This window comes from Lonchura striata, chromosome 16 (genome assembly GCF_046129695.1).
Source record: "Lonchura striata isolate bLonStr1 chromosome 16, bLonStr1.mat, whole genome shotgun sequence".
NCBI classification, from domain to species: domain Eukaryota; kingdom Metazoa; phylum Chordata; class Aves; order Passeriformes; family Estrildidae; genus Lonchura; species Lonchura striata.
In genome coordinates this window covers 8511326-8784916 of record NC_134618.1, presented here as the reverse complement: position 1 = coordinate 8784916, position 273591 = coordinate 8511326, and the positions used below count along the sequence as shown (strand labels likewise).

Below are 273591 nucleotides of genomic sequence, written 5' to 3'. Positions count from 1 at the left end.
GTTTCAGCTCTGCAGAACTCTTGGTGTCTGTCCCCAGGGGGACTTTTTTGGCCACCTGAGCTTTATTTCCTGCCCACCAGCACGTCTGAGCCTTGGAACTGCATGGGAAGGGTAAAATCTGATCAATAGTGGAGGGACAAGCAGATCCCAGCCCTGGGCTGGAGAAGGCTGGAAGGCACAGGGTTGATGCTGTAACCCTTTATGTGCTGGATTCCACTGCCTTGTGCAGCTGCTGGGATGCTGCTGCTGAGTCGCCACCTCTAAAATCCAGGGAAGAGCGAGTTCATTTGAAGGGACTACTGATCTTTCTGTGCATCCAGGCAAAACTTCAGGCTGCATTTGGCAAATTGTAACAGCTTGGCACTTCTACATGGGCCTACAGAGTTTAAAGTTTTTCTTTTCAGGAAAGGACCACTGGAGGATTTACTGCTTCTTCTTATTTTTTTTTATTTCCCTAAAAATTTTAAGGAAATAAGGAAAGTACTTTGTACAAACGATCTGTCAGAAGAAAGAGCAAAGATATTTTTAAGATAATGTTAGAGTAAGATTTTTGCTACTGCACTTCAGTCTTTCTGAATGACCTTTTAAGTATTGTAAGTGAATTTACTGTATTCCCAAAATTAAAATAGATAGCTGACATTTTGATATATTGCAAGTCGTGCTTGATTTTGTTCTAGAAAATCATCATGCAGATTGTGTGTCTGTGTCATGCCTATTTTCTGAATTATTCTTGCCATTTTTTGACCTGCACTGGGACAGCAGGCTTTTATTATGTGAGATTTCTAATAACCAAGTGATAACCTACTTTTATTTATTTCCAATTCAACAATATCCATGCCATTTCCAACATTTCTTAATTTCCCAGTATTTTAAAGATGCTCAGCAAGTGCATATACCTTATGCCACACACTGCCATTGCTAAATGTCTTTATTTTTATTGTCACCTTCTAGCCTTACTCATATGCAGCTTGTAATTGGTTCAGTCATGTGGGCCCCTCATTAACAGATGTCCTGCCTTCCGAGCTTCGTGCTGAGCAAACTGTTGTGCTCTGGGTGAGCCTCTGCATTTGCACTTTGTTAAAAATACTAAGCCTGTGACACTTCAGGCTTGCTCTTTCTGTGGGAAGCAGATGTGTATGCTTGGAGATTCACTTTTTACGCCTGCTTATGCTGAGTTTGTAATATTTTTGGATTCTCCATTGTATCACTTAGATCTGCCCTTCCCCAGTTTTCTAGAATTCATGGCTGATAAATTCACCCTTGCATAGGGATTCATCTCTGATTTTAAATTTTAAGTAGTCCATTTTCCTATTAAGAATATTTTCATGATTAATTTTATTCCTGTGCTGCATGTTGTTCAGAATCAGCTGAGGTACATCAAGGGTTTGTTTTACTCTGTGTGAGTTCTATGCCATCCTTTTCTTGGGCTTGATCCCTGTATGGGCCATTCACTTCAGAGCTGGACTCCATGATCTTTGTGGATTCCTTCCAACTCAGAATATTCTGTGATTCTGTGGAACTTTGCATGACAAAAACCTGTTTTTAATAATTCCAACTAACATCTGCCAGAGCTGTCAAAACCAATGTCTTTATTTGGGAATTATTGCTATTATAAAATAGATTTCACATTGCTATTATATAGCTTCAATCTCTGAAAAATATTTACAGATTAATTGAATACAGCAAGAAATGATTTAATCAGGTTAATACTATTTTTAAATGCCTAATTTTTCTAAGTATTTTGCTTTTTCTTAATTGTATTCCCTATTTTTTCAGGTGTTAAATCATCCATGAAGGAAGACACTTCAACATGTGCCAGTTACACTGACAGTTTCTATATTTCAGTTTCTAGTTGGAAATTAAATTATGTTTAACATTCCCAATTTTATATAGAATCATTGAATCATTCAGGTTGAAAAACACCTCTAAGATCATCAAATCCAACTGTTCCCCCAGCACTGCCAAATCCCTCATTACCCCATATCCCTAAGTGCCATATGTGATGCCTTAAGTTTTAGCTTTTGTATTTCTCAGATTCGGTTCTGCTTTGGTGTGTAATTCTGAACTTCATATTAAGTGTTGGTGAGCTCTCTTCACAGAGTGGGTAGACAAAACAATTCCTTTTCTAGCTTGGGACCAAGGACAACCAATCCAAATTTCAGGCACAAGAGAATAAACAACGGTGGACTGGAGAGAGAAAAATAAGAAGGGTGGGACTTCATAACCTGAGGCTGTAGTTGGACAATTAACTTCAATATGCAAATGGAGCAGAACCTATAAAAGTGTGAGACCTCGTGACTGGTCATCCATTTCGGGACCATTTTGGTTCATCTTGGGTGCAGCCCTGGCTGAGCTCTGGTGCTGCCCAAGGTGGATCCATGGAGGCCTTTTAATAAATCCCTACTTTATTCTTTAACTCTGTCTAGCCTTCTCAAGGCATCATCAAGTGCACACAACTTTTAAATCCCTCCAGGGATGGTGAGCCTGCCCCTTCCCTGGGCAGCTGTGCTAGGACCTGACAGCCCTTTTGGTGAAGCAATTATTCCTAATATCCAATCTAAATCTTCCTTGGGACAACTTGAAGCCATTTCCCGTCCTTCTGTTACCTGGGAGGCCAACCCCCACCTGGCTGCACCCTCCTTCCAGGTAGCTGGGGAGAGGGAGAAAGTCCCTCCTGAGCCTCCTTTTCCACAGGCTGAGCTCCCCCATGTCCAGTTCTTGTCATGAGGGGCCCAGAACTGGACACAGGACTCGAGGTGTGGCCTCAGCAGAGCCTGGGACAGCGGGACAGTCACTGCCCTGGTTCTGCTGGCCATGCTGTTCCTAAGAAAATTTTCAGGTGCCTTCCAAAGAGAGAAGATAGGTTTATAGAAAAGTACAAAATCAAACATAATTTAATATAGTTAAGTAATATTCCAGCTACAAATCAAAGCAGGCAACACCTCAGATGTCTGTCATTGGAAATATACCTTGTTTCCACTGGAGTACACAAGCAAGTATATTTCTTAACTGCAAGACTAAATAAAAAAATAATGTCCTTTATATCTGAGCTGCTGAGCAGTTTGAAGGATCTGCTTTTCAGAGAGCTTTAGATACACATTAATACTTAGTAGCATGTAATTTAGCTACTCACTCAGCTTTATCTTGAAGCAGCTCAAATTCTCAGTGGGCTTTTGTCTAATACAGTGATGGAACACACAATTCTTTGTGTACCCAAAGTGACACGTATGGCTTCAAGCAGTTAAAAACATGAGAGGCATTTTTGCAGTGTTATTTTAATTTCAAACAATGCATTAGATATAATTGTCATTTTTGGAAACCATCTGGTTGATATTTTTCAGAGGTGAAAAAAAGTGTGAACTGGCAGATGAGATACATCAGTACCTCTGAGCAGTTGAAAATACAAGGTAATTGGATACTAGAAAAAAGGAAAATAAAAGAAAGCACATGTTCTGACCCATCAAGAAGCAACGCAAGAACTGAGTGAGGAATTCAATGTAGGAATGCATTAAAAAAATGTTTAAAATTTTACACCATATGTTCAATAATGAGATAAAACAAAGTGGGTAATGGATCTGTTACCAAGTCTGCCAAGCCATAGGACCCTTTGGATATGTCAGTAATTAACAAATAACATCTGCTGTCAACTGCTGTACTTAATCAGCATGGGCAGGGTTCTCCTCCCTGTGTGACAGAAGGTACACTATGATAGTCTGATTCTCCTTAGGGATTGAAAATGTCTTTGACCACACTGCTGCATGCAGAACTCCTGCTGAGGTGTAATTAATGGGAAATGCAGAAACAGCAGAACACAGCTAGACTGGTACTATCAGTGCAGACTAAGAGCTCTGACTACCTTTGATAATTTTTCTGTCAGATAATTCCTGATGGCTTTAATGCCCTACTGTGTTTACAGATTGCACCTTCAGAGTGGCTGAGCAGCCTTTTCAGATATGCAGGGAGACTAATAACCCACTACCTCCTTTAAAGATGCAGAACAGGTATGATCTTGTTTTTGCTGATAACAGGGACATGAAAATGTCTTAAGGCTTGTTAATTGACTCCTTGATTACAGAGAAACTGTCCAATGCAATGCACCAATGCACCTTGAGAACCACCATCAATATACGGGAAATTAAAATATGCTAAAGGTCTCAAAAGAAGTGAGTTTCAAAACTTCTCTGAGTTGCAGCAGTAGTGGAAGTCTGCAGGAGTTGATCTATTTATCCTATCTATTTCTGAATTTATCCTGTCCTGCAAATTCACAAGGCTCCTTCAGACCAGAGGAATACTAGATGCTCTGAAGTAGCTCTGTGCCCTTTAAGCAGAGCTGGTACAGAGAAATGGGGATTTGCAAAGCAAAGAGCTGACCTTTCATTCATATCCACATGTTCCAGAATGGATTTAAATACAAATCTTAGAATTCTTGTGCCAGAACAAGTATTGGAAATAATGAGATTTTCCTTTAATCTTCATCAAGGTTCATTATACAGATAACATATAGTTTATTACGTAGATAATGAATATCTAAGTAGCTAAGATAACACTCAAAGCTATCTAAAAGAAAGTGCTTAAGTTGGTAAATAATTGTTAAAAATTTAAAAATTTGTTTAATCACAATGGGTTGCTGATGCAGGTGTTACTGTGCTGATGTGAGTTTTAAGCATCCCCTCTGCTCTGATCAGACTGGTCTGAGTTGCACAGAATAATTCAGTTTCTGTGATTATCCCTTTGCTCTCCCATGAATTGTGATAACAAAATACCCACTTTAAATAATAATTGTTTTAACTAAGACAATGCAGTATCAAGACAGTTGAGGGGCTGGACAGTGTGCACAGTCCCATTGTGAGGAGCAGTGTCCCTTTGTCCCTGATTGCTGTTTTGTCAGCACAGGCAGCCATCTCCCTTCTCTGTCCCACAGCAAACAGCAAACACGTATCAAACACCTCCTTCCTAACCCACCACTGAGAGTAAGTTAAGGCTGAGAATCCTCACTCCAGTTTGTCTTTGCACATGGACTGTTCTGATGGCATTTAAAGAACAGAGACCCCTTACGAGCTGAGCTTCAGTTGCTCAAAAAGAAGGCATCTAAAATACAAAAAATATTGTTTGACCTGACAATGCAGTTCTATTTAAGAAATAAAAAATGTTTGGATAGTATATGCAGACACCTCTGTCATGAAGCCTCTTGGGGTTTCACACCCAATTATCTGTGACCACCTCTGGTTACCATAGCAATTCTCTCTTAATTAGAAATTCACTCTGCTCATGGCCTATCTGTGCTAAAGCAGGAAATTCAGTCACACACTTGGGCATTTTATTTATTTGTTTATACATTGACTGTAATTTACTGTGTCAAATGACATCTAGATTAAGTGGTGCTCTGGATTTTTGACTCATACACTGATTATAATTGTAATTCTTCGATGTGTCCTTGACCCACTTTCAGTCTGTGTATAAGGGGCAGGCCACGAGGAGAGAGGGCAGTGATATTAGAGGTGTTAATACTTGAAATAATATGGTCGGTAAAGTGGAAGCAGCTCTCTGATTGCTGCTCAAGACGAAGGGTTCTGTGAAACCTTGCAATTGCATCCAGGCTGAAGTTGGTTTTATAACATTTTCAAAAGGAAGGGGTCTCTGCCCATTTAAGAAGTATTTGATAGTGTGTGATGTTGTCCATAAGGTGGACAAAAACCTCCCCAGAGTGTTTTAATGACAGATGTAAGACATTTATTCCTTCTCTTAGAAAAAATAAGAGGAATGAGAATAACTTGCATGCACTGTAAGAAGGCAATTCTAAAAGCATACCAATGCTCAGGGCACAAGCTCAGAAGCAAAGGATATGATCCTAAACACTCCTTCCTGTAATCCTGGGAAGAGCAGAGACTCATAATTCTTGGAGTTCAGACCAAAACTGTAGTGTCAAAAATCTCTGTGATTTCTGATGTAGGTCTAGAACCTTAAAGTACAAACAACTCTTTCTAAGATAAACCAAATCCCCAAACAAAAAGCTACAGCATGGATCAGTTATTTTGAGGGAACAGGACAAAATCAGAACATGATTCAGAAATGTACTCAGAGAGTGCATTTATAAGACCAGTTTAAGAACTTCCTAAGCAGAATAGAATAGAAAAGTCGAAGACAAACTAGAATGAACTCAAGCATTGCCAAGTCCAGAGATTGGTTTTGAATGTTTGATCCACTTGTTGCAACATCCAAGGGCTACAGGCTTTTAGTCTTTAATCTGGAGTGTCTGGGCTGCAAGGGCTTTAGGGCTGTACTTTTATAACAGAGAAATGAGAGAAAGAATATGAAACATTCAGCTTAAAACAGAAGGTTACCCTGTCTGCTATCTTTCACAAAGATCTCTGCTGCAGGCCCTGACATACAATGAGAGAGGCTTTAGAATTTATGTAAACTCACCAGCCAGGTTGGAGTGCAATGCCACATGGAGAAATTGTCACTTACTGTGTGCTATGAAGTTCATATAAATTCTGTTACATCTTACTAATATGCAACATGCTGAAGAGCACAAGCAAAAGCAGTCTTACCTTCTGCCGTACGTCACGATCCATTTCTAGCGGGATGTGGTGATGGTTCATTAGCCAATCCCAAAGTGCAAAAGACAAACAGGGGGTGGCTGCCTGCAAAAAATGTGAACAGCAAAGGATGTGTCCCAGAGACAAGCTGCCCCCACCTCAAACTTTTGTTTGTCCTGACTGTCCCAACGGAACCCTACAAACTGACATTAGGAACCTGAACTGGTGAGTTTTATTTCCCAGGGAAAAGTGGCATTGTTTGTGTTCAGGGGCCTGGGGCAGGGGACTATCAGTTTAATCACAACAAATGCACCTTTATTAGGGGCCAAAAAAATAAATGTAATACTTGGGTCAGAAAGGAAATAAGAAGGATAGAGAGGGAGAGAGAGAAGAGGGGGATGGGAATAGCTACCAACACAGGTGAGATCCTCACTGGTCCTGACAATGGGGATCCGTCTTGTGTTGGGGAGAGTCTCCAAGGTCCTACCCAACCCAGAGGTCCAGTTGTAGTCCACAGAGGAAAAAGGGGGGAACATGTAGAACAATAAGAGTCTATTGAAATTGCTGTGGGGGAAGCAGGTGAGTCACCAAAGCAGGATGAACACAATGAAGAATAAGTCTATTGGAGTTACTGGAGAAGAACAGGTCATGTCAATAGTGGTCACACCATCATTCTCCCCCCATTCCCTGTGGTAGGGGTCTCAGTCTCAGTCCTTGGGGAGAGGGTTCTTGATCTCTGTCTGTCACGGTGGTAATGATGTGGATGAGGGGTCTTCAGTGAGAGACCACCAGGGTCACTCCAGCAGTTCATTGGGCTTTTAAGGTGGAGAGTGAAGTAGGCACTGCAGCAGCCTCCCTGTGCTGGGTCCGTGCTGGGTCCTTGCCAAGTCCTTGCCAAGTTCTTGCCGGGCCTCGTTGGGAACAGCTGGCATGACGGTGCAGTGGCTGCACCTGCACTGCTGCCTTCTCCAAGCCGGAACTGCAGCGGGGGCGTTTTTCCTTCTCATGGCAATCAGCAGACAAATGAGTGAGGGTCTTCAGACAGCCTCTTACAACACATTGCACCATGTCTCTGGATTCTCATAATACAGTTTTTTGGTTATTGCTCAGAAATGCCACTGTTACATCTGAGCAGGACCAGACAAAAAACAGCAGAAGAAATCCAAACCCATTTCAGCTTTGTGGTCATGATGTGGACAGGAGATGTCAGCCAGATGACAGCTGAGCCCTGTCAACTTTCATTTTTTAATTTAGTGCTTCTCCCAGCTTATTCAAATGCTGGATTCAGAACTAAAATCCAGTTGTTAATTTTTCTGAACATGCCTGGCATATAAAGAAATGGTGTTATTAATTTAATCTGTCTGAAAACATTATTTAAATGAGTAATAAAGAGTTCTTAAGAAGCACAAGTAAATTGGGCAATCGGCATGTATCTTTAATTACAATTTTAGCCTTAATAACTATTCTCGAGTCAGCTGTACAACATTATTACCATAAGCAAACTTGCCTATTTTAAAATCTAATGTCACAGTGCAATTGATTAAGGTAAAATGAGATTATCCATCAGTAAAAGCTTCAGTGAATGCTCAGGGGAGCAGTCAGCATGTATACATATATGTTTGCCAACATTCTTAGTATAAACTAAATGACTTGTTATATGGTATCTTTGTTGTGCCTGGATTCTGATTTTCTATGAGTCATCCCTTGATTTACTGAAATAGAATAAGATGAGTAAGAGAGTCAATTTATAGGGGGAAAAAGTCCGCAAGCTGCGTAAGGTCCAACACAGTTACAGAGGGATTATTCAACTTCTCTGTGCTCTTTATTGGCTCTGAATTCCAGAACCCTCCTGCCATTGGATATCTTCTGCAGGGAGCAGTTCTATAAAAAACCTCATGAAGAACCAGGGTCAGTCTTTATTACTGCATAGACCATAACAGTTTTCTTTCTGATTAACATTTTATATTAAATTCGGATTCATCTGTAGCTGTAAAATTGTAACACTGTGAAGGCACATAGCATGTCTTTGTGATGAAGGGGATAAAAGCAGTTTTCTATTACCACCAGATTAAGTTGGGATTGGATTTTGCATTATGACTTATCATCTTATTTTACATATTCTAAACAGAATGTAATGTTCCATTTAGATGTAACTGAGCTGGAACGTGAGGGAATTTTAAGCATTTTTATAAGGACAAGAAGAGGGAGCACATCTGACGTGTTTAGATTTTTAGGTTGTCTTCAATGTATAGCATCCTACAATTATCACACTGATGTTTTGTACTCAGAGAAGTAAAAAAAACCTGTGTAGTATATTTTGACTATGCCATCAGGAATAGTTTGAAAAATCCTTAATTGCAACATTAAGAAAATGAAATGGCAACAGTTATTTACAAAAATTATTTAGAGTAAAAGGATACTAAAGAAGTTACCTATATGAACTAATGGATAAACGGTAATGGTAAAGTTGTAGTTTTATAGTATTTAGTTCAAGATAAGCTATTGTGAAAAGTAATTTAAAAAAATAAACAGTTAACAATTTACCTTTGCTTTGATTTGTAAAATTTTTTATATTTGTGTTTCAACTGTTCAACTGTTATGTAACTGTTCCCATGGCCCCTGGAAACAGGTTTAGTCTCAGGTTGAATGGTATCTTGTTGAAGCGGGGATGTGACCCAGGATGAAGGACTCGTAGAACTCTGTTTTCCTGCCTTGTAAATCTTCTGCCTCTGCACACACGGATGCATAGGAAGAGGAGAGCAGATGTGAGGGAAAGGTCAGGGATTCTGTGAAGTCTGTGAGGCTTTCCTTTGTATGAGATTTAGATGACTCCTTCATGCAGATACATAAAAACCTTCCTCTGTTGTTGTTTAATTTGAGCAAAGTATAAACCAGGAAAGAAAGGAAAGCATAGACCAGGTAGCATGCATATACCAAATGCCATCCAAATCCAGTGTTGACCCGCAGTCAGTATAATACTCGACTAATAAGATTCCCTCACATATAAGCATATTTTCTATATCCATATCAAAGAACTGAATATCCAAAATTGCTAAACTGAAACAAATTGTGCATTTGTGTGGGTATGCAGTTTTAGTAAATCCAAATTACAAAGTTTGCCAGTGCACTGGAGAACACAGAATTGCTTCTTTGTGGCTGCACATATTTTTTTAGATTTTAGTGTATTAAATGGTTCTGAGTTTGACATTATAACAAAGGATAATCCTATGAACAGTTCAAGTTACAATGTTCTATTAGCTATAAGCAAGGGATAAACCGTGATAATTTTCCCATTAAAGGTGGGTTAATTGAGGCTGTAATGTAGTACACAGTATTTTAAACTCAATGCCACCATAGATTAACTGTACCTTCCATTGAGAGACATTGGGAAGGATTCCCAGTACTTGGTTTCTCCAGATATGCCACATTCTGATGACAAACACCCCGGAAACTCAATCCATGGGCTGAGGCTATAGCTCCTCTCCACAGGTAAAACCAGACACTGCTTTGTCTAAAGGTGACTCTTTGGTTGCTGTGACTCTTGGTCTCCAAGTTCTCTTTGTTTCCTATTTGTTATCTTCCTTTTGCCTGTAGCTTGGACCATGCAACTGGTTTATTCTGATGTTCAAAATGTTTCCCAGAGTCAAAGTTTATTTTCCTATTTCCATATTTCTCTATGTCTGGCAAACATAGATGCCAGCTGATCATTTTGGAACTGGCTATTAGCTAATGCTTTTCTTGCTCTGTTATGTTTGTATATACTGTACTCACATTTTCCTCTGTTTCAGCCTGGTGTTACACAGCTTGGAAAGCAACTTGTCTGGGCTGCTGGCTGGCTGAGCAGGGCACACAGCACACACGGTGCTTGCTGGCTGGCAGCTGGCAAGTCATCTCAAGGATACCTGTTCTGCAAGGAACCTGAAAAGGTTGTTGTTACTATATTCTTGGAAAGGAAGGCTGGTAGCAGACAGATGTTTGCATGGTGCTCTCTCTTCGTGGTAGTGCAAGAACTCAGAAATGGACTTACACCTGTACAGTGAGTTGGAGAGACACTGCCATGGGCTACAGCTGCACACAGCTGGGAAAGGAGGGAAAAGGATATTGGGTGGGAAAGCCATGGAAACGATGACATAGAACTCAACGTTTGTAAAATAAGGTAATTCCAACTCCATACCTTCAAGAGTATGTTCATTATGGACTTATATGCTAATGTTCCTTCTGATTCTCACAGAAACAGCAAATTTTCATGGATGGTAAGGAGTCTAGTTTTGACCTAATGTATTCTGAAACACAAGTGAGAGTAAGCTTGAACAATCCAGGAACATTTAACTGGAAATGGTTAAGTGGGGAAGAGCCACAATTGTTGCTTAGGTGATGTTCCCTTGTTTGCAGATCAGAGGTTTCATTAGTCAAAAAGGATGGGAATGAAAACAAACAACTTTCACTATTCTTTTTTGTAACAAAATTGTGCCTGAGAAAAAAGGCATTGACTTCCACTGGTGGAATCTGTGCAAACATATTTCCCCTTCATTAGATAATTTTGTAAAGGAATTCCAAGCGATTTCCAAGGAGTTTTTAAGAATCAGCTCATGCTCTGAGGATAAGCACACCTCACTTTGGTTACATACACTCTGTACTGTCTGGCAGCAGACATGAATAGCATGAAAAAAAGTAATTCAGGGAGAAAAGTTGTTTATTCAGCAGTCACACAATTCCAGCATGGAAGCCACTGGCATAAACAAATGAAAGCAATTTATGTATGTACATAAAGAACAAAGTGTGAAATTCCCATTTGTAAAGTGGTATAATGTACTACAGAGGCTTTTTAGTGTGAAAGAAAGGCATCAGGAGCAATTTTGAAACATATAAAGCTGACTGATTGTCTATAATGCTCCTCAGAAAGAGCCATGTGAGAAAACAAGGCATCAATAAAGGGCATTGTAAAATACATTAAAGCAGCCTACCAACAGAAAACCTGTTGTGTATTTAGTCCAGTATTTACAAAAGGACTTATGCTCCAGAATTAGTCAAGCAGTAAAACTTTGGGACTTCATTGTTTCCTACTATTCTTAAAAAAGTAGTTTTTCTAATGTAAGACACATAAAACCCTTTCAAAAAAACCTTCTTCAGGCACTGAATTCAGATATTATTCAGATAGTGAGTAATACTCAAAAGCATTCATAAGCAATTGCTCACTGTGTGAAGCAAATAGACTTTCATTCAGCATGAGAAGTGGATGCTTTCCCTCAAGAACTACATAGAGATAAAATCAGAAAGTGCCACCTACCTTTCATCTATTTTTTGTATTCCCCAGGTCACCTTATTAACACAAATAACACAGGACCAGTTCTTGGTGGAGATTTATAAAAGTAAGTCTTATTATTTATCTTTTCAGGATTTAGTGTAAGGCACATATAATTCTGATTGAGATTCTTGCATTTTCATCTTTATATTAAACAAAAGGGAATATTTAGAGATAAGTTTTCAGCAGGCAAAATAAATGCATACAACCATTGTGAAAATTCTCAGAAAAATGGAAGTCCATATCCTAAAAATACAAAATAGATATATACTAGAAATAATATGGCTTAGTGTTTCTAATGTATTATGAAATAAAAATATTGCCCAGTATGTAAGATTTTGTACCTGTATAAAAACTCTAGCTTCATGCCAATAAAGCCTGCATCTATAATTTATTTTTAGTAAAGCAACATAATCTGTATATTAATATTTTAATATCGTAAATTCTTGAAGAGGCAAAGGAATGAAATTTTGGTAGGCAAAGATATGGAGACACTATGTATGCTGGTGAGATCTTAGTTCCCCTTGGGGTTCTGATTTTGTGGTCCATTAAGCACATTCTTGGTTTTTACTTTTCCTAAAGAGCACGGCACATAAACTCAGGCTGAACTTTGAGAGAACACTTTTGTGGTTTGCTCCTCTTGAAAATTGTTGAGTCATTTCAGTATGGGCTTATTTGGCTGGTGGAGGAATGGATCTGTTTTCAGGCAGGAATTGAGGAGCTCATGAGTCAAGTTCACCTAAACCCATTTTAGTGCAGTGCTGCCCTCCCTTCCCTCACCCCAAACTGATTTCACTCCACATTGTGTGGAGTGAAAGTTGGTCATAGCTGAAAACTAATCACCTACCAGATACTAAGCCAAGACAAGATGTCAGATTTGATGGCTTTTGTACTGTCAAAAAAACTCTTGCAAGGGTCTGGAAGTAGCAGGAGTAGCCAAAGGAGAAGCCACATCCCTGCCATTTATATTTGAGTTACAACTTGAGTGACAAACTCAGAAAAGGCCATGGTTGAGAGTCTTTAAAGCAAGCACTAGGAATGCACAGGACAGGAGAAGCATGTAAAATTACAGCTGGTCTGCATAAAAACTGAAAAAAACTACAGTGTAGAATTCAATCAGTCTGTTGTGTAAACCAGAAATTGCCTTGAGCAAAAAAAAAAAAAAAAAAAAAGGAGTAACTTCCACATTAGGGAGCTTAAGCTATAATTTAGCAAAGTTAAAATTCATGTAATCCTATCATCCTTTATAAAACACTGGAATTAATATTGTTTGAGAAAATAAAAAGTTAATCAATATCGCACCTACAAAAATTAATACTGTTCACACAAATAAAATCAGCCAAAGGCAGCATGTACATCTTAATCAGGGAACACAAAAGCAAGAGCTCTGGGGGAACCTGGAGTGGTTGTCTAGGAAACAGCAACAAAAACCCCAGTATATGAATTCTGCTGCTAACAAGCAGTCAAGGTTCATGAAGAGAGTACAACTTTTCAAGGGTCAAATTCTGAGAATTAGAAAGTCTTCCGAGAATTCCCAGATAACATAAAGTTTCAGAAATGTCACATAATTTAGACAAATAGATGTGATGAAATAGACAAAAAAAACCCTGCAGCATTGTAGATAGCCTGAGTCAGTGGCCACACTGGCACCCAAATGTTGCAATTTATGGCTGGTTGGTTTTCCTGAAACCATCTTCACATCCACGTGTAAATAAGCACTGATAAGAGTCTGACAGTGACATATTTAATGTAGGTGTTAAATCTGTGCATAGTACTTGTAAGACAATGTTGAGAGCCAGAACAGAGTATTGTACTTTCCCAGTTGTAACAGGCTGGTGGGATGAGGTACTGGCAAAACATTATTAAAATGTATATATTTGTTTGTTTTTTTTAATGTAATGCACATCTTCGCTTTCTGCAGATCAATCTGGAATGTCAAACAACTGCAACACATCATATCCTTTCATGTCAGATGCCTTTGGGTTTTGTTCCAATCAATTATCGGTTTCACTTGTGAAAAGCAAATTGAGAGTTCATAAACAAAAAAAGAATCTTCAAATTATGTTACTATCCTGGATATCTGCAGTGTTCCAGGGTCAGCATTAAAGGATGAACTTTGTAAATTGCCTGGTCTAACAACAGAAAAAGCAAAGTGGGTTTTTTTCCTTCCCCTCCAATTTGCAGCCAGGCAGTATTACAGCAAGCTGAGAAATTTCAAGTGTTATTGATTACAGCATTTTTTTTCCTGTCATCTTTGAGAGATATTTTGGAGCAAGGATATTGGTACCTGAAAGAGAAGTTTTAAATGTAACCTGGGTAATATGCCAGCCCCTGAATGGCCTCCTCTCTGAGCAGCAGGTGTGTGTGTTACCTCCGTGGTGGCACAGGAAAGAAAGGGTGAGACGATAAGGAGTAATGCAAGTTTCCCTGATACATTTTGTGTCATCCTCCTAAATTTCACCTCCTCTTGGATACCTGTCAGCCACCTCACCTCACGGAGACAGGGCTGAAAGCCGAGCAGAGCCACGGGCACACGGCGTGTGCAGTCCCGCCGTCAGGCTCTCGATGAGCTCGGCGGCGGCACAGGCGGCGTCCGGCCGCGGCGGAGCGGCAGCGAGCGCGGACGGACCAGCGCCTTCCAGCGGAGCCCAGCCCTCCCTCAGCGCCCGCAGCAGCCCCGTGTGCCTTTCAGCCGCTCCCTGTGCCAGCTGACATCCGAGTTTCGGGCTTTGCCACAAGCTTTCCTCCCTGCACAAAGCATCTGCCACTTTTTTGGTTGCGGAGGGGTTTTCTCTGAAAGGTCACCCAGCTCCCAGCAGCCACTGCTGGCTGCCGATCAGGGCTGCTGCGGAAACTTTTCCCAATTCACCAATCTAAAGTTTTCCCATTCTCTCTTCCCGCGGGGTGCCCTCCTCCAGCAACTTCCCGTAAATTCAAAGCGGGATGATTTTCCCGTGCTTGCCCTGCCGCAGTTCACAGCGAAGGGCAGCGCTGTCCCCGGCCGCGCTCCGCCTCAGCCAGCACGGCGCGCGCTGGGAGCGGGCGGCCTCCGCAGGGGACGGACGGCGGCTGCGGCGCCGGCGGTGCCAGCCCTCCAGACACGCGGCTGAGGGCACATCCCGAGCCGCCGGCCTCGCAGCGGCTCACAGGCGCCCTGGGAGCGTGCTCGCCTTTCCCTCACAAGCGGCTGGCTGCCCCACTCCAGTTTCTGGCACCAGGGGCCCTGCCTCGCCCCGCGGCGCCCGGGTTTGCCTCAGGAGGGCGGTCCCAGCCCTGGTGGCGGCCGGCCGGGCGCGGACCCCTGGGGGAATCGGCCGGGGCGTTTCTAGAACCGTCGGAGGGCTCAGCCCTGCCCTGCCCTGCCCTGAGGGACCGGCTCTGCTCTGCTCTGCCCCGCCCTGAGGCGCCGAGCCCGCCTCCCCTGACCTCCCCTGGCCTGGAGGACATGAGTAGGAATAATAATTTAAACCAGGGCTTTTAGCCCTAACGTTTGTGCTGCCCGCGGCTGGCCCGCCAAGGTCACAGAGCTCTGCGGGGAGAAGCGCTGAGGGAAGCCGGGCGCTGCCGTGTCCCCGGCGTGCCGCGGCTGGCCGGGGTGGCTGCCGGCTGAGCAGAAAGGCAGCAGATGTTTAATGTCTGTCTGTGAAATGCGAAATGCCACCAAGCTCTTCACTGCTCAGCCCTTTACGCTGTTTCCCTTATGGCTGCCTCGCTTCTTTTGTTCTTCCTTGGCAAGCCGAACGAGGAAGGAACTCGTGAATTAATAGAGGAGGAGGTGTCAAAATTTAAATGATTTTTTTTCTTGCTACTATTTACTCAATTTGCAACACTTGTCACTGAGGGAAGTAATATAGTTACTCATAAAAGACAAATCCGGAGGCTTTTAATATAAGAGTTGCTAAAGCAGGAGCTTCTGCAGGAAACCTCCTTTTCTCCCTCCTCAGGAAGGTCAATAGTTACCCTTTGTCCCAAGCTGTGAGTCCTCTGCTATCACCATTAATGTCATTAGCTCATTTGGCAAATGGTTCACTTCTTTTTACAAAATAGATAATAAAATTAATTAACTTCATAATTTGTTTTTGAAACTTAAGATCACAACTCATTCCTAAACAGATATTTGTGCTATAGATGAAAAACCTCAAAAAGCCTGGAGACCAGAAACCTTTTATCTCTTCAAAATTAAGCTGGAAACCTTTGTCTTTTCTCTGTTCAGTCCATGTTATAGACTCAATGATCTTTTGTCTTTGAGTATATTCATTTTTCCCTCAGTACTTTACTTCACCAGCACTCATCAGGCAAATTAATCTAAAATGAAGTTTACAACAATGTATCTGAAGTTTCCTGGCCCCAGAAGGACTTGATTTGTGCAATGGGACAGGATTTAACTCAGTTGTAATTTTTAATACAAGTTTAAGTAGCAGCCCTTCATAATTCTTTAGCCAATTATATATAACTGCTCACAGATTATGTATTGTATGTGGTTTCAGTTAATTGTATAGCACCCCATCAAATTGGTAAATACAATTGTCCTCATCTTTTGATAGACTACAGAAGGAGACACGGACATGAATAACTTTCCTGGAATGACAGATGGGACTGTAGCAAGACTCTGGCCATTATGTTTTAGTTGCACTAATATGTTATGGATCATCATTACAAAATAAGCCCATTAACACTGTTGAGAAAGAGAAAGTCATTGGCAGAGCAAGAAAAAGAATTTATGAATATCATTTCCTAATCCTTCAGTCTAAACAGTAAACCCTGTTGTTATTAAGAATTCAAAAATAGAGAATATTGTTATTCCTAAACTGTGATCGTGCATTTTTATTCAAGGTTTACCTCACATATTGTAATGTGTTATGGAAGATGTTGACAAAGTAGAATTTCTTAAAGGAATGACAATCTGTCATGCAAAGGCTGCTTTATTTGCAGTGTCTGTGACTCAGTGGACTGATGATACTGTCACTTCTTGGAAATTCTAAGCGGAAGAGGCTACAAATAAACCAAGTCTTTGGCTTGCCAGTCATATGCAAGGAATAGCTATCTGATGAAGGGAAATTATATAACTACATAAGCACAGCATTTTTTATGCAGCTCTGGAAGCAGCCCCAGTTGTTCTCTTTAAAGGGCAAGAGAAATGTGCATCTGTCACCCTTGCACCAAGAATGACACAAGAACAGATGAGGACGCAGCGTAAAAAGGAAGAAAAGAAAGGTCTTTATGGAAAGGAAACTTCAGCTTAAATGGTCTGACACAATACATTCTATTTGATTGGTTAATTAATAAAATCATCTTCCTCAAACACCATCCTTCAGAGGAACAGAAAAGCAAGGTGGAAAAACACCACCTGCAAATTGTTTAAACTAACAAGTTATCACATTCCTACAACTCCCTAAAAATTTTCACAAGCCACTGTGAGAAATGATTGCCATTTCTCTCTCCCTGACCAGGCTGGCATCCACATGCATCAGATACAGGTAAGTGTGTGTTTAGTCTATACATTTCTATAGGAGAAACCTGACCCTGTCCATCTTTCATTGTGACAAGTTTTGGACAACTTCTGCATTTAAAAAAAAGGACAGGTGTGAAGTAAATGAAAAATAATGTCTGGACCATGAGGAGTTACTTCATTATTTCTCAAAACATAGAACAGAAATTAGTTCTCAAAGCATGGAGCAGAACTCTCTGGCATCTGCAGCAAAGTGGCCTAGAAATTCTTTCACAGCTTGATCTGTAGCATAATGGCTGTGGAGCAAGAAAATCCCATGTGGTTCATGTTCATGGTGTTTGTTATTACTGGTGATTAAAAAACTACAAACAAACAAAAAATAATCCTTGATTCTTGTGCTAATTAGTGTATGGCACACTGCAAACCACCCAGATAACTATGGCTGATTTAGTTAAAATTGTGACAAACATACAGAAAAAATAGATAAAAAGATAACCCTGACAAAACCCTAAATATTGCATTAAAAATAAAAAATAAACTGAGTCAAGTATTGGTCTCTGTTGCTTTTAGAGGTGGGAGGATAATTCATTGCGATTCAAGGAGCAGAGGCAGTCACAGGCCATGTTTTCTCCTTGAGTATTGATGTATTTGTACACATTGGTTGGGAGTGTTTTGGATCATTATAGCTGTGCCTCTTGTGAAGTGTAGGTGTTTGCATTCCTGACTCGCACAGAGCTGCGAGGGCTTGGAAAAAACAGTCTCTGAGCTGGTGTTGAATGTGTGTGTGGGGCTTTCTTTAGCAGAACCAGAAATCTTTGCCAAGCTCTTGGGTAATGAATGAACTTGCTGAAAGCAGAGGATGCAAAGGTTAAATGGAAGAAGGAGGGTAGATCAGGGTGTGTTTCTTGAAGGTGAGCTGTAGGGAGTTCAGGGATTCAAGCATTAATCATTGGGCTCTGTGCATGTTTATCATAGGCAATTATTGGCTACATCACTGCTGCCTTTGAAGTGCTGTGTCTTCTCTCCTCCTTTGCAATAACCCAGGACTGGATGCCAGTTTTCTTCCTTGTTCTCCTGTGTGAAAAAAAAAGTTTGTGCCTTTCCTGTGAAGATCATGAAAAGGGTCATTTTCCCCTCTGGCTTTCCTTCTGTACCACTAAAGTAGCGATACTGGGATGACTCCTCTAGAAGACACAGCTCCACCTTTTATTTCCATACTTTCTATACATAGAAAATCTACTTTCCTCTTTCTCTGGGAGACTGGGGAGATTTCTTTAGTGTTTGAAAATGAAGCATCATTTTCTTTTCCACATGAGAGCACCCAACCTGATTCTTCTGGCTAAATTAGGAAAGAAGAAGTGCTGTAAAACACTCAGGCATGGCAGAACAGCCTCTTGATGGATGTTTCCCATGTCAGCATTGCTATCTGAGACCGTTGTCTGAACCCCAGGTCTGCACGATTTTCTACTTTCAGAGTGACTTGTGAGATTAGTCCTAAAGTCACTTAGTATGAATTCTAGAAAGATAGAGCATGAACAGAAGAAGACCTGCTGTCCCTTGTCTTTTAGTATCAGAAAAAAACTGTATAAGTAGACCATGGAGAACAGGAATTGTAATGAAATTTGGTGAGTTTTCTAGTTTATTTAGCTTTTACATTTATTGAGGTGATTCTTATTGAATAAGTCTCTACATTATCATCCTTTTGTAGGATCTTCCATGTGTTTGGAGTCAGTATGGGTGGTTTTCACAAATATGTCTGGTGTTACCTTTGGACACCACATTTCTTAGAATTTTCATTCTTGCTGTGGTTATTTGGTCACTTTGATCTCTCCTTACACAGGCAATATTTCCAAGTAGTTCTGGAATAACTAATGCTAGTGATTTAAATCTGACCCTGTTGGTAATGGACACTTTGTTTAGATATATGATTTAATAATAAAGCTGCAGAACAGAAATATTCATATATTATTTATTTTAAAAGAAGCTCTGGTCTTTGTAGGGTTTTTGAAAAACATGTGTACACACTTCCAAATATTAGGTTTTCTAAACTATGAACTATACACAGTAGCAGGCTTGCCATTAGCTCTGTTTTCTTGTTTTTTAACAGTAAATAGCAAACTAACTATTAAACTGGAAATGGCAAACAAAAATTGTAAAGGGAGAATATGTGATGCAAACTCTGGCTTCTCAGGAGGTAGAAGGCAAAAGGGAAAGGAAATAAAATATTCAGATTTCTCAGATTTTCATTTAATCCCCTTCTTGTCCATATGAATGTATTGTAGAATGTAAATCTATTGCCTTATATTCCTTTGCATTTCCAGCTGCCTTGCTTTTTATAACATGTGCTGTATTCAAATTTAGACTAAGTTTAGTGACTTCTCCAATCTCTTATTTCACGTTTGCATATAAACAGTAAATATACAGCCCCAAAAGAAATGCAAATATTACATCTATGTCATAATTAGCATTAAGACATTTAAGAAAAATGAGAAGAAGATTTACAGTTTGGCTATATGAGAAAGCTATTTATCATTATAGATCTTCATTGAAAGTTGTTGTCATCTGAGTGATGGTTTTGGAGATTGCATACTAGGGATGAAAATAAATACACCTGCTTTTGTCATAAGCTTTCCTAATGACAACAGTGGATTGTCTTGCTCTGTCCTTGAGTCTGCTAATTTATCAAATTGGATTTGCTTATTCATCTGTGTGGCAGTTACACTGTGAAGTGTTTCCATCCATTTCACAGAGCCATTAGTAATAACGAAGTGTTAATATGTTTAATACTACAAGACAGACTATCTCACAGCTCCTGTTCTCAGGATGCTGTAGGGTCTGGGGGACTCTTGAAGTGTTCTTAACATCATTTCCATATTCTTTAAATGCTTTGCAAGATTATATAAAACTTACTTGGGTATTACTGGTTTTTTAAAAGAAGAATCTTATCCTCAAGAAACTTAATGTTTTCTTGCAGATTTATTTTAAAATGAAGTAATGAAAATTAGGTGTCTACCTCAAGGAATTGCCTTTCAGTTAAAAAAAAAAAATCTTACAAGAATTGCCTTTTGCTTTTCCCCTGTGCTTGCTGGCTTACAGAAATCTGAGTAGGTCTGGTTATCCTATGAGGATTGTCTTAGACTTTCTGAGCTGCTTACTGCCTGGGATGGACCTTTCAGACTTTGCATCTTGTAACATTTTTGTGGTGAAAGGATACTGGGAGAATATTCCTAAAAGATACATTTCTTTTATGCAACTTCAGTACATGCTCAGTGGTGAGTATGCTAAATGAATTTGGTTGCTTAGATCCACCACCTGGGAATAATGAAACCCTGCAGTGCAGAAGAGAGGCAATAACACTCCACTGTTTGTCACTCCTCTGTCCATTCCTTGGGAGTTCTGGTGTTGATCATAACACCAATAACAGTAAAAATGCACAGAGAATCTTGTTGGGTGACTGCACAGCAGCATCCCTGTGGTCTTTGTTTTCTGTTTGTGCCTCTGAAATCTCTTTTCTCATGGCATCGTGTTGGGTTTTGAATGTGAGACCCTAGGCTGTACTGTCCCTGTGTTTATTAAGCATCTGCATGCAGTCTCCTGCTGCTAAGTGAATTCTTATGGGGGAAATGCCTGCACTGTTTATTGAATTCCAACTGTTGAATTTTTCTGGAAAGCATCATTGATATGTAGCAGGGTTTGCTTATAGCAGCTGCACAAGCTCTGCCTCGGTGCAAGAGTAGGGAGAGAAGCATTCCTTTGGGATCTTTGTGTTACCTGCAGGCTTCCTGTTGACCTTTTTCTCCTTTGGGGTGGAAAGGCACCACCTGCATCTGTTACGCTGATGATCCATCTTGGCTGCTGCAGATGGGGTGACCAGGAGCTGACCCAGGAGCACACATGTGAAAGGCGATAGTCTCGTGCCCAATCTTTGTGTAGACTGCTTTGCCATTTGATGAACATCCAGCCAGTCACTCTTGATAAGAATTGCTATAAGTGACCTAGAACTTTGGGTTTTTTCATTACTTTTTCCTTTTATAATCAGGCAGGCAGAAACATATGCTTTGATCAGTTTTCTTTCTATTTTCTTATTCCTTTACCCGCAGGTACCAGCTTTTATCATTTCCCACAGCTCTGTGCATACAAACACTATAAACAAGTAGTAAAGTGTCTGAGTCATCAGATATAGTTCCTCAGGGAGTCTTACAGAAGAGAAGTAGGTCCTAATTTTTGCTGCTGTTGCTGTGCTTATGTTAAGAGTCCCATGACACTGGCCTGGTACTCATTTATAAGGAGAAAAATTCATAACCAGATGAAGAAATCAGGAAAATCAGAATATTTGTAATCTTCTGGTGGGTCTTAGGTTCCTATGTTCCTACTAAACAGCAGATACATATATAGCAGTAATTCTTTTCCATTGGGTTTTAAAACAAAAGTGGGAAATAATTGATGTCATTAACAATGACTAAATTTGCATATTTATTATATTATGCCAATGAAGAGCAGGACTGTGAATAAACTAATGTTATAACTGGCAAGGGATGTTTTTTGGCTGATGCGTTATGTGGAATCTTATTACTTTGACAATTGCTGATTTGATGCTTTCCCAAATGCTGCTTTTTCAAATAGCTTCTTCCAGGGAAGCCTTCTCAAAAAATTCCCTCCAGATTTGATAGCTCCTGCCATAACACAAATTATGTTTTTGCCTCAATTTCTACACAGTGTTCTTTGTATTTAAGAAAGTATCTCAAGTCATACATGGATGAAATATGGAAACATTCAATGAAGGTTCATAAAATTAATGTCCTTCTTCCAATCTACTTCCTAAGATAGCCTTGCAAACTTGTAATGCATATGTATATGCATATAATATTGTTTATTATTTCTATTGTCAAAAGAGAATTATTGAGGAGAGAAAAATAAAGCCAGCATTAACCCAACAGAATCTTAAAAAAGTACTTTCTAGCTCCAGAAAGCACGGGGACAGATAAGGTGTGTTGATAAGCACACTAGTACTGGTGAAATCAGATTTAACATCAATATCATATGGTCATCAGAATCTGGTGTACTGTAAAGTACTAAACATAATCTTGAAAGTTGCTCCCTGCAGCTTATGGTCTTAAGGTGATAAAAGCCTTTGGACAGAAGTCCTTGGCTTGTTACAATTCTGTAATGGTGCTGGATGTGCCTTGCCTGTGGCAAGGGCACTGACTTAAAAAGAAATCTAGTGAAATCCAGGACAGAGCAATGAGCAAAGAGTAATTAATATATCATAACTGAGATTTTTCTGATGTGAGCTGAAATTTACACAGGCAAACGGAGCAAGAACTGAGATTTCAAGAACTGCTGATACTGGGAGAGGCCTGCCAAAGGACATGGATTCTTCAGTCACCCTTTTGCAGGGAACTGCTTTTCAAAGGTCAGCATGAATGTGCCATCTCCCTGTTTTCAGACGGTAGTGTTGTCCATGTGGTGTGTAAAAACTAAAATTCAGGTTGATGTTAGGGAGTTTTAGTGGTACCTATCCTACATGTGACTTTGTAGATTACATGAAGCAAACAAATAAATAAGAAAAAGCTCTTTAATTTATTTTATTGTGTGTACATTTTTTTGTTTCTGCAAAATTTATTAGATAAGAAAGCAAGTCAGACTTTCTTAAGGTTTGCTTAAGATTTACTCTCAGTGGAGTGTGTTTCTAGCCATAGGAATTTAATAGATATAAATTACTTTTTCCCTTGTCTTGACAAAAAGAATTGGCAGACAAATTTTGTACATCTACAATATAAAGCTTCTAGAAGTTCTCTTTTTTTAATGTGTGGATTCACGCATTCTAAAAGTTTAAAAATATGGATATTCAAAAGCTGTGATCAGTAGAGCAGATTGGCATTCTCTTTGAACAAGTAAGAAAGACAGAATTTAATGATATGAATAAAAATAACTTTATAACAACTAGATTCTTATAAAATAACCTTTCCCTAATTTTCTACAAAGGACTTCAATCTCTGTTTCAAGTGAAATGGAATTTTTGGAGTAAAATTCCAGGTAGTTGTAGATGTTGGGACATCTGTTGTTTGGGTGACATTATGTTCCATTTTGCCAAATTAAAGACCAGAAAAAAAAGTCTGCAAAATAGCATGGCTACCCAGAGTGTGAAGCCAGGTCACTGAACTTCTAATATCATTGTATTTTCTTTAATGAAAATGGAACAGTAAGTGCAACTGCGATTACAGGGTGCCAAAGTAAGGTTTTATTTTTCATAAATATTTTATGCTGATTGTCAAAGGAAGAAGAGGTTATGTGTTTATTTCAGCTTAAGTGCATGCTCTGAGCAGGGTCTGGGTAGATGACATCCAGAGATCCCTTTCAAAATAAAATTTTCTCTGATATATTAACAACAGCATCTGTATGTATGACAAGTGTGCCTTTATGTATGAAACAAGTGAAAAAATATTTTTTTAATCTTTGCAGACAACAATATACACAAGTAGGGATATAGCAGGAATGTTATTTGCCTCCAGAATAGTTCTGCACTTGCACACCAATGTATGAGAATTCTTTACTGTGGCAGAACAGTTCATGGAGGCCTGAAGAGGACACACATGGGCCACGCTCCTTGATGCAGTTCCCCACACCTCTGGTAAGTTGTGCTGACTTCCATTCCTTGGTTCATTTAGCATTCTCAGGGTATTACTAGGCCATCAGCTGTTTAACAAAGCACATTACTGACATTCATTTACTTTATTACTCTTTGGCCATGAAAGACAGTCCTGGGCACTTCTGGTCAACTTGCTGATGGGCTTTGCTAATCCCTTCCCTTGGGAGTTGGTATCCACTACAATCCTTGCTTGCAGAAGGACTTGTTACAGAGTATGTGAGTCTGGAATCAAAATTTTAGGATCACTTATCCTGGACTGGAGTCTGCATCTTGGAGCCCAAAAGTCTTAGGATTTCTTTTTGAAAATTGGGTTTTAAAGGAAAAGTGTTTCTATTGAAATTCAGTGAAATGAAGTGGCTTTATTTATTTGAGACTTGCATGCATATGAATATGTTGCCCAATAGCAATGTGAAGGAAAGTAAAACCTGCTGTCATGTGACATAGTTCTAGAGGTGATATATGAATATAAAATTATTTCAATAATCTAAAGTTTCTTCTTTTTTCCAGCATGTCAAGAAATAGAAGTATTACATGTGCTTAGAGCTCTAATGTGATTATGTCTCCACGGGATACCAGGATTTAATGTGTTGCACAGAAACTTTGGTATATAGTATTATGCTCTTGCTTACTATATTTGCAATCATTGTTAGGCTGAAAACTTGATCTGACTATAAAAATAAGATATTTCCTTTTTATTTAAAAAAGAGAAAAGTGTTCATTGATCATCATGAAAGAGGTATCACAGTCAATGAGGCACATTGTAGAAGCATAATTAGTCAGATGATGATCAAGCATGTGCAAGAAGAATCTAATAAATTTATCAGTGTGTCTGAAGCAAGTTAATTTGGCTGCCTTTATGTTCCATATAATTGTTATGACAAAGAGAGTAACCCAGTTTAATTTTAATGTTCAAAAAGCCATGAGAAATTGCCATTAGTTAAAATTAAGAATAGTTCAAATCAGCGAGATAATATCAAAACAGGACCCTGAAATATTATTTTAGCCTCATTTTTCCAGAGTCCAAAGTAGTGAAAACTCCCAGTAATTCTGTAATTTAGTTATGATCATAAGCACTCTTTAAGTTGGATTAGAAGTGGAGTTCCAGATTAATGTTTCTTATTGCACCCCTTAGGCTGCTTCTTTTTTTTCAATATGCAGTCCTGATAGCCCTATATGCTGACAGTTATTGTATATACAAAGGATAAAGCTATTTGGAGGGCAATGGTTAGGTTCATCCTAATGGATGGTTGTCAAAATTACTTTTCCCTGAGTTTTTGGCCTGTAATTCTCAGTGAACTCAGTGATCCTACAGGTCAGTTTCTATTCAGATGAAAACCTCGGTGTCTAAACATGGGCATTTGAAAGCAGAAATGTATAAATATTTTTGAAATATTTTAGTCTTTAAACCAGCATTTGCTTTCAGAAGTGTCACCTTTCATATGCAGATCTGTTCTCTCCTTGCAAAGTGAAAATAACCAATCTTTAATAACTGCAGATACTACATTGTAGAACTTAAGTAACTGTAATCAGCAGACAAAATAACTTGCAGTTACTCACTTTGATTCTGTTCCTTTGCTCCACAGCACAAGGTGGTTACTGCAGTTCCTGACCATCTTAAAGAGAAGATTCTGAGCCTGTGCAGCTCTACTGCTCCTTTCAGAGGAACACTGAGGCTGCCAGAGCTTTCCAAGCCTGGCTCAGGCTGGCAGCTGTGTCAGGATGTGCACTTCAGTAGCTCAGTCCTCCATGGTCCATTACATCCTTGCTGTTTGCCAGGACTTCTCCCTGCTTTGACTGAAGAACTCAAATGGGATGGAATCACAGAGACTAGGAGGGATGGCTGGTGCTTAGCTGACTTTGAAAATCTGGTCTGTTATTGACTGGGGCAGCATTAAGAAAATTAACCATTTGTCACTGAAATTTTAAAAAAGAATTGTAAAAATACCTGGCAAATCTCCTTCTCCCTAAGGCAGGCAAGCTTTTTCTGCCACTGGTCATCCCCAGATCTGCTACTAGGTAACTGATGTAGAGGATCAAAAGTGAGGGCACTCTGTGTGTTTGAGAAATACTATAACAGAGACAGACCTTGAAAAACATTTACTGTAAATGTTCTGGACCAGCCAAATGGTTTTGCTGTCCTTTCTGTAAACCACACATACACACTGTCCTCCAGAGATGCTGCCCTATTTTCTTTCTTCAGCCCTCAGATGGATGGAAATTGGGGAGAGTGAGAGTATCTTTGCTATTGGCACAGAAATAAATGTCAGGCTACAAATTCTTCCATTCTATTTAAGAAAAACTATTTTTCACCACAATGGTGGAAAAGCTTATGCAATTCCTCTTGTATGACTGAGATGTACTCTGTAACATAAAAATGTTAATGCTTCCTGCTGCTTTTGAAATCTGTGCCTCATTTTGACTGTGGGTTTCAGTCTTTTGAACAAATGCTTCATTTTTTTTTCAACTCACTCAATCACCCAGATTTCTTTAGTTGTATTATTCCACCTGGAATGGAAAGAAAAGGAAATGTTGACTGAAAACTGCTGTCTGCTAGGGGTGAATTATCAAATCAACATTTCTTGAGACAAATGTTGGAAAGAGCTTCATAAAGATTTTTACAATTTGTAGCTCATTGGCAAGTTTAATCAATAATGGTGTGAAGGCTTTCAGCTGGGCCTGTCTGAAAAGATCATGGTAGCTGAACAAGCTGTCCCTGGAGTGTGCTGGGCTGTGTGGCAATGTTGAAGAGGCTGGCTGTGTGTTAAAGCACACTCTGGTATCGTTAAAATAGTGCATGTGTTGAACACAGATATGGAAAGGCCTTTTTTTCTCTCATGCTTTCTCCCTCCATGTGCACACATTTTGAAAAGAAATGTCCACTGCTCTGGACAGAGAGTGCTCTGTGCTGCTGGCAGTGCCATCAGGAGTGCTGATCAGCCTCACACTTACCAATCCAGCTGATCAATCTGCTTCATCAACTGCCTTCAGCTTGGAGCTCTCTCAAGGGCAGGGACTCCTTTGTCTTTCAGGAGTTCAGCCTGTCGTCCCAACAGATCATCTCTCTGTTTGCAGCAGAAGACAGTAGGGGATCTATCTTGTTTTTCATATCTCAAAGCAGTATTTTGCTTGCTTTCTCCCAGTTTCCCTTTAAACAGCATCATCCAGCAGAAAGTGCAAAACCTGCTGCTGAGAGTGAAGTCAAAGGCATGTGATAAGTGCAACAGCAGTTGGAAGCATCCCTCACTGGGACTTTCTCTTTGTTAACACCCAGTGCAGTTATGTGTAAAGATGAGGGGGAGTTCTAATTATGCATTTTCTGAACATAACATCTCATAAGATCATTGACAGCTAATCAGAAATTTCCAAACTTGTTCAGCATTCAAAGACACTTTGTAACCAAATATAAACTTCAAATTTACACCTTTATATCAAACCTTATGTAGATTCTGTTTTCAGTGGCCTTTAATGAAAAACACACCAGCACTTCAGAGGATTTGAAATGCTGACTAGTTCCTTCTTGCTCTAATTCCTTTAGAGTAAGCACAAGGGCTTTTAGAAAGGTTCAACAATTTAATTCACTAATTAGACCTATATACATAGATATGTTCCTAGCATTTGATATGCCTTAGTTCAAAGTAGTAAAGTTCTAATTTAGAAGTAGGGTAAAGAAACACAATTACTTCCACATGTTTTGTCTGGGGCTAAATATTAGGTAATAAATTTCCCAGTACCTTTGCTACTTTTACAATGTGCCTGGTGAAATTTAATGTCCAGGAGCAGAGATGATGACAAGCTGACATTTCTGAATGCAGCCCTTCCAAATAGTTTGATACCAGGTCAAGTAATGAAATTAGGATATTTTGGAGGATTATGAAGATTTGAATTTCCTTCTCCTTTGATGTCACTTAGAAAGGGGCTAACAATTCCAGCATATCAAAATGTTTTTGAATAATGTTTCTGAAGGCTTTTAGAGTCTTAATTTGAGTGAAATTTGGTTCTACTTTTCAAAGGCTGTAAGGCTATTCAAACACATAAGGCTTTTTTACTAAAAAGCTTTCTTTACTAAATAGTTATTTTTATCAAGACTTTTAATCCATTAAAATGCATTAGTCACATGTCTTGTTAAGTAATCAACACTGAAATATTACCTGCTCAGGGCTGAGGTGATAAAAAGGTGCAATGCACATATTCAGTAGTACATTAGTTGCTGTCATGGTACCAGTTTGCAGGCAGAGCTCAGACAAGGAAAGTTCTGTTTGAGGAAAAAAAACTCTGTCCTTTCTTCTTGCTTCTTTATTAAGCCCCTGAATGTGGAGCGCCAGCTGGACAATTTCCCTGCCTATTTCTGGGCCTAGGTGTTAATTTAAAATAATTGTATTGAATTTAAGTTGTCATAATTAATGTCTGAATTCACAAGAGCCTCCTGGAAACTTAGCTTACCCTGTTCCCTGCATGATGTTTCAGTGTCTCACCCCATAAGAAACCCTGTGCTCAGTTGGAGGCAGTTTCTGCAGCAAAACCACTGGACATAATTTAGTTTTCTGGTAGTATTAAAGTAATGAGTCAAAGATGAGCATAAATGTTGAAGAAAAGGTACTGTGAGTTTCCCAGCTGAGAAATAAATGGTACTGTTGGATATGCTCTATATTTGCAAGGCTTTTATTGTGTTGAAGAATTCAGTTTCTAAGCTGTTTTTGTTTTAGCTTGACTGTTCTTGTTAACTGAGAGATTTCAAAATGAAGCAATTTTTCACCCCTAACCTGGAAAACACTGATGTTTTTGAGAAAAAGTCATTACAATTCCTTTAGATGAACTCTTTCCTATGGCCTTGTATGAGGCTACTTCAGTGTTTTGCTGCAGAGAAGACAGCTCATGTCTACAGCCCCAGATGGGCTGATGGGTCAGTGCAGAATAATAAAGATGTAATTGCATTCATCCATGCATTCAGCATAATAATTAAAAACCCTAAAATTTTGGATTTTTAAAAATTAATAACATTTGGAAATATTTTGCTTAAATGTTTAGAGTTACTTCTACAGATACATTCCTTGTTGCACTAATATAGAAACTTCTTGTAATGGAGTATTTTTAGCATTGATATAAAGAAGAAAAAGAGATAAATATCTGAGAACAAAGCTATAAGACTGTATTGAGACACCCCAGAAACAAGTACATGAGCTATTATATCCTTATACAATGTAAGTATATTGCAGCAATTAATGTTCTACTTGTTTAATGTATATAAACAACTTCAAAAGAAAATTGCAAATGTTACATAAACTAAGTTCAGAAGGTAAGAAATAAACATTATTAATTAAGTCTTATGTTAAGGATTTGTATGCTTAATGACAGTTCTAGAACTTTCAGGATACAGTCCTAATTATATTCTATATTTTTCAGGGTAAGAAGTGATTTATTTATCTTAAAATTATTAAATTTAAAATTCTTTAACATTCAAAATTGATCAGATTGGCCAAATAATTCCCTTCATATTTATTATTTTGTAATAGGCATAATATTCACCAGTTAGTCTGTGGTGTGTTGGAAGTACTAATGCTACTACTGAGAGTGAACTTTGATCTGGATAATTTTTTAATATTATGCTGAAAAATTCAGAGTGTTGCCATCAAGCATCAGTTTGATCTCTGTCTCATTAACAGACCTTATTTAAGATGTCATTCATTCAGAGTTCATGGGAGGAAAAATTAAATATACTTTTTGTAGTGGTAGTTGAAAAACCAATGGTAAAAAGCACAAGTGAGCTGAGTGGGAAAATCAGTAAGAATTTACAGTGTACCTGGGAGATGAAGGCTTGTCCTGAATGTGTGCCTGAAGCTCTGGCTTTGCTCATCTTTGAGACAGAGAGTGACAACAGCCAGAGGAGAATAAGAGAAGTCAGCAGTAGTAATGAAAGGATTATCTCCCCCGGAGAAATGGGAAATCTTTCCAATGTTAATAGGCAATTTTACTGCAAAGAAATGCTTGGGTTGAGCAGTTTCTCATACTAAAGGACCCAACTAATTCCAATACTGGCTTGAACTTTACTTAAAAATCAAGAGGTCAACTCCTGTGGCCGTGGTTAAGGGAGACTTGATTGTAGAGCTGAAGTCTGAGCCTCTGTCAGATCTCTAAGTGTGTCTTAACTATGTTGCCTGGTTTACAGCCAACTACAGTTTTGCTGCTCAGCCTCTGCCAGGCTATGTCCTAATTTCAAAACAATATCTTCACTATGTTTCAATCCCCAAGGGCACTAGCTACACCAGATTTAATTAAAACTGGGAATGCTAATCAGCAGGTCCTGCTGTAACTGAGAGATTTCTCACTGTCCCAAAGTTAAGTGGCTTCTGCCTCCTACCACTGTGGGAAGCACTGAAACAATGCTGCTGGGTGACAGATCCCAGAGCCTGCAGTGCCAGCATTCCTTACCTGAATCTTGGGAACAGCAGCAGGTTCATTCAGGGATAGTCTGCCTTCAGATACAGTGGAGAGGTTGCATAATTGAATCCTGTAACAAATCCCCTTTCTACATTTGCAAATCATAAAACACCACCAAGACTTTTACTAATGAATATGTGTAAGGAAATAAAAAGAACCTTGAGTAACTTAATGCTCTTCTCTGCACTGAACTGGATGACAGTTATACATTTCTGCAGATTTCTGTTCAAGGCTCAGAGACCTTTATTAGCCAGACTGCCCTAACCAGGGCAGGCACCTCTCTGGCCCCTGTGATCTGTGCAACTGGATTTTCTCCCCAGGGTGTGCAGTACAGGAGCACAGGTGGAAGCAGAAGCACACTCGGAAGTAGGAAATGTTCTGAAGTTCAGCAGTTGCAACTAATCATTAAAGTCAACAAGGTGAACAATTATTTACTTTGCTACTTTTATGAAAAGGTGGGGGGGGGAGTAAGGAAGAGGGAATCAAGTAGAAATAGTAAGCAATAAATGTAAATGGTTGAATTTTCACTGCTATAGTGTTGTGTAAGAGTACAGAAATTTCATGGGTTTTATTTTACTTCTACAGGAAATTTCGTGTTTGTATTTAATTTCTGGGAACCCAAGGGCAAAGCAAAGCAATTAACATGTTGAAGACTTAAAAATAAACTTCAGCAGCTTCAAGTAAAATACCTTTAGCTGATTAGTGTTACAATGCATCTTTAATGAGAAATAGAGGAGGATTGCATTGTTTCTTAGGGTAAGGAGAATTGTTAGATAGCTGCATTGATAATAGAGGGCTTAGAAATAATATGTGAGCTGCTTTTTTAGAAGAAAAATAGGAAAATTTTACATGGCCTAGTGTACAGATAAGAAAAAACAGTGAAACAAATACATTTGTTCAAGTTCTTTTTGTAAAAAGCTTATTGCAAAGTGAATTTTAACATAGTTCTGTTACTCTTTGGATTGTTTAGACTCACTCCTTGATATGTATCTATGTTTCGCTATTTTTGTCCAACTATTATTTTTCTTCAACTCTGATTTTACTACAAACTAATTCATATAAAAAGTGCAGGCCATAAAATGGAGAATTAATTTTGAATGACCCATATATAAAATATTACCTCCTCTTGTATCCACTGCAAACAAAATGCTATGGAAAACAAAGCTCAGATATAGACTTTACAAAATATTTCTTTACAGTTATCCTGTCATGGCTGTGTACTGAATAAAGAGAATATGAAAAGTCCTTTGATAGGGAAGATTGGCAGCATCTATGTTTTTAAATAAAATGATTTTTAAATATTCATTAATTTATTGTCTTAGTTAAGTTGCTGCACAGTAAAAGGAATGCTATTTTCTGAACAATAATTGGTCTGTCTCAGCTGCCAAATTGGGTCACAGTGAACAGACAGAATGCTCTGGTATTTCCCTTACATTTCTGTCTTTTACCTTGCTTTCTTGGAAAAATGATTGAAACTGTAATCCTTACTGCATTGAGGTGGTGTACTGATAACCAGTGTTTTTCATGAATGATTGATCCTCTTCTTTCATCCTGGTTTTGATAGTGTTGTATTGTAGAACACCTAAAGAACAATGCAGAAATCTGCAGTCTCAACAAAATATGCTGAAATGCACTGAATGAGTACAGCAATCCCAGTTATTGCTGGAGTTTACTTTTGGTAATAAACACTTCACTTTCTGTATGGGACTGTGGTGAAGTGAATTAAGTTTGAATTATTAATATTACACCATTTTACAGTCATCATACATCTGAATATGCCAAATATCTTTCTAAATATCCCCAAGGACTGAGGGTGGAGGTGACAATACTGTTCTATAAAGCTCATGTGCTACATCACTTCTCTCCAGTTTTACCTCCAATTGCCCCAACAATTAAATAGGGAGGAGCTTTGTAAAAGGTTGTAAAAGCTGTTACCTGGTGAGCCAGAGCAGGAACGCTGTGAATCAGGCAGGCCTTTTTACTGGAATTTGTGCACACTGAAAAAGGAACCATGGGATCTCTGAAGGATCCTCTGCCTGGTGTGGATACAGTGACCACCAGGGCAGCTGGGGAACCTTCCTCTATGGGACACATACATGTATATTAACAATATTATATACAGTTGGTATTTATGTTTTCGACAACAGTGGAAATGTATTGATGTTGAATTGCTGTGAGTATCCAGCACAGGCAGAGGAGTACACAATCTGCAGGAGTGTCCCCTTGTCCTCGAGTGTCAGCAGAGGATGGTGCCAGCTTCAGTCAAGGAGGGGAGCCAGTAGCTCTTGATGGGTTGTTTCCCACTTCTGTTACATTTCTCACCCATGTCTTCATCTTCTGATTTCATGGGGTGACAGCGCAGGCCCTGACCTCTTCTGCCCCAGGCTAATTGTGCTGAGTTACTTAAGGAATTCTGGCAAATGAATCCCACAGATCAGCACAGTAGGGGCCTCTTCATTCCCTCTGGCTTCTGCATCATTTGCAGGACAGGATGAATGCCCTGCTGCAGTTACCTGTCTCCAGCTACAGTCTGGTTGGCCAGAGTGGGAAAGCAGCTTCTACACAGCTGAAGCAAAGTAAGGTGACCTTACCTTCTCATTGGCTAAAACAGAGGAAGAAAGACTTAGAATTAATAAAAGGGTGAGACTTATTTCATCTCAGGCTTTGTAAAAAAGTGACAGAAAATTCATTGTCTTTGCACTGTGTTCTTTGAGCAGCCTCAGCTTCAGTACTTGCAGGGTGAGAACCACATTCTGCTGCAGTAATTTTATCTTTGTCTCACATGTATCCAAATACAGTCACTGGTGTCCTACCGGGAGTGCTGGTGACACGATTCAGGAAATCCCTGGATAGGCAGGTTGCCCTGTGTAGGGCTGTAGATCTTGGTTTGTTAGAGCTGTATGAGCTACCTTTCTGTATTGCTGTGTCTTTTTTATATGGAAGGTGAGAAAGATTTGAATACAGATAATGCCATTGCCAGTTAATTTAAAAGGCCAAATTGTGGTTTTTAACAATGCTAGACCTTTCTAAACAATATTTCAGAAAAATAAGGATATATTTAGAAGATGGATGTTTCAATTTCTGGCTGCTCAAAAGTGACATAACAACATTATAAATTTAAATAGGATGACATTTTAATGGGTCTCCTAGAGGAAAAAAAAACGGTGTTTATTAGTAGAAATATACGAAACTATCTGCATTTGACAAAGTGCTAATGGAGAAAACTACTTCTAGGGAAACAAATGAAAATGTCAATTAAAAAAAAAGTAATGGCTTCCTAAGCTGTGGGTTGTGGTTTTGCTTTTGGAGTTTCTTATTTTTAAATTTCTTTTCCTGAAGTGCTGGGTGTGTTTTCTGTATTGCTTGAAAAGCTTCTGATTTGTCTGTGTTGCATTAGTTCTGTGAGTGTTGGGGGTTTTCTGGGGATGCCCCTTCTGTATCTGCTGCTGCACAGTTGTATTTCATTTAGGCTGGAAGCCTAGGCTGGGCTAATGCTTTTTCTCTATTATATGTTTTGTTTTTGCACTTTATTTAGAGATTATTTTCCAATGAGATGTCCACAAGCACAGTGCCTGCAGCCTAAACCACCTGGCTTTGCACTTCCATATGTGCCAGGGATGTGTCAGCAGAGACATTCCCGGTGAATGAAGAATATTAATGAAGTGGAAATTCCCTCTTTACAATTTTCTGATGCAAATCATCTCTTCTCCCTGGTAACTGGGAATCCTGAGATGCCAGGTAATGTCAGGGTTTGCTTGGCAGGCACACTGGGAACTGCTGGGTGTGTGAAGGCTGCCCTGCTCTAAAGGAGATTGCTGTGTTCAGCTGGAGCCTGCACAGAAAGGCTCAGGGAGGGCATGAAGAGAAGCAGCTTCTCCCCAGCATTAAGCAGTGTCACTACGAGTGTGAGCCTGCAGTGACACACACACTTGTGCCATGACACACATGGGGAGCAGTGAAATGTTTAGGTTTTACTGCTGCTGTTCCATTTGCTTGCGTTAGGTGTCTTCAATTATTTGTCTCACAGCAGAATAAAACCAGCTGAGCATAATGTCTGGGAAAACCAGACACTAGGAACCAAGTTGCTGGGTTGAGGTAAGAAAGGAATCATCAAGCAGTGACCATGGCATAGGCTGTCTGCAAATAGGGGTGGCAGGGGAGACTTTACTTCTGCCAGTGTAAAATGTGATTTTTAATGAGACATGAGGTGTTAATTTCTGTCTCTAATCTCCAGGAGCTGAATAATGTAGCTCTACAAAAAATATTACCTCTATTAAAACCTGCAAGATGAGATGCTGGACCCAAATGCACTGAAGGCAAGCAGTAGGCAAACAGAGTGTACTCACGTCTTAATGACTTTTTGGAAAGGTTCAGAATAGTTGGCAAACCAGAATTTCTCTCAAAACTTTGTTTTCAGTCATTTATCTCATGTTCATAGGTCTCCCCCTCAGACTGTACTCAATTATAATAGTATTTGGTTACCTTCACAGGTTTCTCTGCTGTTCTAATGTGAATTTTTCTCATTTAATAAGAGTCATTGAAGTTTATCTCATCCTTTTAGCAGCCTAAGAGAAACCAAAATGAACTGTGGTCACTTGATGTTTTTTAATCTCTGTCCAGCCTCTTGAGCCCATGGCAACAGGGATTCCTTGCTCTCTTGTTTCATCAGCACTTTGAACTGTTAGTGACATCTTGCTTTAAAGGCTGTCATATGCTGACACTGACAGAGAGTTACAATTACCAACCCTGCTGGAGGTACAAAAAAAAGTTTCTCAACATCAAAAGATGTTGTTTTAAATTATAATTAGGGTTTCCATGGGTGAATTGTTTCATAATTTACCATATTTTATTTTCTTGACATAAACAAGATGAGGCACAGTGACAACAAGGACCTCTGCCATTTCAAATTACTTCAAGCATCAGTATTAATTCTTAACTATCTAATTACACTAAGGAAAGTGAGGAAACACAATTTGTCCTTCATGCTGATAAAAAACCCACATTCCCAGCTTACTTCTGTAACTTTTTACTACATACAGGAATGTCCAGCCACAAACTATGGTTAAATATCCTTTCCATAATTGTATTATATGGCTATATAAAATGTTTTCTCATTTTCCACATTCTACTGAAAATGAGACTGAGAAAACATTCAGCTAAGCAAAAGCAGCTGGAGAATAAAAGCAAAATCACTTCCTTTCTCTCTGAATCCAACATTATCTCTGCTCGAGCTGCTGCCATGGGGTGCAGGGCCAGGTGGCCCTGTCCAGCTGCAGGTACAGCCACATGCTGCAAGGCAATGCTAACAAAGGTGATTTTATAGTCTCAGCAGTTCCATAAATCAGGCTTGAAGGAGACTTCTTGATAAACTGTTGTGACTAAAATGTAATTAAACTGACTTTTCAGCCCAGCCTTTCATACCTTTCACCATATTTAAATACCTGTAATACCGTCTAGGGAACACTGCTGTATGTGAGCACATACATAAAACATGACAGAATGCATTAATGATGTTCACTGTGTTCCTCCCTCTTCAAGTGCCAAAGCTGCACCAGCTCCAATTCCAGATAACCCACGGCATGCATTGTGATGTGTTCAACTAAATACTCAAAAACCCCAACAGCTATGAGTTAATTACATGGAGTCTTTATTTGCAACAAATTAGATACACTTGCTAAAAAAAGAGGTGAATTGCAGCATGTAAATTATTTTATAAACTTGTTTTTAAAGACTTATTGCAGTGAAGAAAGCATACTTTTTAGGGTTTCCAGTATTCTGTAGTATTCTGTATTGCCTTACAGGAAAGCACTTTACATTGCTTTTGGAAATCAAAGTTCTCCATTTGTCTAGGAATCAACAAAGTGACTTCTGATTACAATATTCTGTACAGAATATTCTCCCCATGCAATTATTCCAACTTCCATAGCTAGAGCCAGGATATATGCTAGCTGAATTGTAGTGAAATTTCAAAATGGAAATAGCTGTTTCACCTCTAGTTTCTGTCAGTGACATTTATATCAGCCTCATTTACAGACTTTTCATTATATAAAACTATATAATGGAAACTATAAAACTATATAACATTATATAAAACTTTATAACAGATATAACAGAAACCCAAGCTATGACTGCAAACCAGAATGTGTCTGCTCTCCTATTGCTCCTGGCTCTGAAGAGCTAAGAAAATAAAGTGTGGGAAATGGGAGAAAATATGACACCAAGGTAACAGGATATGATCCAAAAGTTGCTAAAATTCAGCAGTAGTCTGCTGATTTCACATTTTTTGAGATTTTCTTCTGTAAAATTGTGCCCCATTCATATTGTCCAGGAGGTAACAGAAATTACTAAATTTATTAATTTTTAAATACCCTCTCAAATTAAAGGGTTATACAGACACCAGTTTCTCTGTAATAAGGAAGTATTACCTAGGAGCAAAGTGAAAATTCTCAGAACTGTACTTTTCAATCACACATTACTTCATTAGCTCTGCTCTTCTCCCATATTCCTCATAGGCCTCATTTTCAAAAAGAAAAACATGTCAACAGCTTCCTTGTTATTTAGGACGACAACAAACTGAGACCTGTTCTGGGACACTGCAGTCAGAAATCTGTAGATCTGCTTGGGGAAACTTTAGGAAACTGTTTACATTTATCTAACATAGAAAAATATCTTTTGACACAGCCTACTTCTGCTTAGCAAGCATATCCAGCAGCTCCTTCTCTATGCCATGGCTGCCCAGTTCAGTTAAGCTGTAGTATCTGTGCACCACCTTCTCCTCTGTCACAACCACCACTCGGAGCCCGTGTGTGTCCTGTCCCAGCTGACATCCTATAGCAGATGACACCACCATTTCCAGGCCTTTGTAGGACCCTCCAGCATTTCTGTGGTAATGCCCAGAAAATACAGCTCTAATGCCTGTTAAAAACAAAACAAAACAAAAACCAGAGTATGTATTTAGTTAGCACCTTTCAAGTGTCAGTCAGATTTACCTTCCTTCTTTAATGGCTCATTAAACATAAAGTTAAAACTAAAACATTTATCCAAACTTGCATTTTAAACAAGCAATTAGTAAACAGTAGTAAATATTTCCAATAGTAATAAATAATTAATCAAACTTTATTGTGCTCCACCAGCTGTGTTTAGGGTTACTAGGCTCTGAGTTCTTTATGCCCACTGCAAGGTGTGTTTGTTGTCTCCTTTGCCCAGAAAGAAGGGACAGTCCAGAAGCAGCTGATTAAAATGAGACACCTGCCTAGAGAATGATGGGACTGAAACACAGGCTGAAAGGTGAAGAGAGAGGAGCTGTATTTGTCAATTAGCAGGAAGAAAAATTCCTAAGGAGAGCTCAAATCTGTACGCCCAAGGCCAGTGACCTTAAAAAAAAAAGGGGAAGACAAACAAAAAAACATACATGAGAAGGTAGGTAGTAGTCATTTCACAAGACATTGAGGGTATCACAGATGGAACAGAGCCAGGTACATCAAAGAAATCTAATAAAGCAGAAGTTTTAAGGCGGGGAAGAAAGAGGAGCAGGTAGGAAAGGAAAGGTTGACACCTGTGAGAGTCAGGCTTGGAATGACATGAATTAACATTTATCATGTATGGGGACAAACAAGGCAGGTTGAGTCTGATTCCTTCTCTATTTTTAATGACTTAAGGCTGTTCTGTTTCCTTTTTTTTTTTTTTTTTTTAAGAAAAAACAGATTACTTATATTTTGGACTTTATTGGAGTAAAAAGTATGGAGTTTTTACAGAAATTTTGAAACTATTTGAAATGAAATGAATTGTGTCATCTTCACCTCCAAACCAGTAATTCCTACCTTTTTTTTTCTGCTGTCTTGCAAACATAAACAAATAGGTAGAAGCTATACTTGTTACTCTGAATGGCCTTTTTCATTGTCTTTACAAGTCAGATTCATGCTGCCAAATAATCTTCCACTCTCCATATTTGACACATTTTAACACAATGCTTTTATTACTACAAAGTGATATCTCCTTGAGTCTGAGTAAAAAAGAAAGTCATCTTGTTGCTAAGTACTTCTTTCCTGTCAAAGTTTGCAAACCCCTCACAAGAGAGTTGAGAACGCAGCTTCCTCCCTGAGAGAGAACATTCTGCCCTAGCCAAAGCTAATCATTCACAGCTTGTTCCACCCTCCTTTGCCACTGAGCCTTTCCAGGCTCTGCCCATAGGTGCACCTGAGCACCACACTGAACAGCACTCAGTTTGGTAAAAAAATAAAATCATCAGTTTTCTTGCTAAATTAAGGTAGTGTATGTTTTATTTTGATGGAAATGTGGAGTTAGTATAAATAGCTAATTTTACAAACAGGATTTGGGATTGTGTTTTGGTATGCTTGGTCTAATGTCCTTAGACTCTTAAAGCTTCCTGAAGCTGCATCTAATGCTACTTTATACTATTGTGAAACAGTGAAATAACTGGATCAGATGACTAAAAATACTGGAAATTTTGTTGTCAGGCCAGAGAGGGGAATTTGTGAGACATTACAACCTTAAATGACATTTAAAAAATAAAAAGCTAGCAACAACTGATTTTGCCTTCAGATAGCAGAAATCCTGGAAAATAGCAGAGGCAATTTAAAGCCAGAGAGCTGTAATGAGGAACATGCTACAACTTCATATGGAAACCATTATTTCTCTAGCCAGAAAAAACCTTCTGCATTTTCTCCTGCAGTAGATTTAGACCTCTTTCACAGAGATAAAATGAAAAGGGAAGTAGGTGAACCCATCTTAAGACAGCTGGCTAACATCAATCCTTTGCTTTTGTAGGAGTGAGTGATCTAAAGACTGATATAAAATATATAAACTTGGCTCTAAGTGTAGTTAAAAATTAAGCAGCTTGGAAAGCAAAATATAAATTATTCTGCTGTGTGTCTGGTAAGAGCTACATGGGCTTTCATATTTCAAATGAAATATGAAGGTGGAAAAGGTGGAAAACAGAGAATGAAGCCACCTTGTCACTGAGCAATGGTACAATGGCCTTGTCAGCTTTGTCAGCTCCAACTTGTCTGCTCCCCTGTTTCAGAGCATCAGGACTGATTATCCTGCAGTGGAACCACTCTGGCTGCTGCACCAGGTACATTTGTGAGTAAAACTGCAGGACAACTTTGGGAGCTTGCTTTGACTCAGCTGCAGCAACCCAGTAAAACTGGTGAAGTGTTTTTACATCTTGGGAGAAACCCAGTCAGAGTCCTTCAAAAGTCAGTGGTGGAATACAAAAGTCAGTGATGCTGCTACTGTAACAAGGTAACAAGGCCTTTTCTGTAATTTTCCACTTTTTCTGTGGGTAAGCAGAACTACTTTAGTCTTGAAAAAATTAAGAACAAGTAAGAATCATAAACCCATATGACACACTTTTAGTAAAAGAAATAGGCACTTTGGAAGGGAATTAAGTTCCCTCTTTTTAAATGGAAGAATCTGTGTCCTAAAGTAGCATCTTCCCACCATCCAGAGAATTTGACATTTTGATTTAAAAGAGGAAAAGAAGCCAAAACTTTGTGTCATTTTATATGTAAACCAAACCCTGACTAAATGTAATTAGAAGGACAGAGGATACCAAAGTTATTAAGGAACTGTAGTTATGCTAAAGAAAAAAGGTTCCACTTGTCTCATAATTAAAGGAAAGATTTTGAGAAACCCATCCTAGAGAGAGACACACATCAGTAAAAAATTTTGCCCAGACTTCAATTTTCAGATACCCTTTAGTGCTAGTATTAACTCCTGTTATTACTGGGTTACAGGATGTTACACCTTGAACAAGGACACAAACAGGGCACTGCTGGGTATTGATGGAGGTTCACTGATGGGGTTTTTCTGCAGGAACACTGTTCTGTTCACTCAGCTGTGCTGCACCCACCCTGTGAGCCAGCACAAGGAGGAAAGCTGAACCAGTTCCTGCAATAATAGCAAGATGACAAGCAGGCAATTTACTTTGCTCTTGCTTTTGATCTTTAGCATAAAACGAATCTTAGATATGTTTGCACTCAAATTTAATTTATTAATTTCAGATGTTTTTCTGAAGTAATAATGTCAAGTTGCTAGCAACAGACACCCCCACCCCTTCCCCCCAACTCTCCCCCATCTCTGTGAATAAAGAACAGTGTCCTGGCAGACCTTGTTTTTACAGTTGACTTTGATGTATCTCACAGTCAGTTAAATGCATCCACTATACACTAAAACATACAGTCCCTTCCCACTACAACAGAAAAATAAAGGTAGAGCACTGCTTTGTTTTTTATCCCTAGGTTCTTAAGCACCAGCTTGAAGAAGCATTTATATAAAAGCTGTAGGAAATACAAAAAAACTCCTATGTAAATAAATGTCCAAAGAACAGCACCTTCACAAGCATTCATTATTTCAATTTTTATGAGATAAATACACAGTTATTTGAATTTAAATGTGACTGGAGATTTTACAGTATCCATTTACTAAAAATAGCTGGATCCATTACTACAAGACACTATTCATACCAAATGGATTACTCATTAACAAAAAAATGGATTAAAATCAGAATAAAGTAAAAAACTGTGGAGACAGTTACACTAAAAAAAAGCAAAACAATCCACACATCCTGTCTCTGTGATCAGCATCATCATCTGATGTCAGACTGCAAAACAACACAACATAGATTACGGAGTATCTGCTAAGGAAAAAGTGTCTGAATTGCCAAATCAATTTTTGATCAGGACAGGACTGGAAGACAGATACAGGGCAGGCTCCACCCAGTGCTGGGTACCAGGTCCTGTTCTGTCTGAGCTTTACTTTGGTCAAGAAAACACCTAAACCCACTGAGCTTCATGCCTGCTACCAGACATGACTTTTATGAATCAGTCAAGATAGAAAAAAAGGCAGTGTCTTAGTAAAAAATGTTTGGATACAGGAAGTGCTTCTGATTTTAGTAAATCAAAGCTGTTCTCCTGCCACACAATTTACCATCACTTTCTGATCAAGCACAAAATATATTTTTCAGTTCTGATCTAAAAAGCTAAGTCTGAAAGACAAAAAGATTTTCCTTTTCCAAAAACCTGGTAACTCTTTTTCCCTTCAGAATAATGCATCCCTACTAAAGAATGAAATACCTATTTTGGTACAAGTTTTTTGAGCCCAGAGCAGCCTACTTAACAAAGCTAATTCATGATGTAACAACAAACCCAAACAAGGATTGTTAAAAAGTCATGTGATGAGATATAATATTTAAATTTGTTGATAAGCCTTAGACTTTCCATCAGCTCAACCATGAAACAAGCATGTAAACACTTTGTTTTTTTGCCAATTCACAGACTGCATTATGGCCCTTGGGGCTGTAAGGCCACACAGTGGCTGTGGCAAGGCAAGAGGGGAGTGCTGGGGAGGGAAATTACCAGTCATGCAGTTTAGCATGCTGCCTTTGATCCTACCTGTTCCATAGGCAGAATCTTTACAGCCAACTCTATCTTAATAAAATTTCAAACTAAGTTCATATTTTAATTTGGATACCTTTTTCCAAGTCAAAACCACATTATGAACACTTGATTAATGGTTTCTACTGCAGACTTTTTTCAAAAGGAAATTCAAAAGCACCTCTGAAGACTTCCCTCTCTTTCATTTTCTGTGTTTGCTTTCTAAAGCCAGCTCTCCAAACAAATAGGAGAGTTTCACCAAGCTCTTGCTGATTTGCATTTTCCTCATTTTATCAGCTTTGGGAAGTTGGACAATTTTTACCAGCATTTCCCATCTTCACTTTTTCTGTTGGTTCTCTCTTGAGGCCTTGTGACTCACACCAGCACAATGTATTAAAAGGTGCTTTTCTTACAGAGAGGTTGAAACAGGTACTGTTCCACTGCCTCGCTGGCCTAACAGGGAAAGGTGTCTACACAAGTGTCTGAGGTCTGCTCTGCAGAAAAAGATCAGGAGCCTCCAAGGGATTCAAGCAGGCTCAGAAGCAGCTGCCTGTGTACAACCATCACATCCTCACGGGCTGCAGCAGCTCTGATTTTATAGAGATTATTCTCTGTAACTGTGGCCATCTTACAGCACTTTGAGCTCCCAAGCAACCCAAAGCAAAGGGATGTGCTGAAAGAAACCAAATCCTAACTGAAATAGTCACCACCTTTTTGAACCCTCGAGATACTGAAGAAAACAAGAAGAAAACTTTAGCTATCCCAGTGTTGTTTGCACACCGTTGGTTTTATTCCTGACAAGAACCAGGTGAGAAAATACTTCATTACACTAAAAGAAACTACAACTGAGTATTGTGCAGGAGGCAGTTTGTCTGTTAGCAGCAGGAGAAGCTGAGATACTTTTACAGAATTTTGAAAGTGCAGCATACTCCTTCTACAAATTATCATTTATCACTCAGAAGAACCCTTCTGTGGCACCAGGGAAAAGGGTCAGCATGATTTTGATGCAATTGCACTGTGAGAGAACAAAGGCATTTAGCTGTGCCTCATGGACAATTCCCCTGAGCAATAACATCCCTGTGGCAGCTCATTGTGCAGCTGCAGTCCTGTAATACCCAGACTCCCAAGTTCCCTTAACTTGGGACTCTACTGCTGTCTTCTGTAGCTTAGAAAAATATAAGGACATGGAAGACTGGGCATGTTTTCAATTCCATCTGGGCAAGAAAGAAAAGGGACTCTGGCCTTCCTTCTCCATGTGGCCCAACAAATAGCCATATCTTTTCTAGTCAGTGTTGTGACCAGCCTTTCTATTTCAGGAAGAGTGAAATCATGTTAGTGTCTCAATTTTAAACAAGGAATGCTAGCCAAATAATCTCTTTGCTTTATTAAACAAACAGGTGTATTCTGTAACCATGCAACAGTAGATTTTGTGAAACAGGTAACACCTTTTTTTTTAACTTGAAAAATTTACTGTTTTCTAGTTCAAATCAAGAAATACAGACTGAGCCTCAGTCTCTAGGGAAACTGAGTTGCAGTGACAAAGGATGGGGAACAATGCACCCAGGTTTACCTTGAAAATCCCAAGGAAACATGTACCTGGAAAACAGTTTTTCTCACATAATCAGATAATATTGGGTTGTAATTCAGATTTTAACTAGTTTAAATTCCAGGGGTGTCTGACTCCAATTTCTGTAATTACACTCACTTCTATGGCTTGATTCCAAAACCCCCTGAATTCAGAAGCAGCTGTTTTCCAACTCTGCTTCCAAAGGTACAAACCCCATTTTTGAGGCAGGTTTGCTGTGTCCAAAATGTGACTGACCTCACCTCAGCTGGAAATCAAACTGCTCAACCCAGCACTATGGACAGAGTAAAAATATAGGAAAAAAAAATCACCAACATAAAAATAAACCAAAGAAAAGCAAGCAGATTTTCCAAATTAGGAGGAGAATGCCTGGAATAATCAGCATAGGCAATCAGTAGCATGCTTTATTTAGACTGAGCCTTCAATTAAATAAATGCTTTTCTCAGCAAAAGCAAATGAGACTGTAAAAGAAGGAGAAGGCTAAATTAGTGCAATATGAATGACATAATAAATATGTAATGGGTACAGTACAGACTTTGCCTCTCTTCCCATGCTCTCTGTAGAGAATTTGGGGAAAAAAAAGTAGTTCTGACTGAACTATGGAATTTATCACATGGTTCAGATTGTCACCTTTTAAGTGCTGATTAATGAACTATTTTTTACAGTAACTGCAGACATGAATCAGTGTTCCCTGCATTTCATGTACAGGTCGGTGGCTCTGGACCCAGACTGCAGGTGAAGTTCAAAGCAAACAAAAGGAGACAGTTCTTCAGAATGCTGTGAAACATGAAATTCCCTCCTGCAGACTATTGTGAAAGCTGGCAGTTTTCACAAATCAACGGAACAAATCTAGAGAGGAATTACTAAATAGCATTATGTTGGTAACATTAATATAACACAGTAAGTCCTTGAAAGAAAAAGATCTTGGAGGTGGGAAGAGGCCTGGAAAAAAATACCATTATACACTTTTCTGTCCTGTGCCCTTCACAAGAGTCTGGGGAGTGGGAGCAGTAGGAGACTGGGCTATTGAGATCCTCATTCTGGTTGCACTACTCTGCTTTTCAGTTACCTCTTCAAGTTTAATGATAAAATTAGATTTTATATAGAGTTATGTTTATCCAAAAATCCCTGGGTCATCACATAAATCTGTTTTTCAGTCAAGGACTGAAGAAAGAGGACAGACTAGGGAAAGCTGATCCTGGATACATTTGTCCCCAAAAGTGCAGGAGATAGGGAGGAACACGAGTAGAGCTCGTGGGAGCAAAAAGGTGAAGCAGTTCTGTAAAGGCATTAAATTGTATTGGAGGATCTGAATGCTATCAACACTCTTGTACCCTCTCCTAGTTTTCAAAGAGAGGAGAACCAAGTAAGTATCCAGTCACAGGGAGATGCTACTCTGAGATGTACCCCCACACAGGTAAGAGTACATAGGTATTTTGTAAAAGGCAGTGTTTCTGGCAAATACAACCATTTAAGTCATAAGGATAAATTGATGTTGAACATTTTCCCTGGAGTATCAGACACAAACTGGATTTTCTGGCTTCCTTTCACTTGCAGAGTACAGCTGCTGTCTGAAGTGCTGAACAATGTGGTTGGTTCAAGAGTAATACCTGCTCTTGCCACAATTTTGCACTCCAAAATGATGTTCTTTCAGCTTCCCCACAAGAGCCACATTAACCATGGGCGTTTTTTGCTGCACCTTTTTTTTTTCCCCTGGGCATGAGGTGTATCTCATCTTTTCAAGACTCCAGTGCTACACAAGGAATAATAATATTTAGCAGTCATTGAAAACAAAATCTCTTCAGTGGAATAGAATTGATTTTATCTCATTGCAATTTCAGAGTGCTCCCATTGCTTCATCTGCCAAGCAGGTGTTACAGCAGCAAACAAAGATGAGAAAGCATCAGTCAACAGCACTGTTAACTGCTCAGTGCTCAGGCAGCTCTCAGACTCTGTTATAAAAAAAAAACCAAAACCCAATAATTTCCCAATAAAGCACCAATAGAAGGAAACAGTCCCACTGGTAAGTATTGGGGATCAACATCCTCCCTTTCATAAGCTCTTTGGTCAGCCCTCAGTGGCATATAGAATTATCTTGTGTGGGCCTTTTGAAGCCCTCTCTTGTCCTTCCTCCTCAGAAGAGCTGTATGAATAAAAGAGAACTGAGTAATCAGAATTTACATTGCACAGCTCTATAAGAATCTCATTAAAAATATCCCATGCACTCTTGTTTGCAAACATCCTGCAAATGTGCAGGAAACCTCTGCCTTAAATTTGCTTTGTACCCTAAAGAATCAGGAGTTTGGTGTGGCTGGTGATCAGTTGGTCTGTGTAAGTAGGAGATGAAATATTATTTTGAAAAGTATATTTATACTGAGGACTTCTTTCTATAAGACAATACTAAATAGAACTATATAGAAAAGGATTTTAGTGTCACTTGTTTTTCCTACATAATCAGAGGACAAACAACAGGCACAGCCAGAGGGTGATTCCAGATCACCTAATTAGAGCACTGGTCTAAATAAGCCTTTAGAGGTCCTGTCTCTAGAAGGTCACTGTCCTTCAAGTTCATTTTTGTGAATGCCTGCCTACTTTTTTCCATTTGAAACTGATGCTTTCTTACAGAGATGACACAAACCCCAAACAGTCCTGGATTGCTGTGTGCTCTAAGGATCAAGAAGAAGCTTTAGTCCAGTGGATAATTTTTTTTTTTTCTGAGAACAAATATTACTTAATATCCTTACAGATTATATCTACTTTGTATTTGCTTCTGAGTTTCTGAAAAAACAATTTAAAAAATCTATGTCTGTGTATGTCCATGCAAGAGTTACACTACCATTCCTGGGGAACTGTTCTTACATGGAATGTATCACATGTGGTCACTCTACCTGGGCCATAAGTGCATGTTGCAATCTTGAAAGAAGTTGATCTAAATCACTGAAGTTGAGAATATTTAAATTAACTTAAATACTGACACGTAAGCACTGAGATTACTCACTCAATATATGGGCTTTGCCAAAATCGAGGTCTCAATGGCAGGAAGATGAAAATATTACTCCCCTGTCAACTATGATTACACAACAAAGAAAATAATGAAACATAGCATATGTTGTCTGGTAAATTTTAGAAACAACAGCTTTCAACACTCCATGCTTTAATTCTGTGCTCAAATATATCTCATCTGTGGATGTTCTGAGAGCTTCTTCTTCTTTCAACACTGCTTTCCTGTCACAACATTTCTAAGAGGAGAATACAGAACATCACACTCTTTTAATGAATAAAGGTGTTAGAAGTTACAGCACCTCCAAGTCACAAATATAATGAAGAAATACACCATTTAATGAAGATAGGTTGATATTTTTGCCCCTATGTACATATTAAGTACTTTTAACCACATCTGAAAAATCACTTTTAAGACACTTGGGTGAATTTAAAACTTTTTAATTAAAAGAAGCTGAAGACTGTAGGGAATTTCCTCCTGTATATTTCTATCTATGGTCTAGTTTTTTTCTCTAAGATGCATCATCTCTCAGCTACATAGGCCACATATTCTTAATCTAACTCTGAAACAAGATCTCTTTTCAACCGTGTTGCTGAAAAACCATCTATTAATTTAGGTTTTATTCAACAGAGCTCCCAAATAATGTTTAAACATTTGTTGAAATGCTTTAGTTGATTTGGGCTATTAAGAAACATTTATTACTATATTTTATTATCTAAGTAATGCTCAGTGTGCCAGTGATGGTTCTAAGGACAGAAAGTCTTTAAAAGCTTGTATATAGCTCACCAAAAATATGCATACTTTTCAGGTCATAGAAAAAAAAAATATTTAATGTCCTAAGAAAATTCTACTGGAGTGAGATGTGTAAGAAAAAGTAGGTCTTCTATTACATAAACTGCCTGATTTGAAAACTTAATTTGCTGCTTATGTTTATCAAAGACACATGACTTGCAGACCAGATTTTTGGCTAGACCATTACTACTTCTTTATTTTCCCTACAATGCTATGAGGAAACCTATTTATATCAGCACTGTAAAATCCTTAAAAGATGAATATGCATTTCACACAGCAGAGTTGAGTGACTCCAGCAGATCTTACAGATGAGAACATCAGGTCAGCTCTTTCACAGTTCTTGCACATGGGTTTTTTCTGTACTTAATGTCTGCATGTAGAAGAGACAGAGCTTTGACACCTTTGGCTTAACTTGCAGAAGTTATACCAATACACCTTCAGAAAGGTATCTCTACTAAAATGCTAAACTCTGTTCTCAACTGAGCTGGTTTTCACTGTGACCAAAATCACATTTTCAAGGACAACAGTTCTTATAATGCATTTAAAAAAACCATGGTCTAGCAGGATTTCTTACACATGCAGCTTACAAGTATGGTTTAACATTGCACAGTAGTAATACATATTTACAAGTGCCAGATTTTCAATTATAAATATTTATCATAAGGACATGATTTTATCTTTAATTAGCCCAACTGTTAAGGACACTTCTAATGTGAGAAATGTAATTCAGTATTTCATACCAGATGTAGCCTCTACAGCTAGTCTTTTATCTCTGCTTGTAATGAGCAGATACTTACACCAAAACCATTATGTAACACAGGAGTGATTAGAAGATAATAACGACAGAAGATCTGGGCTTTGGAATGAAAATAAGAATTCTCTGCAGTTGCATACCTCAGTTTAAAGCACCTGTGACCGTATGACCAATATAACCATACTCAAGTATCTGACCATTTCCTACACAAGCCATATGAATTTCTTTGTTCTCATGAAGATCTGAATGACTAGATTATCTTTCCCTTCCTGTACCTCTCTAACCTGTTGAGTTATGGCTCCATGTTTGACACTTCTAGAAAAAGTATAAACATGAGAACTGTGGTAATTCCATATTTGATCCTGTGTTACAAACAATTGAAATATGATGCCCATCTAATAATGCCAAACACCCTAAACCATGCATGTTACTGACATAATGACACAACAAACATGGTTACAAGCACTGAAACAGCAAGAGGCAGAAGGAAGGGAGGAAGGAAGGACTGCTGACAGGTTGGGGGAGAAGAACAGTGGCAGCCTGGTGGTCTAAAAAGGCACACTGACTTTTTTTTCCATAATAAATAGTTATACCTAATTTCTAAATTTAAAAAAGCAAAGTATGTTGGGATTTCATTGGCAATATTCTGTGTTTTAATCCTCCAAGAATGTATTAAATGAACTGGGGGAAAACCAATTTCTTGTCTAATGATGTCCTAAACTTGATTATTCTTTGGCAAAGCAGAGGTTCAGAAAGCTAGTGGTGTCCTTGCATTTCTGTGCCTCTACACCATCATACCAACAGCCTCTCTGCAACCCACTGAGACCTCTGTGGTCTCACAAAAGCTGCTCTTAAACAGAATAATAAAATGGAAACAGAACGCACCGGTTACTAAGGTAACTCTGAGCCAGCTTTTGATTCAGCTCATTTTTCTCAGCAGTCTGAGTTACTGAGCTGCCTGTTCTCTGTATTCATTTCATTAGCAAAATGTTTGATTATTGGCTTGCAAATGTTACCTATTGACTCAGTGTATAGTAATGAGCATGCCAAAGATCAGTGTTTAAACACACTCATTAAGGAACCAAACAACTCATTAGAGATGGGAATGAGGGACACAGGGAGAAATGATGGAGGGAGCAGAAAGGTGGCACAGAAAGGAGTTTGGGAATTTCTTCTCTAGAGTTGTATTGCTCACTTCCCATTCCATTCCTTTCCCCAATTATTTGAAGTTTTCCCAATTTCTGGTTAAGCCTCTGGACACCCTATTAGGAAACACCACAATGTAACAACGATGTCACAATAATAATGTTTATTTTACCTCTTGATGAATTATATTCCCAGTACTGAGTGTTGTCAAATGCTAGTAAAAGAAGTGGATGACAAAAAATCCTAGAACAGAACTGTATAGTTCCCACATTAATGCAAATTTCCTGGGATACACCACTGAACTAGGATGTAATGCAGTCCATGGTACACAGGCAGTCACAGCTGTCCAACTCTCCAAGAGCAACACTTCCCACTATATTAACACTGACACAAAATGAAAAAAGGTATGAGATGTTCTCAGCGTGTCTCCTTATGGGGAAAAACCCCCACCTGTAAATCTTGAATCTGCAAATGTATCAGTGCCCTGGATAGCCCTCAGATAGCTGTGAATTTTGGCCCCACTGATTGGAAACAGTAGGAGATTGAGAGCTTGGAAATTAGGCTGAGTTGGATGAGGCCAGGCTTAACAATCAGATGGTAAATTAGGAAAAAGATCATAAAAATTTGCATTGTTCAGTAATCCAAATAATGTGCTCTCTTATAGATACAGAGAAAATGACATTCTGATGCAGTGATGGCAGGAAATTTTGAGAGACTGGCACACTCCAGGAACATGAAGGCAATTACCAGAAAACAATGGGAACAGCATGAAGGAGTAGCTGTGTACTGTGTCTGTCTCCATGGGACTCAAGTGGCATCACACAAAGCTGAGGGATTTGGTACAATTACTCATTTAGCACATGCTCCACCTGCCCTTCATCCCAGACATGGCCCCTATTAGAAATGGATGTGCAAAGGATTGATTTTAGCAGAGCAAGACTTGTTTTAACACTGAATAAATCTGGGGTGCATTACACTCTTGGTTTAAAATTGGCTCAGTGTGGGAGAAAGCAACCTCCAAGGTAATTTTGAATTCTGTTTCCATGTTTTATGTAAAACATAAATTCCGTATTTTTCTCCTATGGCAATACCTGATCTTCCCCTCTGTAGGCAGGAAAAACTCAGGTTATCTTGCATCTGCCAGTACTTGAACAATTGAAACCTTGCTATTTATGTTAAGGAATTTTTCATGTTTAGCTGTTTACTTTTCACTCAAAGTTTTAAATTTTCTTTGATACTTATTACAGGTGAGTAGATTCAGTTGATAATTTTGATCTATGGGAAACAATGAGGCTTATAAGTTGTATTCAAAAATTCCTTGAAAACAGACCATTTAAGTTAAATATATTTTGTCTGGCAGCAGAGCCATTAACAATTTGAGACAAAAATTCAAGAGTAGGAAAGTTTGAGAACATACCTGCTTTATGAAACTTTTCCATTATCTCCTGACGAACTGATTTCTCCAAGTTGAAGTAATCGTCATCTTCATCAGGTTTGCTCAGAAACAGAGGGATGTGCTGAAATACAATTATATGCTTGCATTTCTGGCTTGCAGCAGCAGCCAGCTGCTCATCGAGCCAAGCATCCTGGGCTTGCCTTAACTCAGGGCACTTGGAAGAATCAAAGTATAGCTGAGAATTCAACACAAGAAAGAAAACACCTCCAACCCAAAAGCTGAAGTAGTCATCTCCCCAGTTCTGGCAATAATCATCTATGGTTTCTCTTGATGGAGTATTGCCAATATCATGATTCCCACTGACGAATACCAGTGGTATGTCCTGGTCAGTGTTTTTCAGAACATTCTTTAAATCTTGCTCTTGGTTTTTCTTCCATCGGGTTCCTAAAGGAAAAAAAATACAAAAACATTTCAGTGTTTATGGGTTTTTTCTCACCTTCATTGTTAGTTTTTGTTTATGGAACTGTATATTGTGTATTAGATGTGATCATGAAAACATCTCCAGTTGATCCCTGTACACCCAGCCAGCCCAGTCCCTCCCTATCAAGGCCTCAGCCATTTTCAATAGCTGGCCTGAAGGCAGGCTCTGGTCAGGACCCAGCAGAGAGCAGGCGGTGATGCCATGGTCACTGCTTTGCCCCAGGAGCTTCAGCTGATTCTTTTCATCTACAGACTCATGATATAGTGAAAAAATGTAGCAGCCTTGGATGGTGTAACAGCACAAGGGTAAAAACCAGGCCAACTTCTGGCTTATATTTTATGGCTGTGGAACAAAATTAAGCTTTGTTGTTTTTTTTTTTTTTTTCCATTAAAAGAACTATTTTAACAGCAAAAATTTAATCAGTGCCTTGTGATGACTTATTCATATGATGAGTCTCTTATAATAATAAGAATGCCATTAAATTTAAAAAAAATAGTTGTGTACTTTGCTACTTTTCCCTGCAATTTATTTATATTCATATGCATATCCATACAAGTACTCTTCTTCATGTCAGGAGTTTGTCCCAGCCTACAAAGATTTATTGTATTCGCTGATTGATTTACAATCACTGAAAAAACTTAGAAAGGAAGTTTTAAAATGGTAGTTATTTTCTTCTAATGATTACAGAGGTTTTCCTATGTTTTCTAAAGACTAATCTTTCACTAGAGGACATTGATATGATTATTATTAATTTTTTAAATGAACATGTATAAATTGGTTTTGTCCTGCAATACATAACACACATCTAGCATGGGCCCATTTCACAAATAATCACTCAACTTTTTAACCAAAAGCTGTAAAAGGATTTTAAAAGAACTCTGAATTCAGGTTTCTAACACACACTTGCACACAGGTCTGTGCTAATCAATCATCATACTTTTAAATTGTGTTTTACTTTCCTAACTACACACATAGCTTATACACAGAAATGCAGAAATGGGTTCCTGTATTGCAACTATGAGATAAAATGGGTTTTTACCATTTCTTCAAAATACTCATGATGAATATGTTGACAAACACTAACCCTTACTAAAAAATATTTTTTTTTTGCATACCCTACAGTTACAGGCTTTAGTACCACCTTATTGCTGTTACCAGAATTACACAGCTTTATAAAAATACTGAGAAAAAAAAAACATATCAGGTCTAAATTGTGGCTAAATGTAAGGACATTGATATGAGGTGCATTAAGTCAAAATCCACAACTCTCTTGGGTTTAACTGCTGCATAGGGTAGAAAGTTATTATAGGAAAATCTTGAGTAACTTGACAAATATTGGGCATATGATACCCAGGGAAGTCTAGAAAGTAGGGGAGAGCAGATCACATCTACATTACTTGGAGATGCTGAATTTTAAAAAAATAAAATCAAAAATAGAAATAAACCTGGCACACTGCTGTCCACAGGGTAAGGAACCTGGCTGAGAGCACTGCTTTTACTGCCACTTTCCATTTTCCTACGGAAAGAGTTGGAAATCTCAAACTCTAAATATGAAAATATATGGGGGATGGGGGGAGGAGAGCAAGGAAATGCAAAGGGGGAAGGCTCTGTTCAGATCCATGTAAACACATTACACCATGTTAAACTCCATGCTACCACTTTGGGAAATTTAGCTAACAGTTGCAGAGTATAAAGACATTTATGCAAAAGTTACAGAAATAATTTGCAGAATTATGTATACTTCTTCCCAGCGGTGAAATTCAAGCTCTGGAGACTAACAGATTAGATTTGTCGACAGCAGGGCACCGATTCCCTCATTTAATGAAATATTATTTCTATAGCAACAGAGAAACATATTCAGTGTTTATTGCAGAAAACAGATTGTTCAAAATGGAAAATAAGATCTCTGTCCAAGAGCCTGGGAAATCCTACTAAGCAGAGATTGGTTTAGAACAACTGCATCTTGGCTTGACCATCTTGGCAGAAGGTCAAAACAACTTCAAAAGAAGAGAATCCCACAGAGATAAAAGTGGGGAAAAGTGGAGGAATGTCTCAGGACCCCTGGGTACAGTGCTGGGGAGGAAGGGCTCAGATGTCCCACTGGCCCTGAGCTGCACCACCACAACACACAATGTGCCACAAGGAGCCCTCCTGAAGCACCTCCCCAACTTCACATCTGAGGTAAGGAACAGGGAAAGAAGACAAAGACAGTGGTAAAGAAGGAAGCCACTGGAAAATTAAAGTGGTCCCTGCCACAGCATAAAAAATATCCTTTTAATCTCTCTCAGGCAACGAGCTATAATATCTAATTGTTCCAGTTTTTATGAAGAACATTTCTGTTTGATGGACATGGATTTCTTTGGCTTAGAGGGAGCTTTGTTATAGGTGACCAGGAAAACAATATAGTGCCAAAAGGTAATACAAAAAAAAATATTTGTGAAGTGCCAGGGTAGATGCAACTGAAATAAATTTCTGTGATGTTTATCCTGGCATCATGTGCAGTGACATTTTTAAATCCTGGGCCACAATTTTCTGTCTTTATGTTAGGTTGTGTAAATAAAGTCTTGCCCTGAGAGAAATGATTTCACAAATTAATAGTCCATAAAGGGCAGCTTGGCTTTTATGAAAAACATGAAAGTGAGTACTGTTGCTGGTGTAGTTGTCTGCAATTTTCCACAGCTTCCCAGTCTATCATTTTTGAAAGCTGAGTGATGTGAACAGGAGCATGAAGGTGCAATGTCACCATGCCTGTTTTCTGTTGTGTATCCCTGTTTGCCTCAACAGCTCCACTGTTCTGTCCTGCACTGCTTAAAGGAACCAAGACAACCAGCCTTCTTCACACACTGTAAGAACAGATTTCAAGACAGTACTTTTACAGGACTTTTGCTGGAGCTGTCTTCAGACAGCAGAATTACAGATTATTCTGCCAAATAAATAATCCTTTAGATGCTAATCCTTAATTACAGTTTTCTTTGGTATTCCACAGAAGGGTGCACCACTCTAAGATTGGGTTGGGTTTAGTGTTTGTAAGGCACCAGCTATTAAAAACAACTTAGTGCCTTGTTTCCCCCCAAGCTGTAGCTGCAATGCTGATGACAATTTTTGTATAACACAATCCTTCCCATACAGTTACCCCAATAACACTGTAACTTTTCCTCCAGAAGTATTCCAAATGAAAAATTATCAATTAATTAACAATAGCACCAGTTTTTCTACTTAAATAAATCAGGAGGGGAAGGGGGTCTTATGATGGCATTATGAAGTGGTACCCCCAGGCATTCCTGTCTTGGTGTTAGGTGAAGTCTAAGCACTCCCCCAAGGCAAGAGAAGCCTTTAGCTCACACATCTTCAAAAAATTTAACAATATGCAAAAATATGGCACAGTCATTTCCTGGATTTCTCATTACTTAGTCTCAGTATTTTAATGTATCTTAAGTGTCCCAAACTTAGAGAAACTGCAATCACATTGTTTTTTAATGGAAAGCACAAATTTTCAGTTTGAAGAAGAAAAAAAAGAAAAATCAAATTTTATGCCAGCAACACTCTTGGAAGGCCCCGATATGACAACTGCAATCTGTTTAACATTTAACCCAAGAGACTGCATACATTGCAGACAAAAATACTATACAAAATATCAAACAGAAATAGTACCTATATTTGATAAAAGCAAAATAGAAAATGTCAAAACACCAGCTATGAAAACAATATTTAGAAAAACACTGGGCCCATTCCTTCTGTAATTTATGATGCTACCAGAAGTATTCTGACATCAAAGGACAACTAATTATTGTTGAAAGCAATCACATGATGTTGTTAAAAACAACAACAGATAGATCTGTGCATTTTCCTGGGCCTTACGGTGCATCACAATTGCTTAATTCAGAGTCTAACTATTTTGAGTCTTGAGACATTTGTCCTGTTTCATGTGCTTTCATGACTGTCTGCAGTTTTCCTACTCCTCCATTTAAAGGACCTCCCCTAGCACTAAATTTCTACAGGGGAGGGCAGTCCAAGGCTATACTCAAACACACTCTGTTTTAGCTGCACTGGAGGAAATGTAACTGCTGCCTCCATCTCCGTGGGAAAACAGCTCCTCCTGTCAAACTAGGACTGCCTTTCATCTCTGCTCTTGCCTTGGATACCTGGCTGTTAGCTCCAGCTCAGAGGGCTACAAGGAAGATCCTACATTGTCCCTGTCTGCTGACAGCCCCAAGGACAGCCCCACTGGTGACACCATCACGTGGAAGACATCACAGGTCCAAACCCAGTGGTATTCATCCACACCACATTGTACCTGCCAGGTCCTTCTGCAACTGCATCTGATTGCTATGCATTAACATAAATACCTGAGCTCCAACCTTGCCATTTTTCAAAACACCAACCCACAGCATCTCTTCAGAGCACTGAAGCAGATGGAGCTCCCTCACCCCAGAGCTCTGACACTGTTCCTCACTGTGCTCCCTTCTTTCCTGCCCTTCCCCACCTCATCAATATGGGTGACTCCTTGACTGCCAGGGCCACACTCATCCCTCTACTCATCTGTTTACAATTGATCATCCCATTAGAGTGATTCTCGTGGGTCGTGAGTGGAATGAAACACTACAGTCTCCACGTTCTTTTGTGTCCTAGGATGCTACAAAAATGTGATCATGGACCGGGCACTGCATAGAAAGGAAACCCCTCTGGCCACCAAAGTTCAGTCTTACCACTGCTCTTCATTGGTTCTTGCTTTAAACTTAAAAGCTTTCCCTCTGGTGTCTGCTGTAATGAAGTAATGCAACACACTGCATCATTCCAAATTATTACATGCAAGAATAAGCTGATCCATTTTAATAAACCCATTATGGTCATGTTTTGAGACAGGTTTTTTTTTTTTGCTTTAGTCTGTGCTGTAATAGCTAAAATGTCTCCACTTTCTTCTTTAGTCATATATATTTCTAATCTTCAAATAGCCTGAAGACAATTTTATGATGAACAAAAAATCATGCAGTTAAAAAGAATGTAAATATGACTATATTCACTCCTGAACAAACTGATTGACTACTCAGTCTAACTTACAAAGAACCTCATTTCATTAGTTCATTAGTGAAAAGCAGAATCTGGAATACTCATTTGTCTACAGCTGTAAGTAACTTTTTCAATATATTCAAAACAAGTAATAATCTGAGATTCAAAAAATGATCGCACAGAAGTTTTCCTACATGAAAATACGAATTAATTTTATTATATAACTTTGGGAATTAAAACAAGAAGAAATTTTAACTCTAGTTTAAGCTAATAATGAACAATTATTACATTAAAGCAATTACAAAATCCCCAACTGAACAAGGAAACCTATTAGGGGATCAACTACTCCTGGTTTCAGCGCATGACTTAAATATAATGACTGCAAATGCTGACATCTTTCTGAGTGCCAGCCACACAGGTGCCCACATAACAACCTAATTCCTGGCATTTATTGCTCCATGTTCTGCTGTGAAAATAAGTATTATCCTTCACTTAAGCTCAACTCTGCTCTTATCCTTGCTCATCTCCCAGCAACACAGAGCTGTCACAGCAAGCACAGGCCATCACTGCCTTTGGGTCTGTGCTTCTGCTGAAATCATCACAAGACGGAAAAAAAACCCTCTAAGCTCTAGTACCAAAACAAAACAATTTAAAAAACTTCATAAAAACATCTAGTACTCATACTAGATTTTTCATACTCTCTAGTACTTGTATCATAAATGTAAGATCTGAGAAAATTGTGTAGCCAATTACATCTCCAAGATTTTAATATTCAGAGATATCAATCTGCTAATTGGATTTCTAAATTCATCCGTAGACTAGAGAACAAGGTCTAAAATACAAATAAATATATACTTGCTGACGATTAAACATTTGCTTCTGACAGCCCAGTGGTTTCTCTGCAATCTGAGCCTGTTGGACTTGTGTGGAGATCTCTGATGCTTCCCTACTCTGGGCTGATTAGAGCAAATTTAATTTCACAGTAAGCTGTTTGAGGCTTTCAACGCTCCATTAGGTTTTACTAGAATCAGATAATTACTACAAAATGCTTATTTATGCAACCACAGTGGCATTTCTTTAAACAGTTATTATTAGATATTTAACAAATAATGTGCTGCTTACCCAAATTCTTAGCTATTATTAACACTGGTGTAAGAGTCTGGAGAAGAAAACAGCCAAGAATCATTTTGGTTTGGATTCCATCCTACCAAGCATATCAGAGTTAGGTTACAACAGCAGAAGAAATAGATGCAGTGAGTTTAGTTAGATTACATTACCTTACAGCCAGGAAATTAGGTCACACCTAAACACTGCCCTATTGATCAGGCAGTCACATATTAATAGAAATGTTACCTTGCACTCAAACAAATACAACCTTTATCTATACCCTGATTCAGTGCAAACATTTTAAAGCCTCTGCTTCTGCCTTGCACCTAAAAAGTCGATCTGTTTCTTTTCTGCTTCATGCTCTATTACAATTCTCCACTGACAAAGATTCAGGAATCGGGATTTAGCTGACAATTTTGCTGAAACTGCAAGTGACACTGGAATACAGCTGCCTCCTCCCCAGCTGTGCCACACTGCTGGGAGTTAAAAAAATACACTGCTTTTGTTAGTCAACCAAGCAGACAGTTCAAATGGCAAAAAAAGCAAATATAGTAAAGGTGAAATGCTTACAGCCATTTTTAAAGGGTGGAGCCTATTTTAAGACTTTTTTTTTTTACCTGCTCATATGCCTATTATACGGACAAATCAAACACCAGCATTCATGCTCTTGCCTTTTAGATGAGAAAGGGATTTTTTTTGAGAATTATTACATTTTTTGTTAAAATTAAAACTTGACAAAATATCTCCTTATATATATGCCTCACTTAAGGGCTAGCAGTGCAGCCTAATTTTATCTGGCCAGTTTTAAAAAATAAATTAATGATCCTTTGTTTTAGCAAAATTGGTTATTTAATGGTAGTTTAAAAGCAGTATTAAAAGCAGTTCACAGTTTTTTTCCTCTGTGGAATGCCTTACCAGATCACTGTATATAGCATTAAGAACTTGAATTGGACCTGACATTTCTCTGTAATTTATTCAGTTCACAAATGTATAAATGGCAGCTTGTGCATTTGCATGCAGATTTCAGCATTACACTCCTATCTCATCCTGTGTGCAAAGCCCACCAGCAGCAGATCTCCAGCTCCCAACACCTCGTCCCTGCAGTGTGACCACGCCAGTCCCGCGTGACGCAGCAAAGCATGAGTGCAGCACCTGCCTCGCCAAGGACAGCTCAGCTGGCTGCAGAGCAGCTGCAAATGCACAGCTCTGCACAGCAAACACCTGGGCAATGCTTCCTAACAGGGAGGGACACTCATGGGTAAATGACTGTGGACTTTATCAGGTGTGATAAAATTGGACATTTCCTCAACGCTCCTTTTTAGTGGATCCTGGACCAAAAGACAGGTAAGACTTCCTGGGATGTACCAACTTACAAAGTATTCACTGACCAGCCCAATATGGCTTTTTAAGTAAGACAATTCAGAACATTCACAAATAGATTTTAAACAATAATGCTTTGACTAGGAACATTTGCAATGGTGTGTGCTTTCCCCAGTTTAGAAAATTAGGCAAATTAAAGGGGTTTTTTTAGAGTTACACTGTAAGGTGTTTGCAATTATATGCTACAGCCTGTGTCTCAAGATTTATTGTCTATAAAAACTACACTTTTGGAGGGTGTCACGTTAAAGCACTGCATATTTGACAGAAAGAGAGAGACAAATATTTTGGAGCATGGCAGTTGCACATCCAATTTGGGCATGTGAAAGAAGCTCAAGCTAATCCAGCTGTGATTCTCCCAGGAGAGAGGATGCTTTCAAATGCTACAGTGATCATAAACAGAAATGAAGCCATACCACTGTCTGGCCACCAGAACCATCAGTTCTGATCTTCCTCAGCTCTGCAGCTTGTCTATTCTGAATGTAAATAACTTCACTCTCCTCTGTGGACGTGTCACGGCTCATAAAAGGGACTAATTGTATAGAAGCCAGTATGCCCATCTCATCTCATATTCTGATAATCAAATTGTCAAGCAGGAGTCAAAAGGAGAAGTACTGATTTGAAAAATTGTCACTTACTTGCTGTCTAAATATGAACTCAGAATACCAACATTTGGCACCTGTTTTTAAAATCTTGTTGCACATCATTGCCTGCTTTATTATATGAAGAAACACTGCATGGGAGACAGGATAGGGTATATAACTTTGAGGAGACATGCAGCCAGCAGTTTCACTTTTCACATAAAGAACACACTGTTGCCCAAAATTGTAATTAGCTGAACCGAGCTGATGTGCCTTATTGAGGCTTTATGGAGGAGTTAAGAGCGTTAGCGGAATGTGTGAATTCCTGGGGGAAACGCAAAGCGGTGATGCACACACAGATACACAGAGCACAGCTGGCAGGCAGGGGGAGCTGGCTGGCACCCAGAACGTCCCAGAAGAACTGGAGCCCTGGGAAGCAGCAGCAGGACAGCCACACATCCTGGCAGGGGCCCTCGATGCTTGAAGGGGAGAAAGCAGGGAGAGAGACAGAGGAAGGACACTGGGCAGGGAGAGCACTTGCATCTCCCATAGTCCCACAGTGATTCTCTCAGTGACAATTGTCTCCAATGACAGCTTTTTACAGGATGCCAGTAGTGGAAGGTAAGTCTGTACATTCCACCAGCACAAGCTGCTGAAGCTCTGGGGCCTTGCCTGGCTGCTTTTTCACCCATTACACAAAATAATCTTCTGGCAGCTTTCAAGGCTGCAGTGCCTCAATGACCACGAACACATCAGCAATGAGCTGTGTATAGTTGGGACACCTCTGTTTTCAGCTTGTCTATTGTCAGGACCTTTGCTGTCACCTCCTGTTTAAACTATTCACAGTAGCAACACATGCCCGGGCTCACAGCCTGAAACACACATTAGATGGCACAGAAAAACATGAAATATGTAACAGACACAGTCCTGGAAGCTCTTACGATCCAAATATGGCCTAACAAAGAGAGTGAGAGACACAGACAGCAAGCACACCAAGGAGCAATTAGAAAACATTATTAAATATGACTGCAGCTCTGTAAAGCTGATAGAAAAAATAATATATTTTAGTTTGTTCTACTTAAAAAATATACATTTATAAAAGTATAAATGGTGATACATGTCATAAATAACAATATGAAAACCCTTAATTAAACAATTTAATAATATAAAACAAAGGTAGAAAAATATAGAAAAATGTAACTATTTGGGCTTAATTGACAGAAAACACTGATGTCAGATTATAGAGCACTGCACGACGTGGGTAGGGAATGTTTGTATTAGAGATTATTATACCTTCACATTAACTAAAATAATTAGTACAAGTGTTCACAGTGTATTTCAAGTGCTGTAATAGTAAATTCCAGTGATTTTGATTTCTTGTAATTAACATATACACACAAATGAATTTAAAACTGCAAGCATAAACATTATTTACTCACTGATCCATTATCACACTGCTAATAGATCAAGCTTAATCAAGTTCTATCAGGTTTTTTGTGATTATACACATTATTAGACAAGTCTCATTTCATTTATTCTCTAAGCAGTTACATTTTATTACAGTCAGAGCTAAGTAAGTTTGAAAGAGACTTGCTGTCTTCTTTTACTCATGTAGCCAGAACAATTAATGAAAAAAAAATTAAACACCTGGACTAAATACATCACATAACTAACTTTCCTAGTGAGAACTATCAAGTCACTGATAGCAGTAGCATCATTAAAAAAATGCAGTTAAATAATTTTCTCTAAAGGAATTCAGCCACTTAAAAATAGTTGCTGGATTCTTGGCTTCACAGTCAGTGCTTCTCAGTGGCTTCAGCACTGTGACCTTGGCTGACAGCAGCTGAATTCTCTGCTGCTGTAACAAAAGGTGTTGAAATGCTGATGCTGTTTCCTGGACACCAGTCTACACTTGAGGTATGAGGTGGAGAAGGAAGCACAACGGTCATGTTAAATTGGAACAGGGAGGACAAGCAAGAAAGAAGCTGAGGGAGTTTGCCCCAAGTTTGAAGGGCACTATCTGTGGAACAGACACCAGCCTCGTTGAACTTGAGTCAGGACTGGGGAAGAGCTCAGCTACTAAAGGTGAGATTTTGCTACAGACCACCCAAAAAGGGCAAATGAATGGATTAAGTCTCCTATGGGCAACTTGAAAAAGTCTCTGCATTGCCCTGGGTCTTATGGGATATGAACGTCCCTGACACCTGCTGACAGCAATCCAGGAGATCTGGAACCCAGGAGGCAGTCTGGGACAATCCCTGGACAGACCCAGCAGGCAGTCTGGGACAATCCCTGGACACAGATAGGCCAACCAGGGCCCACTCTCCTGGTCCTACTACTCACGAACATTGAAGTGCTGGGGGGTGTGTTAATCCTGGCAGCCTTGGCTGTAGCAGCCTCCAAGGTGGAGTTCAAGGTCCCAAGAGGAGCAGGAAAGGTAGAGAGCACATCTGGGGCCTTATGACAGCACACTGGCTTATTCAGGGATCAGCTACAGGATTCCGTGTGAGGCTGCTCTGAAAGCAAGAATTTGAGAGGATTGACAAGTGTTCAAAGACAAGGTCCTATGAACACAAGAATGGTCCTTCTGGATACTCAGGGAAGGCAGTGGGAGAGAGAAAAATGTAGGCTATAAGGAGAATGATCTGGTTAAATGAGGAACTCATGCCTGAGAACCAATGAAAAAAGGACATAAAAGGGAGTTGGAACCAAAGACATACTTGAAAGAAAGAATACTGAAAAAGTACCTGGGTATGCAGCGCTGCTGTCAGGAGAAGCACTCTGAGGGCTGCAACTAGCAGAAGGCAGCAAAAGCTTCAGCTGCTACTTTAGCCATAAAATAATAAAGAAAATAGAGCCCACTGCTGTGTGAGGCAGTGACAAGCAGAGCTTCCTTTGCCTCCCTGCACTGAAATGTTCTCCCAGAGCTGAGGAGCACAAGAAACACCAGGGACGGAACCAGAATCTCCTGTAAGTTTCAACCCAGGCCATCCCATGGGACTGATGGGATGAATCCAAGAGTACTGAGAGTGCTGGCTGATGTCACTGTGAGGCACTGCTCTATAAACATGGCTGTGGAGCTGGGATGTTGCAGTCTGGATGAGTAGAGAACAAGATGGATGAGGAATTGGCTGTTGGACTGAAACTGGACTGTTGGGCTCCGGGTATATTGGTAATGGAACAATATGGGAAGTTTTCATAAAACCAAACAGGAAGTTCCAACTTCATAGGAGAACAGTAACATTTTTAGAAATAAATTTCTAGATATTTCGAAAAATGCAAATAAACACATAATCTGATCAATATTATTTTACAGATTACCATTTTTGTCATACTAAATTATATTATACTCAATGCACACAAATACCTTCAGAAGGAAATCCTTCATTGTCATGGTGTATCCAAGTGTAAGCATGGAGTTCATAGAAATTATATTCAGTGAGATAGTTGCACTATAAGGTATCACTTAAAATTCTTCATGTGACTGTACCACAATATTAGTGTTACCAAGAATAGATATCCTATTCTGATTATGTAATCAAGAAAAACTTCTGGAAATAATATTCAGAGTACAAACTACTTTTAATCAGCAGCTAAATACCAAGATATGATTACTTCGTTGCTCTAATGACATCTGTAATGGATTCCAAGTGCTGTGCCTGATTGCTTCCCAGCTGATCAGGATTCTGTTCATCACTTCTAGCTGCTGGAATTCTGAGATTTCTTGGAGTTCCTCTGCAAAAGGCTTCAACACTGCTTCAGCTAAATGGCTATAGTGCCTGCTTTAAAACAGTCCATCAAAAACTCTACCCTCAGTACTCCATGATAAAATGTTTTAAGAGAAGAGAGGAAGATCTGCATTGCCCACTCGCTTTTTACTGACAGGAGTTGATTAAAAAGCTGTATGATCTCCCTGTCCTTTTAGGCAACTAGTCCAAGCCTGCTAATCCACAGGTATCTGCACCATAGAGCAATTCACTGTTATCTCTGTCATCAGTTTAGACAGAAAGACAAAGGGCTGTAAAATTGTAGTTTTATGTACAATTTAATGGTTAAATTGTACTTTATGTTTATCAATACACAGCAGAGCAAGCCATTTGTATAAACACAAAGGCAATAATGAAGTAATTGTTCCAGCTGAATATTCTACAATTCCTTTTAATAGTGCATTTCCTTAACCACTTTATATAACTACATGATAACACAGGCTTGAAAACTATTAACATAATTTCAATCACCAAGAAATTATTAGTGAAGTTAAAATATGGTGGCTCAAGTGAGGTAATCATAGAATCATTGAATCATTTAGCCTGGAAAATACCCTTAAGTTTACTGAGTAATGAACTGCTCTTTCTTGCAATTTCTTGGAAATTGCACGAGGCAGCTTCAAATATTTATACAAGGCACAGCACACCCAGCACACAATGTAGGTGATATCACCAGTACAAACCACTCAGCTTCTTTCACATGTCTGTTAACAAAATGAATAATGCTAATGTTTTGCAAAGCCCTGACAGGTTTGTATTTAAAACATTACCAAGTCTGAGACATACACTGGCAAAAGGGACAATAATGACACAGAGAACCACTGCTAGAAAAATTAAAACCCAACCAAATACCAGAAGTACCACACACAAGACTTACTGTATCCAGCCATTCAGTCCCCAGTGGAAGTCAGAAGATTGCTGGCTCTCTAGTTCACACTTAAACTCTATCAACAGAGAAGCCTTAACATAATGTTGTTTGAAGTCAAAAGAGACAAAAGGACTCAAAACTTTGCACTGTTTTAAGAGTATTTGAGAAATATCCAGGTAAACAGAAACTAATTTAGCCTCCTGATTTATTTAAATTTTTAGAGTGAAAGATCACTTTCAAAAGGATGTATAACATTTATTATTGATCCTGACTTTTCTTTCTCTTACAATGGATACTGACACCAAAATATCTGGAACACCTACACAAATTAGAAGTCTTAATTATTTATTAAAACTCTGCTATAGGAAGATTATTCCAAAATTTATGGAAGCATGTAAGCCAATAAAACTGCATCATGGCATACTTTATGATCAAGCTACTGAGGTGTTACGCAGTAGATTCAATCTTAAAGCTTAAATCTGTTGTTTTTTACACTTTCCCACTCTTTCAGCAAAACTGTGTTCTGATCAAAAGAAAGCCTACAAATACTGTCAATCAATTTGACAGCTAAAGTCTTAAAATTAACATTGTGGGACACTGAAGGAATTAGTGAAAGGTCTCCAACATGCTTGCAGCCCTGCTGTGTGAGCAGGGGCTGGGAAGCAGCTCCTGAGGTGCAGGTGGAGGGTGAAGCAGAGTGGAGCACAAGGCACAGGATGTTTGCAGGATCCCTGGGTGGATTGTGGTGCTGCCAGTGACAGAGCCAGGGCTGTCTGCAGCTCTGCTGCTTATCAGGGCTAACAAATGTGGGACACGGTGCTTAGATCTGCTTTCCAGACCACTTCTCAGCAGGTAACACCACTTCTAATTTCACTTCCACGAAAAGTACTTATCTTTCTTGTAACTCACCTTTCTTGATTGTTGTTCTTCCTCTCAGTGTACAAAGAAACACACTGAGCTCAGAGTCCCACAGCCACCGGACAGAGTTGCTAGAGCTTGAACTCACTGACCTCTAGCATTTAAAAAACTTAAATATTTGAATATATTAAGCACTAGAAATCTAGAGAATTCTCTGAGCCTTACTCACTTTAGCTACTCAAAAAGCCATATCTAGTTTTTGCTATTTTCTTGGCATTAGTTTTCCCCAGTGGCTAGAGCCCCTCCTTGTCATCTCAAAGCAAGCAATTAATTAATGAACGTACAGCCTTAAGATGAATGCTACACAAAGTCAGATGAAAAATGCAGAATATCTCAAGAATCATCTACAAACCACAGGGTTTTTTTCCCCAAAATACCAAAACAGGAACTAATACTAATGATACTTACGAAAGGCTCTTTTGAAGTTAAGTAAATTAGCCTTATTGCCAATCAGAAATATAAAAAAATGGAATGACCACCTCCATTCTGCACTTTTAACTGCCTTACCTGGCATTCCATGGACAAGGTCTCCACACAGCACAAAGAACTTGGGTTTAGGCTTTAGTTTGTTAATGGCCTGCACTGCTTGCTCTGCTAATTTAATTTCTTCTCCCCATTCATCATCTCCATTATTAGTGTCTCCATGTGTCCAAGCTTTCATCAGTCCAAACTGAGGATCTGCTCCTTGGATGAAGTAGAAGGGCCCCTTCCATTGGTACTCAGCATCTAAGAAAAAAAATAAGGAAAAAAAACCAAACCAGTAGAGACACTTAATAGAGAATAAGAGTTTCCATGCATCATTGATTGTTCTTCAGTAGGTTGACACTGCTTTAATGCACGTACAGAATTCTATACTCATTCATACACGACAAATATAAAGGCAGAAGTACAAAATTTTCCTCTAATATATAGCTGTAGAAAAAAAATATATTAATCTAATTATAATACATAGTAATTACAGACTGATTAGAGAAGTATGTGAAGAATTCAGCAAATAGTGCTGGAAATTACAAGACTACAACACAGCACAAGTGTGTAACATTAGATTTCAGTTGACTCTTTTAGGATTCCAATTATTGCTTCTTTAATTAAGAAGCTAAAACATACATAGGTTTCACATTTTATGGTTCCAGTAGACTTTTTCTTAAATTATTAAGGAGTTAGATGCTTTTTGTTCTCATAGTTTTAGAGAAAAGTTGGATGCAGCACATTCTGTGGAGCCAGAACTGAAACCACTCAAGAGGACCAAGGTCAGCAAACACCAAACCCAGCAACATCAGAATCATCAGCAACAATGAAAATCCAAATTTACTGCTGCCACGATTGCTCCCAAGACCTATGACAAAAAGGTGAGAACTCAGAAACAAATTTCCATTGATAGAGTCAGCATAGGCAGAGGGTAGGACAGAATCTTTACTGGTACAAATTTTGTATACTTCTTTCTCCAGTATTGTAATACCAAATACAACAAAGAAAGGGTGACATATATGACTGCAAGCCCATTTGCAAGAAAAAAATCTCAACACTGGGCAAATAAAACAACAGTTGATTACAAATTAAAAAAAAAAAAAAGGGTAGTATGTTTCCTACACTTACATCTCAAGATGGAAGTACAAACACAAGTACACTGTGTTTTCTCCAGCTGTCTATATGCATTCATTTGCAACCTGAATATTTTAGTTTTGACAGCTCTATACATTTACTGTTATTGGAGGTTTTTAAACAGCATTTAAACTGTTAAAAACTCACAAACTACATCCAGCTACAGTTGAATCTAAAAATAAAAGATACAAATTATTTAAAATTGAAATATAATCGTTGAATATACTCTCATATAATGTCAGTCAGATCTGAAATCCATTTTGATGCAAAACTGGTCTTCTAGTAACAGTAGAGAAGAAGCATGTTCAACTCATGGATGTACTTTTGATTTCCTTCCACAAGCTCTAGAACTGAAGCTTCACACTCTGCAAGAAGGGGAGTGTGTTTCTTCCAAGCAAGGTTAGAAAACAGAGTTCAGAATTCATTTCTGGCACCATGGATATGGATAGGCTGGAGTGAGGGATGAGGAATGTAGGCAACTCCCGGAAGCTGCTTGGAATTGTCATCTGTTGCTATGGCATCAGATCGTTTTTCCAAATGAAAGCCTCTGTACTTTACTTAAACTAACATTTCATTTCTAAACAAAATTATTTATATACCAGCACTGACTTAATCTAAATAATAATCATGTATTTTATAGACAGAAACTTCTAGCCACTCATTGGCTTTTAATTCTGAAATAAAATTTACTCTTCAAGTTACACAACTGTTCAGAGAAGTGAAATGATCTATCAATCCATGAGTTTGCAGTATAAGCCTTATGGAACCACTTGAATGCCAAAAATAATTTAGGTTTTTATTTTATAACTTGCATAAAAAATACAATTGCCGTAAAAGCAGCTTACATGATGCAGTAAAGGCACTGTTTGTGCAGAGAAATCAGGTTACAGTTTTTATAGGCAGAAAGTTATAGTAGAAAAAATCAGTTAAGGAAGCTTGCATCAGAAGCCCTTTATGACCTCTACAAAACGAAAGTGAATAAAAGAAATGTCTGGAACAGGAACTTGGTTTGGAGGAATGGCACAATTTATTCATTAAATGGGGAAAAAAGATCTAACCTTTGAACTAAATAGCAGGCCTACCAATACCATTCCCTTTTCCAGCAACCTGATAGACAGTACTGATAAATCAATGCTGAGCAAAATCTACTTGTTTTGCATTGTTTAATCTGAAGCCAGTATTTTTACCATAGTAGCCTAAGTAAAATATAGTTACATTTCTTTATTTTTACAGAGACTACTTAGAAAAAGAGCTAGCATTTGCTTTTAAAGACTGTGTTTCAAGTATGGACAGACTGTGCTATCCTTTCAGAGCCCCAGCAATGGTGCGTGGTGGGCACAGGCAGCTGCAGCACCTGGAGCAGTCCAGGCTGGATGGCACAGGCAGCAGGGCTGGCCCAGGTCCCAGGAACTTCAGGTAGAACACTTCAGCATACACAGGTCTGGCAAGCAATGCACTCTCAGGGAGCAGGTGGGAAAGCCAGACTAGGGGTTATTCTAATACATGTTTCAGGGTTATTTTATTTTCCTGACCTATATTCATGCCAATACAGTAACTCTCTAGGTTTTAAGTACCTGACTGTTCCTAAGACTGTGCACAGATGCTCTGGTTTGAGTGGGTGAGTGATGGTCATGTGAGGCAAAGAGAGAGACTGATAAGATGAATTTCAAAAGAGAAGTTCAGTACACAGACAGAATCAAGAAATGGCAGAAGAAAGGAGAAACAGAAGATGCAGGGGTGGAGGTGGTGAAGAGTGGGGAGAAAAGGAAGGAGATCGGAGGTGAAAAAAGAAAGGAACTGAAAATGATGCAAAGGTATGTGCTATATTCTCCTGTAGGAAAGAAAAAGATAAAATGAAGAAAGTGAAGCAGGGATATCAGAAGAGAGCCAGGAATCAGGGCTACATGGATAACATTTACTTAAAATGTTAGTTCAATTAACTGGTCTTAGTCAAATAATTCAGTCAATAGCTATTTCTGTGGTATTCAATAACTCATCAGATATTTACAAAAATAACAGGAAGGCTGAATAAATATTTTCTACCTTTGTCTTATTATTTGATCACTCTAATCAGAAACATTAAAAACAAATAACCTTAGTACTTAAACCAAATTCCATTAGCTTACTATTTATCAATTGTTATTCACTGTTTTTTTTTCCCATGAAACAAAAGTATATGGGAACAAAATAAAGTTAGGACACTGTTTAAACTTACAACTTAACTTTTTCCTTAAAATAGGGAATGTGCTTTAATTACTGCAAAGTACTATAAATATAAAAACAGAATATCATGATTAGAATTGCATAAGTACACCACTGGTGTGAACTTGCACCTGGCACCAATCTTAAGCCTGTTTTGAATTCAGTTAATCCAGGAAGTAACTCTTGAGTGTCCTCACTGGTCTGTCTTCAGAGTTGTTTTTGCAAGTTTTTCCTCTTCTTTGCAAGCCGTGACAGTAGTCAGCTAAAGTTGCAAGTGTTGCTACTAGTGCAGTTTCACTAATTCTGGCCTGCATGAGCACTCTTCCAACAAGCCAATATGGTAAGAGGGTGGCAACAAGAAACAGCTGGAAAAAGCATCTTCCACTACCACAGATGGACCCAGAAGTCTTCTGCCTTACAATGACATGGTAATGGACCCTGTTCAGATCATTATTCTGTACCCTCCTTTTCTCCCTCACCATCTGCTTCTTAATTTCTTGATTCAGCTACCCACAGAACAGGTACTGTGACCAAGCAAATAAATCTCGTCTTCCCTATAAGTCAGGCCCCGCAAGGCCCTGTTTGAACCCCTTCTCTGGTCTTTGCACTGGATCTCAAGAACAGTGCTCAGGGAGATCCTTCTGCTCCCATGCTGGGGTCTGTCCAAGCCTGGCAGAGGGGAACTAACAAACACCACTGGGCACAAGTGGTGGGAGGGCCAACTGCTGCTTCTGCAGCAATCCTCTAGTCATGATCCAAGTCCCAGCTGCTGCTTCCAAAGGTTTCAGTCAAATAACGTGTGCAATGGCTATCATCCCTTCATATGTAGCAAATGACTTCTGTGGGAATAAAAGTAAAGACATTCTTCTCACTAGGAGTTTAAATTTTCAAGCCTTTAGATGAGCTATTTTGTTGTATTTGATGAAGTGCACGCTAGGTAAAGTGACAGAAGATTAGGATTCAATTAATATTTTTTTCTGTCCTCTCCCTTCCATCACAAAATTGAATGAAGCTGAGAATGCCTGAAAATTGGCTCTTCATCCGTACAGACATTGAAGGTGTTTGTGAATCTCAAAATTTACCATAACAATATGAAAACACAAATGCAGAACAAAGTTGAGACTTCTCTGATAACTGATGCACATGTGGTTTCCACTTCTGAAGGACAAATGATGTCTGTGGACCTGCTCTTACACACCAAGCAACAGAAAACTCCTATTTCAAAGCAGTTTTGGTTCCAGATCTCCTTAAAAGCACAGCTGATCGCCACTGAAGAAGTCCAACTTCTGAACATGTTGTTATGCCTCAGTTTCAATAGTTTCCTTCTCTTTTTCTGCTCCCATGAATGCCAAAGTACAGACAGAGGATCAATGAGCTGTATTTTTAGTAGCACTGGCTGAAAAACAGTGCCAGCTTCTAATTTTATCTAAGGATTAATTCTATGAAGGACTGAAGAAGTCAGCAGCAACTCACCAGAGAAAACCTCAGCCATGTATTATGATCACAGGCAAAAAAATACTTCAAGGACTTAAGTGGGATTTCAGCTGAATCTCCCAACTTCTAAAGGACAATAGCTAATTTCTTGTTGTGCCTCCATTTCTTCCCCTTTTGCTTTTCCTAGTTTCACCTCCCTTTTCTCGCCCCATCTCCAAGGATCACCAACACATCTATTGAGATTGCTCACAAAAACTACTGGCCTCTGCCAGGCACATAGGATTGTGGATCCTGGTGGGATTTCCAGTATTTTTCTGGTGGCATTTTTTATAAGTACTTTGGTTGGGTTCAACAATACATTGGTGTTCTTCCTCCTCTACACTCTGCAGAATTTAATGGAAACAAATCAGTTATAGAAAGTTACTCCTGTCCATAATCTCTCTTTGGACACTACTATACCAGAGCAGTTTGGATGTGGACACATGTCCAGTGCCTGCTCAGTCCACCACGGGCAGTATGAATACGAAAATGCCCTCATTGTCACGTTGGGTTTGACAGAAGAATCAATACCACTTCTCTGAAAATCAGAGCACAGCAGAGGGACATGGTTCCTTGCCCTGAGTTGTCTCTTCCTACAAAGTGTGCCTGTGATTCTTTTTCTGAGTATAATTGAAAAGGAAGCACAACCTTGGTTTTCCAAAGAAGGTCTATGCAGGAAGGAAAATGGAATCTCTTAAATGAAGTCAGTATGTACACATGATAGACAACATAAACAGCAACAATTTGTTTCCATCACTCTCAGTCCTGAAATAGCTTGAAAACCAATAAAGGAATTGTGCTATATTTTTAATAATTTCTTGTTATATATTTTAACATATAAATATATAATATAAATATTTTATATTATCAGTAGAAGTGGCTTAGAAAATTCATTATTTTTGTATGCCTAAATACAAAAGATTTCAGTCTAAAGAAATATGCAAGTCTTTCAGCTGTTTTTTTTTTCCATGTGTACCTGGAAGTCTACCAAGAGATATGACTACTGAAGGTTCTGTTGAATGACCAAGGCAACCTGTCATTAATTATGCCATTTTAAGTTCCAGGTGAAAAAAACTCTTCAAAACAGGTATTAAAATACATTTTCAGAGAGACAAAAAAAATAACCTTTTAAAGGGTAATTATTAGAAACTTTGTACTACAAAAATGCTGTCAGTAGAAACACTAAATGATAGAATGTGGTTTCTCAAATAAATGAGACAGTGCTACTGTTATCAAAAGACATACTTTTAAACTTCTTAGATAACTATGAAGGTAAGAAATGCCCCCTCAGACACAGTTTATTTGTACTGAGGGCTACAGAAGCTAAATTCTAGTCATGCCTTATGCCCACCCCCAAATTTAACATGTAAACTCATTACAAAAACTTTACAGCCCAGAACTGTAGGTGTGAAGGGGGGTGGTTTGCATAATGACAAGGTGAAGTCACAGAAAGTTTCTCAAAACCCACGTAAAAATTTCCCTAATCCATATGAGAGATGGAGACAGTACTGGGAATGGAATATGCAAGCTGGGAAGCAGTTCTGATCAGTGCTCAAAAATATTACTGTTGAAGAGCTCTAGAACAGTAATCATAATGTGCCAAGATCTAACACTCTTCTGAAAGCAAGAAATCAACTGCGGTTGTATTTAATTTCAAAGGAAGGCGAATTATATATAATTATGATGCTTTTAAAAAGTGCAAAAATCCTTGAAGGCAGCATGGAAACTACTCAAAGACACTATCCCAGAGGCTCAGACCATATGCACAGCATTTAATAAGGACTTCAGGAAGACCAAAAAGAATCCAGAGTGTCTAAACTACTTAAGTAATAGCAAAAAGGAGGCTAGTAAGAGCAGGTCAGCATCCTTTGAAAAGCTAAAGCCTTCAAATAAAAAAAAAAAAACAGGAAAGATTTTATACACTGAAAGGTTTGGTACTGAAGGCCTAGAAGTCAGGGTAAAAAAAGTGAGGAACTGGAAACAGCATAAAACTGAGAATTAATAAAGCACTTTGTACAGGAATTAGGAGCAGGTAGTCACATGTATCATGAGGGAACTTGTGAAGCTCTAATGCAATAATTCCTCCTGACCGCACATCAGATCTGTCTGAAATCAAAGTATCAGTAGATGATTCAACAAATAGACACAGGCACTAACAAACCACTCAGATTAGGTGGCATCCATAGAATTCCTCAAAAGTGAAAATCAGCAAACTTCTGGGGAGTTATCCTTAAACCTGCCCTTGCACCAGGAACAGGGAGGTGGTCACCATTACATCTACATTTAAAGGCATTTCCTGAGCCATCTGGTAACAACTGACTATAAAAGTGGCATCTGTACAGACAAGTGAAACACAAAACAAGTAAGCACCTTCTGTGTTTACTGATTCTTCAGAAAGAGTACTCAACAGCTTTTACAGGGACAAGGGAGATCCATTTGATCCCATCTCCATGAGACATCTAACAGCTACTCACCAAAGACTCTTATGGAAGCCAAGCTGTCTGGAAATAGGAAATGAAGCCCTTGCATGCACAGAAAACTGCTAAGAAAAACAAAAATGGACAAGACACCCAGATGCCACCTGGATCTGTACTGGGACCAGTATACTGTTCAACAAACTCAAAACAATCAGTCACAGCAACTGAACAGTGAGGATGTGGAATTTGCTAAAATTAAGCCATTTGGCAGCATGAGAATCAGGCCTGGTTCTGAAGAGCTGAGGAGAGACTTCCTATGCAGTGAGTGTTCAAAAAAGGATGAACTTTGTGCAAAAAAGTGAAGCATAGTGCACATGGGGAAAACACCACCAACTTAATAAGATTTTTACCAAGTGCTACTAAGAAGTCACCTCAACATTAAAAAATGGCAAAAAATCTGAGATTGGAAAGGAATAGAGAACAGAGCAAAATTGAAATATGAGAAGTAATTGAATAAACTTTGAGAGTATGTAAAAGATTGGCGGGGGAGGCATGACAAAGGAACAGAAAATCACATGTGGAACTGAGACTCTGAAGATGCAATACTAGTTATTTGCCTGTTCCACATAAAGATTTTGGAACCATCAACTAAAACTAGCAAAAGACAGGTTCAAACAGACACTTCTCAACCAGTTAAACTGACAGAACTATCACTTGTTTAGTTACTTGAAAAAAGTGTTCCACCACTTTCACATGAATTCTTTGCACAGTATGCTACTGACATACTCAGGAAAAAAAAACCCCAAAAAACACCAAAAATACAAAACAAAATAACTCCCTGACTTCTGGAGAGAAGTGGTGAAGACAGCACTTGCCCAAACATATGGTCCTGTTTCTTCACTTAAATACTAATAGAAGGAGTAGACAGCTGAAGCAAAATTTCACACAGGCAGAAAAGAGATAATTTATTTTACAAAGTAAAGCCAAACCATACAAAGGTCTATTGCCCATCAGGTAGGGCATTTATACACTGTTTACTACTGTGCCTCATTGATTATGTGGAATTTCAATCCCTCACCTCAAGCTCCTCATGCACATGTCCCACATGAAGGGCAGATAAGAGTAGGTTACAGGTATAACCTCCACGTTATGTAAAAACAGACTGAACAATTTATCAGTAGGGAAGAGGAACTTTGCAAAAAGTGTAAGAAGAAGGAAGGAAATTTAGCTCTCAATAGTGGCTTTCAAATTTTAAAAGGAAACAGTGTGCCAAGCCACAGCAGTGGCAGTAAATGTGGATACATGTTTAACAGAAGTGAAACCTTAAGACTGAGAAAAGCAACAAAATGGAGATAACTGATTTTTGTCTTAAACTGCATGAAAATTTGCCTGAGTTTTAACAGCCCTTGGTTCTCTTTTTTCCTAATAATTTAGTCACTAAAGTATTGTGTTGAACTTTGGCCTCTTAAGAAAGACCCAAGTAAATTATTTACAACAATACTGCACCCAAAGATGGTAGCTGGACTATGATAGCCTAACAAATCCTGAACAAGGTTAAAAGCAACCAACTGGTAAGAAAAATCTTAACTAATATTTAAAGAACTCCAAACAAGGATGCTTCAGGAGGAAGAAGCATACTTGGGAACAGATTCCCAAATTATGTTTTCTTCCATGTTTAAGGAAATTTTCAAGAAGGAGTTAGATACAGCTTTTATTCAGAAACTTTTACACTGCTGTTGAACACTCCTTTTGTCAAAATTTCACTATATAGTTGATTTAACTAGGTGGCTTGTCTGCCATCTGTCCCCTCAGCAAATGCTAGGCATTCTGTTCCAAACAAACCAGACCATCTGCAATTAATAGGTTGCCAGAATGGCGGTATACATATACTTCACATGCTCTGAGTTGGTGATTTTTCTTTATTTGGCAACAAGCAAAGCCAAATATTTCCAGTGCAACCCAAGAAAAGACCACAAAATTGATGGGATGAAATAGCCTTGCTGACCTCACCAAACCAATACAATTTGAAATTCATAAATACAGAGAAATAGAATACCTTCTACACATGACCATAGAAAATGATTTCTTAACACAGCTGTGTCCCTGAAAAACCCCAGCACACTGTAGAACCTCTATCCTTGGGCGAATTTTACAAAGAGGTGCATACACTGAGATGTTCAACGAGTTAAATGTGCGCCTCTGGGTCCAGCTGCAAGCAAGAACCAGCAGTCACCGACGGCTGCCACCTTTGGCTCGGCCTCGTCTCCTTCTGTACCTGGTGGGTGTGGAAGCAGGTCTGCCTTGGCTGGCTTCAGCCCAGGGTTCGCCGGCTGCTCCTGCACGGCGGGTAAGGGCCAGGGGAGCACCTGTGCTGCTGACCGGAGCGGGCTGAGCGCCCCGGGGAAAGCAGCATCTTACCAAGCTGCGAACCACCCTACGGCTGCCTTTGGTCTGAGCACCAAGAGTGACCCAGGGGTAACCTGTTAGGTCACCCCTACAGGTACAAACACAGGGCAGCACAGTGCTGGCACCAACAGCTTCACAGGCTATCGAGACCCGGTTCAGCAGCACAGGTATTTTAAAACGAATCCGGTGCTGGACACTGCTGGCGTCTTCACGGGAGCCAAAGCGTGGGGACAAATCTGGGCGGCTCCGGGCGCGCCCCGGCACAGCGGGGGCAGCGGGGCGGCCACAGCTCCGTCCGTCCGCGCTGCGGCCGCCGGTGCCCCCGTGTGCCCCGCTCCCCGGCCGCGGCCCGCCGGCACACGGCCCAGGCCCCGGCGCTCCACACCTCCCTCTCCGGGCGGCAGCTCCTCCCGCCGCCGGGGAAGCCCGGGGCCTCCCTCCGCACGCCCCTCCCGCCCGGCAGCGCGGCGGGGAAGAGCCGCAGGAGACGGCGCGGCTCGGCCGGCGCTCCCCGTACCTGGGCGGAAGGCGGTCAGAGTCCTGCCGCGGGCTCTCAGGAACACGCTCCCCGCCGCCGCCATCGCCCCGGCCCGCGCGGCCGCCGCCACCGCCGGGCCCGGCCGCCGAGGGGGCGGCACCGCCTCCGCCGGGGGCGGCGCCTGGCGCGGGCGGCCCCGGCTCGCTCCCGGGCCGGGCGCTGCGGCCGCGCTGGAGGCTGCGGGTGTGCTGTGAGGGGAGCGGCGAGAAGCGGTGGCCGGCTGGCTCTGGGGCGAGCCTTGGGATGGCCCTGGAAACGGGGAGTGCTGCGGGGCGGCTCCAGGCGCCGCCATGTGCGGGGGGCGCTTAGGATGGAACCTGCCCCGGAGATGCGCTGACTTTTAAATAAATTATAATAAAGTAATAGATTACGTCATATTCAGCTTGTTCCTTACCTGCTTGTTCCTTACCTGCTTGTTCCTTAACTCCATATCTAAAAGCATTGGCAACCTTCCTTTGCGTCTTCATGTGTTGTTCTTGCCAGGTTTCCTCAGTGTTTAAACGTGCTCCCGAATTTAGGTATCACCAACAACTCTCTGAAAAAGAAAAGTTACACAGAAAAAGCAAAGGCCTAGTGTCCCCCTGCTGCCAGTGCCCCGAGCTCAGCCTGCCCTGCCCTGGCTGTGGGCACTGTGGCGGGCACGGACCAGGGCCCACACAGTTCATGCTCCTGTCAGAACCAAGCTACAAGTGAGGTGATGACTGAAATGTATGGGTGACCCTTACAAGGCAATGTTTTCTTCATCTCTTCTGACCTAGAATTCCTTTTTGACCCAGCCATCCAGGAACAGCAATACAGTTGCAGTTTCCCAGTTGAACAGCTGGGATCCCATTATTCTGCGTGGTGCAGCATGCAGAGTTCTGAGTGCTTCTATTCATCGTGTGAAATCTGCAGCAACGTGTTAGAAGAGGTTAATGCTGTCAACTAAAATGCATTCCTATGGCTAGATGGCTTTTCCATCTGTAAAATGTGGGTATTATTAACCACAAGTAAAAACAGCTTCTTCAGTCCTACTTGTAAACTGCTTAAAGATCATTAGACGGAAAGCGCTAGGCGAAGTCTTTTTTATTAAGTAGTTTTTGTCAATTTGCCCCTTTATGAGGCAGCATGTGGTATATTAAGCAAATAAAAACTAAAGTGCATTTTTAAGTCTCAGGTGTAGCCTATCTAAATATCCCAACACCATCATAGGAAGGGGTGATCACAGTCTCATGGTAGAACTGCTCATATAAGAGCAGTTGGCTCAGTCATGCAAATAATTTTTTTTTTTACCTTTTCTATTTCTTTTCCATTTTCTTCTCATTTGCTTGATAGGGCTGAGTAGCTATAAACCAGAATATATGACTGCTGCATGACTTCAGCTAAAATCAGAATTAATTTTGCAAGTGAAATAACATCAAGAACAGGCCAAAAAATGTAGATTGTTTTGGCAAAGCAGCATAGTGTGGCTCTGGAGCACAAGGACATGAAATTGTGGTCAGCACCTGAATTACCTTTGTTGTACTTAACCTGGATGTGTTGCTAAAGGCAACCATGTTTTTTGTCAAGTTATGCATGTCTGAAAGATTGAATCAGAGATGGGGATTGTAAGATCTTCTAGATTTATCTAAGTCTGTAATTTCACAGCTCTTTTTTCCTAGACATGCTCTCCTCTACAAAATTCTGTTGTCAGTACTTGTAGTCTGTTGTATTTGATGTCTTTGCAGGATGGATCATGGATTAGCCTCAGGATGCTCAGGATGGTGAGTGTGCAACCTGACTATGTTGCCTCCTCTTCAAATGAAAACCTTTGATCTTATATCACCTAGAGGATTACTTATGATAATGAGGAAGCCATGAGAAATTTTAATTTTGTAATTTAAACACATTTTCTTGTGTTTTTAGAGCCTGAGTGCAGTGTTTTCATCTGCAGAAATAAAGGTATATTTGTGTATAAACGTGAGAACTGAGAATCAGGACTGTGTATGCAGGAGAGGGATATCAGCTCTCTCCTGCTTTCTTTTCTCTGCCAAATTTGAAGTATGCATTTTTGAAGCCAAGCTCATGGACCAAATGCTGTGCAGCTAAACTCATTTTACTATGACTAAGTCGTTCAAAGTTACTACTGATCTATGTTGGTTTAATTATAGATTTTTATGGACTCATTCCAGATGGGGCCTAGATAAAGCATCAGAATTTTGTCATAGGACTTGATTTGTTATACTAAGTGTCATGAATATAATGGCACTGAATAAATAATTTACAGTAACACGTGTCTCCTCTTATTTATAGAGTATAAATTGAGAGTTTTACTAATTTTATAAAGTTAGTGTGAACATACAGAGGGAAATGTACCATTCTGGGAGGGCATGCAGTATATTGAAAAGAAGAGATTAAAAGTGGGAAATGCAAGCATTGAAAATAAAATTCTTATATAAGATTTAGATTAGTAAGGACTGTGAATAGAATAGTGCAGATGTGTGGAGTCCAGATCTTGTAAGACTTACTCAAGTGTGCTTTAAATCATGCTGCCAAGACTTACAGTTCTTGGAAGTTCTGAAAGATCCAGTAACAGACATTTGACGATATTTTTTACTGCGGTTTAAAGTAAGACTGTACGCACCTTGAGAGACCTAGATAAAGTACTAATAAAACAAGTAAACAATTCTAAGATTTACTATCTCCATTGAGAAATTCAAATAAAGAGCAAAATAGTGATTAAAGAATGCGAATCTTATTTTCTAATCTCAGCAAATAACAGGATGACAAAGAACAAAACTTGAAGAGTACAAAAGGTGAAAAGGATATAACAAGGTTGGTCTAAACATTGGCATTAAAATTACAATGCACAGACGGATATGCAGATTTGAAACTAAAGCATTTTAATCTTATATATAGAATAGAATGACTATGTGCCATCTGGAATTCAGGGAATCCAAGGAAAGTGGAGGTGTAAACAATACACACACCAATATCAACATCTGTTTTCAGTGCTTGCTGATATATATGAGTCTTTGAGGGATAAGTTGGAGAAAATAAGTTGGAAATTGATAAAACCTCATGATAAAAAATGGATCACACATAATTGTATTTTTTTAGAAAGAATTTGGATTTACTCATGCTAAAAATAAATAGTGCATACAATGTATTGTCTTTTTTTTTAAGAATCTCTTCTCCCTGTAAGTCCTTGAATAGGACAGCATTCATAGCAGATGCAACATTTTGGAAGGTTTGGCATAGGATATAGCTCTTCTTGTTCCCAAGAACAGCTAATGGATAAAAATCAGGAACTTTTGAAAACTTACAGTAATATTTCTTACACTTCGATGTCCTGCTCCATTGCTGAGACTCTAGGATGGCTATGCCCTTATTAGTAAATTCAGTAATCTGGGCCTAAAACATTACAGAATACAATAAAACATAAGGTCTGATATGCAATACAAAAAAAATTAATTTAGTAATTCACTAAAAATTAATTACTGCACTGAAGAGTGCTAGCAATGTTAAAAAAAAGGCTCTGTTAATATTTGGCCTTGATAACAAATGGCCTTCCACTTTCACAGGGCCCATAAAATAATATAAAAAATATTAAAAATGCTTTGCACAAGCCAGCTTAAAGGGATTGGTTCACCAGGACCAATATTTTGTTGCTAGGAAGGGAACAATGATGACATTGATTATTTCCACAGCTAAAAATCCACTATGTAATTGATTTTTATCTGACTCATTTAGTGTGGGCAGGCTCCATTTGTTCAAGAAACCTGTAATATATTCCTTGAATCACTGTAACTATGAGAGATATAAAAGTTGATGTAATGAGTTAAACACACTATTTAACTCAATTTGTTTTGCACACTGAATTCCAATTTCTGACACAGATACAGGTTCTATCTAGAGCTATTGCTCATTTTTTAAGATGTCTTGCTAATTTTCTGTGCTCCCAAATATTCAAGAGTTCTACTTTATTCAGGGTACCTCTGATTTTAGAATTCCATGTCCTTAGATCTCATTTTCAGGTACACTGAGAACTCACACCTTTCACTGAGTGACTGAGACCCTGGGCTACCAGCAAATTTGAAAGCCCTGACTAGTAAAGACTCCAGAGAATGAGAGAGCCAGACTAGGAGGAATTATTTGATCTGGTGCATTTCTTTGATACATTCAGTGTCTACTCCTGAAAAGTCATGGATATTTGGGTCATGGGTTTGTATTGAAACTGCTAGACACAGAAAAATTGCATAGGAGTCCAGCAGGGCTTGAGCTGAGTGAAAAAAAAAATCAAGGTTTTAATTGAAGTGTCCATTTCCATAATGATGTTGAATATTTGTGATTGACTTATCCTGAACTATAAGAACTTTTTGGCTTAACTGCTCTCCAGAATTTTTGCCATCAGATTTGGGCAGTATTCGCCCACTATCTAAAGTTTATGATTCCTGCTGCTCATCCTGTCCAGTCACAAATAGAAGGGAATTAGGAATATAAATAGATTTGAAGAAACTATTTATTATAGATATCCACATACATACCTGGATGACTGTAGGTTTCAGGTATATACTACATGACTTAAGCAGAAAATCTAGGTTTAAAACCTTGTATTTCAAAACTTCATCTCAAATTTGGACTTGTTGGACTTTTCTTATTTTAAACAAATAGATTTTCCATTCATGTACAAGCAAAACCAGAAAACTGGAAGAAAAATTAGTATTTAGTTTATGTGTCTGTATGCGTGACTTGAGAATTCTTTCTCCTTCTTTGCTGATAAATGACATATTATTATAAAAAATAATAAAACCCCTGGTGATCATTAACCACAGTTGTTATTTCTGCCAAAAAAAAAAAAAAAGCAGCAATCTTTGAAATATTCAAATTCAATAAACAATCAGAGCACTTTGATATTTTTCAACTAGGCATAGAACAAGGGCATTGGTCTTTTCCTGTTACATTGGTTAATCCAAAATGTGTTGCAAATTAATCTCTTTGTTTCCTTGCTAAAAGCATTTTATTTTCAGACTGGAAAAAACTAATTTTTACATTACAGGTAAAATAAAAGGAATTTGGGTGTTTTGAAAAAACTGATACCTCCTTTTCCTTTCCTTCTATAAAGAGATTTCATTATCTTTCAGAAAAGTGGCATTTTTTTTTTGTTCACCTAAATTTTAACCAAATCTATTTCTCAGAAACACATGTACATCATCATCTGACAGGTTATAACAAACTGTATATAAAGAGACAGTGACATCAGATGACTCTGAGAAGAAAAGTGTGACTACAAAAAACTCTGAAAGAGAACCCATTGTCATACCACTTTCAAAGATGCAGCTTCTGCTACAGAGAGGAGTTTGACACCACAGAAATGTCCTCTAAGTGGACAAGGTTCCACTTAGGTTTTTTGAAGTGGAAAAGGTAGTTGTACATCAATCAGGCAAATAAATCCTCTTGTTAATTGGCCTTCCTGAGTCCCACTCTGCCCCTACTATCCCCTCAAAATACAGCCTAATAAATTGCATCAGTGGTTCAGAGAATCTTTGCTGCTTTGGAGAATGATTTATGTTTGCTAAACTCTCCATAGAACTCTTCTACACATTAGTATTCACTCATATTGTGTGCCAGGTTTTGCATGTGAAGTAGATCTTAAAACTGAATTTACCATCTGTGATGTCACTAATATAGCAGTCACTGTACTGCCTGAAATAGGATGACTATGAAGGATGCATCTATTTTGCCACAGATTTCTATAAAACAAAATGTTTTTCAGTAATTAAAGCTGGAGGTGAACAAAGGAGGTACTCCGGGAAAAGCACAGATTAATTTAAACCATAAATGACCCATTTAAGTTTTTTTTTCACTCAAGTAATGACTAAAGAAAATTAGTTCAGAGACTGATGAAGGATGGTGAATAGGTAATTATCACTATTACAAACCCCTTATTTTAATTTGTACGAAATGTGATTTGAAAATTAAATAGTACTTGATTTTCTTCAGGTTTCAGTGTGGACTCTCCTTCAGCTGTGTCTAGAACTTTTATTTCTCAGAATTTCAAGGACCTTTCTTTTCCCATTAATGATTGTATTAGATAACCAAAAGGATCAATTTTTCAACAGTATTATCTCAGCAATAAATTACACTTTCCACTTCCCTCAGGTTCCTGTAGGTGTTTTACAGGCCTTGGGTAAAAAAATTAACAAAAAAATTTGTACACAGGTAGAGGCACACAGAGACTGATTTATGAGTGAAGACATAACATGCACCACAAAGCTTCCACTTTTAAAATTAAAAATAGATGAGGAGAAAACTGCATGCCCTACAAGGCAAATGTAATCCACCTGTTTTGTACTATCCTCCACTTCAACTACCAGCCTCCTTCCCCATGTTTGCAATGATTTTTTTCAGATTCCTTCCAGTTGTACTTATTCATAACAACTCAGTCAACGACAGCAAACACTGTCTGTATTCCCAGAGTGTTCTTTCAAATTTTTAATGCTCCAGTAGTTTTCAAATCTCTGTTACAAATGTAATAGAGTCCAATGTCCAAGCATAAAAATCCAGACTAATTGACACCAGAAAAGTGGTTTCCCTACTCTTTCAATTTCTTCTGGTTTTGAAACAAGGGAGATGTAAATTTTTATTCACGGAAATATTGCTTGGTCTTATTGATCCCTTCCTACGTATGCTGCATAAGGATATGTCCCCTGTACATCAGGAAAAATATAGAAATTAACTCAAGTGCCTCTTCTGCAGATGACTTGGAACCCTTAAAGATAATTTTGATGTTTGCCAGTTGGTTGCAGGAATACACAGTAAGGAACTGCAGAAGGCTGTGTACAAGGGTAGGGTACCAGTGAGAAGATGCTACATCCAACCCTTCCAAACATACTCTGTGGCAAACAAAGCCAGTGTCCTTGCAAAACAAACTGTGCCACCCATTTCTAGCTTTAAAATCCAATGGCACTAAGACCTTCCTGCTATGAAGCATAGTCAGGCTCATTCAAAAAGCACGATGGACATTGCACACTGTCCCAGAATGGTCCTGAGAGTGAGCAAATGGAACAATGCCAGTCCACTGAGTAGGGACGCTGGAGTCTGTGTGTCTGTAGGGATGTCCTCATCACAGAGATGTAACAAACCCTCTCTAGCCATGGCATCCTGACAACACCCACTTGACAACACAGAGTCTGGCCACAAACCCGTGGTCATGAATTTATCCCATGGACTTACTTAATAGACCAAGGTGCTGTAATGAGTGGTAAACCAGAAACAGCTCAAAAATAGTGAAGTGTGACTAGCATTTTTGTTGAATGCAATTGGATGGATTCATCAACCATAACCATTTTTTGGAATAATTAACTATGCTGAATTTTTCATTAAAATAAAAGCACAATATTCATATGGAGTAATTACTGCAGTGTGAAACATGTAAATGTTTGAATTCGAACAAGACAACTTTGTCATTGGGTAGGTAAATTCATAGTGCCAGGAAATGTTCTCCTCCCCAGGTTTTAGGAATCATGTGCATAACAGTCTCCTGCAGTATACAGTACAAGCTACTATTAATAATAGATCTAGAGCTGAACATAAGGTATGGAGGGAGTATTTAAATGTTTAATTATTCAAATGAAGGAATTAATTGACTGTGTCTTTTTTGCAGTTACACAATATTTCTAAACATCTTAAGAGCTCAGCATGCTAAGAAGAATATAATAATGTATCTGAATCTGCATTTCAGTTTATTCTCCAAGAGAAGCACTATGGGAAAACATTTTAAAATCAGAGAATTGGAACAGAGCAACTGACTTTGGGGAAAAAGCATATCTATGTATATATATTATGTACATATACACAAAATATGTATACAATATAAAAAAAACTGTGATGAATTGGATTCAATGGGTGAAGATCTTACTATACCTATTTGATGTAGAACATTTGATGTAATACTGTATCAACAAGCTGCACTTCACTACAATATTTATGACAGTTCCTTTTAAACTATCAGTTCTCAAGCAGTTCTAATCTAATCTAGTCTTAGATAATTTCTGAAAAAAACATTAATAATTCTGAACTGGTGAGAATTTGCCAGTGCTGAGCTTCTAGCAAAACAGCATTCATTATTATACTTCCAAGCTTACCTAGATGGAGATCATTGCATTCCTTGCTGGAACAGGCAGGTGGGAAAGCAAATATTCCATTTGCTTCTCTAAAAACTTTCAGGACTAATTTGTCTCCAGAGAAGGTAAAACCTAACTGAAAACCAGGTTGACTCACATATTTTTTTTCAGACATACTATAGTAAACTGTAACTTCTATTTGCCTAAGCTTTCTCTAATAAAGTTTTTGGGGATTGAACAAACTGTTTGTTTAAGGCTAAATTTCTTTTCTGTGCAGGTGCATTTTTGTAAGCTAGTATTGTTAAACTGTAGTGGGAACCCTCCCAGTGTGCATTTTAAAGGATTGAGAGATCTGCACATGGGCTGTTCATGCCCTTGAGGTGCCACAATAATTGAAGTCCAGCTAGTGTGAAAAAGGACAGAAAGCTTACCTAGGAGCAAGTTGGGAAGCCCTGACCTGAGGAAGCATCTGTTACCTTGCTGTCAACCAGAAATAATTATATTATAAGCAGGCTGGTACTAGAATTTCCAGTCTTTTCTCTTGGCCTCCAGAGCCAGGAGAAATCTGTGTAGTTCTGGGATTACACTCTATTTTTCTCCTTCAGCTGCACATTGGGCAAACAGGTACAGTTTCTCTCAAAAAAAGAGGGATCAATTCTTTACTAGCGACCAGCAGAAGATATTTACTTTTAAGGTTTCTGCCACGTTTGCTTAATTGGACTCTTTGGATAAAAAAAGCCAGCATAGGGCTTTGATAGTAGTCTCAATGCTCTGATTTTCACACTTCAGCACTAATTTGCTTCTGGATAAACTTTGGTTAATCAAATTTCTGCAACTCAAGCAGATAAAGAGTGAAATTCGTCCTGTCTAAAAGGAGACCTGGTCTCATTTAGATCCACAGAATTTAATCTACTAATATTAGTGCTTCACCTTTTGAAATGTAACTATTTTGGAAGCATCTAGGTATGTAAACAGATAAAATATTTCAGTAGCTAAAGTACTTTCAGAATTAATTTGTCAGTGAAAAATGTTTACTTTTTAATTTTAATGCACTCAATAACAGATTTATAAACCTTGATTTATAAATGTCTGCTTTCCTTGCAATAACAGTTCTTCTACTTAGTCGTAAGAATACTTTGGAGCTGAAAGATTTACACCTTGTCCATACCCACTCAGCCTTTGACTTATAATGAAGCTGCCAGCAAGGACACAAAGTAGTGTCAAGCACAATGGCATCTTTGTACTGTGCAACTGGAATAAACTGTAAATTTAAAATAGCAGTGTTTACTATTTAAAACTTAGTTAGTAAATATCTCAAAAAATATTTAGTGAATCAATGAGACTACTATTATTTTTCACACTTTTCCTGCAAGAAAAGAGAATTGTAATATTTCTGGGTTCTTACATAACCCAGTCTAGCAAGTATTTATCTTATCTTCGAGATAAAAAAAATCTTAACCCCCTCATCCTTAAATAAATCCAATGTAAACAGAAGAAGTACAAGGCAGAAGATACTTCAAGGACTTTCTGTTTGAGCTTTTGAACAATAAATCTCACCTGAACAAATATAATAATACCATCCTGGGTAAAACTTTCCTACACTGACTGAGAAGACAGGTATATAATTTTTTTCCAAGAAGGAGTATTCATATTTATTTATCAGCTAGGGTTTTAGAAGAGCTTTTTTTTTTTTCAAGAGAATGATATATTATATGGGTATCATTTTAAAAAAAAAATCAGGCACCTCTCATACAGTCTAGACTAAATCAAAGGGAAGAGAGCATTTTTTGATTTCTGCAAGTGAATTCATAAAGACCAACAGGACTCAACAGATTTTTAGGACAAAATCATAAACTTGTTGTGGTGAACACCATGATGTGTGGGGGAGGAGGGAGAGGTGCCAGCTGGATCCAATGCCTATCTTGGCATTTATGCTGTGTTCATCACCATGGTATCAAAACACCTTTACAAGTTCTAAGTGTAACCACAGTAAAAGATCTGTAGTTTTTCCTTGAGTCCTAGAAGGGATGTCTTTGTTGTTGTTATTGTTATGATTATTGAACAAGCAAGTGAAAATAAGGGATTTTACATTTTGTTCTTAAGGAGCTGAGATTCCTACGGGATTCAATTCCATACCTGTATGTCAGTTGCCAAGAAAATTGCATCAGTACATGGTCTAGAGATGACTCTTCTCTTGTCCCAGAAAATTCCAGCTTCAGAAAGGTCATGAAAGGAGTGAGAAGGAGCCCTCATCCTTTTACACAGAGCACAGAGAAGATGTTTAGGATGGATGGAGGCAGGGAGGTGGAAGCAAGATTTGTTGATTACAAATGCTGATTTTTCTTGGTTTCCCCAGCAGTGCAGGCAGCTTCCCTGAGTGTATGTGCCAGAGAGCTCTTCTTATACCTGTGCCAGCAGAACGTGCCTCCCTTGGGCTTCCATGGATTGATGCACAGAGACACCTGAGAGCTGGCTGAATACATTTTCAGGAACATACAGCAGATGTGCTGGAGCTTAAAGCTGTATTGTATGTAGAAATATTATTTCCTTAAATATTTCTACATTTTCTCACATAGTAAGTGTCAGACTGTGCCCTTTGTATTTTTGTATTTAGCTTTGCCTGGTTTTTTTTGGGTTTTTTTTTTTTTTTTTTTTTTTTTTTTTTTTTTGTTCTGTAGCCTTTAATGTTAAATTTTGGGTTTGCTTTCATTAGCATTATAAAATTACCCCACTGAAAGAAATAGAATATTATATCCTATAAAGAACATCTTAATGAGAATAAACTTATAAAATCTTGTTCCTTAGAGTGAAATCTTCATTCCATTTAATTTAATGGTAGCATTCATGTTAATAATAATGAATCAAGACTTTGCAAACAGCTATCTATAATTACTTATTGATAGTCAACAGACAAAATACTAAAAACATCCTGTGCAATGAGACCAAAAATTTGAACACAGTACCCAGGCTGAGGTTTTATATGGAGGATCTATTTATAATCTTGCTGTGCAAGTGTTTTAGTGTTTTCATTTTTTCATAACTTGAATTAAACATTGCAACAGAAACAAGTGAGATAATTGGGTATTATGAGATATCTGCTCTTTTTCACTTATGGTCATTTTATGTGTTGAAATATTTGCATTGTTTATGTAGGAAAGTGAACCTATTATTCAGTCATCCAAATTATGTCTTTGTTAATCATATAATCAAGGCTCATGTCAACTGTTCTAGTTTGCATAGAAATTATGAGCAATTTCCTTTTAAATATTATTTTTTCTTTTTAAAGAAGATCAATCCCTAAATTCATAGAGAGAATTTGTTAAACTGGAAAATCCTATTTAAGGGTTCAAGGTGTATAGAAATTACAAAATTGCCTTTAAAAAGGCCAGCTTTCTGTCAGGTGTGTGGGGGTGAATGGCAAACTAATTCCCACACACACCCAAGAAAATTGTGAATTGTCCTCATACCTAGTATTCTGTTACAAGTCCCTATAGATGTGTCTATGTGTGTGTGTATATATATATATATATATATATGTAACTATATATATAAGTATATACATATCTATTATTTCTATATTACACTGAAATAGTCCTTTTGCAGTTTCTTTACATTTTACTCCTGTGTTACTTGCCTATATCGATTACAGATTAAACAATCCATTCTGAAGCTGTACTCTCAGATACCAGTATTTTGTGATAAAACTGTGTTTAACCTTATTGTACTTTGCAATAATCTCCAAAATATATGTATTAGGGAACAGATATCCTAAATATTTTATTAACATTGGATTATATTTAGCAGGTTAGAGATAATCTGCTGATTTAAATAAACACTACAACAAAAAGATACCACAAGAATCTGCTGTCAGCATCTTTTTGTAGCACTTCTTAAGACTCCCTGATGTGCATTTCACATTGTAGTTAAAATCCTTTTATTTGTCCTATTATTTATCCAGCTGTGGGATCACTGCACTTTCACAATAATAAAAAACCTCTAGCTAAATATGTTATAAAACCACCAAAAAAATTAAGAATGTTCTGCTACACATTGGTTACTCTAAGCATTAAATTTTCAGTTTTATACTGGTTTATGCAAAGAGCAAGGAAATGAGATTGATGCCTTTTCATTCAAGATAGTATAACAGAGTACCTAGACAGATGTTCTAGATAGATATTGCATTTATGTAGGTGTAACAGAATTGCACTGTGCTCAGCAATACTAATGATGAATACTGTTAATATTATCAGAATGCTGTCTAGAAGGAAAACATAATAATGGCACTTACTCTTCCACCTTTAAATCTTCCTGGGTTTTTGATCCATCTGTCAGTATACCTGGTTGGTAGGTTATTTCTTCTCCCTGGCTTTCATGCTAAAGGACAGAGAAGCAAAGCCCTTTGGAGCCAGCTTTAGCACTGCTCTTTACAGTTGGCTGTCAAGTGGAGTCAAGAAGGGACAGTTGCTGCCATCTGCCTAAAAGTGTGGTCTGGAACCTGTGTGTGTATTTGTGCACGTCAACAGCTTTCCAACATATGGGCCTAAATTTAGTTTCTGAATTAATTATTGGGCTTTCAAATATGTGACCCGGTTTTCAGATGTACTGACCACTCAGACATCTGGTAGTTTCATGTAAGCTGTGATTATTCAGCACCTCTTGAGCAAAATCACTCAGTGCAGTGCAGTTTCCATTTAAAATTAGCGAGAAGACAGTTGTTGAATTTAGTAGATACTGAGTTGGTCCGTGGATGTTTAACCTTCTTGACATCTGGCCCTCTTGGCCAGGCCTAGAGTCACATAAGTGAATCTGACAGCCACCTGAAAACTGGTGACAGCATCACCTGACACTGATAACTCTGTCATAGAATAAAAAAGGTATCACAGAACTTTGACCATAATTACTTTGTACCACTTATTTAATCTGTCTTGTGACTTAGCATTTTAAAATCCTGAACATCTTTTTAACAGTTAGCTTCCTTTAAAAATGGAACTGTCAAGAGAAATTTTCTTATTCATAAATCTGAAAGTTCCTGCATCTATATATTAGTACTATATGTAAGACTCAAAATACATCAAGCTCCTGATGGGCATGTTGTGACAGTGATACAGGGAGACATTATTAAAGCTTATTATCAGGAAGACACACTGAAAAGGTCTAATTTTCAGTAAGAATTTTTGATTTTGGTTGCTTGACAGAACATTTTGGAAGACATGCAAAATATATGGTGGCTAAAATATTTTGTTAGTTAAGTAATACAGCAACTTTACATTTCTGTGAAGCGCAAGTTGTTCACTTCTGAGGTTTACAGCACTCTTCTATAGCCCTTGTGGGTTATTAGTGCTGAAACTGGCAGACTTTAACTGACTCATCGATTTGACTTCTTGTTCTGCCGTCTGTCCATGGGTGTTCCAGGCCTGAAGAATGCACAATGTAGACTAAACTTGTCTACACCTTTATCTCAGTTGCTGAGGAATTTTAGAAGAGGTATTGGTTAGATCAGCTCCTCAGCTGGTCTAACATATGCCAGAGTCAAACAGCAGAGGATCAGAAAATTTTCTCTCCTATGTGCCCTGTTCTGTATCTAAGTACAGCTTCTCTATGCTCAGGCACAGTATACAGCCTATTATACTCACTTTAACCTTGACAATTTTTAATGCTATTTTAGGCCTGTTTAGAAAGTCTTCCTTTCTGCCTTGAAAAGTTGAACTCATGGGAACAAAGGTGGTATGCTTTTCAGTTGGAAAGATACAAAAGCAGTTCCAATTTTTTTGATTCTGTGTAGCTTTTATTTATATATTTTTATATTTCTTTGGGGTTTTTTTGTTAACAAGATAAAGATTTTGTTGGCACAAGTTTGCAATGACCTGCAGAGCCTTCTTTGTCAGCTGCACTAATCCTCAGACTCCCGGTCAATCATTCCAGATCTAAATTCCATATCAGTCTAATTTATAACAAGTAGAAACGTAGCTTGTTCACAGGTACTTGCAATATTGCTACAATTCAGAAGTAACATCAGTTTTACCAAAGAGAGAAAGTGGCTGTCAGCTTTCCTTGTTCAGGATCAGAGTAGTAGCTGTGCAACAGGCAAACCTGAGGGCACAGCTCATTTTACAGCTGCACTGCTGGAAGCTGGTTTAGACCTGTTGCCACTTTTTTCCTACTGCTGTATAGTGAAGACATTTGGACTATACATGTATTTGCTCTTGTATGTTTATTTGCAAGTGCTCTATTTATCTCCTAAATTTATCTGAATTTTCTTAATCTCTTTTGAATTAAGCTGAAGCTACAAGAACTCTTGGGATTTCATGAAGTCCACTCCAAATGTGGTTGCTGTTACTGCCTGCCTCAAACCCAACACATGTAATTACTACAGTTTAGGTTTTATAAGAAGACTGAAGAGGAAAAATATTAGGTTATAAAGGTAATTTCTACATTATAGAATTGCAATAAATTATATTCTGCTTCAGTAAGCCATAAAATCAAGTCTCTCATGGTTTTTCATTCATGCAGCACCTCTTGACTTATTAAAATCTCTTGATGGTGATCCCTTTGCTACATGCAAAGTATATTTTTTGAGACCTTATGACAATAACAAAGAAGTGCTCAATGTTTGTGAGATGTTCCTATTAAAATTGCTATGAATCCATGAAATTATGAGAACAAGCTGCTTCTGTCCTAGTCCATATGTGAATCTTTTTTTATGAAAAGGGAAAGGTTAGTTAGAAGATGTGTGCTCACTATTTATAAAAGCAGAAGTGTATTTAGTGTCAACATAATGCAGGTTGGGATTTCACACATTGTTGTACTGATACACTAATGATTGCAGTTATTGGTTAAAAGAGCAAAGGCTTATGAAGTGTGTGCTATGCAACAAAAACCAAATGCATTTTTACCACCCAGCAAGACTAATACCTCTGGGGAAGGTCACTGCTCATAGAGGAGTAACAGAATTTGTTAGAAGCAAATGGGGCTGTCTGATCTACATGAATTCAAGAATGTAGAGCTGTTAAAAAAAATCCAAACTTCTGTGTTGTGTGATACTGTGATTTACAGGATTTGTGAATCATAGGACTTTTTTTCAGTATCTATAAACATTATGTCACTTGTAGCCTCCTTGATAAAACACACTTCTTTTTCTTGAAAGAGTTCTTTAACTCATGTCTGCTAAGACACTTCTTCCAGGTCTCAAGCTTCCTTAGTGCTACCCAGCAGACATCTTCCACCACTGAGCTGTTCTTTTAAAGGCAATGATTGCAAACCTGCTGCCACTTGATCTGGCACAGAAGAATCATCACTTCTTCTGTTCTCTAGCCACAAAACATTTTGGATCTACATCCAGACACCCCACTACAGCATGAAGTGACTACCAAGGAAACAGACATTGACTGCTTCATTCCAATTTCCACATGACATTTCTTATCACAAAATACCTTTCACATCAATACTGCCTGAGATCAGGCCTGTCTAGGTGCTTTTTTTGACAGATATTCACAGCTCTGGAGTGTCTGTTAATAGAAATGATATAGGGCATTTTTTGGGAAATAATGATTAGCTAGAAAGCTCCATTGACTCAGTGCTCAGCAAATGACTATTCTCTCTGTCAGGTAATCAGTCCCAGGGATTTACTCAAAGGTTGCATCAACACTTTTATTATAAAAAAAATTAAATTCAGAATTTTGAACATAATAATTACAATTGCTCCATATGGTCTAGCTGTTTCATATTCTTCATATTTACCACCACCTCAACATTCAGGTTAACTCACTGACTTTCTCTCCTAATTTTACTCTTTTTCAAACTCTCTTATTTACATAAAAAAACCTGCAGGAATCAGTTATAGATACAATTCCACACAGAATTCAACAAACAGAGTATGAGTCGATATGCAGCTTCCCTGTGACATGAGTATATGTTATTACCAGAAAAGGTGCCTATTTTCTAGGCTAAAGTTGAACTACAAGCATTACCATTGAATCGCATCATCTTGGTGAAAACAAGTCAAAGAAATTAGAGGGAAAATATAGCAAGAATTTTGTATACAGCTGGTGCCTAAAGTAAGAATTCCACCTACTTAAATGGATATACACTTGAGTAAAGAGAACTCTGTAGGTTCAGGTTGAAACATTCATCCTTTCAGTTATTTCAGAGGCAAAGAACATTCTTTATGGGATAAATCTGTAGAAAAGTAGACAATTATTACTTACCTTAGAGTAATGTCAAGAAAAGAAGTCTTGAAATTCTTGAAGTCTTGAAAGTGGAAGATGATTGTGTGAAACCAGGAAATCTTTCATGTTTCTTGACTTGTTAAGCATAACTGAAATAAATAAGACATTTATTGACTGACTTAATTGCAAAACTTATATAAAATCACACAAGGACCCAAAATGTGCCTCAGTACTCTGTGTAATACTAATTTCTCTCAACTAGTTTTATTTCCATTATTGTAACTAATGGGTTTATATTTTGGTCATGCAGGTGTTCTTAGAAATATATGCTCTGAAGCCATTAAAGCACACTAACACAGGTCTAGTAAAAATGGTTTGTGCCCCAGTCTAGAACAACTCCAGTTCACTATTAGAATTCTAAGACATGGTACAGCTAAAATAACTTCACTGCTAATACAACTAACCAGCAGAGAAAGCATAACATCTGAAGTAACTTATAATTAATTAAGGATAGCATTATTTATGGATTCTGGGTTCCATGGGTCGGATCCAAAATCTCTTGGTGCTATAGAAAATGGTTTCTTTTCCAAGAAGGTTTGATCACCCAAGCACGTCACTTAGGGTTGAATTCTGATCTCATGGACCTGAATCCCACAGATGTCAGGTTCTAGCCTAAATCTTTTGGGCTTCTTTTTTTTTGTAGGGGAATTCTTAAGGAAAACCCTAGGAATGCAGCAAAACAAGAAACTTGTACCATATTTAGTCAGGATTAATAACCCATAAAGTAAATCGGTTTTGGATGTTATAATTTCCACACATGTATAGCACTAATCATGCAAAATATTTAAGCAGCTTTTTAGCTGTCAAATCAACAGGGAAACTTGCATAATCTTAAGTGCTTGACAGACTGGACCTTAAATGTCTCTAGGTGCAATAGTAAGTATGGAAAAGATTCATTTTGTGCAGTATTTTCAGCACAAACTGCATCACAAAGTGTTAAATAATAAATAATAGCAGAGAGAAGTATACACATGGGAGGAATGATATGATTTCAGAGGAGACTTGAAAGGGGATGTTGATGAGGTGGAGGTTTTAAGAATTAAATATTAATACCCGGGAAGGCTGTTTTTTGGCTGGGACTGATTGTTTTTCTCTAGTGAGAAATAAAGGGGCTTTCTAACCTGCCTCCTGGACAAGGATGCCAGGCTTACTGTCAAACTGTTCACTGGAATCATCACTGTACTTAGAGTCTATTTTTAAGAGAAGGCAAAGGATTGCAATTAGCTAACTACAGGCCTCTCAGATTCCAAACGTCTGCTTTGTCCTCTGCTTCACCTTTCCATTTATTTACTGAGTAACAACTCCACACGGACTTGGCCCAAGTTCCTGAAGAGCGCCAGGGATGCAGAGGGGAGGGAGGGCAGCCTGGCACGGCAGGGCCCCAGCACACCAGCCTTCCCCAGAGCCAAGGGCAGCCCACGAGGCCACGGCAAGGCACTCGCAGACGTGCCCCGAGGAAAAGGGAAGCGGCTTTCAGCACCAGCCCACACTGTTAAATCACGCCATAGTGGGCTTATTTCCTACATTTGGTGGCAGCATAGTATTCAGGATAATATTATTGCTACTTGCACAGGTTACCGCCGAACCAAACGACAGAGATGAGAGAGTTAAGTAACACGGATGGAGAGCGAATCACTAAAAAGTCTTTCCCAGAGTCAGTTCTCTGTTTAGGGGAAGTTATTTCAATTCTGTATCTCGCAAACAACCCGCTGCCTCACCGTGCCCTCTGGAGCCAACTGATTGACATTATAAGGAGATTTTAAAATAAATGATGTGCAGGAGCAGCTCGTGTTTAGCAGACAAAGCCCTGCTCGGCAGCATGCACCGCGAGCACCGCTGTAGCTGTGCTCGGCACGCCGGGGCCGGGGCAGCGCCTGCTCCCGCCCGGCCTTAGCGGAGGTGCGGCCCCATGGGCGCCGCTCCGCCCGCGGCACCTGCCTTTGCCTCGCAGGTGAGTGCGTTCCGGAGAGCGCTCGGAGAGGAGCTCCCGGGAGAAGGAGCGCTCTACTTATCGGCAGAGGAGCTCTCCTGCCGCGGAGCTGCCCCAGCCCAGCCCAGCCCGGGCCGGCTGCCCCTACCCCGCTCGGCGTGGGGCGGGCTGAGGGAGGCAGGGGACGAGGAGGCGCTCCCGCGCTTTTGGAGACGCACCTGTGGGGAGCGCCCGCCAGGACGGGAAGTCTCTTATGTAAGGGATGGCGAGGAGCGGCTGAGGGGGGCGAGGCGGGGGTCGGCTCTGCGGCGGGGCTGATGCGAGGACGGAGAGCCTCACAGAGGGGCTGGAAGGGAGGAAGAGAGAGAGGGAGAGAGAGCGGGGAGAGAGAAGACTCCGGCCCCTCAGCGGGTCTGTCGAGGGGCGACAGGCGGGCGGGCAGCCCCGTCTCTGGCACGCAGCTTCCCGCGGCCGCCTCAGAGGACGGGCTGGGCTCTCCCCGCTGGCACCGCGCTCGCCCGCCCGCCACGGCGCATCTCCCTTCCCCGGCGGCTGGATGCCGCGGCGGGTCCGTCCAGCCTCCCGCGCCCTGCCCTGGCAGCCCGGCCGCGGGCGGGGCTCGGCGGGCGCCGCGGGTGTGTGAGGGAGTTGTGCGAGAGACCGCGCCGGGCTCCGCGGGGGAGCGGAAGGTGGGTGCCCCGGCGCCCCGCGCTGGCACCGGGCTGCGCGGGGAGGATCCTCGCTCGCCCTCTCCTCCTCCCGCCCCTGCAGCGCCCTCGCCTCAACCCTCCCGCTTGGCGGCCCCTCCACGCCCCTCTCGCCAGCCCGGCGCGGTGCCCCGCACGCCGCCGCCACCTCCACCCCTCGGTCCTCCTCTTCCTCCTCCTCCTTCTCCTCCTCCTCCCGCGCTCCCTCTCACGCGCACTCCGCTCCACAAGTGCCGCGCGCCCGCTGCTCCGGAGCGGAGCGGGGCTGGGCTGCGGACCCTGCGCGGGGGCTGCGGACCCTGCCCGGCCCGTTCGGGGCTGTCCGTGGTGCTGGAGGCGAGCGCGGGCTGAGCGGACGCCCGGCTCCTGACGGAGCCCCTTTATGTTCAGCTCCTGGCGCAGCGCAGCATCCAGCAGCTCGAGTGGCGGCGGCAGCAGCATCGCTGAGCCGGGGCTGGGAGGCAGAATGGAAGGCTTTATTCGGCTGCTCTTCGGCTACTTGGTGGCGGACCTTCTCACGCTGGTGTGTCGAGCTCAGGAAAAAGCTGGCCAGCAGCTGGGGAGCTTTGTGGTGCTCTCGGGAGGAAACCACTCCAGCCTCGGGGAGCAGATAGACCCCTCCGAGCCACCTCCCACCCCAGACTTCTGCAGGGGCTATTTTGACGTTATGGGGCAGTGGGACCCCCCCTTTAACTGCAGCTCGGGGGAGTTCATCTTCTGCTGTGGCACTTGTGGCTTCAGGTTTTGCTGCAAGTTCAAGAAGACAAGGCTGGATCAAAGCACCTGCACAAACTATGAGACGCCGTTGTGGATGAACACTGGGAAGCCTCCTTCCCGCATAGACGACCCTCTGCATGACCCTACCCGGGATAAAACCAACCTTATTGTCTACATCATCTGTGGGGTTGTAGCAGTCATGGTGCTGGTGGGGATCTTCACCAAACTAGGGCTGGAGAAGGCACACAGACCCCAGCGGGAGCACATGTCCAGGTAAGGCTGAGTGCCAGGCAGCAGGGTCCCCTTCCCCCCTACCTTCTGCCAGCCCCTAGAGAGGAGAGAGGAGCCCATGTGTCCCTGCCAAACAGACAACTCCTGCCAGGCAGGCTGCATTCCCCTGCAAGGCGACCGAGAGAGACCAACTTTGCTGAGCAGAGCTCCTGTGGTGCCCCAGCCCGGGTTAGCACAGAACATGCATATTGAGGAAGACTAGGGATAATTGTGGAGTCTGCACAGACAGTAGTACATTTTTATCTGCAGTGCCTGACCCTCTCTCTAAAAAGATCCAGCAAGTGTTCCCAGATATACTGTGCATAAATAGAAAAACAAATCCTTAAACACTGAATTATAGAAAGCCTGATGTGTTCCCCCTTCCAACAGTTTCAAGGATTGGAAAATGTTTTTACTTCTCAACAGAAGGATGTAAACAAATGCCATCTCACCCTCCCTCTCCAGCTGCAAAATGGTTTTGGCAGGACCTTCTCTACTCCTCCAGCCCTTGCAAGTGTGTGAGCTATTTGTAAAATTTCTAAGCTGTGAAAATGAGTCAGGGTGGAAGGGAAGAGGAAGACACAAAAAGGAAAAGCTATTGTAGAATTTCTTAACATTTTTTCAGTTACTGTTGAGAAGTAAAAAATGGAATATGAAAGTCTTGCCGCATCCATGTATGTGTGTGTTCTAACTGTCTCCACGGTGTAATGGCTGAGTTCTATCAAAAAGAACCTCCCCCACCTAGAGTTAGGAATGCTGTGTACCATCTACTCCAGATCCTGGCTGCCTAGTGGTGGATAGGCAGGTGGGCAGCTCGGGACAGAGCCCAGTGTCTTTAACAACATATTCCAAACCCAGATTGTTACAGCAGTTCAAAATCAAGGCATAACACATTTGTCAAGTTTGCAGCCTGTCTGATTCTTTATGCTAATCCCAGGCACATGAAAATAAAGCAGATGGGGGAAAGGCATTAAAAAAGGCAAACAGATCCATTAAAGAGTCTAAATAGATCCCAGCATATTGGGCAACTTCAGTGATGAAATACAATGAAAGGATACCTTCTACTGGACATGCAGTGTGGCAGAAAACTTCCTCTTGCCCCGACTGCTAATGGTGTAGCCCACAATTTTTAAGGCTTGGATGAAGAGTCATCCTTTGAAAGACAGTCCAAGAGATCAACTCAACACCTGGAGCCTCATTTTTACTGAAGTTTCTGCATGACTTTTTGATTAACTGCTTATTTTGAAATGAACAGAGAATGTCACAGAAATACTCCTGAAAATGTATCACCAGTCCATGAGCTATTATTTGCTATTTATAAACGGGCTGATATGGATATGCTTTACTACTGAGGTAAAAAGCACATTGCAGAAATTTTAGTCAACAGCGTGTGTCAGTGACACTTTTGGAAAGGTGGTTTTTGTTGAGGAAGGTATGATAATCCTTTAGACATTTTGAATATAAATTGAGAAAACAATACATGGGTCCCAATTTATTTTTTAAATCCACAGAGCTTGTTTGCAAAAAGCTCTTGCTTGCTTCAGTCTCTCTCTATAGGATCTTTATGCAGGCAAAAAAAGAAGGCTCGTAACACTCACAATGCCCAGAACAGAGTGAAGTTATAGTCATTCCTGCAAATTATGGCTTAAATAGGTCCTGCTTCTGTGAATAAAAGTATTTGCTATCTAAAGTACAGGTGTGAAGTATTCTGAAAGGATATTCTGTCTCAGTTTATGGAAGTAGAATTATGGGGGATTGGAAAATCATTCACATATCCTCAAGTCATGTATGCATAAAGATTAGATTTCTGAAGTGGGTCTTAGCAAAGGTTGTCTGTTGCCTTGATTACTTAACAGCGTCTGTGATCTTGTACATGAAACTGTTCAAGGCAGGATTATATAGAAACTTGGAAAGTCATGATCACATGGCAAAACAGTCACCCACTCAGTACACATAATAGCTAGTCATGTTCTGAAAAAGAATATCTGTAGCTTTTTTTTTTTTTAATAAGTTCTCTCTTATTCCTGTTGTGGGATAGGTTTAACATTAATTTGAAAAGGAATTTGGAAATCCCTTTGGCAATCTATAAATATATTAATTGAGTGAAGAATTGAAGTAACCTCTTAGTCCTCGAGTGTTTAACTAAAATATTCTATTCTAGCTCATTTTACACTACTAATGTTCTGAAAAAAGGCTGCAATGCTTAAAAATAATTTATCTATCCAAACATTTAATAGTACCAACAATTGATATAATCTGTAGGCTGTGTTCATAGTCACCTTCTTTTAAATATTCATCACTACAATAGCAGAAAACCAAAACAAAAAAGAACACCTACATTTTTTTTCTATACTGAACCTTATTAATAAGCAGAAGTTTAATGCACCGAGAGTATTAGGTAGGCCAAAGCAAAAGTACTAAGTGTTACTCCATTTTGGCTGGCAGCAAGAAACACACAGAGAAGGATTTGTCATCTATTTCCTTAGATAAGATTGTGTTCTTTCCCTTGCCTAGCCAATGGCTGCATAAACATTTGAATCCCCTTCATGTCTATGAAAAAATTCACTTAGGAAAGGGATAGTACTGCTTATCAAAAAAACCAATGCATAATGGAAACTGTTTTTTTTTTTTAATGGGGGCTGATTTTTTAAAGAAAAATGAACAACTGGGTATAACTGGTGTAAAGTATACATTTCCATTTTTGATTTACTAAAAATATTTCAATATATGAACAGAGACCTGACACGTGGGAATAAGAACATTGACTCCTAAATAGGAAGCAATACTATGCCACACTTTTTAAATTCTTGCATTACTTCATCCTGTAGTCAGTAGATCTGCTGCTGAAGTAAGACACTGGTGTGTATAAGAGTGGTACAGTGTTAATAAAGAAAGATTTCTTTATTAACTCACCATAGTTTCCATACAGCTGCCTTTCATCAAATATTGTTTACTACTATACCAAAGCAAACCAAGAACACTCCATTAATTTCACTGAATTTTCCTGCTATATTTGACAATGAAAAAAGCATTGTGGAAATGTATTAAATCAGTGAAAAAAAATATCTATAGAAAAAAGTCTCTTTTGGGCAAGTCCCTTTAGAAAAAAAGTCAAGACTTGTCCTTTCTTAGAGAGTTTGTTACTTCCTTTTGTTTTGAGGAAACTGGCCAGGTATGGCACTGTTGACATTTTCTTTCTGTTGGCACGGAACTGTAAATCTGGAAGATGAACATGGGGAGGGGAGTACAGAATTAACTCTGCATGGTGTCTTTCGCTTTAGACCTTGCATGTTTTGTTTCTCCTTATTTTAAAATGTGTTCCTTGATGTTAAAAGGAAATTAGTATTCCCTTCAGCTACAGCGTCCAAGACTAAGCAGAAATAGTAGTATCCAGAGTAGCTCTTCCTATCCCCTCCCGTTTTTGAGGAGAATAAGGAAATCAGATGGTGTAGGAGGGAGCTGTGGCAGAGGGAGGGAACGTGGCAGCGTTGTGCATGAGAGGACACGGATTTGATCTGCCTGCTGAAGCAGACCAGGAGCTTTGTTAGGCATATGAGGGCAGCACGTTCTTGCTGCTTGAGACTACACCAATGGGCCTGCCAGGCTCCATCAGTTCAAGTGGAGAATTCTCTCTCAAAAATGAATAGAAAATGAAAAAAGCTTTACCTCTGTTGCATAGAGGAGATTATTCTGTAAATACAACTGCACTCTTCTTCCTTAATCCTTGTGGAGAATGTGCAAACAAACCAAGACCTGAAAGGAAAATGTTTATAATCATGCTCTTATGCTGTAACTCCTGTTTTTTAAAACAGTGCTTCTGACAGTTTGTTAGCAGTCTTACAAATATTGTGAACCATCTGAGCTCTTCTTTCTTCCTTCACAAGGAAGAAAGTGCCCAGTGCTGCTCAGGACTGAAGTTCTTTTATTGATCATTTTAAAGACATGTAGTTGGGGCCAAAAATGGCCTGACTTGCCAAAATCCTGAATCCAATGTGTGAAATTATTTCCCTTATGGGTTTTGACCCAGTTTTGGAGGCAGAATATGACAAGTGACCTTTCATGAAATAACCTGTTTCAGCTTCTTTAAACTTGTATCCATAAGGGAAATGCCTGGCTCCACATGCTCTATAACACCCCAAACCAGTATTACATATCCAAAAAGAAAAATCTTATGGGAAGAGAAATGCTGAAGTTTTGTGATACTTGGATAGTTATGGGCCATGAGCTCTTACATAGGTAACACTTCTCCACTTTTGTAATACTACAGTCAATATCACTGCATAGATTTTAATGATGCTGCTTCCTGATTAGAAAGTTGTCTTGCACTTTGCATTTCATTTTTGCATTTATTTAAAAAAATTACCCAGTGTATTATGGGTGCAGGTAAAACCTTCTGTGTAAAGCTCAACTTTTCAATGGGACTGACTATAACAATTTCTTCAGATAATGAACAAAATCTATATGACTATATTTAGGTGAGACAAATTCATGAAGGTATTTTAAAAGTCACCTGGCCTATGTGGAATTTTTCAAAGCAAACATCTGTTCAACAATTTTGTCATGGATTGGAGAACAAGCTTCCCTATATCCATTTCATTATATGGGCCAATCCCTAAAAGAACAAAATGCAGGTACAGCATTTCCTTTGTACTTCAGTAATACTGAAGCTGCTACACATTTTTAACTCTCTCTGACATCAGTGAAGAATAAGGACATGCTCTCAGTTATATGAGCTATTCTGCCCTGAGAAGATTGAACAATTATTTAAAAATTGAACTTTGGCTAACACAGTATAGGTGCTATGTTGTTAAAACCAGAACTTGATGGTGAGCAGTTAATCTTATCTTAATACAGAAGAAGGAACTGGACAGGTTACTCCTTGAAAACCATTTGAAAAAAGCTACCCTGAACTGGTAGAAAACTTAGCATTTTCATATACAGGCAGTAGTTCATCTGCCATCATACAGGGTGTTATTTAAAGTCTACAGCAAACAATATTTACCATCAGACTAAGAGCAATCTTAAAACCCACTCTCACAAAGTGGGGAAATACTTAGATCTCACAGTTTTAACTCCCACACTGGAGTTAGAAACTTTCATTTACTTTTTTTTTTCCCTTCCCAGAAATGTGTCCAGCTGCCTCTGGAATTGGAATTAATATTGATGTCAATAATTTCCTCTGTATAGAGATATATTTGCATAAATTGACTAGATATTAATGGGTTTGGTCTCCACTTATTTGAAATTGTTTTTGCAATATAATGCTCTCCTTTTTCATCATTTCTACATGTCTTTCGAGATCTCTTCTGTTGAATTTTTATTATTCTGCTATGTAGGCCAGCTCTGCTATTTCTGCAGTCTAAGCACTGCTTCAAATGGGAGCATTACTCTGATACCATTAATCATGTGGTTACTGTCTTCTGACCTTTTCCAGGATCAACAGAGTATTCTCTAACATGTTGATCACAACTGTAACTAATATCTTAATAACATAATGTTAGTCATAAACACAAGAAAATATCAGTATTGTTCATCTGTGTACCCAAGCAATGTTCCAGCAGCCTGAAAGCAAGATCCATATCAAGATTTCTCTCTGTAACTTAAATGAAGCTACCTGTTTTATAATAATTAAAATATGGTACTGTTTGATTGACAAATCATAATATCACAGAAGTAACTTTAATATCACTAGTGGAGGAGCTAGATGGCTCTTGCCATGGCTTTCACCAAGGAATGTGCTTATTTTTCATTTATTTATATATTAGTTTATAAGGCAGTATTTCTTGATGCAGTATCTGGGACACTATATAATTTTGTAGAAAATTAAACTAAACTAGGCATAGTGCCCAGAAAATGTGTCCACACCCTTAAACAATTGCTCAAGAGTCTAAAAATTAAAAACAATAAAACAAAAAGGAAGTAAATAATGGTCCATTATGCATTGACCTGAATAGAAAAGATTTGCACTGAAGACACTGGTAACACATAGTACACATACAAAGCTTTCCTTTGCCTAAGGCGACAGCTTCTGCAGGTGGGCCAATTATTTCCTAGTGCACAGTAGTTCAGCAGGTAGCTCTGGCACATAGGTAAGGACTAATCCTGCTCCTATGGAACTCTGGAAAAACAGCACAGACTCACAGACAGAGTTAGATGTTGCCATGCTGGGAGTTTCAGAGCTTAAACTTGGTCAGTAACTCTGGCTGCACAGGGCTGATCCAGGTGTGTGTGTTTATCCCTGTGCCTAAGGATGCCCTTGCACTCAGCAGAACACTCAGCAGTGCAACTGGTCCCGACACAGCCACCAGAGCAGGATGAGTCTGTCACACTGCCTGCAGCTCTGCAGGGCAAGCCCGCACCCAGCACCAAGCTGGGCCTGGCCTAAATGAGGAACTTCTTGCTTACTCCCTCTTTGCTAGCACAAAGCTTTCATCCTGTTTCTGAACTACTTTCAAAGGAGCAGGGAGTTCCTATGCAAGCTTTGCTCTATGTTAAAGACTAGGACACTCACAGAAGTTAGAAAAAGACCTTTCTGATCTCCTCATCTGGATGAGAAATCCTTAAATCCCTGCTTGCTGGATTTTTGCATGGAAGTTACATGACTTTTCAACTTGAGTGACATTTTTGAATGAAAACTTTGAAGACCACAGTGTTGTGTGTGCTAATTACAAATTACCAATTTCCTTTGAAATTGGTAATCTAGGTGTGAAGATAAGCAGTTTGTGAAAGGTGTAGCCATGGGCTAGGTGCTGAGGTGCTCAGCTTAACCAAGATGGCAATAAATGTTACTGAGCACATGCAGTGACAGAATTCTACAAGGCTCAAGGAGCTTAAATTATGTTCCTCCAAAGCCAAGATACCTAAAGAACTTAATGTGTTTCTGTGTTTTACTTCTAGCAACTTTAGGTTGTCAGTAAGACAACCTAAAAAGAGCCTTAGGTGTGAAGTCTCACAATGAATTTACTTCCCTGCATTTACTGTGAAGGGAGCTGGTTTCTCCAGCAGACATTATGATCGACTGCACTGCAAACTGGAATAGATCTTGGAACATATTGTTAATGCCTTACTGATTTTGCAGATTCATTCTGGTTTTGTTTGGATTTCAGGGCTCTTGCTGATGTTATGCGACCTCAGGGTCCTTGTACAACAGATCATATGGAAAGAGATTTAAACATTGTAGTACATGTGCAGCATTATGAAAACATGGAGACGAGACCTCCTCCAAACAACTTACGTAAGTTGCATTTTAACTTTATCAATAACTGAATGCTGGCACTGAAAAGAGCATTATGGAACTATTATTGCTGAATGTCAAATGAGGATCTTGCACATGGGTTCTTGCAAATTAGAAATATTCATTTTCTCAGAATGAGAAAAATTTTATTTCCTAGTGCAGATTAGTGCAATAGTGAGATAAATAAATTTTGAATAGGCAAATTAGTGACTGTATTTAGTTTTAATTAGTTTTCTTGGTTTTGTATATTTGTCTTCTTCTACCTGTTGTTTTTGCTCAGCTCATCAGCCTTTGCCTTATTCTGTGTTTTGTAATACCAAAAAACAACCATTGTTGTGGTTACAGCTGTATTTAAAAATGTTTCATAGGGCTGTAACATCTAGTAGCAAAGTGGTCTCATTAGGCTGTTAGATAATATCCACTAGTACAGTAATTAAATACTTCCCTGGATAGCATCAAGTTGTATGCGGTTTTCATTTTCTCAAGGGAAAGATGAGAAAATTATTATTTTAATTTTTATATAATGTTTTTATTCTGTATCTGCTATTACATGTTTATGTTATTGAAGGCAAGAAAAAAGTGCACCTTGGAGCTTCAGGTGAGATGTGGTGGCATTTCAAATGGTTCTGAAGTCATAGACAACTTATTTCCCAGGCTGTATTAGAGCACAATACAGATTTTTCTCATGCACAGATACATATTCCTCTTGTGATAAACAATGACACTGAAAATTTAATTTGAATACTTATTTATGTAACTTACATTCAGCCATATCTTAAAAAAATATATACATACTTAAATTATGGATATATTTACTAAATCAAGTTCAATATATTTATAAAATAAAAAGGTGTAATTCAGAAAAGTTTAGATCTGTAGGCAGTGAGTGGCTTTATTCTGTGTTGTAGATCAGTGTAGATGTGCATTTTACTGCAAATAGGTTTTTACTGCATTGTTATTTTCATTTTGAAACATTTAAAGTATGTGCACTCATCTTTTCCTTAACTATAATAAGAAAGTTTGCTTCTATTTGGAGTTTTATTTGGACTGCATTGTGCAGTTGTTGGTGCTTTTTTTTGGTGGAAGGGTGTAAAGACAATGGAAGAAAGAGCAGCTCCATGTGCTGCCTGCACTCCTAGTGCCTGCTTTGTGAGAGAGGCTGATGGCCATTCCTTATGTACACCCCTACAGAAAAATGGGAGAAAATTAAAGCTGTGTCCTCGAATAAAGGTTGCACATACAGGGAGATGTGACATCTCATCATGGGACACCTCATCTGTCTGCCCTGCTCTCCAGCAAAGAGCTCCCACCTGGGGCTCTGCAGATGTGCTGTGGAGAGAGGGAAGCACACACCCTACCTGGGTAGGAACACCACTTCTGGAGGGGAACCTAGGCTGCTCCCTCAGTCAGAGGTGCTCTAACACCCTGCAGCCTGACTTCTGCAGGGTTAATGAGGATGGGAATGTGCACTGCATCTCTTTGCTCTGTGTGTCAGCTCCTTGCTGATGTCTGATCCTTCATATGACCATGTTTGCAGGAATGTTACCAAACAGTAATGAAGTTTGGGTCCATTATTTTCTCTCAGATGTGAAGTGTTTATTCATAATCCCAGTTAATGGAGTCAGAAAGTAAAGAGCTTCTTGCTGCATTGATTTTATCTAGATTTTTGTAATGATCACACTGAGATATTTTGCTTAAAACTTTTTGTTTATACTGCAATATACAACATAACACAGTAAGCCTTTAAAGTCATTGTTTTTCATATTTGAATTCAGATTTCAGCCTTGCTTCTAGGAACTCTTGCATATAAATGCAGCTCAGGCCCACATGGGTTCTGCATCAAGGAAGGAAAAACACACACATTTTATGGAATGTTGGTTTATGCTGACCCCAGACATCCACACCACCTCTGTCTCAGAATACAGCCCTCTGGCACAGAGGGAGGAATTATGTGCGAAGCAGCTCTTGCACCATTGCAATTCACAACACAGAAGCACTGCTGCTACTTTGGAGCTGTCCTAATCCTTTGGGTCATGTATAGGGGCAGTCCCAACAATGCTTCTTACACATCTCAGGCATTCCTGCTACAGAAGGAAACCTCAGAAGCCAGCAGCTCTGATGGTAATTGTTTCAGTCTTTAATCAACTTTATGCATAAAGTCAATAATTTTAGATTGTTAAGTGCAAAACTTAAAGTGGGGAAATTACTCAAGGCATTCTATAACCAATATTGTGTACATTTCCTTCATAGCAAGTGGATTGTTGTTCTATATTTGTTGCCATTCTAGTCTCATAAATTCATATAAAACATGATTAAATGACGTACTAGAATTAGCCAGAACATCACAAGTGATTTAAATCTATTGAAAATGTGCATGTATGGTGCAGGAAAAAGATCTTTCTATAAAGACAAAATTATTAGGACAAATTTTTCAAGCTCAGTATCTTAGCAAATCAGAATTTTATAGTGAAGTTCTGAAACACTGCAAGAGTGGATATTACAGACAGAAACTTTGGCAGTGAAGCCTTACCTACTACCACTGCTGGAAAAGTGACAGCTTTTTTGGGGTACTTTAAAATAAGCAGGTAAACCAGAGTGAATCACAGCTTTCATAGTCTTTACTTAACACAGAAAATGAAATTGTGTAAAATTATTGCATCATAAACTTTAATACACATTTTCTAAGTTACCACTTTCTGTCTACTTGCCATCTCATAATGAGACTTAAATATTTGAGGCTGATGTACTTTTCACATTGATCCATAAATATGAAATGGACAGGAGGAATTTCTTAGTCATTGCATGTCCCTTCCATACTGGGTCTTTCAGACAAGCTGTTGAAGGCCAAACATTATTAAAAATGTCCTAATTTGAGTGTTCATTTTCTCTTTCTGTCCTCTTGAAAATATTTTGCTGATGTTGCCAATACGTTCTGAAAGTGTTTGGTGAAGGGAAATTCTTTTGTCAAAATGACAAAGTTCACATGATCTCTGACACTGAAAATGAGTTTGTTTCTGTTTCTGGACTGTTTGTTACCAGAGGACCAGGATTTTCTTTGATGCCTGCAGCTATTTGCCAGAACTCACAGTACAGTGGAAGGCCAAAAGCTCTTTTCAGAGTCTTGCAGTTTACTCAGTTTCTTGTCCCTTCTTTTTTGATATTTAGAAAAGAACAGACATTTTGGAGGTTCCCAAAAAACAGAGGTTTTTCTTTGCTCATGTGAATCCAGACAACCTAGATGATTTTTAGTAGAATCTTTTTAGTAAAAGATTTTTAGTATTTTTAGTATTTAGTATTAGTATTTAGTATTTGTCTTTAGTGGCTGTTGTCCTAATTTTCTTCCAGTACTGTGCTTTCCTTAGGACTGCTTTTCTGTTATCCCCTTCATTCATACACATTAGAATCTGGTGGTGCTTTGTAAACATGCAGCACATACCTATCAAAAAGTGTAGCATTCAAGTCTTCTAACATGAGATGTTAAATAAAATAAAGTAAAAAAGTAATGTGAAAAACATCAAACCAAAAGCAAACCTTTCTGCAGAATTTGACATTTAATGGTCATCTCTGACTTTAAGGAATCTTAAGAAAGCAGAGAAAGCAGCAGCAGTCAAGGTATTCTTTGCACTTTTTTTTTTTTTTCTGTTTTTGTTTTTTTTTTCCTACATACTGTGTTCAAGTAAGGGATTTATTTAACTTATGGAATTATAACACTGATGGAGTGGGAGTTAGGAGGCTTCATAACTACATCCTCATTTCTGAAACGTGATTACTGCTATTATTTCTGATTCATGATCTGTGATAGCAGAGTAAAAAGATACTTCAGTTGGTACAATTCACAGTCACTTTCCCTAATGATCAGTAAATGCTCTGTTACTATTTCCCAAGAACTAGCCTTGCACTAGTAAATTTAAACAATTTATGCAGGCTCCCAAGATAAAGGTGATTTTAAAAGGAAGCCAATTATAGATTAAGAAGCTTTTTAAGATGAAAAATGCTCTTAGTTTGACATGTATGAATTATTTCTTTAGTTTGAATTTAACTTTGAAAAGGTGGATTTTAAACACATGATTCAAAGAAGGAAATGTTGCACTGTTTCAAATGGCCAGCTTTAATACTAGCTAAAGATTTGCAGCACATGTGATTAAAATGACCTTTAAAAAAATATATTCAGTGTTGTGTGTGCTGCTGTATTTGATTGTCAGTTGTCCTGGATACTGGCTAACAACAAATGCTAATGTTGAAAACAAAGCTATGCTATCTCTGTAACTGGTGCCTTATGATAAGTTAACTTTTGTTTTTTCTTTATGTGTTTACCATCTAAAATGCAGTAGGCATTTAAATAGGAGGATATTTTTTAAAGTCCTTGTACATTACAATAAAAATTCGGTATTGCATATCCCTGTTCTTCTCCCCATTTCTGCACATAGAAGGTCAGTCTGTGTTTTCCCGTGGCAGGAAGTGTCACTTGTTTGACACTGTGAAAATAGAATTCACAAGAATATTGCTCAGTCTTTCATCAGTAGTGAATAAGCTTTTTTGTTGTTTTTGGCAAATTAATTATTTTTATGTTTGACATACGTAAAATGTTTAAATCAGATGATTCATTGTCTTGCATTGCCTAAATGTAATTCCTTGTGTTGGTCATTGCAAATAAGCAGGGAGGCTTACTAAGAAACTTCAGTAAAGAGAAGTCCTGTCAGTCCAAATGTAAAGCTCATGGAGCATATCAAACATGAGAATTAATTTGCTTACACAGTAACTGTTGGACAGTTAATTGCATGATACTGAACAAGTGGTTGTTGAGGATGTGCAGCATTATTGCAACGTTGTGCTTCTGGTGACAGGGGCCTTGAAACTCCACCAAGCCTCTTGTTTGGACAGGGGGCTGCAAAATGCAAAGGACTGAGCAAATAATGTTGTTTGGCTTTTTTGGTGTCTGGGTTGTTTGATTACAATGAAATGCTTATTTAGACCTGGCTTTGTGCATGGGTGCGTGTCCAAGAGGAATTACACAATTTTCTTCATAAACTTTGATTGGCTGTTAATCTGCTCACTTGGAAGGACAAGAGACTCAGAAGCTGAGCTGGGTAGACAGGGCCATGTTCTATGACCAGAAAGATGGACAACACTAATAAGTTTTCAGCCAAGAAAAAGATAGTTTGAGCAGACTGACAGAAGGAGTGAAGAAGTATTGCTGATGGAGTGCTCCAGGACAGTGAAGAATGAGGGAGAATAAACTGGCCAGCTTAACTGGAGGATGTCCTTAGTGCACAAAGTCTACAGTGCTGTGACAGAGGGGACTGTAGTCAGCAATACTGGGAACTTGCTTACATTTAAACCCTATTCTTCACTGCCATTGTGCAAAAACTCATTTTACTGGGGTTTCTGTGGTCTATACAGTAAACACCTTAACAATAAAAGAATCTGATAATTTAGATTAAATTCCTGAGCTAAACAGAAGCTTAGCTTTCAGTTAACCCTGGGAGAGAGCTGCTTATGGCATTCTGACTGTACTATACAGCTAAGAGGACAAAGTCCACATTTAAATGATACATTTTACAAACTAATCATCCAAGTAAAAGCCCACACTACTATCACCAGCCATGTCAAAAGAAATATTGTATATTTAAATATAAGTTCTGTTTGAGGTTAGAAGCTGCAAACTGCTTTGTCACAGCTATTTTGAGACTTTTTTAAACCTTTAAATTAATTTTTACATACTGACTTAAACTGAAATCTTGCTACAAATACAGCTTCAAAGCATTAGCAAATTAGTGATAGAACTTTTAAAATATAACTACAGCTATAGCAATGCATTCCATATATCCAGAGCTTTGCTGGAAACCAAATTTTCCATATGTATGGGAAATGTAGAGTCTGAAAATGCATTCCTCTTGCAACACAGTCACTGAAGACAGTAATGTTTAATCAGTTCTGAATGTGTGTTTAGCCTCACAATCATTAATATAAAACGTTTCTAATTTACATTCAAATTTTAATTCAGATGCATGATGCTGATTTATGAGAAGATGCTCTGAAACTTCTTGAAACACCAATGAATATTTTCAAGGAAGTTAATTACAACCTGAGAATGAGAGATTCTGGGGTTGTTTAGGGGGAAAAAAAAGGAAAACAAATGAAATTGACTTTTGGTAGATTTCATCAATTAAATTTTTAAAAAAACAAGATAGTTTTGAAAATGTAACTATATATCATACACAATATCTATGTATTTGTAACTACACCAGTCTTCACCAAGTGTACTGTGTCAGAACTCTGGCATTGCTCCTACCAAACAGTTAATTCCATGCCTTTGGAATCATCCTGTTTGCTTAATCTGGCAAATGAAAAAAATGAAGAGCAAAAGCAATAGTAAACATAAAATTTTGCATGAACAGGAGTGAAGAATTGAGTTTGTAATCAAATCAAACTGTGAACTTAATGTCATTCCATATGTTCTGTAGGCCTCTTCTTTGGTCTCAAATATTTCTTGCTAGATTTTATTGGAAACTCTAGGAGACTGTTATGGATCCTAGGTGCAATTTTAGGTTTGACTTCTGCTGGGTAGGTCTTTGTAAGCTCTGCTGCATATAAGGATTTCCATTAGAACTGCACAGTGAAGTTTTTGCTCTTTCTTCATTTATTGTACAATAAGAACAATGAGATTGGATTACTGCCTTGCATCCTATCATTTACTTCTATTCAGCTTTTAATTCAGAGAAATCATTTGACATATCTTAAACATATTCATCAATGTAAAATGTATTTGGGAGAAATACAGTCAGTCACTGACATTATCCTTTAGTGCAAGAATTAGCATTATGGTAATAAAAATACTAAGAATGTATTTTTGCATTTTATACTGCAGTTAAAAGGCAGAAGATTATTTAATAAAATAAAAGTATTGGTATAACAGAAAAGAGCATTGCTGTACTAGACTATTATATAGCAGCTTTGAGTCACACAACAGCAGACTTCAATAACACATCTGAAGGATGAGACTCATTTTGCTGTCATTGGGGTACAGAGTTGTACTTTGAGATGTTGCCTGATGGTGCAGGGATGTGTTTACCATCTAAAGAATAAAAAGTTCAGTATTTTTGGAAAACAGTGATGTGTTTCCCTTGTGATTGCACTTTTGCTTTGCAATCTAAATTTTACTTAACAAATTTGATTAATGAGGTGCTATTCCTATTATATGCTACTGAATTTAATATCTAAAATTTTATTTTGTCATCGGACAGGCACACCAAAGAACAATATTTTCCTTACTGAATAACTTCCAGTGCCAAATATTCCCACTACTAACCACAGCTGTCAGCAATATCAATCATCAGTGCTTCATGCCCATTTTTATCTTTCAAGTCACTCAGATTCTTGATGTCAAAAACTAGTACAGAAAACACTGCCTAACTAGTAGGAATCATGTTTTGAAAAAAATCCACAAACCATCAACACAACCTTTTTATGATTGTATTCTGCCAGATTTGTGCTCATCAAAATGAAGGAGGATAGAGACTGAAACAACTTATTTTTTAATATGGTAAGAATCACCTCACTGAAAGGCAAACAAAAACTACCCTTTGCTTTCATTGTTGGTTTGCCCTCATGCAAACTATGCTTCCCTTTTTCATGCCAAGACAATATGATTTTTAGCTGTTGACTTAGAGCTTAATAATCTCCCCAAATCCTTGAACTCCCACCCTCATATATTGTCTCAAAAGTCATAGATTGGTAACAAAAATGACAAAAAAGTAAACTCCCAAATAGATCAGTTCTGTCCACATCAGTTTAATGCTTGCAGGTGCAAGCATTACACAGCTTGTAATATATACACAGCTATAAAGATAATTTTTTATCATTTTGGCTGTGCAAAACTTTGAAACTGTATTTTAGATGTTAAAATGCTCTCATCAGAAATGTAACATTCTGTAAAATCAATTCCTTCCTAATTTTTCAATCAGTCATCCCAAATTTTCCAAGCAGAATCAGTGCAGTGGTTACACAATAAATAAGAAGTTGGATGCATACATTAAAAAGCTTATGAACACAAATCTCAATATTATGAGGCAATTGTAGCATCCTATTAAGGGAGGGACTTGCACCAATTTCAATCTACAGTCTCAATCATAAATGATTTTCAGTACTTTGTTCTATGTTCTCTGTTTTACATTATAAATTTCCTTGAAATGTACATATTGGCTCAGATTCCAGTTTTATTATCATAAGATAAAGTCAAGAAGGGAACTGAGTGTGTTGAATATTTATGAACTAACTTTTTTTGTTGATTTTTATAATACAAAAAGTAGTTGAAAAAAAAAATCTCTGGAACCATCCTACAAAATTGCATTGATAATCATTCCCAGATGATTACAATATGGATTTGAATTTAATCTTGAATTTTTAGTTATCACATCTAAATAGCTTTCAAGATTCCTTCAGTAACATAATTTTGGTTTCAGCTCATACATTTAAGCAACATGTCTGTTCACCCAAGCTTAAGGCTATAACTATACTTCTGAATCTGTAATGAATTTACAACATAATCCAAAATAATTTAATTGCTGTTTACCATTCACTCCTTGTCAATTAGAGGAAATGCACATTTGATAAAGAGCTATCCATACACAGCCAAGAGCATATACAAAAGAGAACATACATAACAAAGTTTGGACATTATTTGAGTTAGCACTTATTAAAATGGAAATGTCCACAATCAACTCTCAAAAGCAGGGCAGTTTTTACTCTGAGAAGTTTGTTTTCATTGTGTTAGTTAACCCTTCACTCTCCAAAGCACCAGCCAAGATAAAAAAACTCCAGCCTTTGCCATGTAGACCCTTGCTTTTCAAGAGCTAATCTAATCACTTTTGAATTACTTTATTATTTTCACACACCACATTCTCTATGCATACAGAACCTTGTGTTTCCTACTGCTGTCCCTTCTGCTGGCTGCAAGGAGCTGCTCCTCTGTGGCTACAAACCCCATTTGATGCTGGGTTGGATTGTTTCAGGGAGTCTGCAGTCAGCCATTCTGGCCAGCACAGCAAAGAATGCCACAACACAGAAAGTGCAGCAAATGCCTGCCAGCGTTTCATTTGTCACCAGGGCACTGTGAACCAGCAATTCCAGCCCTGGAGTACAGAGTGGTTGTGGGTGTGACTCTGATGTGTGGGTAGGAACAGTCTCTGAGCCTTGCAACAAAACCAGGATTTTGGCAGTGCTTAGAGTACTGGCCAGTTTATGCCAATTAGATGAAATTCTGATTGGTCAAAAGTCCTAGTAAAACTCTCATCCTCTTTAATGACTCAAGGATTTTACCCAGGGGCACTACAATTCATGTATATTTTACTGAGGGAAACTGTGTTTTTGTTGTTAATGTGGAATAAGGAGAGAGTTACAGGGATATGCAGCAAGTTTGTCTTACAGTTTTGCAAAAAAAGAAAGAAAACCCCCAAAAAAACCAACCAAAAAACCCCTCAAAAACACGCTTAAACAGTTCAGTGTTGGAAAAGGAAACATGTTCACTGGCAACAGCAATAGAAGCTAGTTAGGAAAAGTGCAGTGAAAACTACCACATAATTTACCAAATTGGACTCACCCGAGAAGTGTGTTGAGCAGCCAGGAGGATAGATGTACTTTCCTGTTTTGTTCTGATTTTAGGGAAATTTGGGCATCTGCAAATGAAGAAAAGCCATGTGTGTACAGGGGCAAGGGAACTTCTTGAGCTTCCCTTTCATGCTCGTGCCCTTTGGCAGCACAGCTGCTGTAGTTGAACAACTGTTGTCACCCCCAGTGGGCACGACAGGCCCCTTGGAGAGTTTGTGCTGATACTGAATGTCCAACCACTGAACCCTGGCACAAAACAGGATCACAGGTGGCAGCTTGCTCTAATGGAAATGGTAGGAAATTTTTCTGGAATGTTGTGTGCACTGAGCACTGTGGATTTGTTTCACAGAGGCCCCTCCAAGTACTGAGGGGTCCAAGTGAACATGTTTGCAATGGGGCATTGGCCAAGAATAGCCTGACTGGTTCTGCTGCTCTGGCATGGGGGGTTTGGCCATGTGAAACAATGTGCTCATACCTTCAGAAGCAAATTAATAGATGAATTCTTGTGTTAAAAAGAATCAGATGATTTTATAAAAAGCTTCCAAAAAAGAAATGTGTTTTTTTCTCTACCTCATCAAATTACTAACTCCAGTTTAAAGAATATAATTTGCATTTTTAACAGCAGTTTAAACTATTTCTCATTTTTTCAAAGCTCTAAGGTTGGAAAATTTTACTCCTCCTGTAGTAATCCAGATTCTTGTTAAAGTTTCAAGTTAATTTCTGAACAGCCATTGATTTTATGAGGAACATTCCTTATCACTTGTGAAAAACAAACCTGGCCACCATTTTGGTTAGAACAGTTTCAAGTTTCTAGTCTTAGCTCTGTAATGAAATTGCCATTAAATGCTTTACTTAGTTAAATGAACTCCTTTAAGGATTTTTAAAGTAAAATTATTTACATTAATGATTAATCACATCTTTCCCACAATTTTAACACTTATTTTTCTTGGATTCTTGTTTTTCCTCCTTGCTGAAGTGTCTCCATTTGCTAAAGGGTCTCCACTTAAGAAAAGAGGTCTGTGAAACAATTAACCCCAGAAAAGATCTTCAAGAATCCATAGAAAATCAGAAGGGATAAGTTATTAGCAGGTTTATTCCTAAATATTGAACTAGAATAAAGGTTTCTTTAAGACTTATAATGGCAAAATTCACTTATAAAGCCATTTCTTTTACTATGTTTCTGGGATTGATCTTGTGTCTACAGGTTTTTGCATCAAAGTCAAATTTTACCTCAACCATGCAAAGGTATTAGTGTGGTGATGGAGAGACCAGGCATTAAGTCTGGATAAAAATGTTTGTAGCAAAACCAGTAACAAATACGATAAACTTCTGAATCTTTAAGAATATTAAAAGTAAAATTGTTTATGCTTCTTTGAAAATATTCAAATTTTAGCAGATATAGAGGATAAGCATATAAAATACAATTTATACTATTAAGCTCTCTTTCTACAGTTTGTTCATTATATTAATAATTTTATGCAGTAATCTAATAATTAGCTGACTAATTTTTTTCTGACTGTGATCCTATGCCTCTCATAATGAGATCTAAATAATTTTATGCAAATATATTAGGTTTATTTCCTCTCAGAGTAACAAAATTACAGTAAAGAACAGCAGTGCTGCAGGGTTCCTTTCAAGCACATACAAATGTATGTATGTGTCACTTTATAATATGATGACCTTGTATTGTCATAGTCTAGCATTTTAGAACCATTAACATTTCCTTGTGAAAATCAGCTTTGAAATATTTATTTGCAAGCTACACTTTATTTCCAAGGTGACACCTTTTCCATCATTTCTATAAACATAGGGAAGATGAAGATGTTTCTGGAACCAGAGACACAGAACTAGAGTGATGCTGCAAAGTGTGAATCACCTATCTGCCCCATGCATAAGGAGAGATTTTCAGATTTTGTAAGCATCAAAATCACCCAAACATTTTTAGAAAGGAAGACAAGTGGTCCATGAAAATCTGGTCTCTGTACCTTAGTGCTTTACTCTGCTGAAATTGTCCACTGGAATAACACTAAAGTTTCCCTTTCCTCTTTACCACCTCTTGTGTCTGTTCATCAGGAGGAGGGTGGATTGTGCCTCTCCCCTCAGCCCCTCTGTATCTCAATAACCTATGTGCAGTACCTCAGGTTCCTCCTGTGTTCCTTGATTTTGTTTGGCCAAAGAATAATCTCTGATTTTTTCAGAGTTGCCCATCCTGGGCTACGTATCCTGACTGACCAGAAAGCAGAACAAGCCAAGCAAAAAACCATAAAGATTCAGCCTTTTGTCTCCATTCGGCCATTTGTTTTCCTAACAGCTGTAGAAACATCTCATCCTTGAGATCTCAATAACACCAAAAAGGGCAAAGGAGTAAAAAGCTACTGGAGGGAGTAACAGACATCTAGACAAAATAAAAATTACGTTACCCTTGTTCTCTTTTAAGAACAATAAACCTCGAGTTATTTAGTGAGTGCAATGAAATGCTACAGGGCATTGTTAGCACAGTTTGGATCCATAAATCACATAAGTATTGAGATGCTGCTCTGAGAGTCTGTAATCATCAAATAGTGAGTTCTAGTCATCAAAGTCTGGGAATGCCAGGAAAACAAGAAAAGAAGGATAGGATAATCTATGGTACATCATTTTCTGTGTGGATCAAGGAACCTACTTCTCAGAAGCATGTCTGCCTGCTTTATAGTGTCTAAATTAATTGTCCAAGGAAGTCTGGAAGAAGTCAGGATATGTCAGAAGGTCATGGAGGAAAATACAAGCTCAAAATTTGGCAGATGGTTTATTAGCTGCTAATTATTCTTATTTCTATTTTACATGATATTAAGTGTGTGCTAGAAGCTTCCAAGTGGAAAATTCTCGCAATAGTTAATGGAGTTCAAAAGCTGCATTAATCGTTCTTTATGGCTTGTGATACTCTTGGGAAGGAAGGTACTGCACAGCTTCAAGGATGCAAAGGTGTAAAGCAACCTGAGGCCAACTAGCAAATTACAAAGGGCAAATCCTAAGGACATATTTCCCCATGGGAAATCTCTGTATATAGGAATGGATTCACTTCCCCCATATATCTGTACCTTATTTAGAGTTTGAGATCAGTGCACCCTGCAAGTTGGTGACCATGAGTTAGTAACTTTAAGAAAATTCTTCTCACGTAGATCCTGACAAGTCTTGCCAGTTTAGAAGGAATTAACAGAAGAGGAATAATTTAATCTAAATTATCACCCCAGTAAATTAAAACTAGTCATAGTCCAATATCACATGCATGACTGAATCCTGGCAGTCAGGATGTCATGATAATTACTCCATCATCTGAAGAATCCTTTTGAACTATTCTCATGGTAACTTGCATCCATGGATTTCCTTAGACTTGACCTGTGAGAGATAACTGTGAGCAGCATGCAGACTGCTTGCTCTGTCCTGTGGATTTGTTATCAGTGAAAGCCCCTAACTGTCATTCTCACCAGCTATCCCCTGATTAAGACATGGAGAGCTTTTTTACTTTGTGCATAGGACTAAAACACGTACATCATTCTCATGTTGAAACAGTTCCTGACACCCCCTCCATGTAAGAAATGACAAGGCCTCACAGCTGGAGCTGTGTCCATTTAAGCAAACCTGAGCTTTTTTCCAGTCTGCCTGCCTGCAAGCTGAAAACCTCTGAGCATCAGATTATCTTTGTGCTTCATATTGTGGAGCAGTGTTGCAGAAGCCAGAGCAGGGCTGGCTGTGGTCCAGCATTACAGCATTATCATATTTATGTTCTGATACCTACAACTGGCGTGTGTAGATTGCTGCTGCCACTGCTGCCTGAAGTGGTGTGCACTGCTATCACCAGCAGTCAGAGCAAAGGAGGGTTGGCAAACTGCAGGATCCAATATCAGCCAGCCTGGCAGATCCAATTCACAAATGAAGATCAGCATAGCCTTAACATAAAGAAATGCCAGATGAAAAAGGTAAATTGCTCAGAGTGGATGTATTGAACACATGAGATGAGAGAAGCTGTCAAAGGAAGATGACAATGAACAGCCACATTTCACAAAGAAGATGTCAGAAGGCACATGGAGAGAGTCTGTTCTATTTAAGATGTTCCAGAGATTGTTTTTTAAAAAAGAATTCAAAATTTCAGAGCTAGGTATTGTGGTGTACCTGGAGCAGCCTGCATAGCCCACTAAACTTTCAGAACAGAGCTGTATGTGCAGAACACTCATTATCCCCATTGGTAAAATTACCTGGACTGGATTTTGACCCTGTATCAACTTAACTCATTCAGTAGAGGTTAGGATAATAACTACATTATATTTTTCGTTTTAAGCCACAGTTCAATAATATCAGAAAATGAGTAAGCAAAAATAAGCCTGAAAGCCAGTGTCATCATACATACAATGAAGTAACAACTTAATGACTGAGCCAGCAGGCCAGGCAAAATCTCATTCTCCACACCCCACAGAGTATCTGGTGGATGATACCATTGTTTCAGTACTCTCTCTCCCAGTCTCTTTCTCGTTCATCAAAGCTTTTTTAGCCTTCATGTTTGTGATTCTGCCTTTCTGTGCTTGACAGTTGTAATGAAGATATGCCACAGTTTTGGTGACAAGGCAAGTATTCTAGAGGAATCCTGGCAGAAGAGATGAAATTAAATAGTTAAAACTGACATTGGGTTCTGGAAGTGATCACCTATATATAAATTTATGTAATGCTCTGTAATTTACAGAAAAAATCATACTTGTTTAGAGGTCACCATTAATTTAAACATCAATGAAAACACATAAATGCATGGAAAAAAGCAACTTCCTATTAAAATGTCATTGCAGCATAAGGATCCATAAAGGTGATATGGGAAAAGACAGCATATGTTTGTCTCAGCTTCAACACCAACTCTAGCTGAAAAAGTGTTATGAATTTTTAAAAGCTTGAAGTTGTGCTATTTGACTTAGAATAACAAACATGGGGTTTTCAAACAAATAATTGTGTTTTCTTACATATTTTAATATTCTTATCACTTCAGGATACCTGCAAGTCTATATGTGTTCTGCAATGGAATATGACATTCCACTTCAATTTTATGAATTTAGGCCACTTACACACAAAGTGTGTTTAAGCTGCCACAGTTTACATAGCGACATACATTGATCTATATCCCCTCATGTGCTGTGCAATGTGTAGCATGCATAGCACGTTGTAGTCTCAGTGCAGCATTGACATGGGAGGATTTTTCCTCAGCTATGGAAGAAATCTTTGTCTTGTTATCAACTTGCCTTAAAGTGTTAGTGGGGAAAAAACCTTTTTATGAATATAGGAACAAAAAGTACCTTCTGAGAGATATATTTTCTGTTATATTCTGCAGCTACAATCACAAGAGGCCCTAGATTAACTCATTGCACATTTTGAAGCAAACAAATGTATTTTAGCAGCAGCAGCATGATTTTTCACCCATTATTTAAAATGCTTTATAATTGTGGGAACTATTAACTCTACAGGCACAGGAAAGTCAAGAAATTTGTATCTTCTGCTTTTAGGATTTAATGCAACCTAATGTGAAGGTTACAATAGCATTCTCATCCTGATACAAAACTGGGGACAGTCAGGTATTGTCTTTCCTTGCCTTTGACAGTCTTTAAATTCCATTCACTGTATCTTAAAAGAATATGCTTGAGGTGCAGCAGTGTAATTTTTATCAGCATAATATTATAATCATTTCAGAACTATAATACAATAAACACTATCATTGTTTAGAAAGTCAAGATATTCCATCTCATAATCCAAGGGTGCTTGTAACAATCTGTTGTATCACTCACATTAGCATCATCACCTACTCTGGAGACACTGAGATGTAATTTAAAACAGAAACAACAGAGTATAGGGGATAAAGAAATGCTGATCAAAACCTTAAGGTTTTCTAGAGGTCACAAACATCCTGGCAGTCTGCCACAATCATGGCTGCTGACTAGAGAACACTTTCTAGTTTCCTTGCAACTCCAGGTTAACACAGTTATTAAAATAAACACCTAAAAAAAAAAAAAAAAGAGGAATTGGTACTAATCAGGAGCTCATTTTAGGGTGAGAATGGGAGACCCCTAAGTTTTCCAATATCCATAAAGCTTCAAGTAAGAATATTATAATATTATTAAAATGTAAAATTATTTCCAAGACTAATTTATTAATTTTTTATGCAATTCACTGAAGAAATCAGCTTATTTAGCACTGGTGGTTTAAAAGTTAGTAATAAAATCTGTCTATATGAAAAAACTCCTATTACTAAAATTGATGTAGCATTGACAATGGATGTGGATCTTACTACTGTAGGGAAAAAAAAAGCCTTAAGAGACTGGATAGTGAAATAGAACATGGTGCTTGTAGATCCCCAGTTTACAGTCATAGTGACTATAACGGTAGCCAGTTTGTAAATCTGCAGCCTAAACTATGTGTCACTAGATTCCAGTCCTTTGAGCAATAAATAATCTGGAAAGAAATGAGTTTCCTAGTTTCTTAATAGTGTCAGTAACCTGATCTCTTAAGCAGACAGACTTGCTAAAACAGGGGTGAGAATGTTTATTAGAAAGTGTTTAATTTATTAATACACTTGATCTTACTGAAGAAAATAGTGTTTTTTTAAACAGAAGCATGTTAGCTTTACTGACAGACTGCATTTCGGGTGGAGTTGTTACGTGGGGGAAGTGGTTCTGTGGCAGGCTGACAGTCCCTGGGCTCTTGGGGAAGGTGGAGTCCTGGTGCTTTCTCTTTTCCTTCTTGTTACAATGGAGTTTAGGCTAAAGCAATCTCAGTGCTAAATTCCCTTGACAGGGGAGAAAGAAAGGGAAAATTGAATGGGTAGAGCTCTGATCCACAGCAGTGTGTTCACACTCGCCAACTTCCATCTCTGACCACCTCCTAATGGCATGGACTGGGTGGGCTCATAGATTTAAAGGAGGAATTAGTTCCATTAGATCTGTGATCTGTCTCTGTAATATCCAAGTCCTATAATTTTACCCAGCAGATCCTATAATCAGCATGTGGGCTGTGAAGCCAAACTGCTGCTATGTTCCTCTACTAGGAGTCAGATTTTAGTGGCTTTTTTTTTTTTTTTCATAAATACTTCTTTAATTTTTTCTTTACTTCCTTTGGTATCATATAATAATACAAACTCGAAGTGTAAAATATACTTATAATCCTGAGAATTCAGTTAAACCTAAGTGATAAAAGGAAAAAAGGAGAAGAATACTAATGGAAAGAGCATATACTGAAGATTTTGCTTTCATGTGAATGCAATTAGAGCTTTTTCCTTAAGCTAATAGGATAAGTAACTATATGAGGAAATCCACAGACACGGCAAATGTGCAGGAGGGAGAGAGTAGTGTTTGCTTGGTGTTCAGTGGTCCATGTGTAATAAGCTGGCAGTTCCATCTAGTTCCTACTGGACAAATGTGTACATCAGAAATTCCAGTTTCTCCCTTCCTCCAGCTGCACATTTGGAAGTTTCAGCCATGAAGCCAAAAGCTGAATTAAGAAAGACATGGCTACATTTTCTTTGGTAAATGTATGCACACAACAAATACATTCCCATTGCATAATGGCTGTGAGATTCAGGATATCAATTGATCTCCTGAACATCTGTGCGTGACTGATCAACTCACATGCCTTTGTTAAATTATTCTAGGAGATCTATTCTAATATTCCCAAACTTTGAGGTTTTCCTAAAAGCATTTGCCAATTTCATACTAGATTAATACTATGTCTCATGAGAATAAAATAATGCTCTACAGTTTTCAGTAGTTACTCTGATTACTGGAAGACAGAGAATAAATGGTATACAGGTGAGATCACAGAAGTAATTAATTTTTAAAAAAAATGTTCAAATTATTCCTTTATGCTGGTATTCCACAGAAAATACAGCATATATATATATATATAGCATAACACAAACAATGTCTGTGGTAGCATGGTATGGCACAATTATTGTTGGCCTTAATTTGGGGTGCCTTATATTTGGATTTTGCCTACACAAATGTACTTCAAAAACAACATTGACATACTCAGTGCAGCAAACCACTTACATGAGGCTCTCACAACTCTATACACAACCAGCAGGAGAAGTTTTATTTTGCTCTGTAATATTGCTCCTGGCCAGGATGTGGACCAGTTTTTGATAGTGCACAATATCCAAACTATGGAGAAGATTGTCAGGCTCATTCCTGCATGGCTTGGGGTGAGAAGGGCCAGAAACTCGGGTAAAGCCAGCCAGAAGTTCCCTTAAACAGCTGCAGCTGTGCCACCCATTTTAGGAGCTGTAGTGAGCACCAGGGATTGCAGCCCTTTTACAGGGAAGAACAACAGAGCATCAAGGACACTGTCCTTGGAACAGCAGCCCCAGGAAGTGCTTTAACTCCAGGAGCCAGGATGGCATAACTTTGAGGCTACTATAAAGCACATTTCTCTTCAGCTTTTCCTTTATTCATGGACAGTTGTTAATGACAAGGAACTGTAAATATTGCATATACAGGATAGGGATATGCAACTCAACTGAAAAAAAAAAAAAAAAAAGGTAGTCGTTAATGCTTAAAAAAAAAAAATCTTGACTTCCTGGTAAAACCATAAGTTAAAAAAAAAAATCCTTTTCCTGTAAAAATATTTCAAGGACTATATATGTTCTTTCTCATGAGACAATGGCTGCTGACTCTACATGAGATCCCTGTGTTTCTCTGATATTACTGATCTAGCCCAGAATTTATACTTTTTACCCTCAGGACTAGCAAGTTTGAAAAAACATTTGGCATAGTTGGAATGGGGGACATTAATATCATTGACCCTTTTGTTCATGGGTCATTGACAATGGTCCCTACTCTATGGAATGTGTTTTAATTTGCAGGCAATATCTTGCTAACTTGACTTCCACTTTCCTGTGTAATTTCACAAACCTGAACCCCATTCTGTGGAATGTCTCTAATTGCTTAGATGCAGAGTGACTTGTCATTTGCATCCCATAACAACTACAATTAAACTATGCCACATGGCTTCATCATACTTCCCCCAAAATACCTTTGCCATCACCATTTCTCAGAGTGGCAATTCTCCTGAGCTTTCCAGAATTTATAGGTCACAGGTAAAACAGCATGTTCTCTGCAAATGTTAATGAGTTTACAAACTGCTGAATATTATAATGATAAATTTGATCATATTTCTCTACTGACTTTGCATGGTCTTGGTGCTGCAATATTTTCAGCTTATATCTGCTCTCAAAGGGCCCAATCCAAAGCCCATTGAAGTCAAGGAAAATAGGTGTATTAAGATTAGCAGCTTTTGATCAAGCCTGAGACAGTCAGTGCCATAAAAACATTATCTGTGCATGTCCCTTATATGCCACTGACATCTCCTTGCACCACTGCGAGTTCCTGAATCTCATTTTCTTTGCAGCTTTCTGCCTGATCAGGGAATCTATTAAGTCCAGGCAGTCAAGACAGCTGTCTTGAGTCAGATAATTTTCAGCTTCCTACATAAAGGGAACTAATATAATATCTACTTTGTGCTCACATCACTATCATAACTCACGTGGTACTGTGGAGGGCTTCCAGGGAGAAGGGCAGAAGGCGAGCAGTGATTTCTAAAGCCCTGGCCCTGGTCGATCCTCTGCTTCTGCAATAGACTCCTTGTCCTGTTTTTACAGGTACTTTCACCAACTTTCTTGGGCACAAAGTAATTGCTGTAGCTTTCAAATGCATCCTTTCACACCTGAAACAGTATGGTGCAGACTGGGAAGAAGGTTGCATTTCTGTTCAATGTCTCTTCTGATACAGGTACAGACAGAGAACTGCATTCTGATGTCTTCCTTGGGCATTTTAATACCTCTACAGACAGAAAGTCACCTGTTTATTTCAGATGGGTGCAGCGTTCTTGTTGTGGTATAAGATGGCATTAATATATATAAAATTTGAAGTTCTAGTAACCAGACCTGGCACTACTTTTAGGGAGAGACAAAACTTTTTACAGTGCTTTGACAAACAATCTTCCACAAGTTCACTTAAAAATATACTGATGACAAAGCAAACATTTTTGAGATGAGAATCTTCATGAAATGCAAACCAGATACTGAAAATGCCTAGTGGTAATGTATCATCTATCACCCCTTCCAAAACTGTTTCCTTTTAATGAAATGGAATTTTGTGAGGGTTTTGGTGTCACACTGCTGGATGTCTCCTGTGGAAAAGGTCGATATCTAACAACACCAATTGTTATCACACAGACTAAATCTTATGCCAGTGTCAGAAACTTCCCTTCAGGTTACCAAAGAACAACACATTGGTGTTTGGTTTGGGCACTACATGGACTTCTTCAGAGGGCTACAGAGCATTTAAATAGCAGATTTTATCTTTATGATGAAACTGCTTTTGAAGTACTTTAGTTTACAAGCCCCAGGTGTTTCTGAAGTGCAATTCAATGAGTATTTTACAATTTCATAAGAGCCTGCTCTCTTTGTAAGAGAAAGGCAAGAAGATGACTATTTCCATTTTCTCTTTTCCAGTTTTACTAACACTCTTGGTATAAAGGGTAACACAAGCAGTAGTCCTTTCTATGCAAAAATAATAATAGACTCTCTTCAAAGGACAATGTCAATCTTTCCCTCTTCCATTCCAGTTAGTTACAGTGAAAAAATACAAAACTAAACAACTCCTCAATAATGGAAAAAATTAAAATTACATTTTCTGATCTCTTGCATTTTCTTTCCTCCAAAGCCTGTGCTCTGGTCAGTGTAATATATTGTGTGAAAACACAATGTACACACTCCACATACTTTCTAAATATCTGGTGAAATGGCTTTTTGATTTTTCAGGGCATAGGATGAATGTGCAGTGAATTCACAGTAAAAGCTCTCTATAGTACCTCTTGATAGGTGTAACTTATTTTTTATTTACAATTTCTATGGCTTCTAGTTTTTATTTTCTCTTCTCCCCTGCTGTCTGAATTCAATATCAAATAAATTTGCAATCCCACAATGTTGCTTCAACCTTTAAAAGAATGGACTGCAGCCAGTACCAGTTTTGGCAACTGTCCAAAATTACACACCAGCCACATAGTGCAAAGTAGTTTTTGTTACCTTTGTATCATTTAGCCACAAATTTCTTTTTATTCTTCCATCCCTGGAGGAATGACCTCCTTGTCTGGGTTGCCACCACCTAGCAAATGTGCTAATTATTATTAATTAATTTCCTGACATGAATTGTGTTTAATTCTATGCCCGTTGGAGGCCTGAACAGCAGTTTCATGCGCATCATGTAATGTTTGGAAATGTAAAGCTAAAGGGCTGATCTAGGTAGCATGTGGCTCATGGTCCTTTAGTTCTTTGGTTTGATAGTGAACTTCAGGAGAATGATATTCATTATTTCCTATTTCAGGATATTAGAAATTTTTGTTCTAGTTTTGGAAAGATACTAGAGCTTCCACAGTTCTGATATCTTTAAACACAACTTCATGAGGGCACCAAACAAGTCAGCAACAGCAATGCTACTGTTTCAGTAAAAACAGGAAGTGTGTTTTGAGTCTATACCAACCTTGATTTTGCAAACACAAATAAATACAACAAATACAGTCTATTATTCCAACATATACTTAAAATGTACTGTATTGTATAATGTATTGTTTAAGTTAAAAAGAGCAAATAATTGCATTTAATGAGTGATCACTGTGTTTAAAATATTTTGAAGACATTATTTTTTTTATACCAACTTTATGTAGCACTTCTGTAATTACAGAAGTGGGAACATGGTCATATGGTCATATACCTTGTACTTCTGAACAATTTTATGGGTATAGTTTACTATATCTGTGACATTAATATCAGTGAATTATTTCTTTCTACAATGGCCACACTAGTGTTTTAAGAATGAAATATCAGAAGAATTTGAAAGGTGAACAGGCACAAATATTTCTCAAATGATTAATAGACTTCTCAGATGGTCTATAGCAAGTCCATATCTAATAAAATCAATAATCAAGTGAACCTCAGACATACAACTTGTAAGTTTAGCTAACAGATCCTCTGCTTCACAGTAACTCATACTTGACAGCTTTTAAATAATATTAATCAATCTATGAATTACTAAAATTTCAGCAGCAATTTGTTGTGAGTTAATGTAACTGAAAACAAAGCTTATGTCTACAGAAGAAATATGAGCTGCTTGCAGCTAACAGTGAAAATATTTCAGCATGTCCAATTCCATATTATATGTCAACATAATCTCCAAGCAGAATATCTCCACCCAAAGCACTTACATTTCTGTCCAGCGCTTTTCAATAAATAAACAGTTTGGCCAGTGGTGCTTGGAGAACTGCTGGTGGTTCCAAGAGGATTATGCAGGTGCCCTATCCAGCAGGTGCCAGTGATGCCCATACCAGAAAGCTGTTTAGTCTGGAGCAGGTCAAGAAGAGGAGCTGGAAGTAGAAAACACAGCTTTGGGAGTAAAAAGAATATGTTTAAGCTGGGTTTAAGAATGCCATCATGCTGACAGTGGAACACCAGTGCTTCTCCTCCAGCTCCTCCTGCAAAACTAAACAGAACTTTATTTTTGGTGTAGATTTTGTTGAGGACTGTGAGGGGGTAGTGTGCCTTCCATTTATAGTACACCCACAGGTTTTGTTATTGCTCTTTTATTAAAGGCATGAGGGACAGAATCATTAACTGTGCAGATTATTTCCTTACATAAGGAGAAGAGAGCATCATGCTGTGATGGTCCAGGGGTGACCAGCAGTCCTGGTACTGCCCTGCTTCTGTGTGGGTATGCCCTGCAGCTGCCAGGCCCTGCTGCTGCCACTGGGTCATTCCACTTTTATTCTGGATCCCAAGGCTTTGTAGTCACCTGTTTCCATCATCCTGCCATGAGCCTGCAGCAATGTGGGGTGCCGAGGGTCTCTGACAGCTCCCCCAAAGCTGTCCTCTCCCACATCCTGCAGTCCCATTGCTTTTTGGACAGGAAAACTCCAGGCTTTCCTACGTGCTCCCAGTGTATCCTGATTCCCTTGCCTGCCTACATCACACTCTCCTCTACAGCCCTTTGAGTACAACAATCCACAGTATCTCCTTTAACAAAATGCACCATCCCTTAACACAGAGAAAGAGAGAAATCTGGCGAAAATATTAAAATCATGTGTGCCTGGCTCGTTTTTCTTAAGCTCTCTGTGACCCTCATGCCTCAGGTACATGCCAGGTTTGGGCAAATTGTATCCTAGTCCTCATGGCTGTAGTATCACCAGACTGCATTTTCAGCAGTGGCACCACTCGGAGTGTGCCCATTTCAAGTCCTGGCCATTTGCCTTTTCCTGCCTCCCTATTTAAGAATCTCACTCTCCTCCCTCCCCCACTACAATCTCTCCTCACAGTTAGACTGTAATGACTTTAAAATAACTGCAATCCTGCCATTTGAATCCTGTATGAATTAGAGCCAGATCTTTTCCCCTCACAGACTCCTCAGTGTGGCTTCCCAAAGTGGGGCTGGAAGACCACTGGGGCAGCTGGCTGCAGCCTGGGGCCATGAACCATCTTTTTCGGCCTCCCTCCACTGTTAGCTGCAAGCAGCTCATATTTCTTCTGTAGACATAAGCTTTGTTTTCAACAATTTAGTGTCCTTCTGAGTTTGAAATATGAGAGAAATAATCTTGCTAATATATTTGAGGCAGGAAGTGGGCACCCGTAAAGTAATGGCTATTTTCTAAAGGACTCTTAATTCCTTTAAGGACCTCTTATTTCCTTTCTTACTGATTTCTCAGTAGCTCAAAATTAAACCAAAACAAATCCATTCACATATTTCAATATACCAACAGAAATTGCACAGGCATAAAGAAATTGTATATTAATCCAGTGTTCTTCAAGTATGTATACAGACATAATAGACTAAGCAAGAAACTCTTCATATTAGAGATAATCAAAGGTCCTCATTTAAACAGTTCATTTTACAATCATCTTTTCTGTTTTGTCAGCCTAATACACCTATGAAAAATTTAATCTCTTCATTGTTTTAGTAATGTGAACCAGTGTTTTACAAGTACTTGATTGATGGACATAGCCAAATGAAACAACATGTTTGTTTGCCCTCACAGGGATTTTCAATAACTGTTTTCATTCTATGCCTTGAATAAAATGGTTTCTTTCCTCAACAAAACAAGGGACAAACAAGAAAAATGTGATGCCTGTGTTTTTTTCTACCTTAATTTTCTGATATTGGCTTAGAAACCTTTCAATATAAATAATTCCCAGTATATGCATAAATTGTTTACCATGCAGTGGTTTTGTTGTGTCTCCTAGGAGCTCTGTGAGGCAGGTTTGGGAAAAGCAGTGCTATAAACCCCACAAATAACCCTGTTTTTGTAACTGAAAAACATGAGCAATCATCCAAACAGTGGTCAATAGAAATAAGGTTTCAATCCAAAAGGCATAAAAGACTGAGTGGGAAATAAAGTGATGTTTCTTTCACGGCCAATGACCTTTTATTTATGGCCAGCAGAGCACCAGCAATGGTGCTGCAGGCCTGGGGAAGGACTGTGAGGGCTGTACACTCCCAAGTGACAACACTTTGTCCATCAGCAGCTTTCACAGAACGCACTGAAAGGAAGTAAACAGTGCCCTTGCTGTTCAGCCTGTGCATAAAGACAACTGTTAACCTTGCTTCTCTTTATCTTGGAAGAAGCAAACTTGGTCTTTTTCATTATTATTTTTTTTTTCAGCCTTGCAGGCAATCAGGCAATCATGGAAAAAACTGAGCATCTCAATGACCACACTGTGGAAAGCAGATATTCAGTCTTTCTTGTATAATGATTTACACAAAGATGTTTTCTAGACAAAAACCAGCAGGTTCCTTTCCCCCCCACATTCCACTCCCCCCCCCCCCATCAGACAAGCCTTTCTAATGGCATTTTTAGGAATGTTGGTGACTTTTGAGTTTACTCTATACCAGCATTCGCAGCATGGCCATTATTACCAAGGAGCATACTTGTGACAGAGATCTTCTTTCCATGATATTTTTCTAATAGCAAATTTTTTAAAGCTATTGATTTATTGTTTATTTTTTATTAATTAACTGAGAAGATTAATACCAGGGCATTAAATGCAATCATCTGATGAATGGAGAAAGCCCAATAAGCCACTCATGACTTAAGCCAGGGTTCAGACCAATTTATAGACCCAGAGAACTGAAAGTCCCCTTTGTTCTGCACTGTCAGGCTACAAGATGCATCACCTTGACAAAACCAAAATTGCAGACATCCAGCATTTGCTGTCAAGAAAGCTGCCTGCAATTAAGGTCTTTTGGCACCAACACTGACAATATGAGTAGAAACAGAAATATATTCAATGAGCATGAGATGTGGTCAGGTATAATATTTCCTCACATTTTATATATTAGTATATATAAAATTAGAATTAGAATTCAGATTCTAATTCAGAAGAATTAGATCAGCTTTTCCCAAGAAAAGTTCTTGAACATTATACTACTCTTTAATATTACATGTGGCTATTTGATACTATTTTTATGAGCTGTGCAAAATGTATTCAATCACTAAATACTACATTTTAATATGTGTACAAACACATAGATTTATGCATAAATTTATATTAAAATAATCCTACTTCAATAAATGAACTTTACTCAATTGCAGAAAACATGGTCAAAACATGTATTTTAGAAAAGGTTTTTCTCAGTGTGAAAAGTGCAAATTTAAAGTCGATATATATATTTAAAAGCAAGACACTTCTATTATTACTGCTAATAGATTCTCTGTTATCTTTTAATGGTGATGTAACATTACATGCCTGTCATGTGAATAAAAAGTTCTATCTTTTGCAGCATTCTTAAAGTCATTGTAACTAAACCAAATCAGTTTTAAAACCTGTTTTCAATTCTCCCTTTTTCACAGGCTGTCCTTGTTACAGAAAATGCCCATAATACCAGCAAAAAAATCCAATTCAGGCCCATCAGGTAGCTGAGCAGACCAAAACCACTGTTTGTTATTTAACAACTTTGCAGAGCTGATGCGTAAAATTAATAAATGATTTAATAGCTTATAGGAAAAAGTTAGAATGGTTGACTTCAGTTCCTAAAATTTTTATAACTGACTTTATTCTTTCTAGTAATGCTGAGCTTGTAATCCTATTAGTCAGCTCTCTTTTTCAAGGTACACTAATTTGAATGCTTTCATTACTTTCCCTTGAATATGTGCATTTTGTGGGCACAGTTTCAGGTCCGTTCCTGTTGGTTTGTGCCCCTGTGCTCCTGCAGCTGGAGATGGAATTTCTGGGAAAGCAGGTGTGTGGCCAGAGCATCCCCATGACTCAGTAATCCCTGGCTGCCAGAACCACCTCCTAGGACTTTTGGCTGCCAGTTGGCATTGTATTTAAATTTGCTATTCTTCTGTGAGGAAAAGACCCAAACCTTGCCAGGCTGGGCTGAAGATACACCTGGACGAGCAGATGATGTTTGCACAGCACATGGAAGGGAAGTGGATGTTGGTTGGATTAGAAAGGTTGCTTGGTTTCCATTTAGAATATTCACAGGCGAGTTCTAAAAACCACCATGAGTGGGGATCAAATATCACCAGAGATAAAAGGAGAGTAGTGAACAATTTGCTACAGGTCACTTGTTTCAATACCTTTACTTCTACATGGAGGTACAGAGTAACACCTGGAGGGTCATAGCACCAATCCATGCAGTGAAGTCAGTTATTTCAGGATTTCATTACTTATTATTTTAAAGGGGGATCTTTAAACTGATATAGCTCATTCCTTAAAATGAGAAGCCCATTTTTAAGGGCTGTGGCTTTAAGAGCCTTTTAATATTTCTTTCACATACTTCTCATACAGTTAAAATTATGCTGCCTTCTTATTGCATAGAAGGTGTACAAAAGCACTGATCAGTATTTTAGTAAGAAATTAGAGAAATTATTAAAAATGTTTGTGCTACTACCATGGAGATAAAGTCAGTTAGATGGTATTTTTTCAGAGTGGGAAGACTCACAGAAAACTGACAGAAAGAAAAGAAATAAAATGACATTGTAGTAGCCACACTAGAGATTTGTGCATAATAATTACCTAAACTAAGAGTTTTAAAATACTGCATTCTTCAAAGTCTTCATGCATACAAAATACACTATACAACAAGTAATCTACAGTCATAGAACAAAATTTATTGTGGAAGGGACCTTCAGAGGATATCTGGTTTGATCCTTTGCTCAAAACAAGTCTAAATAGATCAGGTTGGAAAGAGCCATGACGAGCTGCCTTGGGCACCTCACGGGACAGAGATTTTCTAACCTTGGTGGGAACCCTGTTGCAGAGCAGCATCTGCAGCTTGCACTGCTCCATGATACCCCTTCAGAGGTGGAAGATATCCCACTTGCTCTTGCTGAATTTAATGAGGTTCTGCTCAGACCCTTTTTCCAGCCTGTCCAAGTCTCTGAAGGGCAGCCCCTCTCTCCAGTGTGGCCCCTGCTGCTCCCAGTTTGTGGCCATGCACATCCTTGCTCAGAGGGCACTCCAGCCCTTCTCTTGCTCACTGCTGAATACATTAAATGACATTGATCCCACTGCTAATCCCTGAGGGACCCCCCCATTGGTCACAGTGCTTTGCTTGTAGCACTGCAGCCAGTTTTTCACCCATCCCTATCTCATCCTTATGCCATGAATTTGGTTTTAAGGACACCATGACAGACTGGGTCAAAGGACTTGCTGGAAAATAAATTATACAACATCCACTGTCCTCTCCTTCTCTACATGGCTGGCAGCCTTGTCTGAGAAGGAGCCAATGCCCTTAAAAGCTGTAACTTTACCAAGATGAAGCAAATAATCATTTTATTGCAATAAGTTGTTACTGTTTCACTTGCATTCAATAAAAAGGAAAAAAAAATAAATTTGACACAGAATAAATTCCTGGTAAGTTGAATGTACTTTAGTACATGTTAGTGGCTTTGAGTGTATATATAAAAGCTACAGAGAGCTTTGTAGTGAGAAATATCTCCCTGACTGAAGAAAGACAGAAGCAGCATTTTATCAAATATAAAAGCTAACCATGAGTCAATTAATTTCAGACTGTTATAATGGAGGGAGGTATTTTGCTACTACTGTGTAAAAATTATTGAGTACTTTATTAAAAGGCAGATAAATAACATCTAATTTCTTTTCTGAGGATATGTAAATAGGAAACTCAGTAAAAAAATCTCAAATCACTGTTAGTCTTTGGGACTCATTCTGTAAAGTGCTGAGCAAACACTTAGTGAATGAAATGTGCCTCAGTGAATACAATTCTAATTAGAGTAATTGAGCTTTGATAACTGCTATGTCATTAAACATAGATTGGACTTAAACTAATTGTATTTGCATTGTATTATGATTTTTATTAATTAATGCATTAATGTTTATATTCTACAAACTCTTTTGAAGTAAATTATTAAAGTCTGTATCACTTAATCTAAAGTGAAATGCACTTTGAATACAAACCTGGGCATGGCAACTAGTAGAAATGGTTCTTTAAAGTAATAAGGTGGAGATCTTCCCTGTCTGTGGTTAAGAACAGCCGAGGACAGGTGGCTGTGAGCTTTTTGGACTCCCTCCCTCCCGGAGCTCTCTGCAGCAGGAGGCAAGGCTGGGGGGTTTGTGCCAGCTCAGCAGTCCTGAGAGCCCCCTAAGCTGCCTCCTCTCACTACAGCAGAACCACCTGCCGGCCCAAAGCAGTCCCAAAGTAAGAGCTGGGAGCTGCAGTGGTGCTGATCACACCCTGAGGAGATCCTGATGTTCCTTTGGGGGCACTGGGGTGCACTCAGTGCTGACTCAGAACCCTCCTGTTGTGCAAGTCAGGAATGCTCCATTCCTCAGTGATGCCAGGTCCCACTGCCCTTGGCTAGGAAAAACCTCCTAACCAACCAACAAACAAACAGCACAGTAACCTCCAAATGAGCCTAATGCAGCTTTAACCTGACAGGGAACCTGAGGCTGTGCACATCGGAGTGTTCAGAATAGCTGTCAGCAACTATTTGCTGTGAGAATTCCACTTTACACCAAAAACCTTATTTTGGTTTTTGGTTCTGGCCTTATTTAATTTCAGTTCTATCAACAGACAGTAGTCAACAAATCATTTCCTAAAGCCTACTTTCAGGAGCTGGCAATTCAAAATCCAAGTAGACTAAAATAAAATAATTGCTTGATTAATTATATGTCAGCTGACCATTAATTTTATTTAATAAACCAAATAATCCAGTCTTCTGGTTCATATACATTGGATATTCAGTGGCTTCCTATAATTCTAGAATGGAAGCCAAGGATATGAACATTACTTTTTTACTAAATAATTCTTAGCAGCTGGACTATCTGAAACTCCATTTGCCAGAGAACAGCTCGTTTAAGAGCTTGCAATGCCTCACATACTGCAAGACAGGTCTCCCTGCTTCTCTGCTGAGCACTTACTGGTGTTCAAGTATTTCTATTAAGCATTTCAAGGTTAATTCTAATTTAATTCATTAACTGATACCACACTAGGACTGGTATTTGGACTTCTAGAAATCAGCAGTCTCTCTTTTTGCCTAGATATCTACTGCGTGTGTTCTACACAATGTGAGTAGTTCTCTGTAAACTCAGACCAAAAATAATCCTCTGTGGAAGTGAGCTTTATCTCCAGGGTTTGGATCAAAGCTGAATGTGAATTTCTCTGGAACTTGGGCCTTGCAGGGAGGTTTTGATTTATATTCACCTGATATTCTCAACCATGTGTGAGGAGATAAGGTTGGTTATTACTGTCACAAATGATAAAACCAAAAGAAGAGAATCTCTTCAAAAATCAGTGCTGTACATTTTTAACTTAGATGTGAAAAATTCCAAACTATTTATTTATTTAATCTTTTATTTATTTGCTGTACTAATCTTACTTGCATATTTAATTTACTGTCTCAATATTTTTGATTTTGAAGCTTTTTTACCCTTTTATAGTGAAGCTTCACTTATTCAAGCCACTGCATAAAGTGGTGAAGAATGGAGGGGCACCCATACCCCAGCTCCCTCTGACTGATGCATTCCATTTTAGGGTTGCAGGGACCTGTCTTGGAAACCTCAGGGGAAGAGCAGAGGTGGACATTCTACTTAGCAGGTCTGATGCTTTTAAGATCTGTTGAAGTCATAGTGCAATTTACTGCTCTGTGCTTGCACCTGTGTTCTTTCAGCATGAGCTGGACATACCACAGACTTCCTACTTGACTTCCAGAGATCTGAAAATATAGGCTGATAGAATAAATATCTCTTTTTTGTTAGATTATATTTGCCTGCATCTCTAGAAACCTCACTGGGTGAATTGCCAGATGGATATTTGTGTATAGATAAAGTGGTGGAATCATCAAGTCTCCCAGCATTTTAAGAATTACATGTCCAGTGGTATAAGAATACCTTTCATTCCTACTGAAAACTCAGGTTGCCTTCATAACAAGAATTTCTCTTCAGGAATTATGCTCTACATTCTACTAGATAGCTTTAGATAATTGCATTTGGCTATTTTAAATGTGAAGCAACATAACCAAACATCATAATGTAGTTTAAGTGTAATGACTTTTACTTTTTGTACTTTTGACATCTGGCAATTTTTTAAAGTGCTTTTTGTCTATGACAGTGCCAAGAAGTTATTTTTCAAATGAATCTCTCCTCTATGCCAGAAACACAAAGTGTTTACTTAGTTCATTACAGTATGGATGTCTAAGTGACCCTTAATGTGTTCTTCAAATATGCAAATAGCATAATCCTTATACTTAAAGAAATATCTACATATCCTATTTCAAAATAGAAATGTATTCTTACTGCAGCCTCATGAAAAAAAATCAAATCTCTCCTTACAGTGTTCAGAATAACAGCTCTTGTTTTTACACAATTGAAGTTATGATTAAAGCAGTGCAGGAAAAACTGTGACAAACAGAGCTTACACACCATAGATGTAAGAATTTTATCACTTTTTCATCAGGAACAAGGCTAAACACTAGGTATAATTCACACCTGATAACAGAGACAAAATTAGTTATTTCCACTTGCAAAGTGGCCACAGTAGGGCAAAGGATTCTTAAAATTTACAAGGGGACCAATCGAATGAAGGAATTCTGGGTGAAAAATGTGCTGTAAATAGAACTCTAGAAAGGAGAGAATGCAGGAGGAAAAGCTCTGCCTTGGTGTCCTGCCAGCCATCTCATTCCACAGTCACTTCTACAGCCCTTATGCAAAACCACAAGAATTCTGCTTTCTGGAGTACATAAGTATCTATTAGCTAGATGACCACATTTCTTCATAACAAATAAAAACCTATTTTGAATGATAGTTTTAACAATAAAATGGGAAATGTAAATAGTCTAAACAATATTATACAAAGATTAAAGGTGACAGAAATATATTCAAGTTCAGCAGATTTTCTTGTGGTGAAAAAACCTCTGTACAATACTTCAAGTGCTGAATAAAATATTTTGTGACAGAAATTTCCTACAAAGGAAAAATTGGAGGAGGCATGTTTCCAGTGTAGGGTGCATATATTTGACATACTATAAAATTCGCAAGTATTTAATTGTGTTAGTAAAATATATTCAGTGAGTGCCCTGTGGCTTTCAGCCAGTGTCTTGTCTGATTAGGCCACTTTGAGGTAAATGTTTCAAAGTCCCAGGCAGCCTTTGCTAAATGGTTACAATCAGCCACACCTGATGATTCCCAGTGACTTCCCTGGCTGGAGCACTGGGTGCCCTTGGAACATGGAGCTCTTCGGGCTTTGCTCACGCTGGAGTTACCCGCAGGAGTTTGCTCATCGCAAAGGACATGAGGACCCAAGTCTCTGCTCTTGCCTCACAGTTGAAATTTGGCATTAATTAGGAAGGGGAAGCTATAACTTGTCAAACAAAGAGAATTTGAAGGTAATTTGGTTCCCAAACTGGATCATCTGGTAAAAGCTGAATTTCATCTCACCTTTGGGCGTTGCACTTTGCGCATGTCTGGGAGGAAACAAGAACATAACAGCTTACAAAGAAAGTCATGTTCCTGCCCATAGATTTCCTGTCTTTTATTAAATGTGTCTTGAGTGGTGGATTCAGATGGATTGCTTTGTAAATGTAATTATTTTTTCCTATCAGTATTAGGAAAGGCAAGTAAGCAGGATTTATGAGACACTTTAGAAGAGGATTTGAAGCAGACTGATTAGCGTATCAGTTTTAATTATAATGTAAACTAAATAATATGAAATACTAATCTGTTGTTTTCAGACCAAAGAATCAATACACAGACTGGAAGTTAATTTTTTTCCCTTCACTTATGTCAAGAAATGAAGACAGCTTTATGTAGTTTTAGGGTAGTTCTGGAATTTGTCAATTAAATTAAAACTACCAAAATACTATTCTTCAAAACTAAAAGCAAGAAACTTCAGAACTAAGCACTTGACTGCTTTTTAAAATTGAATTTTTAAATAGAATCTATTTTCCCCTTGCTTTTTCCAATAGTAAATAAAAAGCATAAATAATTTAATTGAAAAATAAAATTAAGGAGAATCAATTTGTGACAGATTTATGAATGCATATAATGGCTCTTAACAAAATATTGAACAGCCATACTTAATTAAACACCAGATTTCCTACATGATCAAAATGGACCATCCAGAAATATTATTGGGTTTTTTTACTTTTCTCGTCCTGGATTCCCTTTTCTTATTGACACCATGAAACAATATCCAGAAATCTCAGCCCCACAGAAGATTCTGATTCAAATGGGGAACTTGGTGACCAAGGAAGATATTCTCCACACCTTAACCCTTAGACTTGTAGTTGATTTTTTCCTCTAAGTTCAGGAATGAAACTCTTTTCACTGGAGTTTCTCATTGGCACTGAATGCAAGTTTCAGTCCTTTGTCTCAAGGATTGTAAGACTTGAAGCTATGCCTATGATATGGTGCTCTTTGTGCACTCCTGGCACACCAATGGAGCAGGGAGCAGCACCCTGCCTGTGCTACAGAGTGATTGTTATCAATATGCAGCAGAATTTTGCACAAAGAAAGCTCAATGTTCAGGTTTCTAAAAAATAGTATGTGGACCAGGAACTGGTATACAGGAGCTGATATATGATATGCAGGATTTCACTGTGGTTTGCAGTGGTAGAGAAAGTGAGGCAGATAATGGAGGCAAGCTGCCAAATAGGAAAGCAAAAATTTTCAGCATAGACAAAACCCTTAAGCCTACAACTCTACCAGTAAATGGAACGAACTGAGAATAATTTTCTGCCTTAAGATCAGTGGGATGGCCAAACCCACACCCACACAGCTCAATATTCTCAAATCCCAGCCAGAGTGGCACCATCCAAGCTGCTGGTGGGGCACTGTGTGTTCCCCAAACCACGCACAGGCATGAGGGCTGGTGTGCTGCCCACGGCAGCTCTGTGCAAGCTGTGACCACTATGAGCAGAGGAGTCACACTTGAGCAGAAAGGAAGTCCAAGAAGATTTTCACATCAAGTAAATTTTAATCTCTTCAAAATTTTGTGTTGATTTTTTTTTTTTTTTTACCATGGTAAACAGTGCCTCAGGGCACGCACACACAGGGGTCCAAATTAAGCAGAGCCAGGGCCAGCACAGGCCCTGTTTGGGAGCAGCTGGTGCAGGCAGATTATTCTACCAACACCAGAAGGTTTTGTGGCTCCCACTGCCCTATGGGGCTGGCTCAGGACAAATCAGGGAAACCAGAGCACTGAGGGTGCCTCCTCCATCCTGCTCCATCATTCCCTCCTCCCATCCCACTGCTGCAGCACGGCCTCTCTCAAGGTCAGCCATCCGGCCTCCGAAGCACTAGGGTTTTGTGACTAGGATTTGGCATTTAAATAGCTTTTATTTAATTTTCAAGGCAACATTTTTTGCTTTAACTCTTTAAGTATCCATTACTAGAAAATGTCAGAGACAATATCCAAGGAAAAATATAATCTTTCTTTCCTCTTCCTGTCTCTCTGTATACATGGTCAGAGAAGCATTTTCCTCTATATTCTTTTCTTATACAGGTTGGGGTTATTAGTTCATTTGTTCAGCCAATTTTGTAGAACTGTCCTTGGCATTCAGGGACAAATGATTCTTTCCAATCAGCGAAAGGGAGACAAAAGAGATAATCCAATACAGCATTAGATTTGCAAGCAGTTCAAGGTCTTACAAGGCTTAAAGATTTTTTTTGTTTTTTCAGAGCGATGTAGAGGTTTCTCAAAGAATTATATAGAACAGTCTAAATTTGAAATAACAAGTTATAAGTGTGGAGACAGTAGAGCACAGGCAGTACATTATTTCCTTTCAGATTTTGATGACCTTGTAACTGCAATTATGAGCAAACAGTCCATTATTGTTATGAATTTAAAGACAAAAATTACCTCTACATTTCTTGAGTGCCAGAGTTCGATATTCTTTTATAAAGGACTTGGAAACACCTGTACTTAGATATAGTTCCAAATTCTGAGTTCAAGTTGTTGAAAGAAAATATGTCAGTAAATTTTCAAGATATGAGCCTTTGGCCAAGATAGGTCTTCAGAAATAAAAAATCCTTTAAACAAACAAAGATGTAGATGCCATTATTGATGTACCAATAGATACAATCTATTTTTGGTTTTGTTTTTTTTTGTTGTTTGTTTGAGTTTTTTTTTTTTTTTTTGCATAGCAAAGAATTTCCCTTAATTAAGAGTGAAATACACCACCAAATTAACATGAAAAGCAGAAGGAGCATGCAAATGCATGCATTATGTCATTCCAGTTAATAGATGTCATCCTTTAGCCTGAAGGAAGGCTGAAAAGGATTGCATCATGTGGAGTGAGAGTGAAAAAAGTAGCTTAAATCCCAATCAGATCTTGAAATTAAATACTTTCTACCTCTCCTGCCTGCCTGTTAGTATCTGCAAAATTTTCTTTGAACTTCTAAACATAGAGAGATCAATTTAAAGGCAACATAAACAGAGGTGGCAGGCAGTGCCTGATCTTAATCTACTGGAGTAGCTGTAGCTCACGTGGACAAAATTCCTATTAATCTGAAATTTGGTGTGAAAAAGAATTGCCATTGAGATGGCATTGGCTGCTGGCTTGTGCTGGTGGCCAGTGTAGGGTCTGTGCATCAGGGATCTCTGGAGGCAGGTTCAGCTGGAGCTGGACCCCTTCCCTCCTGGCAGCACAAACTGTCCAGACACAAATCAAGCCCTCCCTGTCAAGATCCTGTGTAGTCCATGAGCCTCTGTCTAATACAGCAAGATCCCCCTACACACACACACACTTTATTTTAATACTTTAAAAATAAAATGTTGAGCCTTCGAAATATTTTTAAGACAATATTAAAATGAGACAAAATAAAGCACAAGGTGGGAGTGGTGGGAGGTTTTACCTTCCCTTGTATGACTCCCTTTATGAATGAATCTTGCTCTTTTTCATACGTTTATTGGCGTAGTATAAACCAACAATAAACCTGCTTAACAAAAATCTTGGCCTTCATAAATCAGCTAAGTGGTTTTATGTAACTTAATTGATTTTTGAGAATTATAAACAGAGAGAGGTGTAGTGATGAGATGTGTAAAAAAGTCTTCCACCTTTTTCAGGACTAAAAGTTTGAAACACAGAAATATACACGTATGAAAATTTTCTGATTATTTGAATGTTTTTACCAAAACCACTGAAATATTAGAATAAAAGAATTCTTTAGTACACATCGTGTGAGGTAGATGCAGCATTTTGAGGTGTTAATAATTATATTCATTCCAATGGCCTGACTCCAACGCTTCTTGTTAGCTGAGTGTTTGAAGTTCTTTGTTAAAGGTAGACCTAAACTGGAATTCTTTGTCTAAGAAAGACTCATCCAACCTTCCATTTATGAATTAAAATAGATCTTTACTTACCCCTTTCTCTTCTGAGTGACAGAAAATTCCTGTTTCTCCTTGTGAAGAGACTGGTGTCAGAGAAGTTTCCAAGGAAATAAAATGGTGAGCTGTAAAAAAAGATGCCTTGTGAGATAAAATTCATAGTCAAGAGAACAATACAGTTTTCAGGTCTCCTGTATTACCCTTTTCAGGTGAAAACAAATCTTCTAATACCAAAAAAAAGATTTAGCTACTGATCCTGAAAAGAAATATGAAAGTAAGGATGCTTTCAAAGATCCATAATCCATTCTAAAAAGTTGCTTTGCAAGCACTTGCAAATGTGACTAATATTTAAAAATTCCCTTTTAATGAAAGATTACTTGTTTTTAGTCTTCTAAATATTGGATATAATAAGAATTTACCTTTTTTTAAGAAGAGGGTTTAAAATACAAAGTAATATTTTTAGCTAAGGTTTCAAAAGCAAGCCCTTCAACTTGGAGATGCATCTTTTGCTCAGGCTCTGGATTAGGCTTGACTGCCAGTTTAGTAGTAGGAAGTGTTTTTACTGAGGGACTCTATTGCTACCTTACTGCAAACAGCTATCTTTCTAAACATAAAGAGTTACAACTCTCTGCAATGAGCAGTAAATCTTCAAAAGACTGCATTAAAATTGTCTTTCTGAGCAGATTTGTGTTGGTGTGTATTCCTTTCATTGGAAGTACCTGGATCCAGCAGGATTTTTCCACTGTATGAAATCCAATTTTGATCTCAAGGACCCCAGTGGTTTATCAGAGCTAATAATTCTAAACTATATATTTTATTAGGCAAATCTAGAGTGAAAAACCCAACCTTTTGCATCTTCAACATTTTGTTGGACCATCCAGGCTCATGCCTGGGCTTTTAGCAGGCTCTTTGTTTCAACTGAATTGTTTGTTTTCATCAAAATCTAAGTTTGGCAGTTACTTTATATCACAAAATCCCATTTAGCTCTTCATGAAAGGACTAAGTAGTCTAAGCACTGCAGAAGATCTGATTCTGGTTCCTGGTTTTTCATCAGCTGGCTGTGACTGCAGGCAGCTCAGGGAGGCCACTGGCCTCACAGGCTTCCAAAACTTTTGCCTCCCCTGGGCAACAAGATACAGTTAATGGTTCCAGATGTTACTAGAGATTAGTGTTGCACAGCTGCATTGCATTGATGATCATTCTCAGGGCAGGCAAGCAGTAATTAATTGATTCCATCTGTATCTACATTGGGGCAGAATGTGATTTATAATGACCATTCCTACAAAGCAGCAGAGAGCATAGGCTTAACAAGTCAGTCCTGATGGGCCACAGGGATGTGGAGAGACTGACACAAATTTCCACAAGAACATTCATATGTACAAGTTAGGCTACTGCAGAGAACTTACTGTAGCTTGAAGTTTGAATCAGAACACACATGTAACCTTGCTGTGTTATTCAGTTGTAAGAATCACTTCATGACAAATGTGTCCAAATTCAGAGTCACTGAAAATAGTGTCTGAAACTGCTCTGGAGTAATTTTCAGTTAGAAGGTCACATCCCCTCAGAGAAGTGAAGCTCTTTCTATCAAGGTTTACCATTTAATATTGAACCAGAGATTCTCTCTCTGTGACCTATTTTAGGAAACACAGAGTACAAGTATTACAGTGCATATATTGAAGTCTTTCATTAAAATTTTTGAGGTGCTTATTATTCTGATAGGTTATTGCAATTACATATTCATGAAAGAACAATGTAACATTTTCTGACTGCTACAAAAGTTCCAGTATTTACTGTAAGTAAGGAAGTTCTAGAGATCAGAATTCAGACAGTTCAAAACTTGGTCTCATAACTGTCACTATTAATGGTCAGAGTTATGATCCATATCACATAATGTTCTTATTTTGAATCCTGCAGGTGATTTAAGGGTTTTATGCAATTTACAGAGTTTTGATACATTTCATCCTTTGTTTCCATAGGATGAATGCAGAGCTGTTCTCATTGCTGATGACATTTTTTCCTCAAAGAAAAATTTGCTGGTTTAGTATTTGAGTACAGTCAGTGGTTTTAAACTGAAGGTCGAATTTTACCTTGTGAAGATTGAAATTTGTTTCATCATTTTTAAAATGTGTTTTTCCTGAATAGTCTGTACATTTTGAGTAGAAGTCTTAACAAATTCTGGATGTGAATTCACTTGATTAGAAATCTGCTAAGAAGAGCCAGGTGACAATCTGATGTTTGAACACAAGTTACCTTTGTGAAAGCTCTGTCTTTTACACAGGCAAACAGAGCTCATTCTATTATTTACCACTATTTTTCAGTCCTGGTACGGGATAGGTGACTGTAGTATTTCAGTGTAGGCCTATCTATAATTAAAATAAACTTGCAAGTAATCTACTCTGACTGTGCTGTAGTAACAGCTGTCAGATTGAGCAGCACTTTGTAAATCACCTTCTGTTTAACGTGCAAGTGTTAGAGTTATTTATAACTATGCCATATAAACGTCACAAAGGATGTTTGGTGATTCACAGATGATAACAAAGAACATACTGTGGGACAGACACAGAAGAGAAAGCAGCATTTTTTTTAGACAGAACCATTTGGAGCTCTTCACACTATTCCAGATCAGTCCTTAAGGTATCAGCATTGCCACTGGATGGGATTGCTACTCACTTTGTCTGAAACCCAGCTCTGCTGAAGTCAGCAAGAATTCTGCCTTTGTTTTTCCAAGGGCCAATCTTTCACTGATGGCTTTATGTGACAATTAATACATATTAATATGCAGAACAATGGAGTGAAAATTTAAGTCTGGTGGTTTTGCATCAAATGCAGTAATTCCCCAGGTTTTATCTCCCTCTGAACCATCAGGCACTGCTCATATGAATGACTAAGTGACACATATACTATTTCACTAAATACATTGTAGATGACAGCAAAAAACTGGCCTAGGGGTTCCACCAGCCTGAGGGGGAAAAGGCAGGTTCTGGCAAACTTACCTGAAATTGTGCAAAGCAAATATTTCTAATGTGACAACTGAGATCTCTTTAATGATCAGGATTTTTATAAAGTTCACAAAGATTTAAAAAAAAAAAAAAAGTCTGTCAGAATATCCTAAGCAAGAAAGTCCCACTCTGTTCAAAGCTTGATAAAGACTAGTTTTCCTCCTCTCAGCTTTTTGACCAGAGAAAGTATTTGCTCTGTCACATAGACCGACACCACTGCCTATAGAGCCAACCTGTAAATATGTAGGATAATTCAGGACAGCTGTTTCCTCAGACTTTCAAAATATTATGTCACTGGCTCCATGATTTTATGTTGCTGATTGTCGGGAAGGGAATTTACAAATATATTTAATTTTTAATCTAAAGGTCTTTGGTTATGGTTCCTGGTGACCTTAAACTTCTCTCCTGACTGTGTCCTGTGCTTTGTGATTGATGATCATCATAGGCAGCTAAAACATAATAATTCTAAAAGCACTGATAAGTCTAAAATTACTTCAGCCATATTGAATTGATTGCTGGAGATTGAAGCTCTGACGAACATGGAAAAGCTTTCTTCTGGTTCCAGTGGGCTCTCTCCCCTTCAGCTGTTTGTGATATTTGATCGATTGCCTCACTCAGGAATGGCTGAATCTGTCAAAACTGGTCGAAATTAGATTTGCCCAGAAGTTTATCCTACAACTTCAGCAATGAGCTGGATTAACTAGATCCATGGACCAAAATTTTTACTGGAGCTTTTAGGGAGGAAGGCTTGTGGACTGGTTTTCCCATACTATGATAGTAAATATATCTATGTGTGACCCCCAGGCACCAGCTCAGAGCAAATAAATTAACTCAGCATCCTCAACCCCTGACCTGATAAGCTTTCTACCAAATCTCTAATAAAAGGTAATAAATAGAACCATGTATGCATGTGCTGCTTTTTCAGATATGAAAACTTTTCTAATAACAACTAAACCTGGTCTGCTCATGTGGAACAATGAATAATTATTACAGAAATGAAGAATTTCTGCTTATTGGTCAATTTTATAAAATTGATCATGGAGAGAAACATAATTTTAGTCTCCAGGTTCCTTGTCATGCTTTAGTCTTGTATAACCTATTAATTCAAAATGTAAAGCAGGCCTACAGAGAGGGGTAAGGTAGCATAGCAAATGCAAAAGAAACAGAAAGAAGATTTTATTTAAAGAAGTAAATATTTATCAGTTACAAATGTTTCTAACCAGTAGCACATTAATATTTGCACTTTAAACTCAGCAAGGTTATAATATTTTGTGACAAGCATTGGAAAAATTTGAAATTCCTAGTCATTGAATGAACTTAATGAATTCTCTTTGGTTGACAGTGGTATTTTGACTGTAGTTACTCAAGATTGCACTGTGGAAGATTCCAATGGCAAAAAAATACTTAAGCCAAAAATTATAGGTGAAAAACAAACTTGGTATTAAACCTAAAATTCATTGATAGACATTAAAATTTTCTTTATGATTGTTATGTAACAGAAAAATTCTACTGCTGCATCCAGACCATTTTTAAAATTTCCTTAAAACTTCAGGGAATTTTTTTTTTCCATTTACCCTTCTGGTTTACTTCTGTTATGTAGCAGCTCTCAGAGAAATCATATTACAATTAATTCATCTTTTCAGAGTACCCCAAAAACGTACTAGTAGCTGATGCAAATCTATTCAGCTCATGTGACATAAGTTTAATTGCTTGTTGAAATAATAGCTTGTTGTTGGCTTTGACCAGCATAACTATTGCCTAAAAGCTGCATGCTAAAAAACCACTCCTAAAACAAATATAAATCCCATAGGCTTTATAAAGGCAGAAACAATCAATCAGATCCTCATAAAGTAGACCATCTAAATGTTATATTTATTTAAATTCTTCACACTCTTTCTTTGAAATGAAGAGACAGTGTCCACATATCCTTCACAGTTCATTAATCTTACCAGGACCCAGTGGCGTATTAATCAAAGCTCCTGAAAGGAATGCTGTCTGCAGCTGACTGTAGTGTACACAAGTTGTCTCATTGCATTTCTTTGGAGAAGCACATTTATCCAGCACAGAATCCTTAAGGATTTAATTGCTAACTTAGGCATCCCCCACATTTGCCAAAATAAAAACACAAAGGGTCTTTTGTCCAGAATTCTTTTGTTTACTGAAGTTAACTTTGTGCTTGAAGAAGAAAACCAAAACAAACCAAATTAAAATTCTCTGTTGCAATTTTTTAAATTTCACCCAGGAATTAACTGATACCTTCAGTGGGCTGGTGAAAAAGAGATGAGCTGGAGACAGCTGCTGAACAGGTGTCTCACAATTAAAGAAAACAAAAATGACTATTAGAAAATAAAGTTATTTATACAGCTTGATAATTGAAGAGTATATATTAAAATATGCAACTTTGGAGTGTACCTTGGCATTGACAGACTAACTATCATATAGAGGTTCAGGAAGAATAATGATAACAGATACTTTGGCTTTGCTTTCAGCACTTTGACTGATGGCTGGAAATCAATACCACAGCTGCCATAGGAGGTGATGCCATTGACTGGCTGTTCACTGCTTTTTCCATCTTCAGGAAACAGACTTTTGAAGTTGCATCTTATCAATCATACTTTAATCGCTGTTTTGTGTTTTATCAAGCAACAGATATTGACATTGGAGGTTCTGAATTTTTAATGGAGTTTTAATTCCTGGGAGTTCTCTGCACTTATCATAAGAACAATACTTAGAACTAGACTTTAAAGATACCCTATGCACATTTTTAATTCTTGCAACAGCATTCTCCAGACTGCACCTACTTTCTTTGGTTTCTGAAGTGTCCCTTTCTTGTCTCCTCTCCTCATTTGGAAAGTTTCACTTTGCTGCTGTGTGTATCTTTCCCAGGACACCAAGCCAACAGTCTTGAGCAAGTCCTGATACCAGGCATTCCTCAAACTGGTTTTTCTATACATTAAGGGCACAGTTAGTGTGCTTATGTTATTAAGACTTTTCCAGTGTTTTATAAATCCCAAACAATCATTACAAGAAGCGCTATTGTTCGCTAGACTTTTCAGAATTAAATATAGGTGTAAAATTCAGAATCCACTTGGATAGAAGGATAGTGTTTTGGCACAGGTGCTGCAATACTAAACTACTAAAGTAAAAACAAATGCAAAATAAGAAAATACCCCACCAGAGGTGAATTTTAATGAGAGCTGCTTCTCTGACTTTGAGCTTTCCTCATCTGCTAGAGACTGAGGGAGCCCTGCACCTAGACCCTGCAGAAATGCCCTCCTCAGCCTCCCCTCGTGATTCACCTGGGGCTGTGGCTTTGAACTGGACTCGGCCAAAACCTCTTGAATGGGAGGACTATGAGGTCTGTAGGCAGTAATTAAACCAAAATAGAATTGGGCTTCCTTTCATTTTATTGAGATTTGAGAGATACTGGAAGTGAGTAGAGTCATAAAACTGAGATACAACAGGATAAAAAGCAGTATAAAAGCTATATGAAAACAAACCTGCAGTGTAGAAATAAGGTAATATCCAAGGTGTTTGGGCTCTTTTATCTGATCTTTTGTCTTTATTCAAAGAACATTTTTAATTCAGCAAAGGCTCCATACCCATGTTCGACATAACGGGGAAATTTAGAAACTGAGAATTTATTTTTAAAACATCCATATTAAAAAAAAAGATAGAGCATATATAGGTGCAATTCTTTTATAGTTTCTCCAAATTTTAAAGAATCTCTGGATTGATATCTGCAGACATATGTTGTATTTTAAATATTTTCTGTGATTTTCCCTTTAAGAAGAAAAACAAAAAGGGAAATTTAAAATAATTTTAGTTCCTGTGTTGCTGGGATTAAAGTTTAACATGCTCAAATGATGTACAGGCCAATAAAGGCTAGTTTGTAGTAAGAATAATTGAACAGGATTCCATGTTTAAGATAACTGAAGAAAAACTCCTTTCTTTTCAGCTCTTGATGAAAAACTGCTCTTAAATTTGGTTTCTCTGGAAGGAGAATTAGTAGAGCAGGAGCCTGCAGCTGTTCTGAAAGGCAGCTCCTGGGCTGCATTACATTGGATTTGTTTGCAAAAAGACAAGTAACAGGATCCCTTACACTTTTACCTACTCTGCTGCTTTGCATCTATAGCATAATAATGGGTGTATATAACTCACCTCTTGTAGATTTTGTAAGTACCAGGGAGAGCTGTTCAGTAAATGTAATAAAGCAGGAGTACAGAGAATGTGGACAAGATCAACTCATGTTTTAGTCACATGAATGAATGAATCACTGTTTTCTTGGCAGGGAATTTCTAATCAGGATTGTATTACAGAATTATTTGGTGTTAACCTGCATTGGTAAAGAAATAGACTTGTTCTACCTGCAGGACAGAAGAATGGATGGGTCAAGTAACCCTTTCCTTGCCTAGCTTGTGTCTTCGAGGAGCTCTTACAGCCCTGGCACAGCTCTCCTTCTTCTCACTCTCATGCTCAGGCTTCTTCCTCCTGCACCCTGCCAGATGAGGCAGGCAGGAGAGGCGCCTGGCACCAAGGGAGGACGTGCTGTGCCCTTCTCAGTGTCCCTGCAGGAGCTGTGTCCCTGAGCCCACAGCTGGACCACGGCGTCCCTGCCTCCCAGCACAGCCTCCCTCGGCCAGGCTGTGCCTGTGAGAGCCCCTGCAGTGACCAGGGGAGTTTGGGTCCAGCCTGCTCTGGCTTCACCCATCAGCCTAAAGGAAGCCAGGAAAACCTGGGGAGCAACACCATTGCTGTGAAATATTTATCCATTAAATGTTCATAGAAGGGACTCTGTGTGGTATAAGGAAAGAAGGCACTGTTTTCCAACTCATGAATCATCTAATGAGTGCTGGCATTTAACTACTGGGAAATAACCAACCCCCCAATCAACAAAAAAGGTAGATAAATAATAAATATTATTAAAAAATCACATCAAATTTAGGCATGTTGAATGAAGAAATCTGTGTGTATGTGCTACTGTATTTTGTTTACCTGTGTTGTTATATTTCTTTAGCGTATGTTTTTCTGTTTATATGGCAATGCACTTGTAAACCAGAACCAGATTTTACCCAACTGCTGAATAGAGATTCCCATTAATTCATGCTAATTTTTTAAAAAATCTGTATTTCAACAGGATGAATTTTTGATATGGCTAGCAGTGGATTCTCTCATATCACATTATTTTTTTTTTAAATCATTACCTCTAGAGTTTTTTGCCTTTCAAGCCTGAGGTTTATTTGTAGTTACTAATTTTATCTGTTATAAAACTTACCCTTAGGTCCTCTGCACAACAAATATCTTGGGGTAATAATAAAACCTAATCTGATTCCCTTCTCTGAAATGTAAAATATTGATGTTGCTCTACTGTTGCCCCCCAAAAAAAGAAAGAAAAATGAAGGTCAGTCTAATGGAAACAAATACTCAAAGGAGATAAATGCTATGCCAAGGACGTAGTCACAGACAAACTCCAGTTGCTAACTTTTAAAAGTAAAAATGATTGAGGAAGTATTCCTACTATGTAAGCAGTCAGTTTTACTGCTCTTCTTCCCAATTCTAAGATAGTTTTGCTGGTTTTAAGTTAGTCCCTTTGCTTTCAAGTATCAGACAAATCAAACACAGGCACTCAGAATGCCACACTCACTCTGAAACAAACCATGTTATAGAGGCCTGGAGATAATAAATGCCTGTTTAGGAATTAGGGCACCAGAAACTACTCGCCAGAGGTGAAATGATCTGCCACAGACAAGGGAGATTTAAACATGAGTTTAAATTACTCACAGAGAAAGCCTCGGACTCTTGTTTCTGACTCTCCTTATGTTGCTCAAACATGAACACTGGAACTAAAATGAGAGTTGGTCTCAGCTCAACCTTGAACTGCCAGTTTGTTTTGGTTTTGGTTTTTTTTTTTTTTTTTTGTATCCTTACTGTTTTTTTTCCCTCCATTTATCCAAGAAAGATGTTTAGAAAAATTAAATTAGAAATATTTTAATTTCTAAATTGAAATGACAAAAATATTCTTTCCTCCTCAAAGAATCCTCTAGAACCTGACCTTGGAATATTTTGGCCAAGGTATCCTTTTAGCTGGTACAAAGAATTCCAACAGAGGAAGGATCTGCTCTTCTTCACAAGCAGGCTGACATGTTTCACACACTGAAAGTTGGTTGTAAGTGCACACAACTCAAACATTCCAGACCTTAGTCAGTATTGAATCTTTTGCGCTGTTTTATTTGAGGTGAAAAATGTTTTAGAAAATTATTAAGAAGTTGGATATCTATCCAGGAAGCTTTTCATCACAGTTTGCTTTTAGGTGGTCCATCCATGGAATAGCCAAAGCCACAGTTGCCCAAGGCAGCAAACTGAGACAAGAAAAGAATTATCTCCCTCCTGTTCACTTTCCTACCCCAAAGCTCTGACACCCAGGTGGGCTCTGCTCTTAACAATGTGGCAAAATTTGACAAACTGATGTGTAGGCCACAGCAGCCACCACACAGAAAGCCTCTCCCTTCTCAGGGGACAGGACTAAGACCTTTAGGAGGCAACGAGTAGGGGTTTGAAAGAGGATTTCCTGCTGGGCAGACTGGAGCCTCCCTGGAGTCGGGCCGCTCCGCAGCGCTCCGGGGCTTGCTGGGAGCAGGGGACACTCGGGAAAACTCACCCTGTTGTGAATGACCACACGAGCTCTTTCTGGCAGTGGATTCCAAATGTGTGGAGGGAGACATGGGGCTTCATGGAGGCCACGTGCATCTCTCTCCCAGAGGCAGGATTTTGGGATCTGATTGAGAGCAGTGGCCGGAGCAGGAGACGTTTCCAGCAGCCCAGTGCAGTTCCCTGGAGAGGGACTGCAGCAGTGATGGGGATGGGAACCTGTTGTGGACATGTGGCCACAGTGGGTGCTGTTAACTCAGCCTCCCCACACAGCCTTCCTGGCTCCCTCTCTGGTACCAGACGCCACAGAGTAGGAGCAGACGTCTTTCCTCCTGATGTCATTTCCAATTCTAATTTCATAGAGCTGCAAAGGGAGAATGTGTCAGAGGAAGGCTCCTCCTGTTACCTCCCACCCCAACATGTGGGTTGGTACGTCATCCTTCAGTTTCTTGGGAAGGAAAGAGGAGTGTGCTGGAGATGTGCAATACTGGCTTTTGTATTTTAATTTTCTTTTCCATGGAATGTCTCCTGGGATCACTGAGTGATTAGCCACAAACTCTGGTTGATGATCCCTTTAAAAGCAGTTTGCTGTGCTCCTCTAGAAAACCAGACTATCCTTCAGGCAAAAGCAACATATACAAAATATGATGTATTTGCAAAAAATGTGCCTTTCTGTCTTTGAAGCTTCCTGTAATTACATATCCAGGGAATTGTTTGATGTTTACATTTTCAAGTATATGACTGCTTGTATTTAGCATAATATTTTTCATCTTTTGCCTTTCTTGTTTCATTTTTTGTGGTCATAAATTTAATTACATTATGTAGCAAAAAGAATAACGATTGAGAGCGAGTCACAGCAGGCCTGAAACAAGAGGCCAGTAACCAGGAAGGCACTTTTATGTGGTGGCCTTGTCCCCTGAGCCTTCCAGAGGAGATGCCAGCTGGCTCACTCTAGCAGCTCCCATTCAGAAGAGAGCCTGGCTCTTTCCCATGATGTCTGATGCCCAAAGGGATCTGACTCCTCTGACATCACTTCTTGGGGAGCAAAACTGGCCAGCTGCCACAGTCTCTCCCCCCTGCAGCCAGACCAAATGTCTCCTGCTCAGTAAAGCTGGCTTTGGGCCCTTGGGTTAAATTCTTCTCTTGGATTTAGAAGCATGGATTCTGAAAACCTTAGTTGGTTTCAAAGTAGATATTATGGATTTACACCAGCTTCCTTGTGATCAGCAGCCAAAGTGAAGTCTAGAGTACATAAAATAAATCCAGGCTTTTGATCTAAATTTATAAGGTTGCTCTAGAAAGCCTTCAAACAAGATTTATCCCCAGGTCCAAAATACATTTCAGTTGACTTTATCCTTGTCAGCCATTGGACAACATCCTAAAAATCTTTTTTTGCCCCTAACACAACATTTATTATTTACATAAAATATGTGTATATGTGTAAACAGTACCATGGAAATAATTTCTACTATAAATCTACTGTCTTCTTTAAAAAAATTACTGTAGCTTTCTGACTATTCTTGAGCTCATTTACTGCTCTCACAAACACTTTATAAAATTTTTAACAGAGCAATTTATACTCTTTAGGTTGGGAGTTAATTTTCTTCACACAAATAGACTGTTACTGCAGCTTTTTGTTTGCAGACATGAGCCCCAAATAATGAAATCTAGGAACAATGCACTGACATCAGTGGGATTTGTGTGTTTCTGCAGGCAGAATTATGTTGTTAAATTTTGAGCAATATTAGTTTGTACATTTTGGTTATCAATATCTTGGACAGGACAGTAGAATTAGAGAAGCTTAATAATGCTTATTATAATTAGAGCCTTGAATACTTAAAATATTCTTTAACTATTTTAATATATTGTCTGAAAAGATTCCTGCTTTTTAAATCAGATGCTTAAATGGATGGTCAGCACATGTGCTGTCTTATGCTATGGTGGCCATCAGCTGCTTGGGACAATATTTAGGGCTCCTGGATATTTTTGAAGGGATGTTAGGGTTGTTTAATTCTTCTTTGTGAGTGTGTTCTCAACTGCCAGCACTGAGAAACTCCAACCGTGTGAGTTATGTTTTCCCTACTCTACTTCAGGAGATTTATTTTCAGCTAGAGAAGGCTTTAGACAGAGTCTAGCTCGGCAAAAATGTGGGGAAAAGGCACAGGAAATGCCAGTGGGGATGGGGAAGAGTGGGAACTTGAGGGAAGGAAACTAATTTGGGAGACATTACTGGGAAGGGGAAAGGCAGCCCAGAGGAGTGTGGTGAAAGGTGTTATACTGACCAGTGAAATCTGTGTTAAGTGAAGGACTTTAAACTGGAGTCCTGGAAAGTGAGCTGACAGAAGTAGAATAGAAACTAGAAATAGAAATAGAACTGGATAAGGAAGCAGAACCCATGCAAGCAAGTTTTTGGAGGGATAGGGCAAACCTTGGAGGTGGTTTCTAGGAAAACTTGCTGCAATACCTTTCCATGGATTGCAGTGAGCTTTACTTCCATGTAATGCCCTGGAGAGTCCTTACTGAAGAGGGAGAAGCCCCAGTGACTGGGAGCTTCTTCTGCCCCCAGAGTGTTTTCAGAGGAAGGACCTGCTCTTGCAGTGCCCACTGTGCTCCCCTGGCACACGTGGGCACAACCTGTCCTGTCTGTGGCCTTGTGCATGTTCTGCTTGTTTCACTGCTCCCTTGCCTGGCCTTCCTCCACTAAGGGTGGATCTTGCTCTAAACCTTCCCAGTGGTCTCAAAACTGGATTCCAGAGGGAAGGTCTCAGCAGTGAAGGTAAGAGGCAAAGAAGGTTAGAGCACAACAGGCTTTTCCATGTCCCTTGTCACCAGGGCCCCAGCCCCATTCAGTGCTGGTATTATGTGTTTTCCTGTTCTGTGCTGATGTACTTACCTTTCTGGTAACACTTCATGTAGCTCATCAGATTGAGCTCTAGGTGAGCTGTGGCTTTCCTAACCCCAGCCCTGCAAGCTTGGACAGAATCTCTTTGGGTCAGCTGTCTCTGCTTCCATTACTTGCATGCCTCTCTCCTTCATGGTTGTGTTTATCAGGAGCTCCTTGACCAGCAATGTATGCCTCCTGCTGCCTTTGCTTGCTTTTCTGCTCACAGAAGTGGACCATCCTTGAATTTGGAGGTGGTGATCTTTGAAAATGAGGCAGAGGAGTTACTGGAAAACAGATCCTAAATGTTAAATGCTGCCTCAGAAAAATCACATTTTAGCTCTGCATCTGTCAAAGGTTTCCTGCCCTTCTCTCATTAAGTGAGGCAATTTAACCAAAATTTTCATTGCCATTTATTTATTTTCTAGGTGTCTGTCCTGAGCTGAAGTTCAGATTGACAGAAATGCTGAGCACTATTTATTTCAACTGAGATGAATAATTTGTAATATGAAAATTAAAAGGTATTTTGTTTCAAGCATCATATTCAGAGTATCTCAGCAGCACCTCCACGTTGAAGGATACTTTTGACCTTCATCTCTGTATGCCTCAATTAAATGCCATCCCTTATCTCACAAGACTTTGTGAAGTTAAATTAATTAGTCATTGTGAAGCCCTCAGAGACAGCAGTGATAAATGAGACAGAAAAGTCTATGCAGGAATTATTGCTCTTCCGAGACGGTTCAAACAGTGAGAAACAAACAAGACTGGTGCCACACACAGCATAGAAAGTGTGTCAGAAGGTGCTGAGATCTCTGTGAGAACTGTTCACCCTTGGCACTTAAGAAGGCCAGGGTCCTATGGAAAAAATGCTGAGAGTTTATGGAAGGTGCATGCATAAGGAATACAAATACAGCTAGCAGATAATTTTAAATTTTGGCATTTCCCAATTTTTAAATGATTTTGCAAACTTTGAAGCATTTCTACACAGTGTATTCAATAGCTCAGCAGAACAGGTGGTGATATCAGAAGGGTTTGTTGTATGTCACAGCCCTTCAGTTTTTCTTTAATTTGTGACTCATATTTTCATTAGTATGCTCTCATAATTAACACTCAGAAGGTTTGTCACTAATGAAACTACAAGTGTGTCTCTGCTGGAATAAGAAATGGTCTCATTAGGAGTAACATGTTTCTTAGACACAATACTGAACTCACTATATAGTTAATTATCTGTGTTTTCTCTGAAGTGAAATATATATCTTAAATGGTCTGTAATCACACATTTCACTCAGTGCGTATCTTGATTACTGACAAAAGATATGATGGAAAACATCTATATTGCAAGGAAAAATTCCTATTTTCATTAACACAATTGAACAGGCTTTCTGTAAAATTATGGTTGTGAAACCACTGCACCTTTGTCACATATTTTGTTATGTTCCTTTATTTTCACAAGTTTAGAGCTTGGCTATAAGCCTAAACTAGAAAATTAAAATGTGAACACTCTTTCTTGTTATCTTTCCAAAAATCAGATTTTCTAGTGCCAACTTTTGAAGTTCCAACCACACAAAGTTATCTTCTTTCTAAAAGATGGAACATACCCTTCTGATCCAGTACTTGCCATTCAGACAGCAAAGAATTTTTGCTTCTATTCACTTCAAAGAGATTTAAAATTAATGAACTTCACAACTGAGAATACAAGATATTTGAAATTTTGCTGTGGTTGAAACCCAGCTGAAACCATGGAGTCAGCATGTTTTTACAGAAAGATGAGGTGAAACAAATGGGATGAGACAGTTTCCACATGCTGCTGGACCTTTGGCACTTCTCATGTCCATTGAAATGTGCCTGACACTACTGTGAGCTTGTTCCACAGCCAGCCTGCTCTGCTAACCAGAAAGCTGCCTCTAATCTATCTGTCACCACAACTGGTTTAGTGCTGTCCCCTCTTCCTCTGTGCTATTTACTTTGTGGTATATTTTCCAAGAGTACTTGTACCAACGCTCAGCTTTCTTTTGTGGAGCTTAAACTGTTAAACTCTCACAGTCTAGACTGTGTGCCTGTTCTTTTGGGAATGCCCTCTCTGCATGTCCCCTGTTTTGAATTCAAGATTTTGATATGAATTTCCACAACAATAGTGTGGTGAAAGTCTCTCAAATACTTCTCATAGCAACATTGATATTTCCTCTTTTCCAGCTGTAAAACCCTTTATCTGTACTTGGAAACACTCTACTACCTGGTAAAAGGTATGTTTTCAACAACAGGGGCATTTGAAGGTTTACAGGTATCCTAAATTTGACACATCTTTTTGCTCATCTGCTACTCCATCAGAGAAGAGGACACTGGGAAACCTTAAAGCAAAACTTTCAGGAACACAAACTGTATGCAGTGAAACTCTGAACCAGACAATTTCTTCTCACCAAAGTCAAAGCACCTCATTCTCATTGCAAAAAGAGCAGGAAAGAAAACATAATCATATAACCTATATAAATATTCTGTAATATTTAAAGTCCCTCTGAAAATTTATACTTAGTGGTTAATAATGGTAAGGGCAAAATTTTAGAATGGAGCCTACAGAAAGCCAGGCTATCACTGCCAAGTGCATGGGATGGGAGCAGGATTTACATTCCACTGCTTCTTTTAAATTTTGGGACATCAGAAACACACTAGCACAGCTCCCCAGGCAGCCTGGACATGGTCCAGCTCCCAGTGCCCACCAGCAGTGCCCCTGCCCTGCTGGCAGCAGCCTGGCTGGGGGCTCTGTGAGTTCCTTGTGCCTGAGGAGGCTGCACGACTGACTGCACCCCTTCCCTGCCACCTGGCAGTCGCCACCAGGGGAGGTTTATGCTTTTCTGTCATTTACACACTGAAATCTATTATTCGGAATTATGACAACTGTCAATTTCCACATAATTAAAGAGGGCTCGATGTAGCAGAAAAAATGAATGTTTGCACTTGTGTTCGCTCGTCTCTGCCCCCTCCTGAGAAGCGAATATTTAATTTTACCAGATTCTTTATGAGAGAAAAAGTGGTACTCAGAGGCAGTTGGATTCTGAAACTTCAAGTTTAGCATGACAGAATGAAAAATAATTTTTCATTAAAGACAATAAGTATCTGGTTGATGTGTTGGACACTTCAGAGTCTGAAATACTGTTAAAAATCTAACCAACCATGGGAGGTTTCAAGAGGAATCTGTATATATGGTGTGCTTCAGTTGATGACAGAAATAAATCTTTTACATACAATGTCAAAGAATTCTGCAGCCTACACAGACACAATGAAAAGCAGGATGATCCTAGATGACATTTTCAAGTCTGTACCACTATTCAGGATTACACAATCATTCATTTGACTTACGAATTACTGAGAGGTGCAGAGATGAGAAGACCGAAGAAAGCTGTGAGGTCTTCACAGCTGTCTGGTTTATTAAAAGTACCAAAATAATGTCTGAAAAGGCCATACAATTAAGAGAACTAGAGAACAGTGAATTTAGTGAAAAAATTGATTGGTTTTTACAAGCCCCACAGGTGCCTTTTAACAGTTGTGAGAAACAGTTTGTGGGGGCTTTTAGGAATTTTTAATGAATGGTTACCATTATTTTTTTTTCATGACAAAAACTACACATCTTGTGGGCAGCACGGGCACAGTCCTGTCTTCAGGAAAGAATTCTAAATGTTCACACATTTCTTTCATGGGAAAAGCCCAACCCTCCTTTGCAAAAACATTTTGTTGCTGTCAGCAGGTTTTAGTGAATTTTGTTGAAGTCAGTGGTGATTCTGTAGAAAGAAGTACTTTTTAGTTTGGTCAGTGCCGTCTGTCAGGCGGTGATGGGCAGCTGTGGATGCTGGACAACATGGACTGGGCACTGCCAGCGGTGTGGGGGCAGCCCCGTGGCAGCCCAGGAGGACACAGTGCTGGCCTGGCTCCCAGGGGTGCAGGAGCAGGATGTGTTTGTGTGAGATGATCAGAGGGCAGGTCTGGTTTGTTGTGTTGATCCAATGTTCAAATGCAGGATTATCCCAGAGGGTGCTGGTCCTGCGGTCTGTACCTTAATGTCCCTTTTTCAGTTCCCAGTCTTTTTTACCACCTCTGCCCTGGTTTCCTCCACAACACTCATCTAACCACTTCTTTCTCCATTGCTCATAGATTTACTAGATCCATCCCAAATTTGTCCGTTCTGATACCATTACCTGTGTTTTTCATGGTCTTAGTGATGCAGTTACCTTGCAAGATGTTACTCCCCCAAAGGTCTGCAGAACACCTCCCCAGTGATCTGTGAAGTTGGGCCTTCTGTTCCATTTCTCACAAAACTCCCCCTTCACCACCTGTGAAACCCAGCCCTCCTGCATGGTGCTATCTGTAACTTTAGTAATTTTCTCACTTTCTTATCAATCATGTTCAGCACTTTCTCATCTAATGTCCAGTAATTTTCCACATCTTGTTCCCTCACCTAAACTCAGGCCAGGGCTTAGTCAGTGACCCAGTTATTTGATCTAATGTTGATACCCCAAAATAGGTTTTCCATATTCCTTTTTCCAGTCCTTCACTCAATCCAGATTGCTCCTCTTCATTTTCAAATCCCATTACATTATTTACCTACAAGCTTCTTCCTTACTTACCTTTCCTCCTGCTCAGCTAATCCACATTGCTTGGGGATGTTACAGGATGAATATTTCATCCTCTTTACCTCCTCCTGTCAGTCTGTTATAATCTAAACACACTTGCTGGCCTGAAAGAAGTGGCATTAACCACAAAGACTCCAGCAAAGAGAGGAGTCCTACTGTCAGGGGGAAGCAAATGCCAAATGCTGGTCTTAATAACAATGACATAGCATGAGCTCTGCCTAGTGCCCCTCTTGTCTGTTCTTGAGGACAAAAGCACAGACTCTGAGGCAGGGGAAGAGATTATATTGATTTAAGATTGAAATTCAGGTGTCCATCACCTGAAAGTACCTTGAACTCCCCTGTTTTCCCATAAATGTCTAAAATTAATGTCTCTTCAGAGGATTTTGAGTTAGGAATCAAAAAAATGGACATATCTAAAATAACTTGGGCTTTAAGGATCCTGTTAATAACAGTGAAGTGTTACAGACTATTCTCTTGTACTCCCAGCACAGTGCAGGACTGGGACACCACAGCACTCCACAGTCCAGCTCTTTGTCACTTTGTATTTACTGTCAAAGCTGGATCCAACCAGAGCTGCAAGCCTGGGCTGTGCTGAGCTGAGCACAGCACTCCAGCAGCAAGGAGAGGATCTGCAGAGTAGGAGGAGGCAACACAATGTGCTTGGAAGTAGATGTCATCCTGATGGGACTGCTTGGGTAATTAAAGTGAGCAGGGAAGCTGAAGTGATAATATAGGCATCAGGATGACTCCAGTGAATCTGAGATTGTTATATTGTGTTGGGATCCATCTTGCAATTTTCTCCTTTTTCAGTGCTCCCTCTCCAATTTATACAATGTAACAAAGATTTGAGAAATTAATTATTCAGTTTTTATTAATTTCTTTGGCTTGAAATAAAAAAAAATGTAACTTTTGGATGGTCTGTAGTGTTGTGGGTTTCGATGATTCATAGCTTTGAGTATAGTTCCATACAACCTAAATCTCAACATTTCATGTACAACCACATATTTCATTCTTCCACCCTGCACAAATATGTTTTTCTTGTTTTTTTTTTAGCAAACAGTGTATTTTTTTCCCATTAAGTATGGATTTACCACTGCAGCATGTACTTATGTCATGACAAAGTGGAGTAGCCATGGGATGGTTCTGTCTCTGAATAGAGGAGGCTACATCCTACTCTGTCATTAATTATCCAGAGCTATGAGAACATCCCCTCTTTTTTTGCAGTGTTAAATTTTGTTATATTCTGAACAAAACCACATTAAAACCCCCACTCAAAATGCAAAGTAATAATGCTCTCTCTTAAATGTGCTTGGAATTTCACTACCATGAGCTTGCTATCAGTTAGGGTCTCTTATTACTATTATTTATTTACATTGGGCTGGGAGATAAAGATTGAATTGAAAAAGAAAAATAAAATAATTTTATCATCTTATCTTCAGATTCACCAGCTCAAATCTGCCTCTCAGTTCTCTCAGTCTGCACAAGAGAACATGGCTGGTATAGGAAGGGAAATCTCCCAAACAGGAGGGCTTCAACGTGAACAAATCCAGAGGCACATAAGGCTTTCAAACTTCATGACAACACAGTGTTCTGAGACACCTTTCATGGGGGTAACCGAGGCATGGTAATGGTTGTAGCTTTGCCTGCAGCAATTCTGTTTCTTGTCTGAAGTCAGCTGAAAGCTAGATCAGGAAACTCCAAAAAGTGGTTCATTGGTGGGCAGGAAAACTGACATTAGCATTGAGTTAGGGGCCTTGGATGAAACAATCTGCCACCAGAGGTTAGAGCGGCCAGGAAGCTTTGATGTAGCTGGAGCAGGGATCCTTTGTTTTCTGTTTGTAAAAAGCTCCCCTGTGGAATTTTTGTTTGGGTTGTTAAAATCTGTTTAACTCAAAGAGCTGACAATAAGCACTTGGGAGCAAAACTGTCTCTTTGAAAGTCTTTTTGCTGTTCAACCACATTGGCCAGCCCTGCCAATTTATAGCTCTGTTGGCTCGCATGGCTCTGAAGGCTGCTTAAGCAAGCAATTAAGCTTTGTTGAACACTCTGAGCACCCCAGTGGCAAAATGTGCACTTTTTCTATAGCCTAGAAGATACCCAGAACAAAAACATGTTTTATAGTCACTGTTTTCCAAGCCATGGCATTAGGCAGCTTGAGGTTCCTGGGTTTAGTAGTCAGGGGCAACATGTACTTAGCAAGGACTTAATTTCAGGTGTAGCAGAGCCCTGAACTAAGAGCAAAGCAATTATATCAAGTATTAAAGATTGGTGTAATTCTACACTTGGTGTTCCTTGAGGAAGGCTATGTCTGCTCAATGCCTAATACAGTCTGTTTTGATCTCTGATCAAGGTTGTTACACCCCCATGGCAAGTGATTTGATCAGCGTTACTCATTATTTCCAAAATAAACTCTGAGGTCCCTGCCTCATGCTCACAGCCAATGAAGGCTGCCTCTTTCTTTTGCCAGGGCCTATATGATGGGCACAGATCACTGGGTCACCACTGGCTGCATCTTGTGCCTTTAAACCTGAAGCAAGAGAAAGGTTTAGATGCAGCACAGCAGCCAGAGAATGTGTGATAAAGGGGTCAGTGCCCTGTGAGGTGGGATACCTGCATGCCACGTCAGCTCTCACATCAGGCACCTCCAGTATAGGACTCAACCTACCAGCACATGTTTGTGCCTTCCCCTTCCTGCCTAAAGCAGCCTTAGAGAATAAGATTTGGAAGTCTGTACAAGCAGAAAAAAATTTGTTCCGAGGTGTATGCTAGAGTGTGTATTATCCAAATTTACTAGATTGAAATAGTCCACAGTTGTTCTAGGTTCAATATAACAATACTAACCATAGAGAATTAAAAGATGGTTTCAAAAGTTTACTGTTTGTTCTATTCTGAAAAGTCTTCTGGGGAACTGGTGAAATTTTACCTCTGTAAAACCAAAACAAGATAAGGTCTATGAGAGCATCTGATTTTACATAGGAAAACATCTTTGGAAGAAGCCAAACTTAGACAATTTTTTTAACCATCTCTAAACAACATGAATTTAATAAATTCCATTTCTGATAGATTTTTGGCTGGCTTTTTCTCTCAGCCTGAGACATGTAGTATAGTACCATTGCAGCCTCTTCTCCACACTCTTCTCTACTCCAATTTACTCAGGGTGCAGTGAGAAGGTAAAGAATGAGCAGTATCTCCTGCCTGCCTTGGTACTAGGGCCACTTTTCCTTATAAACAGTAACGGAAAGAAGTGATTGAGAGTGAACTTCCTATGCTGTAATTCTCATGGAAACAAGCAAAGGGCCCCTAAGAGTTTGTCTGTGCTCAAGTTCCTGTACCGATTTGTAAGCATCACTGACTGCTTTTACTTGCCTCATGGTTAGAGAGCCTATTATCACTGCAGAAGACACTGGATGGAAAGTCACTACATAGCAGTTGTTTGAAAAAGAAATAAAGAAGGAATTTTGCTTAATAATTTTATACTGCTTTTATCTACCAAGAATGGCAGCACTTTTTGGAACATTTGGAGAAGGCAGGAGGTGTTTTGTGGGAAGTAGTAATGAAAAATTCATGAAGGATTAAAAATAGTTGGATTTTTTTGGGTTTAATTCAGAATCTCTTTATATTTCCCTTAGTTTCCTTCCCTATTTTTATTGAATATAAACAAAGAACTTGTTCTAAAAAAGTTAGATGAATGGGAATGAACTAGAGCGAGATAAGATATAAATCCATTAATTCCTGAAGTAGGTGGTTAAACTCTAGACCCTGTATCTGTACCCTGTTGAAGAGGTATGGTTTATTCTGATGTACAGACCATCCACAGATTTCTCCACAGTTACAAGGAATTTGTAGGTGACAAATTCCCTGACAATCTGTCTATTTTCACTTTTCACCTGAGGAATGATGGCCTGAGACAGTGCTGTTGCATTTAGCTTTATCTGAGCCTTTCACCAAGCCTACACGCCTCTTTCACACTGCTCGAATAAAGTGTTCCTATAACACAGGGCTGTGGAGACTATAGGGAAAGGGATGGAGAAATTCAAGAACAGAATAATTGATGTTATTCTGAATCATGTTATCTGGAAGATCTCTTCAACTGTAGCCCACTAGATGATACCAAGAGAAGCACTTAAAGTGCCATCCTCTAGTGCAGGCACCCTGACACACTCTTACAATTATTCCTCCCAATTTACTCAGACAATTCCAAGCCTTCAGAAAAACTGCAGAAATGAGGTAGCAAGGGAATGGAGAAACACATTGCTACCCCTTAGAGACATGTAAAGCCCCTGCAAGAAGAGTGTCAATCCCTGCTGAGCCAGGTTTATATAAGCCAGAGCACAGGGTGACAGGAAGGCGTTTGAGGAGTAATTTCCAAACTGGAAATTCCTAGTCTTTCTAGGACTGACTATACCTGGGTTTCTGCATCACACCCACTGTGGTTAGGTTTTAGAGGTAAGCAAATATGCCATCTTTTTTCCGGTTTTCTTTTACTAAAGTCAAGTTATATTTGGTCACACTGACCCAAACAAAAACTAGGTATTTGATAATTTCATTTGAAGCTGAGGTTAAAAGCCTACCTTCAATTACTATTTCCCCGGTAACATGTTCAAGGATTTTTACAGAAAGCTGCAAACCCCTCCCTATAACTTAGGTTACTCTTTCAACCTCTGAATTTCAGAAAGGTTTCAGGGTTAATATTATTTTTGCTTGTTTTCTTTTTCTCACTATAAATACGATGAGCAGAAAGATGTTGCCATGGTGAGATTTTATAACGTACTTAAAAGCACTTGTTAGAGTTATGTACCACAGAGCCACCTTCACTTATGTGTGATTTGTAAAGGCACATGAAAAACCACCCCAAAGAAGTAGGGTCTACTGTTTCAGATACCTATTTGCAACACTTACTTAAAGCACAGACGTTACAAATATTTTAGCAGTCTATTATTTGGAAACCAGTCTATTATTTGGAAACCTATTCCTTTACAGTGAGAAATGGGGAAAATTCTTGAACCAAATGAATACACCTTACACTTAAATTGTCATCGTTATCTGTAGTTCAGCTTTGTAGTAAGCAGAATGAGAAATTAGAAATTATAATTGACACAGAGTTTTTGCAATCTAAGTTGCCCATTCCTCACCATGTGCTGGAGGAATGTTTGCACAGAGCCATGTGAGATGCTTTGAGCACTATTTTGTCACTGCAAAAGGTAGAGCTCTGACGAATTACTGAAGTATAGCATCGTAGATCCTTCTCCCAGGACAGCAGAAGCCTGGGGGCCTGGGCTGCACTTCAGCTAAGTCTGTGCTGCTCTGAAAATAGCAGGCTCTGGAGCAGACACAGCACACCAGGCTCTGCCTCCTGCCCATTTGACTTTCTTACTGACATCTGGAAGCAAACCTGTGGGCACTGTGCCCAGGCACTGCTGGTGGCTTCCTTGTTCTCTTGGCATGCTCAAGCATTTCCCTTGAGTCTGAACTTGAAGCTTCACTGTTTTCTTAGCTTTTAAGTCTGAGAAAATTCTGGGACTCATCTTAAACAGATAACATGGGCTTGTACTCTGGAATTTCTCCAAGAACTTTAAAGCACTTAAACCTCTGGCATACCTGCAGCATGTCCATAGTGCTGCTCTGTCTGGGATAGAGCTGAATGGCTCCCACCAGAGAAGATAAACTTTAATTAACATCTCTTTTAAATGGGCGTTTTAAGCAGACATGAGAATGTTTTCTCACTAACCACAGAAAGAAATGTAACCCATCTTGAGCATATCACTAGCTAAAATGGAATGTCACACCAGTCTGAGTCCAGTTGGGGAAGGGGAAACAAAGCTCAAAACAGTCTTAAACAGTCTTTTCAGAGCTGGATACAGCTAATAGTCTGATGAAGGCCATGGAATTGCTTGCTTGTTATGTCCATGCTAATGTTTGCCAAGCAGTGCTATTAGAAAGAATTAATTTCCAAAGAAGTGCCTCTTTCAAAGTTATGGACTCAGATGGGCATCCACATGAGTGGGGCAGCAGCAGGAGGCTGCAGTTCTTGCACAGGGTACCTTCACCTGGGATTTTGCATAGGCCAGAGCAAAAGGAGTCACATTGATTCCCTTCCTTTCACCAGCACATTGTCCACATTGTCACCAAGAGTCAGGCAGTTCAAAATATCCAAGTACTGAAGGAAAAACCCTGCAGAACCCTCAGTCATTCACTGTCAGAAACAGGGACTCAAAAGCTCCAGCAGAATTCTGGAAATTTGTACAGGATTTGTGGATGATGCAGGTGGCCCTCTGTATCAAACTAAAATCATATATACACACACCTCTAATATATTGTTATCTCCTTTATGATCTATCACATTGCATATATATTTCTGGAATTTACTCAGTTTTCAAAAGTTTTCATTGAAGTTTGAGACCAGCATTTCAAATGTAAACACTGCTTTGGAAAAGGAAGAAAGGTGATAAACAGACTTTTTTAGATTGCCAACCTAAAACTGTAGCACTTTGCTGATAGAATTTCTAAGGTTGCCTGGTCTATAATAGTTGAATTTGATAAAAAATAAATCAAATCACTGGTTACATTCACTTTCAATACTTATGAATCATTTAGTTCAAAAGCAGGTACTCATTTAATGACTGTATGTGATACCTCCTGTGAAGATAAAACCTAAACACCAATTATTGTTAATAAGAGGTGTTGCACAGTAAGGTTAAATATCCACCAAAGGCTTACAAGCAGGTGTAAACACTCCTGGATGCCTGTGCTCAGATCTGGTTTCAGTCTGACAGTGACAGGGATTGTACTGTTACTGCAGTCCAGTGACACCAGACAAAAAATGTGCCCAAAAGTTCATAGCTGAAAATAACAAAACTATTGTTTTGGAGGTAAGGATTGTTCTACTGGCAATACTGACTCTGTGCAGATACAATGAAGTCATCACACATGGGGGCAACCATCCATCCAAAGACACTCCAGCTCCAGCCACAGGGAATGTGGCTCTGCTGCCACAGTTCACTGGCACTCCCCCACAAGAGGAGTGCTTCTTTGCTTGAGTAGAACTTTGGATTCAACTTGCTATTTAGCATTTTGAGTCTGGGTAATTACAAAATATTTACATAATCACACATGGCCTTTGACCTTCCTTCTGCTGGAATCGGGGAAACTTGTGTGGAACAGTCCTAAGAGATGAGGGCATAGGATGAGGCTGTAAGAGATCAGTTCAGATTCTACTACCAGACAAATATGAAATTGCATTTAATAACAGACTTCTTCTGACAAAAATGGGAGTGCCAAATGTACTTAGGAGAATAAGAATTACAAATACTTTTAACTTTCAGAATATATGCATGTACCATTAATATACATCAACACACCAAATGGGTTTCAAAATATTGCCAGGACATGCCCAACTTGAGACAAACTTCTATCTTCTGTCTTTTTACTGATGATAATGGAGTGGCAATGTCTGCATAGTGAGGGAAAGACATCTATAGCAGATGTGTATAGCAATTATTTGTAAAAAAACTTGGACATATCCAAATAAACTATTTTGAACAATTAGTATCAAGTGGAGTATAAAAATTAAAGGCTTAAGGGAATATAATTAAAGGAATAAAGCATTTTCCTGTCAAACCAAAGTCAAGACTAGTATCTGATAACATGGAGAGACACCACAATAGGAAGAATATCAAGAGCACTTCCCTCAATTGTCCTACTTCACCCAAATCTACTCCAATTCTGATTAAAAAATAAAAAAGTTGAAGAAATCTGGTTTATAGCTGCATTGTTGAGTAATAGATCAGATCCAAACATCCTGTTATGTGATTACCTGCAACTCCTTCTGATTATGTACAATCTATGTTTGGTCTGAATAAGTAAATTTCTACAATGTTATAGTAAAAACAATAGAAAATTGGATCATATGTTTTGAAAGAAGCAGGAGAATAATTTCAAAATTCTATTTGAACACATAAATGTCAGCTAACAAGAAGAAAAAAACAGAGATGAATAAACTTTTAAAAAAGAGGAAAGATAGGGACAACAATGATTTTGTGGAAGAAAACTATGCTTAGGAGGGTAGGAAGTTTCCAAAAGTTTTTGGTTTTTGTATTTCTTTATGAAATATGCATAAGCTGTAACAGCCCCTTCCCAGCTACATGCAGCTGTATTTGAAGTTTTAAACCCAAGAGCACTTCTATTCTCTACAGGAGAAGAGAAACTGAACAGATCTTCAAAAGTATGAGTTGACGTATTTTATTTATGGCCATGATTCCCAGAAATGGCTGCATTGACTTTTTATTTCCCCAACCATTTAAAATAAGTCACTTTTGGAAGGGAACCTTCCATCCAGCAGCAGAGCTCAGCAGTCCCAGCAGGCTGAAGGAGGGTTGGTCCCACGGTCGCCACGTTCCAGCTGCACTGGGGGGGCTCCTGCAGCTCTCAGTCAGCTGCAGATCTGTGTGGAGGAGCAGCATAAAACTGACTCTCCTTTACAAACCACCTGCAAATTATGCCTTTGTGTTCAGAGGTATGGTGGAATTCAATTACAGGTTAGGATTTAAATAGTCTGCAATTTCCATTTCCGACTTCCTACCTAATCCCTTCAACACCATACTTGGAAATGTATCTTTGTCAAACTGGCCATGTGTCCAGTTCCTTGGGAAGAGAAATCTTGGCACAACTGACAGCAGATGAAAGGACATCTCCCTCTGCTTTGCTCAACAGACCCTATTTTCCATCCATGCCCTCAGTCCTTCTGGAGGAGACATGAATATGATACTCCTTAGTTCATTCAAGGTCCTACAATCACAGAATCATAGAATTGTTAGGGTTGGAAGGGTCCTCTGAAGATCAGCCAGTCCAGCCCCGTGCCAAGGCAGGGTTATCTGGAGCAGGTGACACAGGAACCTGTCCAGGAGGGTTCGGAATATCTCCAGAGAGGGAGACTCCACAAGCTCCCTGGGCATCTCTGCCACCCTCAGCGGGAGGAAGTTCTTCCTTACCAGATCCTTACTAATCTGCTGGCTATGAAAGCCTTCCCTTCTGCCTGGGTGATAGACTATTTAATTTCCCTTTTTCCTCTGTTGTGGAAGAACAGCTCCTATACAAGGACATGAAGACAAGGAATAGCCTTGTGGAAATTACAATAATAAAATAAACATAATAATAGTAGCAAAATGGAATATATGTCCCTCATTGCAAAATGCAAATAATATTTAAAGGCTACTATAGTGTTGTTTTAAATCAATAACCTCTTTCGAGCAGACCAGTGAAAATAGCACATACAGACATGCATTCCAACAGATGCAGAAACAGACAGAAACGAGAAACACAATATATATAAAGAAAGAAAACCACTATCTTATGCATTCACTTCTTTCAACTGCTCAGGCTAAACTGAAAGCATGAGACCAGGCACGTTATACACCAGTATTTATGGGTGCACTATCTAGTCTCGCTGTGACGTACATACACAGTTTTGTACTCGTAATTTCGACACATATGCATTAGATATGTGTCCTATTTTTATCCTGTTGTACAAGCAAAGGGAAAGACAAACACGGAGCCGTTTCCCTGACAAACCAAACAGTGCAGACAGGACCATTATCTCTGCGCCACCCGTCTTGAGCGCTGTTTGGCACAAATGGCAGTGGCTTTCAATATTGCCTTTTTTGCTTCCCCCCTTGCCGTGTTTTAGCAATTTTAACGTATTTTCACAAGTGGAAGAGCGGCACTGTTTCCCCAGCCCCCTCGTTTCCATGGATGCGCTCTGTGCGGTTGCCGTGGGGACGTGGCGCTGGGGGGGTTTGATCCCGCTCGGGAGGCGGAGCGGGGGGGTCTGGCACTTCTAATGGGTGAGAAGTTTAATTGAAAATTAAGTGGGTGCTTCTTTTGAAGTGAGTTGCGTGCTAGTGGATTTATTTTGCAGGAGCAGAAGAGTCCCGACCGCAGGGAGCAGGAGGTACGGGGAGATGAATTGCACAGAAGTGTTGTGATGATTCAGACTCGGTGCAGGTTTCTGTTTGAAAGCCTTGCCCGTTTCTGTAGTAGTGCTTGAAAGGATTACAATGGGATGCTGCTTCCAGAATTGGGCAAGTGAGCAGAAGCATGTTGAAAAGCATATCAAAAAGCAATACTCGAGCGTAGGTTGCACTGCAGCAGCCCTGGGAAACAAAAAGGCTGTGGCTCATGCTCTGCCACTTCTGCAGAACTCATTGGGATTAATCTGCAAGGCACCAACACTCCCCCTGAGATCATCCCCAGAAGTACACCAGGCAGGTTGGCTGTGCTTTTGAACATTTTTTTTTTTTTTTGTACAACAAATATTTTGTACAAAATATTTGGTACCTTCAAGAAATGTCATCTTACCAAACAGCTGCATAGGGGGTCACAGGATCCTTTTTTGCCCTGAGGTTTCTTTGTGAGCAGTTCCATTGCTTCCACTAAGTTTTAGTGGATAGTAAAGTGTAGCTGGATGGCAAACTTCCCCAAATGTCTTGGGGAAGACGTTACAAAATCAAATGCAATGAGCCTTCAAAATGGCTTAGGACTCCTAATTGCTCTGACAATACTTCTTCTGGTATCAGGATAAGTAATAACAACAGATTGGAAATGCTTTTAAGCGAGCAAGGTAAGAAAACTTCCACAAAGGAAATAGATAAGGAGGGCTGTACTTAGAGAGGGTATCTCAGCTGCCACTTCTTGTGAAAGAAATTATTGTACAAGTTTTCCTTCTTGCAAATAGAAATAGATTGATTCAAATAACAATTTACATTGGCTGACAACAGTAAATATTTGTATTTCCAGCATCTTTTAGAGGTGTTCCAGAGGAAATTGGATAGATAATTTAACTCTTACAAAGATTTATTCTAAAAATCCATTAAATCATTGCAAGTAATTATCAATCAGGACTTTGCTAGCCTTCCAGCCCCCTCCACTAAGGCCATCCTAAGTCCTGGCATAGCTGCATGCTGTTGGAGAAACACTAAAACATTTTTCTATTTTTTTATTCTTGCAAGCACCTTCCCAGTGGAATTTCTGGGATCTTCTCAATAATCTTATAATTTCCACTTTGAATTCAAACTGCTCCCTAGGTTGTTTACAAAACACACAAAGACTGTCCATATGTGTGTAACTTGCAAGACAGATCATTAATCAATTTTAGAGGAATCAACACTGGACAGTTTATGTACAGTTTGAGTTTAATATAATCCAGCATGAAATAAGAGTCAAATGATTTCCTCGTCAATAGAAAGTCCAGCACTACCATTGTATCTGTGAACTAAATTTGGAGCTTTGTTCTTTTTATACCTCATATTTTGGTTTGACAAGCCAGCACAGTCTTAGAGCAATATTGCAGGTGTCATTTGTGCAACACGACCTGCCTCAAATCCTCACGCTGCCTTTGGCAGTCAACAGGGAAATAAATACACTCATGTGACTCAGTATTGTACCAGTGCCTCGTGCTGGCCTCACTCACTCTGTCTGTCTGTCTCTCAGCAGTATTTCTAGGGCACCACACTATGGGAATGCTAAAAATTGTCCTTGACAGGAGCCGAACCCACACATGCTCTGTTTCTGAAGGAGCAGTGTAATTTCTGGTACCAGAATGCCACTTCTAATTCTGGAAGAATGAATCCTGCTAGATAAAATAATTGACCAGCATGGTAGCCCCACACTTGAAGTGGGCTTAAGCTGAAACTCTGTTCCAGTCTTCAAATTCTGGTAGTTGATCCAATTTTTTTATTTTTCATCCCACCCCCACAACTCATTTTTCCACTTTAGGATCAGGGAAGGGACCTAAAATACCACCAAATACACATTTCTCAGGAGTAGTGGGCTGTAACCCAGATCCTCTAAATTTTACATAACACTGCACAAAACTGGGTACATCTCTGGACATTTTTTAGATCCTCACATTAGTATTTCTCATATATGCTCAAAAGCCTATATGAGAATAGCAACTACAGGAAAATAAAGCAAATACCATGCATGGCAATAAAAATAATTGGCACTTTATATACCATATTCCCCTAAGTTCAGATATGTTCATAATTTGATGATAATGGAAACATGAATGGAAAATGAGCAGAGGTTTGCGCTCTTACAATTACAGTGTGCTCTAAAAACAGTTTTGTGAGTGCCATTACAGAGAATGATGGCTTCAGAGATCTTGTCTTCACTCAAAAAATGATTTTTTTCATTGCAGGGGGAACAAATTAAGAATTTTATGCATTATAATATTTCTAGAGAAGCAGACATTCTAAGTCACTTGAAGGAAAGCTAATATTTGTGGTTTAAAATTTAAAACCACTGCACAGGTTCCAATCCTCAGCTTGGCTGAAGGTATGGGCTCCTTCCCTACAAAACAGAGAGGGATGGAATCCTTTAAACTCTGATTGGGAACTGGAGCCTTGTGTAGAACATACAGGCTGGATGTCTAAAGTGATTGCTTTGAAAGCAACCCAAATATTAAACTGTGATGCATGTGTTGGTATTTTGTAACACTTTGCATTAATTCCTGCCAGTATGTTACAATGGCAGCAACAAAACCACTTAGGAAACCACATCTACTATTTGTTAATAGAATTTATGAGAGTGAGCAGGGAAATTTTTAGTTAATAATGCATACAAGTATAGCCTATGGAAAGAAAATTCAGATTTTGAAGTCAGGGCTAAAAAACATGCAAATGTGAATATTAGAGGAGAAAAAGCTTTTCTGTATACACCACAATGTATTGCCTGATAATGATCTGAATTTTGGGAGAAATTGGCTTCTTGGGTAATCAAGAATGAAATCTTTGCACGAAACCTACACAATATTCTATTGCTACAGCACTGATAAAGTGCTGTACTCTTCCTGTACAGAGAGGCTGAAACAGGTCCTCCCTTCTTTCCACAGCTCCAGGAAGAGCTGCCTCTAGCTGTATCTATCCATAGCCTCCTCTCATCCCTTCCCAGGTTGCTCTTTTCTAGATTTGGCACAAGACCAGAGCCCAGGAAAGCAGCTGGGGTTACTTGTGCTGGTACCAGTGGGTCTCAGGAGTAGAAAGAGAATTACAACAGACGGAATTCAACTCCTTTTTTTACATTCCTAATTTCCTTACTGTCATAAGTTACCTACTTTTCTTTCACTTACATGCCAAACCTCCTAGAAATTAACAAAATGTTTTCTATTTCTCTTGGGAAAAAAAAAAATTAGTAAAAAATAAGCAAAATAAATAAGCACTGCCAGTCAACAATGAATGAGGTAAGACTTCAGGCAGCACTCTGAAGCCCTGTGGGCCAGGTTCCTATCAGGACCAACCCTAGGGGGAATGTTACCAGCTGGCAGATCAGAGGAAACTGGAAGGGATAGCAGAACATACTCATGGCACTAAATTTACATGTCAATCACACTAGCATTCAAATACATAAAAAACACTTATTTGTACAAAACTTTGACTGCTTAATATCTTCTTCTTGTGGAAACAAAATCAATTTCACCATTATATAAACTAAGACATAGAATGACTCCAAACCCATTGTCACAGGAATAGAATTGAAATCCCTTGTGTTGATACAGTAGTGGAATATACTGTGCTACATTTTAAATTTCTGTGAACAGTAATGGAAAATATATAGAAATATAATATATTTATCAATTCTGATACATATATACATCATATTATACATGGCTTGGAAGTCTGGATGCTACGGGAAGAGCAGCTAAGCTGTGTTATTATGTTAGTCAGGTCTATCCCACTCAGGTCTCCAGGCAAAGATCAGAGGCAGCAGCTCATACAAATGTTGCATTTCCAAAGAGGCTGCATAGATAGTAAAATGAAAATCAACTTGAAACAATGACATTATAATATATAGATATTATTCACAGGTCCCATTCTCTCAACTGCAGTTAAAAGGCAATCTGTGAAATAATGAGCAATAAAGGAGCCAGTATTTGTTTCCACTGGAAGCCAATTGTTCCATGTGGCTCTGAGTCCCTTTCAGCACTTCTGCTCCATATATTTTAAATATCTTTTTTTAAAACCTCTGCAGCTTTCCCTGTTCTTTGCCAATGGATATTGAATGATGAATGCAATAATTGCTGAATAAAATCATTGCTGATAGAACAGCCTCAGCTATTACTTAATTAGTAGAAATTTGCTGATGTTATTCTCTACTTGCATATCCATTACATAAATGTGAAAAAGGACTTCTGAGTTTCTCCTTCTAAAAAATTATTTTCATTTTCTCGAAATTCTGTATAAATATTGCAGATGTTTTAATTACTGACAATCCTGAAATTGAAACTGCAGGAATGACTTGAAGAAGCGTATAGAAAGGTGAGATAGTTGGAGAAAGGTAGAAAGATAACTTTATGCAAATATTGCTCAAAGAAAAAAGATTACACAAAATTACTAAGCAAGATGCTTCCATATTTGACTGATGTACAGAGAAGAATTAGCAACAATCCCCTTAAGTTTTATGCCCATTACATCACTCTCTAAGCAATAGGGTTTTTTCAGAGGACTCACAGTCTCCAGTCAATATTTATTCCAGCTGATATTTGACTGATCTGCTTAACAGTGAATGACATGGCAGATCAAAGGAAAGGATAAAAACCCAACCCCCAAGAAAACCAGACTAAATCAACCTCCCACTGATCAAAGAACAGTTCTGGCAATGGGAAGTGCCTTGCACCAGGCTGTCAGGAAGGGATGCAGCCAAGTCATGCCTGAGGCCAGCAGAGGTGTGGGTTCAAACTGCTCCAGGCTGGCAGCTGGGGCATGGACACAGGGCTGGGAGAAAGTGAGCACTGCTTTGTGAACTCAGGGACATCCTGCAGGCACAGCCTGGCTGCAGTGAGCAGGCTGTTCTTGCATGGCACTCAGAAGCCTCCTGGGCTGAAAGAGGGGCTGAGTGTTGGGGTCTCTCAACTGCCTCTTGGTGAGGAATGACTGATCTTGGGATGTAACCCCTGCAGGAAATTCTGCTGCAGCAGCTGAGCAATAGATAGAATGGAAATTTTTCAGTGTTCAAATGAGATGACCTGAAGTGAACACTCTTCTTCTGGTGAAATAATTATCTGTTTTCCAGTTCATACAGAAGGTTTTGAAACAATAGTGAGAAACTCATAGAAGTGATGGATTAAGTAACACAGAGCAACATCCACCTGAGCAGTTCCCAGAACTTCCCAATGCCATGAGTACAATACCTCTCTTGTAAAGAATCCTATTGTATTTTACAAACAAAAACCCACATAGACATGGAAAAGTAAGAAAAATGCATGTTTTTGCTAGAGAAACACACTTTTTTTGCCATGAAAGTATCAAAAATCTTGAATTAGCCACACATCTGGCGCTGACACACCAGGTTAGAAGAGACTGGTAAAAGGAGCTGGCTGGAGTTCCAATGAACAATAACCAGACAAGGGACTGACAAAAAGACAGAAGGTGACTTCCTGAGCTGCATCTCTTGAGATGCACCCACAGCAGCAGTGGCTGAACCTGAGCAGCAGCCACGGCAGCTGTGAGAGCCCATCCAGCCCCGGCAGCCTTGGGAGGCCGCAGAGGGCAGCAGCTGGCAGGGCTTGGTGGAGCCTGGACAGCAGCAGCCTCCAGCTTTTGGGTCACTGCTCTGCACTGAGACCCTCGGGGAGCCCCAAGCAAACAAGGAAGTTGGGAAGACTGGGAGCTGAATCCTTTGGGCAATTAGTGTACTATAGACAGATTATTGTGAAGGGAAAATTTGCATGGTGGAAGGGAAGGACAAGATGGTAAAGTGAAAAGTGTCAGTGGTCCGATTCCTGAGATTAAGTCTTGGTGGAACAGCACTCGGTGATTTGCCTGTGGTAGGTGGTGGGTCAGGCCCCCAGTGAGCTCTGTGCGTGGCATTCCCTCACAGGCTGACTTTATACAATGTCACAGGTCTTCTCTCAAATGTACACTTTACAAAAATGAGCATGAATCCCATAATTCATAATTGATTACAATTCCATTAGGAAACAGCAATATCTGCAAGTCTTACATAATCTAAAGATGAATCAATTTTAAGTATATTAGTGCTTTTAACAATTCCAAATTCTGAGTTAAATGCTTTACAAATTATGAAATCCTCATTTAATTACTTTAATAAATCTTGTTTACAAATTACTGTGAAAATCAGTGAAAACTAATTCACTTTGACTGTTCTGTGTGCAGTGCTGACAAAAATAGAACAAATTTTCTTTTTACTATGGTCTGGAAAGTGGAGAAAAAAACTGAAAAAAGCTTTAATTGAATATAATCACAATATGCTAGCAGCACATGTTATTTTCCCACTATTATAACTTGATATTTTTAAGTTTGAGGAAGTAATTCTTTTTATGGGAAAGGACTTTAGTCTCATTTATTATGGGAAACAAATGCTGAATGTAAACCTGGTAACATATTTTATTTTAGCTTAAAATATTTGAGTTTTGAACACTCTTATCTGTCTTAGCAGTATCGATGTCCAAGACATTTACTGCATGAGTTCATCTGCTGTAGTCATTTGTTGATGGTTAGTGATCAAAATACAGAAGGATTTGACCCAGTGTGTTTCCAAAGCTCTGGCAGCCCCCTGGGCCATAGAAACACAAATACATACAAATGTGTAACTACACATTTTGATCCTGGCTCTCCAGAACCAATCTAGCACAAGGGCAAGGATGCCACTGAAGCATAAAGGAAATGAAGTACATGATGGTGAGATGTTCATGACAGAAATCAGGAAGTTCTCTAAATCACCATTTCTGTCTTGTCCATATTCTTAATTGTCAACAGGCTTCTGAGAAAATCATCAATTTCTATACTTTCAAGTAAATAAACATGCAGGATAGGAGACTTCTTCATGGGGATGTGACTCAGCCTTTGGGTGAGGTTTTCTTCCCTTTTAGGGTCTCATGTTGAGCTCACCTCACTCTATACAAGGGTTCTCATTGACATCGCTGGAATAAATGGAACCATGTAATCCTTAGAGGAATACAGCTCCAGGTTAAACGTTGGTTATAAGGCACAAGGACTGTTTTCCACTTTGGCTCATTAGTGATTTCCCTTCTGGAGCCTAGTTAAGCTCCAGAAGGAGCTTAACTAGAAACAAGCTGCACATGGCATAGCATAGAGGCAGTGAAAAGAGAGTTGGACCATACACACATCCACATCCAAGAAAAACCAAACTCCATTAGAATTCTTTTCAAATTCCTTCCTGATAAATGAAGTAACAACTTGCCCAGGAACCTAAAGGACAGAAAACCCCTCTCGAATGGGTAAAAAATAGCCTTTCATCAAAACTAGCATGCATCACCTCTGCAGTAAATACTTGTATAAATCTCATGGGGTGTGAGGTATGCATAAGGACAGGGAGCTTAGTCGTCTGTTTATAGTGACACCCATCCAGAAAATACCTTCCAAATCTCTCTCTTTTGAAGGGTATAATTTCTGTTGTCATATCCTTCAGAAAGGAGGATCTCCACTGTAATAGCCTTTGTCATTTCATAGTCACGTACACAGTCTTAGAATGCATAGATTCAGAAGGCTGAACCTCTCAATTATTGTCTTCTGATTTCAACTATTCAATTATTTCAACTATCGACTTATAATTTCTTACTGACCTAGTTCCACCTGAAGCAGATCTGTTGCCAGCACTGTCTTTATCAGAAGTGCTCCTTTGGAGTGTTTAATGAGAATAGTTACGAATCCAGTTGTTTTCTTTCAATGTGTTTGGAGATTATTTCAGCACCCATAAGATTGTTTCTATAAATGAAAACAGTATTCAGTTAATAGCTGACACATTTTTGTATATAGTAGGGCACAACATACACACACAATAGGTTTCCTAATTGCTGCACAGTACTATTATCACCATATTGCATGCACAGTATTACAATTCAAAAGCATTTTAAGCAGTATCATTTCTTCAGGCTTGGCACAGCTCTTTTCTTTTGATTCCTGAAATCTGAACCCTGATGTGAGGAAGTGAGGGCTGTGGACATTTCCATTGTTCAGCAGCAGGAACAGGATTTGCATTCAAATGAACCAAAAAAAGGAAGAGAAGAGGACTGTAATTAAGACAGTGCATACAGAGTTTCGTTGACAAAAACTCTAATAGCTGATGGTATTTTAAAGGAATATGTAGCCAAAGATAGGGTTCAAGCACACTAGAGCCTTTTCCAGTGAAGCATTTGACAGGATGCCCATTTTAAGTGACCCAGCTGGAACCAGCAGGCCTAACCAGGCTGACTCATGTGGTGTAGATGAGGATGAGAGCTGGATTCAATTAATATGGTACAAAGAGTACCTGCACTGACCTGACAGCAGCCTCAGTGAGAGCTGCCCCTGGTGCTGGTGAAAAATTTGCCTCTGCAAATTAAGCAATATTCTGGTATTTAAAACATCTGGCAATGATAGGTAACTGTATAGAGAAAAGGAAGCTGGAACTTTGGGAAATAAAGGAAGTAAAAGTTCTGAAACTCGATGTAAAAGATCATTATTTTAAAAATATGTTAAGTCTGAGAAAAAAACTCCATGAGGACTCTAAAGCAAAAGGACTCACTATCACAAGCCTGAGTGATCAAAATTGTCCACAAAACTGTATTTCTTGGGTATGTTACATAAAACCCCCATAATTTATGGGAACAAACAGTTTGTTCCAGCAGAACTCCTGCCAGTCACACAAGCTGAGGAGCGGAGACCATTATTTTAAAACTGAAATTTGTCCTGAAAACTGTAAGTCAGCTTTGCATCTGGGAGGAGAAGGAGTTGATACTGGTCTCAAATCAGCCATATATCAACATATTACCTGGTGCTGTGAAGAACATTGTGCCAAGCTAAGACTCACATCAAGGAATTGAGAAGAATTTGAAAGAGTGACAAGAGTGCTGGTATTTCAGTGTTAGTATTTAAGCTATCTTATAACTTTTGAGTCCTTTTTTTTTCCTAGGAAGACACTGTTTTCTGCAATAGGCAGCAGGGTGTCTGTTTACATGTGAGGTTGTGGTGTAAATCTGTGAGAATGGATTTTTTTTGCATCAGCCAGAGGCTATTAAACTGTCATGAAAGAAAATTGGAGCATTATCTTTTAAAGAGCATTTTTTCAACCATTATTCAGTATTTTCCTTCTCCTTGCCATCACCAGAAAGACAGGATTCTCACATTTAATCAGTGATTTCCTGTAGAATGGACCTGAGTAACTAAAGTGCCGTGATTAATTTTAATGATGGACTACAAGACTTTTGCAATAATATTTTCCTTCTATTCATGGATTATGTCGGCTTGTTTGACCTTCTCATGGAGACAGAGTTGAAATGCTTTAGATATTAAGAGTCATTATCTCTAATTTCAGAATCTGCAATACACACAATACTGGCTGAATTTCTTAGGGATTGCTCAGTTTGTGCATTGGGTCTCTGAGCTTATTTTGTTCTTGTATGGTGGATGAGAATTTGGTATTTTATCCCTCAAATAAAATCCTCTAGACCTGCATGAATTTCATATATTGTTAGTTGGAAGCCCACGGGATAGAGCCCAGTTCCCATCAGGTTTTGTGAAGCCTAACAAAAAGTTGGAGCATTTTCCAAGACATTTGGAAGTGCAGGGATATTGATCATCATGCACAGTGATGCTCTGTCATCTGCTTGAGGGCAAGTCTGACCCCACTGACTGAAGCCCACAGACCACAGTCCTGCCTTTATCTTGCTCTACCTAATAAATAAAAAATACTATTTTCAAGAGAAATGTATGAAGGAAATGATTAAACACATTCTTAGAAAACCTCAGAAGTTCTTGGTCCTCCAGCAGTCTCACTTGGAATAACGTTTATAGAAACGCTCCTGTATTTCAACTGGATCAGATTATCCTATTCCCAGTCTGTAATTTCCCAAAACAATAGCACATTTGTGCTTTTTTTTTACTTTGAGACTCCACATGAAAATATTGCAGTGGTATAAATTACATGTTTACAGTTTGAGAAAAGCATTATTTGCACCCCATGTTTAAGCCAAAGAATTACTCCAACCAAGTAAGTCTCAATTATCAGTGTTTCCTGAAAAACAGTATTGGGGAGCTCTGTGTGAATTGTTTCTATGGTCTCCTAATTTCAGTTACAAGCTGGTTTTCTATCTTTCTGTGCTTTAAATTCAGACTATGATATGTCTGATAGGTTTTTTTAAACTTGATTCAGACTTTAAAAGAAAAAAAGTTGCTTTAAACATAACATAATGTTTCTACTGAAAATGCATTAGCCAAAATAGCACTCAGTTCTTTCTTACAGAGACATGTTATTCTGCTAGGACTGAGACAAATAACATGTGGAAATAAATCTGTTTTAAAAGTTCACAGCTTTGCTTGGTTATTCAGCTATCTTGACTGCTCTAAATTCCTGGAGGGTTTTTTTATATAGAAACTGATGTGCAGAAAATTTGGATTCAGGTGAACTTGTACAAGTTGAGACATCAGGGCTCCTGCTTTCTCCAGAATACACTGGAATGGTCTCAGCCCAGGTCTGGGCAGAACCACCAGAGAAAACAATGGCCATGGAAAACCTGTCCTCTGGGTGACATGTCTGTGGTGTGTAGGAGAGTAAAAGGACCTCTGTGGTAGATAAATGCTCCTGCTAAAGATTAATATTCCCTTGTCTGAATCGAAGCAGCTGTTCTGGCTGCTTTGTGCTGCACTGAAAATAGCTCAGGGGCTCTGCAGCCTGGGCACCAGCTTGGGCACCACCTCAGACCCCACAGCCAGACTGGTGTTTGTCATCCCCATCTACAGCACATACTTGGGTTACTTTTGAACATGCTGAATATATCAGTATATATATATTTAATATATGAAACAAGCCTGTAATCATTTACACTTTCTAAAAAAACAAGTGCTTTCAAGCAAATTTTATTTGCAAATTATTGCTGGGAAATCTGGACATAGGAACATTAAGTGAATAGTCAGTTCCCATTAGGTTTACAGCAAAGACAGCAAAAAAAGAGGTCTGATGTTTTGATCACAAAACCACAAAACTATTCCATCTGTTCTTATAGAAGACCATCACTTACTCATCTGATTTTGGCTATCATTGTTAAAAAAGAGCAACTCCTGAACTTTGAATGCTTCTGGCTGAACTCGAACCTAACCTCCCCATTAAAGAGCAGTGGAAAACACTGAGGCAGTTTGTTCCTTTAAATCCTTTCTTAATACATGCTTATATCTGAATTATCCTACTTTTCATTTCATTCAGCAGCTCTCACAGATACTACCTGTTGGTGGATTTATGATAATCCCATACATTATTAACAAGTCCAGAATTTTTCAGCAAATGAGAGAGTGAGTACTGTGGTATTTGGAATAACACAGTGCAGTGTCCTGGTATGGCCACGTCTTAGAAGCTGTTGATCTTTCCATGTGACATTGTTTATTCCATTGATATTGGACAAGTGGTACAAAGACATTGTCTGCATTTAGTTAATACGATCACTGTATATTTCAATAGCACAAGGTCACTCAATCCACTCACATATGAAACACATACTGAATTAGCAGGAGTCCTGTACATTTTGCACCCTGTTTTTCAACTCATCATAAGCAAGTGCACAGAAAGCGCATCCTACAGATTCCCTAAAAATTGAGCAGACCTTCATCTTTATCTCTGTCATCATCCCTTCTTGCTTGGTGTCCTGGTGGTTTATATCAGTAAGTTTCTTTGTGGATTTTTGACCCATTGTGGAATATTTCCTAAAAGTCCGTGAGATAGTCCTCAGCAAATAACTGCAGTCATACTTTTAAAGGGCAAGGAAATTATTTTTATCACTAAAAACATGGAGCTGAAGGTAATTTATCAGCTCATGTAAATCAGCCAAGCTTCATTAAACTCAGAGAAATTGCATCAAATTGGCTAAGCTGAGGACCAGACCCTTAATTATTCTCTCAGTAATAGACTTTGACCCTCTACCTTAAAATTCCAGCCACCAGACAGTTTTTAAATCCCAGTTTTTCATAAGCAACTGGGATTTCACTCAGAGGAACTCAGATATTAAATGTAAATTATAGTGTGTATTGGGGATTCTTACTGTACACTTTAGTCATTTAATGCCACATTTAGACCATTCTTGCTTAGTTGAAAATAATTTATTTTCTTACCTGTGTAGTTTCATTGAGACTGCTTCTTTAACCTTATTATTTCTAATTGAAAGCAACAGTAACAGTTTTGGTATCTATAGATTTAAAATACCTGTTTACAAAGAAACAATTGCTTTAGTCTGAAATTTAAAATAAATTATCATGGTCCTGATTGCTTTTCAGAAATAAATGTCTCCTTGTATTCCTTAGAGGCAATACCCAAAGCAGAAAGCCTCGGTAGCTGGCAGAGGATAAAAGAATAAGTAGCTCCTAAGTAGGATTATATTTTAGATTTTTTCAAGATCTAAAATCTGTAATAAAATCAGCTTCCAAAACACCAAGCTGGTTTGGTTTTGTCAAATTAGAGATTACAGAGTGTTCAAGTGTTCCAGACATCATCTGTGTGAGGGGAACGTGTGTGGGAAATGGTGCAGGCAGCATCCCCTCTGCCCTGCCAGGATGCCTTGCTCCCTCCTTGAGTCAGGACCAGGTCCCTGAGCACCCACACCACCCTCATGGTAATTCACTCCTAGCTTCCTTTTTGAACTCACCAACTGGTTTTCTCTGAGATGACACTCCAGCACAGCTGCTACAGTATTTTTCTCTATCCTCCACCAAACAGGCACTGTGATACTGATCCTGCCCTGTTCTGTTCAGTCCTCCATGGACGAATTCTCAGGAGCAGCCCTTGTGCCCTCGTGTGCCCTCACAGCAGACTGGACCCGCAGTACACACCTGGCATCATGCATAAGAGCGCAATCTTAAGAGCTTTTTAGGCACTTTGAATGCAAAAAACATATTAAACAGCAATTATGTCCCCAGGTCTTAAGGGAACTCGCACAGCAAGCACTTGATGTGCTTCTGCTGAGTAAATGAGGTCTGAGGACTGGTCCCTGGAGCTGGTGCCAGCAGCACCCAGCAGCTCCCGGCTACGCTGCTGCGGAGAGCGACGCAGTCAGAGAAAACCATCTGGGATGGAATGGCCTCTGAACCAGAGAGCAACGTGATTGCTAGGAAATGGAGCAATCATGGAGTAATGCCCTGACTGTTTTCAAGTGCTATCCAGGGCAGATAGTGTTAGTTTAACCCAACGTTACTGGTGCTGAGCATGGGGATGTAATTCAGCAGCACTGATCCCAAAGGACAATCCAGAAACAGCTTGTAAAGGATCAGAGATATGCTGCATCTCCTAAAACCACGACTTACACTAATTTAGGGCACATAAGCTATGAGCTTCTACTGTGCCCATGAAAGCAGTTACTCACTCTTCCAAGAGTGGTGTGCACTAAAAGCTAATTAGTGGCATGACGCATTTTAAACCAAAGTCGTCACTGATGTTATGGAGGAGCACAGGACAGCTGTTTAGCAACTTATAAACATGATTCGTCTCTTTTTCAGTTTGGTAAGGCAAAAAATAAAACTATAAAAAATTTCAAATTTGCCTGCTAAATTCAACTAACACTTCTAAGAAAGGATAATTCATGTTTTAGAGCACACTGAAGTGTCTGCATTTGCAGTTAGTATGAAAGATGGACAAGTCAGGACCCGTTAGAAATGTAGAGTGGTTAAGAACTGCAGGTCATCCTGAAAGCAGCTATTGGGCTGCAGCGAGTTTACACGGACAATTTCTCAAGAACCTCTGTGAAGGTTGACTTTATTTGATCTTCTCATTACAAAAATACAAAAAAAGTCTAGGGGTGCTAATTGAATCTGCAGATGACAAAAGGTGAGAAATAGATGCCATATGGGAGAGAGCAGTATCATGCAAGGACTGTGATCTTCAGGATTGAAATGACAAAAATCAGAGAGATGCTGCCAGTATTAAATAGAATGCCAGTACCTGGAGACTTACATAAAGTTCTGCTGAAATCTAGGGGCTTTTAATGACATATGATGTATTCATGCTGTAGCCCAAGCCACAGAAATGCTTCTTGCTTACTTCTGACACAGCTCTGGTCATCTGGTCCTGAGCAAGCAAGATACAGCAATATAAACTGCAGCAATGAGGAGAAGGACTATGAGAGAGGTCAAGGAAAATAAAAATCTCCTTTACAGAATAAGATTTAAGAGGAACTGGTGTGGCAATTCAAGCAAGAGGTCAGCTGAGCAAGAGACAAAGCTGCTTTTGGCATAGGTGTATTGGAAGGAAAGCTCAAGCAGAAGTGCTCTTTGGGCTAATGAACAAAACTGGTGCAAATAGAAATGGTACAGGCTGGCTTTGCATATACAGAGGTTGCAAATAATGTATTTCTAATCATTAAAGGAGTGAGTTGCCAAAACAATTTATCTATCAGAGTAAAGAAAGCAATTGGCCTCAAAGCAAATGTGAGCCATTTATCCCATAGCTGCCCTAGAAACGAAACAAAAGGATTTGATAATCCAGAAAGTCCTGTCCAATCTTATTTTCATTTTCCTGCCATGGTAATGCAGTGATGAGAAAGATGGTTTCATTTCAATGCCATGGAGTATTTGTAAAGTATAAATGTCTAAGTTAATGTCTAAGGATTTGGTCACAGGAAATAAAATGTAAAACACCTCCAGTTAGAGAGCTGGAGCTCTCTTATAGATACACTTGGATCGATACATGGATATTTTATCCTAAACTGAACTGAACAGCAGCAACTTGTTGTCAGGACAAATTAAACAGTGACAAAGATCTTTTAGTTTATGCATCAGCTGCATACATGTTTCTTACTGACTCCATACTTGTTGAAAGCTAAAATAGCCCAATGTGAAGCAGAAGCTGTCAGGTGGTTTATGCCCAAAATTCAAATCAATCTTGGATTTTGTTCAGAATGTCCTCCAAATTTAAGCTCTATGTATTTTAAGTTCATAGCCTGCTTGTTGAGGGGGAACACCAATTGGCAGTAAACACTGTTTGTATTTTTTTATTCTACTGCTGCAATAGCTGCAGAAGGTACTTTGATTAACCCTAAAAAACAACCCTGACATCATCAGTGTAAACAGGAAAGCAAAGAGGAATTACATGCATTTCTAAACAGCATCTGACACTACAAATTCTCTGTATGGGAAGAAACCCCAAGGGATGTCTGTGGAACAAAGATCTTGAATCAGTGCTGATGACACAAGCCCTGGGACTAGAAGGAGTTGTGGTCCCCTGATGTTGTGAGCCAATTCTGCACAAAATCAGAATTATACACCAGTGCCACACTAATACAGAGTCAGTGCTGGGTTAGGGTGAGCTGATACTCAGAGGTACCTCTGAAGATGTTGGATTTTGAACCTGAGCCTCAGCTGGTAAGGGACATGTGCTTACTATGTTCAAGAAAATGAAGTTCTGCACTTGGATTCACTTTCTATTCTTCATTTGAAATGTCTAGCCCAAGTTACCATCCACATATTTACTTGTCTGCTTAGGAAAAATACTTTTTTGAAATATTGCTCAATCTTTGTCCACAATAGAGGAAGTACAAGTATCACTGGTGACTTGCCATGCAAACCAGTCCCTTTTTCTACTGCAAATGTTTCTTAGGAAAGTTGATACCATCAGACTTCCATTTTTCCTTCTTTCTGCTGAAAAAGCAGTTTTCTGTACCTGCTTTGGGACCTTTAGGAAGGTATGGATTCAGTTAAGTTGTTAGGGAGAAGCAGGGACAAATTCCTGCTGTCCCTACAGCAAGGAGTCCTAGGTCAGGGCAGAGTCAGACTGCAAATAAAATTTCTAGCATAGTATTTTTACTGTTGTGTTTAAAACAGCAATGTTATTTCCTCTCTTGCTTCAAACTTGCTGAGGAAACAGTAAGAAAAAGAGAATTAAAAAAAAAAACACCAACCCCCTAAAGTTTTAACAAGGGAAAGCCATCCTTGACAGATAAATTTAGTGACAAACTAAATGAAGAACAGAGGTACCTAGAGCAGACATTTAGGTACATTTTCATCAATTAAAGATAAAGGAAAGACCAGAAAATAAAACCAGAAAAAATTAGTATTTTTCAAATGGAAATATTTTTTATCACCCATATTCTGAGAAAAAAAACCAGACAGTTTCTACTTCATTGCAATGCTGAGTTATCAATTGTACCTAAGTCACCTTCAGCAACTGAGAGTACACAGATCTCTGGGAACAAGAGACTTGTTCTCCCTCCTCTTGGAACTGTGCACTGTAAATAGGAAATGCAGATTCAGAGGGAAATCATGACAGTGATTAAATGTGTAAGTTCCACACTTTGCAGTATGGAGCTGTTGATGTAACGGGTGTTGGGAACAACACTGGATTTCCTATCCAAAAGGCTCAGTGCACATGTCCATGTATGAAGTTAAACCAGAACAGGTTCTTCACTGCCTGTTCACAGTGTAAGGTTGAGAAAATTCAAGCCAGCATGAAGAATAACAAGGATGAGGAAGCATTAACATTCCTAATAATCCAATTTACAACTATTTTAAAGCCATTTTCTGTTAACAGAGCAGTTCAAGAGGCCTTTAATATAAACAAGGCCCTGTATCTCAGACACTATTTCAGCTCATGCATCTGTACAATAATAAATACTTAATTACCTCCAGGGTTGTTTTGGGGCTAATTAATAATGTGAGTAAAGTGGTCTGAGAACCCTTGGATGAAAGATAGCACAGAAGAGCAAAGTATAAAATATGTTGTGTGAAACCATGTTTTAGAAACTAAACTAAAGCAAAACCAAGGATACCAAACCAGCCATGACTTCCTTGCCAGTTTTCATATCCTGTTTCCTTCTGTGTTCCCCTGTTAACTCAGACTTCCATGGCTGAACAACCATGTCTAGCCCAGCTGGACATTGTCACCTCAGGGGACGCAGCAGAGGCGTGGCCAAGCCTGCAAGCACTGCATGGGAGGTTCACCCTTCAGCAGGGCACAAGGCTTTGGGGCTGCTGCTCTGCTCACTCTCAGGAGCTGGTGCACACAGTCTGCAAGAGAAAGAGCCCCGGGCCCTGGGTGACACCTGCCTTGGCACTCCTGCTCCCCTCAGAGGAGGAGAGACCTGTTCTCTCCATCCACTGGAACCTATTGGAGGGGAAGTGCCCTCTCTAACCTCTAGCTAGGGCAGAAAGTCTCCCTTTCATATCCAGCTAGGGTTTGCTTCCCTATCCCTCAGTTTCTTTGCTGCTGTTTTCACATTTCGAATTAGTAACTATTTTTATTATTATTTTCTTTTCTTATTAATATAGCAGTCTTTAGATATTCTCGAAACATTCTTAAAATTAAAGGATGATTTAATTTTAAGAAACCAACTACATCACAGTAACATAGGAAGACAGACAATTCTGTATCACTCGGGCCAGGATGGCTATCTATCTAGACATCCACACATCCAAAAATTACAGTCCATAGAAGACTGAATAGTAAATTAAGAATAAACCAAACAACCAATCAAACAAAAAAACAGCCAAAAATTACAAAACCAACAAAAAAATCCCCCATCTTTTTTTTTAATTCTTATTTTTATTTTTAATAAATGTACCTATCTTATAGTGTTATGTGTATAAAACCAGTCCCAGTTATAAATGATCCCTATCAGCTCCTGTTACAGAGTACATCACTGTGATTGAACAGAGGTGAAGGGAACAGGGAGTACCAGCAAGAGGCTGTGCAGGGAGGTTTTGCATCACACTGCCAAGGTCAGCCCTGCCGGGTGCTGCTCGGGCAGGGCTGATGCCATGTCTACATGGGCAAAGAGAAGCAGGGAAGCAAACCAGGATTAATTAAAGAGTGTAATTTTAAAGAATCTTCAATAGAGCCTGGAGTTCATATGGATACTTTAATTCAGAAATAAAGCTTTAATTGAAGTGAAATGAAATTTACTTAATTTGTTTCTGTTCAGAATATCATAGAAAGGGATACTTAAAATAAATATATGAATATTGTAGTAAGTTAATTTGGCTTAACTGTGCTTATGTGCCCTTGTCTAGACATGGTTTTAACTTCTGTAGTAAATTTGTAGAACAAAACACCTTTTAAAATCTTCCTGTGTATTTCTTTACCTTTGAATAACAGCAGGAAAAGACAGAAATACAGTCATGTTCAATGACCATTGGGGAGGCCAGATTTTTACCAGAGGACTGTAATTTTGTAGGTGAAATTCTCTGCTGCCAATTGTATTAAAGGAAATCAACATTTTGACTCTTCAACTAAGTGTGGATTTAACTAACCAGAAAAAACCACAGCTGCCCAGACAGTAAAACCAGAGTAATGGAAAAAGGCAGCGTGTGAGCCCCCTCTGCATAGCAGAATAACTGCAGCACTTCTGCTGAACAAGGTGCTCTTTTGTGAGAATGGACAAAGCTCTCCAGCCATCAACACGACTGCACATCACGAGATAAGGCTGTTAAAGGTTTCACGCTGGGCTGCTGCCTGAACTGTATGGGCGAGGCCACTTAATAGCTTTGTGACTCCTTTTGTAAGGCAAATCTGCTTTCTTGCCAATACGTATTTATTTGTGGGGGTATAAAATAAGGCAGGAGCACGGAAGGGTGAAGGGTGAGAAGGGTGGTGGAGCAGGACTTGCCCAGGAACCCCCCTGGAGGTAAAGGCTGCTGCCAGAATGATGATGCCAGGCATGCCAACCTCAGCCAGCCACACCTTTTGGAAGCTGACACAACACAGAGCAACTTTCTGGGGCCACTCCCGAGTTGTGAACAAAATGTTTCACAATGCAGAGCAGGTGCAGGATACTTTAGGAAGCAACAATGTTAGCCTTAAAAGATGAAGCGTTCTTAGGTTTTTTCGCATGGGCTGAGTATGAAAGTTTTTCTCTTGCCAGCAGTCTGAGCTCATGCTTAGTGAGGTTCACTGGGCAATTTATGTATTCATAGTGAATTATCCTTTATAAAGAAAAACTCTTGTGTTCTCTTTTACATAGATTTGAATGAGAAATAAACTCTGGACAAGTGTGTGGAATATAATTTCCTTTATTTTATTAAGACAAAAAAGTTTAAGACATGTGGTGCTAGGGGACTGAATCCTAATGTAATATACTGTATGTCAGCTAGACAACCAAAGAGAAAAATGGAAGGAAAGGAATAAAGAGAATGATCCTTGTTTCCACGAGGAAGGTCATTATGTATGATCAATGTCCATTTGGATAATTCACAGATGTCCCAGTGCTTGTATGAATTCATCTGAGTGGTTTAAAAAACAGTTGAAAATCAATACCTGAACACTCTGTTAAGTGCTTAAGTGGATGTAAGGAGTGTGCACACTGTTCTCAAGCATTTCACATGGTAAACAGGCAAAAAAAATACTTCACTAATGTCACTAGGAAGTGGTGGACAATAATTTCACATATGGTTTCTTTTGGTTTCTGAGTGGAAATTATTAAACCTGTAAAATCTGAGATCAAGAAATGGCACAGGAATACATCACCTGCTACAGAGGGTGTTAAATTATTGAGCAGGGAAGTTGTCAGAGAGGTTTTGTGTTAACTGTGAGGCAGCCAGGCTATTACTATTTTGTGGAAGTTTTAAGTAAAACTAATCTGTGTATTTATTTACCTTAGGCTATTTCTGTCAGTTACCACAACTGCAGTGACATAAATTTTCTTTTCATAAGGAAAAAAAAGCAAACTCACAACACGGCAATTTTTGGCAAGCTTAACCAACTACAAGAGAAGCTTTTTGTCACATTTCCAGGTCTTTCCATAGCCTTATCTGTATAATAGATGATAACAGCATGTGCCACATACAACTGCATCATACAAACAAAAGTACATACAAGAGGAATTGTATGCTGAAAATTTTCACTGGAAAGCTCTTTCTATTCAGTTAGGCTGTGATAAAGAAGCTGTTTGCATTTTCAGCTTCACAGAGGTATAACTATAATATCTGTAGAGATCTGAACTAAATTTATAATGTGGATCATTAGCTGTAACATACCTCTTAGGCATCATTGATTCTTGTTGCAGCAAGACTCTCTTTGACTCTATTTGTTACATTTGTAAGCGTTAAACAAATTGAAATTGAATGCCCAAATTATTTCTTTTGGTAACAGAAAAATAAATATGTTTGCCAGTCAGTGCACAGGCTCTTGAGTTTAGCTTGGCTGTATTACTCCTTGAAGAAGTGTAAGTCAAATGATGAAGAGTAATTTTCTCTTGCAGTTTTAATTCAGATATGAACATGCCTGGATGTGAATGAAGTCTTCCACTGCCCATCACGTAGGCCTGCACAGTGAAATTGTTATGGTATTTCAGGTGCTGCTGGTGAAGGGGTCCTGAGTACAGGTTCTAATGGGTGTTGTGTTGGCTACTTGTAAGACATAGGCAAAGGAGAAAAAACTAAAAGTCTTAAACCTTATGCTCCCAGAAAAACTCACAGCCATAGTATTATAAACATTTACAAAAAATAAATTCAACATCATCTTCTTAGGATGACTGTTTCATTCCACATAAACAAAAATCAAGAAGTCTCATCTGTCCTACAAAGAAGACACCAAAAGGAGCTGATTCCATGCAAAGTTAACTGAGGGGGCATTAAGCACATGAAAGTGAACTTTTGCAAGCATTTACTGTACAAAAATTAACTGACAAACTAATGCAAAATATTCCCAAGGGCATGGAAGGGCTGCCAGCACTGGGTTGTATATCATGAGCACTTCCATATTTCAGTATGAAGCTGCATCATATTTCTCTCCTCCATTTTTTGTAGGCTATTGTAGATGGTCCCTAGAGGTATCAAACAAAGCTCCATTGCACTGCCAGCTTCCATGTATATAGTATGCCACTTCTGCCACATGATTAATGTTCAAATTCCTAAAAGTAAATGCATTTCTCTACTTCAAATTCTATAGAGGGAGATAATGTTTTAAAGGATGGCAGTCCTAGCTGTTTGCAGTTACTAAATACATTGATCTTTATTTTTAAGGAAGGATTGAAATTTAATAATGGTGCACAGTGGAAACTGAGAGATTTATTTACTTTGTTAGAAATGATTTATGAATGTCTTGTTATGGGAGAGAAAATGACTGCAGCCGAAGGTGAAGTATTGTTCATGGTTTAACCACTAAACATCTTAAGCACATGTTAAAATATAAATGACAGCTTTAAGGTTCTAATGGAAGGAAACATAGCTGAGGTTGTCAAATCAGCTGGGAACACTCTCTCCAGAAGCTCAGACTAAAGCAAAACTTTCCTTTAGTACTAATTCAGTGACTGTTCTTCCAATTCTCCATCTGTTATAACATGGAAAACTTCTAAGTTTCTAACCAGGACTTTAGGATAGATATATTTCAATTAAATATTTCAAAAGAATTCTAGATCCATGGTTGCTGGAGCAAGCCAACACCTGGGGAATACTGAATTTTAGAACTGAGAAGATTATTTCTTGGGCTAGCTGCTATACACCCCAAAGAGTAAAGACAGTTCTGTTACCATTTCTTGTAATTGAAGACTGAAACAGGAGAAACTCATAAAACTGGAATGCACACAAACAGAGCACAATGTCAAAGGCAGCAGGTATCTAAGAACATCCCAAGCACCAGCAGTTCCCAAGCCTGGCAATCTGTACCTCTGGGAGGTGAGCACTAGGGTTGCCAGTGGGGTGAGGGGACAAAGAGGAATCTCCAAGAGCCAGAGCAGATCACAGTGGGACAGCTGTGGGCTGTTATGCAACAGGAGAAGAGAAGAGTGGTGCAATGCAGACACTGCTGAGCAAGGCATTAATGTGGGAACTTACAGTCCCAGGGATTTCACTTGTTTCCTGGCATTTGCTGATAGAACTTCATGTTGCTTCCTGATTAATTAAGGTTTTAAATAATTAATTAACTTTCCATGTAATTATTATTACCTTATAATAGTATCTCATCTATGCTTTTGAGTGAGAACAGGTATGGCAGAAAGTCCAGGAATCTTCATTCTTGCCATTTCCAGTGCTCATGCTCCTGATGAGCACACAGCAACCGCAGCTGTGAGAGCAGCTTGGTGCCATCCATTATCACCTTTGGAAGGAATGTTCCCACCTGCCTTTTCTTTCCTTTCAATGGGCAATGGGAACTTACTGCAACACAGCTTTTCTTAGCAGTGTGCCAAGTAAAGCAAGGCACCACATAGCATCTGAGCCTTTGCTTCTGCTCTTTTACTTACAGAGGTTTTCAGGCACTGAAGACCAGCAGAAAGGCAGAGAGGTGAGCAAAGCTGTTGTTGCCATTATTGTTCAATGACTGGGAAAGGACAGCAGAGGGAGTTTTGTCATCTTAAAGTGTACTCGTGCTATCCGTCCTTCTGCTGATATGTGTTTTAGGTTAGCTGCTTGTAAGGGTGAAGAAATTCTTAACAGAACATTTTTTTCAAGGAATATAAGTATTGAGAGATAGGACTAGAACATAGAAAGAAAAAAAAAGTCCAGACGAGCCTCTGTAATGTATATGAAATTTGTTAGTCAAGAGCACAGACTGTGTTTTGAATAATGCATTTTGTATAGAAAGTGCTCTAAATAACTCAGCAGAGAACACAGTGTGTAAGACAATTAAGCAATTTTACCAATTAAGCTATGGTCTACCTAGAGATGAAAGTCATTATTTACAGGTGAGGTTGAACACTGGTAATATTTCTGAAAGAACAAGTTTAAAGGGGGCTGGAAGAAACCTACTTCCTTCAGTGCACGTAAAAAGTAGATCAGCCTTGGTTATGAAATAAACAATAGGCCAAAATAGTCTAACCTAGATAAATACAATGTGCTCACATCCAAGGATCCTTCTATGTGAGTGGCCTAATTGCATTTTATGAATCCCAGGGAAATCAAATGGGAGCTGCACTCTGCCTCTTTGAAAATTGTATCATTTTTATTTAGGGTGCCTAAGAGGATATTTCTACACTATGAAGAGAGCTCAGGATTGGCATCTGGAGGGAGTGGGGCCAGGCCAACCAATAGTGACAGAGCTGGGACAGGACTTCAGAAAGATACTATTTCTGTCCTCTTGTGACTGCAAAGGTGTGATTTGGAAATCAAAGATACCTTCTACTTTTATTGCTAAATATAGACCCAGCAGAAAAGAAAGCTTAGAGAAATAGAGTCTCAGGTATTTATTAACTCAGGTGATAAGGGGTAAACATGCTCTGGCAGAGTTTAGCCTAAGTGCAAGGGAATGGCAAGACAGAACCCTGGAATTCTTAATGAGACAGAGAGTGGGGTTCTGCCTCTTGTAACTTTAGATGGAGAAGAAACAGTGCTGAAGACAAATTAGGAAGAAAGCCTGAGATATTTCATCAGTCAGTACTAAGTAGCTACTGAGGTTTAAAAAGCATAACTTGATATTTAGCTGTCCTATAACTATAATATGGCTGCACATAGCTGGCCACATGAATACCCCACACCACTGCTACTGACACGTCTTTAGAGAAGACAGAGCATTGAACAATTCATATAAACCCTAACATTATGAAATTAAATAATCAACTCTCACTTTTCCAAGTATATTCTTTGTAATTTGCTGGACTTCTTCCCTTTCCTATTTTGTTTTCTTGTCAAAGCTAACTCAGTTTTGGAGATCTTTGGATTTTGACACAAAGAAAAGAAAAAGAAATTCCAACCAAGTTCATAACCAGGATTCCAGGAAGGTAGATGAAATTCAGCAAATACTGTGATTTAGAGAGGTGTACAGTTTTAGAAAATGTAAACTATTATGTGCTCAGACTACCTTTCATGGTTTACACAGTAGTAAAAACTAGAAATAAACTATTGAAAACAAACTGGTTGGAAATGCCCTGGGAATCTTCCTGAGCTATAATTATTGCTTTGAGATTGATTAACTTGAACTGGAGTCCCACATATAGGAGTCCTTATTGTCTTATTGATCTTTTGTCCTGTTCTGCCAGTCCAGGAAAATCCATGTAACCAAAAGGAGAAAGATTGTTTCTGCTGAGAAATTATTGCTTCTTTCTTCCTGTGGCTGTGGAGGAATGTAGCAGAAGAAGAAAAGGCATCTCCATTGTCCCTGTGGCCTATGGATTACTGACTGCCTCTCAAAGGATGTTGACAGAAACTTCAAGTTATAATTACTGCCGGGTTGCCAAGACAGCAAAGGGCTTCACTGGCAGCGAAAGTCTATTTGCACTATCCTAAATTTCAGTGGAATTAAGAAAATAATATTCTCAATATCAGAAGGAGGCTGAGTCCCTCTTTCACCGGATCCTTGTTTTATAGAGTATTTTTGTAAATATTTACTATTCATATGTTAATAGCTGCCTTACTAAAACATACCTTTCTGTTAAAGAGGAGTACAGGAATCTTTTGTACAGCAAGTATCTTATCACAGAATCATGGAATGGTTTGGGCTGGGACCCTCCAAGTTGCAAGTGTCCTGCTGTGAGGGATCTTTCATTCTTGGTGGAGGGACACTGGTGAAATACAAAAAAATTATTCCTATGTAATTTACTTACACACTCCTTGAATGGAGAATGTAAATCCTTTTAGCCAGCTCACAATTTAAGAGACTTCAAAAGGTAGTCTTTGAAGTTCAGAAAAGACCTTTGAAGTGGCTGCATATGCAAAAAAGAAATTAGTGTATAGCACAAAGTACCGAACTTCATTAAGTGCTTTTGTCAATTAGAAAATACAGCAGAATTTGCATAGCAAAAGAAGGAAATTAGGGCATCCTGTTCACAAAGGCTATGTCCTGACAGAGGCTGGGGAGTTACCTAATGGCTACAAAATGCCAGGTAGCCTCTTGGGGGATACACAGGCTGGACACACCTCTCCCCTCTGGAGAGGACTGTAGCTCTCAGATACAGATAACAATTTTTGTTCTTAGGAGCCAGTGTGGGAAGTGCTCCTGCCCAAGGGACAGAGCTGCCGCTTCACAGAGCCCTGTATGGTTCCCTTTTCTGCTTTTGCTCAGATCAGGGCAGCATCTGCAGCATCTGACACAAACACTTTGAGCCATGAACTGTATCTGTGGTCATGCTCTGATAAATCTAGAAGCCTGAGCTGATTTCACATTTGTTAACTCCCTCTTTAGGCAGGAGATGTACTTGGGGGTGCATTATGTTTTGCATTTCATTAAACACATCTTTGCTCTCTTTTGTAAACAAACACCAGTAGGCTGAAAAGGCCCCTTTTCCTTTGGGTTCCAACACGTGGATTGGTGAAGGAGAGCTGGTCACATCTGAGATGGAAATTGTCCCCTGCACATACAGAGATAGCAGGAGTGGATGCCTCAAGGAGCAATTGTAGGGACAGCTACTGAGATAAGTCTTTGTACAAATGTGTTCCATCTGCTCATCCTGGTCAGCAAAGTCTCTGTCAGCTCTCAGGACGTGAGAGACATCACCCTGCCTGACACAGGGTGGTGAAAGCCCCAGCCCCAGTAAATCCTCTTGCAGTGAGCTTTATGTCCCTTGCAGAGGGCACCTGGCAGGCCCTTGCTCTTCTCACTCCTTCAGTCATAACAGCTCTGGGAGAAAGAGGCAGAACAAGCTTCCTTCAGGAAACCTTTAAAACAGAACCCCATCTACATCAACAGCCCCTGCCTGTACCTCATTGGTAGCTATGACTACACAAGTAGCTGGTGAATGTTATGTTGAACTGGGAAACTGTCCCAGCCTGGTGTTTCTGCCTGCTTGACCAAAGCACTGAAGTTTTGTGTTTGGGTGTGCTGGTTTTACAGCTTCTAATTCTTTCACTCTTAAGAGTGACTAAACAAGGCACAAGTTTAGAGTAACTAAACAAGGCACATTTTTTGATGGAACTGCTTCTACCAAAAAAGAGAGATAAGAATGTTGTTATTGTTGATGTCTTCATTGTATTCCTGTAGCACCTAGGTAATCATGGTCAGGAGCTGTCACAGGGAATATCACCCAGGCATAAGAAAGAGACAACAGATGGATTCAGGAAATAAAGGGGGAGTCAAATATCACAGTGAGACAATATTTGGTGAAAAGAAAAGGAGAGGTTAAAGCATACCAGCTGCATAATCACTCAAAATTTTCTGTCATCATATGGGAAAATGGCTTTAGGAAGGATAGGAAGGCAGGCAACAATTTGCTCTATGAATGCTGATAGGAAGCTCATGCTAAGCATGAAGCATGTTATGTTTGAAAACATAACAGATGAGTTATCAGGCTGATGTCACTGGCACAGGAGAGGCTGGGAGCTGATGTATTAAGAATATCAGTGCTGACAGGTGAGACAAGGATACAGCTTAAAAATTATGTGATACATGTTGGAACATTTTAGGGTTTTCCCAGGTGGGATCACTTGATAAATAAACAAAAAAGTGTGAAACATCAGTCCTAAAAGGGGAAAAAAACAACATAGACAGGAATAATACCTTGTTCTAGCACTGAAATAGGGAAAGTGCCCCTGATAAAATTAATGCTGATGCTTCAAATTAATTTCTTGCCCAGATAAGAATATCTTCTAGAGGGTAGCCAACACCTATGGAACACTTGTTTTGTCTGTCATAATACTTCAGGCTACAGCTAAGAATAGAATTGGCAGCCTGAAAGGAAACAATAAAACAAATGGTGTATCTTTATGGTATTTTAGTCCAGACAAGAGCAAAAGGCACTAAATGCTCACCCAATAAAAAACAATGCCAACAATTTCAAACTGCTATCTCCGATTAGTCCCTGCAGATTTGAGTCTGTGACAGAACCAGAACTTGGAAAGGTCACATACAGAGGTCTAAAAATCTGAAGCTGGAAACTGAGATGGCAGAAGGTCCTCCCATTGTAGGCACATCTTTGTCCCTGCTAGTCAGAGATGAAACCTAAAACTCATGAAAGCATCAAGCTATGAGGTTGTGGAACAGCCAGCAGAGGTTTTTAGGCTATTGCCTACCAGATAAGCCACCCACAATTAAACACTATATTATAAAGCTAAATAAAGATCAGATAAAGAAGATATTGGAAAGTAAAAAAAAAAAAAACCAAAAAAAACTGTATAAATTTAAAAATATTTCAACACTTTTACATCTAGAAGGAATACTCATGTAACTTTGGACAGTATAGTTTTGTGGATATTCTTGTAGAAAATTAGAAGCTAGACTGCCAGATGGGAAAGGGATTCAGCTATGACTTTTATAAATTTTGACTTAAAGGGCTAGAGTTTCAGTTAATGGAAACAGTTTCAGTTTTCATGAATTCATACACCCTATGCTCTTCTGCCAATGGAGCAAAAATGAGTTACACTTGCTGAAGATCTCACCTGTAGTGTTCCAAACTATTTGGAGAAGTCAGAAGAGTAAATGCTCAGCATTTAAATTTGCCCAATGGCGACAAATGGGTATTTAGATTTTCCAGGCACTTGGATCACAGAGAACATCATTTGAATGACATGGGTGATATGTTTTCAGTAATTGCCATCTAATTTCAATCTGTCTCTCTCCATTTAGTTCTTTTTTATTGCTTCCTCCTCCTCCTGTCAATCCCATCCTCAGCCTCAGGGATCTTTTTATTTCTCTCCTTGGCTCGCCCCCTTTAATAAGACTATACCTTATTATTTTATTAGTCCCTAAGTGGTCCCCTGTGTCTGGGAGCATTTTCTCTGCAAATCTGACTGCATCTTCCAAAAGTGAAATATGAAAGTCTTTGGACAGGATTTGTTCTGAAGGAGGTTAAGAGGCACAGTTGGACTGATCATCAGCTGACTCTCTGAAAAACAGCCACTCCTGATGTAACCCAGTGGCAACCAGAAAGGATTTTCTTTGCAAAAATCTCCATTTTCATTCTGTGGATTTTTATAAGCTTTTGCTTGTAGATGCCTCAGTTCTTGAGATATATCAGATGTTGCTGTTGATAGTATTCAACATTCAGAATATTATAAGAAGTTAGAGTCAATTCCTACTTGCATTTAAGTTATAGCAGATATGTCACTGCAATATGAGACCCTTGAATATTATTTTTGGTCAACTTGTATGTACTTTTTTGTAAATGTACACAATGCATAACAGTTTCAGTAATTGCTTTACTTTTTATGCAGTCTAATTATTATCTCTACTCAGTGTCTCAAATTTTCAAGTCAGCTATGTGTACTTTTTGACTTTCTAAGCTTGCTGAATCATTGCAATGCCTGAATCACACTTGGCATTACTGTATTACATTGTTAGATGTAAGAAAAGAAAAATAATACCATTTAACATAAACATTTATCATAAACTAAGATTTTTAAATCTGTCATTTACAAGCAATAGTTATATGTTCTCAGTAATATTGCTTTAGATGAGAAACAGTCACAAAAATATTTCCTGATTCATGTAAAAGAGGGGAAACTCAAACTAAATAATTAATACATTTATAGGCACTAATCCCCCATTTATCTTTCCACACCTTAGACAGGAGCTTTTGAGATCCCATGTTCTTTATGAGGAAGTGAGAGTGTGACTTGGTATCCTGGGGCACACCTTTTCCAGCTCTTATAGACCTATGTTTTTATGCTAGAGGTGACTGCTGAATGCAGTGAGGGAAGGGAGTGTGACTTCTGTACAAAACCAAAAAATTAATGAGATTATTTTACACAATTGTCATACCTAAAATCTGGCATTTCCTTCTGACAGGACAGAAAAAACAGTCCTTTGGAGAGGAAAGGGAAACATAAAAACACCTTACTATGTACTGGATGGTTCCCATGTGTTTAATTCCTTCCTCTTTTGGTTTCAATGCCTTATTGCTTTTTTGAATTTTGTCTATTCAGACTGCAAATCTGCAAATCTATACAAATCTGGTATGAATCAAGCCAATCCTCTAATCCACATTATCGTCATAACAACTCTTGTAGACTTTAAAATTTCCACTGAAGAAACATATTCATCCATTTCTAAGAGACACAGGAAAAACTGCTTGCATCCTAAGGGAAGTCCAGTATGGAAGAGAGCTCTTACTGTGTTTTAGGAGGAACCCTGGCTTATGTCAGGTATCCCAGCCCCATTCGTACTGCTCAGCCATATCTCCCCAGCCAGCAGCACTGTGGATTGCACAGTCAGTGCCACAGCCTGTGCCCAGCCCTGCAGTGCCAGCCTTGCAGGGGTCACTGCCAGCCCTCGCCCTCCTTCTCAAGCATTAGGTATGACACAAGAGGGGTGAAAAGAACCTGTGCAATGAGATTCCCCAGGAACAAGAGAAAAAAAGAATGTGCTTTCCTCCCAGCTGCCAGATGGGTCAAACTCAGGCTTATGGGGACAACACAGCACTGAATGAGTTAAAAGTTTCCTTGTTGCACCCCCAGAGGCTCTGCTATTGAATTAACAGATGTATTTATACACCCTCACCTGAAAAGCTGAATGAATTGTTAGCACTAGGAAAACACAGAAAACACAATGTGTTTTTGTGATTAAATATTATCTTATAATGCATTAAATGAGCTAACTAGATAAAGGGTACTTCTTCATTTCTGCGTGCTTGGTTTTTCAACCTTAATCATCTTTTAACATCTTTGCCTGTAGCCTTTTCTGAAGCAAAAAATATCCTATTAAATGATAATTTTCAAAATGAGGATGGTATTATAAACATTTATAAGGTAAGCTTATGATTCTGTGTCCTATACTTGCTGGTCACAGTCACTGCATCCCTATTATGCCTAAACCAGCTTGATATTTATGCTCTTCCTAAATTGTTCTTGCCTTTCCACCAATAGACAACCAATTATTATGAACCAGGAGAATGTTTTCAGTGTCATGCTTCTAAGAAGTATTTCCAAGAAAGACATTTAGTCACAGCCTTGTGTACAGCCCCAAGTGATGGCTGTAGCAGAAATCCTGAGCAAGCTTCTCAGACTTTGACTAATTGCTGACTGCTGACTGCTCACTTTGTGAAGCCAGAGCTGAGCTACAAACACACACAGCTCTGCAGGGATATGAATCAGAGCAGGAGCAATTAGTTAAAAAAAATAATCAGAAGCGGTTAAAAATAAAACACGTGATATTTTTTGAACTTAATTGTCCAAAATTATGCATCTTCAATCTTTGCCCTGTATTTAGTCACTTGTGGAATGAAACATGTAGCAATTTTCTTTGTGATAATAGGCACTTGTGTCTAGAGTTTTGATTTGCACGTGTGAGTTAAGGTTTGTATGTAGAAAATAGAAAACATGTGAACACTTGGGGTGCAGACTGTGATTTTTAGATACCATTACGATTATAGATTACTGAAGCTGTACATAAGATGTGATAAAGAGGTCAAAAATAAACACCAAAATATCAATGAAAAAATATTCACCTCTGCTGGAAAAGAGAGAGGCTAAGGACACAAGGAATCCATGTGACATCTCACCGCATGGTCACAAAGAAAACAGAACACCTCATCCACTGAAACAAAGTTAAATCCTGTTTAAAATGGCAGCTGTATTCTTTGCTCCTACACAGAAACCCAAATAATATGAACAAGGCCCCAGCAGACATTTGTTCTCTGCAGCTTTCAGAGTACTAAAGTGAAGTGAGGCTCTCCAGGGCAGGGCAGAGGATGGGCTGGAGCAGTGACCCACTGTCGATGTCTCGGGGTTCAGAAGGTCAGGGTGACCCTGAGATAGTAAAGAGTCTTTTCTTCCCTAGCCCAGTGCAGCCAAAGGAGCCTGGAATGCTTCTGATTGTGCTTTCAAGGTTGTTTATTTCTTCTTATCTAAACATTCTTTCTCTGACCTGCCCAGCTCTGCCTAGCAAGTCCATCATGGCCATCAGCCCTGAGCCTTGGGCAGCTCCAACATTATAACTCAAAACTACATGTAGTAAGTTTACAATTTATTACCAATTCCTATCACCTATGTTAGACTGTGAATCTCTACCTTAAACCAATAGAAAAGTGTCACCGTCACAGCAAGACATGGAGGACAAGAAGAAGAAGAAGAAGGCTAGGACACACCCAAATTCCTCCATCTTGACCCCATGAATTATATTCTAAAATCCCCAAATTTCTACTTTTCCACACTATATTAATTCAACTATCACCCTACTCAAACCCTTGTGACTTGTAATTCCTCATACAAAATTGGCAGTGATCCATGGGGCTAAGATCGAAGCCACAGATGTTTTTGACTTCATGCCAGGGTCTCTGAGCTCCCTGCCAGGGTCTCGAGCCAGCCAGGGCAGCCAGAGGATGTCCTGGACTCCAACAACCCACAGCAAGGACACCTCACACTGCAGCCAGGGCTCCTGCAGAGCTGTGCCGGGCACATCTGGCACTGCTGGGACAGGAGGCACAGTGGGAGCAGCAGGCAGAGCCCAGAGCCCTCCTGGCAGAGTATCACAGAGCGGGACAGAGCACTCACTTGGTCCTTGGCAGCCCCCAAGCAGAACAGCACCCACCCAATGCACCAAACTCTGCACTATGGCAAACAAATCTGCTATTCCCAGAACAAAAAAAGAAAAAGAGAAAACAAACCAGAAAGCTTGAAAGATGCCAAATATAAAAGTGTTATTTGAGACACAAACATTAATCCCTCAAGGTATTTTCCTACTTCATCCTCTTTTCCCCTACTTTTCCTCAGACTTTCAGATGCTTTATGAAAAGGATGAAAAAAATCTTTAAAGTTCTATTTTGGACTGAAAACTCCTTTCCTTCTCACTGCTCCAGGATATATTTGATTCCAGTAAACTACATGAAGAATCTATTTGGGATTTTCTGATATTCTCTCTGTCCTGACCTATTATTGTATCCTCTTTCAACACTTTGTGAGGACAGCAATAAAATAAGTGGATATTTGGAGTCTCCCTGCATACGTGGAGTTCAGAGATGCAGCTGCTAACCAGCAAAAATCAGGTTGTTGCTTACATCAAGGGATGAAGGTTCTTTGGGGGGTTCTTGTTGGTTTATTTATTTATTTTTTTTAAAGTTACATAAGGAATATTCATACAAGGATAAAAATAGTTTAACAAACATCAAGACTTCAAGATCTAACGAGTGAGATCTTGGCTGATTGGGGCACAGAAAAGAAGCAGCCAGAAATTCTGAACTTTTTAAACTGGAAGTTGACAAATACACCCATTACTTGTATTCTCATCCCAGAGCTTTAGACTCTTGTTGGGAAATCTTGTTAATTCTTTGGGGTTTTTTCTTCACTGTATTATTTCCACAGTGCCTCTTCCCAGCTGAAGGTCAGGAGTTAGTTTTGTTATTTTCCAAAAAATGTTTGTCTTCAAACAAATACTCCTTGCCACCATCTCCAGTTATCATGAATAAAGATAAATGAAGCTGGCATGAGAGTGTAAGGAAGGACAAAAGTAATAAATAATAGAGCAGAAAATAAATACATTTAAGCGCTGCAGTATGCAATAGGTTGGAGAGGATTTATAGCGTTTTCTTAAAAGAAAATGCAGCTTTCCAAAAATAGCTGTGTGGCTACTGTCACCTAATTTTTCTAAACATTTCCAAGTGAAGAAATACAAGTTTTGTGTCACCTGATACAAAAAAATTAAAATTTCCATTTAAAAGTATGTGTTTATTGAGATAGATTTTTCTAGATCATTGTGTTCTTTGAAGATTTCAAACTTTTTAAAAAAGTGAAAAAAGATATTTATTCTTCAAAGATCAATATTTGAAATGAAAGTGCTTTATATACATATAAAACTGTTTTGCTGCATTTAGTTCTCCCAGCTAAGTGCAGGTCTGTCTATGGCTCCTGCAATTCATTTCTCAGTGACAGAATTCTGCAGAATTTCTCCATAGGAAATTCCCTGACCATGCTGGAGCACCACAGGAATTATATGTATAAAGGTTTTAAAGTTCACATTTTTGTCTAGTTATGTATTTCAATTTATGTTTTTTTTAAAGATCTATTCAAAGTGTTTGTAAGGCTAAATATTAAGCAATTGTCATTAACATCCTGATTATTATTATCAGCTCATTCAGTTCTAGTCATATATATGTATATATACATATATATATATGTATATATATATGTATATATATGTGTATATATATATATAAAATAATTATTACATAAACATGTATACACACACACACCAATTCATACAAATCCTTTCTAGAAGTACTTCTGGGGAAATAAGAGATTTCTGTAAGTTTTAACCCCTTTCCATTCCCATTGCATTTTCACAGGCATTTGAAATGTTCCAATTTTTAAAAACTCTCTTTGAACTCACACAAGGGGATTAGGTCTTTAAATTGAAATCACACATTAGGTGCATGTGAATTAATTAGCAATGAAGGGAGTACCTTTCAAAGGGAATTAATTTCTTTTGACAGAAATCAAGCTCATTTAGGACAGGTTGAGGTTTTGGGTGGTTTTTTTTTTTTTTTTTTACTTCTTCATGTAATTTTTCTCTTTTTGGCTCTTGCAAGTACCAAGTACTCAGCTATGACTTTCCCTAGTCAGCACACTCCAGTGGGGCAAGAAAGTTCTTTGTAGAGAGATTTGATAATTTATTACTCTGCATCAAGGCAAGCTTCTGTTTGCAGAGGTGTTAAACATCTCCATATGAGTCCCACAATTTTGAAAATATGTCTGTATCTGCATACAGATTTTAGCCTATATTTTGAAGAAAACATTGTGGCTTAATTCACTTTGAAAAACCTCTTATTTCTGGAATTTGCAATAAAGATTAATGGGTTCAATTAAAAACTCAATTATTTTATTATAAGTATTCAATTCTCAGTACATTACCACTTAGAAAGTGAAGTATTTCAGGTGAAGGGAGTCACAGAATGTGCAGGCACCAACTGCTGAGAATTTAATTATTAACAGGCTTGATCTGTTACTTGCAGGATTCAAAAACCTTTTTCCTTTCCCTCAAAACACCAAGTTTGGCTTCCACTGAGAACAGAGCCTTCAGTCTATGTCCCACTGCTTTCCTTTCTCCCTCAACTGCCCACAGAGATCCACTGACCCGAGTGAAGGGGCTTTGCCTTCCATGTACTTTCTAATCCATTCCACACTTCTGATTTCACTGTGGAGACCTGGAGGAAAGCAGTTTATCTAGACAGTGACATAATAGTCTATCCAGACTAGTCATAATAGCTCCTATTAATTTACATTAAAATGTGCATATGTATTTTAAATTACTTTTGACTTATCTCTCATGTCTTCAAATATTATTCCTATTTTTATTATTCATTTAGATATAAAACATTAATGGGTTTTTATTCACAAAGTGGTTGTACTCAGAGCATCTCTTCTCAGGTAAGGCATGACAGTAAGAAAAAAATGTTAGTTGTAATTTACTGAGCCTGAGGGGGTTTACAGGTCAAAGCAAGCACTTTTAAACTCAATTAGAGACAGAGGTTTTAAGATCCCTGATTGCTGCTAAGCCATAAACTCAGGAAAAGACTGGCTTTACTTCCACCATTTCTGTGTAGCTGGACATTGGGGAGCTCACCCTAATATTTACTGAACAGTATCTGAGCTGCTGAGCTTTCTCACCAGTGCTGGACCAGCTGAAGTTACATCTTCATAGCACAGCTTCCCAGCACTTTTCCAGCTGGGTTTTGCTTCCCAGCACTTTTCCAGCTGAAGAAAAACCCAGGTGTAAGGCAAGTCCATCATGACCATGCCCAGGCTATTCCACTGCCTCTGGGCACCCGATACAAAATGTACAAGGCAGGGTTGAAAATATGTGAATCCTCCCTCCAAAATCCCACAGGAGGAATGAACACTTGCACCAGTCACAAAGCTCTTTGGAAAGACAAGTGTGAAAATGTTCCAAAACCCCCTTCAGGTCAAATGAAAAGTTTACATTCGAAATAGGGGTAAAAGAAAAGGCATTTGTGGAGTTTGCCACATAAACCAAACTGTTGAGAAAGATGACATGACGTTATTACCAAAGTTCTAATCCAAGTTGGAGCATAAGTAAAACTAATCTGACCTGCTTTTCTCTTAGCCCTTTTCTTGTAAGTTTGCTTACACTAAGAGGTTCCTGGTTTGAGACAAAGTCCTGTTTTGACACTTCATCCTAGATTAATGTCACTTTGCCAGTCAGTCATATTGTTTCTATGACATGCTGTGATGAAATGTGTTGGGAAGGCATGAATTTTTAAAATAGAAGCAGACATCTCCCAAAACTAGTCCCCTTCAAATTCTGAAGAATTCTGAATGCCAAGAAACTTGACTTTTTCTGATAGGAATGGCTTACACTGGCTTTGCTGCTATGGGATTTAGAAGATTTATGTTTGATTTGTGGCAGATGCAGGTCTCTGCTATGGTTCAGTAGAAGTTATTTAATGCTCTTGGCCTCAGTGCCTCATCTGATGGAAGGGAACCTTCACTCAGGCAAGTTGATAGACTGCACTGAGCAGAGTGCAGCACTCAGATAAATGCAAACCCAAGATCCTCCTATGCAGGTTTACCCTGATTTGGTAGCACTGCTTTTGACCTAAAATGACAAATATTTCAAAATCTAATGCTGTACAGGAGATAATTCTAAACTGTCTTGGTAATGGTCTTTTGTGGGAACAAATCAAACCTGTGCCATGGATAACCTGCCTTAGTGCACTGGAAACATTGCAGACAGTGCTCTTTGTCAGAACAGGACCTTGCATTAGAGACAAGGCTTTTTTTCTTAAGTGGAAGCAGCCATCAACCTCCAGGATGTGGCGAAAAATCCACAGCCCCAAAATAAACCAGATTTAAGGTAGAGGGGTAAGAGTTATATAGTGATGAACAATTAAGGGTTGAGTGCAAATACAGCAATTTTTATTAGCCAGATTAATGTTCTGAAGAGCAAGGTGAGTAAATGCTTTTCCACAGTGGAAGGATTCCATGGACATTGCTTTGAGGACAGCTGGTGACAGGAATGCCACCACTCTCAGTGGATCACTACTGTTAAAAACCTCAAACGAAAGTTTGAAGCAGAAGAAGGAAGCACTGAAAAGTTACAACATCTAGGAAAAAAAAGAAAAAGACATTCAGGAAAAATTGATGTACTGCTTAATTCAGGGGCAGCAAACCCAGTCATGCTTATAACAAGAGAAGATGTTCAGAGAAGGAATGGATAAAGTAGGACTATGCATAAATGGATAAAAGTAAAAGGGAAACTACGAAATAATGGTGATGGACCCAGTGACCTTTGCTGTTCCAGTAATTACAGTTGTTATGTTCCTAAGTTATGCAATTGTCTCATGGTTGTGGCTTGAATTCTATGAATAGGACCCTGAGTGTTAAAGTAAATCAGGACTTGTACTATTTTTGGTTCAAAGCTAATAATTAAACAAACTAAAATAAATCCCCAAAATTCTACATTCAAATCCTGCCCCCATGCTTAAATAATAGAATGAGATGCAAGCTGCCAAAAATGGAGATACTCAGACATGAAGCTGCTACTTTGTGCTAAAATCTTCCCCTGTCTGTATATACCTCAGCAGGAGGGTAATGATTCAGCCCTGGTATTTATTTAAGAACAAAGCCAACATTTCAAAAATTAGTTAGACCTCAAAAAAATTCAAATAATGCCACTAGATCAATTTAAAATAAGAATTCTTTTAAGGCATACATTGTGGAGGGTTTTTTTTCCTATTTATATTTTTAAACTTTAGGATATTCTTTCTGTAACACTTGCAGTCTCTTTGTGTAAGTAAGACCAAAACATCTGAGCAACGGATCCCTCCTCTTCTTCATTCCTCTTTAGATGAGTTTCTTCTGGACAAGAGCTGGATTTTTAATCTAAGTGTGATTTCAGAAACTGAAGCTTTGGAGTTAAGATTTTTAAAGATATTAGGCACATCAATACAAATCCCAAGATATAGTGTGATTTTCTGCTTCTCTGGGCACTTGAATACTTTTAAAAACCTGTCCCTGCTGCCTGTTTGCTCCTATCAGGGATGCTACAGCTACAATGAAAAGACAAGGGCACATAAGACCAAAGCAAATAATTCCTGATATAAAAGTGTGAGCAGCACCAGGTGGTACCTGCATTCAGCAGAAGGCTGGAATAGCAGGACAGTTGTCTGTCCTCTGGATTCCAGTCAGTCCGTGTTGGAAGCAATCCATGTTTGTGAGACTGCCGCAGCCAGGGTTGGGAACTTGTGCTGAAGGGCAGCAGGGGCAGGACAGCACCTCTGACACCATGTGGGGAAGGACCAACTCACCATGCAGGATCAGGAGAGGCTGGAAAGGACATCACTCAGATGGAAAGAAGAAATTTGGATATTTTAGTTGAATACAAGACAGATGAGCAGGTACCCCTCCTGCTCAGCTTGTTTCCTCTCTCTGCTCTACACAGTAGACAACTGAAAACATTGTAGTACATACACTTTATCCCTGAGTGGAGCACTTATTATTCTTTCTTGACATTGGTTAATGCAGCAACATTAGGTTCCTAGGATTACGCTACATAACACAAAATTAATTTTAAATGTCAATAAAGTTAATTAGTGATTTTCATCTGTACAATAGCACTGCAACTCCTACTTCATTTCAGCCTTGTAGAAAGCTGTAGGTTTCCCATAGCACCATTCCCACCTCAAACATATGGCAAAGTGCCCGAGGCCAAGACTTTACTGGGAGAAAGATTAATTGTCAAGCAGCTTTGAACAGTTACAAAATATGGGCTCTGCTGAGTCATGTGTAACACACAAACAACCTATTTTCATTACTACAGTGTCTTTTTACTATTATATATTCTTCCTGCTGCATAAATGGTTCTGAAATCAATGGTGCAGAAGGTCTATTCATTTCAATGGGAATGAGAAAAAGATTGAAAGCAGTATTAAGAGTGATAGCTGCTCATGGAAGGGTTGAAGGATCTTTCCATTGAAGGAAGATTATCCCATGACATCCATTAGTACCACCATTAGGTTTCCAGGCCAAGTTTTTATTATACAGTTTCCTTGATATATCTTGATATATATTGATGCATTGATATATTGATATTGATACATATACATTCCTTGTAAATGTAACACAGGTTCTCATTGAGTATTTCCAAAGGCTTTCCTTTAACACAACCAGATGTTACTTGATATTTACTTTTACTAATTATTTTCAAGTGGAGTTCTGATTCCTACAGAAGATCCCAGACCTGATCTCCCACCAATATCTTTCTCCCTTCCTATCAGCAATACAGCACTTGCCAAAAGCACAGCAGATGCTTTGTCAGTAGAATTTGGATTAGTTAAGGGAATTGACAGTCTGGAGAATTTCCATGTTGACAGAGTTTTTTAGTTTCACATGAATGACAAGGGTCTGTGGAACAGGGCTTGTGTATTTAGGTGAGTTGAGAGGAAGAGAGAAAATGGAACAAGCACTTCATGTCCTCTGTTTCCATGCAGTTTAAAAGCATTTTGACTGTTTTCAGGACCTGTATAACCCATTCTGAGAACTCTTTTAGGCAGCAAGTTTAAAATGCAAACAATATGTGGTATACTGTTTATTACTATTACGCATAATCCCACTGAAAAGTAGCAAACTTTGCATTAATCTCTATTATAGTTTTCCATTTACTACCAATCATTTTGAAAGCCACTGTGCCAAGGTGTCTCGTACAGTTACAGAGGCTGGCAATTATATAATGTTACACATGAAACCCATTTCATCAAATACATGGGGTCTTTCAGGTGACAGAAAGAGGCATTGATAGTCTGTGAGATAGACTGAAACAGCAGTTGTGAAAGTACCATGCTCCTCTGAGGTATCACAGTTATTTTTGCAAAGTTCTTTGGTGTTATTGTAACATGTTCCAAAACCAGGAAGGCAAAACTCACCCCGCCTGGTAACCATCTCACATGATATAATTCTTTATTGCTCTGATTTTAGCTTATCTAGAAGGCACAAAACACTGCATTCCTGATAATTCTCTGTTGAAATCAAGCAGTCCATCAAAAAATGACTGCTTTAAGGTCGTTGGTAACAGTTGAATGAAAATTGCATCACAATGACAATCTGCAGAAAATTTCAAGCCATCATGACATATTCCAGCTATGAATATCCTACTTCCACTGTCACAAGAAATACCATATAATATAAGGCCATGTTAACTGACTCCTCAGTGCAGCAGCATTTACAATAGGTGGCACTGTAAAAAAAAGGTTGCAAACTTTATACCACGGCATTTTCAAATTGACAGAAGTGATGATTTAAAAGAACTGCTACAAATATTACAGCTGTCCAAAGACGTCCAAGTCAGGGAAACATTAATACTGGGAGATTGTTTATCTAAATAAAGCTCGACATCAGCTTCCTCTGGCTGAAAAAATGAAAATCTCTTGAGATGCCTTTCTTCAAACCAGGATTCAGGCTTTCCAAACAGCTCAGCTTTTATCTAGATTTTCAAATAAACTAACCAGATACCAAGGACTCATTGAGGAAAATGTAGGCAGGAAGCAAAGCAAGACAAGGTGCCTCCTCTCAAAAGACCCTTTAGTCTGCATTTGGATAATTTAGGAACCAAGAACAGAAATAAAGAGGAGTGGACCTTTGTGAAGAAAAGATAATATCATGATGTTATAAAAACCTTCCTACTATTGATTTTTTTAAACTCATATTGTTTCTTGGGTTCAGGTTGGATTCAAAAGCACATTTTGGTATTGCAGATGAGCTGCACTGTGCAGATGCTAAAGACTCTGAGATGATTTTTCCATAATCTTTCCTTAATTTTGGGAGCCCTTATTATGGAACAGCATGAGAGATGAAAGGAGAGGCAAGAGTTAGAAGAAGCAGCAGTTCTGCCAAGAACAGCAAGCCCACCCATGTTTGGGAAAAGTAGGGTAATATTCCAATTATGCCCATTTATTTTCTAACTGAACATTACACTAAGTGTGAGGGGGTTTAGCTCAGGTACACACAGTAGGTGTAATCTCATTCCTAAACTCACAGCTACAGAAAATAACCATGACCCACAACTGCACATTGCAATACATTCCTCCCCATCTTTTCCTTACTTCTATAGGACATCTCTAGATCACCTATCAAAGCATCACATAAAATAAACAGATGAAGCCTTTACCTTTAATAATATATTCTGCTGTTCTGTAAAAGTGCATTGGTAATAACAGGAAAACAGCTGGGAATTGTCAGTTCCTGGAAATTTAGAATTCATCAAGATTTCAGCTTTGTTTTCCAGAAGATTTCTCAGGACTCTGCACTGCTTTGTGTCAAGAGACTTTCCAGGATAGAGCATAGCTCTGAGAACATACCAATGTACTGAAGGAGTTCAGAAGCAAGAAATGCAAAACATTACAATTAACTGTAGTACAGTAGTGAAACAAATAAACAATTAAAATATTGAAGCCAGCATTTCCCAAACCAGAGGAACTGATCAGCTCCTTTTCTTTCCTTAAGAGCTGGAAGAGATCCAAGAAAGAGCAAGTGCATTAGTTCCATATTCTACACTGCAGCATCATATTTGAGATTCAGAGGGTGGGAAGAGGAGTGGATTCATTTTGGAAATTGGCACAGGAGAAAAATACTTTGGGGAAATTCAGTGTCTTTCAGTACAATGACCACATAATCTTTTTGAGCTTAATGACCAACATGTGATCAAAACTCCTTCTTTGTCCTCTGTTTCCCATTCAAAAAAACAACCTCCTCCCCACCATAAAGCTTGGACAGAAGCTGCCCCTGAGCTGATGAGCTGCACATAACTCCAAGAGTGGTTCAGCCAAAACTTGAAAACCAGACCCCAAATTCCCAGAATCACAGAATGGGTCAGGTTGGAAGGACCACAGTGGGTCATCTGGTCCCAGTTCCTGCTCAAACAGGGCAGGAACATACATAAAGTGTGACTTGAAATTACTAGTTAATTTTAAAAGGAAAATGCTTGAAATACCAATGTGGGCATAATCTGCTCTGGAAAGTTAGTGATGTGATCGATTTCTATTGCTATCTCAATATAAGTGTTTATTTTCATAATTTACTGTATTTATCCTATAGGACTTCTACAGGATTTAATATTATTGCTTGTTCAGTTACAGTAAGTGGTGGCAAAAGATTTATTTCTAAATACTCTTGTACCACTTAAGGAACCTTAATAATTTCTGCAACATGCCACTGAAACTCATAATGGAAAAGTATCAGCAGAGTTTGTTATATGTGGTGTAATAATAGCTGAAGTTAAACCAGAACTGTCTGAGCTGGTCCTGGGGACTTTGAAATGAAGCTGGACATCACAGAACATGGATATTTATGTCCTTTGAAGACTAGCTGATATGTCTTCTACTAGCTTGGATGTCTTCTATGCAAAAAAAAAGAAGCTTTTTCTGGGACCAAATCAAAATGTTGCCATGAAATGATGAACGGTTGAAATGATGGCATTTTTCCCAGAGAGTGTGATTATTCATAGATTTGTCCAAGCAAAGGACAAATAAATTATTTCCAAAATCTCTGTGAAAAACTCAGCCTGATCGGAAATCTCAGGATTCAATTTTTGCTTTGTGACTGGCACACTTTAAAATGAGAAGCAAAGCTCTATTTTTCAGAATCTGACTGGCTGCACTTAAAATGTAAAAAAAAAAAAAATGTAAAAATGTGGAGGCAATATAGCTAATGAACCATGCAAAAGCATTTGACAGATCTCAGTTACTTACTGCTGTTTCTTTTGAAGAAGAAAGAGAGGTGTTGTCAGGACTCATATACTTGAATAATAGTGGTATTTGTATAGATTTCCTTTTGCATTTCTCAGCTGTGGTTTTTTTTTTAAATCTAATGTTATAGAAAAATGATCAAATTTTTTGGGTTTATGTCAAAATGGGTACCATGGAGAAAATGCTGATTGGACATTACTTCATATAAATAATTTGCCCAACTCATCCCATACACTGTGGGATTATGGCCTCATACTATTTATGTGACTTGAAAAATTACCTCAGAATTGTGAGTTCAGGATTATAGCTTTTAAGAGATTGTGTAAGTTTTCTTTAAAACTAAATTGTATCAAAGGTACTTGTCCAAAATATTTCTGAATATGAACAATGGGGCAAATTTAAGATTTTGCCCAGATAGGGTTAAAGCAATGCTATAAGAAAACTAGTAGGAGCATTCCTTGACAACATCCACCAAAGAAATTAATAACAAATCCCACTTTTATAATTTGAAACTAAAGTTTATAACACTTGGAATAGGAACAGTACAAGATCACTGTAATGGGAAAATGCTGCAATTCAATTACACAAAACCTTTTTGCTCTTAGTTCATTAGGATTTTAACTGAAACAGAAGTGTTTTTTGTTGAACTGCATCATGAACAAAGACAGGACTAAACTGCATGAAACACAAACATTCATTAAAACTTCATGCAAACAATGCAAAATGCATAGCAAACACCCATGGAAAGATAGCAGCTGCACTAAAACTCTGAAGTCCACTAAATGCAAGTCCTGAGGTTTTATATTACTGATTCACCCCAAAACTTTGAGTCCAAAGATCACACATGAAGGGACTACATGACATAATGCTCCTCTGAGAGTCTCTGAAGGAATTACAATAGATTTACTGGGCCAATACACATGTCACAGTTACAGTTACTTAATTTCCCAAGTGACCTTGAGCAGAGGGTTCTTATTTGAATAACACTGACAACTTGAGCTCCAAAAGCTTGAGTGATTTACCTGGGAAACTCGGTTAAAGAATGATTGCAATTTATATCAAAACAGTACTGCAGCCAGTTCTGCTGGATCCTGAGGGTATATTGCATTGTGCTTGGGCTCAGATTTGGGATAAAATAGGAGGTGTGCTCACAGGCCTATTCTCATTCAGGTCAGTGATTAGAATTACAGAGTAATTCAGGTTAGAATGACCTTGAGTTCTCTAACCCTGTGCTCAATGCAAGGTGAACTTGAATCTCATTGCTCAAGACCTTGTCTAGTCAAATTCTGAGCTACCTCCAATGACAGAGGTTCCACAGTTTCTCTGTAAATCCTCCTACACTACATCCCTCACAGTTTTTTTTCATAACCAGGATATCTCATGTTGGAATTTGTCTTCATTACCTCTTGCTCTTTTTCTCCCCTGAAGAGTCTGGCTCTACATTCTCTCCACTATCAGGGAGCTGAAGAGCTTCTCTTGGGCTCCTTAATCTGAACAAGCCCATAGCATCCCCACAGGGTCCCTGCATAGTCCCTGTGCTTTGGGCACTCTGGTGGCCCACACTGCATTCACTGGCCACATCTTTTGTGTACTGTGGTGCCTCAAACTCTACATGGTAGTCCAGCTATGCTTTACAAAGTGTGAAACAGAGGAATAACTGCTTTTAAAACCCATTTAAGTCACTGCATCTATCATAGACTTGCAGGAATTTGCAGATTTTGAAGCCAGGCCTGTGGTGTTTCATGAACAAGAGAGTGGGTGCAGCAGATTTTACATTTTGTCAGAGTGCAACAGAAGGATGAGATTCTGCAATAGGAGAAAAAAGGCTCAAGGTGTGACCTGTGAAACTAATTCCTTTACAGGAAAACTGGAAGGTCAGAGCTACAACTACTCCTCAACTATGACATCTGAGTGGAATTCATTTTCCTGAACATATGCATCTCTAATTTTAGATACCTTACAGTGGCAGGTAGACAAAGGCTTACAAGACCTTAGTGTTTTTAGGGAGGCAAGGCAGGAAACCCTTAACGTCAGAGATGGTGCCTGCAGTGCCTGCAGTGTTTCTGTGACCACCTGTGGAGGCAGGGTGGCCACACAGAGCCCCCAGTGAGGACCTCTCTTGTACCATGTGCAGCACCACAGCTGCTCCCAGGCACAGCCACCTTTGGCACAGGCACAGTGCTTGGAGCTGGTGTGGAACACAGGCAGCACATGGCAGGCAGGAGCTCCAGGTACTGATCTGTGAGAAACACCACAGCTGAATAAACGACAGCAGATGCACAACCCCACAACTCCCTGGTCGCAACAAATATCACAGTTACTCAAAAGAGGGAAGAGGGAAAAAAAGGAGGGGAATGGTTCAGTCCTAATGGAGCTGTTTGGCTTCTTTCCTGTTGCCTTGGAAGGGCTGGTGTAACAGGGATACTTTCAGCTTGGGGATTCACTTATCTGAGCTGACTTTACACACCAAGCCAGACCTGTGTGTCCTGCACGTTCAACCACTGCTCCAGAATCACATCCTGGAGACAGCAGCTCATAAGTGCCTTTGACATTTGCCTTTCACAGCAATGTGAGTACTCTGACTGTTTGAGTTACTGCTTTTTATGCTGCTTTAAATGACAGTAGTATCAGAACTGTGCTCTGAATATATCCATTTACAAGAGAATGTTACTTCGGTAGAATGAAGACTTTCAAAGGGCTTACAACAATCTAAAAATAGTTATTTATTCTGTACATTTATTCTGTATAACTTGTTGTTTATGCTCAGTTCAATAAACAGTTTACAAATGGTGACTCATACTAAAGAGTTCAGACAGTAAGATATCTCACAGTCTACGCACTCCTGAATAAAGCCCCACCAAGTGGAAAGGTAAGCAGAGTATAAACTCAGAGACAAAAAATAAAAGCCCACCTCCTTTGCTTCACCTTCAACCAGGTAGCTATACCTGAGTAACTGTTCTATAACTGGAAAATGGAATAGAGTCACAATGATGAGAAAACAAAAAGTATACTACAGACTTATCCAATTGCCACATGAATAACATTTTCCTAAGTGAATCTCAAGGAAAACATTTGCATTTTTAAAGTTTTAATTAATTTTATAAGTGTACAATACCTACAGTGATCTTGCTTTTTTTCCAATTTCACAAAAAAACAATGATTTGTAAGCATTTTAAATTCAGAGTTTTAGTCCCTTTGAAAAATAATTTTAATCAGCTTAAGTCACTTCCAGAATACATTTTTAGGAGAGTGAAAATGAGCAGAAAGGTGTATCACAGAGCAGAAGGCAGGAATGTGACTGTAAGCACTGTCCAGAATTAACGATGCAGCCTATAATGGGCGTTATATGGCTCTGGTGCCCCATCCCTCCTGGAGGCACACACTGGTTGAATTCTAAAGGCACAGAATTCTAGATCATTCTATACAAATATTAAAAGTATGGTAGCTTGATGCTTATTTCTTACTCCAGCATTCCTGCAGTGGCAGTCTTTCACCAGTCAATGCCTCTCTCCAGAAAGGTTTAGTTAGAAATAGTGATTTTTCCCATAGCTAGAAACACTTGCTAATATTCAAACATTTTGGTTTCCCTGTTAGAATCATATGTAGAGTCAGAACCTTTTTAAACAAAACATTCAATGAAGCAAACATGAAGGCTATAGCACCATTTTAAAAAAGAAAAAGATCAATGAAATTCCTGAGAGTTTCACTTACAAAGTGAATAGGTTTATTAAAAACTCTTCCATCTGAACAGTTGTCTCTCTGAGGTTTCTAGTAATTACTGAGTCACATCATATTAGAGTTTACAAAGTGCTTAGGAAGGGATTTTAAAACTTTATTACTCTCCTGGTCCCATCTCTGCCATATTACAGAGATATTTAGGGGCTGGCAGCCTCCAATATAATAGGGAACTCTGGAAAAAGGTACAGTTGCTAAGTCTTGTCCTGCACATTTTGTAACATGCTGGAGCAAAATAATAAAAAAGCAGTTAGAGAAGTTATATTTAACCTAATAAGCATCCCATCCACTCCAGTCCTTCAGGAAATTCAGTGGGATGCACTGGTAGAGCTGCTTTCCAGGACACAGGAACACCAGCCAAAGAGAAAAATGAGTTCTTGAGCTCACACTTGGATCCGGAACCAAGCTTCTATCAGAACAGTGAAAAAACCAGGAGTTATTTTTCCTGGCTTTCCTTCTTCATGTCTCAACTATTTGTTCCCTTTGTTAGTAAGATGCCTCCAACATATTTAAGTGGTGTATATAGAAAAGCACATGAACACAAAAAAAGTACAAAGACTCCCTTCTCCCGCTTCCTGTCTGTCACAGGAGACCACCATCAATAAATCCAGTAAATCTGTATGCTGTATGTCTCTTGAACTACTGGGCAAGAATGCTTTTTCTTTTTTCCTTTTCTTCCAATCCATATCTGAGATTCAGCAAACATGCAGCTTTATGTTTTCAAATGAATACTGTGTGAAACCTCACAACAGATCTAGAAGCAAAATGCATGAGCTTTTGTTTTCCTAGTCCCATGTCTTATTTCAAATCCTAACTTTCTTCTTCTCTTTTCCCCACATAAGATGGACATAGTCAACTTTTAGCTGTGAATGAGTTATAAACATCAAACAGACAGATTAGGCTGCTGTTCTCTAAACAGACTCTGCTGACCTTCGACAGGGAAATGGATTTTGCTAAATCACCAGTTTACTACACTGCTTGTGCTTAGTGATACAATGAAGCTGCAATTTGCCTCCTAGAATTCTGTCAGGAAGTGCTGCAGAAAGTGAAGCTGCAGGGCTGTGGTCACTGAACTCGAGCCCATCCTCCCCTTGCTTTCTTACAGGAGCTGTGACTCGTGCTGTACAGAGCTTGAGGAAATGCATTTTGTTGAACCTAAGCAGTGGGAGGTCAGTCAAGCACATAATGCCTCCCAAACAGTACAGTGACTGTCACAGCAGTAGTGCTACAGGAAACACAAAGCCATTCCAGGCAAGGAAAGAGATATTTGACACTTTGCTCAAACCATGGCAAGTTGGAATGACTGCTGGCACCAACAGCAAAGGCATGGAAAATGTACACAGAAATTTTTTTTTACCTGCTTAAAAAACCTTCCATTTTCATAGCAAACATAGAGTGGTTTGGACTTCCCTGCTACCTGAACAGCCCTTTTTAAAAAATATCTTTGGTACTCATTCAGTTAAATACTGGCAAAAGAAGAGTAAGAGAAAAGCAGAAGACTAAATGTTAAATAGACTTGGTACAAGGGTGCTTGACTTCTCCTGCCTTATGGCTATGTCATTCTGCTTAACGCTACCCCATACCACTCTTACACCTCTTTGCATCTTCCCAGTATTTCCAGTGATTCTGCAGTTATTTCCACTACCACTTGTCAATCCTGATGTCAAACTCAGACCACTTTTCAGTGACTGTTCAGTTCTGGTTCTGCTGCCAACTTTTCTGTTGCATCCTTAAGCCTGTGCAACTATTTTTAACATTCAAGAAATAAAAGAACATGGAACATTGGTTAAGTTTGACAGCACCAAAAGAGATCTGTTGTTGCTTATATCTGTTTTACTTTTTCCTGTAGGTTTCTCATCCTATTATTTAAACATCGCACAGACAAATTAGCTCTGCACAGTGAACTTGGGGCTCTCGGCTTCCTGTGCCTTTTTGTTCTTCAATTCATCTGTCTCAGAGTTCTCCACCAGCACCCGTCACCATAGAAACTGAGCACGTTTCAGTGATTATGTTGGGAGTATTATATAAATTTCAGCTATAGAGAGAGGGTTTATGAAAGGGCTGTAAGTGGGTCTCAAAGACAATCAGCGTGTGAAAGTCCATTCCCCAGTGAGCCCAATTGTCTGTGTACTGTCATCTCGGGCTCGGCAGCCTCTGGGACTGGCTCAGGCCTGGCTGATGTGGCCAAGTGAGATCTGCTGCAGTAGCTTAACCTGCTGGTCACTGACAACATTAATATCAGACAGGAGAAGTGGCTGGGAGCCAGGAGCTGGATCGGAGCTCAAGTGGGATGCATGTGGAAAACAATCTTAAGAAGACATCAGTCCCCTACCAGCCCTTGAAAAAACTGCAACATCAGCACAAAGGGCTTTGTCAGTGAGTAGTGCTACGACTGTCATCAGCATGTTGACAATCGTAAAAAAGTATTTTCTTTGTGGACATGGGGGAAAGCAGCCATCCAAGCAGCATTTCTGCTGTTACTGGTGTCACCATGGCTCTCAGTATGAAAAAGTGCTGTATTGCTGTGACTCAGATCCTATCTCAGTTATCAGCAGCTTGTTTTTGCTAATACAGAAACTGTCCAAAGTTCAGGTAGGCTGTGCTGGTATTCAGACCCTGATCTACAGCCAGGAGGATTTTATGGTGGTCTCTGTGCCACAGCTGCAGTTTGGCAATGTGTTTAGGCACATGTTTGACTAGGCAGGTGATTAATACCACCATCTTCAGGCCACCAATGACAAAAACACCACAAAGGACCCAGCTCTGTTAGTCTTACCAACCTGCACAAAGTATTTGCTTACAGTATAACAGTGGAACAATAAAGCAAATACTAATGTGAATATTAATTGTGCAGTCAGGCCCCAGGCAGGCAAAAGATGTGCATGGAAGAGCAATTGAGTCTGCTCTCAGAGGACCCTGATGCTGCACATAGGTGCTGTGTTCACGCAACTTGCCAAAAGCTGTAGGAGTAACACAGCTGCTCATATATTTCAGCTTAACAAAACAGATAATCTCAAGACTATTATTAAAGTAATTTGAAGTGGATGTAAAAGCAATCCTTAATTAATGGAATGATTCAGTGTGTACTTTTGTGGAATACCAGTCTATACTTATTTTTTTAACCATAAGAAGAAAAATGGCAGAGTTGGGAAGTATGTTGCTCAATTCATCTTGTATGGAATATATTACTTAGAACAATAGGGAGATGGAGAGAGAAAAATATAAATAGAAATGTATGCCTCTGTTTTCTGGTTAAGCACATGAAACTCTCCCAGTATACAGGCAAAATAGATATAGGAACACCAAGCTGATGTGCTCCAAATTTTTTATTTAGGGCATTTTAACATTTTCAAGAAATATGTTTTATGGCACTAGCAGCTTTGATATTTTTTAATATCATTTCTACATAGACAGTTTTCCTGAGGCCACTATTGAGTGAGCCAAGAAAATGCTTCATAAGCATTAAGTAAAACCAAAGGAAGTAAAAAAATTTTTTTTTTCCTCAGCTAATAATTCCCAACAATTACACGGAAGTTCTATTTCACATGGGATGGTAATCATGTCATCAGCATTTATGTTACTCTGTGGGCCAGAATCTGACTGGCTGCAAGTGGGAAATAGAATTCTTAGTGCAGTATTGAAAGAATTAAAGAAAGAGTGGAAACACAGTATTTAAGTGCAGAATGTAAATTATACTGAGGTAAACGAACCTCTTTGTGACCATTAAACATGCATCTGAAATTTCATAGGTAATTAGTGACATTACACATACATTAACCATTTCTCAAAATATCTCAAGCAGTTACACATTTTGATCACTCGTATTAGTGATAGGAGTTAATGTTCTAAGCAGTTGAATTTAAATATCAGTCTCCAGGGAAGGAGGCGCTTTAGGTACAGGTTGATAAATTATCCCACCACTCAGTAAAACAACAAGCCCTGGTGCAAAACACTGCCAGATCAGTATCTGAGGTGTGTTCTGGCCTGGCAGACTTTACAGGATGTAGGGCAAGGACGAAATATGTGCAACTAGCAGCCCCTGCTCAGCAGAGCATCCCACAGCAGCAGCCCACAGGGCAGGGATGGCCAGGCTGGTGCCCGTTCTGCAGGCACAGAACCTGGGGCTGGAGCCTCAGGCCAGGGGCCAGCACAGCCCGGCCAGGGGCCAGCACAGCCCATCCATGGGCCAGCACAGCCCAGCCATGGACCAGCACAGCCCAGCCAGGGGCCAGCACAGCCCAGCCATGGGCCAGCACAGCCCATCCATGGACCAGCACAGCCCATCCAGGGGCCAGCACAGCCCATCCATGGACCAGCACAGCCCATCCATGGACCAGCACAGCCCGGCCAGGGGCCAGCACAGCCCATCCAGGGGCCAGCACAGCCCAGCCATGGACCAGCACAGCCCATTCATAGGCCAGCACAGCCCATCCATGGACCAGCACAGCCCATCCATGGACCAGCACAGCCTGGCCAGGGGCCAGCACAGCCTGGCCATGGACCAGCACAGCCCATCCATGGACCAGCACAGCCCATCCATGGGCCAGCACAGCCCGGCCAGGGGCCAGCACAGCCCATCCATGGGCCAGCACAGCCCATCCATGGGCCAGCACAGCCCAGCCCTGGGCCAGCACAGCCCATCCATGGACCAGCACAGCCCATCCATGGACCAGCACAGCCCAGCCAGGGGCCAGCACAGCCCAGCCATGGACCAGCACAGCCCAGCCATGGGCCAGCACAGCCCATCCATGGACCAGCACAGCCCATCCAGGGGCCAGCACAGCCCAGCCAGGGGCCAGCACAGCCCATCCATGGACCAGCACAGCCCAGCCAGGGGCCAGCACAGCCCGGCCATGGGCCAGCACAGCCCAGCCAGGGGCCAGCACAGCCCAGCCAGGGGCCAGCACAGCCCAGCCGCGGCTCCCTGGCCAGGGATGAGCCCAGGCTCAGGGCACAGCCTCTGCTCCGGGGCACCTGCGGTGCTGGGACACCCCAGAGAGGGGAAAGGCCTCCCCAGCTGGTTTGTACTGTTTTAGGGAACCACCCCAACAAGGCCAGGGAGGGCTGGCTGCAGCTGTTGTCTCCCAGTTCCCGTGGGGAATCTCCTGCACTGCCATGCACAGTCCTGGCTCTGGCTGGGCCTGCCCCGGTGATGGAGTGGGGTGGTGTCCACAGTTAGAGCTGTGTGAGCTGATCCTTTGGGTTGCTTTTCCTAATGAGAGGTGAAACAATAGCTGGGGAACTGCCCACCTTTTCTTCTAGAGATGGAAGAAACAAAAGGAAACCTTTCCTTTTTTGCTTTCCTTGTATCCCTCATTTTCCAGTTTGTGACATGAGGTGAGGGTAAAGCCGTTTCAGCTTAAATTGAACCTTACATTGAAGCCCAATGCAGTTGTCAGTGAACATGAAACTAAATTCCCTCTAACAGAATAAGTAGGTTTCAGATGCCTGTTTGACTGCAATGAGCCCCCAAACCTGCCTGCAGGAGTTAGCACTGCAGAAGTTACTGTGACGTAGACTCCAGTCTGCCACAACAAACTATTGCAACCATTGAGGCAGATAAAACCAGCTTGTTTACAGTTCATAAAAGTCTAGTGGACAAAAAAACCCCAACAACTTCTGATTCATACTGCAAGTTGGATACTATATATTTGATATAAAAGCTGAAGCAAAAGTATTGGATGTTGTAGCATCACTTTTCCAAATACAACCAACTATGAAGTACTTTAATAATTCAGTAAAGAATTCAGAACAACAGACATGGACATCTACAACAGATCTGTATCTCTGTGTGCTATTGCTATTTTTACCCTAAAAAACTTACAGGGCCTGAAAAAGGATCAAGAGAAAGTAAAAAATCGAAGGAGGATGAAGACTGAATAGTAGAGAGCCTCAATCTGCTCTCTGTGTAAGGGAAGATGTAGGTCACTACACAAAACTCAGGTAGAAAATGAACCCCCTGCCTTCTGAAAAAGAGAAATAAAAAGAATGGAGATGCAAGGCACTGAGACTGGGTGCTGGCAATGAAGATTGCCTGTGAATTAAATGAAGTTGAATTTCCTGTAAGAACCCAGACAATCTTCTGCATTATGCATTGGGAGACAGAGGGAAGCAAGGCCATAATTCAATTGTACAGTTCAAAGCAGAGTAAAGCAACTAGAGTGAGTTTATTGATCTAAAGAGAAAGCTGAAACAATAGTGGTAGGTAGGAACATTTATTTTTGTTGGTGTCATGAATCCAACACATTTAATGACCATACAACTTAAAGACTGTCTTCATTATCTCCCTAATACCATTCTACTCCCACTCCTTACTCACTTTGATGCAATGCACTCTGGATGCACAAAACACAAGGAAATATAAATATCACTTCCATGCAGCCATTTCATTTGTTGGCCTAATGGGAGGGACAGATACTCCATTCTTGCTCATTGAGGAATGGAACAGGAGATGCACATCAGTAAATTCAGCACTGTTGTTGGAAGTCTGGATGCAACAAGGGCATTGATGAGTCCCTCTGGGTTTAGAAATCTTTTTGAACTTCCCTTTTTTGAGTTTAACAGCTTAAAACCCAATATAGTCACTAACCCAGACATTTTATCTGCATTTAAGTGCAAGTCCACCAGTGACAGCATTTTGTCTGCCAAGAGTTCCCATGTCATATGATTCACTAGAAGAAAGTTATCCAAGGACAGTGTCAGTATTTTCTGAACAATAAAGCTCAGTGTCCTCAATAACCTGCACCCAGAACTCCCAAAACTCTTCCAGGAAACAAATAAAAAATCATTGGCTGTTAAATCAAAACCTGATGGGATTGCTAGAGAGAGCACTGCAAAGTAGAGAAGCTAAAGAAAATCAGTTTACAATTACAAGGATGAAGAGAGCTCACTGGGGTTGGGTTGATTTGATGCTGTCTTCTTTATCATAGCAGTATTCTCACCACAAAAAAAAAAAAATAACCTCATTAGATAGAGTTCTGTGAAAGAAAAAAAATTAAAGCAATATTCTGTTTTTCAAAAAGGAAATAACTCAACAAAGCAGAATAAATCAATGACAGCATGATAGACTCAGTCCTGCAGGTATTTTATGTCAGAACTTGTATGCAGTACATAAAGCTTCCCTGGGAATACACAGTATTTACATATACTGGAAAGTGAGAAAGAAAATGACAAAATAACAGAAGTGAAAGACAGGAAGCAGTGCTGGAAGGTGCAGTTCTTGTGGACACCTTCTGGTGGGACTTCGCCTGAGACCAAAACCAGGCCCAAAGTTAGTCTGTCCTCCCCAGTCTCATTTTCCCCTGGGCTCTACAACTGCAGTGGCTCTCCCCTGATGAAGTGGGGGTTCAGTTTCTGCCACTAAAAGGTACCTGCTTAGCACAGAGATGGAATCTAACAGGGAGCTGATGCTCTCCTAAGCCCTGGATCTGTGGAGTGCAAATATGCACCAAATGGCAAGTGCCTGGCTGGGAGCTCTCAGGACCATCAATATACAGGATTTTGTGCCATTATTGTACTATACTGTATCAGCCTTTATGTGGAGCACAAGAGGAAGGTTATAACTGATAAGAATGAAACTTCATAAATAATTTTGCTCTCAGAAGCACAGCTGACCTGCTCTCATCCTCATCACTTTCTCCTCTCTCTACTATTATTCTTTAAAAAACAAAGCAAAGCAAAACAAAACCAAACCCAAAAAACCCAGAATGTCAGGACCCATTTTACTGTGTGGACCCATAAAGAGTTGCATCTGTGCAACTGAGTGGCTAATAAGCTGCACCATGGCAGGACAAATGAGAAACTGGTGAAGAGTGGGACCATTTGAAATTGGTTTTGGTGGCAATAAGAGTTGCAAGAAAACATACTAAATAATACAGATTTTTACTTTGTATTTTTTTTTCCTTTCTACTGAGATGAATCATAATAGAAGTGAAAAGTTGAATAGGTGAGACCTTCCAACTGTGCCAAAATGAAAGTATTTGAAAATTGAACCAGGGAAAACAGGTATTTACAGTCCTTGTGCATTGGCTGTAACAGCATGGTAAATCCTAACACACAGCTCAGGGGGAATAAACAAGTGCAGAGAACCCAGATAGAAATATTGCTATAGGAAGGAATGCTTAAGAAACTGAAAATGTACCAATTCATGAATTGCAGAACAGATATAGGAGAGAACTTGCTTTCTCAGAAGATGTTGTGAAACTGGAACCTTTTGTTTCGTAAGTTCTGTGAAGGCTAAACAAACTTTTCTGAGTGATACTGAGGACCACTACAAGAACTGTTACACATGCTGAAGTTTCTATTTGCTAAGATACACTGACCTCTGTCAGGGAGCACATTGATTGTCTGATGTATCTTCCAGAAAATCACTGCTCTTTGGAAATTAATATATAGTCCTTCCAGTGGAGAAGTTTCAGATTAAAGGGGTTATAGCCTAGTAGGTAAATACCTTTCTCAAATGGGCATAAAAAACAAATCTGAGAAGATGTGTAATTTTATTTATTTTATTTATTTATATGTGCCATATATTTGTTATGCCATTTGTTGCTTAACAAATATATGGCCTTGGTAATTTATGTTGATTATAAGTTTTGTGCCATCACTTATGATAGGTGTGCTTGGGAACTAACAGTGTTTGGGGAGCAGTTTGTGCACATTCTCTGTCAATGTTATGAAATCTGTAAAGCAGATGGAGTCTCTCTGCTGCTGCAGCTTCAACACCCCTGTGGCCCTTATTTGTCAAAGACACACATTGCACAAACATCCTGATTGCCTCTGTCATCAAGGAAATCAATAATACCCCGAGAGCTTGGTCAGAGCCCTTCTCTGGCTCATTTCTGTGAAGGAGGCTCATGAGCAGGAGATGCTCCCAGAGACTGGCCAGGTGCTCCAGCATCCTATGGATTAGCAAACCTGCTCAATAGATTTGTCAAGGGACATTTTCAATAACAAGATTGCATGAACAAAGAGCAGAAACACTGTGGCTCTACTGTGAATTTGGGTAGCTGAGCAAATGAGATTAAGGTCCTATAGGTGAGTGTATTGCCATTTTATATGCACAACACTGTTGCTTCTTAATAGCTCTGCTCTCCACAGCAGAGCTTAAGATTTCCCAGTTGACTTTACTGCTATATTTATCCCACTAAATATAGAGAATACTTGACTCAGATTTGTAGGTTGCCAGTGAACTATTTCTCACAAGACATCCGTCCTAGCAAATACAATTTATGCCCTGGAGTAAAGGCATGCAGAGTGTCTGGGGATGTAACCCTGGGAATGCCCTTGGGGTTCTCCTAGAAAAGTTCTGAGGGACACAGAGGCATGGACAGGGCATTTCCCTGCCCATCCAGACACCCCAGCCTCCATCACCAGGGACACTCTTATTCTATTAAGTTGAAATTTCCTTAATTTAATTCTGGTAATGACATTTCCAACATTTCTAATTGTATAATTATCCACTAGACTGGTGACAGGGGAGGGTTATTTTTAATTGGATGGTAGCTTTTGGTGTAGTTATTTAATTCTGATTAATATTTCTCACTATAGTAAATTCAAGTTTACTGAAGCAGTTGGTTTTTCCTTCCTTGCAGAGCTGAGTGCTCTGTCTCCCTAACTGCAGCTCCTAGGGATGCCTGATAGACATTTGTCCTCTTAGGGTGGAACACCAGGTCAGCTGCTCTGCTTTACATGTCCCTTTTGGGATGGAACAAAACAGACTGGCCAAGAAAGCAATTTCTGCTCCTTGGTAATATTGAGGAGAGTTTGTTCCTTTGCCTTGCTTGGGTTGGAGCAGCACAGGAAGGAGTAGCACTACAATTACTCTCTTTGATACAAATTCCTAGAAGAAGCCCTTACTGTGATAAAGTGATATGCAAGGGAAGTACCCAAAGCAGCAAGAATTTGTAGGATTACAAATTTGCTTTCAGCATCAAGCACATGAACTCTGGCCTGCTTCATGTCTTTGGAACTATGCAGCCAGTAAAACTACTCTAGAATTGTAAGAATTAAGTGCAATTTTTCACTGAAATAAATTTTGTCTTTCAAAAAAGAAAAAATGATGGTTAAAAACACTTAAGACTTGTCACAGTATTCTCTCAATTATAAATTCAGGTTTTCTTTTTTTTTGTTTTAATAAGGAAATTAGAATGGAAAAAGCATTATATCTAAGCTTCTTTTGCTTTTCAGCTGTGGCACTTCCTAAATACACTAAAAAGTTGGGATATTTTTAACAAGATGCAGCACCCTGCTGTTATTTTCTTTAAAAAGGAGATAAAAAAGAAAATATTAATGTCTTACCTGAAGCATGTACTATACATCAACATTAACACAATTCCAAAGGTCTCCTTTTTTAACACAGCCTTAGGGAGTACCCATTTAACAAGGTAAAGAGACTTTTTCACACTCAAGCTCTGTAGAAGAGTGTTGATTCTTTTAGGTGAATGAAACACTACATCTAACTACACATATATGGCAAAAATGACAATATACAAGAGACATCCTAAGTGTGATGTTTTTGTGGTTTCCTAACTCAACTGATAAAAAGAGATACAGCCATAAAATCCCATGAAGCCATTAATTCAAGCACATAAGCATAAAACTCTGCAAGCACTTAAGCATAAAAATTCTGCAAAAAAAAGCTTTAGGCCTTACAGTGCTGTTCCTCCTGTCCATCCATTTGTCCAGTAAAGAAGGGAAATTAAAATTTGAGAAACAACTACCACATTAGGCTGTTACATTAATCACTGTTTCTTTGCAGAAGTCCAGATACTTGAGGGCATTTGTAAAGTTATATAGCAAAGGATAACATGAACATAACTCAGAATATAAGTTCTGCTAGAAATTGCAAGTGCCAATATTTACTTAGCTAACAAAACATTACTCTGTGGTTCAGGATAGGATCTTTACTCATAGAAGCTCAGAATGTGAAAGATTCCAGGACACTTGGAGGGAGGTGACAGAGCCATGCTGGGGTTGAAGGAGAGCTCAGGAGTTCAACCATGCTGCAGAAAAATTCTCCTGCCACAGAATCACTGATCGAAACTGAATCAGCCTCTGACCACTGGCACACCATTTTTTGGGTGTTCCTAGTTCCCTTTTTTATTCAGCTTAGGGAAACTGGTAACAGTTTTACCTACGTGTGACATGAAGTAATTCTTCTAAAAATAATGCAAAATCCACAAAACCCTTTCTTCCTAACTCAGGGAACTAATCCTTAATGTCCAACTTTGGGTGCTTTGATACTAAGATACACCTCTGCAATATAAAATATCCATTTCTCAAGAACAGATTTTGTAAGAACAGCAGGGTTTTCCTCTCAGCCTGTACCATGATGGTGATTTCTAGTCAGTTGCAGAATAGGTGGGATGGCTCACCATTTCCTGGAGTGGTCAAGTACTTCTTACGCACTTAGGAATTATTTAGCAGTGGTTTAAAAATTAAAACACCTTTGCTTTTTTAGAATAGCAGATACCTGAGTGTGCCAGTTATAAGCAGGAATTGGAGCAGAGCTGAAGTGGCTGCACTGCTGGAGGAGATCACAACGTTCAGCAGCGGCTGTCGAGCAGGAGAACGGCACCACTGGGTCATCCCCTGCTGGGAGGACCTGAGCCACAGCCCACTGGTGACTGCAGCACTTTGTGTCCCCTCTGCTTTCATCTTCACAGCTTCCCTTACCCCTCTCTAGAGATCAGCAGTAATGGCTGGGAATTTTGCAAAACTAACACACCTTTCTCCTCTCCTGGTAGGAACAGAAAAGATTCACCGGGAGCAAAGGTCAGTCGCTGGGGCACTTCTTGCTTTTAAGCAGCAAGTGTTTTCACATCCTTCCATCTGAGTACATAAAACAGCAGTCAGACTGAAGCAATTAAGCTTCATTTCAGAAGTAGTTATGTGGTTCAGAAGAAAAGAGCTTTTCTGAGGGAGCTCATGTGGACCTGCCTTAGGGACATGCCCACAGACTGCCACACAAAGGAGAATGGCCATAATCCAGGTATTTCTGACACAGAACCTCCTTTTTGACATATAAAGGGAATTTCGGTAAACAGATTACAAAGTAAACAAATTTAAGAAAAATCAGTGGGTGAATAAAGAATAAAAAAAATTACCTTAGCAAGTTTATAAACCACCTGTTCCAAAAAGAATGAAACGGTACTCTAATTTTAAAGTCTGTTTTGGTTTAAGCATGTTGCCATCATCCTGCCTCTCTGAAGTCTGTGAATGAGCACACACATAACCTGCAATTCTCACTCTCCCCTTTTCTGACAGCCAAGAGGGTTTTTTTAATTTAAGAAAAGGTAGAATATTGTCTAATGCTGAATCTTATTACATACTTTAACAAAGTTTAAAGCTGAAAATATATTTTCCTTTTCAGGACTCTTATATAAATTCTCTGTCCCCTCATAGTCCATCCTATGCCTAAAAGATAATGAATCAGATAGTAGGATAAGGAAAAGAGAGGGAGTTATGCCAAGGGAGAGAGACACTCAGTTATCCAGACAGTGTAGCTGCCTGTCTCTGTGGAGGTGTTCACTTTAAGACATTCTGAGAAATCTCTAGTAAGGATATTACATAAATTTCAAGATTTACTATGGCCAAAAAACATCAAGTACTGATATAAAAGAGCAGTTATAGGGCAAGTTTCAGTGTTTCTGGACTGTGTCTTTCACATGCAATTGTTTGGTATTTATTTATTCTCTGAGACAGCTGTCCCACTCACTTAGAGATGCCAAGCCTCATGCAATGCTCTTCTGCTGTGTGTCAATTTATACACATACGTGAAGTTAGCCTCAGTTCACTGTGCCCCTTTATAGATCCTGTCATTCCCCTCTTGAATGTTTTTCTTGGCTTGCTACATCACACATACCTGTACCTATCAACTCCTGTCAGAGGAGTACAAGGGCTGGAGCTACCACTGAGAAAAGGGTACACAGAAATAATAGTTATTTTTCCAGAGAAAGATGAAGGATTTAATACACATATACATTTATAGGTATTAACCACCTTTTACAAAATGTTACTGTGTTTGGGCAGCAGTATTTCAAATCTACAAGCAACAATAGAAAGCAGGGTTTTATGATGCGCATAGATGCAGAACTCTCTTATCTTTCCAGTTATCTTTCCAGGATTTAGTATTCTACATGAAAGTTCTCCTTAGATGGACTACTCAGAGATTCTATTCTGCTATCATTATAATAATTATCAATAAATTCAAATTTTAGACGAAATGTGGGTTTTAAACAACATGTATTAATGGGGAGGCGAAAGGTTGGTCAGACACTGGCATACCAAGTTTCATAACCACTGATCTTAGCTGAAGGGGCACTGTACTAGAACACACCTGTGGAATTCCATAGAATATATCTTTTCAGTTTGCCTAAGACCAAGAGATGTATACAAGTATAATGATGTGAACCTAAGAGCCTTTTCCAATGGAAAAAGTCATGGAATACCTCCCCCATATATCCACTCCTCCACCCAAGAAAAATTGAAAACTCTTGTTGAGCACATCTCTTTCGTCATTCTGCAATATTTCTGTACATAGTATCAAGACTCAAGGTTGCTATTTTTTCCTTTGCGACGCCACCAGCTCAGAAACTCCTGTGCTCAAGTTAACACTCGGCAGGAATGTGCGTAAGCGACTCTTCTCGGGTGACACAACAGATCCCAGCAGTGACAAAGAACCTGCTCAAGCTGTTACTGGGGAGTTGGTACCTCTCTGTGCCAAAAGGAGAGCAGCATGGGCCTGAGTGAACGTGGGCACAGCACTGGAAATCCCCTGGGGCTCTGCCCTGCGCTGGGCCCGCTCCGTGTCGGGAGAGTCCGTGCTGCCAGGGCTCAGGAGGAAAAGGGAAACTTCACACCTTCTAACCACTCACAAATGCAGCAAACCAAGTCTTGCACTCTGGATCGTGGTTTGTGTGAAGGAACTGTAGAAGTCAACAGATCCCCTGATACAAGGGATGGGGGGATTTGGCCCTGATAGCTTTGAACCCTAAGAACAACAGGAGCACAGAAAACAGCTTTGTGAGGGAGCACTATTCAGAGAGCCTTTTGTAATATTTATAACATTTCTTTCCTGGAATAATTTCTCAGGACTTCTGTTTTTCAGTTTATGCAATAGCAAGCCTCCGATCTCCTTCAAGCCCCAAACTTTTCCTAAGCTTCTGCTGTGGGCCACGCAGAGCAAAAAAAAATAGACAAACTGCTTTGTGTTGCTTTAGGTACAGGTGTGTGTGGGGGGCAGAAGATCTACATTTTTCACCAAAATGCCTTTCTGCTCTAAGGGAAGGGATCCATGCCAGCTCCATGTCCAATGGCAGCAGTGATGGGGCAGAGTATTTATTGAAGGATTAAAGCTGGCTAAAACTTCCAGGAACATCCATATGCTCTCTATCATCGTTTGCCCTATTTTAACTTCAGCAAATTATAAGTGTTATGGAGGAATATTTTCCAAGGACCAAGTGAGTTGTGCTGATGAATCTCATTTATTTGCTAATGAGATGTGTAATTCCTAAGTACCATTCTGCAAATGTACCTCATACTGTTTAAAAGTGTCCCTGTGTTCTCTAAGGGTGAGGCAGTTCCCCTGAACCTTGAAATGAGCTGGTAGAAGAAATCAGGACTTCATGCTTTCTGGGGAAAACCTAAATCACACAGAACTGTATCAAAGTAACAACTGGTGTAGGCAGGGAATGATTATAATGGTGTGAGACTAAGAATTTTTTTTCAGACTCCTGAGCAATTGCAGCAAAAAGAAAATCTCACTGACATGAGGCTGAGAAAAGGCAAAAGTGAATATGCTGCCATTTATGTATTTTTAAATGGAACAGACAGTTCAGAAATTGAATGGTTGTGCACAGCTGGCAAATTGTGCCCAGAAAAATAATCAGAGAAAAGAGGAAAAGGAGGGGAAAATGACAGACAGAGAACGCAAGGAAGATTACAAGTAAGATCACCACAACGGAAATACAGGAGAACTAATGTGGAAGATGCATGACTTCATAAGATAACTAAAGGAGCTGGAAATAGAAGCAAACAAAAATCAATTAATAATATTAAGTAATCTGACAGTAGTTATTACTTTGCTTATTGGTTAAGTGGGTTTGCATAGTAAATATAATTTTATACATAAACAAATTGAAACATTTTGGCTTGGTAGTATAAGAAAAAGACAGTAACACCTGAAAGCTGAATTTGACATATGCACTATACCCTTCATTCAGTGTCTTCTCTTCTGATGTGCCACTGTTGCTAAAACAGCTTGCCCAAAAATGGCAGCAATCACAGGAGAAGTGATAATAATTAATAGCACCAATGTAATTACATGATGTCTGTTTCTTTAGTAAGAACTAAAATGTCAGTAGGAACAAAGACTTTACAATAGATGTTTAAAGGAGTTAAATAAGTTGAATTAAGAGTACTTATAAAGAAACTTCTGAGTATGAGTATTATGGGTAACTATACATGGCTTGAATGACTTCTTCAGTTCCTGCATCACGCCAGTGATTCAACCCTCTGAGCATGGCCTCTCTCCTGGACACCTCCAGCTGGCTTTGGAGGTTACCCTGGATAATCACCCCGAGAGATTCCAGAACCATCAAGAGAGATTTTGGGAAGTGGAGATCAAGTATCAGGAGCTTTGAAGCTATTGGATGAGGCCAAGACACCTGAAGGAATCTGCCTCTGAAATCACAGCTTCCTTTCACACTCTGGTGCCATCATCATTGGTCAGTCTTATGCGAGTTCCTCCCATAAAATTGGTCTGGAGCACTGTAACAATCTTAGAGAAAGAGAATTGCTGAGAAAGTTGTCTCCTCTAATTCACATAAGTCTGCTCACACAGTAAAATTAAGTAATGATATGTTTTTAAATTGCATAAAAGGAAAATAAAAACCAAAGTTTTACTTGTGAATTTGGAGATGCTAAATGCAGTAGATTGAAATTAAAATATGTTTATCCCCTTTTATTTGCCATTTGCTGGCTGTTCTCATACAGGTAACTTACCCTGATGGAAATCTGCAAAATCAGTCAGGTGTGTTTTCTCATAGCATACTTTTTAAACCCCAAGAACTGTCTGGAGGGTTAGTCCTTCCCAAGGGCTAATTAGGAGCTAAACTGTGCTGAGAAGTTAGCTTTGTAAATTTTAAATATTGTATGCCATTAAATACCAATTAATAGGATAAGCTGATTGTTACCACATATTTATTAAGGTTAATTTACAAGGTGTATTGTAGGAATTATTGAACATTTTAAAAAATGAGATAGCTATGATTAATAATAAATGATCCTGACAACAAAGAAATCCCTCCTGTTCTTCACTGAGACCATGAAGTTAATGAAATTTTTCCAAGGAGACTGGGACTGCTCTGGCAGAGACAGCAGGAGTGTTTTTCAGCTGTTGCACTGGCACAGGAGGGTTTCAGTTGCACAGGAATGCTGGACAGTGGCAGTGGGGCAATTTTTCTATGCAGTGTGTGGAAAGGTCTCTTCCCTCTCCCTCTTGCTGTCACTTCTGCCTACATTTGGTGATATTTTGCTGCCTTCAAAAGTTCATATTTCTGCAAGAGGGGAGACCAGCCTGAAGGAAATGCCTCCAGAAATTATCTGAAAAGTAAGGGCTTAGGAAATTCCAATGTCAAAGATAGAAAGTTATGTCCAAAGTCCATTGTCAGATCAGATTTTCAGTATTTACTCAATTTACACATGATAATTTGAGGACACAGATGACTGCCATTTTGTCATTTACAAGCAACTCCCAATACCTACCTTAGCTGTTCACAAGAAAACACAATTTCAAGAAGCTAATTTTTTTCATTTGCTTGTTCATTTTATTCTTCTTTTGTTGTTATGACCTTTAAGAGATATTAATTGTGTGGTTTTCATTTGGTCCTTCATGAGTTGTTTTCTCATTTGCTTTTCTTTCCTTCCTACATCCTTCTTAATCTCTACACAACACTGGCAGTGGGTGCATTCCTCTCATTTTTTTCTTGGCCTTCCTTGAAACATATTTTCCTAACATTTGGTTTTCTATTAGCCTATGTCCCTGAAAACATCAGCAACATGATTAATCAGCTACTGATCTTTTTCTCCAGCGCCCTTTACTAAAACATTTGGAAGACTACTCTCTGCTGCCCTGGCGACTCCTCTACAGCTTGGAGCTGGCAGCTCCAGTTGTTTTTCCAAGGGTAATTCATCTCCTTGCTTTCTATGCACAGATACTAACAAATCAATCAAACTCCCTCCTCTGAATTGAGGAGAGGCCTCGGACAGCAGGTGACACTATTTCAACTTGTATCAAAAAGGGACATGCAAAGAAGAGACAGAACTGCTCTCTAATTTCATTTGAAAGAGCTATTTAAGTCTACAAATTCCTGGAAATCCAACACATATAATCCGATTTGATGGAAATACCAATTTATTTGGTGTAGTAATACCTAAATTTACCACTACGTTTTTGGAGGGCCTGGGCAGAAAGATGAATCCCTGGGATGAAAACTTGGTTATGATAAATTTTTTAAACAACTGGTTATAAACATTGGTACGACTAGGGAGCATGCAGTCTACGTGCATATTGTGTAGATTTGGAAAAATAATTGCGTTTTAGGTGGGATGATTACTGTAGGTGACAGAATATGTTTCCTTTTTGTCATCAGTCAAGTCAAAGTTGCAGGCAACTTAATGTATTTCACTATAATACTAGTACAGTAGCATTAAGAAACTGTTAAATAAAAACATTTCTCTGAGGTATTAATTAGAGAGGCTTTGATTTATGCTCCTAAACCCTTTTATATTTTTTTCTATAAAGGTCATTTTGTGAAGAGCTGAATGTTTTCAATTCTGGGTATAAAAACCTGCAGCTAAGTGGAAAAAGAAACTAAATTTAAAAAAAAAAAAAAAAAAAAAAAAGGGTATTTTTCAGCAGCCTTTCTACAATGGTTCTTCAAATATACAGCATGTGGGACAAATAAATGCAATTCTTCCCTGCCTCCTATCAGCTATTTGTAAGGGCAAAAAATATGGTCTCTGACAAACTTAGGAGCCTTTTGGTCCTCACAGTGCCCCGGCAGGGCTGGGAAAGCTGCATTTGCCTGCTCGCCGCCCCTGGAGCCAGAAGGAGCCGGAGCGGCCCGGGCTGGGCCGCCGCCGCTGCCGGGCGGAACCCCGCCGGGCTGCGGCAGTGCCGCTGCGGGGCTCTGCCCTTCCCTCCTGCCTTCCTTTCAGAGAGAGATGGAGGGGGGAGTTCGGGCAGAGCGTGCTCCGCCTCCCTGCAACAGGCGGAATACTTGTTACTGTGCCTGTGACCCATCGCGATCGCTCTCACGCTCGCGTTCTGGTGCACGCCAGCCGAAGCAAGAGCCCGGCTGGCTGCCTTCCCACTCAGCCTCGGCAGCAGCGCACAGTTCTCTCCGGCAGAATGAACCACCCTCCCGGCGCTCTGCCGCAGCCACGACGGCGCTCCTGCCGCTGCCGGCCTCGTGTGGGACCCGGCTGGCTCCGAGCCACGCGGCCCCGGGGACCGGCCGTCCCTTCCTCTGCTCCAGAGCCCGGCTGGCTCCGAGCCACGCGGCCCCGGGGACCGGCCGTCCCCTGCTCTGCTCCAGAGCCCGGCTGGCTCCGAGCCACGCGGCCCCGGGGACCGGCCGTCCCCTGCTCTGCTCCAGAGCCCGGCTGGCTCCGAGCCACGCGGCCCCGGGGACCGGCCGTCCCCTGCTCTGCTCCAGAGCCCGGCTGGCTCCGAGCCACGCGGCCCCGGGGACCGGCCGTCCCCTGCTCTGCTCCAGAGCCCGGCTGGCTCCGAGCCACGCGGCCCCGGGGACCGGCCGTCCCCTGCTCTGCTCCAGAGCCCGGCTGGCTCCGAGCCACGCGGCCCCGGGGACCGGCCGTCCCCTGCTCTGCTCCAGAGCCCGGCTGGCTCCGAGCCACGCGGCCCCGGGGACCGGCCGTCCCCTCCTCCGCTCCAGAGCCCGGCCCTGCGTGCAGGGTTGTGCCGAAGCGCAGCGCGGAGCCCCCGGTCTGCCCTGAGCCTGAGGACTGGGCTCACACGCTCCGTCCATGCGAACAGCCACCCTGCCGGGTGCAGGCGGGCCCGTGTCTGAACGGGGCTCCTGTGCCAGGCAAAATGCACTGGGACCTTTTAAACCATGTATCAATAAATCCCACTTGCCATAGATGCTACCTGTTCGCTACATTCACAAGAAAGAATCACCCCGGTGCACAAACTTTGGTGCATTTTTAGACTAAGAACCACGAGGGGAGAGAGGAGCTTTGGCTGATGCCCCTGCAGGGTGCAGGATGTGGGAGTCAGCGCCTCTCCTCGGCCTCAGCGTGCCCGGCTCTGAGCGTAGCAGCACGTTTCAGAGGAGCAGGTCTGCGAGCAGCACATTTCAGAGCAACTGCCTGCAGGATGTGCAAGTCCAGCTGTAAACAACCACTGCAGTGTGGCCGCCACAAAAGGAGCACGACATTAGCTCCAGAAAAGTAATGAAGTTTAATGGTCCAGTTATACCTTTGCCTTTAAGGAAATAGAGAAACAGGGGTTTTGTACTTTCTCACCTACATAAACATTCTTTAGAAATGAGTTGGTAATAAACAGAACTAGAAAATTAGTTCTAGAAATTCAGTTCTTTTTAGGAAGTCAGTTCCTAGTTTAGAATACTCTACAAGACATTTTTTTTTTTCTGCTGATTGTTGTCATTATTTGTTTCTAATAACAACAGGATCCTTATATGTCCTTTCACACATTTTCAGAAAAATTTGATTCAAAATATTTAGTTCATTTCATTCTCTGCTTGGAGGAGGCCTGGCTAGTCTGAGGGCTTATAGTATCAGACAGTCTGTCATTCCTCATGTTTTCTTCCTCTGTCACAATTTAATATATTTTGTCCTACTAGCTGCTACGAAAGGGGAGCTCAATTTGATTCAAAAGGAGTCAAAAGGGTGAGCAAGTGGCATTACATAATGACCAGCTACAGCTGTAGCCTGGGTTGCTGTTGTTACTGAGCTCCCTGGGTCATAAATGTTTGCTTATTATGCCTCATACCTTGGCTGTGCAGCAGCACTCCACACTGCTGCTGCCTATCAGCACATGGATCCCTCTCCCTCCTGGATCTATGGAATGTGCATGTGAGCAGCATTCTGGATCCTTCCTCCTTCACCCACCAGCTTGGCACTGTGGGATTCCTGGAAATGAGACAGGGTCTGCTTTTCGGTGTGTAAGCCACAATAATTGCCAAGATTACTTTCCATTATCATCCTCATTATCTCAGTCACATACTAATTTTTTCAAGCAGCCTTTTGTTTCTGAGGAAATAGATGTGATCAGGCAGCTGAGAACTATGGGAGACAGCATAAGACCAAACCTGGAGTTGGAGAAAAATCAAAATGAAGCCTCTGCTCATGAAACACATCAAGCACATTCTGGTGCCTGTTTGTGACAACTGAATTAGAGACATTTTTCAAACAGTTCATTCCTATATAAAGGCTAAACTTGTAAAGGTCAGCAGAATACTGAGTTATTTCCTATTAAAACGTCGGTTGCTGAAGGATGCTTTCCTAGTGTAACTAGGTTTTCAAGTGATTTTGCAACTTTGTTGATATGATTTTTTTCTTTTTCCTGCTTATGTATTTTCCAGGAGAATATGTTCTGCACTACGGTTTGTTTTGGAGATAGTAGTTCCAAGACAGAGAATTCCTGAATACATATTATTACTCATTAACAACTGAATACACTTCCTTTTATTTTGTGTTTACTATGACAAGAAAACTACTACAGATACAACCTAGAGCAATAAAGTAAGGGGAGCAGATTATGCTTTGTGCTTGAAAGGGTTTTGAAATTTCAGAATTTGGTTTGCTTCTGGTTTGGATGAAAACTAAGTATTTTAGCAGTCCCTGCAAAAGGCCAGTCCAGCACTGGCTGTCCCGCATCTCAGGGACACAGCTGTGGAGCCGGTCAGCCAAGTCCTGAGGAGCTGCAGACTGGAAAGCCAAAATCCCAGTGCCACATGGGTGCCCTGCACAGCGGCCAGGAGCTGGAGCCATGTCCCCAGCAGCTCCTCAGATGTGTGGCAGAGGCTGGGGAAGCTGAGAGCAGCTCTGAGCACCGGGCAGAGAACAGAGGTGCTTGGCTGAGCAGCTGCCAGAGCCGGACAGAGCCTCCAAACCATGGCCACTCCTCGTTAGCCTTCGGATAAAACCAAAGTGCCCTGGGTGCTGCTTTGATCTGTGCAAATCAGCACTCCCCACTCAAAGCACTTCTGACCAGCATTAGCTGAGGCTCCAAATCACAGATTCTACAAAAGCTGGGAGCACGTCTCCATCAGGAAATCCACTTTGCGCATCCACTCTTCTGAGAGCAGTCCATTGTTGGGACGCAGGCCTGATGCCACAGGCTTTAATGTGTTCAGGATTAGAGCCCAGTGGATTTCACACTAAGAACCAAGAGATAAACAACTGCATTCTTTGAGACTTGTGAAGTAGTCTGTTTCTGAAGACTTGGGATGAGAGAAAAACATTATATTTACAAATTTACAATATTTAAATTTTTAGACCTCATTTTACTCTTTTTAAAGAACAAAAAAATACTAATCGTTCTCTGTTATTTAGGAGTGGGGAAAAACCACATGAATAATAGATGTCATTAATGCCAGCAGCAATTATAATTTAATTGCCCACAGACATTTATTTCTGCTTATTTTTCCTCTTACCAATACCACCACAGGAAAAAATGAACTCAAAACTGAATTTGATATAATTTTACATAGCTAGAACTAAGACTCAATATTTTTCTTACATGACAATTATGATACTTGTAGTTAGTTGACATTCAAGAGGCTGTTCTAGTTGTACTTTGTTTTGAAATCAGAGCTATTAATTCAAGAATTTTTAGGTTTAAGCCATGAGATTTACCACAGGGCTTCAGGTCTCTCCATAGACTCCTTTAGCTTCAAGTGTTTTGGGGAATAAAAGTAAATTCTTAATTTAACAAAACATAAATTATAGTTCTTTGTATTTTCTCTGAATTATTGCATTTTAATAACACTGCTAGCTTTGGTACTTTCAAGAAAAAAAAAAAAATTACACCCCATATCCAGCTGGCTTTTTTTTGAGAGGGTGGCTGACCTTCCCAAACAACCAGTTGTTTTATCTTAATGCATTTCCAGGCCATGTATTTTTAATTCTACAAGGTTTATTTTGGTTGTTTTGTTGTTGTTGTTGTTGTTGTGGGGGTTTTATTTGTTTGGTTTTTTTTAATTCTTTCAATGATTATAACATTACACTATAAAAATAGAGACTTCCTGTGAAGCAGACACATATACAATCACTGGTTATAATATATCAACACATTTATGCCCGTTTAGTCTTACACAGCTCCAAGTGTGGGAGTGGGTGGCTGTCCTGGCTCACACAGAACTGCTGCTGACGTACAATAATTACCCAAACTTTAGAGCTTTAGCACATCTCTCTCCATTCTGTTCTTGGAAACAATCACACCAGTAGCACACAAGAATGATAGAATGATTTAGGTTATTAACAGGTCCTGTTTCTTATGGCTGTGTGCAGATAGATCATTCTGTGCTGTCGATATTCACTCTGGGGATGCTTAGGTAAATTCCCCCTAAAAATAGGTATGAATGAAAGCTATTTGGAGGAGGATATATTAAAATTTTATAACATGTTTTCCAGTGTCTCATGCAAATCTTGGCTATTTCCCTGCATAATCAGCTTGCGTGGTTGAAGGTTGAACTGCGAAGGGCTGAATCCTGAAAACAGCAGTTCCTGTAAACCATATTGCTGGAACCTGAGGTTTTCTCCAAACCCCCCACACAGCGAAAATGATCCACCATCAGGGACTAGACTGAGGATATGTAGTCTTTAGGCAGAAAAAGACTAAGGTACCTGCAGAGTAGCATTATGTGGGATGGCTTTAGATGTTTAATATGTTGCGCTCAAGCACTTTTACCAGATGGGTCCCATATGAAAAATAAAATAATACATGTGCCTCCTTGCCCTCAACTGGTCCAGGAGTCCACATGAGTGATGTGTCTAAAGGCACAAGGTGATTATGTGGAGTACCTTGTCCAGCTGGGAACAGGCTGGTTTGGCTTTGGAAGCCCCAGAGCTGGGCTGCCCCAGACACGCCTTTCATGCTGAGATATCTGTGTACAGAGACCCCTCTCACTCAAATGTGCTCCTGACTGAGCTGGGATTTTGCAGGCTCAGATTTAAAATGCAAAGCAGTGCTTTCCCCCCTCCTTTTACATTGTTTGTGTTATTGTTTCACACAATATGACATCAGAGGCTGAGCAATGTGGCTCCCCAGGCAAACGGCTATAAATGAAAGTCAGCAACCTGCTGCTGGCAGAATAGCTCACTCATTCCAAACCACAGCTCCTGTTTGCACCTTTGCTCCCCAGAAAAGCCTCTGATTTTAGTACCCTGAAGCATAGAATGTGTCATTTACTTAGAGAAGAAAAATACTTCTGAAAAAACAGAATTTAATTGTTGAATTCATTGTCTCTTTTTCAACTTCTGGCATAAAATAATAGAACAGAATAGACTGTTCCAGTTGGAAGTGCAGTGATCACTGCACTGCCTGACCAAGCTAAAGCAAATTAAAGCATTGTCCACATGCCCTTAAACACTGACAGCCCTGGGGCATTGACCACCCCTCTAAGGAGCTTGTTCCAGAGTCTGATCACCCTGAAGAAATACCCCCTGATGACGTGCCTAAACCTCCCTGGTGCAGTGCTGAGCCATTCCCACACATCCCATCACTGGATACCAGGGAGGAGGGATCAGCACCTCCCTGTCCATGTGTCCCCTCCTCAGGATCCTCCCTCAGCCTTCTCTCCACCACAGCAGCCCTGTCCCGAGTCCTTATATGCTTGTCACAGGACATCTCCCACCCCTTTGGCAGCTTTGTTGCCCTCACCTGGGCACATTTAAACAGAACTGTCTTTAGCTAAGCAAACTTCTCAAGCCTTTGTTTTAAATGCACAGTAGGAAGTCTAAGTATCAGTGTGAGCAAGGATTATTCTCTAAGGAAACCTCGCCAGGAAGTGATAACAGTTATCATTCTAAAACAAATACATGCTCATGTACACCTACAAGACAGAGTGCCTACAACCTCAGAATTGTTCCTCACTTATATTCCCTTTATCATGATAAAGGTCAGGTTCTTTCACCAATCTCTAGTCAAGTGGACTGATGCATGTATAATAAATTACAGAAATGCCCTTTGAGCCTCTATTATTTTGTGAAAAGAAAGAGCTAAGCAAAGGGTGCTCATCCACCCATAAGAAAAAAACCGCAAAACGTAATAGAAAATTCTTTCTTCTTTTCTTATTGAATGTCAAACAGAGACAGGAAAGTCTTATTACATTTTTTAGTCCTACCAAAGCCAAACAGATTCATAATTGGCAGTTAAGCACGTATTTATCTGCCTTCTGGGTCTGTCTCCAATCTGAAGAGAGAAAGCTCTGACAATCTATTTCAATCAACTGTTGACACACAAGGAGGAACTCTGACAGTATTTACCTGTGGGACAATAGTCTCAGAGTGGTACAGTTTTCTCCAGCTTATGCTGATAGCAGGCAAACCACAGAATTCTGCTATGGCTTGGAAACACATCTGAGTTGCAAACATTTAAACAAAACCTAATAAAAACATGGGGAGAAGCTGGGCACACTTCCAATTTCCATATTCTGCATGGAACTTGAAAATATTCCATCATTTATACCCAGAACAAGCAATGAAATATGTACAGCATATAAGTAAATAATCCTTTTTCTCCTACACTTTTATGGAAGAAATTAGGATTGCCGAGCATTTGTTAACCCAAACATAAGTCAGATAGAATGTTCACAAGAGAAGTTGTTCTGACACCTGATCCTGTGCCTGTGTATGTAATGGTCTCTGCCTTTTATACTCAGTTCCTCACTCTGAACTGCAAGGACAACTGGTGTTTGATGAAAGACAAACTCTGTTTCAAAGTTTTTTTCCATTTATTTGGGGCTTTTTTATGTGAATTCCTGTAAGCACTAGAGGAGATAAGAAAACATCAGTGATTCTCTGTGGATATAAGTGATTCTGGCAGATACAGAATTTAATCAAAAAGATCTTGCTGCTGAGGTTACTTGTCCATGTGCTTTCTGTGCATTAAGAGCACAAGTTCTAATACAGTCATCTGAGTTTCTGGCTACAATATTACATTTTGTGTGGATTATACTGGATGTGGAAAGGCTCCACACTGGATGCACTGTCATAGAATGGCATATCCATCTCTCTTGGAGCCATTATTGCTATTGCCTTGATTATAATGTTTTGTCTAACTTGATTTTTGTTTCCAACTATTTGGTAAAAAAAGACTGTAGGATATCACCATATACATTTCAACCATTTTTTTCCTGTTGAAAATGAAATCTTTCCTACTGAGCTGCCTCATACTAATCCTTAGTTTCCCAGCCATAGAAGAATCTGTTCTGCCAGGCCAGTGCAATGAGCAAACTCCCAGAAAGTCTGTACAGACCAGTTTAAATGAAAAAAAAACAAAACAAAAAAAAAACCAAAAACAAAACAAAACAAAACAAAAAAACCCAAAAAAAACCACTTCTATTTTTGGTGTTATAACAATTCTCAAACTGAAAATGCAAAAAAATTCCAGCTGGCAGAAGTATATTAAATGTTTCCAAAGACTAATCCTGGTGTATTGTTAACACTGCAAGTCTTTTGGTGACTTTTCCATGAGCACACAAAGTCACTGTGCTGGAGCTGGGAATTGAGGGACTGGACTTTGAGTCCATGACTACTGTTTAACTAAACATCTACTTGTTTCCTCCTAGGAAAGATGGAGAAAGAGAGGCAGGGTACCCTACCAAACCAGCAAAGGGATCACATCAGCAAGAACCACCCCTGGGTGAAACATGACTCATTAATAGGGCATAGACATGCCATGTAAAAGATTAAAACATAGGCTAAAAATTCATAATTAAGATATAGAAGACAAAATTATTGCTACATGATTTATCTGTTATTGTACTGGAAACTAACTATTAACCACTGTATTTGTGGTTGTAAATATATAATACAAAGAGAATTTTCCTGAGGTAGCATTGATTAACATTGGAGGTAAATTATAATAAATACAAAGGGGAAATCACTTACAGCATATTGAGTTTCTGTGGGAAGTTTGAGTAATGATCCATTATTGTAAACAGAAATTATTTACAGTACCATGCTGTGAGAAGCAATAGTTCTGACAGAATTAATACATTAATACAAGGACATTGCCTTTGGTCACAGAGGAAGTTCACAGACATGCAAATATCAGAGCTTCCAGCAGGCTCCCCTTAGGGCAGGGACTGTGCCTTTTTCTGCCTGGCAAATTCTTAGCACATCAGGAATAAATAAATAAAAACAAGATTGCATGCAAAAGTGTTCCAAATAATCTATGTAACATTGAAAGAGTTCATTGCTTCAGTCAGCTGAGCAGGAAGGTTCTTGCCCAGCAGCAAAAGTGCTTCAGGCAGGTAACAGTCCCAGGGATGAAAACTTGACCCCTTACTCAGCCCCTGTTGATGACGTTGTGCCCAGAATATCAGTTTTCAGAGACTGGTAATTTAACTTGTCATAGGTGAAAGTTGCCAGAAAACAGGGCCCTGAGCACCTGACTGTATTTGACACTCAGGCAGAGAAGGTTGAGACGTTGGCTTCTATGAGTTCTAGAGCAACGCAAGATCGAAGGCAGAGTAGCAAAGCCGCTGCCGAGACAGTTTTGCTCCCAGCAATAGAAGGACAGCATACAAATCATACGTGTGTGCCTGGCAGGAGTCCACAAAGCCTTGTTCTTGGAAGACATTCTGAGAAAGCTAAAGAGGCATTCTGCAATCCATTAAAAATAATGTATGCAGAGTAATGGGTTATAACTAGGAATGCCTGAGAATAGAAGCATCAATTTTATTTTTCCTTCTGAGCCTGTACTTAGTTTTTGGATTAAGAACTGCACTGTGAAAAACCAGTGGGTGACAACAGTCCAGCTAATGAGGAGAAAGACATGACGGAAGAGGTTGTGTTACAAAGGGCTGTAAACTGTCCCCGTTTTAGCCTGACTTCTGACACATTTTACTTCAGGCAGGTACCATTGGGCAGACACTCAAAATCTGTCCCGGGTGTTGTTCCCCTGCCAAGATGCACTTGGGTTCAAAAGCACTGTTAATTAGCATCATTAGCAGTCCCTCATTCATAATTTTGTATCAGCTAATCATGGTTCTTAGAGGAACTTAAATTTGATGTAGTGGCACTGTAACAAATCATTGAAACCCAACACCCAGTATTTCTGTTTGAGTATCAATTTATTGGAGGGAAAAGGTCCAGTTTTGAGAGGTTCCTCACATTCTGTAAACCCATCCAACTTCACTGAAAAGTAAAGCACTGTAAGACAACAGCTGCTTATTTGGATTGTAGCTAAAGAAGAAAAATCCCCAAGACAGTGAAGTCAGTCCTTGGTACATTGCCTCATTTAGGAACGGTAACACTGCATGAATGCAGACACCAGTGAGAGTGGTTATATTCCAGACTGGAAATAAAATTCCTGTGGCTTAATAAAAGACAGACCTGAGGGAAATGTCATGGGATAACAACCACCCCACATTCAAGGCTTCAGTGCAAAAGCTACCCATATTCATTTACAAGGGCTGCGAGTTAATTTAACAACTCATTTTTATTCAGTGGCTTTTGTGAGAAGGATTGTTGATCTCAGTGATGTTAGAAAACACAGCTCTGAAAGAGAAACTGATAAAGTTGGTCTTGTCAGGAAGGTCAAGGAGATGGATAGGGTGAGATGTGCTCATTAGGGTACGGGGTTTCTGTGTGAGGTGGGGCACACTAGTTATGGAAAATGCAAATAAACACAGGCAATGCACTGTGCTGAGGAGGGAAAAGGTACTGGGAGTTTAATTCAGCAGCAGCACATTTGTAAATTGAGCATCACTGAGGTACCACTACTGAAGATGTGCTGAACTACTGAAATTCAGTTTATAAATATTGGCCTAACTCCATTAAAGTAGGTGTTTGTAAAACACTTTCAGACAGAGCTTCAGAAATGTTCTAAATTTCTCTGATTCTACCATTCTCCAAAAGTGCCAGTTCCACCAAGAGCAAAGTAAAGCCTGAGCACTGATCAAAACTTCACACTAAATAATATAATTTTCAAAATATCAGATCAACATTTTTATACTTTTGCCTCAGCTTACAAATTATACGGTATATAAGTTTGTATTGCAGTAGAGAAAAGAATGAAGAGAATAGTAAGAAAATAGAGGCCATTAAAGCAATAACCTACTAGCAGAGAGACTTCAGGAATGAATAGTTTTTAATTCCAGAAAAAAGAAAAGAAACTGTCCAACAAGGAGTTTATGGAGGCAACTTTCTTTGCTGTGGACACACACCAAAGTGGAAGGCAAAGTGTTAGTCTGGAGATACTTTCCTAGAGATCTGAATCCTATCACTGCCTCCCTGAGACAGCACAGACACCTGTATGAGATGTTTTGAGGGCAGCGTCACACAGACAGCCATAAACTCAAGAGAAGATGTGGCTGAAGAAGCCCCACAGCCGAGCAGTCACTCCCACACACATCATAGGGAGGAGGAAGGCATAGGAAAAGGACCAAGTTAGGCTAATGCAGAACAGAAATAAAACAAAAAGAAAAGGCTCTGAGAGGAGCCTGACACCAGTACAGTTCCCTGGCAGAGGAGCTGTGGGTGTCACGGCAGGATGAGAGAGGAGGGAGCTCAAGGCAGGAACACAGCCCTGGGCACTGGCCCAGCAGAGCTGTCCTGGCTGCAGTGCTCTGCCGCAGAGCCCCTGGGCACACGCACAAGGATGGCACCCCGTGGCACCTCAGCTCACAGCAGGGCAGTGCCCACAGGCTCACCTGCTCAGCCTAGCAGGACTAATCCATCCTGATTCCATCACTGGCCAGGTGATGCTTTTCCAGCCTTCTCCTGTCAGCTCAGTGCTATTCTTGCCTTGCAACGTGCCCATGATCATGCAGCCCATTAAGCCCCATTCCCAGAGGAACAGGGACCTGTGCCTGGCCTGCTGCAGTTATTTTGATAATGCTTTTCAGTAAAGACTGCTTAGAAGAAAATATTTACATTTTGGCAAAAAGATTGCAATTGGGTGGACAGGTTCAATGGGTGTTCAGGTGAGGGAAGACTTTAAAAGCCACTGAAATTTGCTTCTCCAAAGCAGCAAGATTTTCTCATTTATTGAGACATATATTCGTCATTGTTCTTTAAGAGTAGAGGTGTCACTGCAAAAGGCCATAAAAATGCAAAAATAGAACTAGGCCATCTTTATGCTGCACGTCAGGATATGTGCAGGGAGGTTATTGATCACAGAAATTACACATAAGAGGTTCCTAAAATAACACAGGGGGAAAGGCAGCAGCTCTCACAGTTGTCTTTTAAGTCTGGAGGTTCAAAATAAAATGGGATCACAATTGAAATGTTAAATAGGAAGAGAAAGTTCCTGTTGATACAGGATTGCCTGTGTCCTAATTATAGAAAGATTTTATGTCCTCCTTTTTCTCCAGTCTCCTATCTACTTGGCATTTCCTTCAAAAGGATATGTACATCATCAATAGAGAAAATCAAATAGTCTGAAGGCTGAAGTCACACTTTTGAATGATTCTTAAGAAATAGTAGCTTTTAATATTATATTAATTTTCTTAAAAATTGCAATATGAACTCAAATTAAAAATATAAAGTGAGTCCCCTCCCCTGGCAAATGCCTGGGTGGTAATTCCAAGGAGGAAAATGGAGAGCTATTTGTCCCCTGTTCCTCAGGACAAGATATGACATCCACAATTTTTGGTGCAAAAAGGAAAGCGCATTATAAAATCCATTTCTTCATTTTCTATTACTTCTTGTCTCTAGTGCCTAAGCATGAAACAGAGTTATTTTACCTCTTGCTGCAATGCCATCAAAGGCTGCTGCACCAGGAAATATTTGTGAGTAAATGAGTGTTAGCGCAGGGAGCGGGCGTGCGGGGAGCTCCCAGCAGGAGCTCTGGGCTGAGCAGCTGCAGCCCCAGCAGCACTGGGGGAGCAGGAGCCTCCTGCCCTGCCAGGGCTGCTCCTGGGGCAGAGCCAGGCTCTGGGAACACCAGCTGGGGTCAGACACTCCACAGGGGCCTGACAGGCACAGCCACGGGGCTCTGGGGGTCACTTGGACAAGCAGGAGCTGGACACGGATCACCCTGAGCTCACCATGCAGCGTGCACCCCCCCTGCCCTGGCTGCAGCATGGACCTGGAGATTCACCTCAGTGCCCAAAAGCAACTGGGATGGGCTAAGTCTCAGACAGACTCCCCCACCACAGACTTCGTTTTCTTTTTCAAAAAGAGTTATTTGTCTGATTCTGTTTCGCCTAATTATTTTCCTCTGAAACTCTTGTGCATATATTTGAATAAAACAACATTATGTAAATAGAAAATATTTCAACTCTAGAAATCATCGCAATAACAATGTGGAACACACCATAACTAAGCAGCTAAATGTTAGGATATTATTCTACATAAATGGCCAATCCAGATTACTGTGGCTCATATAAATACCTGCTTAGATAAGGTTTGGCATTGATTAAAAGACAAGCATACATAGAGCTCTAAAATACTACTTTTTAAAAATTATTTATTTTTAGTTTTTAGAGGTTAGCATCTAAAGATTCAAATAATCAAATTGTCCCTTTTGGAAGGCAGGACATCATTATTCACTAAAAAAAAAAAAAAAAAAAAAGACAATTTCAAGAAACTAACAAAAAACAACATCAGAAAACAGAGGAGGGATCCCACTTTAGGAAAAGAGGGGAAGGTTTTAAGAACTGTTGGAAAAACTATACTTGTTTCTATTTGATGGCCCAGAAGGATTCATCTGCACACTGGGAAAAAGGACTTGGGCACACCATATGTCATTATCTTTGAAAATTCATCCAATGGATGAAATTCTGTAAAACACTCAAAAATAAGCTGTGCTGTCAAGGCTTAGAACAGAACACAATAAAAATAATTTAGTATTAATTTAATTCATGAATTAAGGGACACGGCAAAGGAAGGGAGACATAAAAATCCTGAATTTTAATTTGCTTTCAGAACCTGTTTCTAAAAGGTTGGTGCAAAATTGTCCAAAAACTGCTTTCAGAGAATAATTCCAAGTGATCCTGTTTTTCAGTGGAGGGAGGCCATGAACAGAGTTCTGTAGTGATTTATTCTGCCTCCAATAATTTCAGTAATGAGGAGGACAATGGGACAGTGTACATATACTTATTAAATTTGTGAACACCATCAAGCTGGAAGGTGTTTCAAAGATTTTGAAGGACAGAATGGGAATTCAAAAGATTGTAAAAAGCTGAAATATGCAGTGAGAAACAAGGTGCATTCCTATTAAAAGTGTTTAAGCGCAATCATTGTGAAGAGCAGTCTGACATAAAAGAATTTCTGGGCTTTAGGGGACGGAAGGCAAAAATGCAACAATGAAACTCTGCTGATGCCAGAGAATAAATTGTATATTAGGAGCCATAATTAAGTAGACATCCTGCAAGATATGAGACATATGAGAAGACATTAAATGCCAAACCTCAAGACAGATGTGTTCAGAAAGGATGGATTTCTGAAACTTCTAATCATTCTATGTGAGAAGAATTAAAACACTCATTCTGTGGTGCTGGGACTTCAAAATACATAAAGTGCTGCAGCACAAAGAGTAGTCATGATCCTTTGAAAAGCCAGTCATTTGAATTTCCAGTGTGTCTGTGCAACAGGTGAACATGCAACCTACTTCATAAGCAATAAATTTTGTTCTTTGCTGTTTTAAGAGATAACAAATTATGACTATTTTTCTGAGAACAGAACTCTAATTTTTCCCTGACCTTCTGTCTTTTTTTCTCTGAGCTTTTGATTGCTTTACAGACCAACAACCTGACATTAACAAGTCTGCACATGGGGCTTGTGAAAAGAGAGAGCCATACCTGGATGTTATAGTTTCACTGTAGTCCCTAATAGAATTACCTCTTTAGAGAGACTCTAAAAGAATAAATTAGATTATGACAGAAAGTAAAAAGCACACTCATCCTCATTCCTGGGCTAGGTATGTCAGGGCAGAAGATGCCGCTGGAATGTGAGAGAACTATTGAAGCAAAATATTTAAACCTCCCATTAAGCAGATGATTCACTTGAGAAGTCATCCTCCACCTTTGCTGGCTGGAATGGAAGCAACAATGAGCAACTTCCTCCCTCTTTTAACTCTTCCTTAAATCTTATTCTTAATTGATTTTGCCCTTGAATGATGTGAGAATGCTGCAGGGAATTTGTTCCAAAAGCTACAGGCAAGGACTGTTAACTTATTGCTTAGACAAAACAGTGAATAACAAAGGCACAAAGTTGGCTTCTGTAATTTTATACTGTCCGGTCTTTTCCTTCTAAACTGTTACTATGTGGTATATGGATAGGTAATATACAAATTCATGGGATGCCTGAAGAAAAAATAAATAATGTATTCAAATCATTACAGTTAAAGAAAACAATAAACAAGGCATACAAATATTTAGAATAACATTATAATGACAGGCATATTCCCCTTGTGTTAAAGTATATTAATTGCCGGAAATAAAGTAATTTTCATTGACAGACAAAGTAGTCAAAACAACAGATCTGAGCTGGCTGGTACATATTAGCAGACTATTTCTGGGGAAAGATACAGGAGTGTTTGATTTGTAAAACAACTGTTACCTTGTAAAACAACTGTTACCTTATGGGAAAGTATAAAGAACATTCTTCTGGGAAAAAAAATTCTGTTGTGTAAGTCAAATTTGCTGAATTTATCTTTTCTTAATTTGCATCACTAAGGATATTTGCAGTGTTCAAAGTGTGTATAACTGGTGGGTTTAATTAATTTCTCAACTCTGCTACTTGAGGCAAAAGAAGATGAAGAAAACCAGAAACGTGGGCAGGAGTGAGAACACAGCATTGCTCCCTGCCCTCCCACAACTCAAGCTCTGGAAATTGATATGAAAGCAGGGTCCTGATATCTCCAGAGTTCATCTGCTTATTGCCTCCTTAGAGGTTATAATCCTCTGTTTGTGAAGCCACAATAGGTAGTGGTAGAGAAGATTACAATGTCACAAATCCTGTCAGAGGATTATAAATCTGTCAGGTTGTGAGTAATTATGATGGAAAAGCAAACCTCCAGAGGACATAAAAATAACCTTCATAAAAGGAGATCCGGTGCCACATAATGAAAGTCTACATGGAAAACCAACCTCAGACTGCAGCTCTTTTGTAAAGCAAGAGCCCAGAAAATATTACAAGGACGTGAGTGTGATGGTTCAGTATGGAGCCCAGGGGAAATGAAAAGCAGAGGAGAGAGGCTTCCAGCCAGTTTAGTCACAAGGCCAGTGATATTCCACTCCCACCCTCCTAGGATGGCAGTAAAACAGCCAACTGATTTCACAGAACTCTGCTCCTACACACTTGGAGCCTAACCAGAAACAAGGAGCCCAAACCTGAAACATGATGAAGGCCCCATCTCCTAAATCACTGTGACCACAGAGAATTCAGCACCTCACAACATCACAGCCTTCATCTAGAAGACAGTGGGAAGCTTCAGTCTACAGGTCTCAATTTTAACTGATACACAAAGATGCAGTTGCCTCTTTCCCCATTTGCAACCTGTCACAGAGTTCAGCTCACAGGCATAAGATTATTTTATATATATGTATATATATATTAAAAATTACTGTAGATTTAAACATAAAGTGACAGCAGCACATTTAGTAAGAAAAAGGCCCATTTACAGGAACAGTGAGTATTCTTCCCTGGCTGGACACAGCAGTGGAGCCTCGCATCTCTTTGGCCTCATGGCTATTGATTTTCCTTCTTTTATGTTTCAACTCCACTTCCACCCATTCACCCACCCCTTATATCATTATTAAAAGAAATACAGTCCCTGTCTTTCACAAAGGTAAGTTTCTGAAGGATGTAGATAGAAAATTAAAGGAGTGAAGGCAGGAGGATTTATATTGTAAAATTAGTGCTGTCCTCATCTTCACTTCTGATAAAAGTAGTTCAAATGAAGAGTCCATTTTGGACTGGTTTTGAGTATGGTGTTGAGTGCCTTTATCTGACAGCAGCAGAGAATTCCACAGCACTGGAAGGAAACTTGGGAATTTTGCCACTTAGAAACAGATAATAGGGCATTTTTTGAGCAACAGCAGTGCTGTCACTACACAGCTCACTGATACATCTCTGCAGTTCATCTCCTGCCAGAGGAAATTCAGCTCCTCCTAGGATGAGCACCAAAACCAGAGCATCATGGATTTTATGACCTGGCTCCTCAACCTTCTTTCCCATGTCCAGATGTAAGGCATTGTCTCTGAACATCAGCTCATGAATCTCCCGAACATAATTCTTCCTTATGAAGTCTGCACGCACAGTAACCTCGTCCATGGGTGTCTCAGATGAGACCAAGGTGCCAAGAGCTGCCATGCTGTCCCTCCTTTGGTGTCAGCCAGCACTGTGCTCCCTGCTGGTGCCACTCACAGCAGGGGTGGGTGTCCCTCACCTGCGCTTTGTGCTGCCAGCACAGCCCCAGCACCACAGGGCCAGAGGGAGCCCAGTGCCTCCAGTGTGACAGTGTAACTGCATCTCCTGCACGGGGCAGGAAAGCCTGTCCTCAGAGATCCACTGAGGTCATCTGTGTGTGAAGGACCACACGACCTTTACCATGAGGGACAGCAGCAGAGCGAGAGGTTAATTGTGCACAAAGTGAATATAAGTCATAAAGCATCAGAGGTCAGTGTGCTGAGAGACTCCTGCGCTCAGTGGCACCACAGAGAACCCCAGCACAATGGGACTGAGTCCTACAGTGACTTGCTAGGACAGAGAGGCATCAGTCAGTATGTTTGGTGACACTCATTTATGCTGCAGACTGTCACTTCCATTAACAGAAACATCTTTTTTTGCTGAATGAAATGCCATCCCAATCATCTCAGATCTTTTCTGTGATTGTGATTAGATGGGTAGGTTGTCTGTGTTACAAGAATGTTTTTGTGATATGGTGCAGAGACAGAACAGATCATTGACTAGCATAAATTTCCATGAAAAATATGTATGGTCGCAGAGCTATCACATTTAGGAGCAAGACAACTACTCACATGACTTGTACATCACTGATGAGAAAACAGAAAGTCTGCAGATCTTAAGGGACAAAGATATATAGGGGTGACTTACAACAGCATTATATACAGGGCAACACAGCTCTGTGGATTACTGAGGGTAGAACTTCATCCCAGAAGTTGCATCGCAAGGCCACAAGAGTTGAGAAAAGGCAGCAGTAATGATCAAAGATTGGAAAATGTTGCAGAAGAATGCCATTAATTTGTTAAGACCAAAAATACCATTTTTCAACTATGTGGAGAATAAGGCCATGGATATTGTAACAGCAAATGCAAACAAAAGTATTCAAGTTCATAAATTTTTGGGCACAACCTAGTTTGCTGTTTCTGGGAATAACCCCTAGAGTACAGGATAAGCACACACCTCTCAGAGAGTGTTTTGCATATCAGCACCCCTGGGGCTCCTACAGCCTCCTGTCACACATTTAGTGTGGGCAGAGTGGCTGTTCAGGGACCACACACCTCAGGGGTGTCAGTATGTGCACAAACAGGGCACTGTCTCATGGACGTGGCACCCTGGTTTTGATGCATTACCCTCTACAGAACAAACCCTTGTACAGGTTGGGTGTGAATAAGGATATCCTTTAAAATACAACATTTAATGCAAATCTGAAGGAAGGGGTATAGAATGTAAATAAAGACAATGATAGTGGCATCATAATACCTACAAAGACACAAAATATTAAAGCTATAAAGGTGTAAGAAAATCCACAAACACAAAACTTCTGGGAGGGCCAGTCCAATTGCAGTGGGACAGCCTACAGAGAGGAAAAAGGAATTACATAGGTAAAGGTTGGAGTGTTGGAGTGTCACTCCAGCAGTGACTCCTGAATGGACAGCAGTCTTATTATCCAGGAAGAAATGGAAAGGAATTACTTTACAGCCATAGTCACATTGTTGAAACCCAACAGTCTTCATCATATGTGGGATTTTTCAGAAACAGCACCTGCAGCTTCTCTTGGTGAACCTTGTAGGAACACGAGTATGGATTTTCAATGCTGGATGAGCTGGTCTTATGATTAAGTATATTAGACTCAAGAACAAAGAGGCAAATATGCTTCCTGTATTAGTGTAGTTATGGATGGGAGGGGAGCAATTTTATACTGATATTCTCTAATCACTCAGCTCTCTCCTGTTTTCATAGCTGCTATTTTCAATTTTAGTTAGTTCAGGGCATATATTTTTCTCCTGAGTATCTGAAAATGCTCAGCTATTATTATATTTTGCTCTGAATTTTCTCTTTTCCCCCTTTGACTTCTCAGACTTCTTTTGTCTGTCTTGTTCTCATTTCTTTTGTATGTGTATCTGCAGGTGGCTTTTATAGCAAAATCTCATTCTGCTTTCCTGGCCTCCCCCCACCCTCTCCTGTTTGTTACTGCATTGCCTTTCTCATTTGTGCTTTTCCTGATGCCTGTAACCACTCATTTCCTAATAGATTCCATTCTGTGCCTATGGAGCTTGTTCATTTTCCCTGTCTTCAAGCACTGAATCATTGACTTTATTGTACAGAAAGGAATGAATCCCCAGGCCACTCTGCAGAGCAGGTTTCACTCTCCCGTGGCTGAAGAGAAGTGGTTGAGCTCAAGGGATGCCCATGACAGGCTCTTGGCTCTGAAGCAGTGAACAAGCTCATGATTGCTGCAGCCTCCTCACAGCCCTTCCTCTAACCCTGAGTCTCCCATAGCTCTGGCAGCTTCTTGACAAGATTAATCAAACTAGGTGAAGACACAGTGTATCTTATAGAAAATGCAGAAATCAAACCACTCAGCTTTGAGCCTTTTACCCTGTTCATACATAGAGCTATGATTGGTTTTACATTGAGTTCTTACTTGTATTTAATGATGACATGCCCATTGCTTGGTTCCTGAATGAAGTGCATAAATCAGATGTAACACCATCTTAATTGGACAGAGTGCAGAATAATTACAGTGACCAATAGCACTATTGCCAGGTGATTCACACTAACTCCAAATTTCACAATCAGAGAGGAGAGCCAAAAAGCATTTTCACTTGAAAAATGCAGTAAACAGTTAACTGTAATATCTTCAATTGCTGAGATATAGGTCAAGGTAGTAACAAGATAAGGTAATCATCAGTATTTGTCAGCCACTGGGAATGTGACCAGAAACCAATGCCTCAGACATTTCTAAAGGCTCACTGTTGGTGGCTGGGATATAAACCTCACTTTCTCTAGCTATAAACTGGTTTTGGTGCAGCTTCCTTCCAGTTATTTTGTCCTCCAGGTGTCCCCCAGCAGCTTTTTTATACCTAGAGGTCTTAAGGGAATTACAGTCAAAAACATTCCAGCATAAAAAGAACTTCTATTTTTTTCCTCTTTTTCTGCCCATCAGACATCTAACTTGTGTGTGGTGAGATCCAGCACATTTCAAACTCTTCCTTTTGGGCTGGTAGCAGGAAGACAGAGAGCAAATCACAAACACTTCATCCACAATAACCCCTCAAACTTTCAGAAGGTTAGGGAGCAGGCTGGCATTGCATTTCCTTGCTTCAGCAGAAAATAAAATAGGTTGGGAATATTGCAGGTTTTTTACAGTATCACCATTGCTAATCAGGTTTGATTATTCATGCTATAAGCTGTGGCACAAACAGTTTTTTGAGTCTTTGTGATGTTCACACTCTCTGCTTTTTAAAAATAAATACATAACTTGGCAAGGGCACAATGCAGCTGGTTGCATGGAATGTGGTGGACAATACCAGTGTCACATTGCCAAAAATAATTTGTGAGCACAGCCACAGCTTTCAGGTTAAAGTTGTCCCCATTCAATGAAGCAGCTATTTGCAAATACTAATCACAGAATATTTGGTTTATAAGAATAAATGATTTCACTTGGCACAAGGGGTCACTGGCAAAGCTGGTAGGGATTTTTCTGGTTAAACTTTCTTCCAATTGAAACCAGTCCCTTGTATCACAAAATATTTTGAAGAATATGAATGATTATTATTTCCTCTCTGAAATGTGACAATTACTATTTTTTTCAACTTCAGGAAAAAAAAATCTCAGATTTTGCTTGAACATCTTATGAATTAGTTGTAGACAGATGCCTTATTTCCTGTGAGAATCCCTATTTTGTATTGCTGAGACTGAAGGAGTGTTAAGTATAAGATGACACTACCAAGGCAAATCAGTCCCTCTTTTGGTTATAAATGTGGATTGCCCCAGGGTAGGACAGTGCTGCTGGAAACCTCCCACTTGCTCACAGCTTGCTGGGCTCCTGCAGTGGTTAGACTGGCAGTGCCCAGACTGCTGCAGAATTTACATCTCACCGCTGCTGCTGCAGTTAGGAACATTTCCTAAGTAGCATCCAAATACAGGTGAATTGACTTACCCACATTGTCACGTTAACTACATGGGAAGAAAATTACACAAGTGTCCTGTTTGCCCATTTATTTCTAGAAAACCAAAGGTCAGGACTCAGATCACACACTTCAGAGAGCTTGTGAACATGTGCAACATTCAGCAGCAATGGCCAGTTAGACTAAAATTTAGTTTGATTGATATTTAGACAGATGTACATATCAAGCTGAGATTTCTCTTGTAGGCCCTAGGAGTTCATTCCAATGGAAGTCTCTTTATAAACAGGAATCATTCTTCAAATGGCTAAATGCACTTTGCCAGAGGTGGCCTTTTGCTTAGTTCACTTTGTGCAAATGGCCAATTGAATGAGTAATTTCAGCTGTGTCTTCTATGTGATGACTTAGTCCTGTGTAAGCATCTGGCTGTGCGTGAGGGGCACTGTGTTAGTCAGTGTGACAGTGTAAGAATGACTGTCTTTAATTAGCTTGAAATTCATAATTTAGAAGAGTTCTGGGCTTTTAACAAGACAGGAGAGAAGTCAAAGAAGATCTAGAAATTGAAAACATATTTCTTTACATCTTTGTAAACACTCAGGGGAGAAAATGCCAGCACTATCAGTAACCCAGCAACCGAGAAGCAACAGAATCTGTCACTGAACACCCAGACAAAGCACAAGTTCACCTCGTTCATCTTCCCCAGTACATTCCTGGGGTAGCTTTCTCCACTGTGTTTAGAGAGATGACCAAATAAAACTGATCTATCTAAGTAAGAAACACATACGGAAGCCAGTCGTAGCTAGCTATGCTTTATTTACATTGTTTTTACAAGCCTCCATGGCTGGAAGTCATTTCAGCAGTGAGTGTGGTGCTCATAATATTTTTAACACAGTGAAATCATGTTTTGATATATTGAATAATAATTGCCACAAGGGAACTTCATAACAGTAGCATCCATGACATACTGATTTAGCTCTACTTAGAAGACAAACCAATGACTGTAGGGTTAACAAGCTGACACTTTCCTTACAGTGAAGGTCCCACCCATGCTGGTACCTTCAATGCTGCCCTTTACTGAAATACAGCTGTGCTGGCATTCCTGCTCAAAGTGCACTCACATATGCAGCCAGAGGAGAGAGATATTTGGAAGGTATGAATGGTTTGGAAAGAGTGGTCAGCTATTTATTGGTTCAAACCATTCTATTAAGAGATTTTCTTCAGCTGTACTCTAGAGATGGAATGACAATGGTATAGGATTGCAGAAAGTCCTGCATTAGGAGTCACTCAGTTGCCTCCGACATGGCAGTACTAGAACTGAACAGAAACATACTGAGACTTTTTACTTACTAACAATTCCTTAATATAACAACTCTTTCTGTGAAATTCCTGACTTAACCAACTTAGCCTTTCAAGGTAAACTAATAAAAAAGATTCAGAAGGTGTTCCAATAGTTTTTGGGAAATTCTGAAAGAGAAAAGATTATAATATTTGGTTCTTCCTTATTAAGAATCAGTTATAGCAAGAAGAATCATCCTTTTATTAGATGATAGCACTGGTACCATTTCTGTCCCGTTACCTAAGGTCCCTCCCACCATAGGCAGAGGTGTATGGGATGGGCAGAGCTCTGCATGAGCAGGGACAGCCCAGTGAGAACAGCAGAGGCTGCACCAGGCACCAGAGACAGGGAAGAAGTTAAAAAACACCTTCGGTTTCTTTTCTCTCCCAGCAGTAAATCTGTTAACTGACTTCAGAGCTCCTGCTTATTAATGAGCTGTGGAAAGCCAGGTGGCTCAATTCCCTTAAAATCTGGCAAACTGCAGGGATATTTGGCTCCTGCCAGATCCTGTGGGCACTTGGAGGATGGTCCAATCCATCCATCACAATAAATCGCCTTTCCCATAAGTGACCACCTTTCTGTCTACATGATCTCTATGCTGTGCTTGATGCTGTGGGAATTACTGTATTGTCACCAAGACAGCACCATGGTCTCATTGAGGAGAAAAATGTGCTTGTCTGTGATTGAAGAAGCCATGAGAAGGTTCTAGAATTGCCAATCAGCTCAAAATATCTCAAAATACATAGCCTAGAGAAAGACTCAGCAACAAAGATACACTGACCATGTTGAAATCTGTTGAAATCTAGGTTTGCAAATTGAGTGCAGCATACAATTATGATCAAATATTTTAGAGGCTGGAACTGAACACTAGAAACAACAAATAAATTTTATCTTAGAAAAGTATACAGGATGTATTCTCTACTGAAAAGGAACAAATCAATTTCAGAAAGGGCATAGAGTTAGTGGTGGCATAAAACCCTACATAGGAAATACATCCTGATTTGATGCATTTTTGCTACAGAAAATGTGATCTTTGTATAATATTACAATACCAAACATCAGAGGAGAGGAGAAAACATAGGACAAAGTGTGTGTTTTGAAGACATCACCTAATGATAGTCATGAGGCAAAAAAAGCACATTTTATACTGTGATGCTTGTCTACAAAACACAGCATACTGCTGTGCAAATAACGAAGCTGCTCCTGGTCTTAAAAGCAGTGTAACTGTGAATGTGCAGCAGCCTGAGCCAATTTAAATGAGTCTGGCTCTTTTACTGCAGAGAACCACTCTACTGCCCTGTATTCAATCTAACTTGGAACAAACTCCATGTTTAGCTTTGTATCTTAACGCTGCAGCAAATTCAGTATTGTTGGTGTTTAATTGTTTTGAAAACCTATTTTTTAGTTCAAAGATCTTCTTATACAAAAATTATTGTGTGTTGCCATAATTACTTGTCAACTTTTAATCATATCATTAACTGTTCAAAGTACAGGTCTGCTGTACTCAGACTCCCACTTTGTAATAAACACTGTTTTGTTGCATTAAATCTCAGGGCATATTTCGTCTAATCTGTTCTCAACAATGACGCGAAAACCTTAAGTCTAGTTTACCTTTTACTTAATGCTTGTTGATTTTCTTTAATACAGATCCACCACAGATGAATAATGTCATGCCAACATCTCCCCTCCTTCCTCAGATGGCACATCAACATTCATATCCCAGCCTGGGCCAGATCACAAACCCGTACGAGCAGCAGCCCCCAGGCAAGGAACTGAACAAGTACGCGTCTCTAAAGGCGGTCGGTAAGTGAGCGGCGCGCACGGCTCTCCCTCCGCTCAGCACGTTGTGCTTGCTGCTGGCAGCTGACATCCTGCCCCCAAGCTGAAAACAAGGTCGTGCTCATCTGGACTATATCAGGGTCAAATCTGATATGGAATATCACGTTACTTGGGAATGCAACGAAAATTAAGACAAGGACTGCAATTAAGGGATGAGAAAATGACATGCAAGGACTGGTGATGATACGATGTGAGTTCATACATGCACACAAAACCACCCATGCCCCTGCAAGACATTTTCCAGCAAGTTTCACCTGTGTTGTACACACAGGGTTCGGGCCCAGTTCTTTATGTCCCAAACCTGTGAGGAGTAGGGACTTGATGGTCCTTGTGGGTCCCTTCCAACTTGACATATCCTATAATATCCCTACATATACATTGTGATGTGTATTTCCCACAGCTTTCTACAGAAATGAGAGAAAAAAATAGCTTACGATTTAGACACCTGCTAAATACTTCCAAAAAGAGAAGGCACTCACACGGTTCTGAAGTAAGAGTTTCCACATTTGCTGCAAGGTATTCATTAGTAGAGTACTGGAGGAATTTTCTGAGATCTTTGATTTCAAACAATTAGTGCATGATAAAACTCCTAATAAAGATCCTAGTGGTGGCTTATTTCTGTGCCTGATTAATATTATTTTAAATAAATGAGGAAACATCCTCAAATAAACAGTTGTGGGTAGGGAAAAGGACAATAATGAATAAAAAATTCATCTTGAATGCCCAAGTTTATAATAGTTTTCAGGGGCTGTAAATACTTGCTTCACACCCTGTAAAGACAGAAAGCCCCTGCTAGACAATAATACATTAAGAACTGGGGTGCCTTTTCCCACTAACCCTTGCTTAGCTTTCACATATAGATGTTAACATCATTTCCCCGTAAATTTAGAGTAATGCCACTCTCCCTATTTCCTGACAGAGATACGTATCTAGAAATAGAGCAGAACAGCTCAGAGCTTTCTGACTAAAGAATTGAGTTTTCACCGTGCCAGAAAAAATTTTCATCACAAACTTACATTCCTTTATCTGGACTTCAGGATACCAGACCTCTAACAAAGTGTACATTAAGGTCTCATCTCAAATAGTTCAGTTTTACTTTAACCTGTTGGTTTTATTTCTTACAAGTGGTGTTTTAAATCTGTTTATAAAAACAAGGGTTAATAGCTTTCTCCTGGGTTTTGAATATGAAGCAGCTTCACAATTCCTTCTTCAAAAGGTGCTACGGTGTAATGATGTGGTGATTATCACAGATTTATGCACTGATATTGAACTTCTTTTTCAGATGTCAGTTTAGGTCAAGCCAATCATCAAAGCTGAAAGGTATTTAAGCATAACAAAATGAATGATGAAACACTCTAAGAAACTTCTCTCATCTGCCCAAGAGCCACTAAATGTGCCTTTTAAAAAAATTATGAAATTAGAACTTATATATTTCTTGTGTGTCTGAGTACAAGTTTTTAAAGCAGCTAGATTATAACTATACAGTTAAATCAACCTTGAAAGATTGTGCACTTCAGCTCCAGAAGTTGTATAATGCCTCTCCGAGTCTTAAACTAAATTAAACATAATTTCAGGGACATCTTCCAGGGGGATTGCACCATCTTTCCATGCTTTTCCCGTATTTTTCCCCTCCCTTCTATCTTTTTTGCCAAGTTTTAGGTGCAGGTGAATTTTCACAAGTATGAAAGTGCTGCATTGTGATCCAAACTTCTCAGCAGAAAACAAAAGAGGTTTTGAAACTGTTACACATTCATGTCTTCTATCTGGACTTAGGGAACAAGAACTAAATACACTGGGTTTTCAAGCATTTTCAGACTCTCAAGGCCCTGATTCCTCCCAAGAGTACCTCCTGAGTACATCCCAAGGTCACAAAGAGGTTTTTCCCTGATACCAGCTAGGCCTAGGTGTGTGACCATGCTGACATCCAGCTCTCCAGACTGCAGGGTTTGTGTTGGCTTTTGGAGAGTTCTGAAAAAGGAAAAAGGAGCTGGCCAGCATCAAGGCCACCAGTACAAATTTAACCTGACAACATATTTTGAGCAACCAGAGATAGACTGAGTTCACCCTGACCTCATGTCACAGGGCAAGGCATTTTTTGCCTGCCAACATTCAGACTTGTATTTATGGATCCCCACAGCAGGTTAATGACTGTGTGTTGCCCATTCCCTTTTGCATTTATTGATAGTGTCTTGAGGGTGCATTCATTTGCCACAAGAGAAACGTAATAAGGGATGTGTTCTATATTTCTCCATGCATTTGAGGCAAAACCATATTTATTTAAGTGCCCCTTACTCTGCATGATCACATTGTTTGGGTGTAGTCCACTATGCTTAACCCTTTTCTTTAATAACCCTTTCTTTAATAATAGAGGAAGAAGCAGTTCTAATGTTTTGTAGCAACTGTAGCTGTAGTACATTAATATCCCTCATCAGAATGTGGCCATAAGTGGTAAGAAGTTTAGATAACTGAAAAAGTGAAGCTTTACCAGAGGCAGTATTAAATTAATTTCTACACAGCTGCTTTCTTCTGAACTACAGATGTCCTAAAAATTTGGCTTATTTTAGAATTGAGCTACTCATTCCTCAGTGATTGTCTGCTGTGAAAATTCAGTTTATGGAAAAGTAGTGAGTCACATTAATCTCTGTTTTGATCATGTTCAGGTTTTCCATTAGCTTCAGTAAAGATTCAAGTGCTTGGAAAACAAGAGACAAGAGAGCCCTTGGTATCAATTTGCATTGTGCTACTGAGTAAGAATGACAAACACCTTGGTAGTCAGAGCAAGCTGATGCCCAGGAAGCAATTTTAAAGCTACACCTCTTACTCCAGGTGACAGGGCTTAGCAGAGTCATGGACTGCTCATGCATGTGTGCCATGCAATGTGTGCATTGCAGTGTCTGATTCAGCACCACAGGGGAGGAGAGTGTTGAAAAGGCTGCTGTGGATGCCTTTAGCTTTAAAAAACTAAATATTTTTACTTGAATAATCTCAAAGTGCACAACCAAACACTTTTACACTCAATGAAAGAGGATATTGTCCTCATTTCTTGTTAGGAATTCCTTTCTTTGCTGCAGTCTCCAGAATTCCTTAAATACTGACCATGGTTGTTGACCAAGTTCACCTTTTCCTCTGCCTGTCTGCTGGCATTTACATCTCTGAATGATGTGAGGACATTCTGTGCCTATTTTATATTCTCAGATGAGTGCCTGGAGTACAGCAATGTACTGGTGAGTTGAGATGTGCTTACTGTTTTCCTTAGTGCACTAGAATTTTATTCTCCTTCTACCTTGGCACACACACCACCAGGGAATAATCAGCAGAAGGCAGAGGACCACTTGGAAAATTAGACAGAGCAAGCATTTCCTGAACAAATAGATAAGGAATTTGTCTCCTAGCATCTCTAGCCTACTGGCTGACTGCTCTGACATATTGTGAGGTGCACTCTGTTCATCCATTAGATTTCAATTTTCAAGCCACAGAATCTCTTTTCAACAGTGCCAAATTTTTCCCACCTCAGAATGTGAGAGACTGTCTGAGGGAAAAGGGTTAACAAGCTCCAGGATCAGTTCCAGCAGAAGTGGTCATTGAATTTTGTGTGGCAATGAACACCCAGTGTTTAGAAATTTCCATTTTTTGGTCACCTGAGAAAACATGGTCCTGGTTTTCTTCAGTGCTTTTGCAGTATTTGATTATTTATGTGAAAAGTGCAGAAAGAGGTTTTTCTGCATAAATTATTCTTATTTCCAGTTCATCAACCATGTTTTTACTCCATGCTTAAATGGTTATTGCTCACTTAAGCAATACTGACATGCCTAAAGCTACAAGTGGATGGAGATCTTGTAGCTGAACACCTTCATGAAATTCAAGTCCCAGGACATACAAAGGTAGCACATCACAAATTTTTATGCACATCATTTGGACATTCATTTGGAAAGCATGAACAATCCAACTTCAAATTCCACTCTACTAAACTGTAAGAGTTGTAGTCCATCCTGTTGCATAAGAGTTTCCTAGAGCTCAAACAGACCTCATTATCCTGAGTTATTAGTTATTTATCCAGTCACACTGTTCTGCAAGTCTGGCTCAGTAACAGTTAATTTTCTTTCCTGAATTTCAGGGAGCAAAGTTATTAAATATCTTTAGACCTTCTTGCAGAAATGAAAAAATACTCCAAACCCAACTTCTAAATCCCCAGAGGACTTGGAAAATGATCACTCTGCTGCTGGAGAGGTGCACAGCCAGCAAAAATTTGAGAATACAAATTTTTCTACAGTTTAACATGATTTTCTGTTTCTTTCATGAATTTTCTTCTTCCCTTCTCACACATACAGACAAACATTTGAGGAAGTGACTGGACATTGTCAAAAAAAAAAAGACAAAATGAACATACAATAGACAGAATTCCTTCCTGAAAGACAGACCGAGAAAGCCTTCCCTGATGCTGAGAGTTGTTAGTCTCCTGTGGGATTAAATCAGATCTAATTGATTTGATATAGTGAAGCTAGGAGGATATAATTGGCAGCAGACCCACCATCACATCTCTGAGTCTACAGCTCCCAGCATTTCTTGAAGCTGCACAGTTCTTTGATCCCAGAGGAAACATTAGACTGTGATCCAGCTCTGCTTGCAGTTGCAGAACTGCAAAGTGAGATTCTGCAAATATGACACTTAAAGAATAAATATCTCCTGGTTAGGTCCCTGCAGAAAGTAGTGTGGCCACAAATGTGCCAAGGCACCAGGCAACAACTCCCCAGAAAGGTAAAGCATATGAGCAAACTGACCTGGTGCTGTGTCCTCACACGCAGAGAAGGATTCACAGGGAGGATCAGCCAAAGTTAGCTCCGGGCTGTTATCTTTGAACCATCTTCCTGTCTGATGGGAAATTTGTTGCTGCTTTCTCCCGAGCTTCAAACTTTCAATTTCCATAGAAATGGCTGTAACACTGTGCTGGTACAAGATCTGTCTCTCACCATGAGACTCTGTACCATTCCCTGTAGTTCACTGTGCTCCGGCCTGGAAAGAAACACTGTAATTGGAAAAATGGAAACACACAACATGCATTCACAGGTTTGATACAGTCCACTTTTAGAAAAAGCAGAACTACAAATTTATTGGACCCAACATGTTTGTATTAATTTACTTTCCTATATCAATAGTCACACTGTTGAGGTAACAATTCATGTTTCTTTGGAAGGCTGAAAAAGGAATTGTGTTTTCTTTTCAAAGACAAAAAAATTTTCAGCTACCACTTCCATAAGCAGCTACACAAAGCTGGATCAAAAAAAAAAAATCTGGGGCATAGGAGTATCTCACTGGATTTAACATCATGAAAAACAGGGAAGCACAGATTAAAGCATCACTTGTAATATCCAGAGGGTGATTCAGATAATGATTTAATAGATCCAGAGGTATGTGCTGTGTCAAATAATGCTCAACTAGGCGATCTGCACAACTCAACACTGGAACTACAGATATGGCTCAAGAAAGTGTGACATAAAAGCTGGGTATCGTTTTATTATTGTTATTTGCTCAGCCCAGTGTGGCTTGAGATTTTGCAACTTTTGAGTGTTCATTTGTTAGTGAAGCCTTTCATATTTTAATCCTTGTTTCTATTTCACACAAAGAGAAAAGCCAAGCAGCAGGAGCAAGCCTTGCTTTGCCAACCCCCTGCCAGCACCTTCCCTCAGCCTTCCCATTCCCCAGCCAGAGGAAGTGGAGCATCACTTCTTTCACCCACGTCTTCTGATGATACCCAGCAAATTTCACAGCCTGCCCAGTGCATGCAGATCAAATTACAAGACCTTTTATTGCTTCCACTAAATAATTTAATTATTTTATCTGTTATTTACCCAATTGGCTTCTGATACTCACAGGCACACTGTCACAGGTAAATACAAAATGCTTGGAGAGTCTCGATCAAAATATTTTTCTGTTTTATCATCCAGAACACTAATTTCTTCTTCCAGTGAAGTACTCATATTTTAATTATAAATGTGGTATTTGTGCAGAGCCTCAGTATTGTGAGCTAAATCATCTGCTTTGCTGACATTCTTTTTTGGCTGTCTGAAAACCAACATTTTACCATAAAATCTACAGGAGGATATTCTTTCTGAGGATGGGGAATTGTGTTCTAAGCAATCAGACTTCCAAGCAGTCATTGCCCATTCCATCCTTTAGCAAACAGGCAGATTTGTGAACTTTGGGGATATGTTGCTCTTGGCAGAAGCAACATCATGGCAGGTGGAAGGAAACTGCAAACAGTCCTTCTTTTACAAAAAGCAGTTTTAGCACCAAAATAGGATTCTCTTAAACACTGCCATTTATGTAGGCTCATTTCTTAGACTTTAGCAACACACTGAACTTGGGAAAGAAAGGAAATCTGACCTTGAGGTGTATTTAGTTTAGGTTTAAACTTTAAACTTTTAGTTCTGTGGGTTGGATTTACACCTAGTCAATTTTGTTTTTCTGAACTTGGTTCACTCCCTAGTTATGTAATGGCTGAAGAATATTCAAAAGAAGGTATTAAATCTTAATCTTTTTTTCATGCCAAAAGAGCAAATTTAAATCTGTGCATCCTAATTCTTGTTCTTGATGTTGATATTCTTTGCACCTATGCTCCCTTACCACAGAGAAATAGCCTCTTTTATTTTGTTTTCAGCACCTTAAAATACTGAAAATTAAATCTTCACCAATCATTCATAAAAGTTCAACTTATAAACACCACTCCACATTCCATCAGTTATGCACCATAGAGAACTCACAGCCTTTCACTGAAAATTAGGTTGACTCTCTGGAAACTAATTGATTTTAAAAATCCTTATGATGTGATAATGAATCAAAATGAAACAAAAATCTTATTTTATAAGACATAATGGAGAGATCTAAAATAAGACTACCAGAAACCCAACTGACTGCTAGAGAATGGGGGTTTTGCTGTCTTTTGCTGTCTTTTGCTTGTCTTTTGGCCTTGAAGGTAGAGCCTTCACAGGAAACAAGCTTACAGCAACCAGGTTTATTTCCATCCATTGAGATCAGTGGCAACTCCAGGAAGAAAGGAAGTAAATCTAAATCAAACATGGGTTATTCCAGCCTATTTCTATGAAATGCTGAAGAACTATGCATGAGATTTTTTTACATATTAAGTGATGTAAAGACATGAGTGAAATTTTATGCTCGGGCAATAAAAGTGAGCCAATAAACACAAGGCTCGGCTCATGTGGTGACAAAGCCTAACTATGCTGAGCATTTTCACTTGCAGCCCCTCCTAAACATCCCTCTCTGTTTATTTTGCAATATAAACATACTTTTTATGCCGCAATGCAATATTTTTCATCAATTATTTAAGCATAGAGATTGAACCTAAAGATATGAAAACAACTGTGAATACTTGCAGATAAATAGCAACACTGTGGGATCCCAACTCCAATCTAGATTGAATCTGAAGTGTGGCTTTTAACAGTTCCCACCATGGAGCCTACACATTGCACTACTTGCTTTTAACATACTCCACCCATTCTTCCCTCTGGACTATTAGCTTTGTAGGTAATGTATGGCAATATTTTTGCAGGAAGAGTTACATACCTGTGTTCAATGTGTGATATAATTTTAAGACTTTTCAGGTTTGTACATGGATATATGTCAAAAGCAGAGTGCAATGTTCTTCAGGATTACCCATGAACACAAAAGATAGTAAGACAACTGATAGGAATGAATCCCTTATAAACAATATCATATAAATAGCAGCAATTTTATGCTATTTTGGTTCTGCAAAGGGGCTCTAAAGACAGTAAATGTGTTTTTAAGAAATGCACACATAAAAGTCACAGAGACCACTACTTTATTCCTACACATTCATACTATAAGAACAAAGGGCTTGAGGTATGGAGGGAGGAAGAGCAGTAACATGATTTGCAATGTACAGTTAATTTCTGCAAGTCTTTCTCTAACAGCTTATTTGAAGAAGAATAAAGGGAAAAGAGAAAAAGAAATCTGATATGTAGTAGTTACGATACTACAGCATAAAAAAAATCACCACAAAGGTACCATTTGTTTCCATTCTAAGGAAAAGATGAAATACAACAGGTAGGTTTTGCAGTGGGAAGGTTTGCAAAGCTCTCTAGGCTATGGAAGGTGCTACTGGGGAGAGCAGCCCTGCCACAGGGGAGGAGGCAGAGCTGCAGCTCAGCACTGCTGCTGCTCATTTTCCCCAGCAATTGATATGATTGCAGTTCCTGGGGAAAAGGGGAGAGAGGAGCTGTACACTCCTCTGTGGCTGCAATCTGGTGTGTCACTATTAACTATTCATGGCAGCGAGCTGCATTTCCAATTCTTCCTGGGCTGGCTGTCAGTCACTGATGCTGCTGCCTTATGTGAGGGCTCTGCCTTGGACTTGGCCTAAGCTGCAGGAAAACCTAAAGGAACTCATTTTCTTCTGACGGCAAGTTTGGGAATTGCCAGGGAACACGAGTTCCTTTCAGTTTGGCACACATCTCTAGTTTGGAAACCTCTGGCAACCATGCTCAAGAGTTTAATGATACAAATGCCATAGAGTCTAAAAAGAGGGAGACAGGAAAAGAAGAAAAATTCAGAATTCAATATGTATAACTATGAAATTACTTCATTCCTTTTTTTTTTTTTTTTTTTTCTCCTGAGAAAAGAGTAGAAAAACATAACTTTCTAATAGAAACTACTAATGCCAGAACTATTACTATTTTGGGGGAAAAAGCAACTTCAACGTAGAAAAATTACTAAAAATCCTTTCAAATTAAAGCAGTTAAGAAACAGATAAAATAAAAATAAATTAAGCAAAAAATAACCATTACAGCCCTGGGACTTATTTTTTTTTCATTTAACCAGCACAATTCCAAAAGCCTGTAGGCCTTTCTTCATGTCAAGAAATAATAGTGTAAACCTAGTATGATGGCAGTCGAAAGGCATAAACATGCAAGTCTATTTCAGCACTAAAACCACATCTTAATTACACGTTCAGACTCCAAATTGGGTCCTCTGTGGTCTCATGCAGCTTCCTATGTGATCACATCTGGTATTTGCAGCTCATCTGTAGCCGATTCAGACATATGTGTAAGAGTTATAACCAGCAGTATACTAAAAGAAACAAAAATATCAATCAAAAGTATTAAAATTGAAAACAAAATTGAGCACACCGAAGAACGCCAACAGCAACGTGTGAAAAGAAAATTCCATTATGCTCATGCTAAGAACAGTTATTACAAATAAATGTGGTCAGGAATAGCAGAGTTTTTCAATGTTAGATAAGGTAAATTGACACCTGGAGGAAAACCAAGCAGGCTTTCTTAGGTGCTGAAGCCCCTGCAGAACACGGCGAGCTCTGCTCCGCTGTGCCCCGCGTCCCCGCTGTGCGCAGCAGCCAGGGCAGCCCCTGTGTGCCCCCTGAGCAGAATGCAGGGAGCCCTGGCTGCAGGGCACAGCTCTGGGCACAGCCCTGCTCACTGCTCCTGAAAGGCTGAGGCAGCAGCCCCTGAGGAGGCTCTGCCCTTAGACAAACAGAAGGTCCTCACCAACCAAAAAAGGTTACAAACAATTTTGTGTTATTGTTGATGTATGGAAGCATTGCAAGACTTCTGACACAATCAGATTTATCCTGAGAAGCATTAAAAACCACCCGGTGATGAAAAAGCAAGAAAGATTACTGGAGGAAGAAGTGGAAGAAGCCTTTTAAGCAAATCTCCTAAGTGTTAACCTCTTTGGCTTTGGACAGCATTTTCAGAAAGCAAGCCAAACCCTCCTTTCCTAAATCAGTTTATGCTGCAGTCATGCTTTATTCAGAAGTTAAGCATGACAGCATAACTCCTTAGATAGTTTCTATTTCAAAAGGCAAGTTTTTATACCATATATAAGGTTTCCAGTAAAAAATCTGATAAATATGCTTAAATGAGATAAAATTAAATAAATATTTCACAGTAGAACTTTTCATATTTATTTGCCATTGTAGATGTCATGAAAGCCACAAGCCTAGAGGGCTTAAGGAAAATAAATAATGAAAAAACAGATTTACAGTTACAAGACAGACACTGTATGCATTTTCAAAGAAAATTCAGAGATTTTAATACATAATTCTCTTAGACTTCTTTTACAATTTTATCCCTTTGATCAAGAATAGAATTGGTGCTCTTACTTTCTTCTAAAATTTATCATTCATTGTACAATACTGAACCAGCAGTTTAGCATGTTGGTGCTCGAATTTAAAATGTTAAATCACTTGAGGATACAACCAAGCAGTGTGATCTTTGTCTATCTGCATGCAACAGATTTCATGCTTGCTAACAGCATTTACAATTCCAATGTTAATTTACCATGAATCAGCCACCATTTGTTTCCAGGTTAACAGAGCCTATACTCTGATTAGTCAGGAAAAGTCTTGTTTTTCTTATACTGGTTAGATTCAAGTATCTGCATGCCACTGGTCCCTAGGTTAGGCAGAAATGTGTGTGTGTGTCTGGAGTATTTTGATCAAAACAAAATCACAATATCACTGCAGCACTTTGCAAAATTGAATCATAAATATTGCAATTTAATACTATGTAAATCAATGCAGGCAAGTATAAAAAGCCCAGCTGGAAAATCTGTTTTACATGTCCAAGGAGAAACCTGCATAAACTCACACAGTAAATAAACATTTGGAAAAAGAGAAAGAAAAAAACAGACTTTGCAGTGCTGTGCTTTTTGGCACGTTGTCAGAAGAGGGACACTTCTGCTCCCAGACATGTGGCTACTTTGTGTTCCAGGGAATGGCAATCCTGCTGCTGGTGAACCACACATCCTGTCTGATGCCTGAGGAGTCCATCAAAATCTATCTCAGTGATGCCAGCCAGGCAGCAGACTTTGCTGTGGGGGTTAAAGAGCATTGCTGAGACTGGAGGCTTCACTTACCCAGTCTAATTACATTCCTGTCCTAAACCATTCCTAATGTGTCTCAAAACCCAGAAATATTCTGGCCTCTTCAGCCTTTCATAAACTGTCATAAAAATAATGAAAAGAAGAGAAGAAATATTTGGGTCTACATATTTATCTTTTTTCATGTCTCATATCTTGCAATAATTTTTTTCCACTGGGAAAACAAAATGTAGTCTTGTGTCTGGAGGTGGACAAGCTCTTTTCAAAAAATGTCTGAGAAGAAAAGGTTGATATGGTTTTTCTTTTCATGCTTGGTCTCTCTCCAGATCACTGTAAGAAATCAGTAAATAGATGAAGTAGTAAAGAGGGCCAGGAGAGGAATAACACTGAGCCACAAAAAGTAGGTTCTGCAAAACTTATGTGGGGTTCTATGCATTATTTGTTTTTCTTTACCTCTTACAGTAGTAGGAAATAAAAACCATGGGAAAGAATTCAAAGACATAAAATAGTCTTAATTTTCAGAATGTCTTGAATAAAGGCAAAATGGTATTAAAAGAAAACCAAATATTGAGGACAGAAATCAATGCAGGCCACAGGCTGAATTCTGAGTTTTCAAAACTCAAAAAAGAATGAGAAGGATGGCTGTAAAAATTATTTTAAATGGCATTTGTCCTTTCTTGAAATTTAGTATGGTTTAAAATTGCCCCAAATTGCATAGAGCCACCCTAGTTCCTATGAGATGAGAACTGTGACCAGCCACACTCTGTCCTCTTGGCCACAGACAGGTCTCTCACATCAACCTGCCCATTCTCCATTCTACCAACAGAATCCTGTCTAGCTGAAATTTCCCCATGCAGTCTGTTTTTCAACCCATATTGATATTATGCAGAGCAAATTCTTCTATGGCCCATGATAGTTGGTGAGCCCCTTAATTCAAAACACGGATCATTAGTTATTTGTTTTACTGCATGGAATACATTTTTCTTTGAATTTATTGGCTCCAATTCATACCTAGGGGCAGCTAATACAACCTCTGAGTTTTTTCTCCTCACCCAAGAATAAACTTGTGCTAGTGTACAAATGATACTTCTTTGATCTTCAGATGAAATCCTGCAAGAACTCTCACACAGAGATGGTTTATGTCCCAGAACCTTTGAATATATTGTCCTAGATGCTACGTTGGAAAGGCAAATGAATAAGCAATCACACACTCAGAGAGGATCAACAGCACCACCAGAGGCAGCAGCCCAGTATTTCCCTGGGCAAAATTCTCGTGTTGTCTCTGAGTCAGGATTCATTACCCTTCTGTCTTTCCTTGAATTTCACTTCCATTACTTAGAGAAAGAGAAGTTTCCCACAGCTTCAGGTAATGACACCACGGTCTCAGCAAACCCATGGCTGTGGAAGCAAAGCCTTGTTCCAAACTGCTGTACAGAACATAGGGACAGCCTCACAGAGAACCTTCCCACAAACAGGCACTGCCTTCATTTCAGCTCTAATAGGCTGTGGCACTGCACCAATTCCATTGCTGTCCTGTCCTCAGCACTTTCCATTGGCTTGCTTTCTTCGTCGCTAGCCCTTCATTTGAAATAGGCTTTTTGGCTAGAATAAAGCTCTGCAAATCAAAAACCAGTTCTTAAAATACATTCAGATAACAAACAATTCTGCAAACATCTAGTGAGAAACAGTGTCCCTACATATTTTGCTATCTTTGACTGCAACTGTTAGCTCACATGGAAGTTTTGGGGTTTTAGTGTCTTTAGAGCTTTTATGAGGGCTCACTCCTTTGTGGATTCTCTTCTCTCACTTCAGAGGCTTCTTCCCACTCCTAGGAGCCTGTTTTCACAAAAACTGTAGGACAGCATTGTCTTTCAGGATTCTACCTTCTCCCACAGCTGTAAGTGGTGTGAATATTCAGAGCCATGTTATGGACTCACAGAGAAAGGAGCATTGTCAGTAAGTAAGAGTTAAAACCTCATGATATTTTACAAGAAAGAGAAAGCATTCACAATGATAAGGCATGGCCACATGACTCTATGCCACAGTGCTGACAGTGACATTGAAGACTACTTAGGCTGGGGAACAGAACATTACACAGTTTCAGGGCCACCTCTCAAATAGGACTTATATTCAAATAAGCTTACTGAAAAATTCTGGCCCTTTGGCAGCCACAAGGATTTTTGCCACTGATATTTAAGAAAACATATTTTCATCCATGGTATTTACTTGGTAAGAGACTCACTGGTTTCCATGCTTTTGTTACATAACTGTGGATTATGAAGAAAGATGTCAAACTTCCATGTCATGCCAGGCTCACACTTAAGGCTGGAAAAAAATTCATATTTCAACATTTTTTCCAGATGAACAGTAAAACAGTAACTGAATTTATGGGTGCAGCACCTTAAAGAAGTAAAAACCTTACAGAAATATTGAAACTGAGAACATTTTTATAATTAGATATCAAGAAGAAAGAACACAATAACACTCAGAATTACAGCCCTTCTATTATTATTTGGCAATGTTGTAATTATTATTTTTTTTCCTTTTTCAAACACAACAGTAATATATTTAAATCATATTTTTACTGATCAAGATACAGAAGCAATGCAAAATGCACTTCTATAGCATCTTTCTTCCAAAATCTCAGAATACTCTACAAATAGTAATTCAACTTCCTAACACAACTACCTCCTCCAATGTGCTAACAGCTCATTTTTCATCAGGTGAAACCAAGGCAGAGGGAAGTTGAGTCATGTACCTAAGGTCACCTAACAAATCCATCCTTTAACTCCAAAATGTCTCTTTGGATGCTTAAAATCCACAAAATATTTATAGGGTATGCTTAAGGAGAAAAACAAACTCCCTCAGATTCACAGTTGATTTTTGAAGTAGTTGGCTTCAGGATACTATTAATATACTTTTCTTGGTAAAACATTTTTTACAAAACCATATTCAATATTACTGTTCTGAATCTTTTCTGCTTTGAAAATGAAAAGCAAAAACCTGTTTCTACACTTGAGTAGCATCAGGGCACAGCCCACTGCTATTATGAAACCTGCATGAAAGAACAAGGATGGCACTAAGAGGTGCCAAAAGCCCTCTTGAACAACTGAACAATTCAGGTTTATCACTGCTGATTTTGCTCATATTTGCTACAAAATCTCCTCCCCCCACTTTTTGGTACCAGCGCCTGTGTGTCCACCTGCATGTGCAAGCAGAAAGAGAACAGGATGGAGGGAAGTTAAGACGTTCAGCTCAGGGCTGCCTGTCACTGCCAGCTCTGATTCCGAGGCACAGGGAGGAGTCCTCGGGCAAAGCCTGCCAAGTGGTTCTTGATCAGGACAAACACAAAGAGCAGCTCTCCCACACTGGCACTGCCACACAAAACATGGACTCAGCCATTTGGCAGATGTTTGCCAGCTTGCTGCTTGACTTTGCTGATGAGGATTTACAGTTCACGTCCTGGTTTGTTTTCTTCAAGCCCAATTTCCAGAGAACAGTTGAGAAGACCCTAGAAAGGGACTATGGACTATGTTAGTTAAAGCAACTCTGATGGAACCAAATTTACAGAATTAACTGTTTCACTTTCTGTATGGTTTTCCTTAAGAAACAAAGAGTTGAAAATCTGGCATTATAACATAGCATAAACAAGCAAAGCCAACATGACCTATGTCAGAGGCAAAGTCCTTGCGAGGCTGATTTCTTCCTCCCTGTTTCAACAGTGAAGGTCTCCTTTATATACAACAGAAATACACTTTACTCTTCTGTAGGACATCATCCTCAGTGTGACTAGAGATTTGAGTGGCATATCTAATGTCTGATAAAATTCAGAGACCCAGGACCATTGCAGTGGGAAAAGGTGCCAGTGAGAAAAAGTTAACAGAAACTGAGGACATAGTGTGAACTTGTTGTGGCCTCAAAGGCAAAAATGGCAGGCAAAGCCAGGAAATAAAAATATCTGCAATTTTTGGTCATTATTTACATAGCTGAATCACCACTAGAAAAAGAAGTCATTATTTACCTTGCAGCTGATTAAAGATCTTGGCTACAGAAGACAAATTGCTGCAATATAACTAATATAAAATTAAAACTACAAACTTATACATTTACTCTATTCTTATGTTAGATTAGCTAAATTTTTAATTTTTATATGCAAATTAAACTAATTTAAATGTGAAGCAGGCATACAAATGTATCTCTATTAAAAGCTGGACATAATTAACTGTGCTGAATTTAAATTATATAAGCTAGTGTGACTTTTCATAAATAGCCAAGGTCTAAGTCATATGACATGGAAACTTGTTCCCCTAACAGCTGCCTGCAGTGCCTTTGATGTAAAAATTTATATAAATGAAGACCTGTGTGAATATTCACGGTGCCTTTTCTGCAACCATTTTTTTCAATTATTGATAACAGATTAATGAGATAATAGTAATGCAAATGCATTTCCAGCCTGTTTTTATTCATAATGGCTCTGTGACATTCAGAGAATATTACCAAATTAAAAGGAAAAGCCACATGTAGAACTGGAAACAGCTCTTTCAGGGAAAAATAGGTACAACTTCTTGATTATTCAGATTACAGCGCTCTAAATGAAACAACTCACTCCAAAATCAAAGCAGAACTTCACATACTCTCTTTGTAACACATGACAGGTCTATCAGCAATTACAACTGCACACCCTGGGCTGAAATGAGAGCAGGCCATTATCTACATTCTGTGATTTGTTTCAAGCAGGAGACACCTGTATGCTATAGAAAAGCATTCACTCAATGCCTGAAAATGGAAACAGATGGAGTTGGGTAAAACACACAAAGCCCAGTCTGACAGCACAGAAAGGAGCAATTTCAGCCCACTGGAGATGAAACGCCTCTTTAATGACACAATTAAGGATTTAAGAGCAGAGTCCAGTTGCACAGTCATTTATTTATAAAATGTCATGACATAATAAATAGCAACTGCCTTTGGTAATATTCCTCCCTGTTGAGGGGCCAGGACAAGGGGGATGCACAACTGAAGCCTGATCTTTAAGATTAATATGATGCTCCTGGGAATTTCCCTGCCTTGCATAAAGATCCAGTTCACAGCTAGAGACAGGAAGAAAATTCAAAGTGCAACAAAAGCCTCCTAGGAATACCCAGGCGAGAGCAAAATAAGGAAGCTACACAAAAAACAGCACAGGGAATTAAAAACCTCATGAAGGCAAAAGGAGATGAGCTGTACAGACAGCTACATGTACCAGACTTCCGCAGAGAAGCCTTACATGGCATGGCTTCAAGAAAAATGGATGGATACAGCTAGGGCACAGCAGAAGTCAAATCCAGGCTGACACAATAGATATTCCAAGCACACCACTGCTGATTAACACAGTGCCAGTTGATCTACGTATTTGGCACTATCTTAAATGAACATCTAAATTTTTGAAGGGGGAAAATAAACACTCTTTACATAAAAGGAAAGATCTTAGAAAATGAAATTCAGTTAAGCTTCCCTTAAACCTCAGTCTCAAAATTGAAATGAGTTCTGGTTTTCTGCAGAATGCCTTCAGCTTCCTAAGCATGGTTCATACTTTCAAACGTGGCCAAATAAATGCCAGCAATAACAAACTTGAGCAAAAGCATGCACTGGAAGACATTTGCCTAGGGAGTCACAGAGGGCAAAATCCTGATTTGAGAGCTGCAATGCAGTATTTGTTGGCAGGGCTGTTGCTGTATTTTTTAGTGACACTGACCCCAGAAAATTATGTCAGAACCTGGAATTTAGGATTTTCATGGTCTGTAAAATCACAGGGTAAATACCCAACCTTCAACAACCCAAAGTATTTTCAGCCCCATAAAGCATTAGTGAACTTACGACCATTTAGGAGAACAGATCTCATTCTCAATATTGTCCTGAGGCATTATTGAACAGAAACGGGTCCAACTCATCACACACCACCAGACCTTACAGCTGGCTGGGTTAAAAACCCACGAGTCACTTTGCATTTAAAGGGATGTGCTCTTGCACAGCAGTGTGACCCAAGATGCCTCAGTATTCCGAGGAAAGACTGTGTACTTCTGTAGGATTCCTGAATTTCCTATGCTATGTGACATGAACAGTGATGAGATTCATAGGACTTCTCCCCATAATGTAAATAAATGTCAGCACAACCTGAGTGATTTGGGGCAGGGACAGTCCTTTCTTCAAGGGCAACAGGGTTTTGTCTGCATGTATGAAAGCCTGGCAGAATGGCATCCAAAACTCTGCTCCAGAGTGAAAATAAGGGCCAGGAGGTGGTGTGGATTTCTCTTACTGATGTACCAGTAAACGTTCTGGTCTGCAGATGTAAGATCTACTGTAAACCATTTTTCTTGTGTCCAACTGATTCTTTTTGCCCCCTGTCCCTTTTGACCCCAAATAGCTGACAAAGTCAACGATGACTTCTACACCAAGCGCCGACACCTGGCTGAGCTGGCTGCCAAGGGGAGCCTGCCCCTGCACCCGGTGCGCCTGGACGAGGAGAGGGCCTACACCATCGACAGCGGGCTCACCAGGCAGAACGGGAAATCCAGGATGGGCAAGATACACACACACCCCCTGGGCTACAACTCCCACTACAAGACCTGGGATCCCAACGACCCGTCCCTGAGGCGGCAAGCGTTCACAAACAAGGGCAAGCACGGCATGGGAGACCCAACGCTAAGTGACCCGCTGACCACTCGGAGCCAGCACTACTTGGGCCCACAGCCATACTTCATAACCAACAGCAAGACAGAAGTAACTGTTTGAGTTTGTTTTCTTTCTCTTTTTCCTTTTTTTTTTTTTAATGAAATCCTTTAAAAACCACACACAAATGTATACACAACACAAACACTCAACCAAAAGGCAAAAAAAAAAAAAAAAAGAAATTAAACAACAAAAAAAAGAGTAAACAGAAGGAAGGAACTTCCACCTGGACACTCGTGGTATCCAGCCAGCTCTAGGCCGAAGAGTGGGTTAATACCATTCAGCAATACACACTGAAGGTTGAATTATAAACTCCATTTGTATTTCATAATGGAACACAAACCCTTGTGACTAAATTTTTTTACTTGAAACTAAAATCCATGATGAGAAGTAGCACAATCTAGAGAATCTTTATGTCTGCTTAAACACTTACATTATGTTCCTGCCTTGAGACAGAGGAAGAGAGAGAGAACAATATGCTGTAATATATTATTTCAGAGAGGAATTTTGTATAAAACCTATTAAGAATCACTAGACCTGTGAAAAACCAAGAGCAAACATCTTGGTACGATCCCTAATATCGACTATTGTACTTTCACACCATCCTATAGAGAACGCAAAAAATATATATACAATAAGGGACAAAGACACTTTCACAAGAAATTTATAAAGACTGTTATGATTAAGAGCATATGGGACCTTTCTGGCTGGTAGAGAATTCAGCAGGATGATAACAGCAGAAGATTTCATTTCAGTTTACTTTGTTTGATTTGAAATTTTTGGGAACCTCCAAAATAAGAAGAGACACTTCATAAGACACAGAAAGCTGCTGGGGGGAAAAGGGCATCAGAATATTCCCTCTCAGTCCTCCTGTTTTCAGGCAGATGGTAACTATTCTCACTTTGCAGACTGTCAGGACTTTTTCTTCACCTAAATGTTTTGCCTATCTTCAACAGCTTCAGACTGAAATTAAGCGTGGGTGGTGCCTTTACTGTATTACTATTGTTCAATGACAGTCTTGTTCTTCAAAGTGACCCCTCTGTTCCTTTAAGCTATTTCCTCATGTTTTGCTAAGGATGACAAGGGTTCTGCCCTGCTCAGCCTCCAATGTTTGTTCCGAAAGGAAACTGGACTACATTTCCATGCAGTGGTTGCACAGTCAAGACTATTTAGTTAGCCCCTTCATTTTCCCAATTTCAACTTTTCCCCTCTAGTCTCTCATTTTGTATTTGCTTTTAGCCATGGTAGTTCTCTGTAGTTCAAGTAAATGTTATCTGGTATATTGTCTCTATTGTTTGGCTTTCTCTAGTGGCGTTCCCTCTTGGTGGGCTGTGTGGTGGAAGAGGCTGGTTCAGCCTCAAACATGAGATCTGGGGTTAAACTAAACAAACAATTGGACTCATGGTCTTGACTGTGGTTCTGATGAGCAGGATGCCTTGTTTGTGTGAGTAAAACCACTCAGACTGGGCACTGGTAGCAAACTCACAGTCCTGGGCCTGTAAAGGCTTCAGCATATCCACAGAGAGACAGAGTTGGGATGGGATGACAGGCAATGCATTCAGTCTTTCAGTAAATTCCTGTCCTTCCTCCAATGCAAGTCACTTGGCTAAATCCCAACTAGCTGTCCTACTACAGTTGCATTCTCACCAGCTGTCAATTCTTCGGGAAATTAGGTCTGGAAGAGTATTCAAGAAGGAGTGAGAACTGTTATGTTGTAAGAAGAATTGGAAGTGGCATTTCTTACTGTACTCAACTGACTGTCAGTGCTTCTGCTTAGTCAAGGATGCAAGGGCTAAGATTTTGAAATCTGGTTAAATGGAGATACCATTTTTTTTAGCTATATCAAGATTGATTTGCATCCTGAGAGCACCGGTATCTCTCCATAAGCGTGCTGCTAAATTTTATGATCATATGTTTTAAGACTATCAGAAGTGGACAAAGCCCACAAGACAAATACTTTGCACACAACCCAGACTCTCCACTATCTTACTTTTATTCCTTTAATCTTTATTGCCTTCACAACTGGCTGACTTAATTTGACCCTTTATGGAATGTTGCTGTTAATCCATATGCTTTAGATACACATTACAGCTGCACTCTTAATTCACACAGGTTTCGTGTAACTTGAGCATATTTTATGTGGAAATATTTTAGTAACTGTATGTTCTGTAAGTAAACCCGTGTTAATACTTGTTAACTACAGAGTTTATGATACCAATAATACTTCCTACAATAAAATGTTTGTTTGTTTTTTAAGAATGTTTATTTGTAAACATATGTATTCACTATATTACTATGAATTTCTTACCTGGCAATAAAACTGATTCTAAGTGAATCCAACTTGCTGGCTCATTCCTAAACTTGTATCACTGCCAATTTTTGAGTCTAAACTGAGCTTTTGGAGCATCTCACTGCAGCCAGTGCATATCAGCACAAAGGATGGTTTGCCTCTGCGAGTGTGAACAAGGGGTTCTTTGGAAATCAACTGCATGTTGTCTGCATTATGGAGAAGCTGGGTGATGTTTGAGGCTCCTTCCAGGCCCAGCCATTGTGTGACTCTATGACTGCCTGTTACATACAATGTAACTCAACATACACAGGGATTGCCAGCCTTGCAAAACTTCATATGCCCTGTAAGCCTTCAGGCACCACACACACCTTGTGCCACTTGATCAGTTAATTAATGTTTTGAGGCTAATTGCTTGTAAAGCTGACAGAACCTTGGTAGAGGGTTTGGGTAGCTTCTTCTCCTTTCCTTGCTAAAATGATAGTGAATAAATTTCAGAAGAAGAAACAGGGAGTCAGGAAACCCAACTTCAGAATCCACTTACTGCACAACCTTGTGCAAATTCTTTATACAGTTTATGACCTTTGGAAGCCATAACACATTATCAGAGGGAAAAACATAGATTCAAAATTCTCCAGAATTAGCCTTTTCACATAGTAGAAAAATAATTTTCAATATACACCTTTATGGGTGCCAGGGAATAGTGCACAAAAGCCCCATTTTTTGTTACAGAAGCATTTCCCTGTCTCAGGTACAACTACAGAAACAATCCTTTTCTGCCACAGGGTTTAGGAGAGACATAGAGAGTCTGGTCAGTGCCAGGAAAATTCTGGGCAGCCTTGGAACCCACAGGGAAGCCTGGGGAGCCCAGTGGAACATAAGCCTAACCTGCAGTAGACACAGCTTCCTGTTACAGCTCCACCACCAGCCCGTCTATGCACATGCTGATTCTAGCAGCAAATTCCTGACTGGAATCACACATGACAAAAGGGTCAACTGCTTTGCTAGTAGAAGTGTGTCAGCATAGCTTTTGTTCTTTCAGGTACATGAAAATCTCCAAAGAAAACCCACTGGAATGTGATTTTGTGTCTCCACGTGTTTTTTTTTCACTTATAACAGCCTGACCCTTTTGACACCACTAGCAAGAATGGCACTGGGCTCCCATCAGCATTTCTTCCATAAGGCTCTTTGACTTAACACAGATGCAGTGACTGCAAACAGAGAAGTGCACTGTCAAAAAAGGATGATGTTCCTGCACAGAGCTACAGAGTCTAAAAGCCCAAAGGCTTCTCTTTAGAGCCCTTTACCCTGGAAACATATGTTCTCATTACTAAATCTTCAGAGCATGGTTCTTAGCTTAGACAAACTTAAGATATGATGGCTTATATAAACAGAGGATCAAGTCTCATGAGATTTCACATTATGAGGTGTCTCCACGACTCACAACTTTAGATTTTAATAGATCTGGGAAAAGACTCATGCTTTGCTCTATTCTTATAGAATTTTGGGTTATTGAATTTTGGGTACTAAATAAATAACCCTAGTCCACAAATCCCTTTTGCACACAATCTTGAGCACTTTATTTAATCTGGTCTCTATTCTTGAATACATGAAGGACTTCCAATGAAAAATATAGTCTTCACTGTAATTATATCATCTTTCTATTTGGCATAGATAATTTTATTTTGCTAAAAACAGTTATGACAGGCAATATTATTGTATTAAACTATATAATTTCATATATCATCTGCTGCTGAAAATGTGATCATAGGATGAGTACCACATTACCAAAAAGTGAACATTGTTATTTTTATCAGTGGGAAAGTCATACAGCTCTATTTTGAAAAGTGTCTGTAAAACAA

General features: G+C 39.4%; 2 protein-coding genes and 1 long non-coding RNA gene across 5 annotated transcripts; 1 reads left to right on the top strand and 2 right to left on the bottom strand.

The window, feature by feature from the left end:
* Window positions 1–35998: 35998 nt before the first annotated feature.
* Window positions 35999–75275, bottom strand: CPPED1 (calcineurin like phosphoesterase domain containing 1). The gene is made up of 4 exons (XM_021539835.2): window positions 75168–75275; window positions 65058–65276; window positions 50466–50888; window positions 35999–37289 (listed from the first exon to the last, which is right to left on the bottom strand). The coding sequence occupies exons 1-4, from the start codon at window positions 75229–75231 to the stop codon at window positions 37057–37059; spliced, it is 939 nt and encodes a 312-aa protein (XP_021395510.1). The 5' UTR covers window positions 75232–75275; the 3' UTR covers window positions 35999–37056.
* Window positions 75276–75668: 393 nt separating this feature from the next.
* On the bottom strand, window positions 75669–93744 carry LOC144247156 (uncharacterized). Its single transcript, XR_013340854.1, has 3 exons — window positions 93646–93744; window positions 91477–91586; window positions 75669–75723 (listed from the first exon to the last, which is right to left on the bottom strand). It is a non-coding gene; the product is annotated as an uncharacterized LOC144247156 (long non-coding RNA).
* Window positions 93357–271777, top strand: SHISA9 (shisa family member 9). 3 transcript variants are annotated; one of them, XM_031506109.2, is made up of 5 exons: window positions 93357–93448; window positions 94525–95124; window positions 102228–102355; window positions 251674–251829; window positions 269138–271777. In XM_031506109.2, the coding sequence occupies exons 2-5, from the start codon at window positions 94601–94603 to the stop codon at window positions 269503–269505; spliced, it is 1176 nt and encodes a 391-aa protein (XP_031361969.1). In that variant the 5' UTR covers window positions 93357–93448; window positions 94525–94600; the 3' UTR covers window positions 269506–271777. The 3 variants fall into 3 exon arrangements, with proteins under 3 accessions (XP_031361969.1, XP_031361967.1, XP_031361966.1); XM_031506107.2 differs by lacking the exon at window positions 93357–93448 and adding an exon at window positions 93588–93682; XM_031506106.2 differs by lacking the exon at window positions 93357–93448 and having other exon boundaries at window positions 94344–95124.
* The last annotated feature ends 1814 nt before the right edge of the window (window positions 271778–273591 follow it).

What these genes read in the sequence shown, in the direction of transcription:
- CPPED1 (XM_021539835.2), bottom strand. Translation starts at nt 75,231, where the DNA reads ATGGCGGCGGCGGGGAGCGTGTTCCTGAGAGCCCGCGGCAGGACTCTG. An exon ending in CCTTGTCCATGGAATGCCAG is followed by an intron (nt 50,889 to 65,057) that starts GTAAGGCAGTTA and finishes TTTTTCCTTTAG; the next exon opens with GAACCCGATGGAAGAAAAAC. An exon ending in GGAAAAGTTTCATAAAGCAG is followed by an intron (nt 37,290 to 50,465) that starts GTATGTTCTCAA and finishes TGTTTTTAACAG; the next exon opens with GCATTAGAGCTGTATTTTCT.
- SHISA9 (XM_031506106.2), top strand. Translation starts at nt 94,517, where the DNA reads ATGTTCAGCTCCTGGCGCAGCGCAGCATCCAGCAGCTCGAGTGGCGGC. An exon ending in CAGCGGGAGCACATGTCCAG is followed by an intron (nt 95,125 to 102,227) that starts GTAAGGCTGAGT and finishes TTTGGATTTCAG; the next exon opens with GGCTCTTGCTGATGTTATGC. An exon ending in CGCGTCTCTAAAGGCGGTCG is followed by an intron (nt 251,830 to 269,137) that starts GTAAGTGAGCGG and finishes GACCCCAAATAG; the next exon opens with CTGACAAAGTCAACGATGAC.